General features: G+C 42.0%; 1 protein-coding gene across 1 annotated transcript; it reads left to right on the top strand.

The window, feature by feature from the left end:
* The first annotated feature begins 2,442 nt into the window (after window positions 1-2,442).
* LOC120046735 (calcium-activated potassium channel subunit alpha-1-like) lies at window positions 2,443-222,982 on the top strand. The gene is made up of 28 exons (XM_038992204.1): window positions 2,443-2,631; window positions 49,545-49,700; window positions 107,464-107,525; window positions 134,870-134,963; window positions 139,382-139,493; window positions 153,937-154,012; window positions 155,940-156,015; window positions 156,862-157,032; window positions 159,546-159,637; window positions 162,061-162,171; window positions 162,727-162,832; window positions 168,286-168,368; window positions 168,647-168,716; window positions 168,910-169,065; window positions 169,387-169,496; window positions 169,689-169,757; window positions 170,872-170,958; window positions 171,388-171,464; window positions 191,511-191,604; window positions 203,175-203,298; window positions 203,865-204,089; window positions 204,507-204,699; window positions 205,889-206,005; window positions 213,694-213,824; window positions 214,907-215,101; window positions 215,460-215,587; window positions 215,807-216,028; window positions 222,961-222,982. Exons 1-28 carry the CDS (start codon window positions 2,452-2,454, stop codon window positions 222,980-222,982), a joined length of 3,339 nt encoding a protein of 1,112 aa, XP_038848132.1. The 5' UTR covers window positions 2,443-2,451.
* The last annotated feature ends 65,376 nt before the right edge of the window (window positions 222,983-288,358 follow it).

The following is a 288,358-nucleotide window of genomic DNA, read 5'->3' on the forward strand; positions in this document are numbered from 1 at the left end:
CTTACACAACTCTCTGGTCTTGGTCATTGTGGAGAGGTTGGAGTCTGTTTGATTGAGTGTGTGGACAGGTGTCTTTTATACAGGTAACGAGTTCAAACAGGTGCAGTTAATACAGGTAATGAGTGGAGAACAGGAGGGCTTGTTAAAGAAAAACTAACAAGTCTGTGAGAGACGGAATTCTTACTGGTTGGTAGGTGATCAAATACTTATGTCATGCAATAAAATGCAAATTAATTACTTAAAAATCATACAATGTGATTTTCTGGATTTTTGTTTTAGATTCCGTCTCTCACAGTTGAAGTGTACCTATGATAAAAATTACAGACCTCTACATGCTTTGTAAGTAGGAAAACCTGCAAAATCGGCAGTGTATCAAATACTTCTTCTCCCCACTGTACATGGCATTTCAGCAACTTTGAAAAAAAAACGTTATATCAGAGTTGTGGCTGTTGTCATAGAGATAAAGGACTCATCATGGATATAACCCATTTTAGCATGGACATTGCCATTGAGGGCTTCCAGCATTTTGAAGTAGTCAACTGGGTGGGGATTTTTAGGCGCAATCAGCCAATGAAAAATTTAATTTAAAATGGACTATTTTAACATGTTGTCACAGATGCCAAATAGCACAGATACAAAGATGTTCTTCGTGCGTATCTGCCCTCTCATTGGCTAGAATGGTACTACCTGATCCCGCCTCCCCCTGCACCTCTTTCATTTTTGAGGCCATGTATTTCCATTGTTAGAGCGGCCACTCGACTATCTTGTCAATATAATATACAATTAAGAGGCGTCACTACAGTCCCTGGTTCGATTCCAGGCTGTATCACATCTGGCCGTGATTGGGAGTCCCATAGGGCGGCGCACAATTGGCCCAGCGTCGTCCGGGTTTGGCTGGGGTAGGCCGTCATTGTAAATAAGAATTTGCTGACTTGCCAAGTTAAACAAAGGTAAAAAAAGAAATAATCTTTGCTAGCTCAGGCTCACGATTAGGGGATCGATGCAATATGTGACCACCAGGGAGAGCAGAATCTCCACTTTATAAATGAGTACATTGTAAAAAGTAAAACAGTTGTTTTTAAACCTGACTGACGATAACGGTCAGAACAAGACGTTATATATTTAAAACGACAATTGGCGCTGCATAATTTCCGAGCTATGAATGAATTGATTTAATTGCTTAATTTCATCATCATAATTCATCTTTAAAATCAATAAATGTAATCATGCTTTAAATTATACATTTTGTATGGATATCATTATACATGTTACAAAGCTACGTATTTCCACTTAAATTCTAGGTAGCCTACTTGTTTTCTTGACATGAAGAACGTTAAAAGAGCAACAGATTGCTTTTGTGTGGCTTGTCAACAGGTCCTATTCAAGCCGATGTGTGGACAACATATTTCTGCTGTATTCTTTTCGGGAAAAAGTAATCCTCTCCGTCTCCCTCAGACGCAAAACGCTTTCAAGACATTGGGTTTAGTGCATATTTGTGTAAGGGTGTACGGATGAGAACGGTCGCCACCATGGACGTGGAATCACCAATAAGAGAATAATGTTTGAGGATCGCCGAAACGCATGAGTTGGCCGGATCTTGTTGATGGCTCCACCCCCGCTACCTGTAAATCGCCCTCCCAGTTCCTTATCATCTTCCAAATAGATCTGACAGTCATCCGCTATCATCTGGTCACCACTGAAGCAAGAAGAGGACTAGAAAACCTATGGAAAGCGTTATTGAACAGCTTTAATGAACGGAAATAAATAAGTCATCTGCGGTCATAAAGAGAGAAAGTACTATTCAACACCTAGCGAGAGCGCTAAATGGACCAGAAATAACGGACTCAGAAAGCGGCGGTTGGTTCTCAACAAGGTGGAGTTTTGTGAGTGAGGGCGAGGGTTACCATCGATTGCCTTTACGCGATTTGGTTACCTGATGGAGAAACCAGAACGACAGGTGACTCGAAGATAATTGCTTCCTTTCCTGGAAATATTGAACTATTACATCAAAAGAAACAAACAAAGAAGAACAGCAACGGGATTTTCAATATATAATTATGTGATCGAGTTTTGAAGAAATATCTGATTTCGCATACAATTCGCATATAACTTATTGTACGATCTGTGAATGACTTAATGAATGACTTAATGGAACGATCATATCCTGTCCTTTGAAGTGCAGTTTCTGCGTCACAGGTCGCTGAGAACACAACATTTACATTGAAGGACTGATGTAAACGAACAGGGTAGAGTACAGGAAGGAAGGGTGGTAGTTAGTTGAAGCAATATGACTGAATTGTGGGGTATGGGGCACTGGCTGGAGCTACCCAAATCGTCTGGATACTAGTTATAGAACATGGAAACCTATCCCTGGGCATCGGTAGCCTCAGAATAATGCCTAAAGGTAAACATAGTTACTACCCGGACTCTCCCTCTATCCGCATATCCAAGATGGATGTGATCATCCCGTTCTCCCCAGATGTGCCCTGTGATAGCAATGGGCAGCGCATGTGGTGGGCTTTCCTTGCCTCCTCCATGGTCACGTTCTTTGGGGGTCTCTTCATCATTCTGCTCTGGAGAACTCTCAAGTACCTGTGGACCGTCTGCTGCCACTGTAACACCAAAAAGAAGGTTGGTCATATTCACATGTCCACACACAGCACATTTCCAATGCCTTCATAACTTGTGACAGAAATTGACTAATGTCTATGTTGCTGTTTTAGTGTGGCACTTTGGCTTCATACCATTGTGATGCATATAGAATTGGGTATTTTCTTTACTATAGGCCTGTGACAGTCTGTGCAATAATGCTTCCCCACCAAAAATCACTGAGCCACATTGTTACCTTTCCCCCAAATGAAAAAATAACAGTTATAACATTACAATACAGTTATAACACCTGCATAACATTGTAACGGTGATACTTGTGTGAGTTATTACATTCCAAGTGTATTTTATTACGTGTGAATTAGAGTATATGCGTTTTAGATGTGCAGATCTTTTGTGTAATGATTTGGCATAATATTACTGAAGCTCTTGAGCTCTGCCTGTATTCTTGACACCTGTTGTTCCAAGTGAGAATTATTTGACCTGTCAGAAATCAAACATCTAATCATCATATCAAATCATTTCAATACCGAAAGTAGAATTTTTTTTCATTTATTCATTATCAAAATGTTTGTTGGGAATTTTAGTTTTGTTTTTAGGGAGTGTTTGTTTTGTTTTGAGGTAGGACACCATTTAAAAAAAACACTCTGTGGCATATTTGGCCTAATGTTGAATGAACAAACACAGATGTATCACTTACAACCGCGTGTCATCTCGTTTCTTCATTGTCTGAAATTACACGAGCAGGTTTAGAACCAAAGCAACTTGTTAAAGCCATTGACATCTGTAGGCCTGTCATGTAGGCCTGTCATGTAGGCCTGTCATGTAGACCTGTCATGTAGGCCTGTCATGTAGGCCTGTCATGTAGACCTGTCATGTAGGGCTGTCATGTAGGCCTGTCATGTAGGCCTGTCATGTAGGCCTGTCATGTAGGGCTGTCATGTAGGCCTGTCATGTAGGCCTGTCATGTAGGCCTGTCATGTAGACCTGTCATGTAGGCCTGTCATGTAGGCCTGTCATGTAGGCCTGTCATGTAGACCTGTCATGTAGGCCTGTCATGTAGGCCTGTCATGTAGGCCTGTCATGTAGACCTGTCATGTAGGCCTGTCATGTAGACCTGTCATGTAGACCTGTCATGTAGGCCTGTCATGTAGGCCTGTCATGTAGGCCTGTAATGTAGGCCTGTCATGTAGGCCTGTCATGTAGGCCTGTCTTAGCAGTTGATGGATGAAAAGCAGCTGTGGTACTTCATACTATATATACATGCAGTATGTATATTCAGTTTATTTAATAGAAGTGTAACTCGATCAGACTGTGACAAATACACTAATTAAGAAAAGGTGAGATTGCATCTGAAGAAATACATTTTAGATACCTCTGGATATAATTACAAACTTTTCCATGAAGCGATGTTGTCCAGGAAAATATGTAGGCTCACACACACACACACACACACACACACACACACACACACACACACACACACACACACACACACACACACACACACACACACACACACACACACACACACACACACACACACTGTTAGTTGACAGGATTCCAACAGTTAGTCAGGAATAGTTCCCCCCAGTCTCTACCCTGGACACACCCCCACCACTGACAGCTGCTGTTCTATTACACCAGTCCAGCATTGTTGTGTCTCAATGAGACATTCTTTAAAAGCATCATCATTTGCCAGAACCATACTGTGTGTGTCACTAGAGTGACCAAATCTCTATATCAATAGTTGATAAAGGTGGCAGCAACACTAACAAGTTGCTGTAAATTTACAGCAAAACTTTTACAGTTAACTACTGTAATTCTATATTACAGTACAGTACTGTAAGGAGCAATGCATTTTGTGGGTTGAATGGCATTCCACTACACTTCACAGTAAAGTACTGTATTACCTGTTTTGCTGTATATTTACAGCAGCATACTGTGAGTTGTGGTGCATTGTGGGAAAATATTGTGGGTGGCAAAATAATCTAGGCTACATTAACATATTTTGAGGCATGCCTTGTAAGATGCTATATTTGTTGCATTTGTGAGAATACTGTACCACAGAATACAGTATCATACCATATTTTTTAAATAAATTATATTTGGCCTGTAAATTGACAGTAATTTACTGGCTACTGTGCTGCCAGTAATTTACTGTAAATATTGCAGGATTTTATTTACAGTGAATGCAGGCTCACCACTAGCAGTGCAAACCTTCATCCTACTACTGCAGTCTTGACATTCCCATGGCTGTGTATGGACTGTGTTTGCAGTCTTTACATTCCCATGGCTGTGTATGGACTGTGTTTGCAGTCTTTACATTCCCATGGCTGTGTATGGACTGTGTTTGCAGTCTTTACATTCCCATGGCCGTGTATGGACTGTGTTTGCAGTCTTTACATTCCCATGGCCGTGTATGGACTGTGTTTGCAGTCTTTACATTCCCATGGCTGTGTATGGACTGTGTTTGCAGACAATTTTCTTTGTATAATGCTGCTGTAAGAAGGGCAGCAGGCACCCTAGCGGTTAAGAGTGTTGGGCCAGTAACTGAAAAGTTGCTGGTTTGAATCCCTGAGGCGAGTAGGTGAAAAATGTCCCCTTGTGTAACGCTCGTCTTCCTCCTCGTCTGAAGAGGAGCAAGGATCGGACCAAAACGCAGCGTGGGTTGAATACATAATAATTTTAATAATAATAACGAAGACGAAAAAACACTTGAACAAACTACAAAATAATAAACGACGTTAACAGACCTGAACTTGAGAACACATAAAACATGAACGCACGAACAGGTAGGAACAAACGAACGAACGAAACGAAACAGTACCGTGTGGTGAAACAAACACAGACACAGCAACAATCACCCACAAACAAACAGTGAGAACAGCCTACCTAAATATGGTTCTCAATCAGAGGAAATGTAAAACACCTGCCCCTGATTGAGAACCATATCAGGCTAGTTGAATGAACCCAACATACGGACGGCTCTGAAGGCTCAAGACAGACGGGCGGCTTTGACGGCTCAGGACAGACGGGCGGCTTTTTGAAGGCTCAGGACAGACGGGCGGCTTTGAAGGCTCAGGACAGACGGGCGGCTCTGAAGGCTCAGGACAGACGGGCGGCTCTGAAGGCTCAGGGCAGACGGGCGGCTTAGACGGCACTGGGCAGACGGGCAGTGCAGGCGACGCTGGGCAGACGGACAGCGCAGACGGCGCTGGGCAGACGGCAGACTCTGGCCGGCTGAGGCGCACAGTAGGCCTGGTGCGTGGTGCCAGAACTGGTGGTACCGGGCTAAGGACACGCACCTCAAGGCTAGTGCGGGGAGCAGCAACAGGGCGCACAGGGCTCTGGAGACGCACTGGAAGCCTGGTGCGTGGTGTAGGCACTGGTGGTACTGGGCTGGAGACACGCACCAAAGGGCGAGTGCGTGGTGTAGGCACTGGTGGTACTGAGCTGGGGCGGGGAGGTGGTGCCGGCTCTCGCAGCTCCTGTCTGGCGGGCGGCTCTGGCGGCTCCTGTCTGGCGGGCGGCTCTGGCGGCTCCTGTCTGGCGGGCGGCTCTGGCGGCTCCTGTCTGACGGACGGCTCTGGCGGCTCCTGACTGACGGACGGCTCTGGCGGCTCCTGACTGACGGACGGCTCTGAAGGCTCAAGACAGACGGGCGGCTTTGACGGCTCAGGACAGACGGGCGGCTTTTTGAAGGCTCAGGACAGACGGGCGGCTTTGAAGGCTCAGGACAGACGGGCGGCTCTGAAGGCTCAGGACAGACGGGCGGCTCTGAAGGCTCAGGGCAGACGGGCGGCTTAGACGGCACTGGGCAGACGGGCAGTGCAGGCGACGCTGGGCAGACGGACAGCGCAGACGGCGCTGGGCAGACGGCAGACTCTGGCCGGCTGAGGCGCACAGTAGGCCTGGTGCGTGGTGCCAGAACTGGTGGTACCGGGCTAAGGACACGCACCTCAAGGCTAGTGCGGGGAGCAGCAACAGGGCGCACAGGGCTCTGGAGACGCACTGGAAGCCTGGTGCGTGGTGTAGGCACTGGTGGTACTGGGCTGGAGACACGCACCAAAGGGCGAGTGCGTGGTGTAGGCACTGGTGGTACTGAGCTGGGGCGGGGAGGTGGTGCCGGATATACCGGACCGTGCAGGCGTACTGGCTCCCTTGAGCACCGAGCCTGCCCAACCTTACCTGGTTGAATGCTCCCCGTAGCCCGACCAGTGCGGGGAGGTGGAATAACCCGCACTGGGCTGTGTTGGCGAACCGGGGACACCATGCGTAAGGCTGGTGCCATGTATGCCGGCCCGAGGAGACGCACTGGAGACCAGACGCGTTGAGCCGGCTTCATGGCACCTGGCTCAATGCCCAATCTAGCCCGGCCGATACGAGGAGCTGGAATGTACCGCACCGGGCTAAGCACACGTACAGGAGACACCGTGCGCTTTACCGCATAACACGGTGTCTGCCCGTACTTTCGCTCTCCACGGTAAGCTCGGGGAGTTGGCGCAGGTCTCCTACCTGACTTCGCCACACTCCCTTCTAGCCCCACCCAATAAATTTTTGGGCTTGACTCTCAGGCTTCCAGCCTCGCTTCCGTGCTGCCTCCTCATACCACCGCCTCTCGGCTTTAGCTGCCTCCAGCTCTTCACGAGGGCGGCGATATTCTCCAGGTTGTGCCCAGGGTCCCTTACCGTCCAGAATTTCCTCCCATGTCCAGAAGTCCTGTGTATGCTGCCGCTGCTGTCGCTGCTCCCCGTTACCACGCTGCTTGGTCCTTGGTTGGTGGGTGATTCTGTAACGCTCGTCTTCCTCCTCGTCTGAAGAGGAGCAAGGATCGGACCAAAACGCAGCGTGGGTTGAATACATAATAATTTTAATAATAATAACGAAGACGAAAAAAACACTTGAACAAACTACAAAATAATAAACGACGTTAACAGACCTGAACTTGAGAACACATAAAACATGAATGCACGAACAGGTAGGAACAAACAAACGAACGAAACGAAACAGTACCGTGTGGTGAAACAAACACAGACACAGCAACAATCACCCACAAACAAACAGTGAGAACAGCCTACCTAAATATGGTTCTCAATCAGAGGAAACGTAAAACACCTGCCCCTGATTGAGAACCATATCAGGCTAGTTGAATGAACCCAACATAGAAACACATAACATAGAATGCCCACCCAGCTCACGTCCTGACCAACTAAACAAGATTAAACAAAGGAAAATAAGGTCAGGAACGTGACACCTTGAGCAAGGCACTTAACCCTAATTGCTCCTGCAAGTCGCTCTGGATAAGAGCTTCTCGTAAATGTAAGAACCGGTTCATCTCCATTTCTGATTCTATAGGCTTGCTCTGGATTATGTCATCTGGCCGATCATGAATAACATTACATTACTTAATACTGTTTGTTGATGAATACACCTGGTATCGCTTTATTGTACAACTAATGAGGTGAGCAGTTAGTAGTCAGGTTACTTTAGCAGATTATTAGATCACAAATTAAGTGCAATCAATAGGGATACCTCCCTGTAGTGCACTACTTTTGACCAAGGCCCATAGGGATCTGGTCAAAAGTAGTGCACTATATAGGGCATATGGTGCCATTTGGAACAGAGCCTTATTCTCATCCTCCAAACTTGGAGAAAAACTCTAATGCGTAAAACTCTACAGTACAGGTAACAATGCATCATAGATGTGGCTAGACATTGAGTTCCGTGTTTAATCATCCAGTGCAGTAATCACCTCCCAACCTAATGCAGATCAGTGAGAGAGATGGCAAAGAGAGGGGAGGACTTGGACCTTCAGTGATCTCCCTGTCTCTCTTTCTGTCTCTGTCTCTGTCTCTGTCTCTCTCTCTCTCTCTCTCTCTCTCGCTCTCTCTCTCTGTCTCTCTCTCTGTCTCTCTCTCTGTCTCTCTGTGTGTCTCTCTCTCTCTCTGTGTCTCTCTCTCTCTCTCTCTCTCTGTCTCTCTCCAATCATCGTATCAACCATGTCTAATATAGAGGATTCAATCACTCTAATGAGCATGGATCTATTTGACAACACAGATTTGAGTTAGTCAAGAAAATAATAATCTTGTTTTGATGAATTATAGTAGTTGAGATGACCACTGCTGTATGAGCCAACACTAAGATAACTAGACCAGTGAGAAGAGTAGTGTGTGAGGTGTGACCCAGTATGAAACAAGACCAGTATGAGATTACTGTAGTACTCTCACTCATGTTTGCATATACAGCTGGTGAGTAAAATACCCATCTAAAAGTCATTATCCTCACTAAGCTCTTTCCCATCGCCTGCCTGGACGGTTAATATGAAAATCATGATTATTACTACTACGAGGGAAATAATGCTTTGTAGACATTACTAAGGGAAAGGGGTTCTTTGACTATCAACCTGTTGCACTATAGTCTGGTTCCAAACTGTATGTGCTGCTTGCAGCCCACTCCAAAGCGTTTTAACTAGTTTACAGATATGAAACAAACAGACAATCATATCTCTCAAAAATATCAAATTACCAGTTTATGCTACAAAACCATCTTTATAAGAGGCTTTAAAGATATGTTCTATTTGACAAAAAAATTAATGACGTAGAATAAGGCGTTGTTGGCAGAATAGATGGATGCAGTTCAATGCCTGGTTAATATAGCATATTCACCAATACATTTCTTGGTAGTTCAACAAATATTGCTATCAGGTTGTAAATCACAGCTGACCTGGTATATTGTTTGCTGCAATCAGTCCTTCGGAGAGAGAGAAGGAATAGAGAGAGGGGGGGCGAGAGAGAGGGGGGTGGAGGGGAGAGAGAGAAAGAGAAAGGGGAGAGGGGGAGAGAAGGGAGAGAAAGAGGAGAGAGAGGGAGAGAAAGTGGGCGGAGAGAAAGAGTCGAGGCGAGAGAGAGGGGAGACAGGGGGGAGAGACAGAGAGCGAGAGGGTGGAGAGAGAGAGAGGGGGGGGGGGGGGTTAGAGAGAGGGAAGAAAAAGCTGCTGGGGGGATGTCATGTCATTGGTTACAGCTGGTGATTTAAGGTTTGATACCGGAGCTATGAGGCATGCGTCGAAATCGCTGAACAGTTTATCGCTTTATCAGAAGCATGTGATCAAGCTTTCGAACAGCATTGGTTTGGTATTGGTTTGGCAGAAGACAAAAATGCTATCCTTTGCAGGCGCTATGGGGTGTGGGACGTTGTCTATAATAATTTGGCTGCTCTAAATTATTTTGATCAGCAGGTGCCAAAAGTGTACACTGTGTGGCTCAAAGCCTGGAGTAATGAACTTATTTTTGACACAATTGGCTGGAAATGCTCAATGCATTTCACAAGCTCAATGCATTTCACTCAATCACAAGCTAGAGCTAGAGATGCAGGTGTCATCTGGTTAGCTAGCAAGAAATGGGAATCAGTTTGCTAGCTAGCAAGAAATGGGAATCCATTTTCTAGCTAGCTATGCTGAACTTGAAAGACTGTTATCCACAGTTAGCATATCTCTTAGTTGTCAATCAAATGTATTTGGCATCAATCAAATGGGAGGGCAGGCATGTTTGCATTCAGTTGTCAAAACGTAGGTTGGGAAAACAATACATTGGCAGGCAAGCTGCAGAAGGGCGAGCAGTCTACTATTCCTATTGTTTATCAATGCAATTTTGTCTGCCGACTACAAGCTCATTTTTTGGGGGGAGGGTTTATCTACTGTTCCCTCGTTAGATTTGAGCTCATCATGCTCTGGCTAACATTAGTTGTTGATCTTGTTGTTATTGTTGTTCTTGATGATGATGTTGTTGTTGTTGTTGATGATGTGCATAGGCAACTGAGGGAGCGACACCCTACCTGTTCATGGTTGTTTGATCAATAGAACTGTAAAGTTCCCAAATGTAAGGCACTCCCATGGTATTTACATATTTGCAAAAATCCACTCTTTTGTGGCTTTTGGCGAATGCTTTCTAACGATCTAAAGTCACGCTGGTGCTACTGCCTGTAAACACACAGTCCAGTTCAAAGGGAATGATGACAGGCCTATGTGGCAAATGGCTTATTTAGCTCTGATTGGCTATGGCACCCCAGTCTGTGTAGAGTCTATCCTGAGGTGTGTTCAGTTCACTTGAACGTTTTCTACGTTACGGAATGGTTTGTACTGAATGACACATTTCCCAAAAACATTCTTGTACATTCTTGAACAGACTTTGAGGTACTTTTGCTCCTGTTTGTTGGGTGTGACGAGGTGTACCTTGAAGCAATGAGTGACGTATTTAAAGGACAGTGGCCGTGCTGACAGCGCTCCCCAACCCACAACCCAACCTCTCCCCTCTTTTCAACTGGTCGTTCAGTACAGCACCGTTTCCGTTCAATTGAACGTTCCAGAACGTAAAAACGTACTGAACATAACCCTGGACAAGACTTGACACTTGATTAGGTTTTATTTACTGTAGTGTCTATTAATTGTCCAAACGCACGGCCGCTTTCCCACTCTATATTGCTATAGAATTTTCACAAATGCCTTACTTTCATTCCCAAACATTCTATCAAAGTATGAAAATGTGAAAATGTCTATATCTAAGTGCTCGCTTCTCATACATTAAAAAAAAGGCCTGATATTCTTTCAGCGGGTGTATATGAACTGATTTTATTTCACGTTGCTAAAACGCTGTCAGTTCCACTTTAAAGCACAATGAGAGACTGGAACACTAGGTAATGATGAGTAAGCCAGCGTTTTTTTTTTACCAGATCGAACCAATGGAACGAACATTAATCACTCTTCCTCTCCCGTGTGTCATCCATCTCTCCCTTCCTTCTGCCCTCTCCTCTTTTGCATGTCACTCACTCACTCACTCACTCACTCACTCACTCACTCACTCACTCACTCACTCACTCACTCACTCACTCACTCACTCACTCACTCACTCACTCACTCACTCACTCACTCACTCACTCACTCACTCACTCACTCCTGTCTTCCTCTATCCTCTCTCCCCCAAGAATCACACACCCACACACACAGAAGTAATGTCAATCAGTCGACAGGCAACTGGCACGTATGTATGTATACAATGTGAATCCGTTTTTTTTGGTTGCTAAGCAACAAGCAAAGTAATTCATTTTAAGTGAAAATCCTTCCCCTTATGCAATTGTCTAGGCTCAGGATGTAACAGAGAGCTGGTTAGTGTAGGAACAGGAACACCGTTTCCCACCCAATCTGTGCATGTGATTAGCATCACAAACAAAGCACCTAGAATAGAGCAGGTACTTTTAGCATTTCATAGATGGAGGCTGATAATCTGTTCAGTTTCTCCTTGTTGTTTTTAAGTTGGCCTCTCTCTGTTTATGAGGGAGATATCTCCCCCCACTCGCCCACTGCAGTGTCCTGAAAGGGGAAGCTCCAGGCTGCTCTTTGAGCTCTAGGCTGCATCCCAATTGGCACCCTATTCCCTTTATAGAGCAGTACTTTTGACCAGGGCCAATAGAGCGCTGGTCAGAAGTAGTGCACTATATCGGGAATATGGTGCTATTTGGGACACAACCCTAGATTGACTGTATTCTCTGCCCTCATTACCTCCCTTTTAACATGTCTGAGACAACTGGATAGGTCAAAACAATCTCTCACATTGATTTCACTAAGACCTATACAGTCCAATCAGATCTGTGAAGAGGAGTGAAGGAGGGTAGAGGGGAGGGAACATCTATCCTGGAATGGAACAAAACCAGATCTCTTCTCTCCTCTCTTCTCTTCTCTTCTCCTCTTTCGCTCTCGCTCTCTCCCCCTTCCCCTCACCCTCTTCCTCCCATGGATGTAGTTTCCTCATCTGATGACAATGCTGTGAGATTAATGAACTGCTGATGAATAATGCCCATTATCAGACTGACTGTCAGGTCAGGGAAAAGAAGAAAGTGGTGTTCATGGTGAACACTACAGTGTCTGCGTCCCAAATGGCACCCTATTTCATAAATAGTGCACTACTTTTGACCATGGTTCTGGTCTAAAGTAGCACACTATATAGGGAATAGGGTGCCATTTTGGATGCAAACTATACCTGGCAATGGGAACCTGCTGCTACTGGTAAGCAGGATTGGGTAGGCAACTTTCAAAATGTAATCTTTTACTTTTGGTAATGTTTTTTATTTTATTTATTTGTTTTTAATTTCACCTTTATTTAACCAGGTAGGCTAGTTGAGAACAACTTCTCATTTACAACTGCGACCTGGCCAAGATAAAGCAAAGCAGTGCGACACAAACAACAACACAGAGTTATACATGGAATAAACAAGCGTACAGTTAATAACTCAATAGACAAAAGAAAGTCAATATACAGTGTGTTCAAATGGCATGAGGAGGTAAGGCAATAAATAGGTCATAGTAGCGTAGTAATTACAATTTAGCAAATTAACACTGGAGTGATAGATGTGCAGATGATGATGTGCAAGTATAAATACTGGTGTGCAAAAGAGCAGAAAAGTAAATGAAAACAATATGGGGATGAGGTAGATTGGATGGGCTATTTACAGATGGGCTACGTACAGCTGCAGCGATCGGTTAGTTGCTCAGATAGCTGATGTTTAAAGTTAGTGAGGGAGATATAAGTCTCCAGCTTCAGCGATTTTTGCAATTCATTCCAGTCATTGGCAGTAGAGAACTGGAAGGAAAGGCGGCCAAAGAGGTGTTGGCTTTGGGGATGACCAGTGAGATATACCTGCTAGAGCGCGTGCTACGGGTGGGTGTTGTTATCGTGCCCAGTGAGCTAAGATAAGGCGGAGCTTTACCGAGCAAAGACTTTTTAGTGTAGTGTAACTGTATGTGGACACCCGCTGGTCGAGCATTTCATTCCAAAATCATGGGCATTAATATGGAGCTGAACCCCCTTTGCTGTCATAACAGCGACCACTCTTCTGGGAAGGCATTTCACTAGATGTTGGAACATTGATGTGGGGACTTGCTTCCATTCAGCCACAAGAGCATTAGTGAGGTCGGGCCCTGATGTTGGGCGATTAGTCCTGGCTCGCATTCGGCGTTCCAATTCATCCCAAAGGTGTTCGATGGGGTTGAGGTCAGGGCTCTTTGCAGGTCAGGCAAGTTCTTCTAAATAGATCGACAAACCATTTCATTATGGACCACACTTTGTGCACAGGGGCATTGTCATGCTGAAACAGAAAAAGGCCTTCCCCAAACTGTTGCCACAAAGTTGGAAGCACAGAATCATCTAGAATGTCATTGTATGTTAAGATTTCCCTTCACTGGAACTAAGAGGCCTGAACCATGAAAAAATGATTCCTCCCCCACCAAACTTTACAGTTGGCATTATGCATTCGGGCAGGTAGAGTTCTCCTGGCATCTGCCTAACCCAGATGTGTCTGTCGGACTGTCAGATTGTGAAGTGTGATTCATCACTCCAGAGAGCATGTTTCCACTGCTCCAATGGCGGTGAGCTTTATACCACTCCAGCCGACGCTTGGCATTGCACATGGTGATCTTAGGCTTGTGTACTGCTGCTCGGCCATTGAAACCCATTTCATGAAGCTCCCGATGAAATGTTATTGTGCTGACATTGACTCCAGAGACAGTTTGGAACTCGGTAGTGAGTATTGTTTTTATGTGCTACGTGCTACGTGCTTCAGTACTCTTAGGCCCTGTTCTGTGAGCTTGTGTGGCCTACCACTTTGTGGCTGAGCCTTTGTTGCACCTAGACGTTTCTACTTCGCAATACCAGCACTTACAGTTGACCGTGGCAGCTCTTAGCACGGTAGAAATTTGATAAACTGACTTGTTGGAAAGGTGGCATCCTATGACGGTGCCACTTTGAAAGTCACTGAGCTCTTCAGTAAAGTCATTCTACTGCCAATGTTTGTCTATGGAGATTGCATGGCTGTGTGCTCGATGTTATACAACTGTCAGCAACGGGTGTGGCTGAAATAGCCGAATGAAGGTTGGTCCGCATACTTTTGTATATATAGTGTAGCTGTCCAAAATCTTAATCAGTAATGTAACTTTTGGATTACCCAAACTCAGTAACGTAATCTGATTACTTTTCCCTTAAGAGGAGTTAGAACAAAAATGTATATTACCAATTGAACAACATCTATTCCAGGATAAATCAATGTTAAAGTTTACATAATTGGCCATAAATGAATGTTGCATTTTACTTTATGGGTTGGTTATGTGTGCTTCTTATATTCCAGAGGAAAAGGACCCATCGTCTTGACAGTTTATACTGTGAGTCCCAAATGGCACTTTATTCCCTTTGTAGTGCAGTAATAGGATGCCATTTTGGACGCAGCCTTAAACTGATGGTGGTCTGGGTTATGTGCAGACATGGCTCCATCCATGCCCCTTCCATGCCCTCACTAATCAATGTGCATCACTGCTGGGTGTCTCAGTCTGTCTAGTGCAGCGGTTCACAACCTTTTCCATTCCGGTGACCACCAAATCACCAGGTGTCAGTATGAGGGTTAACAGACAGTAGTCAGGCTTGCCTTTAAGTCAGGTGTCAGTGTGAGGGTTAACAGACAGTAGTCAGGAATGATCTTCAGTCAGGTTTCAGTGTGAGGGTTAACAGACAGTAGTCAGGCTTGCCTTTCAGTCAGGTGTCAGTGTGAGGGTTAACAGACAGTAGTCAGGCTTGCCTTTCAGTCAGGTGTCAGTGTGAGGGTTAACATACAGTAGTCAGGCTTGCCTTTCAGTCAGGTGTCAGTGTGAGGGTTAACATACAGTAGTCAGGCTTGCCTTTCAGTCAGGTGTCAGTGTGAGGGTTAACATACAGTAGTCAGGTTTGATCTTCAGTCAGGTGTCAGTGTTTTATTTTTTTAATTTCACCTTTATTTAACCAGGTAGGCCAGTTGAGAACAAGTTCTCATTTACAACTGCGACCTGGCCAAGATAAAGCAAAGCAGTGCGACAAAAACAATAACACAGCGTTACACATGGGGTAAACAAACGAACAGTCATAACACAATAGAAAAATCTATATACAGTGTGTGCAAATGTAGTAAGAGAAGTGAGGTAGGGCAATAATTAGGCCATAATGGCGAAATAATTACAATTTAGCATTAACACTGGAGTGATTGTTGTGCAGATGATGATGTGCAAGTAGAGATACTGGGATGCAAAAGAGAGAGAAAAAAATAACAATATGGGGATGAGGTAGTTGGGTGGGCTATTTACAGATGGGCTGTGTACAGGTGCAGTGATCGATAAGCTGCTCTGACAGCTGATGCTTAAAGTTAGAGAGGTAGATATAAGACTCCAGCTTCAGTGATTTTTGCAATTCGTTCCAGTCATTGGCAGCAGAGAACTGGAAGGAAAGGCGGCCAAAGCAAGTGTTGGCTTTGCGGATGACCAGTGAAATATACATGCTGAAGCGCGTGCTACGGGTGGGTGTTGCTATGGTGACCAGTGAGCTGAGATAAGGCGGGGCTTTACCTAGCAAAGACTTATCGATGACCTGGAGCCAGTGGGTTTGGCGACGAATATGTAGCGAGGGCCAGCCAACGAGAGCATACAGGTCAGGTGGTGGGTAGTATATGGGGCTTTGGTGACAAAACGATGGCACTGTGATAGACTGCATCCAATTTGCTGAGGAGAGTGTTGGAGGCTATTTTGTAAATGAGATTGCCGAAGTCAAAGATCGATAGGATAGTCAGTTTTACGAGGGGATGTTTGGCAGCATGAGTGAAGGAGTCTTTGTTGCAAAATAGGAAGCCGATTCTAGATTTAATTTTGGATTGGAGATGCTTAATGTGAGTCGAAGTTGAGTTTACAGTCTAACCAGACACCTTGTTATTTGTAGTTGTCCACATATTCAAAGTCAGAACCGTCCAGAGTAGTGATGCTAGACAGGCGGGCAGGTGCAGGCAGCGATCGGTTGAAGAGCATGCATTTAGTTTTACTTGCATTTAAGAGCAGTTGGAGGCCACGGAAGGAGTGTTGTATGGCATTGAAGCTCGTCTGGAGATTTGTTAACACAGTGTCCGAAGAAGGGCCAGAAGTATACAGAATGGTGTCGTCTGCGTAGAGGTGGATCAGAGAATCACCAGCAGCAAGAGCGACTTCATTGATGTATACAGAGAAAAGAGTCGGGCCGAGAATTGAACCCTGTGGCACCCCCACAGAGACTGCCAGAGGTCCGGACAACAGGCCCTCCGATTTGACACATTGAACTCTAACTGAGAAGTAGTTGGTGAACCAGGCGAGGCAGTCATTTGAGAAACCAAGGCTGTTGAGTCTGCCGATAAGAATGCAGTGATTGGCAGAGTCGAAAGCCTTGTCCAGGTCGATGAATACGGCTGGACAGTATTGTCTTGTCTAGTATTGTCTTTTATTGATTGCGGTTATGATATCATTTAGGACCTTGAGCGTGGATGAGGTGCACCCATGACCAGCTCAGAAACCAGATTGCATAGCGGAGAAGGTACGGTGGGATTCGAAATGGTCGGTGATCTGTTTGTTAACTTGGCTTTCGAAGACCTTGGAAAGGCAGGGTAGGATAGATATAGGTCTGTAACAGTTTGGGTCTAGAGTGTCTCCCCCTTTGAAGAGGGGGATGACCGCGGCAGCTTTCCAATCTTTGGGGATCTCAGACGATACCAAAGAAAGGTTGAACAGGCTAGTAATAGGGGTTGCAACAATTGCCGCAGATAATTTTAGAAAGAGAGGGTCCAGATTGTCTTGCCCAGCTGATTTGTAGGGGTCCAGATTTTGCAGCTCTTTCATAACATCAGCTATCTGGATTTGGGTGAAGGAGCAATGGGGGAGGCTTGAGCAAGTTTCTGTGGGGGGTGCAGAGCTGTTGACCGGGGTAGGGGTAGCCAGGTGGAAAGTATGGCCAGCCGTAGAAAAATGCTTATTGAAATTCTCGATTATCATAGATTTATCGGTGGTGACAGTGTTTCCTAGCCTCAGTGCAGTGGGCAGCTGGGGGGAGGTGCTCTTACTCTTCATGGACTTTAGAGTGTCCCAGAACTTTTTGGAGTTTCTGCTACAGGATGCACATTTCTGTTTGAAAAAGCTAGCCTTAGCTTTCCTAACTGACTGAGTATATTGGTTCCTAACTTCCCTGAAAAGTTGCATGTCGATGCTAATGCAGTACTTCACACAATGTTTTTGTGCTGTCAAGGGCAGTCAGGTCTGGAGTGAACCAAGGGCTATATCTGTGCTTAGTTCTACCTTTTTTCAATGGGGAATGCTTATTTAAGATGGTGAGGTTAAGCACTTTTAGAATAAACAGGCATCCTCTACTGACGGAATGAGGTCAATATCCTTCCAGGATACCTGGGCCAGGTTGATTAGAAAGGCCTGCTGGCTGAAGTGTTTTAGGGAGCGTTTGACAGTGATGAGGGGTGGTGTTTGATCGCGGACCCATTACGGACGCAGGCGATGAGGCAGTGATCACTGAGATCCTGGTTGAAGACAGCAGAGGTGTTTTTAGAGGGCAGGTTGGTCAGGATGATATCTATGAGGGTGCCCGTATTTACGGATTTAGGGTTGTACCTGGTAGGTTCCATGATAATTTGTGTGAGATTGAGGGCATCTAGCTTAGATTGTAGGACGGCCGGGGTGTTAAGCATATCCCAGTTTAGGTCACCTAACAGTACAAACTCTGAAGATAAATGGGGGGCAATTAATTCACATATGTTGTCCAGGGCACAGCTAAGGGCTGAGGGGGGTCTATAACAAGCGGCAACAGTGAGAGACTTATTTCTGGAAAGGTGGATTTTTAAAAGTAGAAGCTCAAACTGTTTGGGCACAGACCTGGATAGCATGGCAGAACTCTGCAGTTCTGTCACTCTGCTATCTCTGCAGTAGATTGCAACTCCACCCCCTTCGGCAGTTCTTTCTTGGCGGAAAATGCTGTAGTTGGGGATGGACATTTCTGAATTTTTGGTGGCCTACCTAAGCCAGGATTCAGACACAGCTAGGACATCAGGGTTGGCGGAGTGTGCTAAAGCAGTAAAAAAAACTTAGGGAGGAGGCTTCTGATGTTAATATGCATGAAACCAAGGCTTTTACGGTTACAGAAGTCAACAAATGAGAGCGCCTGGGGAATAGGAGTTCAACTGGGGGCTACAGGGCCTGGGTTAACCTCTACATCACCAGAGGAACAGAGGAGTAGGATGAGGGTACAGCCGACGGCTATAAGAACTGGTCGTCTAGTGCGTTGGGGACAGAGAATAAAAGGAGCAGATTTCTGGGCGTGGTAAAATAGATTCAAGGCATAATGTACAGACAAGGGTATGGTAGAATGTGAGTGCAGTGGAGGTAAACCTATGCGTTGGGTGACAATGAGAGAGGTTGTCTCTGGAGGCATCAGTTATCCTAGGTGAGGTCTTTGCATGTGTGTGGGGTGGGACGAAAGAGCTATCTAAGGCATTTTGAGCGGGACTAAGGGCTCTACAGTGAAATAAAACAATAAAGACTAGCCAAAACAGCAGTAGACAAGGCATATTGACATTCGAGAGAGGCATAAAGCAATCACAGGTGTTGATCAGGAGAGCTATGACAACAACGGGTGAATGGCGATGAATGGGCCAGTTAGGCATCAGCTGTATAGCCGAGTGATCATAGGGTCAAAAGAGCAGCAATAGGTGAGTCAGGGTGCTGTTCGGTAGTCACTACTACGCTAGGCGAGCAGGGGACAAAGCATTCAGAAAAGCTAGCGGGCCGGGGCTGGTAGATGGTTTTTCGGCAATATCGTAACAGAATAGCCTGTTGAGACCACATCGGGCGATCACGTCGGCACCGTGTCGACAATAAAGGGTCCAGGCCAATTGGCAAAGGAGGTATTGTAGCCCTAGAATTAGCTGGTATATGGGCCTAGCTCAAGGCTATCTCAAGGCTAGCTGGTGCTTGCTTCGGGACAGAGGCGTTAGCTAACAGTAGCCACAAGCTAGCTGTGATGATCCGGAGTAATGATCCGGTGTAATGATCCAGAGCGGCAGGAATCCGGTGATATGATAGAGAGAAGCAGTCCGATATGCTCTGGGTTGATATCGCGCTTTGCAGACTGGCAGGTGATTGTCTAAGCTAAGGCTGACTAATGCCGGGGAAGAAAAAGGCGAGGACCGCTAGCCGTGGCTAACAAAAACTAGCAGCTGGTTAGCTGGCTAGCTCCTGATGGAAGTTCCAGTTATAAGGAATAAAAATAGCAGATCCGTACCACATTGCGTGAGGCGAGTTGCAGGAAAGTATATTTAGTTCGTAGGTAGAAAGAGAGATTAAGATATATACAAAAAAGACCGGCTATTTACACGGGATAAGACATAGGATAAGACAAAGACAGATATACACGTCCTACTGCGCTGCCATCTTGGAAACCTATGTTACCTCCTAGAGGTCGACCGATTATGATTTTTCAACGCCGATACCGATTATTGGAGGACCAAAAAAAGCCGATACCGATTAAATCGACCGATTTTTATATATATATTTGTAATAATGACAATTACAACAATACTGAATGAAGACTTCTTTTTTAACTTAATATAATACATCAATGAAATCAATTTAGTCTCAAATAAATAATGAAACATGTTCAATTTGGTTTAAATAATGCAAAAACAAAGTGTTGGAATAGAAAGTAAAGGTGCAATATTTGCCATGTAAAAAAGCTAACGTTTAAGTTCCTTGCTCAGAACATGAAAACATATGAAAGCTGGTGGGTCCTTTTAACATGAGTCTTCAATATTCCCAGGTAAGAAATTTTAGGTTGTAGTTATTATAGGAATTATAGGGCTATTTCTCTCTATACCATTTGTATTTCATATACCTTTGACTATTGGATGTTCTTATAGGCACTTTAGTATTGCCAGCCTAATCTTGGGAGTTGATAGGCTTGAAGTCATAAACAGCGCAATGCTTGAAGCACAGCGAAGAGCTGCTGGCAAATGCAAGAAAGTGCTGTTTGAATGAATGCTTATGAGCCTGCTGCTGCCTACCACCGCTCAGTCAGACTGCTCTATCAAATCATAGACTTAATTATACTATAATAACACACAGAAATACGAGCCTTAGGTCATTAATATGGTCAAATCCGGAAACTATCATTTCGAAACAAAACTTTTATTCTTTCAGTGAAATACGGAACCGTTCCGTATTTTATCTAACGGGTGGCATCCCTAAGTCTAAACATTGCTGTTACATTGCACAACCTTCAATGTTATGTCATAATTATGTAAAATTCTGGCAAATTAATTACGGTCTTTGTTAGGAAGAAATGGTCTTCACACAGTTCGCAACGAGCCAGGCAGCCCAAACTGCTGCATATACCCTGACTCTGCTTGCACAGAATGGAAGAGAAGTGACACAATTTCCCTAGTTAAAAGAAATTCATGTTAGCAGGCAATATTAACTAAATATGCAGGTTTAAAAATATATACTTGTGTATTGATTTTAAGAAAGGCATTGATGTTTATGGTTAGGTACATTGGTGCAACGAAAGTGCAACGAAAGTGCTTTTTTTGCAAATGCGCTTGTTAAATCTTCACCCGTTTGGTGAGGTAGGCTGTGATTCAATGATAAATTAACATACACCGCATCGATTATATTATACGGGTCCGTAGTCATTTAAGAAGGTTACCTTAATGTTCTTTGGCACAGGGACTATGGTGGTCTGCTTGAAACATGTTGGTATTACAGACTAAGGACAGGGAGAGGTTGAAATATCAGTGAAGACACTTGCGAGTTGGTCAGCGCATGCTCGGAGTACACGTCCTGGTAATCCGTCTGGCCCTGCGGCCTTGTGATTGTTGACCTGTTGGGATATGTACGTGCAGTCACTGTGGGACGACATCATCAATGCACTTATTGATGAAGCCAGTGACTGATGTGGTCAGGCTTGATCTTCAGTCAGGTGTCAGTGTGAGGGTTAAGAGACCGTAGTCAGGATTAATCTTTTCCATTCCGGGGACCACCAAATTCACCATCAAAAGCTCTTGAAGATCACCATTTGCGGAGTCGGGCATCTTTTAAACATGAAGTATCTTGGCGGTCAAATTTTGAGTTAGTGTTATCAGTGAATGCAACAGATTAAAAAAATATTAAAGGTCCCAAACAGTAGTGATGGGGAAAATAAGTTTCCTGAAGCATTGAGCATTTCCAGCCAATTGTTGAAAATACTTTAGGTTCATTAAGCGAGGCTTCGATCAACACAGTGTTCACTAGTGGCACCTGCTGATCAAAATAATTTAGAACAACCAAATTATTATAGAGGACTTCGCATACGCCTTTTGTCTTGTACCGAAACCAATACCAAACCGATCAGGTGGTTGTTCGACAAAACAAAGATTCAGACATCATTGATCACGTGCTGTTTCGAAGCAGACTTCTTAGCGATTTCGACACATGCCTCAGAGCTCCGGTATCAAATGTAACATTACTACCTTACAGTCATTCCGATTCCCGTGTAAAAATGCGCCTTTTAGTGACAAAAACATCACCCACAATATTTTCTCCCAGTAGAAATTGATTTTTAAATTTTTTAAACATACTTTTTCTTTGTCAAACTACTGAAAAGATAGACTTAGTGGGAGGGGAGCTTACCTTTACTTTTTTTTTTACCTTGACATTTATTTGAAATCGCCTTGGACTCTTCCGTTTGGCATGCCTCTTGACATAATGACATGACAGCTGCATTGGAGTTTTGGGCAACCCTTCCCCTGACACACTGCAGTTAAATTTTGGTACCAATAGACTAGCTATCCAGCTATGTAAACCACGCACCTCTGCGAACACGCCTTCTGCAATGTTGGTTAAAAGACGGTACTTAAATGAGGTAAGAGAATAAGATGTTACCATTGGTGTTTTAAATTGAGAAACTTTTTGTGACGTCACAAAAAGCAGTTAACAATCCCGCCTCCTGAAGTGTTTGACACGGGGGAGGGGACCAGTAACTTTATGATCAAACTCTATCAATTTAGAAGCAACAGTCATTTTTTATACTTTTGTAGTCCTACTTTGATGTGGTTTCATCCAAATATCATCTCATAAAAACCTGATTTTGACTGTGCGGGACCTTTAAAACATTTCAACTTTTTATGGACCACCTGCAGTACCCCTGTGGACCTCAGGTTGAAAACCACTGGTCTAAAGATGTGGAGGGGGGAGTGAGGAGGAGGGTGGTTTGATGGAGGAAGAGGAGAGGGGAGGAGGGAGGATGGAGGAGAGGAGGGTGGGGAGAGTGGAGGACTGGAGAGGAGGGGGACAATTATGGGCGGAGTGTGTGGTGATGGATCTGTCTGGTCATAGAAGCATAAACACAGAGAGGAAGGTGAATAGACGGGAGGACGGGGGAGGAGAGAGGAGGAGGGCTGGATGGAGGAGGAGAGGGGGCGATCTGTGTCTGGTCTGCCAAAGGGATCAGACCATGTACACACACGTAGTCCCATTATCACACCATAGGCATGCCATAACATTAACACACTGATACTTTAGCTCAGGAAGTCAACTGACCACACTGTTAATCCTCTCAGTCATTCTCTGAGAGAATACTCAAACTCTGTTATGGATAATGTTTGAAGATGGTTGTACCATGGATAATTTATTATTTGATTTAGAATTTTTTGGACCCCTGTAGGTATATAAAATATAGAATTTGGGCTTTACTACGATAGTACATTGAATTACACATTCATAATCAGCAAAAAATAAAATAATGAATATGGTTTTGAAGTGTCTGTCCTATATCTAGGAGATAATAAGAAATCTCAGGAAATGTTTGTTTTCTGGACACATATTTATATTTAACCCCCTTTTTGCCACAGAACTTCCTCCATACTTCCATTTGTTTGTATGGGTTACCTTCAGATGAGTCCCGTGACACTTGTGGGGGTCGTAGAGCAAAACGGAGAACACTATTGTGTTCGTGACAGTCTCATTTTTCCAGAGAGTGGCTAAACCGTTCAGATGCTACAGACGTTTTCATGACGTTTTCATGAGAAGGCCGATTTTCGGATGTCTCATGGTTTGACAAACACCGTTGGAGCTCGGCCACCTTCCACCGCAGGTGCGGAAGGCCGACATAGAAGGATGCAGTGGATTGAGAGGCAGCCCATTCAAAAAACAGATATCTGTAGCTTAAACTGATGGATTTTGATGAGGATTTCTTTATTATGTTACATACACTACCGTTGAATAGTTTGGGGTCACTTAGAAATGTCCTTGTTTTTGAAAGAAAAACACATTTTTTGTCCATTAACATAACATCAAATTGATCAAAAGTACAGTGTAGATATTGTTAATGTTGTAAATGACTATTGTAGCTCGAAACAACAGATTTTTTAATGGAATATCTACATAGGCGTACAGAGGCCCATTATCAGCAACCATCACTCCTGTGTTCCAATGGCACGTTGTGGTAGCTAATCCAAGTTTATCATTTTAAAAGGCTAATTAATCATTACAAACCCCTGGCCAAGAAGGCTAGCATCCCAGAGTCGCCTCTTCACTGTTGACGTTGAGAATGGTGTCTTATGGGTACTATTTAATGAAGCTGCCAGTTGAGGACTTGTAAGGCATCTGTTTCTCAAACTAGACACTCTAATGTACTTGTCCTTTTGCTCAGTTGTGCACCAGGGCCTCCCACTCTTTCTATTCTGGTTAGAGCCAATTTGCGCTGTTCTGTGAAGGGAGTAGTACACAGCGTTGTACGAGATCTTCAGTTTCTTGGCAATTTCTCGCATGGAATAGACTTCATTTCTCAGAACAAGAATAGACTGATGAGTTTCAGAAAAAAGTTATTTGTTTCTGGACATTTTGAGCCTGTAATCAAACCCACAAATGCTGATGCTCCAGATACTCAACTAGTCTAAAGACGGCCAGTTTTATTGCTTCTTTAATCAGATCAACAGTTTTCAGCTGTGCTAACATAATTGCAAAACGCTAGGTTTTGGGCGTCTTTAAAATGTGCTCTGTAAATGCTTTTCCTGATCAGATTTTCACACAGAGAGAGAGAGAGAGAGATTGTGTATGACAGTTATATTCTTACATGGAAAAAGTTATTCTTGTTATCTGTGTGAATTATATGTTTTACTCACTGTTATATTACTCTTCTCTATCTTCTGAATTTGCACATTCAGAACATTCCCTTTCATCCCATTCTTGCTTAGAATATCCTGTATCTTATAAGAGTTATGCCTACACAGTCTCTGATTGAAAATTATTATGGGCAAAACAAAAATGGGATGAATGGAGATATTCTGGTAATGTCCAAGTTTAGCAGTTACAGAAGTGTAAAATTATATGAGTAAACACTAAGCAATCTGTGTGAGTTTTTTGTTAATTAACTGCCAAAATATTGGCATTTATTGGATTATAGCCCAAACAGTGGTAATAACAGGTACTTTAATACCACTTTTGAATTTTTTGAGATGCTTCCATATCTTTTAGTTTTCACCATAGAGAACGGATTCATTTATAATTGAGATCTTGTGACATATGTATTAATATGTTTTTGAATAATGCAAAGACTTCTGCAGAAATTGTATCAAGGGCCGCATGTTCTATTCCTGTTTAATGTCTTCTTCCTTTAAGAAATGATGTTGAAGGATCCAGAGATTATAGTGCTGATCAATCATGTCTAATGTCCGATGTGGTAGAGGCTAGATTTAGTTTGGATGAAAGTGTAACCTAAATTTAGAAGTGACTGCATAATGTATCAAATAGTCAGAAAGCAGATAATTTACAAAGCTAATGATATTGCAATGATTAATGATGTATAGTGTTACGAGAATATATAAAAATTGCAGTTTAATGTTCAATTGATGTTACTAATTAACAAAGTAATTTTTCTAGACAATTTGTTTATACCCTGGCTTTCATCTATGCAAAATGTACATAAAAACTGCAAACACTACAGAACGACTCACAAACAGGAGTGAAATAGTCTTACCTGAGAGCATACAATTGTCCATACACGACCAGCCCTTTCAACTTAGTATAGATAGAGGGCTTCATGGGTCCACCCAAACTGAAATACCCAAGATCCGGGTCCAAAGTTCAAACTTTTCCCCCGGGTCCGGGTCGGTCCTGTTTGATTGTCATCAGGTCTCGGTTCTATGTAACTACAGCTGATAGACCCGAGTGGACCCAACCACGGCTCTGCATAGCCTATACCATATTTATTTTACTCTATTAAATTTCCTTATAGAAGGGATATCCAACATAGTGGCTTGCGAAAGTATTCACCCCCTTGGCATTTTTCCTATTTTGTTGCCTTACAACCTGGAATTAAATAGATTTTGGGGGGGGTTGTATCATTTGATTTACACAACATGCCGACCACTTTGAAGATGCTTTTTCTTGTGAAACAAACAAGAAGTAAGACAAAAAAACAGAAAACTTGAGTGTGCATAACATTTCACCCCCCCCCCCCCAAATCAATACTTTGTAGAGTCTCCTTATACAGCAATTACAGCTGCAAGTCTCTTGGGATATGTTTCTATAAGCTTGGCACATCACTGGGATTTTTGCCAATTCTTCAAGGCAAAACTGCTCCAGCTCCTTCAAGTTGGATGGGTTCCACTGGTGTACAGCAATATTTAAGTCATACCACAGATTCTCAATTGGATTGAGGTCTGGGCTTTGACTTAGCCATTCCAAGATAATTAAATGTTTCCCCTTAAACGACGGGAGTGTTGCTTTAGCAGTATGCTTAGGGTTGTTGTCCTGCTGGAAGGTGAACCTCCGTCCCAGTCTCAAATCTCTAGTAGACTGAAACAGTGTCACGTTCCTGACCGGTTTTCTGTTATTTTGTATGTGTTTGACGGTCAGGGCGTGAGTTTGGGTGGGTAGTCTATGTTATGTGTTTCTATGTTGGTTTAGGGTGACCTGATATGGCTCTCAATTAGAGGCAGGTGGTTTTCATTTCCTCTGATTGAGAGCCATATTAAGGTAGGTGTTTTCACATTGTTTGTTGTGGGTGGTTGTCTCCTGTGTCAGCGGGACTGTTTCGGTTTTGTTTGTTCGTTCGTTTTATGTAGTCAGTTTTCCTGTTCTTGCGTTCTTCGTGTTTCATGTAAGTTCGTCGTCCAGGTCTGTCTACGTCGTTTGTTGTTTTGTAATTATTCAAGTGTTCGTCGTGTTTTCTGTTTTGTTTATTAAAAATCATGTCATATCACAACGCTGCATTTTGGTCTAATCCTTGCTACTCCTCTTCGGATGAGGAGAAGGAGGAAGCCCGTTACAGAACCACCCACCAAACCCGGATCAAGCAGCGGGACCACGAACAGTGGTCCACGAAAAAAGGATTGCAGGATTTCTGGAGTTGGGAGGAAATCATAGAGGGAAAAGGACCCTGGGCTAAGGTGGGAGTGAATCGCCGCTTTGAGGAGGAGAAGGAGGCAGCCACAGCCCAAAACCGCAGATATGAAGGTACGCGGCTAGCAAGGAAGCCCGAGAAGAAACCCCAAAAATTTCTTGGGGGGGGGGGCTAAGAGGTAGTGGGCCAAGGGCAGGTAGGAGACCTGCGCCCACTTCTCAGGCTAACCGTGGAGAGCGGGAGTACGGGCAGACACCGTGTTACGCAGTAGAGCGCACGGTGTCTCCTGTACGTGTGCATAGCCCGGTGCGGGTTATTCCACCTCCCCGCACTGGTAGGGCTAGATTGAGCGTTGAGCCGGATGTCATGAAGCCGGCCCTACATATCTGGCCACCAGTACGTCTCCTCGGGCCGGCTTACATGGCACCAGCCTTACGCATGGTGTCCCCGGTTCGCTTACATAGCCCGGTGTGGGTTATTCCACCTCCCCGCACTGGTCGGGCGACGGGGAGTATTCAACCAGGTAAGGTTGGGCAGGCTCAATGCTCAAGGGAGCCAGTACGCCTGCACGGTCCGGTATTTCCGGCGCCACCTTCCCGCCCCAGCCTAGTACCACAAGTGCCTACACCACGCACCAGGCTTACAGTGCGTTTCCAGAGCCCTGTTCCTCCTCCACGCACTCTCCCTATGGTGCGTGTCTCCAGCCCAGTGCCTCCAGTTCCGGCACCACGCACTAAGCCACCTGTGCGTCTCCAGAGCCCTGTACGCACTGTTCCTTCTCCCCGCACTCGCCCTGAGGTGCGTGCCCTCAGCCCGGTACCTCCAGTTCCGGTACCACGCACCAGGCCTATAGTGCGCTTCGAGAGGTCAGTGTGCCCTGTCCCTGCTCCCCGCACTAGCCTTGAAGTGCGTGTCTCCAGTCCGGTGCCTCCAGTTCCGGCACCACGCACCAGGCCTACAGTGCGCCTCATCCGGCCAGAACCATCCGTCTGCCCAGTGCCATCTGAGCCATCCGTCTCCCCAGCGCCATCTGAGCCATCCGTCTCCCCAGCGCCATCTGAGCCATCCGTCTCCCCAGCGCCATCTGAGCCATCCGTCTGCCCAGTGCCGTCTGAGCCATCCGTCTGTCCCGAGCCATTAGAGCCGCCCGTCTGTCCCGAGCCGTCAGAGCCGTTAGTCAGTCAGGAGCCGCTAGAGCCATTTGTCAGTCAGGATCTGCCAGAGCAGCCAACCAGACAGGATCTGCCAGAGCCGCCAACCAGACAGGATCTGCCAGAGCCGCCAACCAGACAGGATCTGCCAGAGCCGCCAACCAGACAGGATCTGCCAGAGCCGCCAACCAGACAGGATCTGCCAGATCCGCCAGCCAGCCATGAGCAGCCAGATCCGTCAGCCAGCCATGAGCAGCCAGATCCGTCAGCCAGCCATGAGCAGCCAGATCCGTCAGCCAGCCATGAGCAGCCAGATCCGTCAGCCAGCCATGAGCAGCCAGATCCGTCAGCCAGCCATGAGCAGCTAGATCCGTCAGCCAGCCATGAGCAGCCAGATCCGTCAGCCAGCCATGAGCTGTCCAGCCAGGATCCGCCAGAGCTGTCCAGCCAGGATCCGCCAGAGCCGTCCAGCCAGGATCCGCCAGAGCCAGCCATCCAGAACTGCCCCTCAGTCCAGAGCTGTCTCTCTGTCCGGAGCTGCCCTTCAGTCCGGAGTTGCCCCTCTATCCTGCGCTACCTCTCTATCCTGACCTACCTCTCTGTCTTGAGCTACCTTATCCCGGTGCTGCCCCTTATCTCGACGGTACCCTTTAAATTAAGTGGGTGGAATAGGAGGGTGGTCATTCAGAGGGGAATACGGAAGCTGGGTTTGACTATGGTGGGGTGGGGACCTCGCCCAGAGCCTGAGCCACCACCGTGGTCAGACGCCCACCCAGACCCTCCCCTTGACTTTTGGTGGTGCGTTCGGAGTACGCACCTTGAGGGGGGGGTTATGTCACGTTCCTGACCGGTTTTCTGTTATTTTGTATGTGTTTGACGGTCAGGGCGTGAGTTTGGGTGGGTAGTCTATGTTATGTGTTTCTATGTTGGTTTAGGGTGACCTGATATGGCTCTCAATTAGAGGCAGGTGGTTTTCATTTCCTCTGATTGAGAGCCATATTAAGGTAGGTGTTTTCACATTGTTTGTTGTGGGTGGTTGTCTCCTGTGTCTGTGTCTATGTACGTTGCGCCACACGGGACTGTTTCGGTTTGTTTGTTCGTTTGTTCGGTTTATGTAGTCTGTTCCTGTTTCATGCGTTCTTCGTGTCATGTAAGTTCTTATGTTCAGGTTCGTCTACGTCGTTTGTTATTTTTGTTAGTTATGCAAGTATAGTTCATTTTTGTCTTGTTCAATAAATATCATGTCATATCACGAAGCTGCATTTTGGTTCAATCCCTGCTCCTCCTCTTCGGATGAAGAGGAAGAGGAACGCCGTTACAAACAGGTTTCCCTCAAGAATTTCCCTGTATTTAGCGCCATCCATCATTCCTTCAATTCTGACCAGTTTCCCAGTCCCTGCCGATGAAAAACATCCCCACAGCATGATGCTGCCACCACCATGCTTCACTGTGGGGATGGTATTCTCAGGGTGATGAGAGGTGTTGGGTTTGTGCCAGAAATAGCGTTTTCCTTGATAGCCAAAAAGCTACATTTTGGTCTCATCTGACCAGAGTACCTTCTTCCATAAGTTTGGGGAGTCTCCCACGTGCCTTTTGGCGAACACCAAACATGTTTGCTTATTTTTTTCTTTAAGCAATGGCTTTTTTCTGGCCACTCTTCCGTAAAGCCCAGCTCTGTGGAGTGTACGGCTTAAAGTGATTCTATGGTGTCACGTTCTGACCTTAGTTCCTTTGTTTTGTCTTTTGTTTTAGTTGGTCAGGGCATGAGTTGGGTGGGTAATCTATGTTTTCTATTTCTGTGTTGGTTTTCTGTGTCTGGCCTGATATGGTTCTCAATCAGAGGCAGCTGTCAATCATTGTCCCTGATTGGGAACCACATTTAGGTAGCCTGTTTTCTGTTGGGTTTTGTGGGTGGTTGTTTTCAGTCTTTGTGTGTCTGCACCAGATAGAACTGTTTTCGGTTGTCACTTTTGTTGTTTTGTATTTTGAGTGGTCACCTTTATTAAAACAAGATGAACAATTACCACGCTGCGCATTGATGAACAATTACCACGCTGCGCAGAGGTGTACCTGTGGATGTATTACAAGGCCTACCTTCAAACTCAGTGCCTCTTTGCTTGACATCATGGGAAAATCTAAAGAAATCAGCCAAGACCTCAGAAAAAAATTGGAGACCTCCACAAGTCTGGTTCATCCTTAGGAGCAATTTCCAAATGCCTGAAAGTACCACGTTCATCTGTACAAACAATAGTACGCAAGTATCAACACCATGGGACCAAGCAGCCATCATACCGCTCAGGAAGGAGAAACGTTCTGTCTCCTAGAGATGAACGTAATTTGGTGCGAAAAGTGCAAATCAATCCCAGAACAACAGCAAAGGACCTTGTGAAGATGCTGGAGTAATCCACAGTAAAACGAGTCCTATATCGACATAACCTGAAAGGCCGTTCAGCAAGGAAGAAGCCACTGCTCCAAAACCCCCATAAAAAAGCCAGACTATGGTTTGCAACTGCACATGGGGACAAAGATCATACTTTTTGGAGAAATGTCCTCTGGTCTGATGAAACAAAAATAGAACTGTTTGGCCATAATGACCATCGTTATGTTTGGAGGAAAAAGGGGGAGGCTTGCAAGCCGAAGAACACCATCCCAACCGTGAAGCACGGGGGTGGCAGCATCATGTTTTGCGGGTGCTTTGCTGCAGGAGGGACTGGTGCACTTCACAAAATAGATGACATCATGAGGCATGAAAATTATGTGGATATATTGAAGCAACATCTCAAGACATCAGTCAGGAAGTTAAAGCTTGGTCACAAATGGGTCTACCAAATGGACAATGACCCATGCATACTTCCAAAGTTGTGGCATAATAGCTTAAGGACAACAAAGTCAAGGTATTGGAGTAGCCATCACAAAGCCCTGACCTCAATCCTATAGAACATTTGTTGGCAGAACTGAAAAAGCGTGTGCGAGCAAGGAGGCCTACAAACCTGACTCAGGTACACCAGCTCTGTTAGTAAGAATGGGCCAAAATTCACCCAACTTATTGTGGGAAGCTTGTGGAAGGCTACCCGAAACGTTTGACCCAAGTTAAACAATTTGAAGGCAATTTGAAGGCTCTGTGAAGTACGTTCAGGGTACAATTTAACCAGGTGCTGTTTGAATGTCATATGTGTCAATCAAAAGCAACAACATTTCCCTGACCTTGGCATAGAACTATGTGTAAAGAACCATGTGTATCTGATAGAAAGAGCTCAACTGAAGGTTCATACGTGTATTAGTACTTCTTTCTATGTAACACTATGACTAAAAACATGTTTTTTTAATTCTAATAAATCAATGGTTGTGAATGACTCCTCAGCTATATTGAAGACAGGTTGCACTAGACTAAATCAAAATGGCTTCAAGCTTTACAGAGTACCATGGCCAGAAGGGTAATTCAGAGTGTAGTGCCACCAGAGATGGGCAGTATTTCTGTTACATGTATTTAAAATACGTATTTCATTACTTCTGAACTACAGTCCAATGTATTTTGTAACAAGATACTTCAAGACCTGTAATTTGTATTTTCAAAATACAAAATACTTTTCTGTACCATGTTTTATAACGGTTCACAATTTAGTGTCTCTCTTTCACCCTGCATTAGTATCAGAAGTCTGATGGCACTATGGTGTGATAAGAGTGTCTGCTAAATAACCTAAATGTCAATGGTATTTGTATTTTATATTGATACATTGGTCTTTAGAGTATTGTGTAATTGTAACAAGATACATTACATATCTTTGCACATCTCTGAATGTAGCAGTGTGTAGCATTGTATATACTCTCAGAAAAAAGGGTACGTTTAGTGTGAAGTATTGTGCCCGGGGGTACAAAAATATCAAATTACACATAGTGTACAGGTGCACATATAATCTGTTCGGTACCTTTTAGGGTACATGTGTGGATAATCTAGTATATTGGTACATTTTTGAACCCAATATCTTGAATTTAAAGGTACAATCATCACACATTCTCAAAACACGCCCCACATTATCATATTTCCCAGCATGCTCCATTGCAGGTAGATTTTTAGAGTTGTTTGTATCAGTACAGTATGCGTGTTTTTGCATGTACCTTGATTGATTGATTGGATTGATCTTAAGCTACACAAAGATAAATAACAAATGTTTCTAAACTAATCTAATTTGTTTGTAGTTGGATTTATTGCACCCGTTACTAACATGGCTAATCCCATTTAGATGGTCTCATCTAGCAAATTTCTACATTTTGGCAGTCATTTTAAATGCAGTTTGCCATTGACTAAAAGTAAACATTTTGGGATATCCTAACTCTGATTGGATTTCTAGTGAGACCAACAGTGGAGGTGTCATAATATCCATTAAACCTAGTGGTCAAACAGGAAAATGGTTCCAATTGTTTTTCAACCATTCATTTTTCCCATAGGGAATTTTAAAAACACTTCAAATATGGGCTGTGTTTTGGTTAGGCTTACCCTGGGATTATTTTTTTTATAACCATGCAAATCTCTCTCGGACTAGGTACATTTGAACAATATATTTGGCTCTATTTACTCTGATTTGAAAACGCTAACTAGCATCAAAGTAGACATCATGCAAGACTACAAATCCCTGCAAGCTCCTGCACGTCATCTCTAGCTGACATCTTTGCTAACAGGTATTGTGTCAATTTAAAGACATTTTGCCAGTTTATTCATTACTAAATGTAGCTAACAATAGATAGTTTATCCAAAGTTTCTTACTTTTGCCTCGATTCAGCAGTCTTGTTCAAATCATCATGGCATTTCTTTATGAGAGCCACATTAGCAGCTAATTAGCATGGGGGGTAAATATTGGCCAATATATTGATAAAAGTCACATTGTCTTAGAGAGATTTGCACGGTTATCAAAACGTCATGCAAGGGTAAGCCCACATGAAACACAGCCATTATTTTAAGTGTTTCTAAAATCCCGTATGGGAAAAATGAATACTTGAAAAACGATATGGAATCATTTCCTTGTTTGATTGCTAGGTTAAGGTCATTTCAGATTGAGCCGACATATGCAGTGTTTACAGTGAATGCAGTCTCCGCTAACGGGGGAACATTGTCTTTACATTTCAATCAAGCTATTCAATCTGATAAGGCTCCACAGAGACCACACAAACAAACATCTTCCCCTCTCACTAGTGTCTCACTTTCACCCTAACACAGATCCACTTATCCTGATCCTCTTAGCCAGATACGACTAACTGGGATTCAATTGAAATGCCCTCTCCTCCCTTCCTCCTCTACTGTTCTCTCCTCCACTCCTCTCCGACTCAGTAACTAAGCCAAGCTGATAGGAGATACAAACAAAACGATAACCTACACTAGAGGTCGACCGATTATGATTTTTCAACGCCGATACCGATACAGATTATTGGAGGACCAAAAAAAGCCGATACCGATTAATCGGACGATTTTTATTTATTTATTTGTAATAATGACAATTACAACAATACTGAATTAACACTTATTTTAACTTAATATAATACATCAATAAAATCAATTTAGCCTCAAATAAATAATGGAACATGTTCAATTTGGTTTAAATAATGCAAAAACAAAGTGTTGGAGAAGAAAGTAAAAGTGCAATATGTGCCATGTAAAAAAGCTAATGTTTAAGTTCCTTGCTCAGAACATGAGAACATATGAAAGCTGGTGGTTCCTTTTAACATGAGTCTTCAATATTCCCAGGTAAGAAGTTTTAGGTTGTAGTTATTATAGGAATTATAGGACTATTTCTCTCTATACGATTTGTATTTCATATACCTTTGATTACTGGATGTTCTTATAGGCACTTTAGTATTGCCAGTGTAACAGTATAGCTTCCGTCCCTCTCCTCGCTCCTACCTGGGCTCGAACCAGGAACACATCGACAACAGCCACCCTCGAAGCAGCGTTACCCATGCAGAGCAAGGGGAACAACTACTCCAAGTCTCAGAGCGAGTGACGTTTGAAATGCTATTAGCGCGCACCCGGCTAACTAGCTAGCCATTTCACATCGGTTACACCAGCCTAATCTCGGGAGTTGATAGGCTTGAAGTCATAAATAGCGCAATGCTTGAAGCATTGTGAAGAGCTGCTGGCAAAATGCACGAAAGTGCTGTTTGAATGAATGCTTACGAGCCTGCTGGTGCCTACCATCACTCAGTCAGACTCCTCTATCAAATCGTAGACTTAATTATAACATAATAACACACAGAAATACGAGCCTTAGGTCAATAATATGGTAGAATCCAGAAACTATCATCTCGAAAACAAGACGTTTATTCTTTCAGTGGAACCGTTCCGTATTTTATCTAACGGGTGGCATCCCTAAGTCTAAATATTCTTGTTACATTGCACAACCTTCAATGTTATGTCATAATTACGTAAAATTCTGGCAAATGAGTTTCGCAACGAGCCAGGCGGCCCAAACTGTTGCATATACCCTGACTCTGCGTGCAATGAACGCAAGAGAAGTATCCCAATTTCACCTGGTTAATATTGCCTGCTAACCTGGATTTCTTTTAGCTAAATATGCAGGTTTAAAAATATATACTTCTGTGTACTGATTTTAAGAAAGGCATTGATGTTTATGGTTAGGTACAGTCGTGCAACGATTGCGATTTTTTTCCGCAAATGCGCTTTTGTTAAATCATCCCACGTTTGGCGAAGTTGGCTGTCTTTGTTAGGAAGAAATATTCTTCACACTATTCGCAACGAGCCAGGCGGCCCAAACTGCTGCATATACGCTGACTCTGTTGCAAGAGAAGGGACACAATTTTCCTAGTTAAAAGAAATTCATGTTAGCAGGCAATATTAACTAAATATGCAGGTTTAAAAATATATACTTGTGTATTGATTTTAAGAAAGGCATTGATGTTTATGGTTAAGGATACACATTGGAGCAACGACAGTACATTTTCACGAATGCACACCGCATCGATGTGTAGTTAACTAGTGATTATGATTGATTGATTGATTGTTTTTTATAAGATAAGTTTAATGCCAGCTAGCAACTTACCTTTGCTTCTTACTGCATTCGCGTAACAGGCAGGCTCCTCGTGGAGTGCAAAGTAAGGCAGGTGGTTAGAGCGTTGGACTAGTTAACCGTAAGGTTGCAAGATTGAATCCCCGAGCTGACAAGGTAAAAATCTGTCGTTCTGCCCTTGAACAAGGCAGTTAACCCACCGTTCCTAGGCCGTCATTGAAAATAAGAATGTGTTCTTAACTGACTTGCCTAGTTAAATAAAGGTGTAAAAATACATTTTTAAAAAATCGACCAAATCGGTGTCCAAAAATACAGATTTCCGATTGTTATGAAAACTTGAAATCGGCCAAAATTAATTGGCCATTCCGATTAATCGGTCGACCTCTAGCCTACACATCTCATATTTTATTGGTCATATTAAATGGTAGCACATTCCTTACATTCTTGTCAATAGAGACAGAAATATGTCTGAGAGTGACAACCTGTATTGAAACCTTTCCATCTTTATCCATCTTACATCTCCACAGCTGTATGGAAGAACTAGAGTGCTCAGAAAGTATGCCCCAGTGCTCTCAAATTCAACTTTGGACCTCGAAGCCAGTTCCACTGCTTTTTTAAATTGTTCCCCTCTTCTTCTTCGATGACGTTTAACGCCGGTTGGCATCCAATAAAATGTTGCATTACCACCACCTACTAGACTGGAGTATAACTCCCTTATACTTTGCTTGAAAAAAAGAGTAAAAATTCAAAAAATAAAATACAATAAATACCTTACCATCTAACATTACACTCACAAAAAGTATTAATAAATACCCTACTCCACTATTTAAATCTATTTAGTGCTACCGCAGACGAACAGCCTGAAAGGATGGGACACCACCACTTAACACACCCTGTAACTCTTCTGATGTCAAGTCTCGCACACCCAAATACCTCTCTGCAGCTTCCACCACAACCTCTATTTTTTGCGAGTTATGTTCCATCCCTGCAGTAGTTGATAACTATTACTATAAATGTCAAAAATCCAATCTTAACTGAAACATACAGTACCAGTCAAAAGTTTGAGACACCTACTCATTCCAGGGTTTTTCTTTATTTTTACTCTTTTCTACATTGTAGAATAATAGTGAAGACATCAAAACTATGAAATAACACATATGGGATCACTCTTGGCATTCTCTCAACCAGCTTCAGCTGGAATGCTTTTCCAACAGTCTTGAAGGAGTTTCCACATATGCTGAGTACTTTTTGGCTGCTTTTCCTTCACTCTGCAGTCCAACTCATCCCAAACCATCTCAATTGGGATGAGATTGGGTGATTGTGGAGGCCATGTCATCTGATGCAGCACTCCAGGGTCCTTATGATTTCCGTGATGCGAAAAAAACGTGGACGGAATCGCGGAATTTGGTAATAAAAATGGAATTAACTGTAAAACGAGGAATATTGCAGAATTTTCCATAATTTGGCTGAAATTGATAATTGTTTTTAATCAAAAGTGGGCCTAATTATTGTAGTAACCAAAATGATTTCATAATTGTAAAATTACAGACGAGTAGGCCTAGAGAAATACTTCTGTTTTCGAGGGGGGTCGGTCGTGCGTAAGACCCTTACGTCACCTCACAACTTGGCTGTCACTTTGAGAAACATGTCGAAGAGGCCATCTGAGACGGCCAAGTCGTAAAAAAAAAAAAAAAAAGTACTCTAACCCCTAAATTCAGAGCAGAGCAATACCCAAAGGACTATTATGAGTCGGGCGATAAGCTGTTTTGCAAATTCTGTCAACATACTATTGATTGGACCCGTAAAAATACGTGTGATGACCACTTAAAGTCTAAAGCCCATGTGAAGAACAAGGAAAAGCACCGTGTTAGCCAGAGCATACCTCTTCAAACGACCATTACCAGTGCAAGCTCATCAGCAGATTCAAGACGAGAATTTATTCAGGACTTTGTGGCTGTGTGCACCGAGTCTGACATCCCCTTAGAAAAGCAAAGAAAGCTACGGCTTGTTTCTAGTGAAGCATTGCAAACAGGGAAGAGCGTTGCCCGAAAATGACAGCAGCCTCCGTCAAACTCACCTGCCCCGTGTGTTCGACCAACATATGAGTGCCGTTATACAGAAGATCCGTGGGCAGGCTCCAGCCATGGAAAAGCAATAGAGTCTTGCATGAATCTTTTGGTATTTTTTTTCATTTATAATGAAACACTTATGTGAAGCACTCTATTTTACAAAAAACAATGAATGCAACGTTATTATTATTATTTTTTTTACATAAGTATAACTCTAGGTTTTGCTTATTGCTTGCTGCATTGTTGCCTAGATTCTTGCATTACTTTTTAAAATTTATAATGGAACACAGTAGAAACTCTGCATTGAAGCACTTGCCTTGATAAAAAAATAGTGCAATGTTGTTATATCATTACACATTTACTGTTATTCATTCACATTATTAGACACTCTTTATGATGATAACATTTGCATAAATCTTAAAACACAGAATTCAGAAAAATGTACAGAAAAAACGGAATTTGTGAAAAAATTAAACGGAATTTGGAAAAAATAAAAATCTAAAGGGGTGAATGAGAATATGTACATATAAATATATGGCAGCATAGGCAAGGTGCAATAGATGGTATAAAATACAGTATATACATATGATATGAGTAATGTAAGATATGTAAACATTATTAAAAGTTACATTATTTAAAGTGGCATTGTTTAACCTGTCTGGCTCTGGCGTTCCGCCAGCGGAACTCCTCCCACATTCCACTGAAAAGGCAGAGCGCGAAATTCAAAAGATATTTTTTAGAAATATTTAACTTTCACACATTAACAAGTCCAATACAGCAAATGAAAGATACACATCTTGTGAATCCAGTCAACAGGTCCGATTTTTAAAATGTTTTACAGCGAAAACACCACATATATTTATGTTAGCTCACCACCAAATACAAAAAAGGACAGACATTTTTCACAGCACAGGTAGCATGCACAAAGCCAACCTAACTAACCAAGAACCAACCAAACTAACCAACAAACTTCATCAGATGACAGTCTTATAACATGTTATTCAATAAATCTATGTTTTGTTCGAAAAATGTGCATATTTCAGGTATAAATCATAGTTTACATTGCAGCTAAAATCAGAAATTGCACCGAAAGCAGCCAGAATAATTACAGACACCAACGTCAAATACCTAAATACTCATCATAAAACATTTCTGAAAAATCGATGGTGTACAGCAAATTAAAGACAAACATCTTGTGAATCCAGCCAATATTTCCGATTTTTTAAAAGTGTTTTACAGCGAAAACACAATATAGCATTATATTAGCTTACTACAATAGCCTACCACACTACCGCATTCATTCATCAAGGCACGTTAGCGATAGCAATAGGCACGTTAGCGATAGCGAATAAACCAGCAAAAGATATATAATTTTTGACTAACCTTGATAAGCTTCATCAGATGACAGTCCTATAACATCAGGTTATACATACACTTATGTTTTGTGCATATTTAGAGCTGAAATCAGTGGTTATACATTGTGCTAACGTAGCATCTTTTTCCCACAACGTCCGGATATTTTTCTGACACTTTTTCTGACACACATATTCTGACCAAATAACTATTCATAAACATAACTAAAAAATACATGTTGTATAGGAAATGATAGATACACTAGTTCTTAATGTAATCGCCGTGTTAGAATTCTAAAAATAACTTCATTACGACATCCAGCTTAGGTATAGCGAGAGAGTACCCAAAAGCTGGGCGCAAACGACTAGTACAACATGTTCGACAGATATATGAAATAGCATCATAAAATGGGTCCTACTTTTGCTGATCTTTCATCAGAATGTTGTACAAGGGTTCCTTTGTCGGGAACAATCGTTGTTTGGATTTAGAACGGCCTTTTTCCCTCTCGATTTAGCAAGCACACTTGCCAAGTGGCGCAAATCTCTCCATCGTCAACAAACTCAGAGAACGGAACACGGCAAAACTCCCGAAAAAATTTCAGTAATCTGATTAAACTATATTGAAAAAACATACTTTACGATGATATTGTCACATGTATCAAATAAAATCAAAGCCGGAGATATTAGTCGTCCATAACGACAGCTTATCAGAAGGCAAATCCAGGTCCCTTCTCGCGCTCTCCAGAAAACAGGAAACTGGTGACACGTCATACAAAGAGCTATTATACGAGCCCAGATCAAGTTACACACTCAATTTCTTCTCTCACTGCTTGTCGACATCTAGTGGAAGACGTATGAAGTGCATCTAAACTAATAAATATCAAGGACTTTAATAGGCAGCCCCTAGAAGAGTGCATCGATTTCAGATTTTCCACTTCCTGTCAGGAAGTTTGCTGCAAAAGGAGTTCTGTTTTACTCACAGATATAATTCAAACGGTTTTAGAAACTAGAGAGTGTTTTCTATCCAATAGTAATAATAATATGCATATTGTACGAGCAAGAATTGAGTACGAGGCCGTTTAAATTGGGCACGATTTTCCCCCAAAGTGAAAACAGCGCCCTCTGTCCTCAACAGGTTTAAAGTGACTAGTGATCCATTTTATTAAAGTGGCCAGTGATTGGGTCTCAATGTAGGCAGCAGCCTCTCTGAGTTAATGATTGCTGTTTAGCAGTCTGATGGCCTTGAGATAGAAGCTGTTTTTCAGTCTCTCGGTCCCAGCTTTGATGTACCTGTACTGACCTCGCCTTCTGGATGGTAGCGGTGTGAACAGGCAGTGGCTCAGGTGGTTGTTGTCCTTTTTGACCTTCCTGTGACATCGGGTGCTGTAGGTGTCATGGAGGGCAGGTAGTTTGCCCCCTGTGATGCGTTGTGCCAACCACACCATCCTCTGGAGAGCCTTGTGGTTGAGGGTGGTGCAGTTGCCGTACCAGGCGGTGATACAGCCCGACAAGATGCACTCGATTGTGCATCTGTAAAAGATTGTGAGGGTTTTGGGTGACAAGCCAAATTTCTTCAGCCTCCTGAGGATGAAGGGCGCTGTTGCGCCTTCTTCACCACACTGTCTGTGTGGGTAGACCATTTCAGTTTGTCTGTGATGTGTACGCCAAGGAACTTAAAACTACCCACCTTCTCCACTGCTGTCCCTTCGATGTGGATAGGGGGGTGCTCCCACCTGCTGTTTTTTGAAGCCCACGATCATCTCCTTTGTTTTGTTGACGTTGAGTGAGAGTTTTTTTTTCCTGACACCAAACTCCGAGTTCCTTCACCTCCTCCCTGTAGGCTGTCTCGTCATTGTTGGTAATCAAGCCCACTACTGTTGTGTCGTCTGCAAACCTGATGATTGAGTTGGAGGGTTGCATGGCCCCTCAGTTGTGGGTGTACAGGGAGTACAGGAAGGGGCTGAGCACGCACCCTTGTACCCCATGTTGAGGGTCAGTGAAGTGGAGATGTTGTTTCCTATCTTCACCACCTGTGGGCGGCCCGTCAAATTCCAGGACCCAATTGCACAGGGCAGGGTTAAGACCGAGGGCCTCCAGCTTGATGATGAGCTTGGAGGGTACTATGATGTTGAATGCTGAGCTGTAGTCAATGAACAGCATTCTTACATAGGTATTCCTCTTGTCCAGATGGGATAGGGCATGTGCAGTGTGATGGCGATTGTGTCGTCTGTGGACCTGTTGGGGCGGTATGCAAACTGAAGTGGGTCTAGGGCGGCCGGTAAGGTGGAGGTGATATGATCTTTGACTAGTCTCTCAAAGCACTTCATGATGACAAAAGTGAGTGCTACGGGGCGGTTGTCATTTAGTTCAGTTATCTTTGCCTTCTTGGGTACAGGAACAATGGTGGCCATCTAAGCATGTGGGGACAGCAGACTGGGATAGGGAGAGATTGAATATGTCCGTAAACACACCAGCCAGCTGGTCTGCGCATGCTCTGAGGACGCGGCCAGGGATGCCGTTTGGGCCAGCAGCCTTGCGAGAGTTAACACGTTTATATGTTTTACTCACCTCGGCCACGGAGAAGGAGAGGGGGGGGGGGGGGGGGGGGGGGGGGGGCGCAGTCCTTGTTAGCGGGCCGTTATGGTGGCACTGTATTATCCTCAAAGCGGGCAAGAAGGTGTTTAGTTTGTCTGGAAGCGTGACATCGGTGTCTGTGACGTGGCTGGTTTTCTTTTTGTAGTCTGTGATTTCCTGTAGACTCTGCCACATATGTCTTGTGTCTGAGCTGTTGATTTGCGACTCCACTTAGTTCCTGTACCGGCATTTCGCTTGTTTGTTTGCCTTGTGGATGGAATAACTACACTGTTTATATTCAGCCATATTCGCAGACCTCTTTCCATAGTTAAATGCGGTGGTTTGCGCTTTCAGTTTTGCGTGAATGCCGCCATCCATCCATGATTTCTGGTTAGGGTAGGTTTTAATAGTCACAGTGGGTACAACATCTCCAATGCATTTCCATTTAAACTCACTCAACGAGTCAGCGTATAGATCGATTTTGTTCTCTGAGGCTGACCGGAACATATCCCAGTCCGCGTGATCAAAGCGATCTTAAAACGTGCATTCTGATTGGTTAGACCAGCATTGAATGGTTCTAGTCACTGGTACATCCTGTTTGAGTTTCTGGTAGGAGCAAGATGGCGTCGTGGTCGGATTTACCGAAGGGAGGGCGGGGGAGGGCTTTGTATGCATTGCGGAAGTTAGAGTAGCAGTGATCGAGTGTATTACCGCCACGAGTACTGCAATCAATTTGCTAATAGAATTTAGGTAGCCTTGTTCTCAAATTTGCTTTGTTAAAATCCCTAGCTACAATAAATGCTGCCTCAGGATATATGTTTTCCAGTTTACATAGAGTCCAGTGAAGTTCCTTCAGGGCCGTCGTGGTGTTTGCTTGAGGGGGAATGTACACAGCTGTGACAATAACTTAACTTCTTATGGCTGCATCCCGCTAACGGGATCGATATGACAACAGCCAGTGAAAGTGCAGGGCGCCAAATTCAAAACAACAGAAATCTCATAATTAAAATTCCGCAAACATACATGTGTTTTATATCATTTTAAATGTAATCTTGTTGTTAATCCCACCAAAGTGTCCGATTTCAAATATGCTTTTCAGCGAAAGCACTACAAACGATTATGTTAGGTCACCACCAAACCACAATAAGCACAGCCATTTTTCCAGCAAAATATAGCAGTCACAAAAAGCAGAAATAGAGATAAAATTAATCACTTACCTTTGATGATCTTCATCAGATGACACTCATAGGACTTCATGTTACACAATACATGCATGTTTTGTTTGATAAAGTTCATATTTATATAAAAAAATCTGAGTTTACATTGGCGTGATACATTCACTAGTTCCAAAAACATCAAGTGATTTTGCATAGCCACATCGTTTCAACAGAAATACTCATCATAAATGTAGATGATAATACAAGTTATACACATGGAATTATAGATATACCTCTCCTTAATGCAACCGCTGTGTCAGATTTCAAAAAACCTTTACGGAAAAAGCAAATCATGCAATAATCTGAGACGGCGCTCAGAATAATAGCCAAATTAGCCGCCATGTTGGAGTCAACAGAAACCAGAAAATACATGATAAATGTTTCCTTACCTTTGATGAACTTCATCAGAATGCAGTCCTAGGAATCCCAGGTCCACAATTAATGCTTGATTTGTTCGATAATGTCCGTTATTTATGTCCAATTAGCTACTTTGGTTAGCGCGTTTGGTAAACAATTCCAAAGTCACGAAGCGCGTCCACTTAAAACGTGACGAAATGTCCAAAAGTTCCATAACAGTCAGTAGAAACATGTCAAACGATGTACTGAATCAATCTTTAGAATGTTGTTAACATACATCTTGAATAACGTTCCAACCGGAGAATTAGATTGACTTCAGTTGAGCGATGGAACGGAGCTGCCTATCACGTGAACGCGCGTGGTCAAAGCATGGTCAGCTCGTGGCAGTGGTGACTAATTCCTGTCTCCTTCGGCCCCCCTTCACATAAGAGTCATCAGACAAAGTTCTATTGACTGTTGACATCTAGTGGAAGCCGTAGGAAGTGAAAACTCATCAATATCTCGCTGTAATTTCAATGTGAGCTTGGTTGAAAATCTGCCACCTCAGAAAAAATTCAAACAGGAAGTGGAACTTCTCAGGTTTTTGCCTGCCATATGAGTTTTGTTATACTCACAGACATAATTCAAACAGTTTTAGAAACTTCAGAGTGTTTTCTATCCAATACTAATAATACTATGCAAATATTAGCAACTATGACTGAGGATCAGGCCGTTTACTCTGGGCACCTCTGTGCACCTTTCATCCAAGCTACTCAATACTGCCCCTGCAGCCATAAGAAGTTAAGAGAATTCTCTTGGGAGGTAATATGGCTGGCATTTGATTGTAAGGAATTCTAGGTCAGGTGAGCAGAAGGACTTGTTATGATTTGTTATGATTACACTATGAGTCGTTAATCATGAAGCATACACCCCCGCCCTTCCTCTTCCCAAAGAAGTGTTTATCTCTGTCGGCGCGATGCATGGACAAGCCTGGTGGCTGAACCAATTCCAACAACATATCCTGAGAGAGACATCTTTCCGTGAAACAGAGAATGTTACAATCTCTGATGTCTCTCTGGAAGGCAACCCTTGCTTGTGTCATTGTCCTGTTGAAAAACAAATGATAGTCCCACTAAGCGCAATACAGATGGGATGGCGTATCGCTACAGAATACTGTGGTATCCATGCTGGTTAAATGTTTTCTAAATAAATCACTGACAGTCTCACCAGTAAAACACCTCCTCCATGCTTCACGGTGGGAACCACACATGCGGAGATCATCCGATCACCTACTCTGCATCTCACAAAGACGCAGCGGTTAGAACCAAACATCTCAAATTTGACTCATCAGACCAAAGGACAGATTTCCAACGGTCTAATGTCCATTGCTCGTGTTTCTTGGCCCAAGCAGGTCTCTTCTTCTTATTGATGTCCCTTAGTAGTAGTTTCTTTGCAGCAATTCGACCACAAAGGCCTGATTCACACAGTCTCCTCTGAACAGTTGATGTTGAGATGTGTCTGGTCCTTGAACTCTGTGACGCATTTATTTGGGCTGCAATTTTTGAGGTGCAGTTAACTCTAATGAACTTATCCTCTGCAGCAGAGGTAACTCAGGGTCTTCCTTTCCTGTGACGGTCCTCATGAGAGCCAGTTTCATCATAGCGCTTGATGGTTTTTGCGACTGCACTTGAAGAAACGTTCAAAGTTCTTGACATTTTCCGCATTGACTACCTTCATGTCCTATATAGTGCACTATACAGGCCCTGTTCAAAAGTAGTGCACTACATTAGACATAGGTTTAATCTGGGATGGAGCCCTTGCCTCATGCGAGCAGGAGCATGTCCCTGGCCAGACAATAGGACATGGGTAAGCAACCCTGGTCCTGGAGGTCCGCAGGTGCTTCGTGTTTTTGATTTAACCAACCTGGAAGACCAGGTGTGTTGAATTTAGGCAATCACTGAACTGATCAATTATCAAATCAAATTTTATTTGTCACATGAGCCGAATACAACCTTATCGTGAAATGCTTACAATGCAGTTAACCAACCAATTAACCAACAATGCAGTTCAAGAAATAAGAACATATTTACTAAATAAAGTAAAAAATAAAATAAAGGTAACACAATAAAATAATGAGGCTATATACAGGGGGTACCGGTACCGAGTCAATGTGCGGGGGAACAGGTAAGTCGAGGTAATTTGTACATGTAGGTAGGGGTAACGTCACTATGCATAGATAATAAACATTGAGTAGCAGCAGTGTAAAAACAAGAGGGGAGGTGTCAATGTAAATAGTCCGGGTAGCCATTTGATGAATTGTTCAGCAGTCTTATGGCTTAGGGGTAAAAGCTGTTAAGGAGCCTTTTGGACCTAGACTTGGTGTTCCGGTACCGCTTGCCATGTGGTAGCAGAGAGAACTGTCTATACCTTGGCTGACTGGAGTCTTTGACAATTTTTCGGGCCTTCCTCTGACAATTAGCTCAGTTGGTCTCATGTGGTATCTAGTTGTGACAAAGTATTGAAGTACCTGCAGCACTCCAGGAACAGGGTTGCCTACCCCTGCAATAGGAGATGTATCATGGTTCGTCTGCTCGTCTGCTAGAGGACGCCTGGCTTTGCTCTGTATAATAGCTCCTACTAACACGATTATGTATGCTTGCCAAAAGGCACACTGTTACCTATATAGCGCACTACTTTTGACCAGGGCTCATAGGGATCTGGTCAAAAGTAGTGCACTATGTAGGGAATAGGATGTCATTTTGGACGTGACCTAGATTTCACAGCATTAGACTGACTCTAAATAAGACTAAATATGCTGTTTTCCGTTCCGCAACTGTTACGGTACCTCCCTAAAGACGATCTGCTGCAACAAAAACACAAACAACCACAACAGCAACAAGCTGGGTTTGTTCATTATGGGGGTTTTCTACATATTATTATCAGTGCCAGTATTACCACTTCAGTTTGGTTTGAATCTCCTCATGAAAGAGCCACAGAATATTGCTATCCTCTTTGATAATATAACCTAATTTCAGAAATGTCCTTTATATCTGTTCACATATTTTAGAGTTATTATGCTTTATTGTCTGCTGTTCACAGACATACAAACAATTGAGCGCGATTTTGTTTCTTTGTTAGTAGCCTTTCCATTCATACATCCTGTGCTTTGCGTGAGTGCCATCGGAACAGTGCCGATCCCCCAGCTCTCTGAAGGTTTATGGTTGAAGCAGAGGCACAGCACATAATGCTTGCTACATAGTTACATGCCAGGAGAGCTCTGAAGTCGTGCTAGCCATTCAGTGTAGACACACAACAACCCCAGTGCATGTTGGGAGCACGGCATGCTGAAATCCTGGGTATTAACACTGCAACAAATGGACGACAGTCACAGCAGTCTGACTCTAATAAACGTAGCATTGTTTAACCAGCTGTTGGAAGATGACGCAGATAGGTATACGCTCGAGCGCACGCACACACAGTGCCATCATCTGTGAGAAAACAAGGTCACAATCACCACAGCGTCTTATTGTTGTATTCTATTCTTTCCCCATCAGTGAACATGTTCATATTGGCCTCTCGACCTTCTCAGAACCCAGTGAAATTGCATCAAGCGATTCTTCATAAGTCCTGAGCTCTTGTGAAAATAGGGATGCATCCCAAATGGCACCCTATTCCTTTTATAGTGTATTACTGCCCTATGGGCCCTGGTCAAAAGTAGGGCACTATATAGGAAATAGGGTGCCATTTGGGACGGAACCAACATCTGACGGCGTGACGTGAGGTCATTGGGCAGTGGGGTGCAGGCTACGGGGGTTATGGGTAGAAAAGCAAGGAGCGTCATGTGGTGGTGCTGCAGGACCGCGAGACGCTTCACCATGTAGTGAACACAAATTATTTTGTTCATCTAAATAGTACCAGATTCTTTGGCTTGTAACCATAGCGGAAACTTTTTTGGTGCTGAAGTATATAGATTCCTTTTTTGATGGTTCTATAAAGAACCATGGATGATTGAGGGGCAGCTCTTGGGGAACTGGGGGGGGGATCTTGGAGGGCTGGCGTTTGGGACCATGGGCCGGTGGCTGATGGATCTCTGGTTGGGCTCCCCGTTTTTGACCTTGTGGGGGATCTGTCAACGTGCCCTTGAGCAGGGCATTGACCCTGGTTGCTTCTGTGTGTCGCTCTGGATGTGAGTTTGTTAGATGACTAATGTGATGTAGTTGTTGAGCGGCTTCACTGCAAGTATATTGTATGTTTTAAATATTCAAGAAATAAAAAAAGGAACATGTTCTTAATGTTCTCAATTTGAAAGGTTGTTTGTAGAACTCTTTGAAGAACCATACAGTTCTTTTTTATGGTCAGCCATATTATATTGTTAAAATTCTATGGGTGTTATAAATGTGTTAATTGACAAGATAAATCAAGTAGAACCCTCACGAAGAACCCTCTGGTTACAGGGTTTTGTAATCTGTCCCTATGGGGGAACCATTTTGAGGGCCATATACAACCCTTTCATCAGGGATGGGCATAAATTATGAATTACAACTACAAAATACCCTAAAGAACAATGTGTCAAAATAAAATATAAGATACTTTTGCAAAGTATTGTATATCATTAAAATATATGTATTTTGTATTTTAAAATCCCAAACTACATTTGCAAGTAGCCCGTCAAACAGCAACAACATTCTCAGTAACTGTAACAGAAACGTCTTACTTGCTGTGACTGTGATATGTTGTTGTTTATCTACCTTAGTTGAATGCACTGTCACTCTGGATAATAGTGTCTGCTAAATGACAAAACGGTAAATGTGAAAATGAACAACTGCAAAGCACGCTGGCTATTGTCATTTGCCTTGTTTCGGGGCAGAGCTCATTAGAGTAATACTCAGCATGGTTTGCAATTGTTCATTTTTACATATACATTTATATTTAGTTAATTCAGCAGACACTCTTATCACTCCATAGTGCCATCAGACTTTTGATACCAATGTAGGGTGAAAGGGGGCCACAAGATTGTGAACAGCTAGAAATGGTGTAGAAAAGTATTTTGTATTTTGAAAATACACATTTAAGCTTTCAAAAGTATCTTGTTACAAATATAATTGGAGTGTAGTTCAATCCAGTCTAATACAACATACAAAATACTCAGAAGTAATTAAAATACGTATTTTAAATACACGTAACAGAAATTCTGCCTCTCATGAAGAACTCTCTGACAGGTTCTACAATGACAGGTTCTACAGTTATACTTACAGGATACTTCAGATGCGCTTATGGCACACACTGTTAAGTATTCGCACAGCAGACATCCTAGCCCATTTACTGAGGCAGAAACTCACTGAGGCAGCAGACAGCCCAGCCCACTCAATGAGGCAGAAACTCACTGAGGCAGCAGACAGTCCAGCCCACTCTCACTGAGGCAGCAGACAGTCCAGCCCACTCTCACTGAGGCAGCAGACAGTCCAGCCCACTCACTGAGGCAGCAGACAGTCCAGCCCACTCACTGAGGCAGCAGACAGCCCAGCCCACTCACTGAGGCAGCAGACAGTCCAGCCCACTCACTGAGGCAGCAGACAGTCCAGCCCACTCAATGAGGCAGCAGACAGCCCAGCCCACTCACTGAGGCAGCAGACAGCCCAGCCCACTCACTGAGGCAGAAACTCAATGAGGCAGCAGACAGTCCAGCCCACTCACTGAGGCAGCAGACAGTCCAGCCCACTCACTGAGGCAGCAGACAGTCCAGCACACTCACTGAGGCAGCAGACAGTCCAGCCCACTCACTGAGGCAGCAGACAGTCCAGCCCACTCACTGAGGCAGAAACTCACTGAGGCAGCAGACAGCCCAGCCCACTCAATGAAGCAGAAACTCACTGAGGCAGCAGACAGCCCAGCCCACTCACTGAGGCAGCAGCCAGCCCAGCCCACTCACTGAGGCAGAAACTCAGTGAGGCAGCAGCCAGCCCAGCCCACTCACTGAGGCAGAAACTCAGTGAGGCAGCAGCCAGCCCAGCCCACTCACTGAGGCAGAAACTCAGTGAGGCAGCAGACAGCCCAGCCCACTCACTGAGGCAGAAACTCAGTGAGGCAGCAGACAGTCCAGCCCACTCACTGAGGCAGCAGACAGTCCAGCCCACTCACTGAGGCAGCAGACAGTCCAGCCCACTCACTGAGGCAGAAACTCAGTGAGGCAGCAGCCAGCCCAGCCCACTCACTGAGGCAGAAACTCAGTGAGGCAGCAGACAGCCCAGCCCACTCACTGAGGCAGAAACACAATGAGGCAGCAGAGAGCCCAGCCCACTCAATGAGGCAGCAGACAGCCCAGCCCACTCACTGAGGCAGCAGACAGCCCAGCCCACTCACTGAGGCAGAAACTCACTGAGGCAGCAGACAGTCCAGCCCACTCACTGAGGCAGCAGACAGTCCAGCCCACTCACTGAGGCAGCAGACAGTCCAGCCCACTCACTGAGGCAGAAACTCACTGAGGCAGCAGACAGTCCAGCCCACTCACTGAGGCAGAAACTCAGTGAGTTGGCTGGGCTGCAGCAGCAGAGGTGCTCTTTGGCTGCTTGGCTACCATGGAGACACTCCTCACACATACACTCGTTCTCCCAGAGACACACATACACACGTTCTCCCAGACACACATACAGACACAGGCCCACACAGAGAGAGACACGCACTCACATGCATGCACACAGTCTCCCAGGCCCGTGTTAGGTTCAGTGTTTGTCTTACTCTCCTGTCTCCTGCTAACGTGTGTGTCGACGTATTGAAAGCAAAACAGGCTGCTATGGTCTCGACCATGTATTGTTCTTCAGGGCTTGAGACCGGTGGAGCGTGATAGTACATTCGATACATTTGCTCTGAAGATCTTATACCCTGATTAGTAATGCTGATTCCCTCTGTCTCTGTCTCTATTCCTTGCTCACCCCCGTCTCCATCTGTTTCTTTTAATACATCTCGCTCTCTCTCTCTTCCAGAATGCTCAGCGGGTCCACAACCCTACCTCCCATGGGGATGGGATCAAGCACACCAAGGAGACGGTGGCTGCACTCAGCGAGGTGGGCTGGATGACCTCCGTCAAAGACTGGGCTGGGGTCATGATATCAGCCCAGACACTGACGGGCAGAGTCCTGGTGAGTCCATGTTGCATAGTCATCTCTATGGTGTCCCTATTAGGACCGAGTCCTGGGGAGTCCATGTTGCATAGTCATCTCTATGGTGTCCCTATTAGGACCGAGTCCTGGGGAGTCCATGTTGCATAGTCATCTCTATGGTGTCCCTATTAGGACCGAGTCCTGGGGAGTCCATGTTGCATAGTCATCTCTATGGTGTCCCTATTAGGACCGAGTCCTGGGGAGTCCATGTTGCATAGTCATCTCTATGGTGTCCCTATTAGGACCGAGTCCTGGGGAGTCCATGTTGCATAGTCATCTCTATGGTGTCCCTATTAGGACCGAGTCCTGGGGAGTCCATGTTGCATAGTCATCTCTATGGTGTCCCTATTAGGACCGAGTCCTGGTGAGTCCATGTTGCATAGTCATCTCTATGGTGTCCCTATTAGGACCGAGTCCTGGTGAGTCCATGTTGCATAGTCATCTCTATGGTGTCCCTATTAGGACCGAGTCCTGGGGAGTCCATGTTGCATAGTCATCTCTATGGTGTCCCTATTAGGACCGAGTCCTGGGGAGTCCATGTTGCATAGTCATCTCTATGGTGTCCCTATTAGGACCGAGTCCTGGGGAGTCCATGTTGCATAGTCATCTCTATGGTGTCCCTATTAGGACCGAGTCCTGGGGAGTCCATGTTGCATAGTCATCTCTATGGTGTCCCTATTAGGACCGAGTCCTGGTGAGTCCATGTTGCATAGTCATCTCTATGGTGTCCCTATTAGGACCGAGTCCTGGTGAGTCCATGTTGCATAGTCATCTCTATGGTGTCCCTATTAGGACCGAGTCCTGGTACTACAGTATCCATATAAGGGCAGAATCCGGGAGGGTCCATGTTTTATAGTTACCTGTATGGTGTCCATATTAGGACAGAGTCCGGGTGAGTTAGTGTCTCATATTGTTGTTCTGGGTTGCTTTATGTTTTCACAAGGCGTGGTACACGTGAATGTCACCTGTCAGGAAAAGTCGATAAGGAATATAGAGGACTCGTTGAAAACCAGCATTCCATTTTTATGAATATTCTTATACAAATGGCTTGAATATGCCATTTGTTCTGCCTGTTCATTTCCTGCATGAGTCATTATGAGAAGTTAATTATTGAATACATTTGGCAAGCCACATCAGCTCACTCTCAGGGCTGCAAATGAAATACTTGCTGTCGATACAAATGAAAATGGAAGTTGCACATGCATGTCTGCTTGTTGTTGATTTACTTGACCAACATTTAGGCTAAATAATTAATATTATATTTTTATCAAGAGCCTTCATCAAGAACCACCAATTACAGTGTCTCCCTCAGTCTTATGCTTTTACAGACCATAACCTAACATGGTCTCACACACAAAGAGCTACACCGTCCATCAGTCACAACAACACCAGGGTGACGTCTGACAAAGTGGAGAAGTAGATCTGAGATAGGACAGTATTAAGGCCATACCCCCCCCCCCCCATCCCATCCCGTAATACCCTTATCCTGAGAGGGAGAGCGAGAGCAAGAGAGCACATTTGATCCGTTTACATTTTGGTGAGCCAGCGGACCTGGGTTCAAACAATATTTGAAATATTTCAAATACTTGGAGCATTTGCTCTGGTCTGCCTGGAGTGCCAGGTAGGAGGGGTTTGCAGTTTTTTAACTACTCTATTGGTCTGTTATACCAGACTAGCTCACTCAAGTACAGATAAAGTATTTTAAATTATTTTAAATAGTATTTGAAGAACCCAGATATCATCAGCCGAACCGGTGGAAGTGCTCACCAAAGTGTGTGTGTCACATGACCCCCCCCCCCCACTCCGCTCCATCCTACGTTATCCTCATTATATTGTATAGTGAGATTAAGAGAAGAGACTTAACCAGCATCAGATTAGAGAGACGCTCCTCATTTCCCTTTAACCCCGTCCCATGCCCCGGCACCCTATTCCCTTTATAGTGCCCTACGTTTGACCAGGGCCCATACGGAAACCCATAGTGCACTATATGGGGAATGGTGCCATTTGGGACCCATCCTGTGTATCCTGCCAGCCCAGGCGGCCTATAGTTAAGGACAGTCCTCTGTCCTCAGTCATCCTCTGCAAGGTGCAAAATCAGCTTGGCATCAGAGCGGTCGCTGTTTGCAGTACATCTTCTCCTTATAAGGGTTGATGCCATCGTTGATGATTTGGCTATCAGTGCTTCTCAAAGCTAGTTTAGGGACGGGTGATGATGGGGGAGGACTGTGGAGGAAGGGCTAATGAAATGGCGTGTGTACGTTGGAGTGGTGTGCCAAGGGCTGCTGTAGGCTGGATGCAGTGCTTAAAGGGCATTATCCCCTCTGCCACCCCCCTCCATCCTCTCCATCCCCACCCTGCTCCCCAGTCCCAATTGTAGTCCAACCTCCAGCTGGCCTGGCCCACTGTACTGTCTACATGGATGGAGGGAGGCTGTCAATCATGATTTTAGCAGCATGGACCAGGAAGGAACTCTCATTTTATTCACTGTCAGAATGGTGCAGTTTCACCTAGGCTTAGTGAAGCAGAACAAAGTCACCAGCTACCCTTACCGTTTGAAACAGTGGTGGCTGGTGGCACTGTAAATAGGAGGACGGGCTCATGGGAATGGCTAGATCAAAATGAACGGAATGGGGTCAACCACATATTATTCCATTCCAGACATTATTGTGAGACATCCTCCCCTCACCAGCCTCCTCTGGAATAAAGATGATGGTTATTGAATCATTTCTAACACTGTTAGCCTAGCTACACATTGTAAACGGTTTGAATGATTCTTTTCAGGCCATTACATTGTCCAAAAAGAGGGTTGCAGACAGTTTCTAGTATAGAATGTGTGTCTCCCAAATGGCACCATATTCCCTATCTAGTACACTACTTTTGACCAGAGCCCCATGGTCAATAGCGTGCCATTTGGGACACAGCCTAGGGTTCTATTTTCGGCTGCCGTTAAACTGGCGCTAGTGTCAAACGCACACTCTTTGGCAATTTTGACTTGTAAAAGCCAGCGCTCTACTATTTTCAGAACCTGGCACCAGGGTTGGTCATTTACCTGTCTTATATCAGCTCGCTTGCACTGAGGTGGGAGGGGTGGAAATGTTTGAGGTGTGTCCTTAAAAACGTGCGACAATGTGCCAATTTCAACCAGTGCTAATGGTGATATTTAAGACCCGCCAAAAGCTGTAACACAATTGGTTATGGCATCCATTTTGCCAGCAGAGGTGCACAGTAGCCTTTAACCAATGTTTTATAAAAATATCACAAGCAGCAAAACAATGAACAGGCATTCTTGTTTCTTCTTTATATTGGACAAGATTTTTGTCCATGCAGCTTCTGTGAAAAGTTTGTGAAAAGTTGTCAGTGACTGTAGGAAGTCTGTTCACAATAGACAGCTTATTTTTTTAAATGGCATCTTTCACTTAAATTTGTTGGACCTAACTGTCAAATTGTGGGAATTCCGATCACTGTCTTTGGTGCTAAATCCGCTTGTGACCTAGGCTATTTGCCTGTTTGTTTGTTTACCTTTCATGTGGCGAAGTCACTAACAGGCAATCCCACTGGGCACAGACATCAGTTCAACGTCTAGTTTTGATTTACATCTGGTTGAGTGGTCAACTAACATGAATTCAACATGAAATCAATAACAAAAAATGACCATGTCATTGGATTTAGGTTAAAAGTTGGGTGGAAAAGACGAAATGCCTTTATGTTGATTACTTTTTGCAAATCCAATTCGTTTTTTAGATTTATTTGTTGTTGAATTGACGTGAAACAACGTTGATTCAAACAGTTTCTGCCCAGTGAGATGTCAACAGCGATGGTAGTCTAATCTAATTAGAATGTTTGAGCCATGTCCACTTGTCCATGGCTCGAACATACAGTACATTTTTGAAATGCGAATCCAATGTGTGTAGACAAATATTTCCAAACGTGATTGGCTACATGTTTGTTATAACTAAGCCTATTGTAGTGTTATTGTATACTATTTAATATACTATATTCTAATGATAGGATTAACCTCCATGTCTCCTGCCGAAGAGCCCTTAGGCCTACGTGTGCACACATTGCCTTATGCTCGTGGAATGAGAGATGCGATTTATGATATCATGCTTCTGACCCGATCCTATTTAGAAATATTGATTGTTTTTCATTTAATTTGATTAAAAAAACAAACTTATTACCAAGAGTTACTGTCCATGGGCTTATGGTGAGACCGTACATGGCTTGAATGCAATGCAATTTCACCTGCTATTTCTGGAGAAATGCAAATATGATGTGTAATATTGTTCCATGATGTTTGTAAAACATTTGCAGCAGTATATGAATGGACATCCCCCCTTTCTCTTTATATTGGATCTTTATCCAGCTCATGTGAAAAGTTTGTATGTGTGTAAAACCCTCCATAGCCCGTTGCCTTGTCTATATTATATGACCACGGGGTGCAATTATGGTGCCTGGAACTGTATTTAGACACAGCCTATTTAAAACAAGTTGTTGTTTCGTTTTTATTTGGTTTGATCAGAATTGTAGGCCTTACCAATAGCCTAGTCAATGTAATCTTGCTTATTGACTATGTTTGGCATGTCCATATGCAGACTGCAATTTACAGTAGGCCTAGCCCCTATATCCGTGTGAATAGTATAGCCTATGTTTAACAATGTATTTCCATATTGAAACAATGCAATTAGAACAAGGTAGACAGCATACATATTGAAAACATTTAGCAAATATGTGGTAGGCTATTTAACGAACTAGGCCACAACGGACTAACATTCCAATTGGAGTTGATAACAACACAATAAATACACAACTTGAAGCAGCCACATAAATATATAAATAAATACACAGCTATGAAGCATGTTCTGATTGGCCAGTGAGGTGTCTAGCCTCGACACACCCACAACTTTTTTAATTCATCAAAACGTAGCACTTTTGCGCCACCGGCAGCTTCTGCGCCCATAATTCCGGTTGTGAAAATTACAAAAATATTTCTGACACCCCCTGAACCTATAACGCTACCACCAGCGCTAAGAATTACCATTGCGTTAGGTTTGTTAAAATAGAGCCCCTATGTCTCAGGTCATGCTGGTACTGTTTGTCCTGTTCTCTAATCTGTGTGGTGGCTGGAAATAAAAGAGGATAAAGGCTCCTCAATGAGGATTTAGCCAGATAGCTTCCTAGTTCTCTCCTCTATGATAAAGGCTGATTCTGAAATGGCACCCTATTCCCTATATAGTGCACTACTTTTGACCAGGGTCTATAGGGCTCTGGTCAAAAGTCGTGCGCTATGTAGGGAATAGGTTGCCAGTTGGGATGTAGCCAAAGACAGAGCAGGAGGGGAAGTCATCTGATCGACATATCACTATGTGAATAATGTCTCTCTCTGGTTGGTTTTGGCAGCTGTGATGATTTAGAGAAAATAAGTGTCATTGTGTGTGTGTCAACGCGTGTATGTCAATGTATGTTTGTGTGTGTGTGATCATATAAGGACGAGTGTGATCTCTACGAGGGTTCCAATGCAGCTTAACAATAATAGCACAGTGGAGCCAACCGCCACTGTTTAGCGACTAGACCCTGACTGTCACCATGGCAACAACAGCTTGCCTAAGCATGGCAGATGTGTGTATTCTGTGTCAGCCTGTTTAGGGGGCAAATTAAAGCCTATTTCTGGGCCATCTGAGGGTGTATTTCGGGTCTTGAGTTCATGAGAGAATAGAATCGGATATTAATGTAACATTTCTGTCTGCGCCTCAGACAGAAACTAAAATGTCTGTTAACGTTTTGACAGCAGGAGCATGACTGACTGACTGACTGACAAATAGGTGTCCCCTCAGAATGCCAGTCTTAATATATCTGTTATTTTGCAGCAGGGAAGCCTGGGGCCCTTCTTTACAGATAGTAAAAGATCAAACAAGGTTTATTTGATAACAATATCCTTCCTGAGCTTGTCTCTAACTCTAAAAAGCTTATCTGTTTATGATCAACAGTATGCCCTCCCTGTGCACCCAGATAAAACAGAAGATGCAATGCAGAGTTCTCTCTCTCTCTCTGAGAATTCTTCTCTCTCGCTCTCTGATAATTATTTTCTCTCAATTCAATTTCAATTTCAATTTAAGGGGCTTAATTGGCAGGAAACATATGTTTACATTGCCAAAGCAAGTGAAATAGAAAATAAACAAAAGTGAAATAAACAATAACAAATGGAAGGTAAACATTTCTCTCTCTCTGAGAATTATTCTCTCTCTCTCTCATTCATTCTGAATGGAGGCTAATGACTGTTTCATCCAAATGACACTATAGTGGACTGGAAATACGATGATATTGCTAAAATAGGCAAATAATTAGTAGGAAAAACTTTGCCCCTTATTATCTTGTCAAATTTACTTAAGAGAGATAGCAATGTTGCCATTAGCTAGCAAAGTTCGTAAAAAATAGCTAGCAATGCTAATGTTAGCTTCGGTACAATTCAGTGATGTCCGCTCAATCTTATCTAGCTAGCTAAAGTTATACTGCATCTAAAGTCAATCTGGCGACATAACAAAGATGACAAAAGGTTTTCCTACTAATTATTTGGCTCCTTTTGAAAAGTCATCGTGTTTCAAAGCCACAGTAATGCACTTCAGACTAAATCTTCTTCAGCGCCCACTGAGAATGCATTGAGTAGAACGTTCAGTTGGGCATCAATCCTAAAACAAATGTTCAAAACAATATTGTAACGAAACGTGCAAACCCATGAAAACCTTTTAAGATTCCCTTCTCCTTTTCCGATTCTCTGTAATCAACCATACTGTTGTGTATGAGTCAAAACCATTTATTAGAGGTGTCATTAAGCTGCTGTTCTCTGGGCTGAACAGGTGGCTTGTGTTTCTGTCTGTTTGCAGTCCTGACAGAAAACTCTGTAGGCCGCTTGTAGTAAGTGACATGTTTTTATTTCCAATTTAGTATTATTCACAATGTCGACGTCATTATTAGGCGTAGTTGAAAGACAGTTGAAATGTGTTTCTTTGGGTGGAGGATTTTACATTGCTGGCCGATTTGGTTTCTAAGTAAAGCACGTTTTGTCTAATGTGACAGTCCCCTGCTGAGTGACATTTAGAGAGAGGAAGAAAGAGAGAAAGGAGGAAAGAGGGAGAGAGGGAAGGAGAGCGGGAGATTGGGAGGAGAGAGAGAGAAAAAAGGCAGAGATAGGAGAGAGAATGAGGCTTGGCTGGCCACTGGGAAAGGTGTTCTATTATTGGAAGCGTAGAACTAGAACTACCACTGGCACTATGACCTCGACCTTAAGCCCAATCCCAGTCATGTCATGGATGTGAGGAACACATTTATACAGTCCATATGAGTGATGGTTAAGGTCATGGAAACCTACACTGTAAAAAAGCCAACTTAACCAATGGCTTAATCAACGTTTATTATGTGATTTGAGTGGACTTCAAAAGGACAAGAATTTGAGCTAATGTGTAAAAGTTTGTTTACTCAAACTCTGCTCGAAATGAGCTGAATTTGAACCAGCTTCCTGAGTAAAATTACAAACATATGTTTGCTCTAAACCACGCCCATCATTATTATATTTCCCAGCATGCTCTATTGCAGGTTATGCAAATATGGTAGAATAATTTCTCAAGTTGAAGTGAATGTTCACTCAATTAAAGTTCAAAGTTGAGTGAACATACAATTCAACTCGAGAATGTATGTTGGTTCAGCTTTATGCCCAAATGTTGAGCAAACTCACAATCTTATTGCAGCTGGTTGCCTTACAATTGTAGTAGAATCAATATACAGTATATTTTTTACAGTGTGTTATATTGTTTAACCCTTTCTTTATTAACCTTTGAGCATTGTTTTGTAACTTGTAGCAATAATTATAAAGTATGTGGAATGTAGCTTATAGTTGAGAATGAGACAAATGATGATCATATTCCTAGACCAGACTAATGGGGGGTCAGTGAGTTGAAGCTGTGTAGATGATATGAACAACAAATTTGTTTCTTGTTGTTTGATGTTTTATTGAAACATTTTTATTTAACCTTTATTTAACTAGGCAAGTCAGTTTTAAGAACAAATTCTTATTTACAATGACTCCCTACCCCGGCAAAACCCGGACAACGCTGGGCTAATTGTGCGCCGACCTATGGGACTCCCAATCACAGCCGGATGTGATACAGCCTGGATTCAAACCAGTAGTGTTGCCTCTTGCACTGAGATGCAGTGCCTTAGACCGCTGAGCAACTCGGGAGCCCACAGTGTAGCAGGCAGCTCCACACGCACGCACGCACGTGCACGCGCACACACACACACACACACACACACACAGGGACACACACACACACAGGGACACACACACACACACAGGGACACACACACACACAGACACACACACCAGAAGAGCGTTTTCATCAGAAGGACTAACGTTTCTCATCCTCAGAGAGCATGAATGACCTGCAGCTGAGAGAAAAGCACTACAAGGAGAATATTTCAGTCTGAGGAGCAATCCGCTAGAGAGAGACAGAGGGACAGAGAGAGAGAGAGCCATAGCAGAACAGTCTACCCCTGACCAATGCGTCGCAATCACAGCGGGACAAACAAATGAAGAACCCCAAGCCCAGGGGATCTCACCCCTTCTGAGCATCCCGCCTGTCAGCCACCCTGATAGCCCCCCTGACATCCCCCCCACACCCACCAAGGAAATACACAAGACACAGATTGTACTCCTTATGGACTCAAACGGGAAATATATACAAGAAAAAAAGACTTTTTCCCAAACATAGGGTGTCCAAACACCCAGCGCACCCTAGACCTTCTGTCTGAGGACCAACTAGGGTCACCCAGCCACATAATTATACACACATGCACAAAAAAACCTGAGAGCACAGCAGGAAAGGGTGGCCACAGCACTCAAGGGAGTGATTGAAAAAGCTTCTTCTACTTTCTCCAACGCACAAGTGGTTATCTCCACCCTGCTACCACGAAAATACTTCCACCCTGCTACCATACAGCAGGTAAACGCAAGTATTTCCCGTGACTGTGCCTCAAAACCAAATGTTTACCTGGCCCACAACTCCACCCTGGACTTGAACAGCCTTTACGACCAGGTCCACCTACACAAGGCAGCAGTGCCCATCTTCGCCCGGACCCTAAAGGACATCGCTCTCAAACGCAGCCCCAACACTTTACACAGGAGCAACAGATCAATAGACACCCCGCCCAGACCAGCGAGACACTCTCCCAGACCTGCGGGACCCCCTGGACCTACACGTAGAGGACACACGCCGAGAGGACCTACATCCAGACCACAACACCACCAGCCACATCCACCCCCCCAAGTCAACCATGCCCACACCCCATTTAGGCCCCCTCAGATCAGACTTATGCCCCTCCTGCCCACCCCATGCCCCCCACTCCCGCAAAGAGAGCCTCAACTAGGAAGTCACACATACGCCCAGGCCGTGAGCGGGCAAACAGGCCCAACCCACACTCTTACACTAGTCCAAGCAATGGAATGTACCAGATGCTCAGCAGGCTCTGCTCACACTTACTGGCCTGAGGCCAAACCACACAACCAACAGCATTGGACACTTTATGGAACACAAAGCCTTCACTATCTCATCCTGGAATATCCAAGGCCTATGGGTCCTCTGCCTTTGGCCTAAAGAGCAAGAACCTGGACTTCATCAAAGAAATCGGAAATACAGACATTGTCATCCTACAAGAAACATGGTATAGAGGAGACGGACCCACTGGTTACCCTCCATGTTACAGGGAGCTGGTAGTTCCATCCACCAAACTACCAGATGTGAAACAGAAAAGGGACTCAGGGGGTATGCTAATTTGGTATAGAGAAGACCTAACTCACTCTATTAAATTAATAATTTTACATTTGGCTAGAAATTCAAAAGGAAGTGATCTTAACAGAGAAAAATGTCCTCCTGTGTGCTACCTATATCCCCCCACTAGAATCACCATACTTTAATGAAGACTGAATTCCCCCTCCAGGATGGAGAAGCTATAATTTCCAGGCCCAGGGACATGTACTAGTCTGTGGCGACCTAAATGCCAGAACCGGACAAGAACCTGACACCCTCAGCACACAGGGGGACAAACACCTGCCTGGAGGTGACAGCATTCCCTCCCCCATATGCCCGCCTAGGCACAACTATGACAACATAACCAACAAAAAACGGATTGGAACTCCAGCAGCTCTGTCGCACGCTGGGTATGTACATAGTCAATGTTAGGCTTCGAGGGGACTCCTATGGTAGGTACACCTATAGCTCAGCTCTTGGCAGTAGTACTGTAGACTACTTTATCACTGACCTCAACCCAGAGTCTCTCAGAGCATTCACAGTCAGCCCACTGACACCCCTATCATATCACAGCAAAATCACAGTCTACTTGAACAGAGCAATACTCAATCATGAGGCATCAAAGCCAAAGGAACTGAGTAATATTAAGAAATGCTATAGATGGAAGGAATGTAGTGTGGAAACCTACCAAAAAACAATTAGACAACAACAAATTCAATTCCTTTTAGACAACTTTCTGGACAAAACATTCCACTGTAATAGTGAAGGTGTAAACTTGTCAGTAAAAACTCTTAACAGTATATTTGACCTCTCAGCTTCCCTATCAAATCGAAAAATTTCAAACAGAAAACCGAAGAAAATGAACAACAATGACAAATGGTTTGATGAAGAATGCAAAAGCCTAAGAAAGAAATTGAGAAACCTGTCCAACCAAAAACATAGAGACCCAGAAAACCCGAGTCTACGCTTTCACTATGGTTAATCACTAAAACAATACAGAAATACACTACGGAAAAAGAAGGAACAGCACGTCAGAAATCAGCTCAATGTAATTGAAGAATCCATAGACTCTAACCACTTCTGGGAAAATTGGAAAACACTAAACAAACAAAAACACAAATAATTATCTATCCAAAATGGAGATGTATGGATGAACCACTTCTCCAATCTTTTTGGCTTTATAACAAAGAACAAACAGCAAAACATATACATGATCAAATACAAATCTTAGAATCAACTATTAAAGACTACCGGAACACACTGGATTCTCCAATTACCTTGAATGAACTACAGAACAAAATAGAAACCCTCCAACCAAAAAGGCCTGTGGGGTTGATGGTATCCTAATTTAAATGATAAAATATACAGACCACAAATTCCATTTGGCTACACTAAAACTCTTTAACATCATCCTTAGCTCTGGCATCTTCCCCAATATTTGGAACCAAGGACTGATCACCCCCAATCCACAAAAGTGGAGACCAATAACTACCGTGGGATATGCGTCGACAGGAACCGTGGGAAAATCCTCTGCATTATCATTGACAGCAGACTCGTACATTTCCTCAGGGAAAACAATATACTGAGGTAATGTCAAATTGGCTTTTTACCAAATTATTGTACGACAGACCACGTATTCACCCTGTACACCCTTATTGACAAACAAACAAACCAAAACCAAGGCAAAGTCTTATCATGCTTTGTTGATTTAAAAAAAAAGCCTTCGACTCAATTTAGCATGAGGGTCTGCTATACAAATTGATGGAAAGTGGTGTTGGGGGAAAACATACAACATTATAAAATCCATGTACACCAACAAGTGTTAAAATTGGCAAAACACACACATTTCTTCCCACAGGGCCGTGGGGTGAGACAAGGATGCAGCTTAAGCCCCACCCTCTTCAACATATATATCAACGAATTGGCGTGGGCACTAGAACAGTCGGCAGCACCCGGCCTCACCCTACTAGAATCTGAAGTCAAATGTCTACTGTTCGCTGATGATCTGGTGCTTCTGTCACCAACCAAGGAGGGTCTACAGCAGCACCTAGATCTTCTGCACAGATTCTGCCAGACCTGGGCCCTGGCAGCAATTCTCAGTAAGACCAAAATAATGGTGTTCCAAAAAAGGCCCAGTCGCCAGGACCACAAATACAAATTCCATCTAGACACAGTTGCCCTAGAGCACACAAAAAACTATACATACCTTGGCCTAAACATCAGCGCCACAGGTAACTTCCACAAAGCTGTGAACGATCTGAGAGACAAGGCAAGAAGGGCCTTCTATGCCATCAAAAGGAACATAAAATTCGACATACCAATTAGGATCTAGCTAAAAATACTTAAATCAGTTATAGAACCCATTTCCCTTTATGGTTGTGAGGTCTGGGGTCCGCTCACCAACCAATAATTCACAAAATGGGACAAACACCAAATTGACACAAATTGACAAAAATGCACAATTCTGCAAAAATATCCTCTGTGTACAACGTAAAACACCTAATAATGCATGAGCAGAATTAGGCCCATACCCGCTAATTATCAAAATCCAGAAAAGAGATGTTAAATTCTACAACCACCTAAAAGGAAGCGATTCCCAAATCTTCCATAACAAAGCCATCACCTACAGAGAGATAATCCTGGAGATGAGTCCCCTAAACAAGCGGGTCCTTGGGCTCTGTTCACAAACAGACCCCACAGAGCCACAGGACAGCAACACAATTAGACCCAACCAAATCATGAGAAAACAAAAAGAGAATTACTTGACACATTGGAAATAATTAACTAAAAACTGAGCAAACTGGAATGCTATTTGGCTCTAAACAGAGAGTACACAGTGACAGAATATCTGACCACTGTGACTGACCCAAAATTAAGGAAAGCCTTCACTATGTACAGACTCAGTGAGCATAGCCTTGCTATTGAGAAAGGCCGCCGTAGGCAGACCTGGCTCTCAAGAGCCATGTGCACACTGCCCACAAAATGAGGGGGAAACTGAACTGCACTTCCTATCCTCCTGCCAAATGTATGACCATATTAGAGACACATATTTCCCTCAGATTATACAGATCCACAAAGAATTCGAACCCCCCCCGATTTTGATAAACTCCCATATCTACTGGGTGAAATACCAGTGTGCTATCACAGCAGCAAGATTTGTGACCTGCTGCCACAAGAAAAGGGCAACCAGTGAAGAACAAACACCATTGTAAATACAACCCATATTTATGTTTATTTATTTTCCCTTTGTACTTTAACCATTTGCACATTGTTACAACACTGTACATTTACATAATATAACATTTGTAATGTCTTTATTCTTTTGGAACTTCTGTGAGTATATTGTTAACTGTTAATTTGTTATTGTTTATTTAATTTTGTATGTTATCTTCTTAACTTGCTTTGGCAATGTTAACATAAGTTTCCCATGTCAAAAAAGCCCCTTGAATTGAATTGAATTGAATTGAGAGAGAGAGAGAGGGGGGGGGGGTGAGAGAGCGTGACACTCTATAGCACTATTTTTTTTAATTTTTTTATTATTATTATTATTATTATTTTTTTTTTTTTGTCTGCATCATTTCCAATCCCCCATATTTTTTTGGGTAAATATATATATCCATACACGCATGCATACATATATACATATATACATACACATACCTATATAGACATACATACTTTTTTAAAGAATATACCTTTATTATTATTCCCCGCAACCCTACCACCGCTCTCCCAATTGGAGTAAACTAATAAACACTTCTGCTTTTACCTTCAATTTATACATCTTATACCTATTTTACAGACACAGACTACTTTATAATAGTTCTCTCTTGTTTGTTCTTAGTCCTTCCTCTATTTCTGTTGTCCATCCAATTTTATTTCCACTTGTAACTGTGCTATTTCACAAAAGCTCCGCACCTATACACATTTCACAGATCCCGTATGCCCTACATTGTTTATCTTGTTATTAGTCCCACCCTTCAGTTCCACTCAACCCTTCCCATCTATCTTCCAACATCATCCATTTCGGATTTTTATTTGCCATATATTTTTCAACTGTGCTGTGATGCTTCACAAAAGATTTGAACCTTCCTATTCTCATAGCTTCTACAGATCTATAGCACTATTGCAAAGAGAAACATCCTTGGTGTCATTGGAAAGTAATGGGAGGGGAAACTCAGCGTTACCTGAAGAGAGATGGTAGATGATACAACTGAAATGGGTTGTTATCATCAAACCATCTATGTTCCATTCATCTCAGTACAAAGTCACCATAATAACACTCTCCTCTCCTCGATGAGTCAGGCAATACTGAGTTTACCATCCTCTCCTCTCCTCTCCTCCCCTCTTTTCTCCTGTCCTCCCCTCTCCTCTCCTGTTTCTCTCCTCTCCTCTCCTGCCCTCTCCTCTCCTGTTCCTCTCCTGCCCTCCCCTCTCCTGCCCTCTCCTCTCCTGTTCCTCTCCTGCCCTCCCCTCTCCTCTCTTCTCCTCTCCTGTTCCTCTCCTCTCCTCTCCTCTCCTCTCCTCTCCTCTCCTCTCCTCTCCTCTCCTCTCCTCTCCTCTCCTCTCCTCTCCTCTCCTCTCCTGCCCTCCACTCTCCTCTCCTGTTCCTCTCCTCCCCTCTCCTGCCCTCCCTTCTCCTCTTCTCTCCTGCCCTCCCCTCTTCTCTCCTGTCCTCCCCTCTCCTCTCCCTCTCCTGCCCTCCCCTCTTCTCTCCTGTCCTCCCCTCTCCTCTCCTGTTCCTCTCCTCTCCTCCACTCTCCTCTCCTGTTCCTGTTCCTCTCCTCTCCTGTTCCTCTCCTGCCCTCCCCTCTTCTCTCCTGTCCTCTCCTCTCCTCTCCTGTTCCTCTCCTCTCCTCCACTCTCCTCTCCTGTTCCTGTTCCTCTCCTCCACTCTCCTCTCCTGTTCCTCTCCTGCCCTTCCCTCTCCTGCCCTCCCTTCTCCTCTCCTCTCCTGCCCTCTCCTCTCCTCTCATCTCCTGCCCTCTCCTCTCCTCTCCTCTCATCTCCTCTCCTGCCCTCTCCTCTCCTCTCCTGCCCTCTCCTCTCCTCTCCTCTCCTCTCCTCTCCTCTCCTCTCCTCTCCTCTCCTCTCCTCTCCTCTCCTCTCCTCTCCTCTCCTCTCCTCTCCTCTCCTCTCCTCTCCTCTCCTCATCTCTTCTATCCTCTCCCCTAAATATCTGAAGCATGCCCATTTGACTCTTGCCTCTACAGGGTAGTAGTGCTGCTGGCATATGTAGTGGAGAGTGGAGCCCTCATTGGTGTCACACATAGTCGCCAGCTTCAGTGCCCTTTGGCAGTGGAGATAAGGCCATGTGCCACCTGTGGCCTGTGATGCCAGTGGGATTGGAAAGTGTGTGTGTGTATATGTGCGTTCTTCTGTTTGTCCGTCCCTGCGTGCGTGTGTTTATGTGTGTACACGTGCAGACGTGCATGTGACTTTCAGCTCTCTAACTGCTCCTGGCCTTCCTCCCACCACAGTGCAAATAAACCCTTAGTGCCCAGCTAGCACCACCACTGTGTGTGTGTGTGTGTGTGTCAACCCTCCCCAGCCTGCTATTTTAGGTTGGTGGCAGCTGCCTGGACTGGTCTGTTGTCTTAGGGAAAACAATTCCATATGGGACACAATCCCTGGGTTGCCATCACTGTCTCCTCCTAGTTTTCAAACTGTATAAATAAACACATATAATTATCTCAATTCAAAGTTGTATCCTATAATACTGTATATGTTTGTTTTTATGTAAAGAAACAGTCTAAAGCTCTTCTTCATAGTATATTTTGCCTACTGATGTGGTAGCTGTGAATAGTAGCTGTGGTTCTTAGTATTTCTCACCTATATATAATATGTTGGTTATTTCTTGATGTCAGTCCTATTTTGTGGCATAACTCTCAGATCGACCCTACAAAGACACAGTCGGGCAGTGACTTGTTTTTCTGACACATTTAGATTTATAAACGCTGCGTTTCTGAAAAGACTGCACACACACAAAATATTAAGATTGATCAATTTGGCGCACGCCATACAGTATTATAATTTTGCCGGAAAAACACAGAAAAATGATTAACCAAATAACGCTCTTATTTGCTGTATACTTAACAAAGTATTGTAATCAGGCCAAGACAGTATCTAAAGGAAAAAGCAATTGCGAACTTGATCAAATGTCTTTGGAGGTGTATCTGACCATTTTTCTGAGAGACAAAAACAATTGCAAATTGTTGTGGACCTGAAAACAGATCATTTGAATTCAATAAAGTTTTCATTTACTTTTCCCTGAACCTAAATATGCTGCACTGCCTGTGAATTCTGAAACATTGCCTACACACTTCAATGCAAAAGATATACTGTCTGTTCACCTATTAAATTCTACTGTATATTATAAACTGCGCTCCCTTTCGGATGCATAGAGCAAAACTAGAAATTAGAATAGCCTATTTAATAGGCCCAATTAAATGAGAGATGCGCATGGTAATTTGTTTTATGGCTACTTTGGGAATATGAACTCATCATGGAATTTATTCTGCAATGGTTATTATATATTATATTATGATATACAGTGGATTCGGAAAGTTTTCGGACCCTTTGACAATTTCCACATTTTGTTACGTCACAGCCTTATTCTAAAATGGATTAAATCGTTTTTTCCCCTCATCAATCTACACACAATACCCCATTACGACAAAATAAAAACAAGCTTTTAGATATTTTTGCAAATGTAAACAAAATAAAAAACAAAATATCACATATACTGTACATATGTATTCCGACCCTTTATGTAGTACTTTGTTGAAGCACCTTTGGCGGCGATTACAGCCTCGAGAGTTCTTGGGTATGATGCTACAAGCTTGGCACACCTGTATTTGGGGAGTTTCTCCCATTCTTCTCTGCAGATCCTCTCAAGCCCTGTCACAATGCGATGATGAAACTTTGACCCCACTCTGACAGACTGACACATTCTAACAGACAGCACCGCCAGCTAGCTTCTTCCCTCTCCAGTCTTCTATCTTGACTGCATCCCAAATGGCACCCTATTGCTTTACATTGCACTCCTTTTGACCAGGACCCATAGAGGTCTGGTCAAAAGTAGTACACCATATAGGGAATAGAATGCTAATATGATTCCATTTGGGATGCAGTCCAGTCATAGAGAACTCTCTTCTACAGTGGAACTAAAGTAATACAATTTCAGTTTGGTAGCAAACCTTATTCCAAGATACAACAATCCCCTATAAAGCACAAATATACTGTATACAACTGGATGTGCAAAGATATAAAGATATACTGTACACTAAGCACAAAGATGCAGTGCATTCGGAAAGTATTCAGAACCCTTGACTTTTTCCACATTTTGTTATGTTACAGCCTTATTGTAAAATTGATTAAATTGTTTTTCCCCATCATCAATCTACACACCATACCCCATAATGTCAAAGCAAAAACAGGTTTTTAGAAATGTTTGCAATTGTATTAAAAATAAACTGAAATATCACATTTACATAGTATTCAGACTCTTTACTCAGTACTTTGTTGAAGCACCTTTGTCAGCGATTACAGCCTCGAGTCTTCTTGGGTATGACGGTACAAGCTTGGCACACCTGTATTTGGAGAGTTTCTCCCATTCTTCTCTGCAGATCCTCTCAAGCTCTTTCAGGTTGGATGGGGAGCGTCACTGCATAGCTATTTTCAGGTCTCTCCAGAGATGTTCGATCGGGTTCAAGTCCGAGCTGTGGCTGGGCCAGTCAAGGACATTCAAAGACTTGTCCTGAAGCCACTCCTGCGTTGTCTTGGCTGTGTGCTTAGGGTCGTTGTCCTGTTGGAAGGTGAACCTTCACCCCAGTCTGAGGCCCTGGGCGCTCTGGAGCAGGTTTTCATCAAGGATCTCTCTGTACTTTGCCCCTTTCATCTTTCTCTCGATGCGGACTAGTCTCCCAGTCCCTGCCGCTGAAAAACATCAACACAGCATGATGCTGCCACCACCATGCTTAACTGTAGGGATGGTGCCAGTCAAGGGGTCTGAATACTTTCCGAATGCACTGTACTGTACAGTGAGCTCCAAAAGTATTGGGAAAATGACACATTTTTAGTTATGGCTCCATCACTTTGGATTAGAAAAGATACAATGACTATAAGGTTAAAATGCAGACCGTCCACTTTTATTTGAGGGTATTTGCATCCGTATCGGGTGAATTGTTTAGAAATTTCTGCACTTTTTGTAAGTAGTCCCTCCATTTTAGTGGACCAAAAGTAATGAAAGTAGTCAAAAGTTTATTAAAGTAGTGTATTAAAGTAGTCAAAAGTTTAGTATTTGGTCCCATATTCCTAGCATGCAATGATTAAATCAAACGTCTGACTCTACAAACTTTTTGGATGCATTTGCTGTTGGTTTTGGTTGTGTTTCAGTTTATGTTGTGCCCAATATAAATGATTGGTAAATAATGTATTGTGATATTTTGGAGTCACTTTTATTGTAAAAAAGAACATGTTTCTAAACACTTCTACACTAATGTGGATGCTACCATGATTACTAAAAATCATGTATAATGATGAGTGAGAAAGTTACAGATGCACAAATATAATCTCCCCTGTTATTGTAATGGTGAGAAGTTAGTGTGTCTTGGGGGTCTGATATTTGTAACATTTCTAACTCATTATTATTCACAATTCATTCCGGACTATCCGTAATGGTAACATCCACATGAATGTAGAAGTGTTTAGAAACATATTCTACTCTCATTTACAATAAAAGTGACACAATACATTATTTACCATTCATTTCTATTGGGCACAACATAATCCAAAACACAACCAAAACAAACAGCAAATGCATCCAACAAGCTTGTAGAGTCATAACCTTGATGTAATCATTGCATGCTATGGATTTGGGACTAAATACTAAACTTTTTGGGATTAAATAATACACTTTCTACTACTTTAATACACATATAAGTGAATTTGTCCTGTAAAATGGGGGGACTATTTACAAAAAGTGCCGTAATTTCTAAACGATTCACCCGATGTGGATGAAAATACCTTCAAATAAAAAGCTGACAGTCTGCGCTTTAACCTCCTAGTCAGTGTTTGAAATCGAAAGCGCTGGAGTACAGAACCAAAAAAACAAAACATTTGTCACTGTCCCAATACGTTTTTTATCCAACTGTATTATGTCATATGTATTATGTTTATAAATTAAATATTCTCTACTCGAGAAATTTGACATTAGAGTATTCAGACGTGGCCTACGAACGTCAATGGAAAAGGTGAACCGCCTGTTGTACCGTTAAACTTCGGATCAGATCCCATGGAGCCAAATAGTTGAACAGTTTATGTATTTACTACTGTGAAGTGGGTCCAATTAAATGACTGATGGGATTAATGGTAGCCTAGCCAAACTTGTTGTAGGCTTATAGGCTATTTTACCAGTATGAAACCATCACAGTCAGAAAATGAATTTATTCTTCAATAATCATGAAAATTAAATAAATAATAGGAAAGATATGCCTATTTCTTATCATTGTTGAATGCTAAAATAAAATGTAACAATTTAATGCTGTTCTCACTAATGGTAAATTATTGTTATTATATTTAACTAAATGTTCCTTTGTTATGAATTAGAGTGTCATCATATATTCCTGCACAAGGCTACTAGGATACTTTTGCCTTCTTGCAATGCAATAATTCAACCACTAGAAAGTGTGATTACACGTGGTCTAAAGTTTGCGGGAGTATAAGAACAAACTCACTTCAACTTCAGTTTTTATAAATGCCAAGGGCATTTTGGGTCATATTATGTGCGTACGCAAAAAGACACACACACACACACACACGCACACACACACACACACACACACACACACACACACACACACACACACACACACACACACACACACACACACACACACACACACACACACACACACACACACACACACACACACACACACACACACACACACAACGTGTAATAGTAGGTGTTAACAAGCAAGGTGGCTTCCTGATTCAGCAGCTGTCATCCTCCTTCTAACGCATCGCCACTTTACACCAAACTGATGAGCTTTTCCCAAAGCAAGTCTGAATTGAATTAACACTGCGACCACTTTAAGATTATGAATAACTTTAGAGGAGAGAGAGAGTCTGTGTGTGTGTGTTTGTACCAGTGTTAATATACACTATGTTGTGTCAATATTCCATCTATGGTACATAACTGTCTTAGCTCTGTCAAGGTTCTCTCAGCCTATTTGGTTAATTGCAATCAAGCTAAAAACTTAACTAAAAACTTCCTTTAGAATAAGTACTTCTATTGAGTATGATATATGAACTGATATAGGCTATTTAAGTTAAAGCTGTTTTATATCTTGAAGTCTTTAATTCTGAGATGCTTAATCTCTCAGACTGATAGTAGTGTGATGTATTAGAACATTATACTTCATCTCAACAGAAAAGGGTGCCATTTGGGACACAGTCCTAGTCAGCTCCCTCACTGTACACTGTGTGACACTGCGTGACCTTAGCCAAACAAAGTGTATTGTGTTTCAGGCTCTGAGTAGTTACAGTATTACACCACCACATGAAATACAACCTGAACAGTTCAAGATATCAGCCAAAGCTTTGATTGAGTGTCCAATTTCTAAGTGCTTCAAGGTTTCTGCATCACTTACTGTAAGTTAAGGGCAATCTGTCAAAATGACACACAAAATGTATTCAATGCCAAAGAATGAATAGGTTGGTTTTGTTGAATACATTTGGACAGAGTCCAGTCAAGTAATGCTTTAAGGTTCTGGTTGAGGTGTTGCATTCAGGCTGCATTTACCTGAAAAAGTATCAAATGTTATCCTTTTTGTTGGAAATGTATGTTAACCTTTTACTGTAGTGGGCTAAATCAGGGTCACACAGAGTGTTTCTTGGTAGTCTTAAACAAATCTCCTTTGAAACAAAGGTATACACCTCACACACATGATTATGGGCTTAAACATAAGACACCTGTACCATGTCAGATATAGAGTTGAAATGTATAACATTTTGAGTTTGCATCCCAATATTACACTTTATATACATCACAGAAGATATAACAAAACTGATTGACATAGAAACACCAGATTGTTGTTTATTTTTTGATATTTTTTATAATGTTTAATAAAAATATTTATAACATTTCACACTAAAGGGTGATTTAGTCTTTTGACTGCAGCAAAGGGTGTACCATTGATGCTATGGTAACATCGCAAAACCTTTAGAAAACATTAAACCAGTCATTGCCTTTGGCCATTAAGGCCCTCTGGGATAGCTAGTTACCCTTAGGCTAGCAGCTAGCTTTATACTCCAAAGCACAGCAGAGATGCTGGTAACCGTTTCCCCTGTTGCGTTGAATGCCTGGCACTCGACTGGAAAAATAGGCCGAAGGGTCAGTCTCATATGGCCTACTTGTCATTTTGACATCCTGTTGAATCCTGTTGAACTGCTGACTGCTCATAACATGCAGATGATTGTTGACACATCAACCAGGATTAACTGGCAGGGCAATTTGGGACGGTTGTTGTTTTCATAATCAGTGGCTGTATTGGAGGGGGAGTGGTTTCACCTCTCCTAGGCAATCAGCAATTAGTACAGGGAGGTGTGCTCTTCACCTCTGCTAGGCAATTATCAATTAGTGTTAGTACTTCAGTCTCCCCTGGTTTCTCAGTGGCAGCTGTAAGCAGTGGTGGTGTCAGTCTTGTCAGCACAACTAAGCCCGTCGCCGAAACAAAGCCAGTTCTGCAGAGTTCTTTGAGGAAGGCTCCACACCACTCTCTCACCTAGTTATTTTCTGATCTTATTTGCTCTTTTGTAGCTTTGACAACTGTGTGTGTAAATTCTTTTCTCTCTTGATATTTTGGGTGGTGCATTGGGTCAGTTTTGGCTGGGTTGGAAGTAGAGGTCGACCGATTATGATTTTTCAACTCCGATACCGATTATTGGAGGACCAAAAAAATTACTGTATTATAACAATGTAATAATGGGTTTGATTTTAACGGTGTAGAATGAGGGTATTTAGACAGCCGTTTCTACTGTAGTTAGACACACGGTCTGAATGCTGTGGCTGAAACATGCAGCTAATTCTGACCTTCATTTGTACATACTTATGTCAAGGTTGACATAAGTATGTACAAATGAAGGTCAGAATTAGCTGCATGTTTCAGCCACAGCATTCAGACCGTGTATATATATATATATATGTAATAATGCCAGTTACAACAATACTGAATGAACACTTATTGTAACTTAAGATAATACATCAATAAAATCAATTTAGTCTCAAATAAATAATGAAACATGTTCAATTTGGTTTAAATAATGCAAAAACAAAGTGTTGGAGAAGAAAGTAAAAGTGCAATATGTGCCATGTAAAAAAGCTAATGTTTAAGTTCCTTGCTCAGAAGATGAGAACATATGAAAGCTGGTGGTTCCTTTCAACATGAGTCTTCAATATTCCCAGGTAAGAAGTTTTAGGTTGTAGATATTATAGGACTATTTCTCTCTATACCATTTGTATTTCATATACCTTTGACTATTGGATGTTCTAATAGGCACTTTAGTATTGCCAGCCTAATCTCGGGAGTTGATAGGCTTGAAGTCATAAACAGCGCAATGCTTGAAGCACAGCGAAGAGCTGCTGGCAAATGCAGGAAAGTGCTGTTTGAATGAATGCTTACGAGCCTGCTGCTGCCTACCACCGCTCAGTCAGACTGCTCTATCAAATCATAGACTTAATTATATTATAATAACACACAGAAATACGAGCCTTAGGTCATTAATATGGTCAAATCCAGAAACTATCATTTCGAAAACAAAACGTTTATTCTTTCAGTGAAATACGGAACCGTTCCGTATTTTATCTAATGGGTGGCATCCCTAAGTCTAAATATTGCTGTTACATTGCACAACCTTCAATGTTATGTCATAATTATGTAAAATTCTGGCAAATTAATTACGGTCTTTGTTAGGAAGAAATGGTCTTCCCACAGTTCGCAACGAGCCAGGCAGCCCAAACTGCTGCATATATCCTGACTCTGCTTGCACTGTAACGGCTTTCCTCCTCCTCTTCATTGAACCAAAATGCAGCGTTTGAATTCGACATAATATTTATTTACAAAACGGAAAAACACGACAACACTTTAACAAACTACAAAACAATAAACGACGTAGACAGACCTGGACGACGAACTTACATTAAACACGAAGAACGCATGAACAGGAAAACTGACTACATAAAAGAACGAACGTACAAACAAACCGAGACAGTCCCGTGTGGCGCGACAAACACAGACACAGGAGACAACCACCCACAAACAAACAATGTGACACCACCTACCTTAATATGATTCTCAATCAGAGGAGATGAAAACCACCTGCCTCTAATTGAGAACCATATTAGGTACCCATTAACCAACATAGAAACAGAAAACATAGACTGCCCACCCAAACTCACGTCCTGACCAACTAACACATACAAAAACTAACAGAAAACAGGTCAGGAACGTGACATAACCCCCCCCTTAAGGTGCGAACTCCGGGCGCACCAGCACAAAGTCTAGGGGAGGGTCAAGGTGGGCATCTGACCACGGTGGTGGCTCAGGCTCTGGGCGAGGTCCCCACCCCACCATAGTAAATCCCAGCTTACTTCTCCCCCTCAGAATGACCACCCTCCTATTCCACCCACCTAATATAAGAGGCAACACAAAAATAAGGGACAGCTCCGGGACAAGGTAGCTCAGGACAGAGAGGTAGGTCAGGATAGAGAGGTAGCTCAAGATAGAGAGGTAGCTCAGGATAGAGAGGTAGCTCAGGATAGAGGGGCAACTCCGGACTGAAGGGCAGCTCCGGACAGAGAGACAGCTCTGGACTGAGGGGCAGTTCTGGATACATGGCAGCTCTGGACGCTCATGACTAGCTGACGGCTCTGGACGCTCATGGCTGGCTGACGGCTCTGGACGCTCATGGCTCGCTGACGGCTCTGGACGCTCATGGCTCGCTGACGGCTCTGGCTGCTCATGGCTGGCTGACGGCTCTGGCAGATCCTGTCTGGTTGGCGGCTCTGGCAGATCCTGTCTGGTTGGCGGCTCTGGCAGATCCTGTCTGGTTGGCGGCTCTGGCAGATCCTGTCTGGTTGGCGGCTCTGGCAGATCCTGTCTGACGAATGGCTCTAGCGGCTCCTGACTGACTATCGGCTCTGACGGCTCAGGACAGACGGGCGGCTCTAATGGCTCGGGACAGACGGATGGCTCAGACGGCACTGGGCAGACGGATGGCTCAGACGGCACTGGGCAGACGGATGGCTCAGATAGCGCTGGGGAGACGGATGGCTCAGATGGCGCTGGGGAGACGGATGGCTCTGGCCGGATAAGGCGCACTGTAGACCTGGTGCGTGGTGCCGGAACTGGAGGCACCGGGCTAAGGACACGCACCTTCATGCTAGTGCGGGGAGCAGGGACAGGGCACACTGGACTCTCAAAGCGTACTATTTGCCTGGTGCGTGGTACCGGCACTGGTGGCACCGGGCTGAGGGCACGCACATCAGGACGAGTACGGGGAGAAGGAACAGTGTGTACAGGGCTCTGGAGACGCACAGGTGGCTTAGTGCGTGGTGCCGGAACTGGAGGCACTGGGCTGGAGACACGCACCATAGGAAGAGTGCGTGGAGGAGGAACAGGGCTCTGAAAACACACTGGAAGCCTGGTGCGTGGTGTAGGCACTGGTGGTACTGAGCTGGTGCGGGAAGGTGGCGCCGGATATACCGGACCGTGCAGGCGTACTGGCTCCCTTGAGCATTGAGCCTGCCCAACCTTACCTGGTTGAATGCTCCCCGTCGCCCGACCAGTGCGGGGAGGTGGAATAACCCGCACCGGGCTATGTAGGCGAACCGGGGACACCATGCGTAAGGCTGGTGCCATGTAAACCGGCCCGAGGAGACGCACTGGTGGCCAGATATGTAGGGCCGGCTTCATGACATCCGGCTCAATACTCAATCTAGCCCTGCCAGTGCGGGGAGGTGGAATAACCCGCACCGGGCTATGCACACGTACAGGAGACACCGTGCGCTCTACTGCGTAACACGGTGTCTGCCCGTACTCCCGCTCTCCACGGTTAGCCTGGGAAGTGGGCGCAGGTCTCCTACCTGCCCTAGACCCACTACCTCTTAGCCCCCCCCCCCCCAAGAAATTTTTGGGGTTTCTTCTCGGGCTTCCTTGCTAGCCGCGTACCTTCATATCTGCGGTTTTGAGCTTCATTCTCAACTAACACATACAAAAACTAACAGAAAACAGGTCAGGAACGTGACATGCACATAACGCAAGAGAAGTGACACAATTTCCCCAGTTAAAAGAAATTCATGTTAGCATGTTAGCATTCATGTTAAATTCATGTTAAATTAATGTTAGCAGGGAATATGCAGGTTTAAAAATATATATTTGTGTATTGATTTTAAGAAAGGCATTGATGTTTATGGTTAGGTACACATTGGTGCAACGACAGTGCTTTTTTCACGAATGTGCTTGTTATATCACCCGTTTGGTGAAGTAGGCTGTGATTCAATGATAAATTAACAGACACCGCATCGATTATATGCAACACAGGACAAGCTAGATTAACTAGTAATATCATCAACCATGTGATTATGTTAAGATTGATTGTTTTATAAGATAAGTTTAATGCTAGCTAGCATCTTACCTTGGCTCCCTGCTGCACTCGCATAACAGGTAGTCAGCCTGCCACGCAGTGTCCTCGTGGAGTGCAATGTAATCAGCCATAATCGGTGTCCAAAAATTTCAATTACCGATTGTTATGAAAACTTGAAATTGGCCCTAATTAATAGGCCTTTCCGATTAATCGGTCGACCTCTAGTTGGAAGGGAACGGTGGCTTGGGAGGTTTTTCGGGGGGGGGGGGGGCTTAGATGGTTGAGGGGTAAATCTCAAGGGGAACTGTGGAGGGATCTTGGATGGTTGAGAGCTTGGGCCGGTGGCCTAGAGGTCCCTGTTTCGGGTCCCTGATTCGACTGGGTGGGGGATCTGTTCTTGTACCCTTGGGTGGGGCGCTTGACCTTGGTTGCTCTGAGTTGCTCTGGATGGGAGTGTCTGCTAGATGACTGAATGTAATCTAAATGTTGAGCGGCTTCACTGCAGGTAGATTGTATCTTTTAAAATTCAATAATACATTTTTTAAACATTTTTTTTTATACCTGTTCGCTCCTCTCCCTGTAGGCTTTACAGACCCCCCCCACCTCTTGGGAGCTACTCTTATAATTTAGTGTACCCTGCGTGCACAAGCCATGTGGAATTCTGGGTCTCTGACAGCATTTGGAACTGCCGATCTGCAGTTAAGAACGCAGAGTTCATCTCAGCCTATGCTGCCCTTCAGTCCCTTGACTTTTTGGCTCTGATGGAGACATGGATCACCCCAGAGAACACTTCCATCTGCTCTCTCTTCATGTGACTACTTCTCTCATAGTCCAAGAATATCTGGTCTGTGGCACGGTGGTGGCACAGGATATTCTCTCTCACCTGTCGTCTCCTCATTTGAATTCCATACTGTCACTTGTCCACTCAAGCTTAACATTGTCATCTATTGCCCACCAGGTGCCCTTGGAGAGTTCCTCAATGAGCTTGACACTTTAAGCTAATTTCCTGACAATGGCTCACCACTCTTCGTGCTTGGCGACTTCAACCTCCCGATGTCTGTCTTCGATTAACTTCTTTCCAACTCTTTCCCCTCCTTGTCTCTTTTGACCTCACCCTTTCCCAATCCCCTCCAACTAAGAAGGCAGGGAAAACGCTTGACCTCATCTTTACTAGAGGATGTTCTCCTACTAATCTCACTGCAACCCCACTCCAGGTCTCTGATCACTACTTTGTCTCCCTTTCCTCCAACCCTAGCCACTCATGCCCTACCCAGATGGTCATCTGCCATTGCAATCTTCATTCTCTCTGTCTCTCTCCCACTACTCTATCCTCTCTCCCTTCTGCTAAATCATTCTTCCCCCTGCCCTGATTTTGCCTCTTTTCGACCCTACACTCCTCCCTTTCCACATCCTATGACTCGCACTGTCCCCTTTCCTCCTAGCTGGCTCGGCCCTCCCTTCATGCTCTGGCTGAGGGACTTCATTGCGAGCATTCAAAACAGGGCTGCAGGTAGCTGAGTGAAAATGGAAGAAAACTAAACTTCTGGAGAACCTATCAGCCTTTCACTCCCTCTCTACCTTCTTTTCCTCTTTATCTGCTGCAAAAGCCACTTTCTAAGGCTCTAAATTTCAAGCTTCTGCCTCTAACCCTAGGAAACTATTTTCCTCCTCCTCCCTCTACGGATGACTTTGTCAACCAGAAGGTTGACGCCATCCACTCCAAATCATTCACTTAGCCTATTGAGTCCACTGGTCCCAGTCACACAGAACTACCCTACGCTTTGACCTCTTTCTCCCCTCTCTCCATATGAAAACCTGCGACTAGTGAGGTCTGGCCGCTTCCAACCTGCCCGCTTGACCCCATCCCGCCTTCCCTTCTCCAGACCATCTCCCTAGACTTTCTCCCATTCCTCACTTCCATCAACTGACCACTGGCTGCATCCCTTCTGACTTCAAAATGGCTTGAGTCGCTCCCCTCCTCAAGAAACCAACACTAGACTCATCTGACGTCAAACTATAAACCTGTGTTCCCTTTCTTTCCAAAACACTTGAGCGTGCTGTCTCTGATCAACTCTCTTGTTATCACTCTCAGAATGACCCTAAACAGTCAGGCTTCAAGACGGGTCACTCAACCGAGACTGCTCTTCTGTGTCACGGACGCTCTCTACACTGCCAAAGCAGACTCTCTCTCATCTGTTCTCATCCTCCTAGATCTATCCGCTACCTTCGACACCGTGAACCATCATATCCTCCTTTCCACCATCTCCTCCTTTCCACCATCTCAAGGCTGGGCGTCTTAGGCTCTGTACACTTTTGGATTGCATCCTACCTGGCAGGCCGCTCCTACGATCTGTGTCTGCACCACCTACTCTCACTACTGGTGTCCCCCAGGGCTCAGTTTTAGGCCCTCTCCACTTCGCTATACACCAAGACACTCGGCTCCGTCATATCTTCACATGGTCTCTCCTATCATTGCTATGCGGATGACACAACTAACACCCCCTTCTGACACCCAGATGGTGACACACATTTCTGCATGCCTGGCAGATATCCCCGCTTGGGTGGCGGCCCATCACCTCAATCTGGACAAGATGGCGCTGCTCTTCCTCCTGGGGAAGGACTGCCCGCTCAAAGACCTCCGTAACGGTTGACAGCTCCACAGTGTCACCATCTCAGAGTGCAAAGAACCTTGGTGTGACCCTTTACAACACCATGTCGTTCTCTGCAATCAAAGCAGTGACTCACTCCTGCAGGTTCATGCTCTGCAACATCCGGAGTGTACGACCCTACCTCTTACAGCAAGCGGCACAGGTCCTAATCATGACACTTGTCATCTCCTGTTTGAACTAGTGCAAATTGCTGTTGGCTGGGCTCTCTGCTTGTGCCATTTAACCTCTGCGACTTATCCAGAATGCTGCATCTCGCTTGGTTTTCAACCTTCCCATTTCACCCTGCTCCTCCGCACACTCCACTGGTTTCCAGTCGAGGCTCGCATCCACTACAAGACCATGGTACTTACCTACGGAGCAGCAAGAGGAACTGCCCCTCCCTACCTTCAGGCTAAGCTCAAACCCTACACTCAACCAGAGCACTCCGTTCTGCCACCTCTGGTCTCCTGGCCCTCCGACCCCTACATGAGGGCAGCTCTCGCTCAGCCCAGTCCAAGCTCTTCTCTGTCCTGGCACCCCAATGGTGGAACCAGGTTCCCCCTAGGACAGCAGAGCTGGGCAGGGCAGGGACTGGGCAGGGACGGGCAGGGACTCTATCTGACACAGTACAGGTGTCTTTTTATTTTATTTTTTTTAAAGCCCATAACCATGTGTGAGGTGTGTGCTTTTGTTTCAAAGTAGAATTGTTTAAAGACTACCAAGATCACAGTCTACTGCAGTAAAATGTTTTAAGATGAATGCGCTAACTGTAAGTGGCTCTGGAAACGTGTGCTAAATGTACATACAAATAGTATTATATACCTCTTTGTGGGTCTTACTTGTGTGTGTCTCTCAGGCCAAACTGCTTTCCTCTGGAGTGTTCGATTTCATTGTTCCCTTTAATCAGTGGCTCATGTAGCCAGGACTTAAGAGCTGTTCCTGTTTGCCTGGTCGACTCTCCTTGCGTCCCAAATGGCACCCTATTCCCTACAGAGTGCACTACTTCTGATCAGAGCCTTATGGTCCCTGGTCACCAGTAGTGCACTGTATGGGGAATAGGGTGCCTTTTTGAATGCATCAGGGTTTAATAGCTGTTCCTGGTAGTCTCTATGGACTCTGCATCTGCCACACAAACCCCCATCAGGGCTCTACAGAACAGGAAGGCCAGCAGGATGTTGGAGTCACATGAATAACTATTTAGACTGTCATTTCCCTGTGTTTGGTTAGTACTTTACCCACCAAGCTGGACTGTAATTTGGGAACCAGCTGTCGGGAAATGTAGATTCTACTTTGTCTCAAAAAAAAAAAAAATCAGCTTGTGCTGAATTTCAAGATGTTGTAAATGTGTTAGGGCTATTCAGTCTTGGTTATGGACTATCAAAAAAGGTGTGTTCAAGTTTTGGGATTTACAGTACAGCAACTTTGTCTTGTATTTTAGAGCTCGCATTATAAAGCTTCTGACATAACAGAACAGACACGAACTGGTCGGTCTCTTATCTGTTTATTCATTCCTACTTCTCTGTATTGTGTTGCTGCTGTAGCCGTGACAGTCATCATAGAGCTATTCAAATATTTGAAAGGTAGTTCTGTTTGTATAATCTCATAAAGGAAATGCTGTACATTAATTAATATTATATACTTACCAATATCTCCTGTAACTCCTGACTATTTTATTTTAGAGACTTTGTTCTGCAACTGATACTTTGTTCTGTGGAATGGCTTTAAATAAATATTAGTGTTTCCAAATTTTGGTTCAGAATTTGTGCCAACTTGTCCCTAGTGTCAATCTGTGAGATTACGATAACATTTTGGCTTTATATTCCTAAAGGCAACAAGCAAAAACACACACGATATAGGGCAGATGTTGTGCTTGTTAAAGCTGATCAGACAAAATATTTGACCATGGAGGGGGCTGGGTCATAAACACCACACAGAAGAAAAATTAGCAAATCAGCTGCGTCTCTTTTTTCCACCCTGGTTCCATGCAGCGACTTCTGTTGACTGAGTAACTCCCAATGACGTCACTGAGGGAGCCTGTTCTCTGTGTGTGTGCGCATGCATCCTCCTTAGTTTAGCATCCTTTCTGTAAACAGCAGCTCAAGGCATGGATGATTAGCAATTAGCCATGTCTCTACAGCCAGGCATCATGTCTCCTATAGCAGATAAATGCATTAACACGCTTTTAATCAAATGTATTTATCAAGCTTTACATTTTTTTTTTTTTTTTTTTACATCAGCCCATAAAGCCTTTTTTTATGCATGCTTTTGTCTTTGGTACGTCCAAAATAGCACCCGTTCCTTATAGTGCACTACTTTTGACCAGGGCCCGTAAGGCTCTAGTCAAATGTAGTGTACTCGATATGGGATGCTGTTTTGGGATGTAGTTATTGACTCCCATAATTACCAAATGTATGACCCTCACATGTTGCTGCTGGGTTTATTATACCATTAAAGTTGACTATCAAAAGTTATAAGAACATATTTGGAATCATAAATTGGAAACGCATCAAATATTTCAATGTGGACATTTGTCTGGTGTTATTTCCTTATGCAAGATAATAGGGTATTCTCTGTAGAATTAAAGGCCAACATTTTTTTTAAAAGCATTGAATATTGAAGCTATGATTCTGTAAACATTAAAATACAGTACGAAGAGGATGAGGCAACAGCGCCATGGAATAAAAACACAGACAGACAGAATAATTAATTGACAACATAAGAGAGAAATCCTCTTTCCTCAGCGAGAGATTTTACACCCATGTGTCCAGCACATCACGTCATAGACGATGTTTAGGATATACTTTTTCTGTTTGTCTTGTCTGTGTGTCCGTATTATTACGTTGTCATCCTGTAATACAGGGGGTAGACATTGAAGTATATGCATTACTGTAACAACATCCTATTGTCTCATATTGTGATTCATCCTAAATGATTACGTAACATGCCGCACCGAGGAATCAACAAATATCAAGCTGATATATGGCATTATATTATAAATTCAAGTATTTGAGTCAGTAAATGGTAAAGTGCTAAGGGAAGATTTGTCTTATTTAGCTTCTGTATTTATTTGCAGTCTATGGTTGTAATTGAACCTGCTTAGAGTATGTTAAGGAGCACTTCATTATAATCTGTTGTGAGAAACTACAGGTGTAGAATCTTAATTTGATCACCCTGTTGCAGGAAATGTCCTGCTGTGCAGGACATTTCTGGTATTTCTGGTGTATGGTATTCAAGGTTTAAAAATGCTTCTAAAGTTTTTGATTTCACTTAAATGTCAGACCTGATTTTCTCTAACTATGAATGTATCAACCCCTACAAAAATGTCCATTAATTATAATCCACACAATAATATCCTGTTACTGCAGGATTATTGTCCTGCTGTGAAAAACTGGTCAAATGAACATCCTGCTGTTGTATATGGACAAGAACAGCCATGCCTAAGGAAGGGGAAACTAGTTGGTATCTGGTTTTGCTTAGTATCTTTTTGTGCATACAGTGCCTTCGGAAAGTATTCCTTCCCCTTTTCCACATTTTGTTAGGTTACAGCTGTATTCTAAAAGTGATTAAATACATGTTTTCCCTCGTCACTCAACACACAATACCCCATAATGACAAAGAGAAAACAGTTATTTTGACATTTTTCCACATTTATTAAATATCCAAAGAGAAATGCCTTATTTACATAATTTACATAAGACTCTTTGCTATGAAACTCGAAATTGAGCTCAGGTGCATCCTGTTTTCATTTATCATCCTTGAGATGTTTCTACAACTTGATTGGTGTTCACCTGTGGTAAATTCAATTGATTGGACATGATTTGGAAAGGTTGAGGAAGGGTACCAAAACATTTCTGCAGCATTGCAGGTCCCCAAGAACACAGTGGCCTCCATCATTCTTAAACGGAAGAAGTTTAGAACCACCGAGACTCTTCCTAGAGCTGGCCGCCCGGCCAAACTGAGCAATCGGGGGAGAAGGGTCTTGGTCAGGGAGGTGACCAAGAACCCGATGGTCACTCTGACAGAGCTCTAGAGTTCCGCTTTGGAGATGGGAGAACCTTCCAGAAGGACAACCATCTTTACAGCACTCCCCCAATCAGACGGAAGCCACTCCTCAGTAAAAGGCACATGACAGCCCGCTTTGAGTTTGCCAAAAGGCACCTAAAGACTCTCAGACTAGGGCTGGGTGGTATACCGTATTTCATGATATACCGGTATTGATGCACGGACCGGTTTGGGTTTTTACTTTACCTTCTATATCGGTATTTGAATGTTTGGTTTGTTAAATGTGATACGCTATGTGTAATGTCCATTTTTATAGTTTACTTCGCTACTTCAGTCATCTCTCTCCGCTCTTTCTCTCCGTGCCACTTTCCACAGACCTAGCCACGCCCCCTGTCACTCAAGGAGCACATTTGATGTTCCTCAACCACGAGACACTTGCGTTCAGTCTGCATGGTCAATGCAGCAAATGCTACAATGTTGATGACAACAATGCTGTTTTCACTTTGCTTCTTAATATAAATCCACTAGCGTTCTATAATGACACTATTATTTTGTTTCTTACATCAGCAAACAGCTAGTTTGTCTTTTCATAGCAAGTTGCCCTAAATCTTGTGAGACGCTAGTGTTAGCCACTAATGCTAATAGCTAGCTAGCTAGCTAATAAATGTACTGAGTAAGAGCAAACATAGCTAGCTAATACAGCCTGATAATACCAGTGATAGTGTAGACCTAAATCAGCATATTGTTTGTGTAACAGTATATTTTAAATCAAAGAGGAATATGCAAAGCAAGAATATGTTAGCTACATGAAATAGCTAAGAGAAAACATGCAATGTAGCCAAAGCTTAGAGGGTCCCCTAGGAAACACTTATCAACACTTTAGTTCCTACCCTGTCACAATAACTCCTCCCTGGCATTTTAATTCGTTGTCATCTCAAACAACACTGTATTCAAAGTGCCCACTATTATATTCTAACTATATAATTAGAATAGTCATTCTATTTCCATGATTCCAATAGTTTTGCTCTAATTCGCAAGTCAAATCGCAATTGCAACATTTGGTTAAAAATAAGTCCTAGATTATTTGCCCAAATTATCTCAATTGAGCAGTGGTGTAAAGTACTTAAGTAAAAATACTTTCAGGTACTACTTAAGTCGTTTATTTTGGTATCTGTACTTTACTATTTTCATTTTTGACAACTTTTACTTTTACTTCACTACAATCCTAAAGAAAATACTGTACTTTTTACTCCATACATTTTCCCTGACACCTAAAAGTACTCGTTACATTTTGAATGCTTAGCAGGACAGGACATTGGTCCAAATCACACACTTGTCAAGAGAACATCCCTGGTCATCTACTGCCTCTGATCTGGAGGACTCACTAAACACAAATGCTTTGTTTGTAAATTATGTCTGAGTGTTGGAGTGTGCCCCTGGCTATCTGGAAATTAAAAAAACAAGAAAAGGGTGCCATCTGGTTTGCTTAATATAAGGAATTTGAAATTATTTATACTTTTACTTTTGATACTTAAGAATATTTAAAAACAAATACTTTTAGACTTTTACTCAAGTAGTATTTTACTGGGTGACTTTCACATTTACTTGAGTAATTTTCTATTTAAGTATCTTTACGTTATGACAACTGGGTACTTTTCCCACTATTGCAATTGAGTGCAGGAAATGCTGAAATTTATAAAAGTGCTGAAATTTGTTTTGGTTGAAGTTTAATTGAACAGTATAAAACAATCAGAATGGAGAAAGACTCATTGAAATCACTTAGAATGTATTTGTTGCCACCCGAGGATCACTCACTACACATAAAGCAAATGTAGAACTTTTATTATTCAAAAACTAAAAATACCGTCAAATACCGTCATACCGTCCAATTTAAAAAAAATACAGTGATATAATATTTTGGCCATATCACCCAGCCCTATCTCAAACCATGAGAAACAAGATTCTCTGGTCTGATGAAACCAAGATTAAACTCTTTGGCTTGAATGCCAAGCGTCACGTCTGGAGGAAACCTGGCAACATCCCTTCGATGACGCATGGTGGTGGCAGCATCATGCTGTAGGGATTTTTTTCAGTGGCAGGGACTGGGAGACTAGTCAGGATTGAGGCAAAGATGAACGGAGAAAAGTACACAGAGTTCCTTGATGAAAACCTGCTCCAGAGCGTTCAGGACCTCAGACTGGGGCAAAGGTTCACCTTCCAACAGGACAACGACCCTAAGCAGACAGCCAAGACAATGCAGGACTGGCTTCGGGACAAGTCTCTGAATGTCCTTGAGTGGCCCAGCCAAAGCCCGGACTTGAACCCGATCAAGCACCTCTGGAGACACCTGAAAATAGCTGTGCAGCGACGCTCCCCATCCAACCTGAAAGAGCTTGAGAGGATCTGCAGAGAAGAATGGGAGAAACTCCCCAAATACAGGTGTGCCAAGCTTGTAGCATCATACCTAAGAAGACTCGAGGCTGTAATCGCTGCCAAAGGTGCTTTAACAAAGTACTGAGTAAAGGGTCTGAATACTTATGCAAATGTGATATTTCAGTTTATTTTTTATTAGCAAAATTTCTAAAAACCTGTTTTTGCTTTGTCATTATGAGGAAAAATGTATGAATCTATTTTAGAATAAGGCTGTAACGTAACAAAATGTGGAAAAAGTCACATCACGGGGTCTGAATACTTTCCAAAGGCTCTGTATGTAACATTCAAAGCACAGAAATCATCCCAGAATGATCCATTTTGCATCATACGGGGATGACAAGCAAAACATTTTGTGACTATGTCAACAATGGACAAATGAAACAAATACCAAAATAGTTTTTGGGCGCAGTTTTCCTTTAAGGCCTCTAGAATAGTTGATAGAGAAACTTGAGGTTTTTGAAAATGGGTTCATTACGCGAGACACCTGCTGGTCAAAATAACCTAAAACAGCCAAATTATTATATGATGTCCCACACCCCGTAGCGGGTGCTCAGCGTAGCCTTTTTGTCTTCTACCAAACCAATCAAGTGGTTGACGTCCAACGCTTTGTTTTGTCAAACATTGATCATGTGCTCCTGATAAAGTGATATAGGCATCGGCACACCGCTTTGAAGTACACTGCATAGCGATTTCTACGTATTCCCCTGAGCTCCGGTGTCAAACGTAACATCACTATTCTAGAAGTGCAAGTGATATAAAATACCAAAACTTTTTGCATGTTAGCAATACTTTTTTCAAGATACAGGACTTTCAAATAGAATATTGTAACTTGTGAACACATTCCTTCACTCTGCGGTCCAACTCATCACAAACCATCTCAAATTGGGTTGAGGTCGGGTTATTGTGGAGGCCAGGTCATCTGCAGCACTTCATCACTCTCCTTCTTGGTCAAATATCCCTTACACTGCCTGGAGGTGTGTTGGGTCATTGTCCTGTTGAAAAACAAATGATATTCCCACTAAGATCAAACCAGATGGGATGGCGCATCGCTGCAGAATGCTGTGGTAGCCATGCTGGTTGTGTGCCTTGAATTCTAAATAAATCACAGACAGTGTCACCAGCAAAGCACCATCACACCTCCTCCTCCATGCTTCACGGTTGGAACTACACATGTGGAGATCATCCGTTCACCTACTCTGCGTCTCACAAAGACACGGCGGTTTGAACCAAACATCTCAAATTTGGACTCATCAGACCAAAGGACAGATTTCCAACGGTCTAATGTCCATTGCTCTTGTTTCTTGGCCCAAGCAAGTCTCTTGTTGTTGTGGGTGTCCTTTAGTGATGGTTTCTTTACAGCAATTCGACCATGAAGGCCTGATTCACGCAGTCTCCTCTGAACAGTTGATGTTGAGATGTGTCTGTTACTTGAATTCTGTGAAGCACTTATTTGGGCTGCAATTTCTGAGGATGGTAACTCGAAACAACTTATCCTCTGCAGCAGAGGTAACTTTGGGGCTTCCTTTCCTGTGGCGGTCCTCATGTGAGCCAGTTTCATCATAGCGCTTGATGGTTTTTGTGACTGCACTTGAAGAAACTTTCACAGTTCTTGAAATGTTCCGCATTGACTGACCTTCATGTCTTAAAGTAATGATGGACTGTCGTTTCTATTTGCTTATTTGAGCTGTTCTTGCCATAATATGGACTTTACCAAATAGGGCTATCTTCTGTATACCACCCCCCTAACTCGTCACAACACAAGCGATTGGGTCAAACACATTAAGAAGGAAAGAAATTCCACAAATTAACTTTTAAAAAGGCACACCTGTTAATTGAAATGCATTCCAGGTGACTCCCTCATGAAGCTGGTTGAGATAATGCCAAGAGTGTGCAAATATGCAAAGGGTGGCTACTTTGAAGACTCTCAAATATATTTTGATTTGTTTAACATGACCTCATGAAGACTACCTTCGGACTCCCGAGTTTCGCAGTGGTCTAAGACACTGCATCTCAGTGCAAGCGGTGTCACTGGTTCAACACAGGCTGCATCACATCCGGCTGTGATTGGGAGTCCCATAGAGCGGCTCACAATTGACCCAGCGTTGTCTGGGTTTTGCTGGAGTAGGCCATCATTGTAAATAAGAATTTGTTCTTAACTGACTTGCCTAGTTAAATAAAGGATAAATAAATAAAAAGCTGGTCAAGAGTGTGCAAAGTTGTCAAGGCAAAGGGTGGCTACTTTGAAGAAGTACATAGGGTGTCATATAGGATGCACTACAGGCCTGTGGAGCCGAGTGTTGTTGTGTTGTTCTACAGGTCCTATTAGTATGCAGGTTGTGTGTACTGCTGTCACTACCGGCACACAGGGCCTAGGCAGATAGTAATACCTTGCAGTCTAATGTACCTTTGTCGTCTATTCCAAAAGTCCATGGACTGTAGGTTTTGACTGTATAGTAATGTATATACAAATATGTAATGTGTATAAATATTGAAGGATAATTAAAATGTGCCATGTACAAACTTATCATGATGAACAGGAATTACTATTGGGGGCGTGCCTATTGGGGGCGTGCCTATTAGGAATGACATGTACTCATGGCCACCCATGATTACATGTCATTCTTTTTATCATGTTAAGTCTGTATACTGAATATTTCACTTTGCCTTCAATATTTTTGCACATTACATATTTTAATATAAAACATTATTTCAATATGGTAACTCTCCCAACTCTGGGATATCTCAAATATAAAATATATTTTGATTTGTTTAACCCTTTTGGTTACTACATGATTCCATATGTGTTATTTTGTAGTTTTGATGTCTTCACTATTATTCTACAATGTAGAAAATAGTACAAATAAAGAAATCCCTGGAATGAGTAGGTGTGTCCAAACCTTTGACTGGTACTGTATGTAATGCACTGTGCTGTTGGCTGTAGGTTACCGTAAAAACAACAGGAACTGTTTTACAGTATACTTTCCCAGAATCAGATGAACTCATGAAAACCATTCTATGTATCTGCGTGCAGTATGAAGGAAGTTAGAGCTAGTTTCGCGAGCCAATGCTAACTACTGTTAGCGCAATGATTTAAAGTCTACAGGTACAGTAGCGTCTTTGACTGAAGCAACATTTTATTATAAATGTTCCATTAAGGATTTATTTACGGTAGTAGTTGTACTTTATAATCAATGATACTTTGGTATTGGCATTGTTTATTTTAAGTTTATTCTAAGAACATTAACATTTTATAGAACTTTCTTTAAGGATTCATTTATGCAGTGTTACTTTCTTTCAGATTTACTTTAGTATTGGCATGGTTGTTAAATACTATTAAGCATCTAATTTACTAAATGGTTTGTGCTTGCCAAGTTACTGCCCTCCATTTTATTTATGTGATTATGAAGATTCTAGAATCTAGATGAAGATTCCAGAGTGACTTGAATATCAGTGAACCTGTTCTCTCCTATTTTCCTTTGTTATGTTATTACTGGGTCTGGGTGAAATAAGTTGTTTATGAAACACATGCGGTGTAGATTATATTAAGAGCATGTTTGAGGAAGCCAGGGTATGCGTCCCAAATGGTGCCTTATTCCTTTAATAGTGCTACGGGCCCTGCTCAAAAGTAGTGCACTACATAGGGTGTCATATAGGATGCACTACAGGCCTGTGGAGCCGAGTGTTGTTGTGTTGTTCTACAGGTCCTATTAGTATGCAGGTTGTGTGTACTGCTGTCACTACCGGCACACAGGGCCTAGGCAGATAGTAATACCTTGCAGTCTGGGGGTTTAATTCTCGGTCAGTGTCGGCATGCCACACACAGTAGCTGTTCCTCTCTGTAGATTTTATCCTCAATAATCTCTTTAGTCTGTGCATAAAATAAGAGTTTATTTGCAGAGTGAGGTAAAAGGAAAGAAAGCAGGTGTTAATGAAAGAAAAGAGAGGTGGAGGAAAGAGCAAGTTTAATGCTAATGTACCTTTGTCGTCTATTCCAAAAGTCCATGGACTGTAGGTTTTGACTGTATAGTAATGTATATACAAATATGTAATGTGTATAAATATTGAAGGATAATTAAAATGTGCCATGTACAAACTTATCATGATGAACAGGAATTACTATTGGGGGCGTGCCTATTGGGGGCGTGCCTATTAGGAATGACATGTACTCATGGCCACCCATGATTACATGTCATTCTTTTTATCATGTTAAGTCTGTATACTGAATATTTCACTTTGCCTTCAATATTTTTGCACATTACATATTTTAATATAAAACATTATTTCAATATGGTAACTCTCCCAACTCTGGGATATACATAGGCAGTTGAGGAACTCATACTCTTGTGTAAGCCTCATAAATGCTATGAAAGTGTCAGCTCTTAACATACAGTTACAAATACAACAGAACAGATGAACTGGAATGACATTTACACTCACAGATGGCCAAAAAGAACTAACTGAAAGACACGGCCCTACTAAGTCACACTTCCAGTCTTCTGATCTGACCCGGTAGGTCATAGCGCAGTAACCCAGCATCATTAACCCAACAACCCAACTAAGTGACCCAACTGGCTGGGTCAAAATAACTCAACGTGCGTTCTGTCCAATATTTACCCCAATATTATATATCTTTTTAACTCAGCATTTTCTTTTGTGTACCATTGTCATTTTCAATCAACAACAACAACAGAAACAACAGCAGAAGCAGCAGCAGTGTTGCTTGGTGACATGGTGTTACTGTTGTAAACCTGAAGAAAGATGCCTGTCATTTCTGCAATACCAATAACATTTCCTGTGTCAGGTTGGAGAGGGATCTTCAAGCCTCACGGTAATGGTGTTGTAAATGTCTCAGATGCTCGTCGGATGTCTGCCAGAGTCTCCCTCGTGACACTAAATCATATTAATCACTACATCATGTTTATGATTGTTGTCATAAAGATGCTAAGGGCTCTATTCAATCTGTATCGCTGAAGTTCAGTGTTACAGCATGATTGAAATTTAAAGGTAATATTGCCACACTAGCAGAGATTGCATTTACGGTAAACGCTGCGTGCATTGCATGTTGTATCAATCGGAAATGACCGTAAAATGTTTATTGCGCAACATGTAACGCTTCAGTTGTACAGAACCCTAACTTGCTGTTATCACTTGGTGGTTGGAAGCTGTGGGCATAGTGGTGTAGCTGTTGCCACGTCTCAAATGGCACCCTATTCCCTACTCAGTGCACTACTTTTGACCCGGGCCCATAGGGCTATAGTCAAAAGTTGTGCACTATAAAGGGAATATGGTACCGTTTGGGACTTAGTCAAAGTTTCCCTGATGGATACAATGGAACAGCTGCCTACTGCTGTAAAAGGAAGGCTTTGTGTCAATAGATTAGTTAGGAAGGACCTTTCATATGCTCCACTTTTCTTGTACAATAAAACTTACCAAATTACTGTTCCACTAGCTTTTGCACTATTGGTTATAGCCTGTAAGTAAGCATTTCACTGTAAGGTCTACACCTGTTGTATTCAGCGCACGTGACAAATAAACGTTGATGTGATTTGATTTGATTCTGCCATTGGACTGTGCTACTGTGTGAGAACACAACAAATTATTTGAAATGATCCACTCTTTACTTATGTCACTTATTCATTTAAAAAAAATATGTATTTTATTTTACTAGGCAAGTCAGTTAAGAACAAATTCTTATTTACAATGACGGCCTACCCCGGCCAAACCCACTGGGCCAATTGTGCACCACCCTATGGGACTCCCAATCACGGCCAGATGTGATACAGTTTGGATTCAAACCAGGGATTGTAGTGACACCTCTTGCACTGAGATGCAGTGCCTTAGAACGCTGTGCCACTCAGAAGCCCAAGTGTAATTAGTTTATTTTAGTGTCAGTGACATTGACTCACAATAACATTGTCCTGTTATTGTCCTGGTATGGACTGTGATTTCATGACAAAGGGAGTCATTTGAATAGGTACTGTGTTACTGTCTTAAAGGACAAGGGGATCTCTCCAAACTAGATGAAGCAACATTCAACAGTCAGAGGTCAGTGCTCAGTTATTTTCCATATTTTTTGTATTTGTTTGTATTTATTATGGATTCCCGTTAGCTGCTGCCATACTCCACCACTACCACATATCTACAGTACTAAATCCATGTGTATGTATTGTGTGTGTGTGTGTGTGTGTGTGTGTGTGTGTGTGTGTGTGTGTCTGTGCCAATGTTTGTGTTGCTTCACAGTCCCCGCTGTTCCATAAGGTGTTTTTTAAATCAAATTTTACTGCTTGCATCAGTTACTTGATGTGGAATAGTCATAGCTCTATTTAGTACTGTGTGCCTCCCATAGTCTGTTCTGTACTTGGGGACTGTGAAGAGACCTCTTGTGGCATTTCTTTTGGGGTATGCATGGGTGTCCGAGCTGTGTGACAGTAGTTTAGATAGACAGCTCGGTGCATTCAACATGTCAATACCTCTCACAAAGACAAGTAGTGATGAAGTCACTCTCCTCCACTTTAAGCCAGGAGAGATTGACATGCATATTATTAATATTAGCTCTCTGTGTACATCCAAGGGCCAACCGTGCTGCCCTGTTCTGAGCCAATTGCAATTTTCCTAAGTCCTTTTTTGTGGCACCTGACCACATGACTGAACAGTAGTCAAGGTGTGACAAAACTAGGGCATGTAGGACCTGCCTTGTTGATAGTGCTGTTAAGAAGGCAGAGCATAGCTTTATTATAGACAGACTTCTCCCCATCTTAGCTACTACTGCATCAATATGTTTTGACCATGACAGTTTGCAATCCAGTGTTACTCCAAGCAGTTTAGTCATCTCAACTTGCTCAATTTCCACATTATTTATTACAAGATTTAGTTGAGGTTTGGGGTTTAGTGAGTGTTTTGTTCCAAATACAATGCTTTTAGTTTTAGAAATATTTAGGATACTAGACACGTATTCCTTGCCACCCACTCTGAAACTAACTGCAGCTCTTTGTTGAGTGTTGCAGTCATATCAGTCGCTGTAGTAGCTAACGTGTATAGTGTTGAGTCATCTGCATACATAGAAACTCTGGCTTTTGTGGTGGTTAATTTCTTTACTATCAAATGAGGAGAGACAAACGTATCACACCAGTCAGAGTTATACTTCAACTAAATATTTAATATTAAGAGCTTTGCAATAGCAATGACTTTCAACTATTCACCATTTCTAATGAACCGTTGAGAGTGACAACACAAGGGCTACTGAGATCTTTTATAGCAAAGATCCACCCCCTGGTTGACATGACAAACCACAGATATTAGGAACAGTTCACAAAGTGAGACTTTATAAATGAGAAAGGAGTATCCCGTAGCCAGATAGCATTCGCTATAAATTATCGTTCAGTTTGGCCCCTAAGACGAGGTTCTAATCTTGTTCCTGGTACTTCATAGTACAAAAACACCAACTCATCCAATGGCATAACTCCATTGTCAACTCTAGATACTCTCATCTCAAGTAAAACCCCTTCTTGACCCCACTCCTGGACAAGCTCACTGAGAGGAGTGAGCCTCTAGGTCATACGCTATCCCAGGATAAGTGCAACATCAGAGAGGACATACAATGGTTCCAGACACTGCCATACACCTCCCCCCAATGCCAAAGGAGGGAGTGACTTGCGCACAGACATTGTGGAGACAAGTAATTGGTTCCCCATTAATCACGCCATCCCTTCACATGGTTTAAGAATAGGTAAAGACACATTCACATATGAAGACAATGTTCCATCCTGTCCTCTTCCCTTTCTGATATTCTGCATGGCACCAGGGATATGTGAAAGACAAGCCTGACCTTAGTGGCACGTTAGCGGCATGTCGTTAGTAAAAAATGTAAAAAGCAAGGGGCCTGAACAGCTACCCTGGGGAATTCCTGATTCTAACTGGATTATATTTTATAGGCTTTCATTAAAGAACACCCTCTGTGTTCTGTTAGACAAGTAACTCTTTATCCACATTATAGCAGGGGGTGTAAAGCCATAACACATTCATTTTTCCAGCAGCAGACTATGATCAATAATGTCAAAAGCTGCGCTGACGTCTAACAAGACAGCCCACGCAATCATTTTATCATCAATTTCTCTCAGCCAATCATCAGTCATTTGTGTAAGTGCTGTGCTTGTTGAGTGTCCTTCCCTATAAGCATGCTGGAATGTTGTTGGCAATTTGTTTACTGTGAAATAGCATTGTATCTGGTCAAAATACATTTTTCCAGAAGTTTACTAACAGGCTGGTTGGTCGGCTATTTGAGCCAGTAAAGGGGGCTTTACTATTCTTGGGTAGCGGAATGACTTTAGCTTCCCTCCAGGCCTGAGGGCACACACTTTCTAGTAGGCTTAAATTGAAGATGTGACAAATAGGAGTGGCAATATCGTCTGCTATTATCCTCAGTAATTTTCCATCTAGATTGTCAGACCCCGGTGGCTTGTCATTATTGATAGACAACAGTCATTTTTTTCCTGAGTGGGCAGCTTGATGATAGCCAGTCAATATTTAAATCAACCAGAAATATGCTTCTCTGTTGATATCACATACATTAATTATCAAGCATTTCACACATATTATGCAGATACTGACTGTTAGCACTTGGTGGTCTATAGCAGCTTCCCACAAGAATGGGCTTTAGGTGAGGCAGATGAACCTGTAGCCATATTACTTCAACACTATTTAACATTAGATCGTCTCTAAGCTTTACAGGAATGTGGTTCTGAATATAGACCGCAACACCGCCTCCGTTTGTATTTCTGTCTTTTCAGTAGATGTTATAACCATGTATTGCTACCACTGTATCATCAAAGATATTATCAAAGTGAGTTTCAGAGATAGTCAGAATATGACGCTCATCTCTTACAAGCAAGTTATTGACTTCATGGACCTTGTTTCTTAGGCTACATATGTTAATATGGGTTATTTTTAGCACATTTCTGGGTTGTTTTAATTGCTTTACTGGGAAGCTAATCAGAGGTAGACTTACTCATGTTATTTTCATTGGAGCTGATAGTGCAGGGTGAGCTGCATAAAGTGGTCTTCATGCTATTGCACACAACCTCAGTGCTAACAGTGTAACTCTGGTTTATAGGCTCATGATTACTGCTTACAATAGCTGCAGGATAAACAGATGTATTCGGTGCAATTAGGGGTACATAAGTAGATTACTTACATTGTCTTTGCCAATGCCCCTAAGATCATGTACATTTGATGCAGCATTATGACGACTCATTGTCACAATGGTAAGGATTAACTGAGCTGGTCTTGGATCATTTGCCAGTCATTGTTTCAACGCAGCGTTGAAATGCGTGGACAGAGTCCAGGAGCCAAGATGATTTGAATGGACTCCGTCATTCCTGTAGAGTATCTTCTGTTTCCAGACGGTGTCAAAGTTATCACACGGTGCTAGATGAGTCCAGTGGTCAAACTGGAATGTAACCTCCCAATCTGGAGGATGCCAGACATTCTCTATCCTAGAGTTCAGAGAATGTCAGTCAACTCTCTGTTCAGTTTCCATTCCTGTGCTCTGATGGATCTCTATAGGGTCACATCCTCTGTGAATCTCTCAAGCTACACAGTGTACTATGTGGTTAACACTGTTTACTATGTGGCTCTGCATTCATCAAACCAATATATCACTGACCTGTTGTTGGCTCTGAGGTGAACTGCTGACCTGGGTTCCCTCTATCCTCTGGTCCAAATATAAAACACAAAGATACTTTAGGGGGGACCCGAATAACACACAAGGTTGAGTCCCAAATGGCACCCTATTCCCTTCATAGTCTACTACCCCTATAGGCCATTGTCAAAAGTAGTGTATTAAACAGGGAATAAGCTGCCATTTGGGACTCAAGGATAGAGCTCAGGGATGTCCTGGCTGGGAAATACTCAGCTAGTATTACACTACCTATTCATATACAGTACACCTCCCTTTGTGATGAAACCAGTGTCACTAACTAATGGACCGAAGAATTGGGTTTAGTGTGTGTTCTTGTTCCTTTCTAATAACACTCATTGAGTTTATATTGTTAATTGTGTTCATGTTCATAGTTGTAGTTATTGCATTTCCCATAAAAGTGTGTAATTTCCTTGGAATGGTAACCCCATTTGGTGTTGTGGTTGAAGATCCTGCTAGTGTTGTGGTAAAAGTTTGTCAATCACCTCTCCTGGCATAAAGTGCCCAAGGAGAGATGCTGTTCTCATATTAGCTAAATTAGCTTGGAGATTTGAAAACCCATTGTTGCCATGTCAGTATACTACAAGGGAACAGGTGTTCCCTGAGATTAATTTTGAGACTCCCAATCCTCCTCTAAAAGATAATGTGGTTTATTTTGTATGGTTTCTCTGTGGACAATGTTGCAATGCAAATGTTTTGAACATACTGAGTGCAAACATAATGGGGTGGCTCTACACTCTTGAACCTTTTGGGGTTTTACAAATTGCCACACAGGGGGAACCTTTCCAGTTCAAAAAGGTTCTTTGAGGAATCCCTCTGAAAAGGGTCTTTGAGGAACCTCTGTGCAAAGTGAAATGCTTACTTACAGGCTCTAACCAATAGTGCAAAAAAGTATTAGGTGAACAATAGGTAAGTAAAGAAATAAAACAACAGTAAAAAGGCAGGCTATATACAGTAGTGAGGCTATAAAAGTAGCGAGGCTATAAAAGTAGCGAGGCTATAAAAGTAGCGAGGCTATAAAAGTAGCGAGGCTATAAAAGTAGCGAGGCTACATACAGACACCGGTTAGTCAGGCTGACTGAGGTAGTATGTACATGTAGATATGGTTGAAGTGACTATGCATATATGATGAACAGAGAGTAGCAGTAGCGTAAAAGAGGGGTTGGCGGGGGGTGGGTGGTGGGACACAATGCAGATAGCCCGGTTAGCCAATGTGCGGGAGCACTGGTTGGTTGGCCCAATTGAGGTAGTATGTACATGAATAAAAAGTTAAAGTGACTATGCATATATGATAAACAGAGAGTAGCAGCAGCGTAAAAAGATGGGTTGGGGGGGGCACACAATGCAAATAGTCCGGGTAACCATTTGATTACCTGTTCAGGAGTCGTATGGCTTGGGGGTAAAAACTGTTGAGAAGCCTTTTTGTCCTAGACTTGGCACTCCGGTACCGCTTGCCATGCGGTAGTAGATAGAACAGTCTATGACTGGGGTGGCTGGGTCTTTGACAATCTTTAGGGCCTTCCTCTGACACTGCCTGGTGTAGAGGTCCTGGATGGCAGGCAGCTTAGCATCAGTGATGTACTGGGCCATACGCGCTACCCTCTGTAGTGCCTTGCGGTCAGAGGCCGAGCAATTGCCGTAGCAGGCAGTGATGCAACCAGTCAGGATGCTCTCGATGTTGCAGCTGTAGAACCTTTTGAGGATCTCAGGAACCATGCCAAATCTTTTTAGTTTCCTGAGGGGGAACAGGCTTTGTCGTGCCCTCTTCACGACTGTCTTGGTATGTTTGGACCATTCTAGTTTGTTGTTGATGTGGACACCAAGGAATTTGAAGCTCTCAACCTGCTCCACTACAGCCCCGTCGATGAGAATGGGGACGTGCTCGGTCCTCCTTTTCCTGTAGTCCACAATCATCTCCTTAGTCTTGGTTACGTTGAGGGATAGGTTTTTATTCTGGCACCACCCGGCCAGGTCTCTGACCTCCTCCCTATCGGCTGTCTCGTCGTTGTCAGTGATCAGGCCTGCAGTGTTGTCTGCAAACTTGTGTCGTCTGCAAACTTAATGATGGTGTTGGAGTCGTGCCTGGCCATGCAGTCGTGGGTGAACAGGGAGTACAGGAGGGGACTGAGCACGCACCCCTGGGGCGCTCCAGTGTTGAGGATCAGCGTGGCAGATGTGATGCTACCTACCCTCACCACCGGTGGCGGCCCGTCAGGAAGTCCAGGATCCAGTTGCAGAGGGAGGTGTTTAGTCCCAGGATCTTTAGCTTAGTGATGAGCTTTGAGGGTACTCTGGTGTTGAACACTGAGCTGTAGTCAATGAATAGCATTTATTGAATGCTATAAGCATTGGTGCAGGTATCATTGGGGGCACGTAGCTCTTCATTAAGGCCATTCCACTGCCAATGTTTGTCTGTGGAGATTGCATGGCTGTGTGCTCTATTTTATACACCTGTCAGCAACGGGTATGGCTGAAATATCTGAATCCACTCATTTGAAGGGATGTCCACATACTTTTGTATATATAGTGTATCACAATATCAATGAAGCCAACCCATTATAATATCTCAGAAGTAGCATTAGCCTTGGAATGTAAAAAATTCAATAACCAAAAAGATTTACTCGATGGACAAAGTTTTTCATTTACCTGAAAACTAGTCTTCCCGCTGGCCTTGACTACATATGGAAATTGTCACATAAGTCTTCCAACTCTTTCTTTCTTTCCTTCCAGTAATTGTTATTTTCTCCACACTCCTCTCTTTGATCAACAAAATCTGATTGATTTTCTTGTAGTATTTCTGAATTCGGAATGTCAACTGTGTAGACAGCTGTGAAGGCTCCTGAACTGGCTCCTTATAAATGTGCTTGTAAATTGCCATTTGAGGAAAGTTTCAAGTCTGCATAGTAATACACCTAAACACTCTTGTCTATAGGTTCTGAAGAGAACATCACCATTTCTTCTCATTTAAAGCTTTGGAATGCTAACTTTTCATAATCTGTCATATACTGAATTATTTATTCTTCTTCATACATGTCCCATACATGGCCATTTTTAAAAATTATACTGACACTGTGTCTCAATCCAGTAAACACACAGGTTTTTCTGCATTAACCAGTTTTATTACATTTTAATCATAGGTGCTTCTTCAGAAACAGTAATCTGCCCTGTCATACTCTGTGTTCTTATTTAATTCGACAAGTGGAATAGTGACTGCCACCATACTTCTTCAGCTACCCATCACCAATGAGCACATATGATTTCTCAGTCAAGAGAAGTTCACTGTCTTTTCCCTGTTCACTGTCTTTTCCCTGTTCCCTGTCTTTTCCCTGTTATTTCCCTGTTCCCTGTTATTTCCCGGTTCCCTTGTCTTTTCCCGGTTCCCTGTCTTTTCCCAGGTCCCTGTCTTTTCCCGGTTCCCTATTCTTTCCTTGTCTTTTCCCTGTCTTTTCCTTGTCTTCTCCCTGTTCCCAGTCTTATCCTAGTCTTTTCCCTGTCCTTTCCTTTTCCCCGTTCCCTGTCTTTTTCCCTGTTCCCAATATTTCCGGTCCCGTGTGGCTCAGTTGGTAGAGCATGGCGCTTGCAACGCCAGGGTTGTGGGTTCGATTCCCACGGGGGACCAGTGCAAAAAAAGTATGAATGTATGTACTTGTAAGTCGCTCTGGATAAGAGCGTCTGCTAAATGACTTAAATGTAAATGTAAATTTCCGCTGTTCTTTCCATGTTTCCTGTTTTTCCCTGTTCCCTGTCTTTTCCCTGTCCCTGTCTTTGCCCTGTTATTTCCCTGTTCCCTGTCTTTTCCTTGTCTTTTCCCTGTTCCCTGTCTTTTCCCTGTTATTTCCCTTTTCCTTTGTCTGTTCCCGGTTCCTTGTCTTTTCCTGGTTCCTTGTCTTTTCTCTGTCTTTTCCCTGTTCCCTGTTTTTTCCTTGTCTTTTTCCCTGTCCCCTTTCTTTTCCCTGTCCCCTTTCTTTTCCCTGTCCCCTGTCTTTTCCCTGCCCCCTTTCTTTTCCCTGTCCCCTTTCTTTTCCCTGTTCCCTGTCTTTTCCCTGTTCCCTGTCTTTTCCCTGTTATTTCCCTGTTCCCTGTCTTTTCCTTGTTATTTCCCTTTTCCTTTGTCTTTTCCCGGTTCCTTGTCTTTTCTCTGTCTTTTCCCTGTTCCCTGTTTTTTCCTTGTCTTTTTCCCTTTCCCCTTTCTTTTCCCTGTCCCCTGTCTTTTCCCTGTTCCCTGTCTTTTCCCTGTTTCCTGTCTTTTCCCTGTTCCCTGTCTTTTCCTTATCTTTTCCCTGTTCTCTGTCTTTTCCATGTTTCCTGTCTTTTCCCTGTTTCCTGTCTTTTCCCTGTTCCCCGTCTTTTCCTTGTCTTTTTCCCTGTCCCCTTTCTTTTCCCTGTCCCCTGTCTTTTCCTTGTTCCCTGTCTTTTTCATGTCCCCTTTCTTTTCCCGGTTCCCTGTCTTTTCCCTGTCTTTTCCCTGTCCCCTTTCTTTTCCCTGTCCCCTGTCTTTTCCATGTCCCCTGTCTTTTCCCTGTTCGCTGTCTTTTCCGGTTCCCTGTCTTTTCCCTCTTCCCTTGTCTTTTCCCTGTTCCGTGTCTGTTCCCTGTCTTTTCCCTGTTCCCTGTCTTTTTCCTGTTGTTTCCCTGTTCCCTGTCTTTTCCCTGTCGTTTCCTTCTTCCCCTGTCTTTTCCCTCTTCCCTTGTCTTTTCCCGGTTCCCTTGTCTTTTCCCGGTTCCCTTGTCTTTTCCCGGTTCCCTTGTCTTTTCCCGGTTCCCGTCTCTTTTCCCGGTTCCCGTCTCTTTTCCCGGTTCCCGTGTCTTTTCCCGGTTCCCTTGTCTTTTCCCCGTTCCCTTGTCTTTTCCCCGTTCCCTTTATTTTCACGGTTCCCTTTATTTTCAATGTTCTTTCCATGGTCCCTGTGTTTTCCCTGTTCCTTGTCTTTTCCCTGTTCCCTGTCTTTTCCTTATCTTTTTCCCTGTTCCATTTATTTTCTCTGTTCCCTGTCTTTTCCCTTTTCTCTTTATTTTCACTGTTCTTTCCATGTTCCCTGTCTTTTCCCTGATTCCTGTCTTTTCCCTGTTAGCTGTCTTTTCCCGGTTCCCTGTCTTTGTTTGTTCCCTTTCTTTTCCCTGTTCTTTCCCTGTTCGCTGTTTTTCTCCCTGTTCCCTGTCTTTTTCCTTGTTCCCTTTCTTTTCCCTGTTCATTGTCTTTTTCCTGCTTGTTATTAATACAGAGTGGGCCTAGAGTCATATCTCACACAGACCCAGAGGCTAATGAGTGTGTTGTTTGTGTATGCGTGTTCACCAATTTCTGACTGGAGGAGTTATCAGGGCTCTATAGAGGAAAGCATTATCATAGGAAAGGATCATTTCAAAATGGGCAAGTCAAACCTACCGAGGGGTTTAATTCAGGATAATAGTGCTTTGGTGTTTATTTATGAACGTGAGTGTGTCTCAATGCTCTGCATGTGTTTTGAATCATGGTGTAGGGATACAGTACAACTTGGCTCTGTCCCAAATGACACCCTTTTCCCTATATAGTGCACTGCTTTTGACCAGGGGACCTGGAATAGGGTGCCATTTGGGATGCGGATTTGGGTGCCATTTGGTACGCACTCCTTGTCTTTCTGATGGTTTTCGTTCAGTGAAGAGTAGGACTTGTCTGTAAACCAGAGCAAGTAGAAAGCATTGTAGCCTATACATCCGCATTGAATATAAATGTTTCCTCATACAGAGTATTTTGTGGAAATCAGTCTGATTTGTAGTAGAAAATACCAGCATGCGTAGCAGAGTTGTTGACTTGAGACTTGACAGAAAATTAAATGATTTGACTTGGAGCCTCAATTCGGGACTCAACTTTGACTTGAGACTGATGACTTGAAATTATCTGGACAGGTTTTGTAATGTTTTGTCACTCATTTTGTGGCACAGAGTCTCTGTGTATTACTCTCCACGCAGCCAGAGACAGTAGCCGCAGCATAGCCCTTATAAAAAAAACAGAAAACTGTCAATCAACACAGGTCGGGTGAGCTGGCGAACAGATTGCTGATTCGCTTTACAGCTATAGGATTGGGTGCAGCGCAAATGTCAAATTGTAGGTAGAGAGGGTTGCCATAATTAAATATGCAGCTCTAAAAATAGTTTGATCAATAATATTAACTGTTTACTTTGCAAGTTGACCAGCAATGGGGCAACACTTACTAGCATAGGCCTGCTGGTCTTTTGGTATGTACGCCTAACAATTGCTTGAAACGGATAATTTATTTATGAAGCTTGCATTTGCAATTTGTTGTTAAAGTTAATTATTACTGTGGCGAAGACTCTCTTCGCTCTCTGAACTCCCGCCAGTGAAGAGAGCTTTTTTCTCTTGTTGAAATGTTTGCTGTTGCTTTCACTCCTTTGAAAGCATGGTAAATCATGTGGTAAATCTAAATCTATCACTCCGTCCGGGTACCGTTTATTGCAACACGTAGACATTTCTGTTTCATATTTGATAGGCCTACGACACATTTAGCCAACCATTTCTTAGCCTGCTCTGAGTGGGCGCGATATTTATAGTGCACATGAACGTTCGCAAGACCAATGAGGTAGAAGTTCTGTTTATTTAATTCAATTTGTGGTTTCCTTTGTTCATATTATCCGGGTTAGGTCGTGGTTCCGTGTGTCTGTGTCTTTGTCTCTGTCATTTTTGTTGTGCGTAACAGGAGTGTGCACTCGTCTCAGTGCCCATAGAATGCTTTGGAGTCATAACATTGAGAAAGAGAAAATGATTGTTCCATCATGTATGGTGTTGAAATATCATTACAAATAATTATGTCTGAATAAGATGAATGTGCCAATGTAACAATGGATGTGGGAATTGCCTTTTACATTGAACAACCAGTTTATTGGTTGTAGTTGCTAATTGGGTAATTGTATGGTCCTGGGGGCCAAGTGCTTATATTATTTAGACCTACCTGTTTGAGCTCCTGTTAGACAGATTCAATTTGGTTTCTCAGAGGGAGGCTGTACAGTCTTGCCCTCTATCTATGTCTGTTCAGATAGGACAAGTTAAGCCTGATACAGAGGCTATGTCTTTTGGGCTGTTGCCAGTGTATATTTTGTTTGATTTGGCTCTTTAACCATTGGCTCACTAAGACCTGTAAATAGGTTCATATTTTACAATTACATAGTTTAATCAAAATGTGTTGTAGACAAAATAATGAAAAGGGATGTCTGGTAGCCTCAATAAATAGACAAATATTTGAAGTTATTTTTTTTTTTACTTGACTTGAGACTTGAAATCTTGTGACTCGACTTGACTTGCTCTTAGAATGCACGACTTGGACTTGACTCGAGTCTTGACCCAATCTACTTGGGACTCAACTTGAGACTCGGACCTTGTGACTTGATACTTACTTGTGCCTCGAATAATAGTGACTGGAGTATACTGTAGTCTTCTACTGTAGCTGTACAAAACATGTTCCTGTTATCTAGCTGGGTTTCCTCATTTACATACACAAGACAGTTGTATATCAAGAATCAGGTGCATAAACTTTCTGTTTCTGAAAGCCCATTGTATCCTCATACAAATCTAGCCTGGTCCCCCATCAGTTTTGTGCTAGTTTGACAATGAACATAAGAGCACAGATGTGAAACCAGGATAATGAGTGTAAATCTGTTACAGTATATTACTTTTCTAGGCAGGTTTCTTAGTATGTAAAGGGGTACATGCTAAGCTGTGTCCCAAATGGCAACTATGTAGTGCACTTTATTTGACCAGGGCCCATAGGATTAAGGATGAGCTAGCCAACTGGGCCCTCTTGTGGAAACACCCATCTATCAACTTCTGGTGGCCCATCCACCACTATATTGAAGATGGCAGGTTTGACCATGCATGATTATGTAATGATTAATAATGACTAACATAAATGATACAGGCTGCCATAGACCCTCATTGACAAACTTTGTAGATATTGTTTCGTCTTGTTACAGAATGAGTGAGTTGGCACATCTACCTGACTGCCAATACTACATCTGTTTCTCATTTGGTTTTATTATGACTTGTGGGTTTCGGGGTGTTGTCTCTGGCTGCCATTTTTTCTAAATTGGATTGCTCAGAGACAGAGAGAGAGCGAGAGAGAGAGAGAGAGAGAGAGTGTGAGTGAGTGAGTGAGTGAGTCAGTGAGTGAGTGAGAAAGCGAGAGAGAGAGAGAGAGAGAAATCCCCAGCTCTGCTTTTAAAAAGGAAGCTAAGGACAGGAAATAAAAAATTCATGAAGGTGTTTTCTCATCATGGGAGACGTCAATGGACACACTGACAATACAATGTCACATCATCATGGAAATTAATGAGTTCTGAGCTACTAATCTATTATGGATGGCTAGGGCTGCTGCTGGTTCAGGCTGTCATTTACTAAATAGACAAAGGCAGGCAGGGTCACTGCTACTTCGTACAACATTGTGTAAAACGTGGCATGTCAGAGGTGTGTTCAAATACTAAAGTGGTACTTGATAGAGCTTGTATGTTGGAATGGAACCAATAGAAAAGCATTCAAAAGTGCAGACCCCGCCCACCTGGCAGTCTAAAATAAATACTATAACATTTTTGAGGATTTGAACCCGGGTCTGGATGCTGAGAGGAGTTAACTTCTGATGCTTTTATCTCATCTGTGCTTCTCAGGATTACAGTACTGTAGTGTACTGGCCCCGACCACATTAAATGCACTGCGGTTTTAATTTAATAAGGAATGTGGGTTGTTCATTTTGTAGCAATGACAATATGCTTGATAGTGGCCTGGTGGTCTAAGCCGCTGCCTTCAGAATACATGTACCTGCGCGGCGTGGGTTTGAATCCGATCCACTGCTATTTACCACTCTCCTCCTACCTTTCTTGTCCTATCTAATACACTGTGGGACTGCCCCACTCTTTTAAGAAGAAATAAGATTATTATTGTCCCTAATGGGCTTTTTAATAACGTTTAATGTTGTGTGGCGCATTTCATACTTTAGGGAAAATAGTTATATAAAAAAGCATTTATTTATATACCTAGAGCTTCAAAAAGCTATATTATCAGTCTCATCAAGTTGATTTCCTTCTTCCCTGTTTTCCTGCCAATGGACTACGCAATTAATAAGAGAGTTTGCCCTCAAATCTTGTCCAATTCTTGGCCTTATTTGACTGGTTTAAATATGCTAAGTGGTGCTGGGTATCACCGTTTCTTCTGCAATTGACTGCTTGCTCTCTCAGTTTACCCCAAGCCACTCTCCGGCTCTGTCCCAAAGGCACTCTATATAGGGCACTACTTTTGACCAAGGCCCATACGGCATGGTCCGTGCTGGTCGGATGCTGGTCAGACCAGCATGGTCTAGTTTGTTATGCTGGCAGATCATCCTTTGTTGTGTTTTTGCTGGTAATCCACCGTCGTTAGTGATGTTATGTTTGATACCACAGCTCTGAGGCATACTTCTAATCAGTGTGCCAATGCCAGCAAAATTTTATCAGAGGCACGTGATCAATGCCTTTCAAAACTTTGTTTCATCAAACAGCCACCTGATTGGTTTGGTATTGGTTTGGCAGAAGACAAAAATGCTATCCTGTGCAGGCGCTATGGGGTGTGGGACGTTGTCTATAATACTTTGACTGCTCTAAATTATTTTGATCAGCAGGTGCCAATAGTGTACACTGTGTTGATCAAAGCCTTGCATTATGAACCTATTTTTGACATAATTGGCTGGAAATGCTCAATGCTTTAGGACGCGTTGTTTCCCCATAACTAGCCTTTGCGGTGTTTTGGACACTAGTGATGTGACCAGCATCAGCTAAAGCAAAACCAGCATCAAAAAATATTATACTGACTAGCAAAGTGATGTTTCCAGCCAGAGTGGACATACCCAATCTGCATTCAGAATGACTAGCAGGATTAGAAAGGTGGTGAGGACCTAAACCATCTAAACTGGAACAACCATTTCAGTAAAGGGTGCAATAAGTAGCCTAACAAATTGGATTAGTTTAGAAAAATGTATGTTGTTTATCTTTGTGTAGCATAAGATAAATTAATTGATTTAATTTATCAATCAGTCTACATGCAAAAACACAGATATTGAAACCAAACAATTCAAAAAATCTAACTGCAACACAGCATGCTGGGAAATATGACAATGATGGGAGGGGTTTTGCAGACCAGCAAAATTCTGATTACTTTGGAGTCAACCTCACTTGGGATTTAAACTCACGACTTCTTGGTTGCCAGCCACCTGACTTTCCTGCTACACCACTGGATCTGTGGGTGTGATAAAGATTGTTAAAACATTAGAACCAATAGACATTCTGTCATTTGTTCCTATGGGGGAACCCTTTTGGATGCCATGTAGAACCCTTTGATTTGTCCCTGTAAGTAGGGAAACCCTTTTGTGTTTAATTTAGAACCCTCTCATGAAGAACACTCTGGTTCCAGTTAGAACCAATGACAGGTTCTACAGTTATACTTATAGGATACTTCAGATTTGCTTATGGCACACACTGTTAAAAATTACCTGTAATTTGACAGTAAGTTACCATATACTGAGTTACAGTATTTTTACAGTTGATAAAGGTGTTATTGTAGTAGAATGACGTTGTTGTTTACCTTACTTTCACTGCACTTTGAAATGTTGGATGGAGCAATGTGCTGGGGGGGGTTTCATTAGCATATCTGGGGGCATGGTCTAAAATATGCCGTGTTTGTGGAAGTGTACCCGTTTAAGTGGTTTTATTGTTATGTTCATGAAGGTGGAGCACCTCATTTGTATTCACTCTGTTCTACAATCTCTGTAAATAGTATCAATCAAGAGCTGCATTGGTAAGAGGTTACTGTAAATTCTCCAGTAACTTAATTGTAGTTGAGCATGGGGACATTCATGTTTAATTTTTGATACATAACATCACTGGTTGCAAGTACATTACTGTGCATTTTACAATAACATATTGACAGTTAAACTGCCAGTGAGTTACTGGATATTGAAGGGCCTGCACAGTCATTCTGAAAATTATTTTTTCTCTCACGGTTAACTACCGGGAAGTTTGAAAAGAAAAGGCTGAGCGGGCTGGGAGCTGATACTCATGAGCTTGCCTTGACTGACAGCTATTTGGAACACATATTTCAAGCAACTTGGATGCGGTGAGCAATGTTGCAGTAAAATAATTTCAAGCTAATTTGGTGATACACAAAGCAACTCAAACAACATTGAAGTTGCATCAATAATATATACATTTTCCGTTTGGCATGTCTCTTGTGATGTGGTTCACAGCAGCACTGACGGATGTGTTGACATGACAACTGCGTCAGAGTTTTGAACGACCTCCGCCAGCAGAGAAGAGGAATTTGGAGCGGTCTTCTAGTCAGACTTAGGAGGCGCGCACACCACACCCACCTCTTCCGAGTATATTATTCGCTAAGGTTCAGTCCCTGGATAAGTTGACGAGATCATGGCAAGGGTTTATTTCCAGAGAGACATCAGGAATCGTAACATACTCTGTTTCATGGAAACATGGCTCTCTCGGGATATACTGTCGGAGTCGGTTCAGCCATATGGATTCTCAGTTCATCGCATCGACAGGAATAAACATCTCTCTGGGAAGAAGAAGGGCGGGGGTGTATGTTTCATGATTAATGACTCATGGCGTAATTGTAATAACATTACAGGAACTCAAGTCCTTTTGTTCACCCGACCTAGAATACCTCACAATCAAATGCCGACCGTATTATCTCCCAAGAGAATGATCTTGGGTTATTGTCACAGCCGTGTATATCCCCCTCAAGCCGATACCACGACAGCCTTCAAGGAACTTCACTGGACTTCATGTAAACTGGAAACCATATATCCTGAGGCTGCATTTATTGTAGTTGGGGATTTTAACAAAGCAAATTTGAGGAAAATGCTACCTAAATTCTATCAGCATATCGACTGCAGTACTCTCGCTGGAAAAACACTCGACCATTGCTACTCCAACTTCCGGGATGCATACAAGGCCCTCCCCCGCCCTCCTTTCGGAAAATCTGACCACGGCTCCATTTTGCTCCTCCCTTCCTATAGGCAGAAACTCAAACAGGAAGTACCCATGCTAAGTACTATTCAATGCTGATCTGACCAATCGGAATCCACGCTTCAAGATTGTTTTGATCACGTGGACTGGGATATGTTCCGGATAGCTTCCGAGAAGAATATTGACGTGTACACTGAGAAGGCTACTGATTTCATCAAGAAGTGTATAGGAGATGTTTACCCACTTTGACTATTAAAACCTACCCTAACCAGAAACCGTGGATAGATGGTAGAATTCGCGCATAACTGAAAGCGCGAACCACCGCATTTAACCATGGCAAGGTGACTGAGAATATGGCAGAATACAAACAGAGTAGTCATTACAATGATTCTCTACACTACAGTATACTTGCTTGTTATGTCACATAAACTGAAATTAGGCGAACTATGGTGGAGCGATTTCTGCACAGTGCATCTATAATCTGTAGTCTCTCCCAATGTGAGCCTAGATCTGTTTTTTTTGTTTAGTCAACTCCCATGATCCTTGTAATCCTGAACACTAGGCATAACATCAACCATAAATGTTGCTTAACAGTACTAACATATCTGGGAGCAGGCTTTAGATAGACTACATGTTCAATTGTATTCAAAGGCCCTCCCCTATTAGACAGACAGAGAGAGAGAGGGTGTCACTCAATGCCCTTGTTTTGTTATTGTGTTAGCTATATGACTAGGCTCAAGGCTTCGCTGTATCTCTGTTTATCCCCCGCTATACTGTCGCCTCATCTCACTGTATTGACATGATGAGCCAAGTTCTTGTTTACAGTTCTGTGTGCTGTATTCCCTTTCAGCTAGGGTGTAGCATACTGCTCTATTTACAGTTCTCTCTGTGTTTGTGTGTATTCCCTTTGCGCTAGGCTAGTGTGTGTGTGTGTGTGTGTGTGTGTGTGTGTGTGTGTGTGTGTGTGTGTGTGTGTGTGTGTGTGTGTGTGTGTGTGTGTGTGTGTGTGTGTGTGTTCCTGGGTGTAGTTGTAGCCTAGCACTCTCTTTTATAACCCTGTCAGAATGAGATGATGTGATGTGTAGCTACTCACTATGTATATTCTAAAAGTGCCAGTTAGGAATGATTTATCCTTGGCCTTAAAGCTGAGTTCTGCGATAGGCAAAACAGCACCACTGGCCACCAGAGGCACACTTGTTATTGCTTTGAGGAAATGAGCATCCAGCATTGTGGTAAAAAAAAAATTGTAGTACATACTCTACTGTTCTATTGCGTGTTCAATGGTGTGCAATGATGTCAGAGGGATAAAACAGTATTCGGTGAAACGGACGTGGCAGTTTCACCGCTCTGTATTCCAGCTTTAATTAACATATTATCTGCCTCAGTAAATGTGATATCCCTAGAGTAGGCTAATTACTGGGACCTTTATGTTACCTCTCAGTGTGTTACTTAATAACATTGAATGCATTAAATAGTCTTTATTAATAGTGCAAAGCTTAGAGACCAACTTTTCCTCTCTCTCCTCTTCAGGTGGTGCTTGTCTTTGCCCTCAGCATCGGAGCCCTTGTAATATACTTCATAGATTCCTCTGAGTAAGTATTCTTTTTTGCAACACATTACAGCTGTAACCTACAGTGTATCGTGCTTTTTGTTATGATAATATACTGGAAGCTATTACACTGTGACAACAGAGCTCTACTAAACAATGAGATAATTTTTTTGTCAATGGGATCCAAATTTAATCTGGCAAATTATGTGGTACAGGTGGACTAATGTGGTTATAACCTGATTTATAGAGAAGCTGTAATAATATTTATTTAACCATTATTTTTCCAGGTAAGTTGACTGAGAACACATTCGCATTTACAGCAACGACCTGGGGAATAGTTACAGGGGGAGGAATGAGCCAATTGCAAACTGGGGATAATTAGGTGACCGTGATGATATGAGGGCCAGATTTGGAATTTAGCCAGGACACCAGGGTCAACACCCCTACTCTTACAATAAGTGCCATGGGATCTTTAGTGACCACAGAGAGTCAGGACACCCGTTTAACATCCCATCCAAAAGACGGCACCCTACACAGGGCAATGTCCCCAACCACTGCCCTGGAACAATGGGGTATTTTTTTAGACCAGAGGAAAGAGTGCCACCTACTGGCCCTCCAACACCACTTCCAGCAGCATCTGGTCTCCCTTCCAAGGACTGACCAGGACCAACCTTGCTTAGCTTCAGAAGCAAGCCAGCAGTGGGATGCAGCATGGTGCTGGCACTGAAATATGATATCTGAAACAAAATATATGCTCCTTACATATATTAAACATTTTTGATGGCCTGCAAAGTGGATAATACAACTGTAACTGTAGATGTGGCAGATTATGGCAGTTATGGTTGGTTTCCTTTACATTCAAAATCACGTATACACTAAAAAATGAGGGTTCCTCAAGGTTCTTTGGGAAGGGTGATGTTTCTATGTGGAACCAAACTGACCAAAATAACCATTTGAGCTCTTCAATGGTTACAGTTCACAAAAGGGTTATTTGCTCTTTTAGTGATAATAATGTAGAGGAGGTGGCTTATTAGAATATTTTAAAGCGGGGTTTGCGCACAGCTCTATTTGTGCGACCATGAATGAGTGCCATTCCAGTTTATCTAATTTGTTGTGCTATTCCCTTACATATTATAAATGACTATGGCCAATGATGGTGTCTTGTGTCAATTGAGAGCAATTACTAAATCAGTCAATGGTTATTAATTCTCTCCTCAAGGACCCCCAGCTGTTCCAGCGGTAGCTCACTTGATTCAACTTCTCAATTCAAATCACATGAACTTTTATGTCACAAACTTCGTAAACAACAGGTGAACACTAGCAGTTAAATGCTTACTTACAGGCCCTTCCCAACAATGCAGAGGGTAAAGAGAAATAGTAGAAAAATAATAACACAAGGAATAAATACTCAATGAGTAACAATAACTTGTCTATATACATGGGGTACCAGTTTCGAGTCGATGTGCAGGTGTACAAGGTAATTGAGGTAGATGTGTACTGTACATATAGGTAGGGATAAAGTGACTAGGCAACAGGATAGATAATTAACAGTAACAGCAGCGTATGTGATGAGTCAAAAGAGTTAGTGCAAAAAGGGTCAATGCAGATAGTTAAATATTTAACCATTTGCTACCCGGACTAATGCAACCGCTGTGTCAGATTTCAAAACAACTTTACGGAAAAAGCAAACCATGCAATAATCTGAGACGGAGCTCAGAACAATGGTCAAATTAGCCGCCATGTTGGAGTCAACAGAAACCAGAAATTACATGATAAATATTCCCTTACCTTTGATGATCTTCATCAGAATGCACTCCCAGGAATCCCAGGTCCACAATAAATGCTTGATTTTTTCGATAATGTCCGTTATTTATGTCCAATTAGCTACTTTGGTTAGCGCGTTTGGTAAACAATTCCAAAATCACGAAGCGCGTTCACTAAAACGTGACGAAATGTCCAAAACTTCCGTAACAGTCAGTAGAAACATGTCAAACGATGTATTGAATCAATCTTTAGAATGTTGTTAACATAAATCTTGAATAACGTTCCAACCGGAGAATTACATTGACTTCAGATGAGCGATGGAACGGAGCTCCCTCTTATGTGAACGCGCATGGGCAAAGAATGGTCACCTCATGGCAGTGGTGACTAATTCTCCTCTCATCCGGCCCCCCTTCACAGTAGAGTCATCAGACAAAGTTCTACAGACTGTTGACATCTAGTGGAAGCCGTAGGAAGTGAAAACTCAACCATATCTCGCTGGGATTTCAATGGGAGCTTGGTTGAAAATCCACCAGCCTCAGAATTTCCACTTCCTGTTTGGATTTTTTTGCCTGCCATATGAGTTCTGTTATACTCACAGACATAATTCAAACAGTTTTAGAAACTTCAGAGTGTTTTTCATCCAATACTAATAATAATATGCATATATTCGCAACTATGACTGAGGAGCAGGCTGTTTACTCTGGGCACCTCTGTGCACCTTTCATCCAAGCTACTCAATACTGCCCCTGCAGCCATAAGAAGTTAAATGAAGATATAGATTTATCACCTTTTCTGTAGGATCTTGATAGGTCTATTTGCTGTCATCTAGTGGACAGGTTTGCTCTATTGCCTTCAGCTATGTTTAGACTGTTGTTGTCCATGTTGCTGTGTTTTAGAGCATCTATTCTATGGAATACATGGCTCTCCTGTTATTGGCACTTTGCCCAGTCATATTCAAGGTTGGAACTACCTTTCTAGGGGTTCTGATGCTTCTAGCTTGTAGTTGCATTTTTGATAACATACTTACAGTATTTCACTTTTTAATGTGTATAGTATTGCTTACTAGATGTTGGCCAATGAATGCTGTAACCACTCCCTCTTCAAATCAAGGCTGATTGGAAAAAGCTGTTCAAAAGAGGATATCGTATTATCATTGCTTTGTACTCCCTGACGAAGGCCATGCAGCCGAAACGCGTCTGAGTTTTTCAACTTTGTTTCCATTGAACATGCCATACATATAAATGCATTTTAATTAGTTATATGAAGAGTGCCTTGGTCCTTTCTTTTTGTGAATTTAGTTTTTGCCTGAGAAATATGGATTGGTAAAGAGTTCCATTAAGCTATGGCTCTATATAAAACTGTAGATTTAAGCCAATTTGTCCTTGGCTTGGGTTGTCTTAGCTGCCCTGAATTTGCCTGTCTGGTTTGGTGGATATGCATGTTGCTAGTATGTACTAACTGGCCTGAATAATACTGTGTTTTTTTGAAAAATATAACATCCCTAAAGAAAATCAGAAGACTGGATAGTAATTTGTTTTCAACGTGAAGCCATGAGAGATTCGTATGCATTTGGATAATATTCATACGGATAGAGCAATGAAGAGCTAATCGGGTTCTATATAGCCCCCAAAAGGGTTGTAACCATAGCGGAACCCTTTTTTAGTGCTATATATCATGTTTTTTAATGGATCTTTATAGAACCTGAGGAAATGGTTCTTTATAGCACCATACAGGTTCCATTTAGAAACTTATGAGCATGGTACTTTATTGAATCTTCAGAAAATGTTTACGCTTTTTTGGCACTATATAGAACCATTTGTTTTTAGTGTGTAGATGTGAGAAGGTTTTTAGGAACCACGTTACTAACGGAGACTCTGGGAAATACCTTGGCTACTGAAGATACATCGTAAGAAGGTTCTAACAATGATCTTAGCGCTAGGAAGTCTGTGGGAAACGAGGCCCAGGTCCAGTGCGTGCATTTTGGCCTATTGCCCACAATCCCGAAACTAAAGTACATACTAAAAACCTATGGTTCAAAATAGTACCAAATAGTGGTTCTTTGGCTTGTAACCATAGCGGAACCCTTTTTGGTGCAACATAGTATCCTTTTTTAAAGGTTCAATAAAGAACCATGATCATACGGTTCTAAATGGAATGTGTATGGTGTTCCTGTCCTAACATTCTATAAAATAACCATTAAAAAAAGGTTCTACGTATATAGCACAAAAAAATGAATTGCCTTACAATCCTTATAGAAGGGGATATATAGAACCCTTTTTTATGGTTCTTTATAGAACCTTTATGGAGAAAGGTTCTTTATATAACCATTCTCAATCTTTGTAAATAATTTTGAAGAATCATACAAGGTTTTTATTCTGGTCAGCCATATTATATTGTTAAAATTCCATAGGTATTATTATTGTATTAAAGGTGGTTGGCCGGATGTCCGACAATGATGAGAAAGCCTATAGAGAGGAGGTCAGTGACCTGGCAGTGTGGTGCCAGGACAATAACATCTCCCTCAACGTCAGAAAGACAAAGGATCTGAGACGGAGGATCGAGCACGCCTCCATCCACATCGACGGGGCTGTAGCGGAGCAGGTCAAGAGCTTCAAGTTCCTCGGTGTCCACATCACTAAGGAATTATCATGGTTCACACACACCAACACAGTCGTGAAGGAGGCACGACAACGCCTCTTCCCCTCAGGAGGCTGAAATGATTCAGCATGGGCCCTCAGATCCTCAAAAAGTTCTACAGCTGCACCACTGAGAGCATCTTGACTGGCTATATCAACACTTGGTACGGCAACTGCCTGGCATCTGACTGCAAGGTGCTATAGACAGTAGTGCATATGGCCCAGTACATCACTGGGGCCAAGCTCCCTGCCATCCAGGACCTCTATACCAGGCAGTGTCAGAGGAAGGCCCTAAAAAAAATAAACAATGCAACTGCAACCACCCAAGTCATAGACTGTTCTCTGTGCTAACGCTCGGCAAGAGGTACCGATGCACCAAGTCTTGAACCAACAAGACACTGAACAGCTTCTCCCCAGGAGCCATAAGAGTGCTAAGTACTTCTTATGGCTGCAATCCCGGTAACGGGATGATATGACAACAGCCAGTGAAAGTGCAGGGCGCCAAATTCAAAACAACAGAAATCTCATAATTAAAATTCCATAGACATACATGTGTCTTATACCATTTTAAAAGGTAATCTTGTTGTTAACCTTTTCTCAATAGGGGGGCGCTATTTTCAATTTGTAAAAAATCGTGCCCAAATTAAACTGCCTCGTACTCTATTCTAGCTCGTACAATATGCATATTATTATTACTATTGGATAGAAAACCGTTTGAATTATATCTGTGAGTAAAACAGAACTCATTTTGCAGCAAACTTCCTGACAGGAAGTGAAAAATCTGAAATCGAGGCTCTGTTCCAGGGCCTTCCTATTAATTTGCCTGAAATCTATGGATATACATGCACTTCATACGCCTTCCACTAGATGTCAACAGGCAGGGAGAGGTGGAATGGGGTGTCTAGCTTGATCTGAGGCCGAACAAGAGCTTTTGGAATGACGTGTCTGGAAATTTCATTGTCTTCAAAGGCGCGAGAAGGAACCCCAGATTGCCTTCTGAAAAGCTTTCGGTATACACGTTAGATATCTCCGGCTCTGATTTTATTTGATAGATGTGATAAAAACATCATAAAGTAGTTTTTTTCAACCGAGTTGTATCAGTTTATTGAACGTTAATTGCGAGTTTTGGAATTTTCTTTTCTTTGCGTGAGGTGAAGTTGGGCACGTTTGCGTCACATGGCTAGCTATGGTTGCTAATTCAACAGGCGAAGAGGACATTCTAAAACCAAACAACGATTTATTCTGGACAAAGGACTCCTTGTACAAGATTCTGATGGAAGCTCAGCAAAAGTAGGAACCATTTATGATGTTATTTCGTATTTCTGTGGAAAATGTTTAGTTCTATTTTCCGCCCTCATTGCAGGCGCTGTCTCGCTATAACGTAAGCTGTATGTCGTACTAAAGTTATTTTTAAAAATCTAACACGGCGATTGCATTAAGAACTAGTGTATCTTTCATTTGCTGTACAACATGTATTTTTTAGTAAAGTTTATGATGAGTTCTTTGATTAGATTAGGTGACTGTCCAAAATATCTCCGGAGAATTTTGTGCAGTTTGGCTACGTATTCACATTGTAAAACCAGGATTTGTAGCTCTAAATATGCACATTTTCGAACAAAACATATATGTATTGTGTAACATGATGTTATAGGACTGTCATCTGATGAAGTTTGTCAAGGTTAGTGAATAATTTAATATCTTTTGCTGGTTTTTGCAATCGCTACATTTTGCTGCTGATAAATGCGTTTGTGTGGTTGGCTATTGTGGTAAGCTAATATAATGCTATATTGTGTTTTCGCTGTAAAACACTTAAAAAATCTGAAAAATTGGCTGGATTCACAAGATGTTTATCTTTCATTTGCTGTACACCATGTATTTTTCATAAATGTTTTATGATGAGTATTTAGGTATTTCACGTTGCTCTCTGTAATTATTCCGGCTGCTTTGGTGATATTTTTGATGGTAGCTGCAATGTAAAACTATGATTTATACCTCAAATATGCACATTTTCGAACAAAACATAGATTTATTGTATAACATGTTATAAGACTGTCATCTGATGAAGTTGTTTCTTGGTTAGTGACTAATTATATCTCTATTTGGTCGGTTTTGTGATAGCTACCTATGCGGTAAAAAAATGGTGAAAATATGCGGTTGGTTGAGTCTTTTGCTATTGTGGTTAGCTAATAGAAATACATATTGTGTTTTCGCTGTAAAACATTTTAAAAATCGGAAATGATGGCTGGATTCACAAGATGTGTATCTTTCATTTGGTGTCTTGGACTTGTGATTTCATGATATTTATATGCTAGTATTTACTTGTGGCGCTATGCTAGGCTATGCTAGTCAGCTTTTTTACTGATGAGGATGCTCCCGGATCCGGGATGGTGACCAAGTAGAAGTTAATCCCACCAAAGTGTCCGATTTCAAATATACTTTTCAGCGAAAGCACCACAAACGATTGTTAGGTCACCACCAAGCCACAGAATAAGCACAGCCATTTTTCCAGCCAAAGATAGCAGTCACAAAAAGCACAAATAGAGATAAAATTAATCACTTACCTTTGATGATCTTCATCAGATGACACTCATAGGACTTCATGTTACACAATACATGTATGTTTTGTTTGATAAAGTTCATATTTATATAAAAAATCTGAGTTTACATTGGCATGTTACGTTCACTAGTTCCAAAAACATCCAGTGATTTTGCATAGCCACATCGTTTCAACAGAAATACTCATCATAAATGTAGATGATAATACAAGTTATACACATGGAATTATAGATATACCTCTCCTTAAACCAGGGTACTTAGTGGCCTGTAGTTGGTAAATCCCAAAATGTTCCCTTTGGTTTAACAGTTTAAGACGGTCCCCTTTTCTAATTGAGGCCGGAACATGATCAATACCCATAGCTTGTAGGGAGGCAGGGTTACCATGTTGTAATGACTTATAGTGCCTTGCCATGGGGTAGTTTTCATTGCCTACCCGTATGGCGTACTTGTGTTCCGCTAAGCGGTCTTGAACACGTCTTTATCTGTCCGATGCAGTTAATTAACTGCTTAACTTGATACTCCATTTTAGAAGCTGTGTCAACAAAAAACTTTTTCTGTGCAATATTTCTGCACTGGTTGCATTTAAAAGAGCCCTTGGGTTTGTGGTCTAGCTAAGTTTTTTGATAGTCACCAGGAAGATAGCTGTTGTCGTGTCTTTGGCATCATTAAACTGAAGACTTATTTATCAAATAACTCTCTGTAATTATTATTACGCGATTAAACTGATTAATCATGTAACTGTAATTAACTAGGAAGTCAGGGCACCAAGGAAAATATTCAGATTACAAAGTTATAAATTTCCTAAAATAACTTTTCAGATATTTTCATATCTGATCAATTCGTCTTCTTAATTAATGAATTATTTACTTTACCTCACGTTAGTCTCATTCCAAACGTCGTAAATTGTTGGTTATCTGCACGAACCCAGTCTTCACTATGAGTCATCCATACATCAATTGTCTTAAATAATTTATTTATTACTAACTAAGTAATTCACAGAAATGCATAAACAAACAAACAAAGTAAATATGGTTACAAGAAATTATAGGAGAATGTGCCCTAGTTGGCTAAACCGGCATGGCGGCTTGTTAGACCAAAGGGAAGTGGGGTTCGACTGAGAAGTCACTACAGAGTTAATAATTATAACAATTGAAATGCTAATCCTTTGCACATGAACGCTCACTCATTCGGGAACAATTGCAATCAATCAATATATTTACGCTCAGTGTGTCGTCTTGATCGCTGTTGAAAAGTTAGTTTCTGTTGGAGAGTTTCCGTCCTCTCTCTCTCTCTCTCTCTCACTGTCGTAGGTAGTTCAGAGTGACATTCATTCGTGTTGTTGTAGAATGGATGTTTCGGCGGTTGTCGTTCTTCGCGTTCAATGATACCGAATTCCTAGCTGCAGACTAGTAATTAATATTAAAGACTTGTTCTTATTCTGTCGGTATCGATAGTCTAAGAGGTTAACCACGTGGTATGGTTAACTTCTCTAGGATAGGGGGCAGCATTTTCACGTTTGGATGAAAAGCATACCCAAATTCAACTGTCAGCTACTCATCCCCAGAAGATAATATATGCATATTGTTATTCGATTTGGATAGAAAACACTCTGAAGTTTCTAAAACTGTTTGAATCATGTCTGTGAGTATAATATAACTTATTTAGCAGGCGAAACCCAAAGGACAAACCATTCAGATTTTTTTTTTTTAGGTCACTATTTTCAATGGCTTTCATTGGGAGACCAGATTTCTAAGGGACCTGCTTGCAGTTCCTACCACTTCCACTGGATGTCAACAGTCTTGAGAAATTGGTTGAGGTTATTCCTTTGTGTAATAAAAAAGTACGGCCATCTTGAACGAGAGTCACATGAAGTGTCCTGTTAGATAGAAGCGCGTGACCAGAAAGCTAGCTATAGTTGGTTTTAATCCAATAATTATCAATTATTAACGTTAAAAAATGTCTAAAGTTGTATTACAAAAGTAGTTTGAAATTTTTTGGCAATGTTTACAGGTAACCTTTGAGATATTTTGTAGTCACGTTTGAGCAAGTTGGAACCGGTGTTTTTCTGGATCAAACGCGCCAAATAAATGGACATTTTGGATATATATCGACGGAATTAATCGAACAAAAGGACCATTTGTGATGTTTATGGGACATATTGGAGTGCCAACAACAGAAGCTCGTCAAAGGTAAGGCATGAATTATATTTTTATTTCTGCGTTTTGTGTCGCGCCTGCAGGGTTGAAATATGCTTCTCTGTCTTTGTTTACTATTGTGCTATCCTCAGATAATAGCATCGTTTGCTTTCGCCGAAAAGCCTATTTGAATTCTGACATGTTGGCTGGATTCACAACCAGTGTCGCTTTAATTTGGTATCTTTCATGTGTGATTTAATGAAAGTTTGATTTTTATAGTAATTTTCATAGTAATTCATTTGAATTTGGCGCTCTGCATTTTCTCTGGCTTTTTGCCAAGTGAGACAGTAGCATCCCGCCTAAACTCATATTTTTGGATATGAATATGAACTTCACCGAACAAAACATACATATATTGTGTAACATGAAGTCCTATGAGTGTCATCTGATGAAGATCATCAAAGGTTAGTGATTCATTTTATCTCTATTTCTGCTTTTTGTTACTCCTCTCTTTGGCTGGAAAAATGGCTGTTTTTTTCTGTGGCTATGTAGTGACCTAACATAATCATTTGGTGTGCTTTTGCCGTAAATCCTTTTTGAAATCAGATATGTTGCCTGGATTCACAACAAGTGTAGCTTTAATTTGGTGTGTGTGATTTCATGAAAGTTTGATTTTTATAGTAATATATTTGAATTTGGCGCTCTGCATTTTTACTGGCTTTTGACCAAGTGGGACGTTAGCGTCCCACATTTCCTAGAGAAGTTAAAAGATTCAGCAGTCTGGTCTCAAACCGTGGCCCTCTCGTTATCGAGGTAAGCTGGTCTGCTGAGAATTTCTCAAAGTTGGGTTTTATTCAGAATTGCAGAAAAGGGCTGTCCCAGGATGCCTGACCCTAACTGGGCTCATGGGCGGTCTTCTGATTTAGTTCAACTCAAAAGGGAATTGGAGTTTCCTTCATTAAACAGTCCAAAATCACATTACACACTTTTACAAACAGTATCATACTCACTCATTCATCTTATACAACAATTAGATGTAAACCTCATATCTGAGGCTATTATATAAACAGCGTTATGGTAATGTGGCCGCACCGTCTCCCATGAGCTTCCCCAAGTTGTAACAAACGGACCTGTTCCTAGCTGGATTCTTCACCGATCTTTTATACCTTCTCCAGAACGTAAATGTTGTTCGGACCTCAAGTTCTGTGAGGTGGAAGAAATTCCTTTGTTCTCTATGAAAGCTCACGCTGTCTCCTCATGCACACAGTATAGAGACAATCTCTTCCAGGAATTTACGACCTCTCTGACCACAGCAGCCTAGTTGTAGGGGGCAGGGAGAGGCAGGGAGAGGGGGGTGGGGCTTGCTGTACCCAAAGAGGGCAACGTCATGACACTGTGGACTAATTCGTCATTTAGGGTAGGACATGTCTTAAAGCTTATGACTGGTGGCTCAGGGAAGACTTGGTGTAGTAGTGTATCACTTTGGATGATTCCCCAATTTATTTTAATTATTATTTTAATGTTCTCTGCTTCAGTGCTGAATTTTGTAACAAAGTACACTCTCTCTGATGCATCACGAGGCGCTCCCCTTCGCAACAAGTTCTCTCTGTCAAGTTGTCTGGCCCTTATACCTGAATCTTTCAGGACCTGAGCGCTGTATCCCCGATTCAAGAAGCGATTCTCCAATTCAGCAGATTTGAATTGATCGCAAATCCACCTTCAAGAAAAAAATAAAAGAACATCTAATGCGATAGAGCATATGACTGGACAGGAAATAGAAAGCATCAACTGAATGTTAAATGTGTTTCCTGTCAGGTATTTTAATTGTCTGTATTGTTTACTTGTTGAATGTTTGAAGTCTTGAATTGTGGTTGTTTGTAATATCTTGTTAATTGGTGTTGGCCCCCAGGAAGATTAGCTAACGCCGTAACGCTAGCTAATGGCGATCCTAATAAAAAATGACAAAATTACATTTATGGAGAATGGTTACTGCCTTAAAGGCACAGTCAACTTAGTGTATGTAAACTTCTGACCCACTGGAATTGTGATACAGTGAATTATAAGGGAAATAATTTGTCCGGAAACAATTGTTGGAAAAATTACTTGTGTCATGCACAAAGGAGATGTCCTAACCGATTTGCCAAAACTATAGTTTGTTAACAAGAAATTTGTGGCGTGGTTGAAAAACGAGTTTAAATGACTCCAACCTAAGTGTATGTAAACTTCCGACTTCAACTGTAATTGAAATAGCCTATATAGGCCCATGTAGCCTACTGTATGTAGGCCTATCTTTTTAATGTAGTCATCTCGGTTTTCGTTTGCATCTAACGATGCATTTTGGCTGCTCTACGAGTGGTCTGAATCCCTCGTACACACAAAAAAATAAGGATTCCTCAAGGGTTCTTTGGGAAGTGTGATGGTTCTATGTGGAACCATTGTGATACAAAAATTACATATTTTCCTGATTTGTTTAATATTAATAGTTAGCAATTAATACTTAACAAATGGGACATTTGTTCTGTTTAATTCTGTGTTTCTGTAAAGAGATGGTTTCCACTCTAGCTTCCTGCAGTTAGTCTGCTAGAGATAGCTTGAGCTGACAATGACTTGGTGATAAAAACCTAAAAGCTGGCATTCCATAGACATGATGTGGTGTGTGTGACCCGAGATAGAGATAGCCTGGAAGAGTTTAGGACAATAACTCATTATCTCGTCTTCCTGGCATCTGGGAAACTTAGCCAGGTTGGAAGTAAAACATAATCTCGTGTTGATAACCAGGACATGAACCAAGGTGGCTTATGGGAAGGTTGGAACCAGGCTGATTAAGCATTTTAGGTCCTATATAACATTTGTTTTTTCATTATCAGTTAAGCACTCAGCAACACACTTCAGAGTGTGAGGTCAACGGTTTGATTATTGCAATAATTAACCAATATTAAATAAAGATGATTGTTTGAAGAAATGAAAAAGTCTCTCTCAGTACTGAATTTCCACGACACCATACTGACCCAATGAACCCTTTGAGCCCTTCAATGGTTCTTTGCAGTTCAAAAAAGGGTTCTTTCATCTTTTAGTGATATCTCAAATGTAGGAGTATTTGTATTTATCAAGGATCCCCATTAGCTGCTACCAAGCCGGCAGCTACTCTTCTTGGGGTCCAGCAACATTAAACAGCTTGGAAAATTCCAGAAAATGATGTCATGAGTTTAGAAACTTCTGATAGGCTAATTGGCATCATTTGAGTCAATTGGAGGTGTACCTGTGGATGTATTTCAAGGCCTACCTTCAAACTCAACGCCTCGATGTTTGACATCATGGGGAAATCAAAAGAAATCAGCCAAGACCTCAGATTTTTTTTTTGACCTCCATAAATCTGGTTCATCCTTGGGAGCAATTTCCAAACGCCTGAAGATACCACGTTCATCTGTACAAGCAATAGTACGCAAGTATAAACACCATGGGACCACGCAGCCGTCATACCGCTCAGGTAGGAAACACGTTCTGTTTCCGAGAGATGAACATACTTTGGTGCGAAAAGTGCAATCCCAGAACAACAGCAAAGGAGCTTGTGAAGATGCTGGAGGAAACAGGTACAAAAGTATCTATATCCACAGTAAAACGAGCCCTATGTCGACATAACCTGAAAGGCAGCTCAGCAAGGAAGAAGCCACTGCTCCAAAACCGCCATATAAAAGCCAGACTACGGTTTGCAACTGCACATGGTGACAAAGATTGTACTTTTTGGAGAAATGTCCTCTGGTCTGACAGAATAGAACTGTTTGGCCATAATGACCATCGTTATGTTTGGAGGAAAAAGGGGGAGGCTTGCAAGCCGAAGAACACCATCCCAATTGTGGAGCACGGGGGTGGCAGCATCATGTTGTGGGGGTGCTTTGCTGCAGGAGGGACTGGTGCACTTCACAAAATAGATGGCATCATGAGGTAGGAAAATTATGTGGATATATTGAAGCAACATCTCAAGACATCAGTCAGGAAGTTAAAGCTTGGTAGCAAATGGGTCTTCCAAATGGACAATGACCCCAAGCATACTTTCAAAGTTGTGGCATAATGGCTTAAGGACAACAAAGTCAAGGTATTGGAGTGGCCATCACAAAGCCCTGACCTCAATCCTATAGAATATTTGTGGGCAGAACTGAAAAAGCGTGTTCGAGCAAGGAGGCCTACAAACCTGACTCAGTTACACCAGCTCTGTCAGGAGCAATGGGCCAAAATTCACCCAACTTATTGTGGGAAGCTTGTGGAAGGCTACCCAAAGCATTTGACCCAAGTTAAACAATTTGAAGGCAATGCTACCAAATACAAATTGAGTGTATGTAAACTTCTGACCCACTGGGAATGTGATTAAATAAATAAAAGCTGAAATAAATCATTCTCTCTACTATTATTCTGACATTTCACATTCTTAAAATAAAGTGGTGATCCTAACTGACCTAAAACAGGGAATTTTTACTCGGATTAAATGTCAGGAATTGTGAAAAACTGAGTTTAAATGTATTTGGCTAAGGTGTATGTAAACGTCCGACTTCAACTGTATATTGAATCGATGTCATGTTCAATCAATAGAGTTATATTTTGTGACTAGGCTACTGTCTGTCATTTTTGCCTCAAGGTGGTTCATGATGTGTGACAACATGTGCACAAGGATGTGCCAAATCTGTGATTTAATGCATTATTATTGGGTAAGCATAATAAGTCGCCTCAATAGCCTATTTGCAGCCATTGGTAATATCTCTAGGAGCTGATCCGTTGTCAGTATTGTGGAATAATTTGAATGTTTAGGTAATATCTGAATGGAGAAAGCTGATCCGAGAGCAGCAACGCACTTAGTGAGCACTACGTGCTTGTTTGGGAAACTTAAAAAGTTGGTACGATCATCGTAATGTTAAGTGACTGGAAAACAAGGCCCAGAAGTATATATTGATTATTATTACCCTGAGACCTTTAGAAGCTTTCACACGCCTGTACATACTGTACTGTATGATTCAGTCATCACCATATGCTGTTAAAACCCTGAGCACGGATCCTGCCTCCTGCTCTGTTCTGTCTTTCCTGTTCCTGCTATGTCCTTTACCTCCTGTCCTGTCTGTCCTATCCCTGTCATGTTCTTTCTGTCCTTTACCTCCTGTCCTGTACTTTCTGTCGTTTACCTTCTGTCCTGTCTGTCCTATCCCTGTCATGTTCTTTCTGTCCTTTACCTCCTGTCCTTTACCTCCTGTCCTGTCTGTCCTATCCCTGTCATGTTCTTTCTGTCCTTTACCTCCTGTCCTTTACCTCCTGTCCTGTCTGTCCAATCCCTGTCATGTTCTTTCTGTCCTTTACCTCCTGTCCTGTACTTTCTGTCCTTTACCTCCTGTCCTGTCTGTCCAATCCATGTCATGTTCTTTCTGTCCTTTACCTCCTGTCCTTTACCTCCTGTCCTGTCTGTCCAATCCCTGTCATGTTCTTTCTGTCCTTTACCTCATGTCCTGTCCTTTCTGTCCTTTACCTCCTGTCCTGTCTGTCCTATCCCTGTCATGTTCTTTCTGTCCTTTACTTCCTGTCCTTTACCTCCTGTCCTGTCTGTCCTATCCCTGTCATGTTCTTTCTGTCCTTTACTTCCTGTCCTGTCCCTGTCATGTTTTTTCTGTCCTTTACCTCCTGTCCTGTCCTGTCTGTCCTCTCCTGTCTTTTCCTGTCCTTTCTTTCCTGGCCTGTCTTTCTGTCCTGTCCTTTCCTGTCATCTCTTCATTTGAGAGATAAATCCTTTCCAGGTAACTGCCGTTGCCCGCCCGGGCTTACAGTAAATTTCAACGACCACACGACGCCAACAATCCTTTATTCACAGATGAAATTGCTTAATAATCTCTGTAAGGCAAGGATCAGAGCCTCTCTCAGACGGAACAGAACAGAACAGACAGGAAATACCACATTTCCTGTTCTAGAACAATCAACATCGCTCATTAAGCACTAGGAAACACCAACGGAACGCCCTTTCAGATTTTTGACGTGTTTTGCATTAAAAGGGCTATATTGCTATTATTTAGCCTACTGATGTGCCATTAGGAAGTAAAGGAAGGGCGCCTAAAAGCTTTTTTTATTGCCCAGAGAACAGGGGGGAGGTGTGGCCAAACTTACGTTTACATTTTTTGTCAAACAGTAGACACACTTATCCAGAACGAACATTTTTCGTACTGGTCCACTATGGGAATTGAACCCACAACCCTGGTGTTGCAAGCATCATGATCTACCAACTACGGACTTTATAGAGAGAAGTCATTAGCCTTCTGGTCTCAGGAGATTGTGCCCAGCTAGGCACATACAGGCATTGGAATATTGTTTCATTACACAAAATATAACTTTTTACAACGCATTTATACTTTACAATCCCTTTGTGCATTCAGTCTGAGAGAGTTATTCTGTCAGCAGTAAACGTGTGGCTGTGACTGTCCTGTCAATGCTTGTCATCACTGTTTGATATCTTTTACTAAAGATAAAAAAAAACTGAAGTGTAGGTGTCTGTGTGCCTTTCTTCTGGCTGGCTATATGAAGTTGGATACAAAATAGCACAATCTGCCCAAAGTACCCCTTCACAATGCACCCCCTCATGTGCAAGTGATCATTAAGCCTACTGTATGTTCTTATGAGTTTTCCCAAGTAGCCCATGTGGATGAGCCAGTACAGAGTACTAGTACCCCAGGTTGAGAACCACTACACTAGAGTACTATGGTTAGCGCTGTCTGTTTTTTGTGAGTGATTGTCCAATTTCATTATCTAAACGAACGCAGGTAGAGTTACGTCCTATGCAATACCATGTGTACTCCCACCCTGTCATCCATGTTACGACCTGAAATACCTTTTCACCTGATGAAGAACATATGACCTTTGACCTGACCTTTAATCTTTTGACTTGCAAAATGAACCGTGTTGTGGTACTTCCCTTGTCAGTTTTTCTTAAGGTTATGATTATTATATTTCAATAACATTTTGTATATAAATTAATTTAAGAACTGTATTATCCCTCTGTCCATCGCCTGAAGCATTAGCTGACCCAACGTCATTAGCCTACCCAATGTCAACAACAAGGCTTTCAGCTTGCCTCAAGTCACACTTTGACTCACAGCGGCAGCAACTTGTTGTGTAGCGTGTCGTCTGTTAAGTGACAGCTGGTTGTAATAGATATGGGCCCTTCCTGTAATTAGCCTTGTAGACCTACTGAAGCATTATTTTTACACAATGTACATTGTACATTTTAGGACATCCTCAGCCTCAATCATCCTTGAGTGAGTAGTCAATCTCTAAAGGCTTAGGGTGTCCTTAAATGTACACCGTAGTCTTGTAGGCAGAGATGGGCAAAATATACATTTCTATGTACCTTATTACAAATACAAGATACTTGTTGTGGAAAATTACATAATTAATCTTGTCTTTGTGGGACTTTGTCATAAGCATAAAACTTGTCTTTGTGGGATTTATAGCTAATATATCTACGGTCCGTTTGGGTGCGACCGCAGCATGTGACATCCCGTGGGTTTACTATCTACAAAAGGTCAACTTGCAGAAATGAGCACATTATAGTGTTTGCTGTTGTGAATGCAGTTAGACGGTTGAGCCCTCAGGTTGTCAACCTTGTGCTATCTTAATTCTGCACAGACAACTAATTGCCTTTAACACACTATCTGCTGACTGCCACGTATACAAAAAGGATGTATTTTTCTATAAAAGCAGAGACCCAACTATGTTTGTTAACCTCTCTAGGGTACGTGAGACGGTAGCGTCCCACCTCTTCAACAGCCAGTGAAACTGCAGGGTGCCAAATTCAAAACAACAGAAATCCCATAATTAAAATTGCTCAAACATACATGTATTTTACACCATTTTAAAGATACACTTGTTGTAAATCCAGCCACAGTGTCCGATTTCAAAAAGGCTTTACGACGAAAGCAAACCAAACGATTATGTTAGGTGAGTGCCTATTCACAGAATAACACAGCCATTTTTCCAGCCAAAGAGAGGATTCGCAAAAAGCAGAAATATAGATAAAATGAATCACTAACCTTTGATGATCTTCATCAGATGACACTCATAGGACTTCATGTTACACAATACATGTATGTTTTGTTCGGTAAAGTTCATATTTATATCCCAAAATCTGAGTTTATATTGGCGCGTTACGTTCAGAAGTTCCAAAACATCCTTTGATTTTGCAGAGCCACATCAATTTACAGGAATACTCATAATAAACATTGCTAAAAGATACAACTGTTACGCATGGAATTTTAGATGCACTTCTCCTTAATGCAACCGCTGTGTCAGATTTCAAAAAAGCTTTATGGAAAAAGCAAACCATGCAATAATCTGAGTCGGCGCTCAGAGCCCAATCAAGACACAAATATATCTGCCATATTTTGCAGTCAACAGAATTCAGAAATAACATTTTAAACATTCACTTACCTTTGATGATCTTCATCAGAAAGAACTCCCAGGAATCCCAGTTCCACAAGAAATGTTTGTTTTGTTCGATAATGTCCATCATTTATGTCCAAATTCCTCCTTGTTGTTCTAGCGTTCAGTACACTTTCCAAACACACGACGTGCGGGCAAGTCCAGCGGAAAGTACTGACGAAAAGTTAAAAAAGTTATATTACAGTCCGTAAAAACATGACAAGCGAAGTATTGAATCAATCTTTAGGATGTTTGTAACATAATTCTTCAATAATCTTTCAACTGGAGAATTCCATTGTCTTCAGAAGTGCGATGGAACAGAGCTTGCTCTCACATGAACGCGCATGGTCAGAGCATGGTCAGCTCATGGCAGACCTTACTCATTCCCCTCTCCTTCAACCCCACTTCACAGTAGAAGCATCAGACAAGGATCTAAAGACTGTTGACATCTAGTGGAAGCCTTAGGAAGTGCAACATTACCAATATCCCACTGTATCTTCAATAGGAGCTGAGTTGAAAATCGACCAACCTCAGATTTCCCACTTCCTGGTTGGATTTTTTCTCAGGTTTTTGCCTGCCATATGAGTTCTGTTATACTCACAGACATCATTCAGTTTTAGAAACTTCAGAGTGTTTTCTATCCAAATCTACTAATAATATGCATATTCTAGCTTTTATGGCTTTGTAGCAGGCCGTTTACTCTGGGCATGCTTTTCATCCGGACGTGAAAATACTGCCCCTACCACAAAGAAGTTAAGCCTTAAACTCTGAATCATTGTTGGTGAATGGTTCAGACTTGAAAGCATAACAAACATAGTTGGGTCTCTGCTTTTATAGAAAAATCATATAAAATTGTTGTTTGAAAGAATCTGCAGTCTCTCTCTTCCTATAGATTTGCTACCACATACTCGAGACCATTGTATCAAACTAAAATACAAAATACTTTTGGAAAGTATTTTATTTACATAAGACACAGGTATATTGAGGTATTTTGTCATTTCAAAATACAAATACATTTGCAACGACACGCCTTCACTAGAAAAACATTCTCAGTAATGGTAACAAAAAACATGTTACTTCCTATGACTTTGATATATGGTTGTTTACCTACCTTGAATGCACTGACTGTAAGTCACTCTGGATAAGTGTCTGCTAAATGACCAAAATGTAAATATACATATGAACACTTGCAAACCAGGCTGGGTATTATTCCAATGAGATCCACCCCCAAAATAAGGCCAATCATTTCAGGGGCAAACTCATTAGAATAATACCCAGCATGCTTTGAAGTGTTCATTTGTACGTTTACTTTTACATTATGGTAATTTAGCAGACACTCTTATTCAGTGGCAGTCAGAGGACAATTGTTTTTTCATGAGCATGGCCCTATTTTGATTACAGCATGTTGGATGACTGTCATTCATATTCCATTCACCTAGTTCAATGTAACAGGGATAGGTTTAGGCTACAACATGATACTTAAAATTTCCCTCTACCCATCATGAGGTTGCTATAACCTAGCCTATGAATTCAAGTTTACAACGTAGGTGCACACAGGTCGATCATTAGTCCAACAGTTGCAAACAAGAGTTTCTATTTTGCAAATTCAGGTATGTTCATCCCCGTTTTGTTCCGTTTAAGGAACTTTTTCAACAGAATCAGCGGAATGAATACACCCCTGCTGTTGACTTTTTAAATGTAAAAAATGTAAATCACTGCGGAGGATGGTCCTTCACTTCCTCCTCTGAGGAGCCTTCATTGCTCTTATCACACCAGAGTGGTATAGTACGATGCGATATAGAGGAGTTCAACTCTGAATAACTGGTGACATGAAAGTGGCTCACCTTTTAGACAGGTACATTTCTATGGCAATGAATCCTTAAGGGATAGGCATCCTGCTAGCGGGACACCAGCAAACAACATCCGGTGAAATTGGAGGGCGCGCAATTCAAATAAATTATCGTAATATTAAACATTCATGAACATACAAGTGTCATATCATTTAAAAGCTTAAATTCTTGTTAATCTAACTGCGTTTTCCGATTTCAAAAAGGCTTTACAGCGAAAGCATACCATGCGATTGTCTGAGGACGGCACCCCACAACATATTTTTCAACCAGCACAGGGTTCATAAAAATCACAAATAGCGATGAAATAAATCATTTACTTTTGAACATCTTCCTCTGGTTGCAATCCCAAGGGTCCCAGCTACAACATGAATGGTCGTTTTGTTAGATAAAATCCTTTTTTATATCCCAAAATGTCTGTTTAGTTGGCGCCATCAATTTCAGTAATCCACTCATTCAACATGCAGACAAAGGAGTCCAAAAAGCTACCGCTAAACTTCATCCAAACAAGTCAGACAACGTTTCTATTGAATCGTCAGGTACTCTAAAATGTAAATACACTATAATATTTCATACGGAAAGTAGTATGTTCAATAGGAAAGGAAAATTCGTAAGCGTGCGCCCTCTCCCTCGCGCGCCGAAAGACTGATATTGTTCAGGTGGCCTCCTAACCAAAACTCCAAATACTTGTTCGTTTTTCAAAAAGAAGCCTGAAACCTTGAATAAAGACTGTTGATATCTAGTGGAAGCCATAGGAATTGTAATCTGGGAGATGGATTTACATAGAAACAATTGGTTTCCATAATAAGAGCCTGGGACCAAATTCATTTTTTTCCCGGTAGGATTTCCTTCGGATTTTCGCCGGATTTCTTTCAATTCTGTTATAGTCTTAGACATTATGTTAACAGTTTTAGAAACTTCAAAGTGTTTTCTATCCAATGCTACTAATTATATGCACATCCTGGCTTCTGGGCCTGTGTAACAGGCAGTTTACTTTGGGCACATCAGTCAGGCGGAAATTCATTAACTTTTTAGTGATCCCTTCGCGCGCCAATCCCATTAACGGGATTGATTTGACAACACCCAGTGAAATAGCAGCGAGCCAAATTCAAAAACAGAAGTACTCATAATAATAATTCATGAATCATACAAGTGTTATACATCGGTTTAAAGATGAACTTCTTGTTAATCCAGCCACAGTGTCAGATTTCAAAAAGGCTTTACGGCGAAAGCAAACCATGCTATTTTCTGAGGACAGCACCCCATCAAACAAACACATGAAAATCACATTTCAACCCGCCAGGCGCGACACAAAAGTTAGAAATAACTATATAATTCATGCCTTACCTTTGAAGATCTTCTTCCGTTGGCACTCCAATATGTCCATTAAACATCACAAATGGTCCTTTTGTTCGATAAATTCTGTTGTTATATCTCCAAAATGTCAATTTATTTGGCGCGTTTGATCCAGAAAAACACTGGTTCCAACTCGCGTAACATCAAATCAAAATCAAATCAAATTTATTTATATAGCCCTTCGTACATCAGCTGATATCTCAAAGTGCTGTACAGAAACCCAGCCTAAAACCCCTAACAGCAAGCAATGCAGGTGTAGAAGCACGGTAACATGACTACAAAGTATCTAATATAGTTACCTGTAAACTTGATCCAAACATTTCAAACAACTTTCCTAATCCAACTTTAGGTATTTTTAAACGTAAATAATCTATCAAATTTAAGACGGGATAAACTGTGTTCAATACCGGACGAAAACAAAGTGGAGCGAGCTTTCAGGTTGCGCGCCCCAACCACAACAGTTCACTAGACTCGACCCTCGTTCTGAACAGCCCTACTTCTTCATTTCTCAAAGGATAAACATCAACCAATTTCTAAAGACTGTTGACATCTAGTGGAAGCGATAGGAACTGCAAGCAAGTGCCTTAGAAATCTAGATCCACATAGAAAACACATTGAAAAGAGAGTGAGCTCAAAATGATGGTTTGTCCCCGGGGTTCCACCTGCCAAATAAGTTCTGTTATACTCACAGACATAATGTTAACAGTTTTAGAAACTTTAGAGTGTTTTCTATCCAAATCTACCAATTATATGCATATCCTAGCTTCTGGGCCTGCGTAGCAGGCAGTTTACTTTGGGCACACTTTTCATCCGGATGTGAAAATAGTGCCCCCTAGCCTTAAGAAGTTTTAAACTGGATCCTATCCCTAATTAAGATCTAAGTGAAATCTGATTCCTTCCCTCTCACAAAGATAAACCAGTCATTAATTTAATTCACAACAAATAGGAAGATAATCGATGAAAGTGGTTTATGGTAATTCACGCACTAACACACAGTTAGGAAGTCCAAGATGGAAGCTTGTCCATGTTGGAAGGATCCAGTGGTGCGTTGTGTTGAGGTGGTGCAGAGTTCTTCTGACCTGTCGTCTTTCTACGCCCGTGTCCAACTAAGGGGTCTGTTAACCCACCTGATAGGGCCTGTGATTGGCTGACTAGGTCAGCTGATTGAATTCCCTGGCAACCTTGTCCCTAACACTGGACAATGAGGTCAGGCTGAGGCGGGGGATGGTAGCCGACCTCAGCAGTAAAAGTCACACAGAGTTTGTCTATATGTCCTAGCCAGAGAGAGGGTTCAATGATAAAAAATAAAGGGTATTTGTACACCTGCTGTAACCAAGAGGTGATGAAGTTACACTTGAAATTCTGGGCTAAATTACAAGAAGCTTGAGCTTGCAAGTTAGCAAACCAAATGCATAGCTGTAGGCCTGAGCTCGAGGGAATTTATAGGGCACACAGATAGTTAAACTTATAGTTAAGATGTTAAGCTGGCAAACAGTAGTGAATTTCAAGTGTAACTTCATCACCTCTCTTGAGCTGCACAACAATGAATCGGCAACTCAGGAAAGCTTCCATTTGCTCCTTGTTCGTGCGCTCTTTGTAAACAACCCTACCATAATTAATAATAAAATAATATAATATAAATAATAATAAAATAATGCAACAGGTGAAATTAAAAACGCAATCTGCTTTATCTATTAACCTAAAAAAGTACATACCAGGGATGGGCAACTCCAGTCCTCGGGGGCCAGAGTGGTGTCACACTTTTCCCCATCCCTAGCAAACCCAGCTGATTAAATTAATTCCATTCTAAACTGAAGATCGTGATTAGTTGATTATTCGGGTCAGGTGTGTTAGCTGCGGTGTGACACCAATCAGGTCCTGAGTACTGTAGTTGCTCATCCCTGGTACTGTATATATACTGGTTCCAAGCCTACTTTTCATTTTCACAACCTTGTTAAAGGTCCCGAACAGTCAAAATGATGTTCTTCATGAAATGAGATGATATTTGGATGAAACCAGATCAAAGTAGGATGACCAAAGTATGAAAATGACTGTATACAGTGCATTCGGGCAGTATTCAGACCCCGTGATTTTTTCCACATTTTGTTACAGCCTTATTCTAAAATCTATTTAAATGTTTTTTTCCCTCATCAATCTACACACAATACTCCATAATGACAAAGCAAACACAGGTTTAGACATTTTTGCAAATGTATAAAAAATAAATAAATCACATTTACATAAGTATTCAGATCCCGTATTCAGTCATTTGTTGAAACACCTTTGGCAGCGATTACAGCCTCGATGCTTCTTGGGTATGACGCTACAATCTTGGCACATCTGTATTTGGGGAGTTTCTCCCATTCTTCTTTGCAGATCCTCTCAAGCTCTGTCAGGTTGGATGGGGAGCATCGCTGCACAGCTATTTTCAGGTCTCTCCAGAGATGTTCGATCGAGTTGAAGTCTGGGCTCTGGCTGGGCCACTCAAGGACATTCAGATACTAGTCCCGAAGCCACTCCTGTGTTGTCTTGGCTGTGCGCTTAGGGTCGTTGTCCTTTTGGCAGGTGAACCTTCACCCCAGTCTGAGGCCCTGAGCGCTCTTGAGCGGGTTTTCATCAAGGAACTCTGTACTTAGCTTTGTTAATCTTTCCCTCGATCCTGACCAGTCTCCCAGTCCCTGCCGCTGAACAACATCCCCACAGCATGATGCTGCCACCCCCATGCTTCAGCGTAGGGATGGTGCCAGGTTTACGCCAGATGTAACGCTTGGCATTCAGGCCAAAAAGTTTAATCTTGGTTTCATCAGACCAGAGAGTGTTTCTGTGGCTTCCGTCTGGCCACTCTACCTTAAAGGCCTGATTGGTTTAGTGCTGCAGCGATGGTTGTCCTTCTGGAAGATTCTCCCATCTCCACAGAGGAACTCTGGAGCTCTGTCAGAGTGACCATCGGGTTCTTGGTCACCTCCCTGACCAAAGCCCTTCTCCCCTGATTGCTCAGTTTGACCAGCTCTAGGAAGAGTCTTGGTGGTTCCAAACTTCTTCCATTTAAGAATGGTGGAGGTCGCTGTGGTCTTGGGGATCTTCAAAGCTGCAGAAATGTTTTGGTACCCTTCCCCAGATCTGACCCTCGACACAATCCTGTATCGGAGCTCTACGGACATTTCCTTCGACCTCGTGGCTTGGGTTTTGCTCTGACACGCACTGTCAACTGTGGGACCTTATATAGACAGGTGTGTGTCTTTCCAAATCATGTCCAATTCAATTTACCACAGGTGGACTCCAATCAAGTTGTAGATACATCTCAAGGATGATCAATGGAAACAGGATGCACCTGAGGTCAATTCAAGTCTCATAGCAAATGGTCTGAATACTTATGTAAATAAGGTATTTCTGTTTTTTATTTTTTATTAAAAAAACGTTTGGCACCTGTAATTAATAACATTTCACCCATGAGGCCACTAGGTCATTTGACTGTAGGAAAGGGCTACAGTATTGTCTAAATGTAACTGTATTCTGCATAATTCAGTCTTATCGACTGCGAGCATAAATGAAATTAATCAAATGAAATCATAAACTCCCCGCTAACTCAGCCTGTCTTTTCAGACTTCCTGTTAGTTTGACATGAGAGAAAAAGTTACTTTTCACACATTTTGAGCATTTTTATCTGGAAAAAATATTTTTGGTGATGTTTTAGTAAGTCAAATGGCTATTTTAAACGGGAATCAGAATGACTGTTCAGGACCTTTAAATATTTGTATTAATCAAATGGTTTTTTGTGTGTTAAAATACCTATCACATTATACATTTACTAATGACAGAATGCATTTCAAACTTTGCGCACTGTAAAACTTTTGTATGACTTAATAGAATTAAGAGGGGAAAAAGGTGCTTGTGCATTGATAAACACACCAAAGATGATATTAACGATACGTAATAAAATAAAGACGACACTTCTAAAAGCCTATTTCACATCATAGCCTGATGAATTGGCAAGATTACTTTTATTTAATTTGGTTTTCGGTACAAATAAAAATGTTGCACTGACTCGCCAATGTATTAATGTTTCAGCATTCAACTAGCCTCGTGCGACATGAACAGGCAGTTGCAAGCCCAGGTCGTGCAGGCTCGAGGTACACCATCAATATCCACCTTCGTAGTCTAACAAGCCCAGGTCGTGCAGGCTCGAGGTACACCATCAATATCCACCTTCGTAGTCTAACAAGCCCAGGTCGTGCAGGCTCGAGGTACACCATCAATATCCACCTTCGTAGTCTAACAAGCCCAGGTCGTGCAGGCTCGAGGTACACCATCAATATCCACCTTCGTAACATGGTAGTCTAACAAGCCCAGGTCGTGCAGGCTCGAGGTACACCATCAATATCCACCTTCGTAACATGGTAGTCTAACAAGCCCAGGTCGTGCAGGCTCGAGGGCAGGTACACCATCAATATCCACCTTCGTAACATGGTAGTCTAACAAGCCCAGGTCGTGCAGGCTCGAGGGCAGGTACACCATCAATATCCACCTTCGTAACATGGTAGTCTAACAAGTCCAGGTCGTGCAGGCTCGAGGGCAGGTACACCATCAATATCCACCTTCGTAACATGGTAGTCTAACAAGCCCAGGTCGTGCAGGCTCGAGGGCAGGTACACCATCAATATCCACCTTCGTAACATGGTAGTCTAACAAGCCCAGGTCGTGCAGGCTCGAGGGCAGGTACACCATCAATATCCACCTTCGTAACATGGTAGTCTAACAAGCCCAGGTCGTGCAGGCTCGAGGGCAGGTACACCATCAATATCCACCTTCGTAACATGGTAGTCTAACAAGCCCAGGTCGTGCAGGCTCGAGGGCAGGTACACCATCAATATCCACCTTCGTAACATGGTAGTCTAACAAGCCCAGGTCGTGCAGGCTCGAGGGCAGGTACACCATCAATATCCACCTTCGTAACATGGTAGTCTAACAAGCCCAGGTCGTGCAGGCTCGAGGGCAGGTACACCATCAATATCCACCTTCGTAACATGGTAGTCTAACAAGCCCAGGTCGTGCAGGCTCGAGGGCAGGTACACCATCAATATCCACCTTCGTAACATGGTAGTCTAACAAGCCCAGGTCGTGCAGGCTCGAGGGCAGGTACACCATCAATATCCACCTTCGTAACATGGTAGTCTAACAAGCCCAGGTCGTGCAGGCTCGAGGGCAGGTACACCATCAATATCCACCTTCGTAACATGGTAGTCTAACATGCTGACCAGACCGCACGCGTGCGTGCGTCTGCCATCACGTGTATGTTTATTTTGTCCCCGCACACCAAACGCGATGAGGACACGCAGATTGAATTATCAAAACAAACTCTGAACCAATTATATTAATTTGTGGACAGGTTCAAAAGCATTAAACATTTATGGCAATTTATCTAGCTAGCTTGCTGTTGCTAGCTAATTTGTCCTGGAATCTAAACATTGGGTTGTTATTTTACCTGAAATGCACAATGTCCTCTACTCCGAGAATTAATCCACTGATAAAATGGTTAACCGAATTAGTTTCTAGTCATCTCTCCTCCTTCCTTCAGGCTTCTTCCTCTTCTTTGGACTTTATATGGCAGTTGGCAACCAACTTTAAGGGGCATTACCACAACCGACTGGAGTGTGGACCTCAGTTCATCTTTCAATCACTGACGTGGGTATATGCTCCTAAAAACCAATGAGGAGATGGCACGTGGGTATATGCTCCTAAAAACCAATAAGGAGATGTTGAGAGGCAGGACTTGCAGAGCGTTGAGCATCACAAATAGAACCAAGTTCTAAATAGAACCAAGTTCTACGCTCGCAAGCAGTGTGGGTGCAAAGAATGAGTAACATGTATGTGTAAATGTATTTTGCGACGCACGTGCACGCCAAGCGTCTGGTCTGGTCAGCATGTAAGATGGAATCTGACGCCAACTAGAAGATCTAGCTTGAATTGTAGTATACCCCTCAGGAAACAACTCAGAAAAGTCAATGTGAGGACTGATGAAGAAATACCATTAACTAGAGAAAGAGAAGGACGGGAACTGTCTAGCTGCCAGGCTGGATAGTGGACACTTGATCCAGAATGAGTGGAGCTTTATGTCAGAACCAAGTGCAGCGGTGTCCTCTCTGTGTGTTTGTCTTTTTACATAATCATCTCAAACTGTGTTTTGGTCCAATTGTTTGTTCTTCCCTAATCTCGGTTTGGATTTAATTACATTGAATTGATATCCTAAGATTACCATTTGTGTACAACAGCGTTGTTTTTTTCAATGAAAATGAAAATGAATCTGAGCCAATAACTCCACAGTTTGGCCAAAATGCTATGACTTTCAGTGACTCTGGATAAGAGCGTCTGCTAAATGACTAACATGTAAATGTGAGTTTCAGAAGAATAATGTACACACAGTTCTTTAAGGGTTAATCAGGGGTATATCAACATGTTACAATTACATGCTTGTGTGACTATTTATGCATGTTATTTGCGCTACAGACATCCATTGGAAAATACAAACTTTTGCACCTTCAAGTTCTTTCATTCCTCTTCATTTTTTCGCCTTTTTTTACATCAGGGAAGAAGAATGCATCTTCAATAAGTGAGAAATTTCTAACATTTTAGTTTTCTGTGTGTTTTTGACAGCCCCATTGAGTCCTGTCAGAACTTCTACAAAGACTTCACGCTACAGATTGACATGGCTTTCAACGTCTTCTTCCTCTTGTACTTCGGTCTACGGGTAAGTAAAGAAAGTACAAGGCTACATAAGACTTGTACACAACAAGTTGTTACGCTAGTAAAGTTTCAATCATGTCATGAAACAAAGACCGATAACATAGTCATTCAAGTCGAAACATCGCACTCATTAAAACTGTGGAAGCATTCAACAGTTTGCGGGTATCTGTCATTCTTTCATAACTTTAATGCCTTTGTACCCTGAACAAACAACAGTCATGTATCAACATTAATGGTTGGCAGAGTTGTGATCAATTCCAGTTAATTTTGAAATTTCAATTCTTCAATTTTTTTAAAAGATTTTTTTTAATTTAACCTTTATTTAACCAGGTAGGCTAGTTGAGAACAAGTTCTCATTTACAACTGCGACCTGGCCAAGATAAAGCATAGCAGTGTGAACAGACAACAACACAGAGTTATACATGGAGTAAACAATAAACAAGTCAATAACACAGTAGGGGGAAAAAATGAGTCTATATACATTGTGTGCAAAAGGCATGAGGAGGTAGGCAATAAATAGGCCATAGGAGCGAATAATTACAATTTAGCAGATTAACACTGGAGTGATAAATCATCAGATGATGATGCGCAAGTAGAGATACTGGTGTACAAAAGAGCAGAAAAGTAAATAAATAAAAACAGTAAGGGGATGAGGTAGGTAAATTGGGTGGGCTGTTTACAGATGGACTATGTACAGCTGCAGCGATCGGTTAGCTGCTCAGATAGCAGATGTTTAAAGTTGGTGAGGGAAATAAAAGTCTCAAACTTCAGCGATTTTTGCAATTTGTTCCAGTCACAGACAGCAGAGAACTGGAAGGAAAGGCGGCCAAATGAGGTGTTGGCTTTTGGAATGATCAGTGAGATATACCTGCTGGAGCGCGGGAAGTGGAATATTTACGGTGAATTCGACTCCAGTTTCAATAATCTCCAAATTATGGAATTGGAATTAAACTGTTTGAATGGGCATTTTAAAACATATTTTTTATTTGGACTTGAATTGGAATTCAATATTTGTACATTTCCCAGTTAATGGAATTAATGCACTTAGTATAAAACATTTACTCCAGGATTTGTTTTAAATCATTTAAAACATGTATATGTATTTCTGTATTTCCAGTATAGCTAGGCTGTCTGAGCAGTGACAGGATCAGCCTGAAAGCCTGAGGGAATGGAATTTGAATTTGTGTAATTGTTGGGGATAATATTGGATTGGGGATGGAATTCTTAGAATGTACCTAACATTGGAAATAAGATTAACCTTTAACGAGTCACCAACCCGGATCCGGGATCACCCCCCACTCCCCCCCCACTGAGTAGCATAGCTAGCATAGCGTCACAATTAAATAGTAGCATCTAAATATCATTAAATCACAAGTCCAAGACACCAGATGAAAGATACAGATCTTGTGAATAACCCCATCATTTCTGTTTTTTAAAATGTTTTACAGGGAAGACACAATATGTAAATCTATTAGCTAAACACGTTAGCAAAATACACCACTTTTCTAACTCCATCAGTTTCTTACTACTTCAGGTGCTATCACCAATTCGGCTAAACTAAGATATTGATAGCCACTAACCAAGAAAAAACCTCTTCAGATGACAGTCTGATAACATATTCATGGTATAGGATAGTTTTTGTTAGAAAAAAGTGCATATTTCAGGTAGAAATCACAGTTCTACATTGCAGCTGCAATCTGAAATAGCGTTGGAAGCAGCCGGAATAATTACTGAGACCGACGTCAATTACCAAAAGAATCATCCTAAAACACTTCAGAAAAATAGACAGCCTACAGCAATCGAAAGACACAGATCTTGTGAATCCAGAGAATATTTCAGATTTTCTAAGTGTTTTACAGCGAAAACACAATATAGCATTATATGAGCGTACCACAATAGCCAGAATCACAACCGCATTTACCAGCTGTAAATGTTAGCGATCGTAACAACCCAACAAAAGATATATAATTTGACTAACCTTGATATACTTCATCAGATGACAGACCTGTAACATCATATTACACAATGCATATAGCTTTTGTTCGAAAATGTGCATATTTAGCAGCACAAATCGTGGTTATACTATGTAATCACTACAAACATTGCATGTATTCTGGCCGGCGCCATTTTGGATTAGCGCCTATTCTTATAAAAATACTATTCATAAACTTGACTAAAAAATATAAGTTGGACAACAATCGAAAGATAAATTAGTTCTTAATGCAATCGCTATGTTAGATTTTTAAAATTAACGTTACTAGACATATAGTGTGCGTTGCAGCCAGACCAGTGCCTGCAAAAGTGGCGCGCAAACACTATGACATTTTTCCACATAAATACATAATAACATCATAAATAGTTCCTACTTTTGGACGAGCTTCCATCAGTATCTTGGGCAATGTGTCTTTTCTTCAAAAGAATAGTTGCTTTGTTGTAAAACGTCCTCTTCACCTTTGGAACTAGCTGCTACCATTAGCTATGTCGCGCACACGTCCAAATCCTCAAACTAGATACAAAGGAAATTCAGAAAAATAGCACTATACTCGCATAAACTGATATAAATCGGTTTCAAATAACATCGTTATGATGTTTCTAACACCTATATTTAATTAAATTACAGACGGATACATCTCTGGTCGATAACTGAGCGTTCCAAAATTTCATCCTGACTTCTTGCCAGGCGCCATGACGAACGAGACAAAGAAAGGTACTCTCGTTCCATCCGGCTTTATAACCTCGGACAGCTACGCAGACAGACCATTCCACTTCTCATTGGTTACTGACATCCAGGGGAAGGCGGGTGCAGTTCAATTCCAGCCATAGGATATACACAGGCTTTAAAACTGAACCCAGATCAGAGGATAATTCTCAGACCTTCGCAAGTCATGTCAGGATTTTTGCTGTAGAGGGAGTTCTGGGTCACCCACAGACATAATTAAAACGGTTTTAGAAACTAGACAGTGTTTTCTATCCAATATTAGTAAGGATATGCATATTGTACGATCAAGAATTGAGCAATAGGCCGTTTAATTTGGAGACCAAAATATGCTAATGCGGAACAGCACCCCCTATAGTTGCAAAAAAATTGAATTATGTCTGAATTCAAATTTACAGGGAGAGGGAATTTAGTTAGAATTGAATTTGTGGAATTAACCCCAACCCTGCTGGTGGGTTATTGAAGGAGTTCCCACATATGCTGAGCACTTGTTGGCTGCTTTTCCTTCACTCTGCGGTCCAACTCATCCCAAACAATCTCAATTTGTTTGAGGCCCAGTGATTGTGGAGGCCAGGTCATCTGATGCAGCACTCCATCACCCTCCTTCTTGGTCAAATAGCCCTTACACAGCCTGGAGGTGTGTTTGGGTCATTGTCCTGTTGAATAACAAATGATAGTCCCACTAAGCGCAAACCAGATTGGATGGCGTATCGCTGCAGAATGCTGTGGTGGCCATGCTGGTTAAGTGTCCCTTGAATTCTAAATAAATAACTGACAGTGTCACCAGCAAAGCACCCCCACAACATCACACCTCCTCCTCCATGCTTCATCCGATCATCCGTTCACCTATTCTGCGTCTCACAAAGACACAGCGGTTGGAACCAAAAATCTTAAATTTGGACTCATCAGACCAAAGGACAGATTTCCACCGGTCTAATGTCCATTGCTCGTGTTTCTTGGACCAAGCAAATCTCTTCTTCTTATTAGTGTCCTTTAGTTGTGGTTTCTTTGCAGCAATTCAACCATGAAGGCCTGATTCACACAAGTCTTCTCTGAACAGTTAATGTTGAGATGTGCCTGTTACTTGAACTCTGTGAAGCATTTATTTGGGCTGCAATTTCTGAGGCTGGTAACTCTAATGAACCCATCCTCTGCAGCAGAGGTAACTCTGGGTCTTCCTTTCCTGTAGCGGTTCTCATGAAAGACAGTTTTGCTTGACGGTTCTTGACATTTTCCGGATTGACTGACCTTCATGTCTTAAAGTAATGATGGACTGTCATTTCTCTTTGCTTGTTTGAGCTCTTCTTGCCATAATATGGACTTGGTCTTTTACCAAATAGGGCTTTCTTCTGTATACCACCCCTATCTTGTCACAACACAACTGATTGTGTCAAACACATTAAGAAGAAAATACATTCCACAAATGAACTTTTAACAAGGCACACCTGTTAATTGAAATTCATTCCAGGTAACTACCTCGTGAAGCTGGTTGAGAGAATGCCAAGAGTGTGAAATAGGCAAAGGGTGGCTACTTTGAAGAATCTCAAAAAGATTTTGATTTATTTAACACTTTTGGTTACTACATGATTCCATCAGTGTTACTTCAGAATTTTGATGTCTTCACTATTATTCTACAATATAGTAAAAATAAAGGAAAACCCTGGAATGACTGGTACTGTAGTTAATTGGTTTATTTTCCCTTTCAGTTTATTGCAGCCAATGACAAGCTGTGGTTCTGGCTGGAGGTGAACTCAGTGGTGGACTTCTTCACTGTTCCCCCGGTGTTCGTGTCGGTTTATCTCAACAGGAGCTGGCTTGGTAAGTACAGAATACCTGTATATATTTACACCTCTAAAGGTCTATTATATGGCCCAGTACTAATGTAGTAGTCTTGGTCCTGGTTGGATTGCTCAGACCTCCAAAACAGCCTACAGGTTGGCCAAATATGGGAGTGGTGTTTTATATTTCAACCTCGATGGTGATCAGGTCAGCACCGCCCCGCAGTGGATTATATTTGTATTACAGTGGTTTAAGATGGATTGTTGAATTAAATCATTGTTTTCTAGTTGATCCTGATGGATTCCTTTTTGGTCTGGTTTTACTTTGGTTAGCTTATGTTGGACCCTACCCTCTTTTCAACATCCGCAGATGTTGGGAGTAGCTGCTGGGGCTGACTGTAATAATGGTATTGGTTGTTCATTGACAGCAATCATTTGTTTACTTACCAGTGATGGTTTCTGGTTCCTGTCAATGTACATTTCACAATGTTGTGATATTGCACTGCTGTCAGTCTTGTATTAGGTTGACATGATGGAATACAACAAGTCATTTCAATACCTTTCATGTCATTGAACAAGCTTTTATGTTTTGCTTGCCACAGTACCAGGAATGATGATTGAAGTGATTGAAATTGGTCTATGATAGAAAGTACATGATGAATGGGATATTAAAGTTAATAGGCTTTTGTTGAGTGGCGCCTGCCTGATTCACTGCTTTAATATAGAAATCAATCTACTAAATGAATGTGTGCCTGAGTCCGCGTCCCAAACGACAACCTATTCCCCATGGGCCGTGGTTAAAAGTAGTGCACTATATAGGGAATAGGGTTCCATTTGGGATGCAGAAGACTGGCTAATCTCCAGGAGAGAGCGAGAGGTCTATAGGGGATTACAGATAAAGGTGATTTTCTGCTTCATCACATGCAGGTGTTGGTTAGGGCTTTATCTTTATCAGCTGTCAATCAGTTGTCAATTAGCTGTCAATAAGAGCTCAGGACCACGCCCCCCTCTCAGTCCTGATCAGCATCTGACTGTAGCTTTAGCTCTGTCTGTGTCCCAAATGGCAGCCTATTCACTATATAGTGCTCTACTTTTGACCAGGGCCCACAGGCAGATAAAGGTTTATGTCCCAAATGGCACCCTATTAATTTTATAGTGCTCTACTTTTGACCAGAGGGGTATCCTACGAAGGATGCAATTTCTGTTAATCACATGTCTGTGGAACTTGTTCAGTTTATGTCTCAGTTGTTGAATCTTGTTAAGTTCATACAAATATTTACATATGTTAAGTTTGCTGAAAATAAACGCAGTTGACAGTGAGAGGACATTCTTTTTTTGGCAAGTTTATATTCATGATTAATGGAGTTAGCCCTGACTTCGCCTACCCAGGAGCAAGTTAGTTCTGAGTGATTCGTTGCCATAGAAATGTACCTGACTAAAAGGTGAGCCACATTCGTATGACTCGTTATCCCGAGTTGATCTCAGAGTTTAACAAAGTTACCTCGCTAATAAGTCCTCAAACCTGATTCGTAGGATACCCCTCAGGGGCCATAGGCAGATAAAGCTCTGTATCCAAAATGATACCCTATTCCCTAGTTAGTGCGCTTCCTTTGACCAGGCCCATAGGGTAAGATAACCCTACAAGCTGTCCATTGTCCAAAGAAACGACTGCCATCTGCTGGGCCTTAATGTGCATCCAACTAAGACATGCTTTAGCACTCAGTTGCTTTTAAAAATAGATGGAGATTAATGGTGATGACCTGGCAATGCTATGACAATGCTATATCTGAATTAACAGCGGGGTTTGCAGTTTTGGAACTATTCTATTGGTTCATTAAGCCAGGCAAACTCAATCAAGCCCAAGTAAAGTATTAGATATTATTTTGAATAGTATTTGAACCCAGGTCATGCTGTAACTTCTGTGGTTAGAGCTTAGCACTACTGCCCTCACTGAATGAATACACTCTCATATCCCTAGTCAGGCTCAATCTCTCATTGACCAAAGAGCCTTTTCCCAAATCTTCTGTCTGAACATTCTGACATAGATACACACAGACACACACATCCACAAATACGCACTCAAACACTAAAGACCCAGAAAGTACTCAGGACTGTTATGTTAGTTGGAAGTAAACATGCACAGATGCCAAGTTACTACTGTAGCTAACTGCTTATAGGCTACCTTAAGTGCTACTACTGTAGCGAACTGCTTATAGGCTACCCTAAGTGTTACCACTGTAGTCAACTGCTTATAGGCTTCCCTCCAAGTTACTACTGTAGTTAACTGCTTATAGGCTACCCTCCAAGTTACTACTGTAGCTAACTCTGGCAACGTACCAAGTAATTATGTTGAGTGATGTTGCCTAGCTACCCTGCAAGTGGAGTTTCCATGTTGACTAAGTCTTAGTTGGAAGGTCAACTGTTTTGGTTTTTGATATCTTTGGATGGAAAATAAAACCAGTTTGTCATTCAAATTCAAACCTCCATTGCTGCTTTAGTAAGTAATTTGTGAGAGCTTTTCGGGGACGAGTGCCAGGGAGCAGCAGAACATTGCCCAAAAAGATAAGATAGCAGCTAATTCCTGCTCCAAATGCTCCAGCTTTTTACTCACGAGCTGTACAAATAAACACAGAAAGAGGCTTTTAGTGTTAAGCTGTCCACTGATACTAGCCTTAAATGATCGCACTTATGGATATTGAAAGAAAATAAGAGATGTTTTTTGAAAATGTTATTCTGTAATCTCGCTGGAAAGGTTTTATCTTTTGTGTTGATTTTGGACATTGGGATTTCACTGAACATCTGAATGTTTTGAAATGACTTTCATTGCACACATTTTCAATAGCAAGTGTACCTCAATTGATATACTGAATGAATAGATTAACTATTATGTAAGCTTTCCATCAATAGAATGTAATGCTTTTCCATCTGTTGTACAGTAGCATTGCTGCCCTTTCCTGCTTTGAGCTGCTATGTGGAATGTAAAAAATTCAGCTTGAATGTACAGTAGGTAGCAGTCAGTTTTTGTTACAGCAGTTGTGATTTAATTCAGGATCATTGTTCTTTCACTAAATCCAGAGAAATTCATTAATGATTCCTAAAGCTTCTCAGATACTGTGCCTTGTAAAACTATTCATCCCCCTTGGGGGTTTTCCTATTTTGTTGCATTATAACCTGTAATTTAAATGGATTTTATGTACTGGACATACACAAAATAGTCAAAATTGGTGAAGTGAAATGAAAAAATAACTTGTATCAAAAAATGGAAAATTGTTGCGTGCATAGTATGTATTCAGCCCCTTTGCTATGAATCCCCTAAATAAGATCTGGTGCAACCAATTACCTTCAGAAGTCACATAATTAGTTAAACAAAGTCCACCTGTGTGCAATCTAAGTGTCAGATGATCTCAGTATATATACACCTGTTCTGAAAAACAACAGAGTCTGCAACACCACTAAGCAAGCGGCACCATGAAGACCAAGGAGCTCTCCAAACAGGTCCGGGATAAAGTTGTGGAGAAGTACAGATCAGGGTTGGGATATAAAAAAATATATGAAACTTTGAACATCCTATGGAGCACCATTTAAATCCGTTATTATTATTATTTTTTAAATATGACACAACAACAACCTGCCAAGAGAGGGCCGCCCACCAAAACTCATGGACCAGGCAAGGAGGGCATTAATCAGAGGCAACAAAGAGACCAAAGATAACCCTGAAGGAGCTGCAAAGCTCCACAGGGGAGATTGGAGTATCTGTCCATAGGACCACTTTAAGCCGTACACCTCACAGAGCTGGGCTTTACAGAAGAGTGGCCAGAAAAAAGCCATTGCTTAAAGAAAGAAATAAGCAAACATGTTTGGTGTTCGCCAAAAGGCATGTGGGAGACTCCCCAAACATATGGAAGAAGGTACTCTGGTCAGATGAGACTAAAATGTAGCTTTTTGGCCATCAAGGAAAACGCTATGTCTGGCACAAACCCAACACCTCTCATCACCCCGAGAATACCATCCCCACAGTGAAGCGTGGTGGTGGCAGCATCATGCTGTGGGTAGTTTTTCATTGGCAGGGACTATGAAACTGGTCAGAATTGTAGGAATGATGGATGATGCTAAATACAGGGAAATTCTTGAGGGAAACCTGTTTCAGTTTTCCAGAGATTTGAGACTGGGACGGAGGTTCATCTTCCAGCAGGACAATGACCCTAAGCATACTGCTAAAGCAACACTCGAGTGGTTTAAGGGGAAACATTTAAATGTCTTGGAATGGCCTAGTCAAAGCCCAGACCTCAATCCAATTGAGAATCTGTGGTATGACTTAAATATTGCTGTACACCAGTGGAACCCATCCAACTTGAAGGAGCTGGAGCAGTTTTGCCTTGAAGAATGGGCAAAAATCCCAGTGGCTAGATGTGCCAAGCTTATAGAGACATACCCCAAGAGAGTTGCAGTTGTAATTTCTGCAGATGATGGCTCTACAAAGTATTGACTTTGAGGGGGTGAATAATTATGCACGCTCAAGTTTTCAGTTTTTTTTGTCTTGTTTTTTGTTTGTTTCACAAGAAAAAATATTTTGTATCTTCAAAGTGGTAGGCATTTTGTGTAAATGAAATGATACAAACACCCCAAAATCCATTTTAATTCCAGGTTGTAAGGCAAAAAAATAGGAAAAATGCCACTGTATGCCCAGAGCTTGACTCGGCACTGCCACATCACATGGTGATACACTTTCTTTCTGGTGACAGTTTTGAGGAGTTAAAATACCTTCTACCCTAAAATGACTGTCTATGACAGAATGTGGCCATCCTATAGACTATCTGCAGTCTGATGAAATGTATTGTACATCGTCTGGTAGTAATAGGACATACTTGCCTCACCGTCTGTCTGGCCTCTGTCTTTCTCTGTTTTGGCGAATCCTAAAGGAGCTTATAGTGTAATATTCTGATGGATCAGAAGAGGGGCTTGCTTTAAGCTTGCCGTACACCACTGATGATCACAACGAGGATGCTACAGTATGAGTGTCTGTGGTAAATCTGATCCCAACACACCTAAATGTCTTCCTGCTGGACACAGACATGTTGAGCCCACCTGCTCGTCTTTTCTCTGCTGTCCGAGATGGACACTGAAAGCCTTTGATTGATTTGCCTTGTGATAAAGAAAGGGAAACGAAGCAGTGGATAGATAGAGTAAGCTGTTGTAAGGAATTGGAAACCGCGGTTCCAGAGGATGTTGTGAAGCCTTGAACTGAGCAATGTTTGGACACTGACTGACGAGAAGCAACAACTGGGCAACTTACTTTTGATTTCGAGAAGCTTTTGCCGACTTGCCCGTCATTTAGCCAAAGGTATTTCATGATATATCATGATTCCGACTAAGATGTTAGTGTACCGAGGGCCCGAAGGGGGCACACGCTCTGAGAAGTTTCAGAACACGTGGAGACGTAAGAAGTCTTGCGGGGAGCTCTTTCAGAATGGCTACAGGGTCAAGATCGGCCAGCGACGGCAGGCCGTGGAGAAAGAGGACCGGGACAACCTGTGTCACACTTTGACTTCCTGTTTTCATTTAATCTCTTACTGGGGTAAGAACTTAAGACGTTGCTAGCCGATGTAGGAAATAATAGATAGGATCTAATATAAACCCAGAGACTGGCTGTCTGTGCCTGGTCCAAATTCCATTGGCGGCTATCGTGTCAGCTGGAGAGAGAGAGAGCTCAGGTCCAGGGTTTGTGTTGTGTGTTGTGTTGCCATCTGGACGAAGCTTCTGTAACATCAATATAAACATTAGTGGGGAGAAAGTGAGACGCTGAATGGTTTATATATTGTATTTTTAGATTATAGATATTTGATTTACCGTAACATTTTTGTTACCAAAGGCATGATTTACTGCACGTCTATGGAGATGAATTTCACTTGATTGTTTATTCTTGGGGCTGCAGTTTAGCTAAAGATTATTTAGGATTATTTACTCATTTCAAGAGAGGATATGCTTTGGAGTCTACAAGTACTTTAGAGTAGAAATTACTGTAAGAAATTATATTACAGTCTACCTGGGATACTTATATTCAGTACATATACCCAGGACTAAATCAGAGTGAGACATTGAAACCCTGGTTAATACCTCTAGTGCTGGTACATGTAGGAGATTTTAGTGGCCTTGAATCATGCATTACGATAATGTTTTTTAGTTACTTTCCAGGATTGACACAGTCAAGCTTTTGAGGGCATTTGTTTCTACATAGCGTTGGTGCTATTCTCACAAGCATGTGGGGAATTTTAAAAACTCTTAGTACAAAACTCCAAACTGGTAACACTTGTAACACAGCAAGTCTTATATTCAAAACCTTTTATTGTGTATTAATCTTTCACCAAACAACCATTGATCCAAAATATATGTTTACTGTTAAATACCATAAGAACATTGATTTAATCACCAAAAGAAAACATGATATCTTCTCAATTTAGTTGTTTTAACAACCAGTTAATCCAATAGCAAAACATTTAAAAATGTCCCTTTAAATGTAGTATGCTACAGTACTGTAAATTACAAGACATTACACTGTTTTCACATTAGGCTATACACGTGTTCAATATGGAATTGGTCCGATGAAGTGGATGATAAGCTACAGGACTGTTTCGCTAGCTCAGACTGGAATATGTTCCGGGATTCATCCGATGATTCATCCATTAATAAGTGCATCGATGAAGTATTCCCCACAGTGAACATATATACATATCCCAACCAGAAACAATGGATTACAGGCAACATCCTCAGTGAGCTAAAGGCTAGAGATTCTGCTTTTAAGGAGGACACTAATCCGTACGCTTATAAGAAATCCCGCTATGCCCTCCAATGAACCATCAAACAGGCAAAGCGTCAGGACCAAGATCGAATCCTAATACACCGGGCTTGCAAACTATCACGGATTACAAAGGAAAACTCAGCCGCGGGTCCCGAGCTTACCAAACAAGCTAAATACTTTCTATGCTCCTTGGAGGTTAGCAACACTGAACCATGCATGAGAGCGCCAGCTGTTCCGGACAACTGTGTGATCACGCTCTCCGACCTTTAACCTTTAAACAGGTTAAAGGTCATGAACAGTCAATCATGTTTTTCACAACGTGATTATTTGAAGGAAACCAGATCAAAGTATGATGACCCAAGTATGAATAATGACTGTTGCTTCTACATTGATAAAGTTTGATGATAAAGTTAATGGTACCCTCCCTCATGTCAAACACTTGGATTCATTACTAAGGGGACAAGGCGACATCACCTTAACTCTCATTTTAATACACCAATGATAACATGATATTCTAATATTCTGATCTGCTTCTGTTCTGTGGGTGGCACTGTGTGCTCTTTTCGAAGGATGGATCCCGGTCTCTCCGGGGCTAGGGGATCCGGGGGGTCGGGGGTGGTCTGCCGGGCATTGGGATGACAACCCAACTTGGGATGAAGAGGGCTTTTAGCGGGTGGAATAGTGGGGACCAATTGGAGGTTTACTTAGTAGCAATGCAAATATCATGGTACAGCTACGTATATAGACACTCAATCATCGTGTTACTTTTTAATGGTACGTTTACAAACATATATTTTGATAAATAGAATTGAAACTTGTGTCTCATTATGGTAAGTGGTGAAATAAGTACAGCCAGTTATAATTGTAATGACTTAGCAGATAATATGAAAAGACGATCAGTATTTACCTGGCTAAAAGAGAAGGAATATAATATCTATTGTTTACAGGAAACTCTTTCAACAATTTTAGATGAAGTTTTGTGGAAAAATGACTGGGGGGGTGAAATTTATTTCTCCCATGGGCAAAGGGGTGACAATATTGATTAACAGTCATTTTGATCCAAATGTGCAAATTGTCCAAACAGATCATCAAGGTAGATGGATTATTTTAAATATGTTATTTGACAATAAACAGATATGGCTTATTAATCTGTATGGTCCCAATAATAATGATCCAAGCTTCTTTGAAAATATATATAAGAATTGATCAACCCTACAAGCAACACTAGACTCTATTATTATGGTGTGGGATTTTAATACAGTTTTAAATACCTCTATGGACCGTAAAGGAAATCACACTACAAACTATCACCCTCAGGCACTTAAGGAAATCATGAATGTCATGGATATATTGGAATTAGTGGATATATAGAGGCTTAAATACCCTGACCTAGTGAGATATACATGGCGGAGGCTTAATCAAGCTAGTCGTCTTAATTACTTTCTTATGTCATTCTCTCTGGCACCAAAAGTTTAAAAACTGTTGATAGGGGACAGAATGCGGTCGGATCTCCACATAATTGGCATATATATTACTTACAGAATTTCCACATGGGCGAGGATATTGGAAATTTAATCAAAGCCTACTGGATGATAACTTGTTTATAACTAACTTGTTTATAACTTTTTCCGACATAACATAGGTACAGCAGATCCCCTTATTGTATGGGACACTTTTAAATGTGCCTTTAGAGGCCATGCAATTCAGTACTCATCTATAAAACAAAAGCAATTTAGATCAAAAGAGTCCATATTAACAAAGGAAATTGAAGAACTAACAGTACAGTAGATAGCAATAAAAACTGCACCATAGAGGCAGAGGATAAGTTAGAGGAAAAACAAAAAGAAATGGAGGAACCTATTCAAGAAAGATCCAGTGTAATATTTTATAAAAATAAAGCGAACTGGATGGAATATGGGGAAAAATGCACCAAATTCTTTTTCAATCTTTAACATAGAAATGCTACCAAAAAATATATATTGAAACTTGTTACAAATGATGGAGTCACGAATTATTCACCAAATGATATTTTGAAAGAGGAAGTAAAGTACTTTAAGAAAATGTTTTCGCGTCAGTCTCCTCCATCTCCGCAAACCGAAGCTAATTGTAAGGATTTTTTTCCTATTAATAAGGTAAAATTAACATCTGTACAGAAAGACTCATGTGAAGGTCAAATTATAGAGGAGGAACTTCTTAATGCCTAAGTGCCTAAGCCTAAGTGTTATTGTTTATTAGTTTACTCCAATTGGGGGAGGGGTGGTAGGATTTGCGGGGAATAATAAAGGTATATTCTAAAAAAAAGTATGTAAATGTATGAATGTTTATGTATGCATACAGTTGAAGTCGGAAGTTTACTTACACTTAGGTTGGAGTCATTAGAACTCGTTTTTCAACCACTCCACAAATGTCTTTTTAACAAACTATAGTTTTGGCAAGTCGGTTAGGACATCTACTTTGTGCATGACACAAGTAATTTTTCCAACAATTGTTTACAGACAGATTATTTCATTTATAATTCACTGTATCACAATCCCAGTAGGTCAGAAGTTTACATTCACCAAGTTGACTGTGCCTTAAAACAGCTTGAAAAATTCCAGAAAATTATGTAATGGCTTTAGAAGCTTCTGATAGGCTAATTGACATCATTTGAGTCAATTGGAGGTGTACCTGTGGATGTATTTCAAGGCCTACCTTCAAACTCTGTGCCTCTTTGCTTGGCATCATGGGAAAATCAAAAGAAATCAGCTAAGACCCCAGAAAAAAAATTGTAGACCTTCACAAGTCTGGTTCATCCTTGGGAGCAATTTCCAAACGCCTAAAGGTACCACGTTCATCTGTACAAACAATAGTACACACGTATAAACACCATGGGACCACGCAGCCATCATACCGCTCAGGAAGGAAACACGTTCTGTCTCCTAGAGATGAACGTACGTTGGTGCCAAAAGTGCAAATCAATCCCAGAACAACAGCAAAGGACCTTGTGAAGATGCTGGCGGAAACAGGTACAAAAGTATCTATATCCACAGTAAAACTAGTCCTATATCGACATAACCTGAAAGGCCGCTCAGCAAGGAAGAAGCCACTGCTCCAAAACCACCATTAAAAAAGCCAGACTACGGTTTGCAACTGCACATGGGTACAAAGATCGTACTTTTTGTAATAGAACTGTTTGGCCATAATGACCATCGTTATGTTTGGAGGAAAAAGGGGGAGGCTTGCAAGCCGAAGAACACCATCCCAAACATGAAGCACGGGGGTGGCAGCATCATGTTGTGGGGGTGCTTTGCTGCAGGAGGGACTGGTGCACTTCACAAAATAAATGGCATCATGAGGCAGGAAAATGATGTAGATATATTGAAGCAACATCTCAAGACATCAATCAGGAGGTTAAAGCTTGGTTGCAAATGGGTCTTCCAAATGGACAATGACCCCAAGCATACTTCCAAAGTTGTAGCATAATGGCTTAAGGACAACAAAGTCAAGGTATTGGAGTGGCCATCACAAAGCCCTGACCTCAATACTATAAAACATTTGTGGGAAGAACTGAAAAAGCATATGCGAGCAAGGAGGCCTACAAACCTGCCTGTTACACCAGCTCTGCCAGGAGGAATGGGCCAAAATTCACCCAACTTATTGTTGGAAGCGTGTGGAAAGCTACCTGAAACGTTTGACCCAAATAAAAAAATGTAAAGGCAATGCTACCAAATACTATTTGAGTGTATGTTAACTTCTGACCCACTGGGAATGTGAGGAAATAAATAAAAGCTGAAATAAATCATTCTCTCTACTATTATTCTGACATTTCACATTATTAAAATAAAGTGGTGATCCTAACTGACCTAAGACAGGGAATGTTTACTAGGATTAATTGTCAGGAATTGTGAAAAACTGAGTTTAAATGTATTTGGCAAAGGTGTCCGACTTCAACTGTATATTGATGAAAGCAACAATCTTTCCGCATTATTAAAGCTGATCCACCCCTTAATATATATATTTTTTTTAAACCATGATATTCTCTTACTTAATTAGTACTAGTATCGCCTTGTAACCAACATCAGAGAATGCGTGTTTGAAGAGGGGCATGGTTTATATAGCTGTGTTTGGTGTTAGCTAGTTACTCGCTAGCTAGGTCTTCAGTCAGCATGGAACAAAATGGGAGGAAGGGTTGTTCAAAACTCTGATGCAGTTGTCATGTCAACACAGCCGTCAGTGCTGCTGTAGACCGCGTCATGAGACATGCCAAATGGGAGATGTATAAAAAATGTAGATCATTAGCTAGGTTTCCATACAGTTGGCAACAGATTTTCATTACGAGTATTCTCAAATCTGCATAAAAACAATATGCGTAACCTATCTAAATGACTATCGCCCCGTAGCACACACATCTGTAGCCATGAAAGGCTTTGAATGGCTGGTCATGGCTCACATCAACATCATCATCCCAGACACCCTGGACCAACTCATATTCGCATATCGCCTCAACAGATCCACAGATGACGCAATCTCTATTGCACTCCACACTGCCCTCTCCCACCTGGATAAGAAGAACACCTATGTGAGAATGCTGTTCATGAAACGTTTGTGGTCATGTCGCAGCAGTGTGTAGGAGCGAGATTCCAAGATATGGGAAGTGTGCAGGAGGGCATGGGACAGAGGATTGTGTAGTCTTGGTGGATAAAGTTGTGTGTCAACTGTAGGAATGGCCACGATGCTGGGGATTGGAATTGTCCGGTACAAAAGAGGTAGGTTGAGGGGACCAGAGTCAGAGTAGTGCCGGTGTCGTATGTTGAGACAGTGAAGAAAGTAGAGGAGGATGGATTAAGTTGACACACAACTTTATTAATCTGCATTGCTTGCTGTTTAGTGTTTTAGGCTGAGTTTCTGTATAGCACTTTGCGACATTGGCTGATGTAAAAAGGGCTGTATAAATACATTTTGTAGTAGTAGATCTGTGCCAGCACAGAGGGTTTGGCCAACGAGTGATATATGCTTCAGTAAGGTTGGCTTCTTAGGGTTCATAGCAATGGTTATCAACTGTACAGCAGAAATGGAATGCAAATCACAGAAAATAGATGTGGTGGTGGCAGCTGCAGAGACGTATTTGCGTATACAAGATTTGACTTCATAAGAGTTACAGGGTGTGTTAAGGTGTGGGGTCCCATCCTCCCAGGCCATTGGCATGGTGCAGGAGCAGATAGGGTCAAAGTAGTGGGTTTATAATGTAGGGTTAGTTGTAAGGGTGTTTTCCTTTTCCCATTTTGTATCACAGTGTATAATGGATTTATACTATAGTGTAGTTGGGGGTGATAATGCAACATATTGGATTCAGCAGTTAAACCCTACCGAAGAAGAAGAAGAATGCTGTTAATTGACTACAGCTCAGCGTTCAGCACAGGAACCTGAGATTAAATACCTCCCTCTGCAACTGGATCCTGGACTTTCTGACGAGCTGCCAGCTAGGGAGGGTAGGCAGCAACACTTCCGCCACACTGACCTTTAACACGGGGGCCCCTCAGGGTTGCGTGCGTAGTACCCGCCTGTACACCATGTTCACCCACAATTGCGTGGACACGCATGACTCTAACACAATCAATCAATTTGCCGATGACATGACGGTGGTAGGCCTAATCACAGATGATGATGAGACAGCGTACAGGGAGGAGGTCAGAGACAACAACCTCTTCCTCAACGTCAGCAAGACAAAGGAGCTGATCGTGGACTACAGGAAACAGAGGGCCGAGCACACCCACATCAACTGGGCTATAGTGGAGCAAGTCGAGAACTTCAAGTTCCTCGGTGTCCACATCACCTAAGGAATTATCATGGTCCACACACACCAACACAGTCCGGAAGGGGGCACGACAACATCTCTTCCCCCTCATGAGGATGAAAAGATTCAGCATGGGCCCCCAAATCCTCAAAAAACAGCTGCACCATTGAGAGCATCTTGACTGGCTGCTTTACCGCTTGGTATGGCAACTGCTTGGCATACAAGTTGCTGGGGCCATGCTCCCTGCCATCCAGGACCTCTATACCAGGCGGTGTCAGAGGAAGGCTCTAAAATTTGTCAAAGACTCCAACCACCCAAGTCATAGACTGTTCTCTCTGCTACCTCATGGCAAGCGGTACCTATGCACCAACTCTGAAAAGGACCGCAGCTTCTACCCCCAAGCCATAAGACATCTAAATAGTTAGTCCAGGTAGCTATTGGTTAACCGTTTAACTATCTGCATTGAGCCTTTTTTGCACTAACTCTTTTGACTCATTACATACGCTGCTGCTACTGCTTATTATCTACCCTGTTGCCTAGTCACTTTATCCATAATTATATGTATAAGGGATAAGGGATACTTACTGTATAAGGGATGTCTTTGTTACATGCAGTACATTTCTGATCCTGTCAACATCAGATTTAAAATCATAATAGTACATTGCCGTATATATCCTACTTTATACTTTACAAACATACATTTTAGTTCTGTAGGTGTCCACATATGTATATAGCAGACAAAACAGTTTAAAATATATGTTTACCAAACGGGTAAGGGATTATCAATATAGAGAAAATGGATTAAGTATGAGTAAAATGTATTTTAATAAATGAGAAGGCAGTCATATCAAAAGTAATGTGAGCATTGCATTGTGAAAGCAAGTTTTCTATTTGAGCATGTATTGATTGCAATGTGGATTTACCAAATAAGAGGTTACCACATACTTGTAAAAAAGCGATTGAAAAAATTGTATTATGAGTAACATAATCTGATTTTATAATTTAGGAAATGATGGACAATAATCATTGAAAATGGAGGAAAATACAATATATTGTAATTTTTTAAGCAAATGTAATTATATATTCTAGGTGACACAACATTGACAATACACTAGTCTACATCTACTGTACATGTGTTGTAGTACACTTAGTTAACCCAGGGGATTGTGGTATTGACATACTGAAACAAACTTTTGTGCTATAAAAATAAACAATTAATTCTTTCACATCGAACTGTTGGATGATTAGATTGTACTGGTGAGCACGACTAGCCACAGGCTGTTTGGTTTCGTGTGGCACAGGCCACACACACACATGCGACAGCATTTGGCAATTCACCAGTGCACCTTTGTCCTTAAACTCTTGGAAGGGTACTCAGATTTAGCAGATTTAAAAAACAAATGGCAACAAATTTGGGATTATTTGACGTAATGCGACTGTTGACCCATCTAACTGGGCCTGTCCACATGTCTTTGGTCCGACTAATCCAGGTTTTCATCTCTTGCTGTTTTCGCTCTTTTAGTCCTTACGCCGGTGCTTTGTGACTTAGTGGTCTCCTGATATTAGCATTGTATTTATTTTCTCCAGAAGATTATTTGATGCAGAGTTTGTTGTTCTTAGTAAGTTTTTTGTTGTTGCAGTTGCTGCTACTTGCTTCGTCGCTGCTGTTTTGTTTTTTGAAAGGTCAACATTTTGGTTGTGCTTTTCCGCTGCTATTTTTGTTTATTTGAGAGGCCTTTTATTTTCTATTAGGTATGAATCCATTGAAGCTTTTAAAAATGCATGAAGGCTTCAAAGGTATGCAATTATGTTGGTTTCCTATGTTTTTCCGGATTTACAGTGGGCGGATTTATGTAAATAACATGCAAATAATTCACTCTGAATAACTTATACTTTGACTTTTCTCTCACACAGGCTTGAGGTTTTTAAGGGCGTTAAGGTTGATACAGTTCTCAGAAATCTTACAGTTTTTGAACATATTAAAAACAAGGTAAGTGCATTATTATTTTCTCCAACTTCAGTGTATTCAATTTCAGTCAAATTTGGTGTGTATTAATTTTAGTTAGTAGTATTCAAAGCATTTGCATGTACTATGTTTTGACAATGTTTGTAATTCTGGCTCTATGATGAATATTGATACATTTACAATTATACAATACGCTCACAGGCTCTTCTAATACAGTGGCATTTTAATGTACTGTAGCTACTGCAAAATGTTAAATATAGAACCTCCTCTCAAAATGTTTTAATAATTCTTGGAAACTAGTCAGCTGATCATGGCCTACTTTCAGTCTTGGTGGATTACTTGGGAACAGTTTGGTTTATTGCTGTCATATTTGGGGAATGAAAGAAGTTACCATATTATACTGTACTTCTGTGATAACAAGTAAATCATTTTTGTCACTTTTAAAAACTGAAATGCTAACATGTTAGGTATTGTTCTTTAGGATGTATAACATATCCTATATTCAATTTAATTTCAATATTTTTCATTGGAATTCCAAATTGTGCACATGTTCTGCTCTTTGAAACCTATTGGACAGCATGCAGCATGATGAATTCTACAATTTACCCCACTGCTTAGAATTAAAGCTTGTGCTGCACAGATGTCAGAAAGAGATTATAGCTCAACATTTTTTTTGAATAATCCCCAGACTCGTTTACTGTAATGGAGGTAAGGCCAGAACAGAACAGAACACACAGTATATGAACGGCCAGAACAATGCAAGTCACTGTAACATTACCATAGAAATATACAGTTAACTGACAAAATAAAGGAAACACTTGAGTAAATGAGGATTCTGTCAACTCTGTTATGGTGTGGGGTATATTCTCCTGGCATGGTTCCCCTTACAGCAGCATTTCCAATACTCGGTCCTCAAGTTTTTTTCCCCAAACACTACACAACTGATTGAAATTATCAAAACTTGATTAGTTGATTATTTCAATTAGCTGTCGTAGTGGTGGGGCAAAAACCAAAGCGTGTACCCCTGGGGTCCCGAGTTTGGGAAACCCTGCCTTAGAGGGCAAGGTAAACGTCAATAAATACACCGCCATTGTGAGTGATCACCTTCAACCTATGGTGAATCATTTCTATCCTGATGAGAGTGGTCTCTTCCAGGATGACAGTGACCCCATCCACAGGGCAAGGGGGGTCACTGAATGGTTTGATGAGCCTGAAAACGATGTAAACCATATGCCATGGCCGTCTCAGTCACCAGATCTCAACCCAATTGAACACTTATGGGAGATTCAGGAGTAGTGCCTGAGACAGCGTTTTCCATCACCATCAACAAAACACCAAATGATGGAATTTCTCTCTACTGTATGGTGTTGCATCCCAACAACAGAGATCCAGACATTTGTAGAATCTATGCCAAGGTGCATTGAAGCTGTTCTGGTTAGTGGTGGCACAATACCTTATTAACACACTTTGTGTTGGTGTTTCCTTTATTTTGGCAGTTACCTGTATATAACTTAGGAACATTTGTATTCACAGTTGATTCTGTATTGAAAAGGTAACGGCCATGAAAGCTAGTTCGTCATTAGTTTAACATTTTGGATTTTGAAATAATATTCCCCAAAACTTTTTTACCAAGTTTTTGGTTTGCTGCTGTTACATAATATTGTAGGCTGAGCAGCTCAGACTGTAACCAGCTATCATCCGTTATCCCAAAGGATGTTCTTCAGACAAAATCACCATTAGGCACTTATACAGCAATAACTACTTTGTGATATGTAATGTTTTGGCACTGTTTTGACATAATAGTTCAAGTTAGTGTTACCAATGATTCATTGTGTTATCAAAAGGGCATCCTTTACTGGTGTTCTTCTTTTGAACTCACACAAGGCAGGTGTTTTGGTGTTGCACACTAGCATTGTTAATTGATATTGTCTGGCTCTCTTGTTTTCAATAGCAATTCCATAAAACTGGTGAACTTATGTTCAATCTTCATAAGTACATGGCTAACAGCGGCAGGCTTCATACATCTGGTAAGTTACAGAGAGCCATAAAGGCAAAACAGAAGGACTAAGTACTGTATTATGGTAAATACTCCGTCTCTGACACATATAACAGATAGGTGGACATAATGTTAAGTAAAGCATTGTACAACCTAGCCCCTTCAAAGTTTTCCTCACTTGATGGATGATATAACTGTGGAATATTTTCGGGTCTGTTTTTAAATGAGCAGGACCACTAAATGGTAGTATGGTAATTGCTTCTGAAAATGTAAATGTTTATTACGGTTCTGAGAACAGTAAATAATTGATACGGTGTGACTAAGTGAATAAGTCTGTAAGTAAACAATAAAGTAAATAATGAAGTGGCTGTGTCCAAAATCTGTCTTGACTACTACTTACTAAAACTGCATACTGTGTACTAATTGTACTACATACAATTTGGAACGTATTGTTAAGTAAAAACGAATGCAGTACAGCAAACACATATCCTACTGAGAATGCGGCATCTAATGCGCAAATTGCGTTGATTCCCGCCATTCGTCATTCGTTCATTTTGGTACAGCACGTACCCTCAGCTGATTGTCAGCTGTTCTCAGACACATGTGGACGATTCTATTCCTCAAAAGTATGCAACAAATTTACAAAATGAAAAACTGAAATGAGTATGACATCCTGGCATTTAAACCATACTCAATTTTCTACATTTCACATACTATAAAACTTTTTTCACTTACCCAAAATGCCTACTATTTAGAATACAAGTATGGGTATTCGGGGACGGCCATTGAGTAAGTATGTAAGCAAGTCAGTAAGTTGTAATACAATGCTCTGCATGTTCCTCTCTGTCAATTTCCATTATTGTGACCTCTGTTCTAGGTGGAAAACTCAGGGGATCCTTGGGAAAACTTCCAAAATTCCCAAGCACTTTCCTACTGGGAATGTGTCTACTTACTCATGGTTACTATGTCCACTGTGGGCTATGGAGACGTGTATGCAAAAACCACCCTGGGACGACTTTTCATGGTCTTCTTCATCCTTGGTGGTTTGGTAAAAATCCCTCTCTTATTTCATTTACTCCTAACCTGCTTCCGTCCTTCATCCATACGATCACACCTGCAATTATCATGATTCATGTCCCTGCTGCTGCTACCAACAGCTGGAAAGTCTTTGCACTTCAATGCCTGTTAAAATCCAAGCTCCATTGTTGTCTTGTAGTTGTTTTTTGTGGCAGTTTGTTACCTATGGCAGTTTATTGTCAAATGTATTATTATCTGTAAGTATTATACGCCTATAATATTTATTATATAATAATTGTACTGAAGGTATATACATGTATATTTATAATTATTATATAGTTTTATTGCATTTCTATATTTTTCAAACTGAGTAAGATTTGTTTTCTAATGGTTCGCAACGTTAACTAAAGTAATGTGCGGTTTCAGGTGACCCAATCCTTGAGCTTCCCCTTCCCCAAATTCCAACAAACACAGTGAAAGGAGTGATCTATAGACCAGCTTGATGATTAACATGGCACAACAGTGTATGCCAGTAACACCCATTGATACACAACAGTCAGTTAGCATGATATGCAACCAAAACCATTGAACTTTTAATATGTTAATTTGACTTGATCATTTGTATTTGGGATAACAATGGAAGAAGGCTTAGTTTGTACATTAGTACAGTACTACTACAGTATTTCGGAGGTTCAAGGGTTGCTGAAAGGCCTCTATTATCCTTCATCTCTGGCAATGTACGTGAGTATTATCAGAGTGACATTAACAATATGATGCGTCACTCTCCTACCCAAGTTTATATACATTCATGTAAGTTATATTATATAGTTTATATAAATGTATACAATATATAAGTTGTATATAAGTTGTATATACTGTCAAGTCAAATGTAAGTATGCACAAGGCTTCAAATCTATAGGATTGACATAATTCAAGTAATTTTTCAGCAATTTAATGAATTGATGCAATTTGCAGCTATGTTACATTGGGTTGTACTATTCAAATCAACCTGGCATAAGTGTTTGTTGGACAAAACATGGCGCATAAGGTTTTTTTCTTCCTTTTTCTTCCTTTAAACTTTTTCTTTTCAATCACAGCTTGGCATACAGATATAGTCAACTGTAATTTTTTCCTGCTTTTTTCCTAAATAAATATCCGTAAAAGCTGGTTAAGTTAAATATTTCCTGTCATTTTTTTCTTCTTCATTGCTTATCATACCTTTTTTTTCTCAAATCTGAATATGATAACCTTTACATAATTTCAGATTGTGTTATAACTTTTACTGTAGTGTAGTAATCTAACTTTGTCTGAGTGTACAAAACACTAAGAACACCTTCCTAATATTGAGTTGCAACCCCTTTTGCCCTTAGAACAGCCTCAATTTGTCGGGGAATGGACTCTACAAGGTGTCCAAAGTGTTCCACAGGGATGCTCAGCCTGGTCTCATAGACTAGATGTAACATAGTAAATGTAAATCCGAGACATATGGTTACGTAAGACAGATGGTTACTTAAGGCAAAAATGAAAGTAGTTTGTGAGTTCGAATCTCATCATGGAAAACCTTAGCATTTTAGCTAATTAGCAACTTTTCAACTACATACTACTTTTTATCTACTTTGCATGTTAGGAAACCCTTCCCTTTAACCTAACCTTAACCGTTTTAGCTAACTACCTAACCTTAACCCAAAACCATAACCCCTAGCCTAGCTAACGTTATCCAGCTACCTAACATTAGCCACCTAGCTAGAATTTGTAACATATCATACGTTTTGAAAATTCATAACATATAATACAAATTGTAATTCATAACATATCATACGAATTGGGTGACGGACATCCACAAATTAAAACATACCATACGAAACGTAACATATCATACTATATGGAATGTTTCAGATTTACATACAGAATAATACGAAAGGCTCTGACACCAGGTTGGGATGCTGGCCCATGTTGACTCCAATGCTTCCCACAGTTGTGTCAAGTTGGCTGGATGTCCTTTCGGTGGTGGAACTTTCTTGATACACACGGGAAAATGTTATGTGTAAAAAAAACAGCAGCGTTGCAGTTCTTGACACAAACCAGTGGGCCTGGCACATACTACCATACCCCGTTCAAAGGCACTTACATTTTTTGTTTTGCCCATTCACCCTCAGAATGGCACACATACACAATACATGTTTTAATTGTCTCAAGGCTTAAAAATCCTTCTTTAACCTGTCTCCTCCCCTTCATCTACACTGATTGAAGTGGATTTAACACATGACATCAATAAGAGATCATAGCTTTCACCTGGATTGACCTGGTCAGTCTATGTCATGGAAAAAGCAGGTGTTCCTAATGTTTTGTGCACTCAGTGTGTAACCTACTGTATCCAGAACAATATATTTTTTTAACATTTTCTATTCAAATATTTTTTCTCTCTTAATTTTTCATTTTTTTTGTTGATTTTACGGATATCTTTTAAGCAAAAATAGACGCCCTGCTCTCTCTTTTGCGTATCTTTTTTTTAGTATTTTCTTCTGTCTCCTATCTTCTCCTTAGGCCATGTTTGCGAGCTACGTCCCTGAAATCATAGAGTTAATAGGAAACCGCAAGAAATATGGTGGTTCCTATAGTGCGGTTAATGGGAGAAAGTAAGTATTACTGGGAGGCTCTACTGCCTCTGCCGCAGTAGAACCATCCTCTGCATGCCCTTTTCTTTTTTCTGTTCCATGCATGTAGGCCATGTTTGCTCGCTACGTGCCAGAAATTGCTGCTCTCATCCTTAATCGGAAGAAATACGGAGGGAGTTATAACTCAACACGAGGCAGAAAGTAAGTCAAACAAATATACAAAACAAAAATTATTCTAAAAAGTGTGGTTTTGGTGTGACTACTCAAGTCCCCCTCTCCTAAAGAGGGGCACCAGTAATTATCCAGAAATGATTGATATTAATACTTTTATACATTTTGGGGAATAAAGTCATACTGGTGACTGGAGAGCTTGGCCATGAAAGCTTACGCTATTGCTTTGTACCGGTATTTGTGTGCTAGCTGTCATTGCTTCTTATAATGAATACATGTTTTTTTGTGATGTGTCAAATGCATTATTTGCTATATGCTTGAGTGTTTTACTTGCTTATTTACTAGAACACTTACATGTTTGTGTCTGTGTTTCGTGTTTGCCAATCATATGCATCTTGCCACCCACCACAAAGTAGTTGTATTTGTTTTTATTATTATCTTTCTTACAGTAAAGTCATGACTGATTGCAGATATAGCTGTAGTGCCTTTATAGTATTTCAAAATAAATGTTGAACATTATGTCTTATATCGTGGTGACAGAGATGATGTCATAGAAAATACTGCACAATAGCAAAAGAGTGTCCTAAGAAACTACAAGAAGGGATTACCTACAGTTAAATAATCAGCTATTTTAAATATAATTCTCTTCCAGATAATTTGAAATGCGGTTACCTTTTACATCTGCTTTGTCCACACATGATCTTGCATGTACCTCGCATGCTTTTAGTTAGTTATTCTTTTGCCTTTTATATTTTGCCTTTAATTTCCTGTTTTGTCTCTTCTGGATTATGTATTTTTTGTCTAGTACCACCAGTTCATTTTATTTTCCAAGCCCTGCTACATTCCTGCCCTTAATCTTCAGTCAGACCTACACCCTAAGGCCCAAACACATAATCAGTGCATGGATCACACTGAAATTCAAGTTAAAAACATGTCTCTTAAGGTACAATAGGATTCTGCCCTAAATCCTGCTTCCACCCTCTGAACAAACTTTCATTTCTTTTGGCTCGCATTTAGAATTTTGTTTTGTTTACTTTGTTATGTAGAATTGTTGTACTTGGATTTAGTCCAGTCTCTATAACTTTGTTTTGGCCATTTATTCCCTCTTTCCTTCTGCATGCTGATGTATCTGTATTTCTGTTTCAAGTGATTCATATCCTTATGTCTCAGTTATACTGTCAATACATTTTAATACCTTTTCATCTACAAATATAAATATAGCATCTCTGTAATATTCAAGTAATAAAAGCCCCAATAATATAAAGTAAATATGATACAATAACAACAAATGTTATTGTTATTACAACAAATGTAATAATAATTATTTCACACGTACAAATTGGAAATTAATTTTTTGCATATCCCACTTCCACAGAGTGGGTTTTCCCTGGAGCAATTATGGTTAAGTGCCTTGCTCAAGGGCACTTTGACAGATTTTTCACCTAGTCGGCTCAGGGAATTGAACCAATGACCTTTCAGTTACTGGCCCAACACTCCTAACCGCTAGGCTACCTGCCGCCCCTAACTCTAATAAGATACAATATTAAAGAGGTATTTCAAAACAATGTACAGTATGTGAGGTGTCAGTATGTATATATTACTTGTAACATCTACAAAATCAAATCAATTGGTTTGGAAAATGCCCTTCTTAAACCGATCCTGAGTTCATCTCACGATGAAGCGTTATCTCACAATCCTGCATGTACTATCCTGTAGCAGGGATACAGTCTGTCGGAAAACTTCCCTCACGTGGAGGCAAGATGTCTCTAGCTAAAGTTAAGCTCTTTCCTGGATTGTACAATGTAGTAATCACATCATAATCGCCAACAAAGGAAACCTTTTTAATCTGTTACTGGGAATCCAGAACATGCTCGGCTCTGTGATCTCTCCTGTCCTTCAGGCACCACATAGGACTAAAGATGCTAAAGAGCTCTTAGGACTGACACCTGTTCACATAAAAATGGACTCCTGTTCATCACAGAACATGTACAAACCAGGGAGAATTATGTATTTTTGGGGCTAGTAAACAGTGGCAGTGTTCATTTTCTACACAGAAACCACATTTTTGAGGTCCTTTTTTTATTGACTATACTGTGGTGTGGACAATACTTTTTTTGTCAGATCCAACGTATATTTTCATTTTATTTTCAGAATCAAGAAGGAATGTGACACTGACATCTATCAGCAGTTTATCAGCGTCTTTATTTTGGCTGCAGCTTTTAGCAAACCATAGCTTAAATCTTATGACTATTCCTGGATCTTATTTCCTATAGGCACATCGTGGTCTGTGGTCATATAACACTTGAAAGTGTGTCCAACTTCCTTAAAGACTTCCTACACAAGGACAGGGATGATGTCAATGTAGAAATTGTTTTTCTCCATAAGTAAGTGTACCATGTTTTTTCCTTACACTTTACAGGCCAGTTTCCAGGACCCAGATTAAGCCTAGTCCTGGACAAAAACCATACTCAATGGGAAATTGAAAGTGTGTTTAATTCCACGACTATGTTTAATCTGGGTCTGGGAAAATGGCCCCAAAACTCATAACAATACTGAGTGTTTCAGAGAAGGAAAGGTGATAGCAGCTCCCAAAAATGACTCCAACAACCTTTTGGGAACTGCCACCACCGTTCCTTTTTTTGGAATACTCAGACTCTACAATGACTATATCCTAAAAAGCACCCAGATCCATGGAAACCGTTGGTAGCGCTGGGCCTGCCCGGTACACCAGCATACTACTTATAGCAATACATTAGAATAAATTACATTTCAAATACTACACAATAAATTGCACTTTGATTTGCTGAGGAGAGGAGACCTCACTCAGCCCCCTAACATTAACACATAGATCGCTCTCCTGTCTGTCCCAGTACTAAACCGAATCTTGAGGTGAAGTGGAGGCCTTGGTTAACATTAACAAACTCTACTTTGTGTCCCAGTATTTCCCCTAATCTTGAGCTGGAAGCCTTGTTTAAACGCCACTTCACCCAGGTGGAGTTCTACCAGGGATCTGTTCTCAACCCACATGACCTGGCCAGAGTCAAGGTAACCGGCCTGTTTTAATGAGTATTAACCTGACTTATTTCTTTCAGCTACTAATGGAGAAAAGGGCCTTGACAGTCCAACTCTTCAATAAGTATACCAGGTCCTTGTTGTATAAGAACATTTGGTCACACTTTACAATATGGTTACCTTTTATAAAGCGGTTACAAGGGTTTTTATATATATATATATATATATATATATATATATATATTCTACCGTTCAAAAGTTTGGGGTCACGTAGAAATGCCTTGTTTTTGAAAGAAAAGCAAATTTTTCGTCCATTAAAATAACATCAAATTGATCAGAAATACAGTGTAGACATTGTTAATGTTGTAAATGACTATTGTAGCTGGAAACAGCTGATTTTAATGGAATATCTACATAGGGGTAAAGAGGCCCATTATCAGCAACCATCACTCCTGTGTTCCAATGGCACGTTGTGTTAGCTAATCCAAGTTTATCATTTTAAAAGGCTAGTTGATCATTAGAAAACCATTTTTCAGTTATGTTAGCACAGCTAAAAACTGTTGTCCTGATTAAAGAAGCAATAAAACTGTTCTTCTTTAGACTAGTTGAGTATCTGGAGCATCAGCATTTGTGGGTTCGATTACAGGCTCAAAATGGCCAGAAACAATGAACTTCCTTCTGAAACTCATCAGTCTATTCTCATTCTGAGAAATGAAGGCTATTCCATGCGAGGAATTGCAAAGAAACTGAAGATCTCGTACAATGCTGTGTACTACTCCCTTCACAGAACAGCGCAAACGGGCTCTAACCAGAATAGAAAGAGGAGTGGGAGGCCCTGGTGCACAACTGAGCAAGAGGACAAATACATTAGAGTGTCTAGTTTGAGAAACAGATTCCTCACAAGTCCTCAAATGGCAGCTTCATTAAATAGTACCCGCAAAACACCAGTCTCAACGTCAACAGTGAAGAGGCGACTCCGGGATGCTGGCCTTCTAGGCAGTGTTGCAAAGAAAAAGCCATATCTCAGACTGGCCAATAAAAAGAAAAAAGAAGAAGAAAAGAAACACAGACACTGGACGGAGGAACTCTGCCTAGAAGGTTTGTCAAAAGTTTGGACACACCTACTCGTTCAAGGGTTTTTCTTTATTTTTACTATTTTCAACATTGTAGAATAATAGTGAAGACATCAAAACGATGAAATAACACATATAGAATCATGTAGTAACCAAAAAAGTGTTAAACAAATCAAAATATATTTAATATTTGATAGCCACCCTTTTCTTTGATGACAGCTTTGCACACTCTTGGCATTCTCTCAACCAGCTTCACCTGGAATGCTTTTCCAACAGTCTTGAAGAGTTCCCAAATACAGTTGAAGTCGGAAGTTTACATACACTTAGGTTGGAGTCATTAAAACTCGTTTTTCAACCACTCCACACATTTCTTGTTAACAAACTATAGTTTTGGCAAGTCAGTTAGGACATCTACTTTTTTCCAACAATTGTTTACAGGCAGATTATTTCACTTATAATTCACTGTATTACAATTCTAGTGGGTCAGAAGTTTACATACACTAAGTTAACTGTGCCTTTAAACAGCTTGGAAAATTCCTGAAAATTATGTCATGGCATCATTTGAGTCAATTGGTGGTGTACCTGTGGATGTATTTCAATGCCTACCATCAAACTCAGTGCCTCTTTGCTTGACATCATGGGAAAATCAAAAGAAATCAGCCAAGATTTCAGAAAAAAATGTGTAGACCTCCACAAGTCTTGGGAGCAATTTCTAAATGCCTGATGGTACCACGTTCATCTGTACAAACAATAGTACGCAAGTATAAACACCATGGGACCATGCAGCCGTCATACCGCTCAGGAAGGAGTCTGTCTCCTAGAGATGAACGTGCTTTGGTGCGAAAAGTGCAAATCAATCCCAGAACAACAGCAAAGGACCTTGTGAAGATCCTGGAGGAAACAGGTACAAAAGTATCTATATCCACAGTAAAACAAGTCCTATATGGACATAACCTGAAAGGCTGCGTTCAGCAAGGAAGAAGCCACTGCTCCAAAACCACCATTTAAAAAGCCAGACTACGGTTTGCAATTGCACATGGGGACAAAGATTGTACTTTTTGGAGAAATGTCTCCTGGTCTGATGAAACAAAAATAGATCTGTTTGACCATAATGACAATCGTTATGTTTGGAGGAAAAAGGGGGAAGCTTGCAAGCCGAAGAACACCATCCCAACCGTGAAGCACGGGGGTGGCAGCATCATGTTGTGGGGGTGCTTTGCTGCAGGACGTACTGGTGCACTTCACAAAACAGACAGGCATCATGAGGTAGGAAAATGATGTGGATATATTGACGCAACATCTCAAGACATCAGTCAGGAAGTTAAAGCTTGGTTGCAAATGGGTCTTCCAAATGGACAATGACCCCAAGCATACTTCCAAAGTTGTGGCAAAATGGCTTAAGGACAACAAAGTCACGGTATTGGAGTGGCCATCACAAAGCCCTGACCTCAATCCTATAGAAAATGTGTGGGCAGAACTGAAAAAGCGTATGCGAGCAAGGAGGCCTACAAACCTGACTCAGTTACAACAGCTCTGTCAGGAGGAATGGGCCAAAATTCACCCAACTTATTGTGGGAAGCTTGTGGAAGGCTACCTGAAACGTTTGACCCAAGTTTTAAAAAAATGTAAAGGCAATGCTACCAAATACTAATTGAGTGTATGCAAACTTCTGACCCACTGGGAATGTGATGAAAGAAATAAAAGCTGAAATAAATCATTTTCTCTACTATTATTCTGACATTTCACAATCTTAAAATAAAGTGGTGATCCTAACTGACCTAAGACAGGGAATTTTTTCTTGGATTAAATGTGAAAAACGGAGTTTAAATTTATTTGGTTAAGGTGTATGTAAACTTCGGACTTCAACTCTATGCTGCCCACTTGTTGGCTGCTTTTTCTTCACTCTGCGATCCAACTCATCCCAAATCATCTCAAATGGTCTTCTAGGCAGAGTTCCTCTGTTCAGTGTCTGTGTTCTTTTGCCCATCTTAATCTTTTATTTGTATTGGCCAGTCTGAGATATGGCTTTTTCTTTGCAACTCTGCCTAGAAGGCCAGCATCCCGGAGTCACCTATTCACTGTTCAAATCAAAGTATATTTGTCACGTGCGCCGAATAAAACAGGTGTAGTAGACCTTACAGTGAAATGCTTACTTACAGGCTCTAACCAACAGTGCAAAAAAAAGGTATTAGGTGAACAATAGGTAAGTAAAGAAATAAAAACAACAGTAAAAAGACAGTGAAAAATAACAGTAGCGAGGCTATATACAGTAGCAAGGCTAAAAAAGTAGCGAGGCTACATACAGACCCCGGTTAGTCAGGCTGTTTGAGGTAGTATGTACATGTAGATATGGTTAAAGTGACTATGCATATATGATGAACAGAGAGTAGCATTAGCGTAAAAGAGGGGTTGGTGGGTGGCGGGACACAATGCAGATAGCCCGGTTAGCCAATGTGCGGGGGAGCACTGGTTGGTCAGGCCAATTGAGGTAGTATGTACATAAATATATAGTTAAAGTGACTATGCATATATGATAAACAGAGAGTAGCAGCAGCGTAAAAGATGGGTTGGGGTGGGGCACACAATGCAAATAGTCCGGGTAGCCATTTGATTACCTGTTCAGGAGTCTTATGGCTTGGGGGTAAAAACTTTTGAGAAGTCTTTTTGTCCTAGACTTGGCACTCCGGTACCGCTTGCCATGCGGTAGTAGAGAGAAGAGTCTATGACTGGGGTGGCTGGGGCCTTTGACAATTTTTAGGGCCTTCCTCTGACACAGCCTGGTGTAGAGGTCCTGGATGACAGGCAGCTTAGCCCCAGTGATGTACTTGGCCGTACGCACTACCCTCTGTAGTGCCTTGCGGTCGGAGGCCGAGCAATTGCCGTAGCAGGCAGTGATGCAACCAGTCAGGATGCTCTCGATGTTGCAGCTGTAGAACCTTTTGAGGATCTCAGGAACCATGCCAAATCTTTTTAATTTCCTGATGGGGAATAGGCTTTGTCGTACCCTCTTCACGCCCGTCTTGGTGTGTTTGGACCATTCTAGTTTGTTGGTGATGTGGACACCAAGGAACTTGAAGATCTCAACCTGCTCCATTACAGCCCCGTCGATGAGAATGGGGGCGTGCTCGGTCCTCCTTTTCCTGTAGTCCACAATCATCTCCTCAGTCTTGCTTACTTAGGTTGTTATTTTGTCACCACCTGGACAGGTCTCTGACCTCCTCCCTATCGGCTGTTGACGTTGAGACTGGTGTTTTGCGGGTACTATTTAATGAAGCTGCCATTTGAGGACTTGTGAGGCATCTGTTTCTCAAACTAGACACTCCAATGTACTTGTCCTCTTGCTCAGTTGTGCACCGGGGCCTCCCACTCCTCTTTCTATTCTGGTTAGAGCCAGTTTGCACTGTTCTGTGAAGGGAGTAGTACACAGCATTGTACGAGATCTTCAGTTTCTTGGCAATTTCTCGCATGGAATAGCCTTCATTTCTCAGAACAAGAATAGACTGACGAGTTTCAGAAGAAAGTTCTTTATTTCGGGCCATTTTGAGCCTGTAATCGAATCCACAAATGCTGATGCTCCAGATACTCAACTAGTCTAAAGAAGAACAGTTTTATTGCTTCTTTAATCAGGACAACAGTTTTCAGCTGTGCTAACATTGGCTGTGCCTGAAATCTGTGCTGCATTCTAAAACTGCATAATATGTACAAATCTTACTACATTAGAAGGTCTGTTTTTAGTCAAATCTAATGCAGTAAGCAACAAATATCAACATAGTAGGCTCATCCATACTGAGAATGCATAATGTAATGCACAATTGCGTTGATTACCGCCATTCGCTCATTTTGGGTACAGCGTGAAACCATATCTGATTATCAGCTGTTGTCAAACACACGTGGATCTCGAAAGACTAATCTCTTCCTCAATAGTGTGCAGTGAATTTTACTAGATGAAAAGCCAACATGAGTATGACATCCTGGCATTTAAAGCATACAACATTTTGGGAATTTCACATAGTATAACATTTTATATTTTCGTAAACCCAAAATGCCAACTATTTAGTATGGGTATTCGGACACGGCTATTGATAGCTATAAAGGGTAAATAAGAGAGCAAAAGACTTTGTCTGAAGTTAGAAATTAATGCACTGTGACGTACAATGCTGTTCATAGCTCTGAGTGAATGGAGTTATGATTTCTGGTGTCTCTACAGATGGAGCACCTGGGTGGTTGGCATCGGTCTAATGTCCTGAGTCTATCTGCCTCCCAAATGCCACCCTATTCCCCTACGTACAGTAGTGAACGCCTTTTGACCAGTGTCAAATGTAGTGCACTATGTAGGGAATAGGGTGCCTTTTGGGACACAGCCTCTGTCTGTATAGAGTCAGGTCTTATGTTTCTGTCATCTCCCACCCTCAGATAGAGTCAGCAGACGCCTGTTTGATCCTAGCTAATAAATACTGTGCAGACCCTGATGCTGAGGATGCCTCCAACATCATGAGGTACAGAGCCAACTTAACCAAGCTGTGTTGTATGACTGTATATTGGAAATATGGAAATGTATTCTGATATACAAAAGTTATTCAATTTTCTATCACCTTGATAAATTACGCAAGTACAGTATGCTTGAGCGCACGTGAAAATGTATTCTGGAGAAATGCATTGATAATACATACCAATGTCTAACCTCAAGTTCCCTAAGCAAGAAACCTGTGTTACTACTACTGTGTCCTAGATTTGTTAGATGGGTCTTATGTTGTTTCTTGTAACAATATTCCAGGGTGATATCCATCAAGAACTACCACCCAAAGATCAGAATCATTACCCAGATGTTGCAGTACCACAACAAGGTGTGTACAGTACAAACCCTTCAGAGTGCTACTTATTACACTGTGTCATTGAACTCCAGCGGAGGCAAGCGAACAGGAGTTCTCTACTGATGCTCTTCCTGCACCTCCCTTGTATAGAAGGGTTGCAAAATTCAGGAAATGTACGAGAATTTTATAACCCCAATCTCGCTCCATCTTTCCCGTGTGTCCCCAGGCCCACCTTTTGAACATTCCCAGTTGGAACTGGAAGGAGGGTGACGATGCCATTTGCCTTGCTGAGCTGAAGCTGGGCTTCATAGCACAGAGCTGTCTGGCTCAGGGCCTGTCCACCATGCTGGCCAACCTCTTCTCCATGAGGTCCTTCATCAAGGTACTCGTTAGGGAGAGCCAAAGAGACTGTAATCGTTAGGTCGTCCGTTTAAATCCGTCTTGAAGGACCAGGAAGAGCCAGAGATATTGAACTAACTATTCTACTTTTCCACAGCCTTTAGTACAGTAATGTTCACACTTTGTCTGACTGTATTTGCAATTTCAAAATACTTGTCTTATATTTAAGTTTACACCATAGATTTAAATACTCTTAAAGTGTTATTTGCTTTATGGTCACTTTGTTAACTTTTGTGCGAGTGAAATATGTTTATGATAACATACTGTACCTTTGCAAGCCATGTTTTATCTGTTATTGTTTCAGATTGAAGAGGACACGTGGCAGAAGTATTACCTGGAAGGAGTAGCCAATGAAATGTACACTGAGTACCTGTCTAGTGCCTTTGTGGGCTTATCCTTCCCGACCATTTGTGAGTAAGTATGACCCTCGTTTCTGAAGTACCCTACTATATCAAGTATATTCTCTCTCCCCCTCTATCTTTTTCTTTTTTCTCTATCTCTATCCCTCTCTCTCCTTTTCTTTCTCTACATCTGTCTGTCTTTCTCTCTCCTACTCATCCTTTTGATTGTGTATAAATATTTCTGATTTTGAATGCTCCTCTCTAGGCTCTGCTATGTGAAGCTGAAGCTGCTACTGATTGCTATCGAGTACAAGTCTGATATAAGGGAAAGCAGGTAAAGTTCACTCCTACTTGTGTGTTGTACATTGCCAATTGTACAATGTGATGTTTGTCAGAAATTGTATTGTAAAAATCATGTTGAACCAAGTCGTATGCAGCACAATGCAGGTTGTCCATTTGCCAGATCTTTACATGCAAACCTCAATATCCAGACTGCCATGACAATACAGCTGTCCAGACTGTGATCTATTGTAATGGATTTCAACTTCAACTTAATACACAGTACTCATCACTAATTAGCATTTTTGACACACTTTATGGTTTACAGATAGTTGACAAAGTTTGACAAAGAAAGTGGTATGCCCCCGACATCCATATTCTTTATTTTTACCTTCAATACTTTCAAACACACCCACAGTCATCCATGTCACATTTGTTATTAAGATTTGTATTCATATTTATAGTTTGATGTTTCCACCATCCAATTTCAGATTACTGTTTGATGTGTATGCAGGTGTGAAATTATGCAATTAACTCTTCTTTTATTACAGCATGGCTGGTGTGTTTGGCCTAATTACTGTCACAGTCTCAATGGAAAAGAAACATCAATGACTACTTTCCATCTAAAATCATTAAAGACTGAAAACATTGCCATCTACCATCTTAACCTAATTACTGAGGATTGATGTGGCGTGTATGTTCCTCTTAAAGAGCCAGTGCTTGTTTACTGCACCATCAGGTTTATACAAATAGCCTGATCGCCCCAAATCTGTTTGTGCTGTTTGTACACAAACAGTTCTGGGGTGATCTGGCTAGTTAGTATACAAGCATCTTCCCAGCTGACAAAGCTGGTTGAAATGGTGTCATTACAACCCGTTTTGGCCACTGGTTTAGCTCTGAGGATGCTCATATTGTCCCTTCCATTCTCTATAGGTGGAGGTTCTCTAATCATTACTTGTCACTGTTTAATTATCATTGGGTGATGGCAGCCATTTTATAATACCAGTTTTTAGCTTGATTCCCAGGAACTACAGTACCTCACCAAACCGTGTTTGTCCGAAAGGCGTACCATGTGTACCATTCCTTGTGATTAGTGCATTAGGATGTTAAATGTAACAGAAAGATTCTCCTCATTGATGACCATGTATATTTGTTTGTATTGACAACAGCACCCTCATCAACCCTGGGAACCATGTGAAGATGCAGGAAGGAACCCTGGGGTTCTTTATCGCCAGCGATGCCAAAGAAGTAAAGAGGTATGTAAATGTTTTGAGTTTCAAGTTTTAATGTCACATGCACAAGTACAGTGAAATGCCTTTCTTGCAAGCTCCAAACCCAGCAATGCAGTAATCAATAACAATGATGCACAAAAAATAACAAGGTAGAACAAAAACACGCAAGATATAGAAATAAGAAATAAGAAGAACACAATGAAGTAAGTAAGTATACTATATACAGGGTCAGTTCCAGTACCATATTTCCAATGTGCAGGGATAGTGGAGTGATAGAGGGAAATATGTACAGGGGTAAGGTGACTAGGCATCAGGATAAAATGTACTGCAAATGTAGGAAAATGTACCTAATTGCCTCTGTTAGAAGAGACAGAAAGCCCCCAAATACAGTTTGACATCAAACTAGTCTTACTAATGATTTAATACTGAAATATGTTTGTGCTGTTTTCTTAGGGCACTTTTTTACTGCAAAGCTTGTCACGATGACATCACAGATCCCAAAAGGATAAAGAAATGTGGATGCAAACGATGTAAGTATTTATTTACTGTTCTTTAATTAATAACAATATTTATTGAGCTTTGTCTTTAATGCACATGCATATTTTAATATGCGTATGTCGATACTGTATAAAACTGTGCCTTACGCCTCGATCACACCTACTTTGTTATTGTGCAAAATGGTGCGCAGCATCACCTGGATATGTGTGCAACAAAAGTTCAACATTCAATCTCTGATACCGTTTCTGTTAAGCCGTCTACGCATACAGTTTGACGCATACGTTCGATAAATCCAACGTATGCACCACACAGAACGCACTGCAACTGCCTCTGCGATGCAATGCTGCAAGGCAAGCGCATCGTTGCGTTGGAAATGAATGTACTTCTCGTGTACCAAAATGCAATGACGCTGTCGGTGTGATCGAGGTGTTAGTATGTTTTTTAAATAAAATATATTTGAACAATGTGTATACTGTACATGTATTATACTGTACTGTATGTTCTACTATACACATTTCTATAATTATTAGATATTATTAATGTAGAATAACTACCAAAGTTGTTGAATAAACACCTCTTCAGATGCCCGTTGACGGGTATTTGTTTAGAGGTTTGAGCAGAGCCCAACATTAGCATAAACAGCGCCACTACATTGTCTGTGTCACATGTGACACCCTGTTCCCTTTATAGTGCACTACTTTTGACCAGGGCCCATAGAACTATGGTCAAAAGTAATGCCTTATATTGGGAATAGGATGCCATTTGGAACATAGCCATTGTCTTTACACAATCTACATAGCCATTTGTCTAAACCAGTTATGTCCTTTATTAATAATCCACAGGATAAAACCCTGTAACCTCTGCCTCAGGAAAGACTATATGATTACTTTAAACAACCATCGAGTGCAGAAATAACTGTGTACAGAAAATAAATCACCATCTATGTTCTTAGGTTGACTCCCAAATTACACCTTATTCCCTATATAGTGCACTACGTTTGACCAGATCTCACAGGGCCCTGGTCATAAGTAGTGGACACAATAAGGAATAGGTGGCCATTTGGGTCGCATATTTATTCATATTTAATGTAGCACTCAATAAAGAGAATGAGGATATAGAAACATATAGCCTGGTCCCAGATCTGTCATGTTTGGCATTGCAATGACTATAGAAGTTGGCAAAACAGTGCGAACAGATCTGGGACCAGTCATGACAACAACAAAAACAGTGTGATCTGTCTTAAATCTGTTTTTATTTTCTCCTTTCAAGATTTCAAACAGGCTTCTTCTATATTGTGCCTAGTCTAAAGAGGCTTGTCTCATATAACTTTGATGACCATATATACTGACGCTAATGTTTGATGTATTCTCTTTCTGCTGCCTTGGAACATGAAACAATGTTTTAACTGTTCACGTATAGTGCTTTATTGTGAGTAATATAGGTGCCCTACCCCTACCCTCCGTAGTACAGCCTGCTACCCTTGAGTTCGATCTTTTTGTTATTGTTGAGTGTACTGCACATGTTGCATGTGGCGATGGTGGACACTTCTGCCTGCATCCTTCACGTTCACTCACATCTCATTTGCACGCTATACGCTCAGGTCAAGGAGAACACAAAAAACGTGATGATTGGTCGATTTGTCGATATATACATTAGGGTAAATACCCGTCAACCTTAAGTATTTGATGAAGCCAAATATACAATGTTGCCTTAAACGAGTCCAATTACATAACAATTATTTTTCCTGTGGTACACGAGAGAAAAAAAGGGTGCTAGTTAGTACCAATTATATATATTTTTTTGTCCCTGTAAGGAACCCTTTTTTGGCCTTTTTACATCAGTTCTTCGAATAACTCTTGGTATAACCATGTGTATAGTTCTTAATTACATTGACAGAACCAGAGGGTTCTTCATTACACTGTTCAACATTTTCTGGCTACTGGTTGCAGTGAAAATTCGGTAAATATTCAAAAAGTTTTATTACTGTATTTTTAGAGCTTGATTAAGGTATTATTGCTGTAAGGGACAGTTTGCTGCTTCATTCTGATTACTTTGGAGTGAACCAAAGATGGCGCCGAAGAACATGGCTGACGTTTTACATTCTCCCAACCAATTGTGCTGTTTTGTTAGTTTTTTTGCGATTTGTGTAACTTATTTTTTTTAACTTATTGTGGACATAATGTTGCTGCTACCATCTCTTATGACCGAAAATAACTTCTGGGCATGAGAACAGCGATTACTCACCGCGGACTGGAAGAAACTTTTTCCTTTAACGAGTCCGACGAGAAGGATATCTTGCTTTCACTGGAACAGGCCCAGATTCTCGCCTCCTTCTGAGAGTCCGTAGCTGAGTGAATAAACTCCCACTGTTATCCGTTCTTCTTGCTAACGTGCAATCATTGGAAAATAAAATTGATGACCTACGATTAAGATTATCCTACCAACGGGACATCAAAAACTGTAACATCTTATGTTTTACGAGATGTGGCTGAACGACGATACGGATAATATAGAGCTAGCGGGATTTTCCATGCACCGGCAGAACAGAGACGCTACCTCTGGTAAGACGAGGGGTGGGGGTGTGTGTCTATTTGTCAATAACAGCTGGTGCGCGATGTCTAATATTAAAGAAGTCTTAAAGAAGTACCTTATGATAAGTTGTAGACCACACTATCTACCAAGAGAGTTCTCTAATATATTATTCGTAGCCATCTATTTACCACCACAGAACAAAGCTGGCACTAAGACCGCTCTCAACCAACTCTATAAGGCCATAAGCAAAGAAGAAAATGCTCACCCAGAAGCAGCGCTACTAGTGGCCGGGGACTTTAATGCAGGCAAACTTAAATCAGTTTGGCCAAATTTTTACCAGCATGTCACATGTGCAACCAGAGGGGGAAAAAAATCATAGACCACCTTTACTCCACACACAGAGATACATACAAAGCTCTCCCCCGCCCTCCATTTGGCAAATCTTACCATAATTCCATCCTCCTGATTCCTGCTTACAAGCAACATCTAAAGCGGTAAGTACCAGTGACTCGCTCAATACGGAAGTGGTCAGATGACGCGGATGCTACACTACAGGACTGTTTTGCTAGCACAGACTGGAATATGTTCCGGGATTCATCCAATGGCATTGAGGAGTACACCACCTCAGTCATCGGCTTCATCAATAAGTGCATTGACGACGTTGTTCCCACAGTGACTTTACGTACATATCCGAACCAGAAGCCATGGATTACAGGCAACATCCGCATTGAGCTAAAGGCTGGAGCTGCCGCTTTCAAGGAGTGGGAGACTAATCCAGACGCTTATAAGGAATCCCGCTATGCCCTCAGACGAACCACCAAACAAGCAAAGCGTCAATACAGGATTAAGATTGAATGCTACTACACCGGCTCTGACGCTCGTCGAATGTGGCAGGGCTTGAAAACTATTACGGATCACAAAGGGAAACCCATATGCGAGCTGCCCAGTGACGCGAGCCTACCAGACGAGCTAAATGCCTTTTATGCTCGGTTTGAGGCAAGCAACACTGAAGCTTGCATGAAAGCACCAGCTGTTCTGGACGATTGTGTGATAACGCTCTCGGTAGCCGATGTGAACAAAACCTTTAAACAGGTCAACATTCACAAAGCCCCTGGGCCAGACGGATTACCAGGACTTGTACTCAATGCATGCGCAGACCAACTATCAAGTGTCTTCACTGACATTTTCAACCTCTCCCTGAACGAGTCTGTAATACCTACATGTTTCAAGCAGAACACTATAGTCCCTGTGCCCAAGGAAACGAAGGTAACCTGCCTAAATGATTACGGCCCCATGCCATTCACATCGGTTGCCATGAAGTGCTTTGAAAGGCTGGTCATGGCTCACATCAACAGAATCTTCCTGGAAACCCTAGACCCACTCCAATTCGCTGACGTAATCTCAATCGCACTCCACAGTGCCCTTTCTCACCTGGACAAAACAAACACCTATGTGAGAATGCTTTCCATTGCGGCAGGTAGCCTAGTGGTTAGAGCGTTGGACTAGTAACCGAAAGGTTGCAAGATCGAATCCCCGAGCTGACAAGGTAAAAATCTGTCGTTCTGCCCCTGAACAAGGCAGTTAACCCATTGTTATTAGGCCTAAATCTCAGCTTTGTTAAATATACAATCGAAGAAAAACTATTATATTTATCATAGTGATTCAGGTGTGACATTAAAACAGAATAATATGCCCCACCAACATTAGACAGCTATACAGAAAACCCTCAAATTGCTGAAATACTGTAAGTAAATTAAATCAATGATGAGTGCAGAGATGTATTATAGGTAATGAATATGTATGGCAATGCTACAGACTTTGTGGTGCAGCAGAAAGTTCAGTGTACTTAAAATCCAGAGTTTGTCTGTTCAACGATCAGTTAGGGTCATACTTTAGCTGAACAGCAATAACACATGAAATTGCATGTGATAACTAATGTGAAGTGTTCCAAAAACAAAAAATTTCACGTGAAATGTCACAAAAACATGTTTTCACATATTCACATGTGGAATGTCACAAGTGAATTGTTCCCAAAAACATATTTTCACATGTTAAATGTCACGTGACGTGTTCCAAAAACACCGTTTTTCACGTTTTCACATGTAAAATGTAATTTAAAGAGTTCCGAAAACACAAAAATGATCATTTTTGAATTGACCTCAACATTCGTTAGCACACTTTGGACGCAACCATAATCGTGCGATTATCTGACCAACGAACACCAATGAAAAAGTAGCAGTGCTTAGGGACACTTGACATTAAGGCCTAGATTCAATCAGATCAAGCATATTGGTGATCCAGGCTGTATCACAACCGGCCGTGATTGGGAGTCCCATAGGGCGGCGCACAATTGGCATCCAGGTTTGGTAGGCCGTCATTGCAAGTAAGAATTTGCCTAGTTAAATAAAGGTAAAATAAATATGGAGGTGTTGGAGTTGTAACTCATTAGACCTGTCAAATCGGTGAGCGGCTGCTCATGTGGTCATTGTCACAAAGCCACACCCATCCTAATCACGTTAGAATTTCATAATGAGAAAGTGTAGGCTATATAGAAATAATGAAACTAAAATAAAAAATAAAAATTCTATCAGCCTAATTGAGCTGTAGATTACATAGCACAGTCCGGTGTTCCAAACTGCTCTGTGCAGCCAATTGCAATGTCCTCTTTGGGTATAAGGCAGGGAACTGCTTGGGGATTTGACAGCTCTAATGCAGTTCCACCTCCAACACTGCCAAAACAACCACTATGCAGGTGTCCATTAGTGCAGATCTTATAGAATCTAGCCCTGTGTGCATAAATGCTCTTGGCACTTGAACTTGCAACCTTTTTGTCGGGAGTGCATTAATGTCTCTGGAGGCACACCAGATGGTTATTTGTTAACATGAACATATCTCCACACACTATCAAATATGAAAGTATGTATGGTTACAGTACAATGTTGTTCCCTGGTGTACAAAAAGGGTACATGTGCAGAGAATCTAGTACAATGGTACATTTTTCTAACCAATATATTCAATATGGTACTGCATTAGTAACCATGTGGGAGGTGGGAATTTACCAATTGTGAAGTCAGAAATACCAGTTGGATGCATTCAGGTGCTTTAAAGTCATTGGGAAACAGCAATTGGCTAATGGCCAACATTTGACCACTCCCCCAAATATGCTATTGAGCCCCAACCAGTACTTTTCCACCACACAGTGATGGGTAAAAAATTACAGAATACAATTACAAACTTCCATAAAGATCAACGTATCAAAATATTCTACAAAATACTTTTATTTTGAAATGTATTTTATTGAAATACATGTAGTTTGTATTTTAAAATCCAAAAATACATTTACAAGTAGATGGGGTGTACAGCAACAGCATTCTCAGTACCGGTTACAGAAAATTTTACTTGATATGATATGTTGTTGTTTATCTACCTTAGTTAAATGACTGACTGTAAGTCACTCTGGATAAGAGTGTCTGCTAAATGACAAAATGTAAATGTATGTGAAAATGAACCAAAATGAACTGCAAAGCACACTGGGTATTATTATTATTATTATTGGCCTTATTTTGGGGTAATGTCTAGATGGGATACAGTTTAACCTAATTATCCTAACCTGCTACGTTAATTAAATTAACCTGATGCGTAAACTTTCCAAAACCTGCTCCGAAAAGTCAATTTTGACAAAAGCTGTATCCCTTCTCGACCGAACGTTCTTTTGTAGCAGGGCTCATTAGAATAATACTCAGCATGCTTTGCAATTGTACATGTTTACATACACATTTATATTTAGTACATGTAGCAGAAGGTCTTATCCCACCATAGTGCCATCAGAATTCTGATACCAATGCAGGGTGAAAGGTGGCCACAAAATGGTGAACCACTATAAAAAAATAAATGGTATAGAAAAGTATTTTATATTTTCAAAATACAAATTACAGCACTCAAAAGTATGTTGTTACAAAATACATTGGAGTATAGTTCAGCCCAGTGTAATACAAAATACTCAGAAGTAATTGAAATACATACTTCAAATACATGTAACAGAAATACTGCACATCTCTGCCCCACCTATATTTTAAAGTGTAATAATGATTGTACCTTATATTCAAAATATAAACTGTACCATGTGAGTTTATATGTGTACCTTTGACCTTTTTGTACGCCAAGGAACAACACTGTACCTTAACCATACCCTTATTTTTTGAGTGTGTTAGTATATGTTGGTCGTCATCGTAAATAAGAATTTGTTCTTAACTGACTTGCCTAGTTAGATAAAAAATGTAATAAAAATATGTTCCAAGTAATTAGTATGACCCTGCTGGCACTGCAGAAACATCGATGCACTCCCTACCAAGAGGTTGCAAGTTAAAATCCCCAAATGTATACTGTAGTGTCCTTAAGGCCTGCATAGTTTTATGTTGATGTTACGCTGGTGTTGATAATTGAACAATTATTTACTTGATTCTGGGCAGCTTTTCCCAAATGTGTTCACAGTACAAAATTATACAAGATTTTACAGTAATTGAAATCAGAATATAGCAAATACTGTCATTTTATAGAAATAACACTTAAGTTGTTGTGCATGTTTACTTTATTTGTACTGCAACTTTAGGCAACATGCAGAAATGTATTATTGGCAATAAATATATAGCCAATCTCTGCAGTATACAGTCCTTTAACATAACACCTTAATTTAGCTGTAAAATAGAGTAACTAGTTTTAGATTTACTGTATTTTAGACAAAAACCTATAGGAAACCATAACACAACATTCTGAGAACGTCCTAAAAACATCCTTGGGGTCATCCCTGAAACAAACTGGGAACTAGACAAAAGCTGCAGGGAACCATGACTGTTTAAATTGAATGAATGTCAATAATGCCTTTTAAAGTATTCTAAATGGCATTTGACATATAGGCTTTCACATGTGCTCAAATGTTGTCACATGTAATTAATGGTATCACATGTTGAAATGTTGCATCCCCATGATGTAAAAACAAATTCACATGATCATGTTTTCACATGCTCAAATGTTGTCACGTGTAGTTCTAATGTTTGCACATGTTTAAATGTTGCATCCTCATGTTGTCACATTTATTTCACATGAAATCGTGTTCTCACATGTGCTCACGTTGTCACTTGTAGTTTCATGTTCTCACATGTTGAAATTTTGCATCCCCATGTTGTCACATTTATTTCACATTAATTTCATATGAGATCATGTTCTCACATGTTGTCATGTGTAGTTTTATGTTATCACATGTTGTCACATGCTATCACGTTATCACATTAACTTCACATTAAATCACAAGTGATCACAAAGGATCACGTGTTCACATGTTAAATTCATGTGTTTTTTCCATAAGGGTTAAGGTTACTGTGCATTTTCCAGTAACTTAATGGCAGTTGGTCACCAGGTACTGTAGTTCATGTTTATTTTTCAATATTTTACTGTCAGCCTGCTTCAAGTAGTTATTGTAAAATTCACAGGAACTTACTGTGGCTGACCTCTGTCACTCTCACTGACCTGATAGTGTGGCAGGAAGGTCTGTTTGCGGCCAGGTGAGGTCCCAAGTGTGTTCACCACAAAGAATGCTTAGCAGATGTCAACTAATATTACGCTATCTTGTAATCAGAAAAGTCCAGGTAAAGTACAGTAAGTTACTGACAGCTGGTTGACAGTTACAGTACCAGTCAAAAGTTTGGACACACCTACTCATTCAAGGGTTTTTCTTTATTTGTGCTATTTTCTAAATTGCAGAATAATAGTGAAGACATAAACATTATGAAATAGCACATATGGAATCATGTAGTAACCAAAAAAGTGTTAAACAAATCAAAATATATTTAATATATTAGATTCTTCAAAGTAGCCACCCATACCTTGATAACAGCTTTGCACACTCTTGGCATTTTTTGACATTTTTATTATTATTATTTTTTATTTCACCTTTATTTAACCAGGTAGGCCAGTTGAGAACAAGTTCTCATTTACAACTGCAACCTGGCCAAGATAAAGCAGAGCAGTGCGACACAAACAACAACACAGAGTTACACATGGAATAAACAAACATACAGTCAATAATACAATAGAGAAAGTCTATATACAGTGTGTACAAATGAGGTAGGATAAGGGGGGTGAGGCAATAAATAGGCCATAGTGGCAAAATTATTACAGTATGGCAAATTAAACATTGGGGTGATAGATGTGCAGAAGATGAGTGTGCAAGTAGCGGTACTGGGGTGCAAAGGAGCAAAATAAATAACAATATGGTGATGAGGTAGTTGGATGGGCTATTTACAGATTGGCTATGTACAGGTGCAGTGATCTGTGAGCTGCTCTGACAGCTGGTGCTTAAAGCTAGTGAGGGAGATATGAGTCTCCAGCTTCAGTGATTTTTGCAGTTCGTTCCAGTCATTGGCAGAAAAGAACTGGAAGGAAAGGCGGCCAAAGGAGGAATTGGCTTTGGGGGTGACCAGTGAAATATACCTGCTGGAGCACGTGCTGTTTGTGGGTGCTGCTATGGTGACCAGTTAGCTGAGATAAGGCGGGGCTTTACCTAGCAACGACTTATAGATGACCTGGAGCCAGTGGGTTTGCGACGGATATGAAGCGAGGGCCAGCCAACGAGAGCATACAGGTCGCCGTGGTGGGTAGTATATGTGGCTTTGGTGACAAAACGGATGGCACTGTGATAGACTACATCCAATTTTCTGAGTAGAGTGTTGGAGGCTATTTTGTAAATGACATCGCCAAAGTCAAGGATCGGTAGGATAGTCAGTTTTACTAGGGTATGTTTGGCAGCATGAGTGAAGGATGCTTTGTTGCGAATTAGGAAGCCGATTCTAGATTTCATTTTGGATTGGAGATGCTTAATGTGAGTCTGGAAGGAGAGTTTACAGTCTAACCAGACACCTAGGTATTTTTAGTTGTCCACATGTTCTAAGTCAGAACCGTCCAGGGTAGTGATGCTGGACGGGTGGGTATGTGTGGGCAGCAATCGGTTGAAGAGCAGGCATTTAGTTTTGCTTGCATTTAAGAGCAGTTGGAGGCCACAGAAGGAGAGTTGTATGGCATTGAAGCTCGTCTGGAGGTTAGTTAACACAGTGTCCAAAGAAGGGACAGAAGTATACGGAATGGTGTCGTCTGCATAGAGGTGGATCAGAGAATCACCAGCAGCAAGAGCGACATCATTGATGTATACAGAGAAAAGAGTCGTTCCGAGGATTGAACCCTGTGTCACCCCCATAGAGACTGCAAGAGGTCCAGACAACAGGCCCTCTGATTTGACACACTGAACTCTGTCAGAGAAGTAGTTGGTGAACCAGGCGAGGCAGTCAACCAGGCAGTCATTCTCTCAACCAGCTTCATGAGGAATGCTTTTTCAACAGTCTTGAAGGAGTTCCCACATATACTGAGCACATGTTGGCTGCTTTTCCTTCACTCTGCGGTCCAACTCATCCCAAACCATCTCAATTGGCTTGAGGTCGGGTGATTGTGGAGGCCAGGTCATCTGATGCAGCACTCCATCACTCTCCTTCTTGATCTAATAGCCCTTACACAGCCTGGAGGTATGTTTTGGGTCATTGTCCTGTTGAAAAACAAATGATAGTCTCACTCCGCGCGAACCAGATTGGATGACGTATTTCTGCAGAATGCTGTGGTAGCCATGCTGGTTAAGTGTGCCTAGAATTCTAAATAAATCACAGACAGTGTCACCACAAAAGCCTCCCCACACAATCACACCTCCTCGTCCATGCTTCACGGTGGGAACCACACATCCGTTCACCTACTCTGCGTCTCACAAAGACACGGCGGTTGGAATCAGAGATCTCAAATTTGGACTCATCAGACCAAAGGACAGATTTCCACCGGTCTAATGTCCATTGCTATTGTTCCTTTGTCCCAGCAAGTCTCTTCTTCTTATTGGTGTCCTTTAGTAGTGTTTTCTTTGCAGCAATTCGACCATTATTAAGGACTGATTCATGCAGTCTCCTCTGAACTGTTGAACTGAGATTTACTTGAACTCTGTGAAGCATTTATTTAGGCTGCAATCTGAAGTGCAGTTAACTCTAATGAACTTATCCTCTGCAGCAGAGGTAACTCTTGGTCTTCCTTTCCTGTGGCGGTCCTCATGAGAGCTAGTTTCATCATAGGGCTTGATGTTTTTTGTTACTGCACTTGAAGAAACTTTCACATTTCTTGAAATGTTCCCGGATTGACTGACCTTCACGTCTTAAAGTAATGATGGATTGGACTTGGTATTTTACCGATTAGGGCTATCTTCTGTATACCACCCCTACCTTGTCACAACACAACTGATTGGCTCAAACGTATTAAGAAGGAAAGAAATTCCACAAATGAACTTTTAACAAGGCACACCTGTTAAATGAAATACATTCCAGGTAACTACCTCATGAAGCTGGTTGAGAGAATGCCAAGAGTGTGCAAAGGTGTCATCAAGGCAAATGGTGGCTACTTTGAAGAATCTCAAATATATCATATATTTTGATTTGTTTAACACTTTTTGTTTTGGTTACTCAATGATTCCATATGTTATTTCATAGTTTTGATGTCTTCACTATTATTCTACAATGTAGAAAAAAGTAAAAAATAAAGAAAAACCCCGGAATGAGTAAAAATTAGAGGAACCTTTTAACAGTGTAGTACTTCATGGCATAAAGGCATTCATGTTGGGGGGGAAGGAAAAGGATGGTCCTTCACAACCATCACAGCAGTAAAGAACCCTTCCTGAAATGCAAAAACTATTGTTACACTTATCACCATCACACCTGACAAAGAACCTCTCAATTACCTTTTTTTAGAGTGGTATTTACATGATACTGTATTTGACTTCTGTAGAAAAAGAAGCAGTTCTACTGCAACTAACCACCAGATGTCCTCCAAACTCTATAAACTAGTAATTGTTACATTACAGCACCATTTGAAATCTGAAGGTGCCATTTTTTTCTACCCAAAAGTCACTACACCTTCACTTTTTACGAATCCAACAAAGTGAACCCAATTCTTTCCCATGCAGGCCAAACCAGTACCCAGTCCCATCCTCTTACGTGTGTACTGTACTGTATGTGGCTAACATCTCATCCAGTGGCTACATCATGTGAACTTTTCTGAGGATCTATGTCAAGATGACAAAGATATACTGTAGCGTTATAGCCTTTGGCATAACATTGAGATTCCACAGTCCTGCTTTGCTTGGGTTGTCAAATGCTTACAGTTCATGTTCATCACAAAACCAGCAAACTGTTTTATTTAAATCTTTAGGCTGCATACTATATCATGTGATATACCTTTGGTGTAACTGTGATACTATAACTGTGATACACTACACACTGAATACAGTAACCCATCCACTCACCTTTTATATTTTAGTATTGAGTACAGTGTATTTCACCTCAGGACATCTATCATCCATGACCTTGAGTGTCATCATTGACCCTTTGATATTTACATCCACTAGTCTCAGAAGATAGCGACTGACTGAAGATCCTCATTTTATGTGCATAAGAACACAAGTTAGCATCAATGAATGTTTTCAAACTAAAGCCCACAATAGGATTTAGCTACATTGGTCAGTTTTAGATGATAGAATAGTAGTACCAGTCAGTGACGTGGTAGTTAGAGTCTGACTCCCCAGCTACTCCCTTCCCAAGTATCCCCCAGCCCCATCCTCCTCCCTATGTACAGAATAACCTTGCGTTGCCATTAACCTGCTGCCTTTCCTCTCCTCCTCTCATCCTGCCATCCAACCAACCAACCACCCTACCGTCCCATGACTGTAGCCAAGATGTCCGTCTACAAGAGAATGATGCTGGCATGTTGTTTTGATTGCGGCCATTCAGAGTGTGACTGCTCTTGCATGTCAGCCAATGTGCATCATGATAGTAACACAAAGGACACCCTTCAGCAGCGTGGCTTCCCTCTCTCTCCTGTCTCTCTTAATGATTGCTCAACCACTTTATGTGCCTGTAAGTTGTCACCGTGACACAGCATGTGTTATCCATGTTCGTGATGTTCACTGTATGTATGTTCATGTGGTACAAAGTCTGGCTCGTGTGTTTTCTGTATGGTTTAAAAGGAATCGATAGTTTGAATATGGCAGTTTTGTTAGCTACTGGCGTGATTGTTGATGTTGTTGGATATTCGTGTTATGATTTTAGGTATTGTGTAGTGTCTTTGTCCTGCTACTAGTGAAGATGGTAGTTGTCTTCTAGAGCATGCTATGTTAGTCTAGCGTGTGTTGTGCTGGTGTTTCTTCATAGTTTGTATTTTGGTTTTACTTTAGCGTCAGATAATTTACGGCTTTGTTGTTGTTTTCAAAATGTATAATTTATATGGATTCTTTCAAGATGGGTATGAAATGATGTATCATTATTTTATTGAATTATGAAATGTTTTTAGTTGGTTGCAGTACATCTCTTACATTTGAATAAGCTTATGAATGAGTTTATTGACAAAATTCTATATTTCTGCTAATATTTTGATATTTTGGATGGACAAAACCAATTCTCCTTGCCTTTATTATTTGGACATTGTTGAAGAGTTTCATAATGCTGTGGCCTATGTGGTACATTTACTAGTGACCTGGATCACTCATCACTTAGATGCTTTAAGAGCCGGGGCTGTAAGACACACAACCCAGCTTGCCAAGAAACAAGCCCCTACAGACAGGGACACTGACATGGAACCAAGGGAGCTTTGTTCCTGAAAACTCAGGCATTTTATATCTCTCTGAGGTGTCGGCGCATGACATCATCACCCGACACTAGTGCATGTTGTTGTTTGTGTCGGGGGAAAATAAGTCCTGAGAAGAGCAGAATATGCAATGTGTTGTTACATGTTACTTTGATATATTAAGTCAGTCCAAATTTGTTTAAGCAAAAGCAGATCTGCAGCACATAGTTACATCTCTGGGGCTATCCTCTCCCCTCCAGCTGCATCATGTCTTCCATGGCTGTTGTGGATGTGACCAGCTGACTAGCCGTAGTCTGGCTGCATGGATAAGATAGCAGAGAATGCTCCAGAGTCACTGTCTGCACGGTGTGCGGTACGCTGAGGGCAGGGACTTACGCAGGCTGACATGGAAATTATGTTTGCATTTTCTTTTTTTTGGGAGTGCTACCGGTTGTCATGAAACTCAGGGTGACAGTTCCTAACCGCTAGGCAACCCAGAGCACCCTCGCTCCCCCTCTCTCTCTCCCTTCCTCTCCCTCTCTTCTCTCCCCATCTCTCGCTCGCTCTCTCCTCCCCCAGGGCCCCCTCTCTCCTCCTCTCTCTCTCCCTCCCTCTCTTCTCTCCCCATCTCTCGCTCGCTCTCTCCTCCCCCAGGGCCCCCTCTCTCCTCCTCTCTCTCACCCTTCCTCTCCCTCTCTTCTCTCCCTCTCTCCCCATTTCTCACTCCCTCTTGCCCCCCCCTCGCTGGGGGACAGATGCTAGTCTCTTAGACCTGTGCCGGCCGATCGCAGGCGACAGATGCCAGGACCAGCATGCTCCCTGGTTGAACATGTCCTGTCACAGTCCTCCTGCCTTTAGCCCAAAGCCTGACCTTTATATTGTACTATACAGGGATGGGGATTCAATGCGTAAGGTACTTATGAACATGTACTTTCTCTGGGTCCAAAAGCCGAATCACTGACTCACAGAAAGTAACTTCCATGCATCCAGATGTTCCCAGGCAATCCTGTGGAACCGGGGATATCCCATTTATTTTTCAAGGGGAGTAGGGAAAACCTTTCCTTTGTAAATGTAGACCATTCTGCTATAGGCCTCTGTCATCGATGTATGCTGTACTGTATATGCAGTAACTACAACTACGTTGCGCTGTAAGAATAAGGTTTATCATTTTAAGTTAACCATTCATAATTTCAGCTTGCTGACGGCATCACCGCAAATCATTGAAACATTCTTATTTTTCTTAATATTTTTTTCTTTTTTCCATTGCTTTGTCTATATGGTCTTCAAGGCACACCACAGTTCAGTAGTGTCTTAAAGAGATTCCACCCAACAGCGGCTTTCTAACCAACATTGTAGCCTTCAGTCATAACCTGTATTATTATCCTATATAATTTGCTCTCATTGCAACAACCCTGTAACCTCTCATTGTATCTGCATTTTTCTCAGCAAAAAATAACTATAACGGATATATCAAATCAAGTAAGTTTTGATTTCAATTAATGTTTTTATTTGTTTCTTAAGTCATTAACCCCCCTCCCAGGCCCCTGTCCATTCCCTGCCTCCATCCTTCTGACTGTGTCTACCTCATATTTTCCTGTTTGCTCGTCAGTAGGGTTGGGGTCAATTCCATTTCAATTCATTTCTTTAATTCAGGAAGTACACTTCAATTCCAATTCCAGTTTTCCTTAATGGTTATTTTTCTAATGGGAGAAAAATTGGAATTGGAATTCCAGTTTACTTCCTGGATTGACTGCATTAAATATAAATAAAAATGTGTTAATAACTACTTGCCTAGTCAAATAAAGGTTAAAAGAAAAATACTAAAATACATTTACCTCAACCCTGCTTGTCAGTCACTCCTGTGTTTCACTGCTCAATAATACCACATCCTCAACCACTGATGTTGATAAAGCGACTATGTATTATGTCCCTCTGGACTGGGTTGTGTATCTTTGGGAGGGGGGCTAGTGTCTGTCTGATGTTGCCCTGTGATAAAAACATTGCTGTACAGTAAGCCTAACATGGTACATGAGGCAAATTAACTTTGTATAACTCTCATGATGACATTTTATTGTATCACTTTATTTATTGATTTAAAAATATTTATTTGTGGAAAATACAGACCGATACCTCTTTTTCAGTTTTATATTCCAATACTATATGTTTCATTAAGTATTAGTTGTAATTTGAGCAGTAGATGGTGCTACGGCTCTAAGGTATCTCTGGAGTTCACTGGACTGTAGAGTATAGCACTCTAGTTCTCAGATAACACTTATGTCTGGAGAATTTCAAGAGAACTTGGAAATAGCTATTGGATCAATTGTTTTCATTTGGGGGGGGGGGGGTTGACAATGAGAACACATAATCTTCTACATTATTTAGGAGGGGTATAGTGCAGTGAGAAAATATTACTATAGACCATCTACAGAGTTGAGGGCCCTAGACAATGATTTATACATACACTAGATGACTGATTGGGGGCGCTATGTTGAAACCACTGTGCCTCCATCTTGGCAGTCCCCCACCATTGTTAAACATTTTTAGGAAGCTATAGAAATGTTATTTTGGAAGCTATAGAAGTTATAAACGACTATATTCATTTTTGCCAAGTTAATTCTATTACAGCTTAAGGCATACTTTCAATTATGTTATGTGAGCTAAACAAAAGAAATCCAAAATATAAAAACCTTTTCCTTAAAGTATAATTTTGAGGTGACTAATATTACTGTCCCCACTACAACAACACAAATATTTAAATACAGGTAAATCCTTGAAACATTTAATTATAATACTGTAGAATTACATTAATGTCCTATGGAGGACTGATCCTACTGGGTAGTGCCAATACCGGCTGGTGTCTTCAAAGGCTCTCAATGGCCAATACATAGAATCAGCAATCCAGGGCAAATATTTTACAGTGCATTCGGAAAGTATTCTGACCCCTTCACTTTTTCCACATTTTGTTACGTTACATCCTTATCCTGAAATGTATTAAACATCCTCATCAATCTAAACGCAATACCCCATAATTACAAAGCAAAAACAGGTTTTTAGAAATGTTTGCAAATGTATTACAAATAAAAAACAGATACCATACTTACAAGAGTATTCAGACTTTCAGAATGCATTGAACATCATTGGTCCTAGATAGCCAGCACATCTGCCACAATGTGTTGTCCCTGCTGTAAAGCTGTGTGGGTTTGACGTGGGACAGATGAATGCAGGAGGTTTGGAGCTGGGACGGTAATGTATTAGACAGCTGACCAGTTAGATAATCATCTCTACACCCTGGCTTCACTGGCTTCTGTTCCCAGCTAGCTTTGGGCCAGGTGGAAATATCTTCCTCCTGATGGTATTGTTAGATTTGAGTCATATTTACAAATGTTGTCTATTTTAAACACTAGGAAATTAGATAAGTAAATAAACAAATCAACGGCTTTGATTAGGGATTAAAATGGTTGATTTATTAGATTTATTGTGATAAACTACGTTTAGTTTATCCTCATTCAGCATTATGCTATTTTTCCTTTTTAGACACTGGTTGTAAATGTCCGTTGTCATACCGTTGTTCTTATAGTACAACAATCCAAGTAACACCTGAAAGCCCTGCTGTTGATTAATTCATGTTTATTATGAATATCAAAGTAAATGTCATATCTAACATTTCATTTTAAGAGTCTACTGGTTAAGTGGTGTTTAATAACAATGAGCTCCTTAATTATTTAACTGTTAGTATTCTTGTGCCATATCCCGTACTTAAAATAATAATGAATGACACGACTGTGGGAAAAAAAAAATCCACTGATATCCAACCCATTATAAAGTCATTTTAATTCAACCCCATAGTAACTAATTTGAGGACAGACTACATTTCATAAACTGCGATTATTATTATTTGCTAATTTTCATTATTTTCTATTTGGCAGTTAAAGACAACACCCTTATCAAAAGGTCAACCTATCAGAACAAGTCTATTAAATTGAACCACAACTCCACGGCCAACGCGACCCACCATAACGTAGCAACGCCCCACAGTGGAATAGTACTGCCTGGCTCTGGGTCCAGCTCTGGGTCAGTTCCTCTAGTCAACAACCGTAAAGGAAGCCTGCAGCCTTCCAGGGGGCCCTCAGGGCTGAGGCGTAGCCTCCTGGGTTCCAGAGAGCTGGTCGGGGTGGCGAGGGGACCAGGTGGACCAGGGGGGCTGGCAGCAGAGGAGGCCAGCAGGCTCCAGAGGGCACGCAGCCTGCCAGTGAAATACAGATACCAGCCCAGTCACTCCAGTAATGCCACCCTGCTCAACATGAGACACTGTACATGTAAGAAGCCCTCTCACATAGAACCACAGCATGGTGTGGCTAGCTAGGCTACAGTAACTAGGCCCCTGCTCACCACTACTAGATAACAACACACAGGTGCATGTGTTTGAGACCGTGGCTGGGGTTGAGTGAAGAGATTGCAAGCCCCCTCGTGTTGCCCTTCCTTGCGGCACGGTGTGGCTAGGCAAGCTAGGCCCGGCTCAACAATACTAGCTAGCATCATAACGCATGTGTTTGTGAGTGAGGCTGTTGCTAGGCTCGAGTTGAGAGGTTACAAGCCCCCTTTTCGTTTCGCCTCTGTGTGGCACGTTGTGGCTAGGCTAGCTAGGCCCTGATCAACAGCTAACGTCACAACACATGTTTGTGACTGAAGCTAAGGCTGCTGTACTGCTGGGGTGGAGTGGAGTGGTTGCATGTGTAGCATTCCTTACTAATGACCCAGTGTGTGCAGCTGTCAGCTGGGAGCTATTAAATATTGAACAAACTGACTGAGGAAGATGTGAACAAACGACCAGTCATCTCCAGCAGTGTGTATGTGTGTCTGTGTGTGGGTGAGCAGCATCCCACTCTGCTGAAAGCCCCTTACTTACAGTGCTTCGTCCCTGTTTCCATTATGCTGTCGTAGGTAGACATGCCAGCAGCGTTGCGATTGAACGTGTAGCCCAACTTCAAAGGACCAGGATATTTGAGATGTTATTCATTTGAATGTAGGAGTTACATTCTAGATTCCTTTGTAAAGGAAGGTCAGGTTGAAACACGTTGTGTCATGTTGACAGTCTGACACATCATTTAAAACCACTTAGCTGCTTCTCCTGGTTTTGTCTGAGTGCGTCCCAAACGGCACCCTATTCCCTAGTGCACTACTATGGTCCCTGGTCAAAAGTAGTGCACTATATAGGGAATAGAGTGCTATTTGGGACGTTGTCCTGGTTTTGTATATCTAACTCGTTATAACTCAACATGGCTGCTAACATGGCTAGTTGTGTGTTAAAGATAAGTGAATAGAAACGCTAACATGCAATGAGAGGATTTTAGTAACAGTCTTAGTTAGAAGCTGTCAACTTGCTGTTTCTCTTCAATTTTATTTTCACTCAACTGGCACAGAGGAGCTGTTTTTTCTTCTTCCTTTTTTTGTGTGTAAATGTGACATCAGCTAAATTTATTTCTACTCGAGGGTGAAACTTGTCATTTATTTTTCCGCAAAGAGAAGAGCCTGGGTCAGTGCATGTAGTTTCACGTAGTGTTAAAAGACAATGTCCAAGGGGAAGCTGAGCGGTGGATAAATCATACTGGCACTCAGACCAACCTAATTACACGAGCCAAGGGCATCGCAGTCAATGTCGTCAGGCCCCGAGACGAGAGGAAACTAAAGACCAGCCACCTCAGATGCATTCAGACATTAGAACAAAGGGGCCATATTTCCGATGTCATCTCCGTGATATTTATGCTTTATTATCTTAATTAGATGAATGAATATTGTGAGTGATTTTCATAGCCGGCAGTAGAAGCATCTTAAGTGTTTCTAATATAATGAGTAGTCGCTAATAGGACATGGCCATATGGAATTTTAAATAATATTTGCCTATACTGGGTTAATGCATGTGTTACAGTCAGTCACACACTCTTAGTGATACTAGGGGCTCGATTCAATCCGTATTGCTTAAGTTCAGCACTATAACGAGATTGATTTCCGATTAAGCCGACATATGCAGTGTTTACCGTGAATGCAGTCTCCGCTAACTCGGGAACATTGCCTTTAAATTTCTATTACGCTATGGATTGAATCGAGCCCTAGCTAATTCTATGGGTTGATTCCATGCTGCATTTTTAAACTACAATGATTCAGCAATTGTTTGCTTTATGAGGATAATTTCAATTTGTATATTTCTAAAGAACGAGAACAAGATATACAGTATTAAAGTAGAAACGTTTGACAAGGAAAAGAGAAGGTATCATTTGTAAATGCCCTTCTAGTGTGGGCTTGGTTTTTATGGTGATTTTTGTACAGTACTGTATTGTGCCATTTTTGTCATAGAATATTCTATGCACAGTATGAAAGCTACAGTAAGAGCTAAAATGAGCACTTATCAAAGTTTTACAGTAAGTCTGTTTTACAGAAATGTAATTTTACACTAAGTCAGTTTTACAGTAAGTCAGTGATACATTATATCAGCAGCATGATGGGGATGGCACTACAGCATGTTGGATCATTATGTTCACACACACGGACAATGTGCACCTGCATTTTGGTTGAGTTGCATTTTGGGGATTTTGGACTGTTTGTCAAACATGTCAGGTTGTACTTGCATACCATGTGCCCTCCTGTCTTGTCCTTACCCCACCTCACCCTTTCCTCACCCCTTTCTCACCTCCTGGTCTCCCATTCCTTATTCTAACCTCTCTTTGGGATCTTCTCTGACTTTTGAACTGATTGTGTTGTCTTGGTGTTGTTACTTACATACAGTAAATGTATGACTTACTGTAAGTGTTCTCACTCAGCCATTCCTTTGTTCCTCACACTCTTGCCTGTGCTTGCAGTCGAAGAGGAGCAGCATTCGACACTGTCGCCTAAAAAGAAACAACGTAATGGAAACACAAGGAACTCACCCAACGGTTCACCAAAAATGATGAGGTAGGACAACTTCAAGAGAGCACTATATATCAGTAATATTATTTTCTATTTCTTTAACCTAACAACTGTGTGACGATAAGTGTTGCATGGAATGAGACATAGAAAAAGAAGGGACAGAACTCTCTAACGCAGAAGCATTTTTACTCTGTCAGTTCATCAGCGGTTAATGACACATAGAGCTTCAATAGTTATTTAATGAGAGGAACAGACGGACCGACCATGATAATCTGTTTGAGAAATACTCTAGTTTTAAGGCCTCAACTGTCACCCTCCTTGTCCCATCCACATATACTGGAGCCTTTAAACAGCAGTGACACTAATGACATAACCAACCAATCAGAAAGGCTCCTGTGGTTCTATCGCCTGGGGCTACTCCTCTATTGTAGCGATCCCTTTGAGTTCTATTTTTGGTTCATAAGGCCACGAGTGATGTGCACCATCACCATCCAAACTGAAAATCAAATGCTACCTTGCTTTTATCTTGTCCCATGGAATTAAATGAGTGTTTATTGATTTTGACGGGTGATAGGGACTGTTATTCAACACATGAGGCCATTAGAGGGAATAGAAGAATCCTTATCATTAAAGGGGAAAGGTAATAGATGAACCAGGTCAGAGAGAAGTCGCGCAGCAGTGTATGGAACAACTCCAAACCTCTCTGTATAAAACATGATGGAATTCTACTGTATATTACTACTCTATATACTTGTGTAAAAGTAAGTTGAATTGAAGGTACTTCCGAGCAAGTTATAATAATACTACACTTTACAGTTACCCACAAACATTTGTTCACCCTCTTACATGAGGAAATCACCTTTGTGCAGAAAACTAAGGAGTGTCCCTGTTTGTCACATAATTTACACATGTTTTCGTTGATCTGTTTGACTGGACATTTTTCTTAGCAGGCATTTGCCCTCTTTTGATTTGCTTCAAAGTGGTGTCAGAGCTTTACAGTACCACTTTAGGAGGTTTCCCTGGCTCCTGGGAAGGTAGTTGAAGACCTGGGGATCTGTAATGTTACTCAGACTAAGGCCTTTTCATGTTATATCCCTTAGCTAAACGGACGCTAACGCACCAGACTCACACCAAAGTGTGTAATGTACAGTGTTTATTTTGTATACAGCAGTACTGTGTGTCTAAGCCAATTTCCCCCTCGGGGACATTGAAGTTTATCCTATTGTATTCTCCTCCTCTGTTAGTCATGTTAATACTGCTGGATATACAGGTGGATCTGATCCTTCATATATGAACTACTTTTAAGAGCTACACGGTGCATCGCCTGACTGCCTGGCTGTATGCGCTGTGGAGAAGGGGGGATTGTTTGGGTTAGCCTCAGGGATACTTTATTTCTACAAGCGGAGAAAAAAACCCATCTGGTTATGTATACTATATCAAATGTGTTTTCTACAGGACCTGGGGGCCCCACAGCCTCTGTAAATAAGTAATGATCAACAGATTGGCTGTGGGTTTTTGAAAAGCATGCCTTTGTCAGTTTGTATGATGGGGGGAGCATTTTCAAAGCCATCGCCTGCTTTCATTGCCTGCTGGAGTGGAGCGGGACAGAGTGAGTGTTCACCCACAGCTAGGAGCTGCTGTAGCTACATTACTCTTACTAAAGGGAATGCTGGAAGAGGAAATTTGACACAAATAAAATGCCCAGCTTCTAGCAGAGTTTCTTCTCAGTTGAGCTGTGAACTCCTATGCTCTAGAATTCATTGATTTTATACGCTACTGATGTATTATCTTTCATGTTGAAAGTGAATCTAAATTAATCCATCACTGTGATAGGCTTACAAGCTAGGCAGGAGAAATATTACTAATTAGAATGTAAAAAAAAACACCCCAAAATTTTCTTGGTTCACGGATGGATCTGAAACCTATGGCATTCATAAAGATTTCAACTCTGCTAAATCTACACAGTGTAAATAATTAAACCCATAGCCTACAGTATGTGTTGATTAAAGCAATCAGCTGTGGAGATACTAGGAGATATAGGATGCGTCTCAGATGGAACCCTATTTCCTAAGTACAAAGTGCCCTTCATTTTGGTCAAAAGTAACACACTATGTAGGGAATAGGGTGCCATTTGGGACGTAGACATGGTGATATAGTCATCTCCTGATGATGGCATAGAGAGAACGTGACATGTCACTGAAGTAACAAGCCACACCTCACCTCCTCTTCCACTATCCTCCTTGACGATTTCCTCCTCGCTGAAATTAACACCATTTCCATACCTCTTGATGGGCCATGAGACACATCTAATTGTGGAAAGTCACAAAGCATTTGCTTATACCCGTCTGCACCGTGACACACATGTCATGTTGGGTACATCGCGGCTGAGGTGAGTGGCGGTGTAGGCTAGTGACAGGCAGCCAGGCCGTCATGGTTGACAGTGTTTGCTTCCCAAATGGCACCTTATTCCCTACATAGTGCACTACTAATGATCAGAGCCTCATGGGCCCTGGTCAAAAGTAACGCACTATATATAGGGAATAGAGTGCCATTTGGAACGCACACAGTGTGTCTGTGAGACTGTGAGAGATAGCTCTCTTGGCAGACAGTCTCTGCCTCAATCACCAGTCATGGTGGGGAGTGGAGATTGAAGTGACAGGCCTCCACTGAGTGAGTGGTGAAACATGCAGCTCGTAATGAAATATTTAGTTGGGTGTAAAAGCACTAAATGCTTTCACTCTTATTAGCACCTGTTCTGGTCTTCCTTTCAACTTTCTACAGATTATTAAGAACACAACATGTCAGGTCGTCATTGTAAATAAGAATTTGTTCTTAATTGACCTGCCTGGTAAAATAAAAAAATGTATAAGGTAAATTGATAATGTTAGATCAGCCCAGGCGAAATGTACATATGAAGGAGCTAATGGTTTATACTTTGAACTAGAGGTATATCCACATGCAGGCAACTACTGAGAATAAATGATAAAATAAATTGAGATAGCCAATTGCTAATAGAAGTGGTTGTTTCTGATGATCAACCATTGTGAGAACTTGGCATATTTCATAAATGTTATTCTCTTAAAATGATCTGTTCAACATACACTACATGACCAAAATTATGTGGACACTTGCTCGTCGAACATCTCATTCCAAAATGCTTGGCATTAGTATGGAGTTGGTCCACACTTTGCTGTTATAACAGCCTCCACTCTTCTAGGAATGCTTTCCGCTACATGTTGAAACATTGCTGCGGGGACTTGCTTCTACTCAGCCACAAGAGCATTAGTGGGGTTGGACACTGATGTTGGACACCAAAGGTGTTCGATGGGGTTGAGGTCAGGGATCTGTGCAAGCCAGTCAAGTTCTTCCTCACTGATCTCAACAAACCATTTCTGTATGGACCACGCTTTGTGTACGGGGGCAGCTCTAGCATGGCAGAAATGTAAAAACGGACTTGTTGGAAGGTGGCGTCCTATGACAGTGCCACGGTGAAAGTCACTGAGCTCTTCAGTAAGGCCATTCTACTGCCAATGTTTGTCTATGGAGATTGCATGGCTGTGTGCTCGATTTTATACACCTGTCAGCATAGGGTGTGGCTGAAATAGCCGAATCCACTAATTTGAAGGGGTGTCCACATACTTTTGTATATACAGTACCTGGAAAAAGTTTGGACACACTTACTCATTCAAGGGTTTTTCTTTATTTTTACTATTTTCTACATTGTAGAATAATGTAAAACCGCTGCGCCACTCTGATTCTTCAAAGTAGCCACCCTTTGCCTTGATGATAGCTTTGCACACTCTTGGCATTCTCTCAACTACCTTCACCTGGAATGCTTTTCAGTCTTGAAGGAGTTCCCACATATGCTGAGCTCTTGTTGGCTGTTTTTCCTTCATCCTGCGGTCCAACTCATCCCAAACCATCTCAATTGGGCTGAGGTTGGTTGATTGTGGAGGCCAGGCTATCTGATGCAGCACTCCATCACTATCCTTCTTGGTCAAATAGCCAATAGGTCATTGTCCTGTTGAAAAACAAATGATAATCCCACTAAGCGCAAACCAGATGGGATGGCGTATCGCTGCAGAATCCTGTGGTAGCCATGCTGGTTAAGTGTGCCTTGAATTATAAATAAATCACAGCAAAGCACCCCCAAACCTCTTCATCCATGCTTCACGGTGGGAACCAGACATGTGGAGATAATCCGTTCACCTACTCTGCGTCTCACAAAGACACGGCGGTTGGAACCAAAAATCTCAAATTTTGACAGATTTCCACCTGTCTAATGTCCATTGCTCGTGTTTCTTGGCCCAAGCAAGTCTCTTCTCCTTTTTTTGTGTGTTTTTTTTTTCAATTTAAATTTTACCCCCTTTTCGTGGTATCCAATTGCTAGTAATTACTATCTTGTCTCATCGCTACAACTCCCGTACGGCTCGGGAGAGACGAAGGTCGAAAGCCATGCGTCCTCCGAAACACAACCCAACCGAGCCGCACTGCTTCTTAACACAGCGCGCCTCCAACCCGGAAGCCAGCCACCCCAATGTGTCGGAGGAAACACCGTGCACCGTGCACCTCCCTTGGTTAGCGCGCACTGCGCCCGGCTGGTGCGCGATGAGACAAGGATATCCCTACCGGCCAAACCCTCCATAACCCGGACGACGCTAGGCCAATTGTGCGTCGCCCCACGGACCTCCCGGTCGCGACAGAGCCTGGGCGCGAACCCAGAGTCTCTGGTGGCGCAGCTAGCGCTGCGATGCAGTGCCCTAGACCACTGCGCCACCCGGGAGGCCCCAAGTCTCTTCTTCTTATTGGTGTCCTTTATGAGTTGTTTCTTCTTTGCAGTTCGACCATGAAGGCCTGATTCACGCAGTCTCCTCTGAACAGTTGTTGTTGAGATGTGTCTGTTACTTGAGCTCTGTGAAGCATTCATTTGGGCTGCAATTTCTGAGGCTGGTAACTCTTTATATATTAATTTGTACCCCTTTTTCTCCCCAATTTCGTGGTATCCAATTGGTAGTTACAGTCTTTTCCCATCACTGAAAATCCCATACGGACTCAGGTGAGGTGAAGGTCGAGAGCTGTGCGTCCTCCGAAACACAACCCAGCCAAGACACACTGCTTCTTGACACAATGCCCGATTAACCCGGAAGCCAGCCACGCCAATGTGTCAGAGGAAACACCATACACCTGGTGACCATGTCAGCGTGCACTGCACCCGGCCCGCCACAGGAGTCGCTAGTGCGCGAATGGACAAAATTGGGTCTCCCGGTCGTGGCCGGCTTCAACAGAGCCTGGACTGGAACCAGGATCTCTAGTGGCCTTAGACCACTGCGCCACTCGGGAGGCCCTAGGCTGGTAATTCTAATGAACTTATCCTCTGCAGCAGAGGTAACTCTGGGTCTTCCTTTCCTGTGGCAGTCCTCATGAGATCCAGTTTCATCATAGCCCTTGATGGTTTTTGTGACTGCACTTCTTTAAATTTTCCGGATTGACTGACCTTCATGTCTTAAAGTAATGATAGACTGTCATTTGTCTTTGCTTCTTTGAGCTGTTCTTGCCATAATATGGACTTGGTCACAACACAACTGATTGGCTCAAATGCATTAAGAAGGAAAGAAATTCCACAAATGTACTTTTAACAAGGCACACCTGTTAAGTGAAATGCATTCTAGGTGACTACCTCATGGAGCTGGTTGAGAGAATGTCAAGAGTGTGCAAAGCTGTCATCAAGGCAAAGGCTGGCTACTTTGAAGAACACTTTTTTGGTTACTACATGATTCCATAAGTGTTATTTCATAGTTTATGTCTTCACTATTATTCTACAATGTAGAACATAGTTTAAATAAAGAAAAACCCTTGAATGAGTGGGTGTGTCCAAACTTTTGACTGGTACTGTATAGTGTATCTTCACATATTTAAGTGTGAGTCGTGCACTACACTAAAACAACCAAGATTTTTCTTCCACTAACCCTGTTTAAACACAACCTTTGTGTCTTTCACGTACAAATCTGGGTCTTTTTGAATTGTCGTTTTGAATTGAGTTCTCCTGACAGATTTGAGTTTGAGAAGTAGAAAGCATTTTAAAGGGGCAATCTGCAGTTGCTTCATCCATTTTTGGACTTATAAATTAATGATATACACTGATTCTTGAAGATTATAATAAAATAAATGCCTCATGAGCTTAGTTGTCACACTCCATCAGAACCCTAAATATAAGCTTGTTTTACGCCAATGTTTGTAAACAATGTACATTTAAATAAACACTATATATCCTCAAAACATTGTTAAAAGTATAATTTTGATATCATGGATGGTCTTTCCTTGCATCCATAGCTCTGTCCATGAATTTTAGAGTGGTTACATTTCTCTAGCCCCATCCCTCAGCTTTTTACCAAAACAGAGACGGGAGTTTGCTTTGTTATTGTTTCAACTGCTGATTGCTTCTTTAAATTAGACGTTTGCCAGCGTTATCCAACTACATTCCTGAGAGAGAGGACATTATGACTATAGCCTTGGGTTAAACCCCCACAGGCAGACATTTTGGGTCTCCTGTCTGATGGAGCCTGAAGGATTGTACTTTCAGTTGACACCATCATGCATACTTAAAACCTTCCTTAGGGTGGCATTCTTCTAATGTCCATATAGATCAAAGATACAGTGCTTTTAACTGATAAAATATATAAAGTATTTAAAAGGATGAAGACAGAGTATGTGTATATTTCAGAGGGTATTATCTTCAGGCAAATGTATTTGACTAATCCATGTTGTAACAAAAGCTAGGGACATGGAACTAAAAGTAGTTTTATTTTCAAAGATTAACATGGCAACAGGCATGCTTATTTTTCTAGGCCTGTAGCACTTGATGATAAGGCGTTATATCCTAAAACACAATTATTAATCCCATATAAAATGTGCTTTAACCCTCATACTACCGATTGGCCTTCTCCCCAACCTGTCTCCACAACCTGAATATTGCAACTGTTTTCAAAAGGACTGTAAAGATCATATCTGTTTTAGCGTCAATGCATGCACAGTACAACCGCAGGTACGCTTGTTTGGAGAACGTTTAGTGGTCAGTGTAGGATACCATCAAGCTCAGATGCTCATAACCGCGCTCACTAGAAATTGGTTTGTTCGGTCCTGACACACACACCGCTCAGATGCTAAAACATTAATGACCTTCAGTTTGGAAAGCAAATATGATTGGGCAAATTGCTGAAATATTTAAAGTGTGGTCTGTTAAAGCTTTTACCGTGAGGAGTGCAGCGCCAGAAGCTGTATGCTGTAAGGAAGCCGTAATTGGTTGTCCATGCTCATGCCAGTCAGAGGGTTTGTCCCAAATTGCACCCTATTCCCTATGTATTGCACGACTTTTGACCAAGGCCCATTTGACCAGAGGCTCTTGGGCCTTGGTCAAAGGTAGTAGTGCACTATATAGGGAGTAGGGTGCAATTTGTGAGGCATCCAGAAGCAGTGTATTGCTGCCATCTCCTTCCTTCTTCCTCCTCACCATTGATGTCACTCACTCTGATGACCCTGCAGTTTGTTGGCGTCTCCACTGATCACTTCTGACAGGAATAAGCAGGAAAAAAGAGTCTGGAAAAAAATAAGAATAAAAAAGCTTTGACTTCGACTTTGAGTAAAAGTGATTTGTTTGCAGATCCCCTAAAAGGTTTTTAATATCATATTGATGAGTGTGTTTTGAGGATGGAAACTGGAATTTTATGGGCAGTCCTGCTGATGGCTTATGTGAAAACCCGAAAGAGGTAAAGTGCTATATTGAGTGCAGGACACTTAACAATAGTGAAAGAGGGTGCGAACCAAAGGCACCCTTTCCCTATATAGTGCACTGCTTTTGACCAAGGCCCATAGTGCTCTTGTCAAAAGTAGTGCACTACAGTATATAGGGACTAGGGTGCCATTTGTGACACATACAGTGCCCTCACAAAGTATTCATAGCCCTTGACTTATTCCACATTTTGTTGTGTTAAAGCCTGAATTCAAAATGGATGATACATTTTTTCCCTCACCCATCTACATACAATAGCCTATAATGACAAAGTTAAAACATGTTTTTAGAATGTTTACACATTTATTGAAAATTAAATGAAGAAATATCTAATTTACATAAGTATTCACACCCCTGAGTCAATACATGTTAGAATCACCTTTGACAGCGATTACAGCTGTGAGTCTTTCTGGGTAAGGCTCTGAGAGATTTGCACACCTGGGTTGTACAATATTTGCACATTATTCTTAAAAAAATTCATCAAGCTCTGTCAAGTTGGTTCTTCATCATTGCTAGACAGCCATTTTCCAGTCTTGTCATAGACTTTCAAGCTGATTTAAGTCAAAACTATAAATAGGCCACTCAAGAACATTCAATGTCATCCTGGTAATCAACTCCAGTGTATATTGGCCTTGCGTTTTAAATTATAGTCCTGCTGAAAGGCGAATTTGTCTCCCAGTGTCTGTTGGAAAGCAGACTGAACCAGGTTTTCCTCTAGGATTTTGCCTGTGCTTAGCTCTATTCCATTTATTTTTATTAAACAAAAAACTCCCTAGTCCTTGCCGATGACAAGCATACCCATAACATGATGCAGCCACCACCATGCTTGAAAATATGTGGAATGGTACTCAGTGATGTGTTGTATTTGCCCCAAACATAACGCTTTGTATTCAGGACAGAAAGTGAATTTCTTTGACACATATTTTACTTTGGTGCCTTATTGCAAACAGGATGCGTGTTTTTGATCCATCCCCCATTTTGTTCTATCACAGCCATTCAACTGTTTTAAAACCTCTTTGGGCTAGCGTCCCACCTGGCCAACATCCGGTGAAATTGCAGAGCGCGAAATTCAAAATACAAAATTCGTAATATTAAACATTCATGAAAATACAAGTGTCTTACATCGTTTAAAAGCTTAACTTCTTGTTAATCCAGCCGCTTTGTCAGATTTCAAAAAGGCTTTACGGCTAAAGCATACCATGCGATTACCTGAGGACAGCGCCCCGCATACAAAAGCATTACAAACATTTTCCAAACAAGCAGAGGCGTCACCAAAAGTCAGAAATAGCGATAAAATAAATCACTTTCCTATGAAGATCTTCCTCTGTTTGCAATCCCAAGGGTTCCAGCTACATGACAAATTGTCCTTTTGTTCGATAAAGTCCTTCTTTATATCCCCAAAAAGTAAGTTTAGTTGGCGCGCTTGACTTAGTAATCCACCGGTTTCCATTGTTCAAAATGCATACACATGAATCCCAAAAGTTACCAATGAACTTCGTCCAAACAAGTCAAACAACATTTCTAATCAATACTCAGGTACCCTAATATGTAAATAAATGATCAAATTTAAGACGGAGAATAGTATGTTCATTACCGGAGATAAATAACGAAGTGCACGCTCTCATCCACGCGCTCCACAATACTACAGCCAAAATGGGAGCCACCTAGAAAAACTACAAATTCTAGCTCATTTTTCAAAAAACAAGCCTGAAACTCTTTCTAAAGACTGTTGACATCTACTGGAAGCCCTAGGAACTACAATCTGGGAGGTATTCCTTTGATATTCCCATAGACAGGCATTTTAAATGATGTCACCTCAAAACAAAAGCATTTCGGATGGATTCTCCTCGGGTTTTCGCCTGCTATATCAGTTCTGTTATACTCACAGACATTATATTTTAACACTTTAGAGTGTTTTCTATCCAATACTACCAATTATATGCATATCCTAGCTTCTGGGCCTGAGTAACAGGCAGTTTACTTTGGGCACCTCATTCATTCAAACTTCCAAATACTGCCCCCTAGCCGTAAGAAGTTTTAAAGTCACCATTGGTCTCATGGTGAAATCTCTGCGTGGTTTCCTTCCTCTCTGACAACTGAGTTAGGAAAGACGCCTGTATCTTTGTAGTGACTGGGTGTATTGATACACCATTCAAAGTGTAATTAATAACTACACCATGCTCAAAAGAATATTCAATGTCTGTGTTTTTTGTTTTTACCCATCTACCAATAGGTGCATTGGAAAACCTCCCTGCTCTTTGTAGTTGAATCTGTGTTTGAAATGCACTGCTTGACAGATAATTGTATGTGTTGAGTACAGAGATGAGGTAGTCATTCAAAAATCATGTTAAACACTATTATTCCACACAGAGTGAGTCCATGCAATTTATTATGTGACTTGTTAAGCAAATGTTTACTCCAGAACTTATTTAGGCTTGCCATAACAAATGGGTTGAATACTTATTGACTCAAGACATTTCAGCTTTCCATTTTTTATTAAAAACATAATTCCCCTTTGACATTATGGTGTATTGTGTGTAGAACAGTGACACAAAATGTCAATTTAATATATTTTAAATTCAGGTTGTAACACAACAAAATGTGGGAAAAGTCAAGGCGTGTGAATACTTTCTGAAGGCACTGTACATACTGTAAGCAGCTGTCACGAATTCCGCCGTAGATGGTGCCTCTTCCCGTTCGGGCGGCGCTCGGCGGGTCGTCGTCTCCGGCCTACTAGCTTCCACCGATCCCCTTTTCTGTATCATTTAGTGTTGTCTGATTTGTTGCACCTGTTTTGTGTTTAGGTTTGATTGTGGGCTATTTAAACCCAGTTGGCCCGCCGACTTTTGTGCGGGCTTGTTTTTCTGTTTGTGGTGTTTCATTTCATTCTTGTGGTGTCTGTTCCGATTCAATTTAGTCCTGTTTGTTTTGGACTGGGACTTTACGCGCCCTTGTGTGTGTGGCGTGACCGTCTCTCTGATAATTTTGGAATATTAAATCCACGTCCTTTCTGAACTACCCTGCTCTCTGCGCCTGACTCCTTCACTCACCACTTTTGGAACTGTGACAGCAGCAGTCAGGTTCCCTGATCTGAAATATGCTTTTCTGACATGTAGACAAAACATCCTTTAGTATCCTGATGTTCTTTATCTCTAGCTTGTAAGCATGATATACTATACCTCTGTAATGTGGTGCGTGCTGCTGGCAGGGAAGTCAGGCGCAGGAGAATAAACTTGGTAAAAACGGAGCTGTTTAATAAACATCAAAACCTCCGAAAACCAAAGTATACAACATAACAAATAGAGGGTGCAAAACCCGTCGCACACCAGAATTAACAATACACACCTACATACAACAAACAATCTCATGAGGGGAAACAGAGGGTTAAATACACAACATGTAATTGATGGGATTGGAACCAGGTGTGTAGGAAGACAAGACAAAACCAATGGAAAATGAAAAATGGATCAATGATGGCTAGAAGATCGGTGACGTCGACCGCCGAACACCGTCCAAACAAGGAGAGGGACCGACTTCGGCGGAAGTCGTGACAACCTCCATCTGCTGAGCTGAAATATAAACCAGATAAATATGTCTCGCCAACTTTCAGGTTATACGACCGCATGTAAATATTGCTCAACAATTTATTGCCTTTCATCTTGATGTTCAAATATTGACCAGCGGCTGCCGACCACGCGCCAGTTCATTACGTTTTAAAACGACACAACGACGACAAGCTTTCAATCCTCCCTCCAGGTCTATCTCTTATCCTTCCATTTCTCTCCTCCCTCATCTCTCTCCTCCCTCCCTCCTTCTTTTGTTTGATTAGGCATGACCCTCTCCTCATGCCGGGGAACGAACAGATTGAGAACATGGACATGAACGTGAAGAAGTACGACTCCACAGGGATGTTCCACTGGTGCCAGTCCAAAGACATCGAGAAGGTCATCTTGGTGGGTACCTCACTCCCTCACGCTTCTCCATACTCCCTCCCGCTGAGGGGGTCATTCATCAGTGGCTGTGTCCCAAATGTCACTCTATTTCCTATATAGTGCACTACTTTTTACCTGAAATCTATGGGTTTTCTGTGGGTCCTGGTCAAAAGTAGTCAACTATAAAGGGAATAGGGTGTTATTTGGAACGTATCCGGTGACACGGTCCTCTCCCGCGACAGACGTGTCGTGTCACAAAAGGGCAGTTAAACACATTGTAATGAGGTGGTTGGCATGCCATTTGCTCCATGGGGGAGTCCTGTGTATAGGACATTTCTTATACCAATATGCTGTATTAGAAATGGCAAATTACAATCTAATAGATACTATATTACAGTCAGTAGGTGAATAATAATTTCAAGGGACACTTTGTTCAGAATAACTGAACTGAATAAGGATAGCATTGGTTAGTAATTTGCAGCCTGCAGGTATAATGCTTTATTACTTGTTATAAGTAAGAGCCTTTCTAATGTCCTTTTATAAGGCTTGAATTATATTATGTCACTGGATTTGTTTCCCTGTTTCAGACCAGAAGTGAAGCTGCCATGACTGTCCTAAGCGGCCACGTGGTCGTCTGTATATTTGGAGACGCGAAGTCGGCTTTGGTGGGCCTAAGGAACCTTGTGATGCCTCTGAGAGCTAGCAACTTCCACTACCACGAGCTGAAACCCATCGTGTTTGTGGGTTCTCTGGAGTACCTGAAGAGGGAATGGGAGACCCTTCACAACTTCCCCAAAGTCTCCATTTTACCTGTGAGTAGAGCTAAATCACATTTTGAAAATTGATGTCAGTTTGTTTTCCTCCAGAAGAAAGACACAAAAGGAATATGAGTTAATTGAAACAGAGTTAAATAACTGAAACTGAGACTCAGCGATATGACGTGACCATTCACACTTTGTACAATGACTATCTTTGTTTAATGTTATATAGCTGTATATACCTTTACATTTTGGCTTTGTTCAACTACAGTGTTGTACAAGTTATTACACTGTAACAGATTACTGTGCTGCCAGTAATTTACTGTAAAAATTACAGGAAATGTTTTACAGTGTATAGAATAACTTTTTCACCTTTGTATCCCTCTCCTGTCACAGGGCACACCATCACATCTCTACTATTATCATTTATTATAGAATAATGTTTGTTCATCTTATATTCATATTTCACAGGGCACACCATTAAGCCGGGCCGATCTGAGGGCTGTCAATATCAACCTCTGTGACATGTGTGTCATCCTGTCGGCCAATCAGAACAATATTGACGACGCGTCACTGCAGGACAAGGAATGCATCCTGGCGTCACTCAACATCAAGTCCATGCAGTTTGACGACAGCATCGGGGTCTTGCAGGCTAACTCCCAAGGTAAGCAAGGGGAAGGAGTTGGCCTATCATAGTTCAGTGCTCTGCCCAGAGGGGACAGGCCCTGGCAGGAAGAATATCCCTGACCGGGTGTGTTTGACAGGAAAGCCTGGTGATTCATGTTCTTCAATGACTAGTTAGCTACTGGTTGGTTTCTTCATAATGTAATTGGTGATAATCTGGCATTATTCTGGCATAAAGCCTTACTTGAGGAAGCAAAGTCAATTAAATGTGTATTTGTTTGTAGATTAAAATGCAAATGAATAATAAGAATTATTATTATTATTCATATGTAATCAATCTGGCAATTTCTATATATTTTTTATAGCAGATCATTTATCAATATTATATCAAACAATTCTCGTGTGAGGAGTGGCAGTGGAGTGAAATGGTCTTCAGTAATGGCCTGCCACTCCCTGGCATTGAATGTAATGTAAATGAGACCTCTTGACCTGAAAATACATTTCTGTGCACTTTGGTTGTGTCTCTAATACTTGTATGACCTAGCGGTTTTCCGTAGTCAGCAGCAAGACACAGATGTCAAAACAAGGACCATGTATAATGCATACAGCATCACTGAATTAATGTGTTTACTTGTCAGTTTGAGGAAAGCAAGAGATGTCAAGTCAATCTCACGTCACTTGTTTTATTATTTCGTGGCTTTAATGGAAACAAAATGGGCCACATGTAACATTTGTTATGTTTTAGGGATGGATGGAGGGACCTCTCAAGAATATTACACTCAACATTGTGTAATATTGTCTTACTACAAATTATTTGAATGTGACAAAGAATGGCTAAAATATATATCAACTTATTATAAATAAATCATTATTTGTTCCTTTCTACTGATATACCTTCCTCAGATAATAGATAAGTAAAGGGAAAGGGGGATACCTAGTCAGTTGCGCAGCTAAATGCATTCAACCAAAATGTTTTTTACGCATTTAGCCCAACCCCGCTGAATCAGAGAGGTGCGGAGGGCTGCCTTAATCTACACCCACGTCATCGGCGCCGTGGAACAATGGGGTTAAATGCCTTGCTCAGGGGCAGAACAACAGTGCTACATAGCAGGAATGTGTTTTGTAGTAACCCACAATGTACGCATTTATAAAGCCTTCATAACAGCTACATACAGCCTTTTAATATATGTCATAGGCAGTCATTAACGTCTATATATCTTTCCATGCAGGTTTCACTCCTCCAGGCATGGACAGGTCCTCTCCTGAAAACAGTCCACTTCATGGGGGGTTGGTCCGACAGGCTTCCATCACAACAGGAGCCAACATCCCCATCATCACTGAACTAGGTATGTCAGCAGGTATGAATGAAATGTCACTTTGACAAACTCTTTCAGGAGGGTGAAATGTGTGAAAAGGAAAAGTTTCATGTAATTATATTAATACTTTTTTGTAATGATTGACGAAAAAGCACCAAAATGAATTGCCTCATTGAGAATATGAAACATTTTCTAATCTAATCTATAGTAAGAATGTTTCAGGTTTTGACGATGACAACCAACCAAAACCAAACAGAACATAATTCCTCAGTCATTCTGAAGATGATTTTCATGTTTTTAACCATTCATGACTAATACATTCATCTAATCTTAATAACCTCTTGAACATGCTTCATCACGTAACTATTTCTCCCTAACACTTGTCTGTAGCAACATTATCAAAAACAGCAGGCAAAGTCCTGCCTGTGGTTTCATTCAGTCAGGATAAAAGCAGTGGGATCAACATACAAATAATAACAGAGCTGGGTAAGAAGCTACTGCCTCAGTGTTGCTCTACAGCCGCCTCCTCCTCTTCCTCCATCAAGCTTCCTTTTGATTTCTTGTCCTGCCTGGCCCAAGAGGCTGTGGTTGCTTCCCAAATGGCACCCTATTACTTATGTAGTGCATTACTTTTGACCAGGGCCCTGTGCCTTGGTCAAAAGTAGTGCACTATGTAGGGAACAGGGTGACATTTGGGACGTAGCACTAATCTGGTTCATTCCCATGGTATCACTTTGAGCACATTGTACTATGTTACTCTGGGTTCTTTTGTTGCAATTCACTGTTTTGGCCTATTTTTTTCTTCCTTTCTTCATGCGCCTGTTCTTTTCTTTCTCTTTTCTGAGAATCACAAGGACCTTTCATCCCAATACAAGTCCTTGTGGCTGTTTCCAAAGTAGCATCTTAGTTCTTCATAGATCATATCCTCTGGCCAATGACCTCCTTCCTTTCATCTGACTCGTCAAATCTGACTGACGTTTATTTTCGCACCCAGCTGGAAGTGTCTGATAGAAGTAACACTTCTGAAACAAAACTCAACATCAATACTTTCTTTTTTAAAAGCTTTGTGCTTTTTGTGGTCAAAGGCATGTAAAAAAAAATTGACATAGTTTTGGGCAGTGAAAAGTATGTAAGAAGACTTTTTAACGGAATACCCTGAACAAAAATATAAACGCCACACGGTAAGTGTTGATCGCATGTTTCATGACCTGAAATAAAAGATCCCAGAAATGTTCCATAGGCACAAAAAGCTTATTTCTCTCAAATGTTGTGCATAAATTTGTTTACATCCCTGTCAGTGAGCATTTTTTCTTTGCCAAGATAATCCATCCACATGACAGGTGTGGCATATCAACATTTACATTTAAGTCATTTAGCAGACGCTCTTATCCAGAGCGACTTACAAATTGGAAAGTTCATACATATTCATCCTGGTCCCCCCGTGGGAATTGAACCCTGGTCCCCCCGTGGGAATTGAACCCACAACCCTGGCGTTGCAAGCGCCATGCTCTACCAACTGAGCCACATGGGACCATATCAAGAACCTGATTAAACAGCATGATCATTATTCAGGTGCACCTTGTACTGGGGACAATAAAAGGCCTCTCAAAAATGTGTAGTTTTGACACAACACAGTGCCACATATGTCTCAAGTTTTGAGGGAGCATGCAATTGGCATGCTGACTGCAGGAATGTCCAAGAGAGCTGTTGCAAGAGAATTGAATGTTCATTTCTCTACCATAAGCTGCCTCCAACGTCGTTTTAGAGAATTGGCAGTACGTCCATCCGGCCTCACAACTGCAGACCACGTTTATGGCATCTTGTGGGGAAGCAGTTTGCTGATGTCAACATTGTGAACAGAGTGCCCCATGGTAGCGGTGGGGTTATGGTATGAGCAGGCATATGCTACAGACAACGAACCCAATTGTATTTCATGGATGGCAATTTGAATGCACAAGAAAACAGTGAAGAAATCCTGAGGCCCATTGTGAGGCCCATTTTTTTTTACGGTATCTGTGACCAACAGATGCATATCTGTATTCCCAGTCATATGAAATCCATATATTAGGTCCAAATGAATTAATTTAAATTGACTGATAACCTCATATGAACTGTAACTCAGTAAAATCAATGAAATTGTTGTATGCTGCTTTTATACTTTTGTTCAGTGTAGATATAGTTGGAACTATAGCTATATTTACAAGACAAAACGATATCTTATTGGTGTCGTTAATACTATATATTTAATCTCTTGAGGATTGTTTGTGTTGAATTTCAAAGCTTGAGGCTTTAAATATGCATGAATTCATGAGTGCATGAATGGCCTGGATATGGGTTGTAAGAGCTGACCACAAATCCAACCAGAGACAATACTCACAGATTCAATATACACTGAGTTTACAAAATATTAGGAACACCTGCTTTTTCCATGACCAGGTGAATCCAGGTGAAAGCTATGATTGCTTAATGATGTAATTTGTTAAATCCACAGTGTAGATGAAGGGGTGGAGACAGGATAAACCTTTTCTGCAGTCAAATGACCAAAGCGCCCTCTAGTGGCATCATGGGTGGAATGTTATTACTATTTTTCATAATTAATAAACATTTATTGATTTTTACACCAAAAATCCAGTGTTTCTATGTCAAACGGTTTTGTTATATTTCAGTCTTCTGTAATGTACATTGGGGGAGTGCTGCAGAGATGGTTGTCCTTCTGGAAGGTTCTCCCATCCCCACAGAGGAACTCTAGAGCTCGGTCAGAGTGACCATCAGGTTCTTGGTCACCTCCATGACGAAGGCCCTTCTCCCCCGACTGCTCAGTTTGGCCGGACGGCCAGCTCTAGGAAGAGTCTTGGTGGTTCCAAACTTCTTCCATTTAAGAATGATGGAGGCAACTGTGTTCTTGTGGACCTTCAATGCTAAAGACATTTTTTGGTACCCTTCCCCAGATCTGTGCCTCGACACAATCCTGTCTCGGAGCTCTACGGACAATTCCTTCAACCTCATGGCTTGGTTTTTGCTCTGACATGTACTGTCAACAGTGGGACCTTATATAGACAGGTGTGTTCCTTTCCAAATCATGTCCAGTCAATTGAATTTACCACAGGTGGACTCTAATCAAGTTGTAGAAAAATCTCAAGGATGATCAATGGAAACAGGATGCACCTGAGCTCAATTTCGAGTCTCATAGCAAAGGGTCTGCATACTTATGTAAATAATGTATTTCTGTTTTTTATTTGTAATACATTTGCAAACATTTTTTAAAGCCTGTTTTCACTTTGTCATTATGGGGTATTGTGTGTAGATTCAAGAGGATTTTTTATTTTATTTAATCCATTTTGTTTAAGACTACCAATAAATTATTTGACCCTGATTTAGCCCACTGCAATAAAAAGTTAAAGAAGGATTTTTAAGCCTTGGGACAATTGAGACATGGATTGTGTTTGTGTGACATTCAGAGGTTGAATCGGCAAGAAAAAAAGATTTAAGTACCTTTGAACGGTGAATGGTAGAAGGTGCCAGGCGCACCGGTTTGAGTGTGTCAAGATCTGCAACGGTACTGGGTCTTTCACGCTCAACAGTTTCCTGTGTGTATCAAGAATGGTCCACCACCCAAAGGATATCCAGCCAACTAGACACAACTGTGGCAAGCATTGGAGTCACATGGGCCAGCATGCCTGTGGAACGCTTTCGACACCTTGTAGAGACACCTTGTAGATGGCCCAAAGAATTGAGGCTGTTCTGAGGGCAAAAGGGGGTGCAACTCAATATTAGAAGGTGTACCTAATGTTTTCTACACTCGGTGAATGTTTGGTTTCATCAACGATGCCTATAAAGATTAAGATCTTCTCCAAGTACAACAATGATTTGAATGTATACTTTTGAAATACTAAACCCCCTTTGATTCTCATAACAATCCATATCCCCTGCCATTGACTGTTTAAAGCAATCCCTCTGTGCTATCAGGCATTGTGTACGTTCTATCACTGAATATGTGATGCTTCATAGTCACTGTTGGATGTGAACCATGTCTTAGATTAAGTTGCACATTTAGTCTGTATGTAAAAGTATATAGTATGCATGATAATTCTTTACTCCATATGGTTGAGCTTTTGATCAAATTGAGTTGTACTGTATTGTATATTCAGCAGCCTACACCTTGACCAAACCGGCCCCATACGCGCGTCCACCATTGTGGTCATGTTGATTTTTGTCTCTCCCCACCAGACACGTTTATGACGCGTTTATGAAGTTAAAATATCAAAACCAACTGTGAACCAACTCTATTCATTTGGAGACTGGTCGAAACACACATGAAACATTCATGGACATTTAGCTAGCTTGTTGTTGCTAGCTACTTTGTCGTGGGAGATAAACATTGGGTTGTTATTTTACCTGAAATCCATAATGGTCCTATTTTTTGCTGGATCTCTGTAGAATTGTTACCCATTTTGAGTTAACACACAATTTTCTACTTTGACAATTATTTCACAGGTAAAGGGGAGACCTAGTTCGTTTTTTGTTTGTTTTCTTTGATTAAATCAAATCAAATTGTATTTGTCACATGCGCCGATGTAACGGCGTTCCTCCTCCTCTTCATCCGAAGAGGAGGAGCAGGGATTAAACCAAAATGCAGCGTCTTGATATGACATGATTTATTTAAGTAAAGACGAAAACACGAACTTCACTTGAAACTAAACAAAACAACAAACGGAGTAGACGAACCTGAACATAAGAACTTACATAACACGAAGAACTCACGAACAGGAAAATGACTACACAAAACGACGAACGAACGAAACAGTCCCGTATGGTGCAAACAAACACAGACACAGGAGACAACCACCCACAACAAACAGTGTGAAAACACCTACCTTAATATGACTCTCAATCAGAGGAAATGAAAACCACCTGCCTCTAATTGAGAGCCATATCAGGTCACCCTTTAAACCAACATAGAAACAGAAAACATAGACTGCCCACCCAAACTCACGTCCTGACCAACTAACACATACAAAACTAACAGAAAACAGGTCAGGAACGTGACATAACCCCCCCCTCAAGGTGCGAACTCCGGGCGCACCAGCACAAAGTCTAGGGGAGGGTCTGGGTGGGCATCTGACCACGATGGTGGCTCAGGCTCTGGGCGAGGTCCCCACCCCACCATAGTCAATCCCAGCTTACTTCTCCCCATCAGAATGACCACCCTCCTATTCCACCCACCTAATATAAGAGGCAACACCAAAATAAGGGACAGCTCCGGGACAAGGTAGCTCAGGACAGAGAGGTAGGTCAGGATAGAGAGGTAGGTCAGGATAGAGAGGTAGCTCAGGATAGAGAGGTAGCTCAGGATAGAGGGGCAACTCCGGACTGAAGGGCAGCTCCGGACAGAGAGACAGCTCTGGACTGAGTGGCAGTTCTGGATACATGGCAGCTCTGGACGCTCATGACTAGCTGACGGCTCTGGACGCTCATGGCTGGCTGACGGCTCTGGACGCTCATGGCTGGCTGACGGCTCTGGACGCTCATGGCTGGCTGACGGCTCTGGACGCTCATGGCTGGCTGACGGCTCTGGACGCTCATGGCTGGCTGACGGCTCTGGACGCTCATGGCTCGCTGACGGCTCTGGCAGATCCTGTCTGGTTGGCGGCTCTGGCAGATCCTGTCTGGTTGGCGGCTCTGGCAGATCCTGTCTGGTTGGCGGCTCTGGCAGATCCTGTCTGGTTGGCGGCTCTGGCAGATCCTGTCTGGTTGGCGGCTCTGGCAGATCCTGACTGATGAATGGCTCTAGCGGCTCCTGACTGACTAACGGCTCTGACGGCTCGGGACAGACGGGCGGCTCTAATGGCTCGGGACAGACGGATGGCTCAGACGGCGCTGGGGAGACGGATGGCTCAGACGGCGCTGGGGAGACGGATTTGTTATATTTCAGTCTTCTGTAATGTACATTGGGGGAGTGCTGCAGAGATGGTTGTCCTTCTGGAAGGTTCTCCCATCCCCACAGAGGAACTCTAGAGCTCGGTCAGAGTGACCATCAGGTTCTTGGTCACCTCCATGACGAAGGCCCTTCTCCCCCGACTGCTCAGTTTGGCCGGACGGCCAGCTCTAGGAAGAGTCTTGGTGGTTCCAAACTTCTTCCATTTAAGAATGATGGAGGCAACTGTGTTCTTGAGCCTGCCCAACCTTACCTGGTTGAATGCTCCCCGTCGCCCGACCAGTGCGGGGAGGTGGAATAACCCGCACCGGGCTATGTAGGCGAACCGGGGACACCATGCGTAAGGCTGGTGCCATGTATGCCGGCCCAAGGAGACGTACTGGTGGCCAGATATGTAGAGCCGGCTTCATGGCACTTGGCTCAATGCTCAATCTAGCCCTACCAGTGTGGGGAGGTGGAATAACCCGCACCGGGCTATGCACACGTACAGGAGACACCGTGCGCTCTACTGCGTAACACGGTGTCTGCCCGTACTCCCGCTCTCCACGGTTAGCCTGGGAAGTGGGCGCAGGTCTCCTACCTGCCCTCGGCCCACTACCTCTTAGCCCCCCCCCAAGAAATTTTTGGGGTTTCTTCTCGGGCTTCCTTGCTAGCCGTGTACCTTCATATCTCCGGTCTTGAGCTTGATTCTCCGGCTTCCAGCCACGTCTCCTAGCTGCCTCCTCATACCACCGCTGTTGGGCTCTCGCTGCCTCCATCTCCTCACGAGCGCGGCGATATTCCCCAATGTGCGCCCAGTGTCCTTTTCCCTCTAATACTTCCTCCCAAGTCCATGAGTCCTGATCTCTTGGCCGCTGCTCGAACTTGCGCTGCTTGGTTCTGGAGAGGTGGGTAATTCTGTCACGATCGTCTTGACTTTGAAGCGAGGACCAAAACGCAGCGTGTGAGAAATACATTCTCTTTTTATTAGAGAAGAGCAATGAATGAAACAAAACAACAAACTGACGACCGTGAAGCTATATAAACAAAATGGTGCTGACACTGACCACTACACACTGACATAGACAACCACCCACAACAAACAGTGTGAAAACACCTACCTTAATATGACTCTCAATCAGAGGAAATGAAAACCACCTGCCTCTAATTGAGAGCCATATCAGGTCACCCTTTAAACCAACATAGAAACAGAAAACATAGACTGCCCACCCAAACTCACGTCCTGACCAACTAACACATACAAAACTAACAGAAAACAGGTCAGGAACGTGACAGCCGAGTACAACAGGTGTAGACCTTACAGTAAAATGCTTACTTACAAGCCCTTAACCAACAATGCAGTTTTAAGAAAAATAAGTGTTAAGTAAAAAATAGATAAGTACAAAATACTTAAAGAGCAGCAGTAAAATAACAGTAGCGAGGTTATATACAGAGGGTACCGGTACAGAGTCAATGTGCGGGGGCACAGGTTAGTCGAGGATTAATCTCTCCACATTCATCTTTCAATCACCCACGTGGGTTAGTATGCTTGGGAAAACCAATGAGTAGATGGGAAAGGCGGGACTTACAGCGCATCAGCGCATCCAAACTGCCCGTTGACGCACGAGCAGTTTGAATGAAATGAGTGAATAACATGTATGTGTTGCAATGCTCACGCACGCAACCTGGCCGGTCTAGTCGGCATGTTACTGGCAAAGTCAACAGCATGTGTTTCATGCTATACCATGATACTGTAGTAGCATACACATCAATAAGTTCCTATTTGTATGTCTTTCTCCACCAGTGAATGACTCCAATGTTCAGTTCCTGGACCAGGATGATGATGATGACCCTGACACAGAATTGTACCTCACTCAGCCCTTCGCCTGTGGGACGGCCTTCGCAGTCAGTGTGCTGGATTCCCTGATGAGTGCGGTAAGACACAAAACCCAGACCTGAAGGCTTGTGTTGGCTCCCCTGAGCGATTGGCTAGGCTTTCGCTCAGTGGGCTCGCCAGAGACCCGGGTTCGGACCCCAGTTGATAACGCAAAGTGCTTGTGGTTTAGACATTTCATAACCTAAAGGCGTAATGAAAATATTGGTTAGGAAGGTGTAACTATAGATGTTTTTAACGAAAAAGGTATCTATACAGACATCATCATATCAAGCAAGGTCTTAGTGGAATCCCATTGGTACAATTGCATTTTATGTCCCAGTGTTTAAAAAGCTCCAGGAAGACAGACACGAAAGCCTGGCACTTTACCTGGTATGATGGCTTCATCTGTCTACCTTTCACATTGACTGAGAAGCTGCCTTCAAGTGCGATTCACTGTAGACAAAGGTCATGCTACTTAATAGATTGGCCTCGTCCATCATTCTGCTCTGGAGCCCTGACAGCGGCCCAGCCAGGGGACATGTCCCTGTGTAGAACAAACAAGGACAGACAGACAGAGAGACAGCTGTAGCCTCTATAGTCTACAGCGTTAGAAAGCGGCAGACATCACAGTACAGGCTCACTAATGGTGAACAAAGCAGTGATCAAGATGTGCATGATATTAGGAAGAAGGGACAGAGAAATCAAAAGGCCTGAACATGTTCTCTAGTCTACATTGGTGTAACTGACTAAAAGGAGGTTGTTACATATTTATTATCCCACCACTGCTACTCTACTGTCGTCTCTTCTCTATCCAGCTAAACCTTTCGTTCCCGATCTTACCACTCCTAAGAGTACTTCAACAGCATGAATGTGTAGGAACAAGTCACTGTAGCTCTGTCTGATGGACGTGAATGGAGAGGAGTGAGAGAGAGAGTAACCTGCAGTAATTGGAATATCCTGTTTGTTCTGTCTGGGTACAGGGTGACGTGAAGAGACAGGCCAGGGTTAGATAGCACTTTCTCTTCAGGCTGCATGGCACTTTGAGTGGATTCAGCTGTGACTTTGGCTGGGTTTGCTTTGCTTAAGGATACTCCCTCTCTCTCTCTCTCTTGCTCTCTCTCCTTCTCCTTCATCCTTTCAGACATACTTCAATGATAATATCCTCACCCTGATCCGGACGCTGGTAACAGGGGGGGCCACTCCGGAGCTGGAGGGTCTGTTGGCGGAGGAGAACGCATTACGAGGAGGCTACAGCACGCCGCAGACCCTCGCTAACCGGGACAGGTGTCGTGTGGCACAGCTAGCCTTGTACGACGGGCCTTTCGCTGACTTGGGAGTAAGTGACTGGTTGTGTTTTGTCACCTCGGCTTGCAGTAGAGAGAAGTCCTTCAGGGCTGTTTGCTCATCGAGGCCAGTAGGGGAGAACAAGGCATGTGGAGATGGCTGGGTGATATGATATATCCAGGCCTGTGACCCCTATCATAGCAAATGCTGAACCATACAAACAGTGGACATGTTTATAATGAAATTCATTTTGAGGGAGATATACTATATTCATATGTAAATACACCTTTCATTCACATTAAGAAATATATGTATTTTTATCAGATTTTTTATTGAGATCTGTATCATTTGACAAACGTGTGTGAAATATCAAAACTCCGTATGAAATGTTCTGCTTCTCTGCCTTACAGGATGGTGGTTGCTACGGTGACTTATTTTGTAAAGCTTTAAAAACTTACAACATGCTGTGCTTCGGAATTTATCGATTAAGAGACGCACATTTAAACACACAAAGTCATACAAGTCAATGCACTAAACGGTGAGTATGTTGTAGCTTAAATTACTGTTGGCAGAATGTCCACTACCCAGAAGGCAAAACTGGTTGCAACGACATCATTACAACTAGATGTCAACCGTTGTAATATGGTTGTAATTACGTCATTTCAACCAGCTTTGGCATCTGGTTGATAATTTCTGGGGATAAATCAATAGTAGATCATCTGTATTGATGACTCATCACTGGCTCTTTCCTCTTTAGGTATGTGATAACCAATCCGCCATATGGTTTTGAGTTGGTGCCATCAGACCTGATCTTCTGCCTGATGCAGTTTGACCACAATGCGGGTCAGTCCAGGGCCAGCCTCTCCCACAGCTCCCACTCCTCCCATTCTTCCAGCAAAAAGAGCTCCTCCGTCCATTCTCTCACTGCCACCAACCGTACCAACCGCGCCAAGAGCAGGGACTCACGGGACAAACAGAAGTATGTACCCCTCTAAAGATGGTTGCATCCCAAATGGTACCCTATTCTCTATATAGTACACTACTTTTGACCAGAGCCCTATTGGCCATTTCATTTATGGTACAAAAGGTTAATAAAATAAAGAGTGTTACTGCTTGACAGTTAGTGTCTCTTTTAAATCATTACCAATTTGGGGGCAAAAAAAGAAAAAAGATTGTTGCTTTTAGGGTTCAGGGAATAGGGTGCCATTTGGGACGTAACCATGTTTGTCTGATTCTCTGTGTTTGTGTTTGTTGAGTAATGCAATGTGAACTGTCTTAACTGTTGTCAAGTGTCCTATCCGGTTTCTTCTCACTGATCGACATCAATGGGTCTATAACATAGAAATCAAAATGGCTACCGAAGTGCCTTAAGTCGATGATGACAGCCAGTGCTTGACTTGGGCCAGAGCTGTCCGGAGCGCTGTACCGGCACTTCTAATATTTGGGGAATTGCGTACCGGCTCCTCTATAAAACAAAATAGCATGTTGCCGGCCCAGATTCCCACACCAAGGCAAAAAAGTTTGATCAAAGTGGAATGCAGGCAGGATCTGCATTGAATAATAGCAAGGGAGAGTGGGCATTAATTTTTCTGATTCCTCTTTGTTCAAGTCTATTTGCCGCTAGTCAGTGAATCTGCGTGTGACAGTAGACTTGTGCAGATTGAAAATGTGCCAGGCTGAACGGCATGATGCGCAGTTCCAAGTTGTCAAATTAAGGTTTGTAAGGTCATGGAAATTAGTTTCATAATTGTTGTTAATGTAAATCATGAAAGCACACTTTTAAATATGAGCAATCAATTAAAAAATGACATATCAGCCATTATCTGAATGACCCTTCAGTGCATGTCTGTGGTGCTGCATGAGTGCCAGTGTGAGTGGGCTATTGCCCGAGGAGAGAGAGCGCAACATTTCAGGAGCAGGTATAAAATAATGACAGACAACAGACTAACTAGATGGCCAATTCAAAACATAACTTGTAGCAGTTATGTCGCTATTTAATTATAGCTAACTAAGCATTAATGTAGTTGTCGCCTTTCCACCGGCACTATAGATAGCCTAAATACATCTGCACCGTAGGAAAGCTGGGATTCCCCTCTACGGAAAAGTATGAAAATGTATGCATTCCCTACTGTTAGTCGCTCTGGATAAGAGCATCTGCTAAATTACTTATATGTAAATGTATTAAACAGTTATCTCCCCTGAAACAGTCATATCTGAGCCTTATACAATACCAGTCAAACTACTCATTCAAGGGTTTTTCTATATTTTACTATTTTATAATAATATAATAATAGTGAAGACATCAAAACTATGAAATAACACATATGGAATCATGTAGTAACCCAAAAAGTGTTTAACAATCAAACTATATTTTGGATTTTAGATTCTTCAAAGTAGCCATCCTTTGCCTTGATGACAGCTTTGCACACTCTTGGCATTCTCTCAACCAGCTTCAACTGGAATGCTTTTCCATCACTCTGCGGTCCAACTCATCCCAAACCATCTCAATTGGGTTGAGGTCGGGTGATTGTGGAGGCCAGGTCATCTGATGCAGCACTCCATCACTCTCCTTCTTTGTCAATTACAATACACAAAGCCTGGAGGTGTGTTGGGTCATTGTTCTGTTGAAAAACAAATGATAGTCCCACTAAGCGCAATCCAGATGGGATGGAATGTTGGGGTAGCCATGCTGGTTAAGTGTGCCTTGAATTCTAAGTAAATCACTTCAATTTATGAAGCTGGTAACTCTAATGAACTTATCCTCTGCAGCAGAGGTAACTCTGTGTCTTTCTTTGCTGTGGCGGTCCTCATGAGAGCCAGTTTCATCATAGCGCTTGGTGGTTTTTGCGACTGCACTTGAAGAAACTTTCAAAGTTCTTGAAAAGTTCTGGATTGATTGACATTCATGTCTTAAAGTAATGGTGGACTGTCGTTTCTCTTTGCTTGTTTGAGCTGTTCTTGCCATAATATGGACTTGGTCTTTTACCAAATAGGGATATCTTCTGTATACCATCCCTACCTTGTCACAACACAACTTATTGGCTCAAACACATTAAGAAGGAAAGAAATTCCACAAATGTACTTTTAGCAATGCACACCTGTTAATTTAAATGCATTCCAGGCGACTACTTCATGAAGCTGGTTGAGAGAATGCCAAGAGTGTACAAAGCTGTCATCAAGGTAAAGGGTGGCTACTTTGATGAATCTCAAATATATTTTGATTTGTTTAACACTTTTTTGGTTACTACATGATTCCGTATGTGTTATTTCGTAGCTGTGATGTCTTCACTATTATTCTACAATGTAGAAAATAGTCAAAATAAAGAAAAACCCTGCAATGAGTATGTGTGTCCAAACTTTTTGACTGGTACTGTATATAAAGATGTCTAGTTAGATACCTTATCCATTTGATCCCTGATTCATTGAACGAGGGAATAATTTTTTTAAGACAGAAGTATTTGGTTTTAATATTTCATATCAAGGATGGCAACAGTAAGCAGCCTTCCAGTGTCAATAATGCTTACTTTTTCATGTAGACTATAATAATAGTCATGCAAATTTGGTTAAAAGTCATGGAGATGTCATTGAAAATGTGTATGAACCCGTAACAGTGAATAATCAGAGGTCTCTATAGCATAATGTAATTTTTGAATTTCGCCGAACATGGTTTAATGGACCGACTTGGAAAAAGACAGCTCCTGCTCCTTTTTTCATCCCGATTCAAGCGCTGATAACAGCAGAAGGTAACACTTGATATTAAGATCCCTTAATAAACCATTTATAAACAGTTTACTTACATTTATTAATCATTGTTCCTATATTTGTAAATGTCAATAAGCAATCTGTAAATAGGCATTTAAGCATTTTAATTATTTATTACTGAGTTAAGATAATTAATAAGGTGTTTGATCATAGTATGTCACAATTTCAAAATAATTTATAATGTACTACCAGTGTACTAATAAACCAGTTATAAAGCAGTTATTGTCAACTCATCAGATTATTTATAAGGCATGTGTTAATGGTTGATTAATGGTTTGACTCACTATTTATAAACATATTTATAAATGTATTTATCTATGTCAGGTATTCCCAAACTGGGCAATGCCGTCGGGGGTACGCCAAATAATAATGTGATTTTAAATTTATTTTAAATTAATAATATATATATTTTTTTTTCACATTTTCAAACAGTCCATTTATATTTTCCAAAGGGACTATACATTTGGGTGAGGTTTGAGTAGCCCCGTTTCACTGCCAAAAATAAAATTAAACCATCTCGTGTTCAGCGAAATAACAGCACAATGTCAAGTACAGGTAGCCTAGTTAAATAATTAACATCCAATCACATTAACCGTTACTTTTTCGCGGGAATTCCACTAACGATCCGTATGTAGCCAAACGTAGCTGCTGCTCAATCCATTTGCTCGAAAATTGATAAATGGTTAAAAAAAGTAAGGCCTGTGTCCATAGAGACACATACCAGCTCTACTGGTAGTACTGCTAATACTAATACTATATGATGAGAACTGATTTGGGGTTCACTTATATTAGGAGTAGTGCCTTTCTTCAGCCACAGTGTGTTATATGTGCAAAAGTACTATCTCACAACTCAATGAAACTCTTGTGCAGACATTTAGAAACAAAACATGGCAATTTGAAAAATAAGCCACGGGAGTAGTAAGACGTGTATAAAAGCAACAGATACCATTAATAAGAAGGGTCTAGAAGCGTCTTATATGGTGAGCTACCGAGTGGCTAGGACAGGCAAGCCCCATGCTATTGTGGAGGACTTCATTCTTGCTGGCTGGGACAAAGCTGGGTGAAAAGGCCCAAAAAACTATACAGGTCAAAACGATCATATGCCACTATGTTTTCACTGCAGGATGGAAGGTGTCACTGGACTCCTAATTATCCCATTATCCAATCCGCGAAATCGAGAAGATTGAAATAATACTCGTTTTTTTATTAAACTGCCTTTTCCATCAGCATGCTAGGCTAACTAATGCTAAAGCAGCCCATTGGATTCCAGAACACTCCCGACAGCAACTCACCCCAATTCTAGGCGTCACATGCTGTTTATAAATGGTTTATTAAGCCAAGGCTCCTTAATATAAAGTGTTACCCAGCTGAATATAATGCAATACTACACTTGTAATCTCTAAACAAGGAACTACTCACACATACTGCATACTGAGAGATCATTTGTGTGTGATCTCCTTGAGAATACTGAAGTTTAAGTGTGGGTTTACAGGATATCTTTAACAGTTACTGAGGTTGCTGAGTGAGTGCTACAATGGTTAGTACTGTAGGTGAGACTACAAATATACTTACAAGCTTGTTTTTATTTATCTTGCATATTTTTTGGTCTTACATAGCATACTTATTTTAGTGTTTTAATATAGGCGAATGCCTATTTTAGATATATTAAGTTTGGATGTTGCATGCTTTTCATATCTTTTTTTAATTACAGTGAAATCAAAAAGAGGACCATTTAAACAGTAGCATGGAGAACTCTCTGAACGCTGTGGAAACAAGCATGGACATTCTATAGTTGCTTTGCATTTGTATACCAATGTAGCGTACATGCTGTAACATCAATTTATCAAATTATAAGCAAATGAATTGGAACCATGTTACCGTAATACACTTTGATGTGTTCAAACTTTTTTAGGGATGGATATTAAGCTAGGCTGAGGCTCAAACTTTTTATACTGGGCTAGTAGAAATATGACAAACTAGCCAGCCAGGCCAGTGAAATGTTCAAATATCGCATGGCACAGATTTTGGACATGAATTTGTGATCTACTAGCCTGGCTGGTCAGTGCCCAAAATCCTTAAAGGAATACTTTGGGATTTTGGCAATGAGGCCCTTTTATCTACTGCTCCAGCATCAGATTAACTCGTAGATACCCATGCTAGTAGATACCTATAGATTTCCAGGCATTGCGCTAACGCTAGTTAGCATTGGCTCTCGAAACTACCTCTAACTTCCTTCATAATGGACACAGAGACATAAACATGGTATACACGAGTTCATCTGACTCAGAGGAAGTAGATACAAAATCCTGAAGAACCCCTTTAAGTTTCATCCTAGCACATTTAGAATGGTTATTAGACATATGGTTATACAATGTATGATGTCTATTTGTCTTACATGCGTAGTTCACACTTGTTTTTCTAAAGTGCAACAAGGATGAATAAAATGGGCCAAGGTATGGATGCGATGAATGCATATGCATGAAGTAGATAATGCATCAAAGTCATGCACTTGTTGACTTTTTTTTTTGCTTTCTAAATGAAAGCAAAGAAGCTTCTGGTGTTTCCAAAATAAATGCTGCAACGCCCGACAGCATCCCAGACCTGCATGACTATAAGCTCGTCATCAGTCCCTCTTAAATACTACATTATGGAGTAGTTCATATGATCACACCAAATGGTTTGATGCCACTTTGACTTGTTTTCAGACAAAGTAAATAGCAAACACATTTTCCAGATGGGGACAATAAAGTAAACAAGTAAAGTCAGTCAAGTAAAGTCAGTCAAAGTAGAGTAAATCCTTTCAGCCATTATGGATCTTTATACACTAACCACCAGATACTTCAGCCATTATGGATCTTTCTACACTAACCACCAGATACTTCAGCCATTATGGATCTTTCTACACTAACCACCAGATACTTCAGCCATTATGGATCTTTCTACACTAACCACCAGATACTTCAGCCATTATGGATCTTTCTACACTAACCACCAGATACTTCAGCCATTATGGATCTTTCTACACTAACCACCAGATACTTCAGCCATTATGGATCTTTCTACACTAACCACCAGATACTTCAGCCATTATGGATCTTTCTACACTAACCACCAGATACTTCAGCCATTATGGATCTTTCTACACTAACCACCAGATACTTCAGCCATTATGGATCTTTCTACACTAACCACCAGATACTTCAGCCATTATGGATCTTTCTACACTAACCACCAGATACTTCAGCCATTATGGATCTTTCTACACTAACCACCAGATACTTCAGCCATTATGGATCTTTCTACACTAACCACCAGATACTTCAGCCATTATGGATCTTTCTACACTAACCACCAGATACTTCAGCCATTATGGATCTTTCTACACTAACCACCAGATACTTCTGTGAAAGTACACTTGTTAGGACAATGTCATTGAATAAGTAATTTCATAATTTAATATATACAGTACGGCTTTCAAATCAACCGTCAGTTGGTCTTGTAGTTCTAATTTGATCCACACAAGGCAGGTTGCATCAAGCCAAAGCCTGAAGCCCCTCATAAAGCAATATTACTTTTGAATGATTTTAAATCTTGAATATAAACATTATCGATTTTGGGTGGATCCCAAATGGGACCCTATTCCCTTTAAAGTGCACTACTTTTGACCAGGGCCCATAAAGCGCTGGGTCAAAAGTAGTGCACTATTAAGGATTAGGGTGCCATTAGGGACGCAACCTATGAGTCCATTTCAGCCATCCCAGCTGACCCAGAGCTGAATGCATTGATTGTTGTAGACTATTGTACGGTGGCGGTACATTATGATATTTGCATTGCATGACCACTGACACACACAACAGCATGGTAAACTATTCTATAAAGATAGCTTGCTATCTGACATTAGGTCCCATTCAGCTTAAACAGTACTGATTTGGAATGCTTATGATATAGCCTTTTAATCACTTAGACATTTTGGTAAACAGTGATTGCATTCCAAGTGGCACCTTATTCCCTAGTGCACTACTTTTGACCAATCCCCTATGGGCTCTGGTCAAAAGAAGGTGCACTGTAATAGGGAATAGGGTGACATTTAAGACGGAACCAGTAACATCCACAAACCATTAACTGTTTGATTTCTCTGTTGCTTCTCAGAAAAGACATGGTTTACAGATGAGCCTGAGAACGCGGCCTACCACAGGAACATTCACATCAAGCCAATGAGTACTAGTCACAGTAGTCACACAGCCAACCACCAGGTCAACCAGAACCCTTACAAATCCACCAACAACCATATTCCATCCATCAGAGAGGTGGAGGACGAATGCTGAACTACAGAACCCCATGTTGACACCTACAGTAGAACCCACCTGTAGAACACCTGGGGAAAACACTTGGAACTAGAAACCAAGAACATCTAGAACCCACCTAGAGAACACATGGAAGTACACCTAGAACCCGTGGAACTGGAACCTGAAGAACACCTTAAAGCGAGAATCTTTAGTTGCTTTAATGATATATACCCATTGAATCTTGAAGAATATAACTTAGACTTGCCTCATGAGCTTAGTTCAACTGTCGTACCCCATCAGAACCCAAAATATATGTTTGTTTTACTCCAATGTTTGTAAACAATGTAAATGTAAACAAATACTGTATAGCCTCAAAACATGGTAAAAACTGTAATGTTGATATTTTGGCTGGTCAGTCCTTCCATCCATAGCTCTCTCTCTGAATTTGAGAGTGGTTACATTTCTCCAGGCCCATCCCTCAGCTTTTTTACCCCCCCCCCCCAAAAAGGGTTGACCGCTTTATTATTTCAAGTAAAGATTCTAGCTTTAAAGGGATACTTTGGGATTGTATATATTTCCCCCAGAGTCAGATGAACTCGTGGATAACATTTTTATGTCTCTGTGTCCAGTATGAAGGAAGTTTGAGGTAGTTTCACGAGCCAATGCTAACTAGCGTTACACATAGACTCCCAGTCATTGCGCTATCTGCGCTATCTGCTAGCGTGCTAGCATGCTAGCAGTTAGCAACTTCCTTCAAACTGCATGCAGAGACATAAAAATGGTATCCACTCTGAGGAAGTAGATATAGGGCCTCATTGCCAAAATCCCGAAGCATTCTTTTAACATAGAACTCCAGAGAACAAAGGAATAGTTGGGCCGAATGGGGTGTTTGCATGGGAAAACATCATTCAGTATTCTCCCTCAGATTCCTTCTTCATCAGTCACCAGTTACTGATCACATCAGTACAAACTAACCTCTTGGAAAAGGACAACCTTTTTCCAGTTCATATGTACAGTACATACAGTAACATAATAGATATATTTATATATAAATGAAGCAACGTAATATACATAAATACAATCATATATCAATCAAATGTACAATCAGTCAGTCACTAACGTTAACACTCAGCCATGTAGTTTGCACAGCCAGTTCCTCCTTAGTGACCAGACTCCATCATTTACCCATTTTGGAGAATGAGGGTCGCTTCAGTCAGAATAGATAGCAACGCAACACAAGATTACATATGATGAAACATTATATTAGATTGTTATGAATCGGGACAAATTATTTGCCATTGAAAGCATTTTCATTTTTTTACTTTCATTTGTAGAATGGTGTTTCAAGACTGACATGTATCCAGTATTGGAAAGTCGTACGCTTTGGGTCCATGTGTTTTTGACATGCCTGGTAAGATACAATACATAACAAAGTTTGTAAAAGGGTATATGGTATTTTTTGTTAAATGCAGTCCCACCAGAATTATATTGTTATCGATTTTGATTTCCACTTTGTGGATCGTCATTTAATAAGAGTAAATTCACAAGACTATATTTGTGATTGATTGTCAACATTCATGTCAAAATAGTACATTTTATTGTATTGGCCCAAGCCTTATTTCGATTGGCCAGTTTGTTTTTGCTTCTTCTAATCTACAGGATGCTTCCTGCCTTTTTAGCTTTGATATCAATGTCCAACAAATATACTGGAATATGAGATGTGGGTGGAATGACACTGGAAATACAAAATAAACCATATTCCCAATACATTTGACCTGTCATTATAGCGACATAATGCTATAACCCAAGTATGATGAAGCTGTTTTGGAGGATGTTCAGTAAGCTAACCGAGCAGCTAATAAGATGAACGGACCTTAATTACCTTAACTAATAGGCCTACCTATTGGATTAGGTTATACTGTATAACCCTACCTGTATAACCCTACCTATACCTTAATTACCTTAATAGACTTACCTGGAAGCACAGGGAGGGTTATACTGTAAATTATGTTAATTATCACCAGGAATTAGGTGAAAGAATGAGAAAGCCACATATCGTATGAAGTGGGTATATATATCTGTAGCTCTGGTACCATCGCGCAACTACAACAACCCCTGACCCCTGAACCCACTCACCAATCTTACAGCCTCTGCAACTCTCTGTTAGTAGAGGAATGCGCATTAACCCCCTGGACCAGAGCTATACCTGTAGACGGATCCTCCTTTGGCTGTAAGCACTGCTTAGCATGGAGGCACTAGAGTAGCTTGGATGTTCTCCATGACCAGTCCCAGTGCTATACTCAGACTGTAGAAGAAGGTCAAGGATTTTCTGTAGATATACCCCAAAACAGCTGAATCATAAAGGAAGCATTTGGCTAACTACAGTACAAAACTTTTTAATGCCAGTTTCTCATGTTTTGGTGTAACACAACTGACACTCAAACTGTTCACCAATTTGTCATGTCCATAAACCATAACCATATGTGTTAATCTATTTTCTGTCTGCATACAATACAAAGCAGTACATGACTCTAAAGAGACAGAAAAGTCAGTAATCTGAAGAAAGAAATGGTGTGGCATTTTGCTGACATGGGGGAACACCCAAGATTTCCGTGCCTCTGTGCCAGCAATGTGCCGGGCAGTGTTTAGGTCAAAGGACAACTCTGGCTAAAGACCCACTGTAGAGAAAGTGGTTTATTAAGATAGGGATTATATAGAAACAGGGCATGTATATTGCTATTGCTAAAGAAGGGCGTGTCATATCTAGTCATAGAGACATTTCAAACCGTATAAATTACATTTCAAATCATGTAAATTCTTGGAAATATGTGATATTGAATTGCAAAAGGTTATTGGGAATGTACAGATTCCCTGAAGATAATTAGCATTGTAACGAATAATGAGAGTTAAAAAGTCTTAAACTAACATTGAAATTAGGCATTTACTTAGTAACTGCGAAATAAAATGTTCTATGTTTACTTCTTGGTCCTTTCAAGAAGTCAATACAAAGCTTTAGTGAATTATTCCTATTGCGTTTATAGATGTTGGGTGAAGAGGAGATTGGCATTGCAGTTTAGCTTGTTTTGTTTGTATATTTTAACACTTTGATTTGTGGACACGATGACAAGTGCTACATTTATATTTCTGACTATGTCATACAGATGTAGAATCTTAATTTGAGACAGTTTGCTACAGCAACGAAATAATCCTGCAGCAAAAGGAAATGTGAATTATGTGTATAAGAATTCATGGACATTATGAAAATGTTGCTTTAGGGAAAATCAAGTCTGAAATTTCAAAGTGGAAACTACAAACTTCAGAAGCCTTTTTGAACCTCAAATACACTACTATCAAATTAAGGTCCTACATCTCTACATACAATATCCAATGCTAAATACAGTATATTGTCTTTTTAAGGATTGTAAATAAGTTGTACATGATTTAATTTTGTATTTTCACAAATTAAAAAAACTGATGTATTGTGTTCTATGTCATATTGTTATTTGTGATCTTGTATTTGTTTTTAGGTGGGGGGATCCCTAATAATTGAATTACTAATTATATTGTACATATGAAATATCAACTCCATTTTAAGAGGAATACAGTCCAGCATACTGTAGCTTCTAGGCTATATATTCTAGTATACACAAGGCATTTTGGGGCAAATTCAGATATAGGTAATGTATGTTTTTCCTACTTACACTTTCCAATGCACTTCTCAGTAGTTGGTATTCCAAATCAAATCAAATGTGCGTCGAATACACCTTACAGTGAAATGCTTAATTACAAGCCCTTAACCAACAATGCAGTTTTAAGCAAAAATACCCCCCAAAAATTATCAATAAAAGTGACAAATATTAAATAGCAGAAGTAAAATAACAATAGCAAGGCTATGCACAGGGGGTACCGGTACAGAGTCAATGTGCGGGGGCACCGGTTAGTCGAGGTAATTTAGGTAATATGTACATGTCAGTACAGTAGAGTTATTAAAATGACTATGCATAGATAATAAACAGAGTAGCAGCAGTGTAAAAGGGGGGGACAATGCAAATAGTCTGGGTAGCCATTTGATTAGATGTTCAGGAGTCTTATTGCTTGGCGGTAGAACTGTTTAGACCTAGACTTGGCGCTCCGGTACCGCTTGCCGTGCGGTAGCAGAGAGAACAGTCTATAACTAGGGTGGCTGGAGTTTTTGACAATTTTTAGGGCCTTCCTCTAACACCGCCTGGTGTAGAGGTCCTGGATGGCAGGAAGCTTGGCCCCAGTGAAGTACAGGGCCGTACGGACTACCCTCTGTAGTGCCTTGCGGTCGGAAGCCGAGCAGTTGCCATACCAGGCAGTGATGTAACCAGTCAGGATGCTCTCGATGGTGCAACTGTAGAACCTTCAGAAGATCTGAGGACCCATGCCAAATATTTTCAGTCTCCTGAGACTGAAGGTTTTGTCATGCCCTCTTCACGACTGTCTTGGTGTGCTTGGACCATGTTAGTTTGTTGGTGATGTGGACACCATGAACTTGAAGCGCTCAACCTGCTCCACTACAGCCTTGTCGTTGATAATGGGGGCGTGCTTGGTCCTCCTTTTCCTGTAGTCCACAAGCATCTCCTTTGTCTTGATCACGTTGAGGGACAGGTTGTTGTCCTGGCACCAAACGGCCAGGTCACTGACCTCCTCCCTATAGGCTGTCTCGTCATTGTCGGTGATCAGGCCTACCACAGTTGTGGTCGGCAAACTTAATGATGGTGTTGGAGCCATGCCTCGCCATGCAGTCATGAGTGAACAGGGAGTACAGGAGGGGACTGAGCACACACCCCTGAGGGAACCCCGTGTTGAGGATGTGTTGTTACTTACCCTTACCACCTGGGGGCGGCCTGTCAGGAAGTCTAGAATCCAGTTGCAGAGGGAGGTGTTTAGTCCCAGGGTCCTTAGCTTAGTGATGAGCTTTGAGGGCACTTGTGTTGAACGCTGAGCTGTAGTCAATGAATCACATTCTCACATAAGTGTTACTTTTGTCTTGGTGTTTCCAGGTATTCAGATTTACCTTATGCAGGTCTTAAAATGCTCTTTAAATACGGTGTACCTTTAATTCGAATTTTGTTGACAGACTCACTAGAATATTAAGAGAAGAGGTTCAGAATATTAGGGATCAATGAAAGAAACTATCTAAATATACGAATATTCGTCTCCGTTTCAGTATCAATTGGTAGATTTAAAAAATACTCTGATCTTGTAAATGATTTTAGGGTTAGGAAAGTATTTATGAATCATAAAAAACTGGTTTGTTGAGCCTTTATGAACAAAATATATTGATGAAGCAAAAGACAGTGGTTTGATTAATCCTGAAAGTTTCCATATTTAAGTTAAATCCATGAAATATTGGAAGGTGAGACAAGTGTACAGTACAATAGGGGTTAAACAGTCCTATAAATCTACCATAATAATCCTCACTAAGCATTGAACTGTAATGACAGCAGTGCAGTCGTCTTGAACCGTGCGCCAGGCTGCAGGTTCAAACTGCTATGTGTGATCTGAGTTCTATAATTATTGCGCAACGTAATATGATCCACTATTGCTAGCGACCCTCAGGAAAAACTACACGGACGTGACAAAGGAACGAAAGGTTAACAGAATGGAATGGAATGATGCAAAATGTAGGCTACAAATGGAAGGACACTAAAGTGACAGTTATAAATGTATGTTGGTATTACTGTCTCCCAATAGTGGCTAATATTTAACATGATATAGCATATAGTTAAAACATTGTAGAGCGCATAAATCAACACGGTAGGTTGGGCGCTACAATATATCAATCAAATGTACTTATAAAGCCCATTTTACATCAGCCAATGTCACAAAGTGCTGTACAGAAACCAAACAGCAATCAATGCAGATGTAGAAGCACGGTGGCTAGGAAAAACTCCCTAGAAAGGCCGGAACCTTGGAAGAAACCTACAGATGAACCAGGCTCTGAGGGGTGGCCAGTCCTCTTCTGGCTGTGCTGGGTGGAGATTATAACAGAACATGGCCAAGATGTTCAAACGTTCATAGATGACCAGCAGGGTCAGATAATAATAATCACAGTCGTTGTAGAGGTTGCAATAGGTCAGCACCTCAGGAGTAAATGTCAGTTGGCTTTTCATAGCCGATCATTCAGAGTTAGAGACAGCAGGTGCGGTAGAGAGAGAGCATGTCCGGGACAAGGTAGCATGTCCAGTGAACAGGTCAGGGTTCCATAGCCACAGGTAGAACAGTTGAAACCGGAGCAGCAGCATAACCAGGTGGACTGGGGACAGCAAAGAGTCATCAGGCCAGGTAGTCCTGATGCATGGTCCTAGGGCTCAGGTCCTCCGAGAGAAGAAAGAGAGAGAGAAAGAGAAACAGAACAAGAGAGGGAGAATAAAAGGGAGCATACTTAAATTCACACAGGACACCGGATAAGACAGGAGAAATACTCCAGATATAACAGACTGACCCTAGCCCCCCGACACAAACTATTGCAGCATAAATACTGGATGCTGAGACAGGTTGGGTCGGGAGACACTGTTGCCCTGTCCGACGATACCCCCGGACAGGGTCAAACGGGCAGGATATAACCCCACCCACTTTGCCAAAGCACAGCCTCCACAACACTAGAGGGATATCTTTAACCACCAACCTACTACCCTGAGACAAGGCTGAGTATAGCCCATGAAGATCTCCCCCACGGCACAAACCCAAGGGGGGCGCCAACCCGGACAGGAAGATCACATCAGAAGCCAATGGATTGGATCTCCAAATTTCATCCCTGCAAATTATGAAGACAAACAATAACAATTCTGAATAACGGCACAGCTAGTTATTGCCTACTTCGCTGTGAAAAAGGGTTTGCAATACATTCCATTTTGATATGATTTTCAGTTTGCTTCCATATGACTGGTTTCACATGTCTCCAGTGATCATAAGAAAAAATCATCTAAAACAATTTCTATTTGTAATTACAATCCCCTTCTCCAAACAGATTACTCATTTACCTAGCGCTTATCAATTGTATACATTACAGTGCAAGGAGAACGCTGTTATTAAGTGTAGATGTTTTTCCACTTTGAACCGACAGGTGCTGGACCTTATTCATGGTTTCCTCACGCATAAAGGTGGTGGAATGAGGGAATTAAGTCCAGGTCAGAATACGGCGTATCTGTAGCCACACCTTTATTTCTTTCATCTCCACCCCAAAGGAAAAGCTGACTGTCACATGGGTTTCCTCATGCTTAAGTTCAAGGTCAGAATACGCGCAGAGAGAAAGCATAAAAAGGGAATACATTTCCATTTACAAGCGTGTAACTCTGTGTCTGAATTCCCCCCTTTGCGATTGCCAGACAAATCATCTGACAGGGGAGGCTTGGCTGTCTCAGTGCAGCCTGTGGATAATAGTTGATAAGACAGTCTCCACGTTCTCACCTTGGGATGAAGTGGGCCCATCATGTTGCTTATTAACGTTTTTACACACCCTGGCTCGGCGGGGGACTGTCAGCATGCCAATAATATTTACTGTCTGACACCTCAGAGGCTCGAGGGAACCAGAGGGGCTGTTGATTGCACTGATCCACCATGGCTGTCGCGGCTACTGAAGCACACTCAGTGTGCGTCCCCAAATGGTACCCTAATCCCTATGCACTACTGAAATACGGGATTGTTGGTTACTGAGATCACTGCCAGAGCAGCATCAGAGCACACACACACACACCAGAGCAGAGCTAGCCATGCAGCCTCTAGTGATAATAGTTTCCATGACAATGCAGTAGGCGAGCTAGCTAGCTAGGCGGTGGCTCTTAGTGCATCAATGCCATCCTGGATAAACAGTGATCCTTTACCAAAACAAGGAGGTCATTACGCCAGGCTTGTCAAATCAATGTTGAGTGTCCTGCCTGATTAAGCCATCCTCCTCTCAGCCCTGACACAGTGTCAATAATGGCTGGCTGGCTGAGGGGGAGGGAGGGGAGGCCTATGGCTGTGCCTGCGTCCCAAATTGCACCTTATTCCCCACATAGTGCACTGCATTTGACGAGCCCTATGTGTTTCCCTATGGGCCCTGGTCAACAGTAGTGCACAGTGTAGGGAATAGGGTGCTATTTTGGACACAGACAGACACTCTGGTGATAGGCCTGAAAAGCCTATCAGTCAGACAGCTGAGCAGGACTAATGATTCCCTGTGCTGTCTATTAGAAGGACATGACAATTTAATCCTGTGGGGACCGGCAGCCCACAGAAGGAGAAAAAAAGGGGAAGGAAAAAGTGACCTTGGCTGCTTTATTTGAAGCTGAAGTAAATTGTCAACAGCAGATAAATCTTTACCTTGGGCTATTATTAACAGAAACACAGAAGAAGAACAACAACAAAGGAAGGAGGAGCAGGTTTCTATGAGGTTGTTATCGTTCACTGGTATTTCTTGTTCCTTTTTGTTTGGATTACAAACGCACATAAGCCCACAGATATGACCTTTATAAAACCACCCGTGTCTTTTCAGACCATGTTATTTCTTCTGAATGTCTGAAACTATTGTTATTCAATAGATCAAAGGTCTGCGTATCTTTATATTGACAATTAATTATATGCATTAGTGGAGAACTACACCACCTAAAATATTAGGAAGAAAATCCTAATATTGAAATAGTGTGGGGACTTGTTTTTTACTGTACAAAGTCGACACTGTTTTTCGTTCATTAGACTAATAAGCTGAATGTTTAAGAAAATATTTTTATGAACAAAGACTCCAAATTAAGACCCAAGTCTTAATTCTACTGTACCCTGCTATAATGCTTGGATATTCCACTACACCCTACGATAATGCTTGGATATTGCAAGTAGATCTGAGTGTTTTACAGATGTTGAGTGCCAGCCTGGTACAGTAGAGTACAGCCTCAGGGCAATGTATATTGCCCCAGACATCTATCTTAAGGCTATGAGAACATTGTCTACATCGTTGAAAAAAAGCCATGTGTTTACACAGATGTTCCAAGGCTTTTTGAACAGAGATCTTCTGTGCCAAGCTCTACCACCATTTATGCCATGGGCCACATTCATTTTGCATTAGGTTCCTGTCTGATACAGAAAGGAATGAGAACAGAAGGATCCTCTCTTGTCAGACCTGGCTGCACGCAAGCAGAGGGGTTGAACAATACGGGACCTGTACAGTAGTGGACCTTGCAACCATTTTAAAACAATTCAATAAACCCAACTTGAGTATAATTAGTAAAGTAAAATGATGTTTTCATTTTTATTACTTCCACTATCACTTCCTTTTCTCCTATTTTTGACTCTTATATTATATAAAAAAGAAAGCATTTATGAAAAAATAAATCTAAATAATAAAGGTGAAGCATACATGGAAGGAAAAAAAGAACGGTGTAGCAAAGACAGACAAGGAGATTCAGTTCTTCCCTTTTTCAACTGGTACAATTTGAGCGGTACAAACGGTAGCAGATAAACATTTGATCCCTGTGGTATGCCAAGTCCCCCCTGCTGGTTTACAAGGGTACAGTTTGCCTCTGAGGCACCGTTGGTTGGCCCTGAACCCTTTGTGTTTTCTGGAAAGGTCAAAATGTTCCACTCCTTTGTTTCAGTGCTTGCATGCATAAATCAAAGCTCTGCTACCTCAATGCTTGAACCAGTGTCCTGGGGGTGTGTAAACCTCTTCAAATATAACATATAAACCCTATAGGGCGTACAGTAGGCATTTACAGTACAGTGAGATATAATGCAACATATTACACATTCAATAAAATTGAACATATCCAATACTACAGAGAAGACTACACTGCTTCACAGACAAAATATAAACCTCATAGGGTTACATTTTGGTTTAACAGTACATTACTGTAAAGGAAGTACTTTATAGTAATGTACTGTTAAACCACAGTTTTGGGGGGAAATTACGGTTATATACTGTACTTTCTTTTACAGTAATTTACAGGTAACTTGCTGCCAGTAAGTTACCGTAAAACAACAGGATTTTTTTTTTTACAGTGTACCTTGAGAAGACAATGTGGGAAGTATATTTGTTTTACATATATAGGCTATTGTACATCTCCTGAAGTAATGATTTATCATGTTGCATTTGGACCTCTTGATAATGAATATTACTGTTTTAACTATACTGTACAGTCAATATTCAAGTTATTTCGTATAATCTGGTCAAATTCACGGTAAAATTCAATGTGCCAAAGACACTATTCAGTACAAGTACATTAGTTATATTCTGAATGAGTATATGCTAGATTGATTATACCAGTGCCCTCCATTTACCCTCCTTCCCAGTTGTTATTACTCCCAACCCTCTAAAAGACAACACTCCATTTTATTACTTACTACTGCGCTAAAAATAAATTAGCCATAACTGCAAACAGATGGCGGTATGTATCTAATAACATTTACCCCTCACCCTATGTAGTAGTAAACATGATTTATAATTTGTAAGATATGATATGATTCATGATTCATGCATGTGTCAGTAGCACATTGGTGGGTTAATAGAAATGCCATCATGTTGGCTGATTTACTTAGTAAAATGCTCATTCCAAGGTTCAGGTTCAGGAGATTGGAGTCAGTCGGAGTTACACGATCCATGCATTATGTAGAAGAGAACTGACACGACCTTCAGACATCACAGTCTACTCTATATATTACCACCCAGCTTGACCCTCCGTCTCAAGGCCTTCCGGAAGGATTTAGAGATGCATCTGATATATTTAACTGCTATTCCCATTAAATTATCGACTCACATTATTTATGAACTTGACAAACCATTCTGTTATGAGCGGACAATGAGAGGAGATGAGGCACTTTAATTTGGATGAAAACAGTCGTTTGATACCCGTATTAACAATATATGTTTTGACATTTTCCAATTTCAACAGAAATGTATTAGAAAATATGACAAAGAAATAATGATACCACCAACACACACACACACACACACACACACACACACACACACACACACACACACACACACACACACACACACACACACACACACACACACACACACACACACACACACACACATACACACACACACTCTCTCTTGTATAACTAACCTTGTGGGGGGACACAATTCAGTCCCATTCAAAATCCTATTTTCCCTAACCCCTAACCTTATCCCGAAGATCTAACCGTAACCCTAAACCTAACCCTAGAACTAAACCTAATTCTAACTTTAACCCTAAACCCCCTAGAAATAGCATTTGACCTTGTGGCGACTAACAAAATGTCCCCAGCTGGTCAAATGTTTGTTCATTTACTATTCTTGTGGGAACACGTCCACACACACACACACACACACGTCCGTACACACATGTCCACACACACACACACACACGTCCGTACACACACATCCACACACACGTCCACACACACACGTCCACACACACACACACGTCCACACACACACAGTATATTAGGCATTCTCAAATTAAATGTATGTTTGTGTTGACTGTACAAATACACGTAAGAACATGAGAACAGGGGGCTGGAACATAATTACAAATAATCTGTAGACTGCACGTTGACCGCAAGAAGCAGATATGATATTTGACTAAAACATAATAATTTCGAACATTGTTTACATTTGTATACGATCACGTGTCTGTATTATGCGTGGGACAACATCAAAATCATTTGGAGCTGATTTCCTGGTGTTTTTAGTCTTTCATTTATTTGTTTAAATTCTCAGATAACTTTGGGGGCCAAATCAAACCACTGTCAGTTGGTGAACCCTGCCATATGGCTTTATTAGTCCCATATGTAGAAGGGGAAAAAATCGACCCCGTCTGCTAGAAGGGAAAGGATAGCAAATACAGTGCTTTTTTGAGAGCGCAGGGTCCATTCTGAAATAATTGGCTTTAGAATTATTTATGACATTAATTGCCACATTATCGACTGGCTGTCAGGTCCTTTGGCATGCAGTCCATCCTTCTTCCCGCAGAGCGCTAGCCGGGCGCTAGCTCAGCCTAAAGTAGACTGACAAGCTAATTATACCATCTTCTCTCACAGTGATAAATGTTGCTAATCTGAAACCAGGCTTGAAATCAGACTCGTACCAAATGGTAACCTATTCCCTATGTAGTGCACTACTGTATGTCTGACTCTTATTGATGGAGTAGGTCTACGACCTGGGGGATGATGACTGGGTCAGTTCTTCCATAAAGATGTAATTTTCATATTCTTTGTGAGATACAAGGCACATAGTGTATCCCTGAGATAATGTGGGTGGACATAATATATATATATTTTTAGATTATTTTACCAATTTTTTCTCCCCTATTTCGCGGTATCCAATTGGTAGTTACAGTCTTGTCTCATCATTGCAACTCCCGTACGGACTTGGGAGAGGCGAAGACCGAGAGCCGTGCGTCCCCCGAAAACACGACCCAACCAAGCCGCACTGCTTCTTGACACAATGCCCACTTAACCCGGAAGCCAGCCACACCAATGTGTCGGAGGAAACACCATACACCTGGCAACCGTGTCAGCGTGCACTGCGTTCGGCCCGCCACAGGAGTTGCTAGAGCGCGATGGGACAAGGACATCCCTGCCGGCCAAACCCTCACATAACCCGGACGACGCTGGGCCAATTGTGCGCCGCTCCATTGGTCTCTCGGTCGCAGCTGGCTGCAATAGAGCATGGACTCGAACCAGCATCTCTAGTGGCACAGCTAGAATATTACAACTTTTCTCCAAAGAACATATCCCCTCAGCAAAATGTATGCTAATAGTCTATCCAATATTAGTACATTTGTTAAATGTTTAAACCCCAAATTAGGAAGGCATCCAATATAAATATATATATATATATATAAAAATCCTTAAACCATCTAGACGGCTTGGGTAGCAACCCTAGATTTGTGTCTGGACTATATCTTGTGCAAGGATGAAATAGTATGAATAAATTCATCAAAATAAAGTTTTTGATGAAAATATGTCAATCATTATTTGAATATGTTGGCAACCCGTTGTATAAAAGTGATAATGCCCTGGAAGCCGGTGTTTGGAGGATATATTTGCACGGTTTGCCGGCCCTCGACTTCGACTTCCTCCAAACACTGGCTTCTCGGGTATTATCACTGAAATAAATCCTTTAACCATGTAATCTCTCAACAACAAAAAATGTCTCTTGGTAAAAACATGACCGTTTTAATGATGCTGTTTACGTACAGGAATACCTCTGCATCTTGTTGAGATGCGTGGCTGTGACAACGATAGTATGTGACACATACCAAATTTGGCATGTCCCAGAGTTATCTTCAGTGGCTGGGATGCTGTCATCTCTACCTACAATACATCACTACCACTGGGTCAATGCTACTGTGACACATGTCACAAACTTTTAAATGTCTGCTCTTTTCAGTAGAGTGCCTATTCAGCCAGACCAGGGCGTAGATTACATTTTATGTTTATATACTGTTATGCGTGTGTGTGTGTGTGTGTGTGTGGGGGAAAGAGGGGAGAGAGGGTGAGGTGCACATTTTGGTATCTTCCTCCTATGACTGTCTGTGCCAGTTGTCTGTAAACATAAGCCATGTTCCTCGATCAGACAAACACTAATAAAACTGCACTCCATAACACCTCTGAACCCAAAGACCAAGTACTCCAGCTCAGCTGTTCATGTTCACAGTTCACTTATTCAAAATGTGTCTTTGATCAAATTAACTAAAAAATATACAAAATAAAGATTAAATAAACACATTCAATTCCAACATTCAATTCCAAAAACCAAAATTCATACAAATTCAGATTTCACTGAGTTTTTTGTAACAAGAGCTCCACTGCCTATCTAATTATTTCACATGCCCAGTGCAACCTATCTCTCTTGCACATGCTCAGATAGTGCAGCCCCAGATTTGACTTTTGACCCCCTTTGATCAGCAGTTTTGGCAGGGCAATCCATCATGGTGCTCTTACTGTCACAAGAGGTGCCTGGCCTGTCTGGCTGCAGCTGTGTGTCACTGATGATGAGAGTAAGGGAGGAGAGGAGGGGGAGGAGGAGAGGGCAGGAGAGGAGTAGGGGTGGAGGAGGGTAGGGGGGAGAGGAGGGGAGGGAAGGAGAAGAGCGGGGAGGAGAAGAGAGGGGAGGAAAAGAGAGGGGAAGACAGAGAGGGATAGAAGAGGGATGGGGACAAGAGGCGCTGCTTAAAGGCAATCATGTCAGCATCTACTTGACTGCTCAGCTCAGAGTGACTGTGAGATTGAAGCAACACTAGGAGAAGCTGACAGGGCCAGAGGAGTCAGGAGAGACAGGCAGAAGACACTAGAGGGCTGTGTCTGATTACTGAACACAGCATCTGTGTCCCAAATGGCACCTCATCCCCTATACAGTGCACTACTTTTATAGTACACTATATGGGGAATAGGGTGCAATTTGGAACACACATAGCCACAGTTAAGGGAATTATGGATTGTTTAATACTACTATGGAGAAGATTGTGTAGGTAATAGTAGGTAATAGTAGGTAATCTCTGGGAATATGTAGAGCCCTCTATAAGAAGATCATCAGCCACCCAAGCCACAGCCTGTTCACCCCGCTATCATCTAGAAGGCGTAGACAGTACAGGTGCATCAAAGCTGGGACCCGAGAGACTGAGAAACAGTTTCTATCTCAAGGCCATCAGACTGTGAAATAGTCACCACGAGCCGGCCTCCACCCAGTACCCTGCCCTGAACTTTAGTCACTGTTACTAGCCGGCTACCACCCGGTACTCTACCCTGCACCTTACTGCCCTATGTACACAGTGTTTATATTCTGTTTTACCCACAATATATGTACAGTATATTCTATATTCTAGTCATGGCTCATCCTATATTACTGCACTGTTGGAGCTAGAAACAAACATTTTGCTGCACCTGCAATAACATCTGCAAATATGTATACGCGACCAATGAAATTCAATTTTATATATATTATCTGTCTGTGGGTATACAGTTGAAGTCGGAAGTTTACATACACTTAGGTTGGAGTCATTAAAACTCGTTTTTCAACCACTCCACAAATTTCTTGTTAACAAACTATAGTTTTGGCAAGTCGGTTAGGACATCTACATTGTGCATGACACAAGTAATTTTTCCAACAATTGTTTACAGACAGATTATTTCACTTATAATTCACTGTATAACAATTCCAGTGGGTCAGAAGTTTACATACTCTGAGTTGACTGTGACTTTAAACAGCTTGGAAAATTCCAGAAAATGATGTCATGGCTTTAGAAGCTTCTGATAGGCAATTTACATAATTTGAGTCAATTGGAGGTGTACCTGTGGATGTATTTCAAGGCCTACCTTCAAACTCGGTGCCTCTTTGCTTGACATCATGGGAAAATAAAAATAAATCAGCCAAGACCTCAGAAAAAGCAATTTCCAAATGCCTGAAGGTACCACGTTCATCTCTACAAACAATAGTACGCAAGTATAAACACCATGGGACCACGCAGCCGCCATACCGCTCAGGAAGGAGACGCGTTCTGTCTCCTAGAGATGAATGTACTTTGGTGCGAAAAGGGCAAGTCAATCCCAGAACAACTGCAAAGGAGCTTGTGAATATGCTGGAGGAAACATGTACAAAGTATCTATATCCACAGTAAAACAAGTTCTATATCGACATAACCTGAAAGGCAGCTCAGCAAGGAAGAAGCCACTGCTCCAAACCGGCCATAAAAAAGCCAGACTACGGTTTGCAACTGCACATGGGGACAAAGATCTTACTTTTTGGAGAAATGTCCTCTGGTCTGATGATACAAAAATAGAACTGTTTGGCCATAATGACCATCGTTATGTTTGGAGGAAAAAGGGGGAGGCTTGCAAGCCGAAGAACACCATCCCAACCGTGAAGCACGGGGTTGGCAGCATCATGTTGTGGGGGTGCTTTGCTGCAGGAGGGACTGGTGCACTTCACAAAATAGATGGCATCATCATGTTGTGGGGGTGCTTTGCTGCAGGAGGGACTGGTGCACTTCACAAAATAGATGGCATCATGAGGCAGGAAAATTATGTGGATATATTGAAGCAACATCCCAAGACATCTGTCAGGAAGTTAAAGCTTGGTCGCAAATGGGTCTTCCAAATGGACAATGACCCCAAGCATACTTCCAAAGTTGTGGCAAAATGGCTTAAGGACAACAAAGTCAAGGTATTGGAGTGGCCATCACAAAGACCTGACATCAATCCCATAGAAAATTTGTCTGCAGAACTGAAAAAGCGTGTGCGAGCAAGGAGGCCTACAAACCTGACTCAGTTACACCAGCTCTGTCAGGAGGAATGGGCCAAAATTCACCCAACCTATTGTGGGAAGCTTGTGGAAGGCTACCCGAAACATTTGACCCAGGTTAAACAATTTAAAGGCAATGCTACCAAATACTAATTGAGTGTATGTAAACTTCTGACAAACTGAGAATGTGATGAAATAAATAAATGCTGAAATAAATAATTCTCTCCACTATTATTCTGACATTTCACATTCTTAAAGTAAAGTGGTGATCCTAACTGACCTAAGAGTGAATTCTTACTATGATTAAATGTCAGGAATTGTAAAAAAAAAACTGAGTTTAAATGTATTTGGCTAAGGTGTATGTAAACTTTCGACTTCAACTGTATGTAAAGAAAATGATTGTAACACAAGATGCCAAACTTGTTTCTTTTGTCAATCGTAGCCACTGTAGGTAATAGGGCATCTAAATACCTGTGCATTGATTGCTTACAGGTCATTTAGGATTAACTGAACCTCAGATTAATACCATTTCATACTGTATTGACATGCAGAGGTGTTCAACATTCCACACCTTAGCCACTGAAAAAAGTCAATACATTTTAGTGCACCAAATCCTGATTCTAAAGTTAGGAGACTGTATTTGAGACATTTATCTATAATTTTAAAAGAAGATCTGACCTTGTGATCTGTACTGAAGCACTATTCTGATGTGACAAACCCAGTGGACCCAAAATCCATTTGCCATGCCCCTGGAATATTTGGTGGATGTGTGTACAAACCTGCTATCCCTTGAAGAGGTCTGGCCTCATGTATTCATTCGGAATATTTTGGATTACATTCTGTAGAGAAATCCTTAACACCGTGGGTAGATTTCATTTCTGTACTGTAATGTCAAAAATGTATCTCTGTTCTGTGATTTTGAAGGGATATGAGAGAGAGAGAGAGAACAAGAGAACGAGAGAGCGAGACAGGATAGAAAGGCAGAGTGAGGGAATAGCAGTACAGCGGATGAAATAAAAGTGGTGGGGAGATTGCCACTTGTCAGATCCTTCAGCCTGCCGCTATGGATTTCAGTAAGGCTAATGAGGCAAACAGTGAGTGCTATTACTATTGTCAATGATCTTCTGACAGCTAAACAGATAGGCACATTCCGTTCCCCGTCACTTTCAAATGGACACCAAGTGCATTAATGGCAAAGAAAAGGGAGGCAGACATCAGACAAAGAGGCTGAGTGATGTCTTGCTGACTGCACTACTGCATCCCAGAGTGTGCTATACAATGACATGATGTGAAAGGACATTGTCAGGACAGGCAGGGCCCTGCTCGGAGAGGAGAGTACCGAGACAGGCCCAGGATTGTACGTAGTGACAGAAAACAGATATGAGGATAGAGATACTGGTCGTGCCATAAACACTAAGAAATTAGGGTTCCTTAAGGGTTCTTTGGGAAGGGTGATGGGTGTATGTGGAACCATACTGACCCAAAGAACCTTTTGATCCCTTCAATGGTTCTTTGCAGTAAAAAAAGGGTTATTTTCTCTTTAATTAATAATTCAAATGTAGGGGCGGCGGCTCATTAAATATATTGGGGTGTGGTTTTGTGCAACCTTTAGTGAGAGCGTCATTCCAGTTGATCTAATGTGTTGTGTTCTGCCATTACATATTATTTATGACTATGGTCAGTGATGGTGTCTTGTGAAATACTCACATGTGGCTTTGTGTCAGTTGAGAACTGTTGTCTAAGTCAGTAGTTCTCAATTACCTCCTCAGGGACCCCCAGCCATTCCAGAACTCCCACACCTGATTCAACTATTTAATGAAGACAATAATACAACCATGCAATTTTAACAATATTATATTTAACAATATTATATGGATATTGAACCAGAATAAATAAACTAAAATTGCTTTGCGCTTGAGAAAGGTTCTTTATAGAAGCATTCTCCATGAAGGTTCTATAAAGAACCCTCAAAAAGTGTTGCAACCATAGCGGAACCCTTTTTGGTGGTAGATATAACTTTTTTTGAATGTATCTTTATAGAACCTTACGAATGTTTTTTATAGCACCATACAGGTTCCATTTAGAACCTTCCCCCAAAAATCCATATAGCACTGAATAGCACATATAGTACTATATAGTGCCTTTACATGGCAGTATATAGAACTATTTGCATTAGTGGGTAGCATATTCAAACAAACACATTACCATTGAGTCTAAGCAAACCTGACATTCCCTCCTATTGCTGCTTCTAAGTGTATCAACCACCACCAACATCACCCTTCTGTCTCCAGAATTCAGTCCTCTCAGATGTCTTTTCAGACTGTCAGCCTGTTTCAAGTTTGTTGTGCAGGATACACATGGTATACACAGCCCACCGAAATGCTTACTTGCAGGTTCCTTCTGGACAATGCAACAACAATAAGAAATAATAAAATATAAGAATACGAACATAAAGTCAATGGCTCAGTAGAATAGAATAAACATTTTAGCATAAGTATAATACAGGGAGGAACAATTTAATGTCCAATATTTACATGTGTTTTGGGGAAGGTGGGATTGGGGGTTTAAATTGTGTGTTTAAATTGTGCAGTATTTAGCAATCATAATAAGCAGCAGTTGTGATGCGTGTGTAGCATGAATGTATACAGTATGTGTGTGTTTGTGTTTATGTCTATGTGGGTGTGTGTATGTCTGTGTGGGTGTGTGTGTGTATGTATGTCTGTGTGGGTGTGTGGATGTCTGTGTGGGTCTGTGTATGTCTGTGTGGGTGCGTGCGTGAGTGAGTGCATGTGTGCTAAGATGCGGCAAGTCAGAGCAGGTGGTCAGTTCAAATGTTCAGCAGTCTGAGGGCCCTATGAGCCCTGGTCAAAAGCAGTCAACTATAGGAATAATGTGCCATTTGGTACACAGCCCCAGTCTCTCTTGTATTTTGAGTTTACACCAGCAGGCCTGTTCTGTCAGGATGGAGAGGAGAGGGGCTGTACAGGGGCCTGCCTCCGGACACCTTCAGTTAATCTACATTTGGTCTTTGCGGTGGGAAGTGTCATTTTCCCCAATATCTGCAGCTACAGTACTTGAGGTGATCCAAACAGTGAAGTGTGAAGAGCTGTCGCCTCTCATAAGGCTCTACCACCAGGAGAATATGACTGGGCCATGATACGCTTCCTGGAAGGGAGGAGGACAGGAAGCAGGGGACACTATGAGAGAGAGAGAGAGAGAGAGAGAGAGAGAGAGAGAGAGAGAGAGAGAGAGAGAGAGAGGTGTACTCCAGATGCTGCAGCTCGCCTTGAGACAAAGTGTTGAGGCGATGGATGGAGGGATAAAGCTCATCATCATTTTAGGCAGATTTATTCAGATTCAAACAGATTACCAGGCAAGACACTGAGGGTGGTGGAGGGGGTGTTATGTGTTTATGGCTGGTCATGTAGATGGTGGGATGGTTTCCCATCAAAACGATAGGTGTGTATGAGAGCTGGAGCAGCTAGACTGTACAGTAGTTGGGGTTTGTTTAAATAGCTAATTCACAAAGATGTTCTGGCAAGCAGCCTGTTTGTTTGGCGTAGTTACAGTATGCTTGTTTTAGCTCAACTGGCTGCTAGTGTTTGGTTGTCGTAGCAGCGGGAGTGATGTTGGCATACCCGGGGACTATGGGCACCAGTGTAGTCTACACTGCAGGGTATAACAGCTCAACTGACTCTTACGGTCTTGAACAGCCAGCTGGGAAGGAAAAGGGACCAGGTACAAATAGGGGATGATAGCAGAAACACAAAGACCTGGCCAGAGGGAAGGTCTGGAGAGGGACTGAGGCATGTTCACAATATAACTGACAGTAAGACAGTTGCTCTGCTTTGCACTTTTCTTTTGTGTGATAAAGTGCAGCTTGCCATAAATACACTGAGGGGCTCTCTGCACAGCTGATGACCTAAGTTACAGCTTGATAGATAGAGCGCAGGAAAGGAAAGGTGGTGGCGGTGGGAGGAAAAGTAAGGGAATGAAAGATGAAGGAAATGTATACCTTGCCTTCACATCTCATCTATCAGAGGGGAAATTGAGGAGGCTTGTCTAAAATCCATGGGAACAAGCAGATGGGGGGAGGATGAGGGGAAGCAGAGGAGGGGAGGGTGAGGGGTGTTTCAAGATTGTTTCATTTGGGCCACAGAGAATACTGTATGAGAGAGCACTGAGAACTCTTGTCTTGACATCCAGAAGAGGGTCTGTATACAATTAAAGAGACATTACAATAACAGGATGAAAGTGATTTGTAGCCTAATATCTCCAACAGTATATCTCCAACACACTGTATATAATCTGGCAGTAGAAGACCATTCTCCGATACAGTTTATATCTAATTTTGAAAACGAATGGTCTGTCTACACCTAGAACAATAACTATAACGATAAAAATATAAAAATCCTTCTATTTCAAGTGAATGACAGTGTTCCTATTACGGCAATTACGACAATAACTATAAAAACAGTGTACTACCGTAGGCAGAGATTGTTATAAGGAGGCATGAGCTGGTATGAATGCTTATGAACAGTGATAATTCAATAGATAGCACCATCATACAATAAATGCATTACTATACACAGGTGGTTCTAAGAAAATGTTCCCCATGTATTTCATGTCATGAGCAACAAGGATATCGCAGACAACAGAAGTAAAGCTGTCGTCCAATCTAACAAGCATCGCATTTCTGTCAGAGAGGGGAAATAATTGCGAGCTGAAGTGAATGATTGCATTATGCATTCAATCAGCTTTTAGCTTTTCAAGAGCCATCAATATGTCAAGGGATGACATAACCAAAGGATGTAGCAGCGCTTAGCATCAAGGTTATCTATTCCCTGCCACCGAGGCTTTCTGTCCACTCCTTATGGGCCTGTCCCTTTCACATTGCATGTGTATAACGTTTTTATCAACCCCGCAATCAATGAAGGCCATAATGGTCCGGAAAAATCTATTAACAACGCAATTAAACTTTTCTTATCATCGCTAACAGCTTAAATTATACCTTCAGTGTAGATAGATAGCCTGTGTTCTCATGTTAATTTACAACCCTAACAGGGGGTGAATTATGAGGTTATTTACATGCTTTCAGGCATACTGTAAGCCGTTATCTGTACACGGTCATTCGGCCTGATCTGCACGGTACGTTTCATCACCAACACCAATTAGATACAGTTCATATTTACTGCTATATTTGTAGTCGTATAATCCAGTGGTTCCCAACCTTGTTTGGTTACTGTACCACCAATTTAAAGACATGCTCCGGTACTTTGGCGACTAAGAAAGTATTTTTTAAACCTCCCGCTTTGGGCTGAATGTGTCAATGTGTAGTTCATACATGCATAATCTATTAGCAGAATTACTGTCTTAACTCAGTTAGCCACGGCTTATAAGTGCTACTTTCAGAACTGCTGGCTAAAAAGTATACAAAAATGTATAATCTCCATGGGTGCAACCCAAACAGTAGCCTACAGATATGATAAGCAAACATCTAAACTTTTAATACCGTTTGCTGTATATTCATTAATTCATTAATTCTGAAGATTCATGCAGCTAAAACATAATAGATCTCAATTGAAATCCATGTACTTGTAGCGGGGTGCGTAATTGGCGGCAGAGAAGTCAGGCGCAGGAGAGCAGAACTGGGTAATAACCGGAGATTTATTAAGCAAAACCAACGGCATCCAGAACAACAAGATAAATGGGCACAAAAATAACCCGTTGTGCGCTCACGGGGAACGTGCACAAGCACTACAATAAACAATCCCACACAAAGACATGGGGGGAACATAGGGTTAAATACACAACAAGTAAATGAGGGAATTGAAACCAGGTGTGTGGAAAAACAAGACAAAACAAATGGAAAATGAAAAGTGGATCGACGATGGCTAGAAGACCGGCGACGCCGAGCGCCTCCCGAACAAGGAGAGGACCCGACTTCGGCGGAAGTCGTGACAGTACTGATTATACCTTTGGTACTAGGACCCCTGGTGGTACTTGGCCTATGCACTAGTTACTGGTAAAAGGCACAAGAGGGTGTACTTCAGAGCAAAATTGAGTAAAAATACTTTAAAGTACTACTTAAGTAATTTTTTGAGGTATCTATACTTTACTATTTATATTTTTGACAACTTTTACTTTTACTTTACAACACTGCTAAATATAATTATGTACTTTTTACTCCATACATTTTCCCTGACACCCAAAAGTACTCGTTACATTTTGAATGCATAGCAGAACAGGAAAATGGTCCATTCACACACTTATCAAGAGAACATCCCTGGTCATCCATACTGCCTCTGACCTGGTGGACTCACTTAACACACATGCTTCGTTTGTAAATTATGTCTGAGTGTTGGAGTGTGCCCCTGGCTATCTGTAAATAAAAAGAAAAAAAGAAAATCGTGCTGTCCGGTTTAATATAAGGAATTTGAAATGATTTATACTTTTACTTTTGATACTTAAGTATATTTCAGCAATTACATTTACTTTTGAAACTTAAGTATATTTAAAAACAAATACTTTGACTTTTACTAAAGTAGTATTTCTCTGAGTTACTTTCACTTTTACTTCAGTAATTTTCTATTAAGGTATTTTAAATTTTTACTCAACTATTACAATTGGGTACTTTTTCCACCACTGGCTTTCTTATCTTAAACATATTACTCAGTTTGCATAGTCATTTAGTTTCAAGTTCTTGAAACACAATAAATCCAATTACACTGAGTAACGTGTGTAATTGATGAACAGTGAAACATGATATAGGGTACTACATACGTTTTCATTGTGTAGCTACATCAAATTCAGGTCACCGTTGAGAAATAAAGTCTTGAGTTTCACCGCAATTTTTGTTGTTGACAATACTGTACTGTGGTTTATGCTACTTTTTCCAAGCTTTCAGAGTTTAACGAAATTGAATCTTTCCAGGGTTGAAGCTAAGTTTCTATGGGCCCTGATCAAAAGTAGTGCACTACATAGGGAATAGGCTGCTATTTGGGATGAATCCTAAGTATTGCTTCGATACAGCGTTTCCCTGTCATTGGTGTGCAGCAGTCTCTTTCTTTTTCTCTCTGGTTCTTTCTCTTTTTCTCTTTCTGGTCTTTCACTCTCTTTCTGGTGGTTGTGCAGTATAAATGGCAAATTAATTACAGATGAACATTGACTCAAATTAATCTCCCTGCAGTCCTAGGGTAATATGGCAGCCATTTAAAACTTTTATCAATAGCCCTGAAGTTGGAAACATGCAGGCACTGCAGTTGTTTGGTCACAATAAACATAGGAGGGGGAACAGGAGTTTTGTCCCAAATGGCACACCCTATGGGCCCTGGTCAACAGTAGTGCACTATGTAGGGAATAGGATGCCATTTGGGACACAAACGAGGAGTTTCCAGACCCACTATATCATAATGACATGCGCAAAATGTTTCAGCTGTGCATTCAACTTTTCTCTGAGACCTATGGATGGTTTGCAAATGTAAGGTGGTTATAACCACGGCTACATGTCACTAGGCAGATTTCCTTTGACCCAGGTTTATTCAACACTTCAAACACTTAATTTTTTATTGGACACTAGGTTTTTTGCGAAAACATTTTATTAAGTTTTTTGTGACGTCATTATGTCCAGCTGTTTAAATCGACACAAGACAGTTCAATAGAAACACACAGTAGCAGGCAATTGTGGCATCTATATTTTCTATGCAAACTTTCTAAATGCCAACAACAACAAAAAAACAAGTTAAGTACTTTACACCACTGAAGAAAGTTTACCACCACAGTGTTTCAAAAGGCATCACCATTTTATGACAGTACCTAAAGACCATTCAGAAATCCAAAGGCTTGGAGAATATCTTGCCATGTGTTCACCTTGATGCAGAACATATTTATTTTCCAATTTCATCGGTTACCCCTTGAGACACACTGGGGTTTCCCTGGCAATGATCTGAGTGTTGTAGATACTGTACACTAGACCTGTGTACTGTAGATACTGTATAGAACTCACTACTGTAGATACTGTATAGACCTGAGTACTGTAGATGCTTTACACTAGACCTGAGTAGTGTAGATACAGTATAGACCTGAGTACTGTAGATACTGTACACTAGACCTGAGTACTGTAGGTACTGTATAGACCTGAGTACTGTACACTAGACCTGAGTACAATCGATAGTGTATCGACCTGAGTACTGTACACTAGACCTGAGTACTGTAGATACTGTACAGACCGGAATACTGTAGATACTGTACAGACCTGAGTACTGTAGATACTGTACAGACCGGAGTACTGTAGATACCGTACAGACCTGCATACTGTATATACTGTACACTAGACCTGCGTACTGTAGATACTGTATAAACCTGAGTACTGTAGATACTGTACACTAGACCGGAATACTGTAGATACTGTATAGACCTGATTACTGTAGATACTGTATAGACCAGCATACTGTAGATACTGTATAGACCTGAGTACTGTAGATACTGTACACTAGACCTGAGTACTGTAGATACTCTATAGACTTGATTACTGTAGATACTGTACACTCGACCTGGGTACTGTAGATACTGTACACTAGCAGCCGAAAAAGGTAAAGATATTACACTGCTCATAACATTGTTCTAAAAGTGAGCGTATCTTACGTATCTATCTATGATAATAACAAATCTGTTAAACAATACTTTTTTGTTTTTTTGTTTAAGCTCTATAGTAGAAAACAAAATTGGAGGCTGGGAAATAGCTTCAATTATTCGTATTACACTTAGTTTGTAAAAAAAAAAAAAAAAGAAACTTGACTTAAACTTCTTACATTCATAACTATGTAATGCTCCTCTAGACAAAATGTCAACATATATTTTTTAGCATAGTGCTACAGAACCGATTAGACATCCTCCTTTTAGACTATACTCACTTTGTCTAGGGCAGAAGTTCCCTAAACTTTTTATAGTCCCGTACCCCTTCAAACATTCAACCTCCAGCTGCGTACCCCCTCTAGCACCAGGGTCAGCGCACTCTCAAATGTTGTTTTTTGCCATTATTGTAAGCCTGCCACACACACACTATATGATACATTTATTAAACATAAGAATGAGTCTGAGTTGTCATCACAACCCGACATGTGGGAAGTGACAAAGACCTCTTATAGGACCAGGGCACAAATAATAATATAATAATAATCAATCATTTTGCTCTTTATTTAGCCATCTTACATATAAAACCTTATTTGTTCATCAAAAATTGTGAATAACTCACCACAGGTTAATGAGAAGGGTGTGCTTGAAAAGATGCACATAACTTTGCAATGTTGAGTTGTATTGGAGAGAGTCTCAGTCTTAAATCCTTTTCCACACACAGTCTGTACCTGTATTTAGTTTTCATGCTAGTGAGGGCTGAGAATCCACTCTCACATAGGTATGTGGTTGCAAAGGGCATCAGTGTCTTAACAGCGTGATTTGACAAGGCAGGATACTCTGAGCGAAGCCCTATCCAGAAATCTGGCAGTGGCTTCTGATTAAATTCAATTTCCACAGAACCGCTTGTTGCAATTTTGACGAGGCTCTCTTATTCAGATATCTATAAGTGGACTGGAGACAGGGCATGAAAGGGATAACGAATCCAGTTGTTTGTGTCGTCCGTTTCTGGAAAATACCTGCATAATTGCGCACCCAGCTCACTCAGGTGCTTCGCTATATCACATTTGCATTTGTATTTATTATGGATCCCCATTAGCTGCTTCCAAAGCAGCAGCTACTCTTCCTGGGGTCCAGCAAAATTAAGGCAGTTTATACCATTTTAAAACATTACAATACATTCACAGATTTCACAACACACTGTGTACCCTAAGACCCCTACTCCACCACGTATGTACAGTACTAAATCCATGTGTATGTACTGTATAGTGCGTATGTTATCGTATGTGTGTGTGTATGCACGTGTCTGTGCCAATGTTTGTGTTGCTTCACAGTCAAATTTTACTGTTTGCGTCAGTTACTTTATGTGGAATAGAGTTCCATGTAGTCATGGCTCTTTGTAGCACTGTGTGCCTCCCATAGTCTGTTCTGGCATGTCTTGTGGCATGTCTTGTGGGGTATGCATGGGTGTCCGAGCTGTGTGCCAGCAGTTTAGACAGACAGCTCGGTGCATTCAACATGTCAATACATCTCATAAATAAAAGTAGTGATGAAGTCAATCTCTCCTCCACTTACAGCCAGAAGAGAGATTGACATGCATATTATTAATATTAGCTCTCTGTGTACATCCAAGGGCCAGCCGTGCTGCCCTGTTCTGAGTCAATTGAAATTTTCCTAAGTCCTTTTGTCCTTTTTTGTGGCACCTGACCACATGACTGAACAGTAGTCAAGGTGTGACAAAACTAGGGCCTGTAGGACTTGCCTTGTTGATAGTGTTGTTAAGGCAGAGCATCGCTTTATTATAGACAGACTTCTCCCCATCTTAGCTACTACTGCATCAATATGTTTTGACCATGACAGTTTACAATCTAGTGTTACTCCAAGCAGTTTAGTCATCTCAACTTGCTCAATTTCCACATTATTTATTACAAGATGTAGTTGAGGTTTAGGGTTTAGTGAGTGTTTTGTTCCAAATACAATGCTTTAAGTTTTAGAAATATTTAGGGCTAACTTATTCCTTGTCACCCACTCTGAAACTAACTGCAGCTCTTTGTTGAGTGTTGCAGTAATTTCAGTCGCTGTAGTAGCTGACGTGTATAGTGTTGAGTCATCCACATACATAGAAACTCTGGCTTTACTCAAAGTCAGTGGCATGTCATTAATAAAAATTGAAAAAAGCAATTGTCTGTAAGCTTGAGTTAATTTGCACACAAAAATCATACAACGATGGAAAGACCTGTGGGTTGTCCTTGTAAATGCAGACAGAGAAAAGTTCCAACTTAATCATAGCCTCAATTTTGAGCACATTGAATATAGTTGCGGAGAGTCCCTGTAATCCTAGATTCAGATCATTCAGGCTCGAAAAAACATCACCCAGATAGGCCAGTCGTGTGAGAAACTCGTCATCATGCAAGCAGTCAGACAAGTGAAAATTATAGTCAGTAAAGAAAACCTTACTGTTGAAAAAAAATAGTCAATACTTTGCCCCTTGATAACCAGCACACTTCTGTATGTTGTAAAAGCGTTACATGGTCGCTGCCCATATCATTGCACGCATGTTACCACTCCACTATGTCTCCCTGTCATGGCTTTGAGCCATCAGTACAGATACCAACACATCTTGACCACCAAAATCCATTTGATGTCACAAAGCTTTCCAGTACTTTAAAAATATCCTCTCCTGTTGTCCTGGTTTCCAGTGGTTTTCAGAAGAGGATGTCTTCCTTAATTGACCCCCCATAAACATAATGGACATATACCAGGAGCAGTGCCAGGCCTGGCACGTCTGTTGACTCATCCAGCTGTAACGTATATAATTCACTGGCTTGTATGCGAAGCAGTAATTGTTTCAAAACATCTCCTGCCATGTCACTGATGCGTCGTGAAACAGTGTTGTTTGATGAAGGCATTGTCTGTACAGTTTTTTGGGCCTTTTCCCCCACCATTGTCTAAGTCATATTCGCGGCAGCAGGAAGAATTAAGTCCTCCACAACAGTATGGGGCTTGTCTGTCCTATCCACTTGGTAGCTCACCATATAAGACGCTTATGGCCCCTTCTTAGTAATGGTATCTGTTGCTTTTATACATGTCTTATTACTCGAAAGTCGTCTTAATTCTCGCTCAGAAAACTCCTGTGACTTATTTTTCAAATTGGCATGTTTCATTTCTACATGCCTGCGCAAGAGTGAAGGTTTCCCGCGAGAGAGTAACAGTTAATGTGATTGGATGTTAATTATTTGACTCGGCTACCTGTATTTGACATTGTGTTGTTATTTCGCTGAACACTAATTTAATGTTATTTTTGTCAGTGAAACGAGGCTACTCAATAGAGAAGAAAACATCATGTATAGCCCCATTGGAAAATCTAAATGGACTGTTTGAAAATGTGAATCACATTTTTATTTGGTGTACCCCTGACGGCATTGCCGGGGTTTGGGAATAGCCGGTCTAGGAGAACTACTGTAGGCTTACCTACCAAATTGTTCGGTAACCTGACTGACTAGGTGTGTGCATTAAAGAGAAAGTATGAGTGTGCGCACTATGTTGTGTGTGTGTGTGCCTGGGGACAGCGGGTTTGCTTACCGGAGATCCAGCGGGACAGTGCTGGCGTGACTCTGAGGTCGAGACAGCCCAAGCTGGTCGTTCAGTTGGTGACACACAATAACTAATAATACCAAGCAAATCCAAAAGGGCATGACACAAAATAAAGAGCCCAGTGGGTCGGTAGATCAGGCTCGTTTAGCCGATTCACTCGGTAATCTCTCCCACCTGTGCATACCACAGACTTCTTATACATACCAGAGCTTCCTTACCTGGCCCCGGCAGCCACTGCCCACTAGGGGTGGGATGTGTATCATGGTAATGTACTGAATGTGGCCCTACCACACTTACCTACATACTAAATAAAACATAACAATACTGCAAGACAACACAGCAAATACATTTAAGTTTTGGCCTAAATTAAAACCTACAGGCTTCGGTGAAACCCTCTGTATTTTCAATTATTGTGGTGGCAGCATCATGTTATGGGTATGTTGGTAACCGGCAGGGACTGGGGAGTTTGTCAGGATCAAAATAAATATGAATGGAGCAAAGCCCAGGTAAAAAAGTTAGAGGAAACCCCATCTCAGTCTTTTGAAAACCCTGGGATACATTTGTTTTTCTTCAGAGGGACAAGTAGAAGCTATTCTTTGGAGTAGGAGTAGTGCAAAGTTAGTAGAATCTTACTCTAAATGTGTCACAGCTGTAATATCTGTCAAAGGTGCTTCCACCAAGTATTATCTCTGGGCTGTGAAGACATGCAATCAAGACATATTTTTTGTTATAATTATTATTAATTTGGAGGGGGAAAAAAATCTTTAACTTCGCAAATGTGGAGTAGGTTGTATAGATCGGAGAAAAAAATAAGAATTGATTCCCTTTTTGGATTTCCTTTTAAAGCAGCAAAGTGTGAAGACTTTGCAAGGGGTGTGTAAACTTTCACTAGCGAATGTAGTTAGCTATTCTATTGAAACAATCTAACCAGTCTTTACCAGTGATTGGAGTATGTTTTGTTTCTGACATCTGCCTTTTAGTCCTACTAACAAACAGTTGAATTGAAGCCTTCCCTGTTCCCGACCGTGAGATGATACGTGCAACTCACAAGGTAGCCACTACTACACTATTGTTCCGCGCCGGTGGTTTCTGCCTGCAGGACGAGCAGGCAGAAGGGTGGGAGGGGGAAATTTCTTAGATAAAAAACGGAGAAATTAGCTAGTTTGATGTGGCTTGGTTGATGCAACTGACGACTTGGAGTTTGGTGTTAGCCAGACTAAGTTTGATGGGCAATTCGTTGAAATAACAAGAGAGAAAATAGACTAAAGTGAAATAAAAATACAATAATTGAAAATCACCACCAATCTGAAAGGGCACTTTTTCTCATAGAAGGGCAGAAGAGCAGGTGACCAGGCACCCTTAGACCTCTATATGTGCATGTTCCTGGTATGCACCCGCATGTATGATGTGTGTGTGTGTCCTGAGGCCTTGGGTCAACAGTCAATTCAATTATCACGCTAAATTGAAAGATTTTTTCAAAATCCCCTTTACGGAATAATACTTGTCAGACACTCTATCCCCTAGGATGTTCTGCAAAGAGGTTCAATCCGATGGGATTACAGGCCTTCATCCCTAGTGCTAGTGCTGTGCCCAGTCTTAAATAACTATTCCCTTATCTCCCGACAGCAGAGCTACTGTAACAATATGTTATGTACAGACTTTTCCCAGACAGAGTGGTCTATCTATTAAATTAATAGAATTTTCCTTAAATTAGTCTCCTGACTATGATCTCTCATGGTCGCAAATTTATGTCCTCCAGAATTAAATTCCCTTCCACCTCGGAGTCGGATGGAGTGTTAAGCCTTGGCTTTATCAGTTGGTGACTATTCTACTGGACGCCCAATAATGAAATCTGACACTGGGGCTGGGAGTAGACAGAGATGGGACTCTGGTGGTGGCTAATGCCGCCATTTTGTAACCACAGGAACAATCTTCTAGTTACCTTGTCTCATAAGAGAAATCTAAGTCAGCATCCCAAATGGCACCCTAGAAGGAGTGCACTACATAGGGTTTATGATGCCATTTGGGATGGGCCTTAAAGGTTTCTTCTCTTCTCTGGTATGCCAGTCTGCAGGAGACAATGACAGGATAATACAGTCCATCACATCACATGTCTGTATTACTGTAGCGTTATGACAGGTTAAACAAAGGCCAACTAACGGAATGTCATCTCTGATATGAATTACTTTTTATTTTATCTATGTTTTTGCTTTCAGTTGTTGGGTATCGACATGTTCAATCATGCTAGTGTTTTGCTTTTTGGGGAGTAGTTTGCTAGGATCAGTGGTGTAAAGTACTTAAGTAAAAAATACTTTAAAGTTCTACTTTAGTTTCTTTGGGTATCTGTACTTTACAATTTATATTTTTGCCAACTTTTGCTTTTACTTCACTACATTCCTAAAGAACATAATGTACTTTTTACTCCATACATTTTCCCTGACACCCGTTACATTTTGACAGGAAAATGGTCCAATTCACACACTTATCAAGAGAACATCCCTGGTCATCCCTACTGCCTCTGATCTGGCGGACTCACTAAACACAAATGCTTCGTTTGTAAATTATGTCTGAGTGTTGGAGTGTGCCCCTGGCTATCCGTCAATTTAAAAAAACAAGAAAATTATGCCGTCTGCTTTGCTTAATATAAGGAATTTGAAATGGTTTATACTTTTACTTTTGATACTTAAGTACATTTTAGAAATTCCATTTAATTTTGAAACTTAAGTCTATTTATAACCAAATACCTTTTGAGTTTTACTCAAGTATGACAATTGAGTACTTTTTCCACCACTGGCTAGGATCGACCTCACACACAAAAAAAACTAAAACAGTTTCATGGACCATTGCACATCATCCTACTGTCGTCAGTAAGATCCTTTAAAAGAGTTTCATGCAACATCGCTCATCTTTCTACTGTACTGGTAAGACCCTTGATAGAGACGACTGGACACATGGATGGAAGGAGCTCATGTAAATAAGAAAGTGGTCTGAACTAGATGGAACAGGAGCTTGACAGGAGAGGGAGTATGTCCAAAATGGCACCCTGTTCAAAAGTAGTTCACTATTATAGGGAATAGGGGGCCATTTCAAAGATGGTGATCTGAAGCTGCAACTGAATCGTGACAGGAGAGGGTTTCCACTAACACTGACGCACCATAATGAGAGAGCCAGAGGTGAGGCCCTCTCTACACCACGTCACCATGCATTACCCTGACTGACTGATGCGTATCCAGTCAAATGAAGCTAGCCCTCTACTTCGCTGGCTGAGTGATATGACACTTCTCCCATTGTGACACTGTGTTCACAGCTAACGCTTATTGGTGTTGATGGGCCCCACTCCAACACACTCCAGCCCAGGCCAGGACACAGTTATTTTGATCCCTTGTTCATTTATTTCTGTCCCCCCTCTCCCCTGTTTTCTGTCACTGTGTCACATCACATCATAGTTTGGGAGAGAAGGGAAGCAGCAGGACCCACAGCTAGTGGGTTGCCAAGCATCAGGAACATCAAGTTCTAGTTGTATTTATTAGTCGTGCGGGATACGCATGGTATACAACGAAATGCTTACTTGCAGGATCCTTCTCGTTAATGCAACAACAATAAGACATAATATAATGTAAGAATATGAACATAAAGTAAATGGCTCAGTAGAATATAATAAACATTTTAGCACAAGTATAATACAGGAAGGCACAATTTATAGTCCAATATGTACACATGTTTTGGGGGGAGGAGGGGGGGGGGGGGGGGGGGGCAATGTATAAACTGAGCAGTATAATAAGAATCTGGTAGCAGCAGTTGTGATGTGTGTGTAGCATGAATGTATATATGTGTGTGTGTGTGTGTGTGTGTGTGTGTGTGTGTGTGTGTGTGTGTGTGTGTGTGTGTGTGTGTGTGTGTGTGTGTGTGTGTGTGTGTGTATGTGTGTGTGTGTGGTTGTGTACATAAGTGGGTGCATGTCTGCTAAGGTGTGGAGAATCAGAGAAGGTGGTCAGTCCAATTCAAGTGTTCAGGAGTCTGATGGCTTGTAGATAGAAACTGTCTCTGAGCATGTTGGTGTCAGACCTGATGCTCCGATACCGTCTGCCCGACAGTAAGGGAGAGAACAGTCCTCAGGGACTGTTTTGAGTAGATGTCCTGGATGGGTGGGAGCACAGTCCCAGTGATGTACTGGGCCATCTTCATCACCCACTGGAGTGCCTTGTGGTCGTGGACTGAGCAATTAGAAAGTAGAGATGCTGTTTCACCCTCTTGACAAGAGTGGTGGTGTTGTTGGTCCATGACAAGTTATTGGTGACGTGGACGCCGAGGAATTTAAAACTCGCGACTCTCTCTACTACAGTACCGTTGATGTGGATCAGGACATGTTCCCTCTTCTGCTCCCTGAAGTCAACAATCAACTGCTTTTTTTTGCTGATGTTGAGGGAAAGTTTTTTAAATATATTTTTATATTTTTTATTGAATATTCAAAACATACAATATACTTGCAGTGAAGCCGCTCAACAACTACATCATACCAGTCATCCAACTGATTACAGATTACATCCAGTACATCACAGTAGACTGCAATATAACAAAATCGTTTGACATAAAAACACCAGATAACAAATATATATATCTTTTTTTTAATGAAAAATATTAATAACGTTCCACCCATGAGGCCGCTAGAGGGCGCTTTGGTCATTCGACTGCAGGAAAGGGTTTTAACAAAGGAGCTCCAATGACAGCCTTCCTGGCTGGGCCTCTCTCTCTCACTCTCGTCACCCCCTCGCCACCATCAGATGTGTATACAACCTTGACAGGTAGAATAGAAAGCGCAATCATCTTAATCTTCCCCGTCACACCACGCCGCCTCCCAGACGCCATTACTTTATTGACATGTAATCTTCAGAAGGAGATAAATATTGCGCATGTACGGTCACTTGGTTATGAAGACATATTATCATATTATCTGCATGAGGGTTGTAGGGCTCAGGCCTGACAAAGATAATTATAATTGGACATGATACAGAGCTCAGAGCATATTATGTGCTTGGCTGCATGACAAAGTCCCAGCTGAGATACGGAGAGAGGATGGAATATGATCAAGAAGTGGATGGAAGATACAGAGCTCAGCTATATAATATCACAGATAAGATGTACTTTATTGTCCTTCAACTTGACATTTGATGTTTATGCTCACAACCCCCCCCCCCCCAGACAGACACATGAATGCAATAAGGTTAATTTCTTGATGTATAGTGTTTAAGTTTCAAGCCACAAAAACATTTTTTGTAACTCGTCCATAAACCATGTGTAGGGTAGAAAATGAATGAGTCAGTATGAATTTTTGTTTGGTCCAAATATCAATTTCTGATGTGTGGTGACTTGAAACAGCTCTACTGCCCAACTGTCACATTTAGTTAGCGACTAAGAGCCAGCCCTGTGGCACTTTATCGCTGCTCTCAAGGTTGTCTAAAAAACAGCACATTCATTTCCACTATTTTTATCATCTCTTCTAACATAGGCCACTGCTGAGCATTGCATCCCCAACCAACTCCTCCAGAAAGTATCGTCACACTGCTCTTTTGTCTTCTCTGATGAAGTGTAACTGTACAACTAACGCTGCTATTCCATATTCTGCAATACAGAATTAGAAAAATGTCATTCCAAAATATTTTTACGTACTAAAATAATGAGATACAGTGAATCCCTGAGCCAGCAAACACTGAAGATTGACCGTTCTAGTGATAAGGAGTTATTGGGAAAGGCTATGTTTTCCTTCTGTAACCTCTGGACAGAGAGCGATAGAGAGAGAGAAAGAGAGAAAGCGAGAGAGAGTGAGAGAGAGAGACAGAGAGCCTTTACAGAAAAACAACACGATTTCACACGTGGAAAATCACATGATTTCACATGTGTAGTTTCATGTTATCACATTGCTTTACAATTTGACATTAACTTTACATAATATCACTTGATCACATTAAAACATGTGTTTTTGGAACATGTCACGTGAAATACATGTGGTTTTTCCGTAAGGGAGGGATGGGGAGGAGAGAGAGAGAGAGAGCGAGAGAAGCCCCATTTATACCTGGTTCTAACTTGTGTCCCTTGTCCTGATCTTTTCCACATTCTGATTTTGCCAGCATTTTAAGACAGGTGTAGACAATCATCCCGATCATCCCGCCCACCGCCGGAGGTAGTCAAACTCGGATTGTGTCCGGTTATCTTACAAGTGTTTCTTACATTTAGGTAATCATTATTCCGCCCTCTAAAATCATTGACAGGTGGCACCATTTTCTGATTTCATCAATATGTGTCTTACAGTAAATATATAAATATTATTTGGAACGAAAAGCTGTTCAATAATTTGCATAAAGGAAGGGACCAGGAAACCTGGTCACAATGCAGACACAGTGGACTGATAACAGACACATTTTAATACCTTTAATACCATGTGTAGACACATTTCTGGAAATGTGGGCACAATCAGAATGTAGACAAGATCAGGACAAAGGACCCATGTTAGCACCAGTTATGAGAGAGAGAGAGAGAGAGAGAGAGAGAGAGAGAGAGAGAGAGAGAGAGAGAGAGAGAGAGAGAGAGAGAGAGAGAGAGAGAGAGAGAGAGAGAGAGAGAGAGAGAGAGAGAGAGAGAGAGAGAGAGAGAGAGAGAGAGAGAGAGAGAGAGAGAGAGAGAGAGAGAGAGAGAGAGAGAGAGAGAGAGAGAGAGAGAGAGAGAGAGAGAACACTGGAGATCTGTTCCCATCCAATTCTTCCTTTTATGCCCTTACAGCACAGTCTTCCCCAGAGTCCCAGCCATGGCATTATAATCTCATTCACTGTGTAACAATGATAACTGCTGGAGCACAGCTCATCGTCTGCCTACCAAATGGCACCCTATTCCGTATATAGTGCACTACTTTAAACACGAGCCCTATGAGCCATGGTCAAAAGTAGTGCATTAAATTGGGAATAGGGTGCCATTTGGGACAAATAGCCTAACTCCGGTTTGTAGTGGAGGAGTCTCAGAGGTCTGTGGTAAGAATTAGTTTAATAGTGTCAAATCAAATCAAATGTATTTGTCACATACACATATTTAGCAGATGTTATTGCGGGTGTAGCAAAATGCTTGTGTTCCTAGCTCCAACAGTGCAGTAGTATCTAACAATTTACAACAACACACAAATCTAAAATTAAAAGAATGGAATAAAGAAATATATAAATATTAGGACGAGCAATGTCGGAGTGGCATTGACTAAAATACAGTAGAATAGAATACAGTATATACTTATGAGATGAGTAAAGCAGTATGTAAATGTTATTAAAGTGACTAGTGTTCCATTATTAAAGTGGCCAGTGATTCCATGTCTATGTACAGTATATGGGGCAGCAGCCTCTAAGGTGCAGGGCTGAGTTGCCGGGTGGTAGCCGGCTAGTGATGGCTATTTAACAGTTTGATGGCATTGAAATATAAGCTGTTTTTCAGTCTCTTGGTCCTAGCTTTGATGCACCTGTACTGACCTCGTCTTCTGGATAATAGCGGGGTGAACAGGCCGTGGCTCGGGTGGTTGTTGTCCTTGATGATCTTTTTGGCATTTCTCTGACACCGGGTGCTGTAGGTGTCCTGAAGGAAAGTCAGTGTGCCCCGGTGATGCATTGCGCAGACCGTACCACCCTCTGGAGAGCCCTGCGGTTGCGGACTGTGCAGTTGCCGTATCAGGCGGTGATACAGCCCGAAAGGATGCTCTCAAATCTGCATCTGTTAAAGCTTTCAAGGGTCTTAGGGGCCAAGCTAAATTTCTTCAGCCTCTGTTTGTGCCTTTTTCACCACACTGTCTGTGTGAGTGGACCATTTCAGATCGTCAGTGATGTGTACGCAGAGAAACTTGAAGCTTTCCACCTTCTCTACTGCGGTCCCGTCGTTGTGGAGAGGGGCGTGCTCCCTCTGCTGTTTCCTGAAGTCCACGATTAGTTTGTTGACATTGAGGCAGAGTTGTTTTCCTGTCACCAATACGCCAGGGCCATGACCTCCACTCTGTAGTCTGTCTCGTCATTGTTGGTAATCAGGCCTACTACTGTTGTGTCGTCTGCAAACTTGATGATTGATTTGGAGGCGTGCGTAGCCACGCAGTCATGGGTGAACAGGAAGTACAGGAGGGGGCTGAGCACGCACCCTTGTGGGGCCCCTGTGTTGAGGATCAGCAAAGTGGAGATGTTGTTTCCTACCTTCACCACCTGGGGGCAGCCTGTCAGGAAGTCCAGGACCCAGTTGCACAGGGTGGGGTTCAGACCCCTTGCCAAAAGCTTAATGATGAGCTTGGAGGGTACTATGGTGTTGAAGGCTGAGCTATAGTTAATGAACAGCATTCTAACGTAGGTATTCCTCTTGTCCAGATGGGATAGGGCAGTGTGTAGTGCGATGGCGATTGCATCATCTGTGGATTTATTGAGGCGGTAAGCAAATTGAAGTGGGGCTAGGGTGTCAGGTAAGGTAGAGGGGATACGATCCTTAACTTGCCTCTCAAAGCACTTTATGAATACAGAAGTGAGTGCTACGGGGGATAGTCATTTATTTCAGTTACCTTTGCTTTCTTGGGTACAGGAACAATGGTGGACATCTTGAAGCAAGTAGGGACAGCAGACTGGGATAGGGAGAGATTGAATATGTCCGTAAACACTCCAGCCAGCTGGTCTGATCATGCTCTGAGGATGCGGCTAGGTATGCCGTCTGGGGCGGCAGCCCTGCGAGGGTTAACCTCACTAGGGTATGTGGGACGATAGCGTCCCACCTCTTCAACAGCCAGTGAAACTGCAGGGCGCCAAATTCAAAACAACAGAAATCCCATAATTAAAGTTCCTCAAACATACAAGTATTTTACACCATTTTAAAGATACTCTTGTTGTAAATCCAGCCACAGTATCCGATTTCAAAAAGGCTTTACGACGAAAGCACACCAAATGATTATGTTAGGTCAGAGCCAAGTCACAGAAAAACACAGCCATTTTTCCAGCCAAAGAGAGGAGTCACAAAAAGCAGAAATAGAGATAAAATTAATCAGTAACCTTTGATGATCTTCATCAGATTACACTCATAGGACTTCATGTTACACAATACATGTATGTTTTGTTCGGTAAAGTTCATATTTAAATCCAAAAATCTCAGTTTAAATTGGCGCGTTATGTTCAGTAGTTCCAAAACATCCGGTGATTTTGCAGAGAGTCACATAAATTTACAGAAATACTCATAATAAACATTGCTAAAAGATACAACTGTTATGCATGGAATTTTAGATCCACTTCTCCTTAATGCAACCGCTGTGTCAGATTTCAAAAATACTTTACAGAAAAAGCACACCATGCAATAATCTGAGTACAGCGCTCAGAGACCAAAACAACCCAAACAGTTATCCGCCATGTTGTGTAGTCAACAGAAGTCAGAAATAGCATTATAAATATTCACTTACCTTTGATGATCTTCATCAGAATGCACTCCCAGGAATCCCAGTTCCACAATAAATGTTTGTTTTGTTCGATAATGTCCATCATTTATGTCCAAATACCTCCTTTTTGTTCGCGCGTTTAGCCCAGTAATCAAAATTCATAAGGCACGATCACTAGGTGCAGAAGAAAAGTCAAAAAGTTCCGTTACAGTCCGTAGAAACATGTCAAACGATGTATAGAATCAATCTTTAGGATGTTTTTAACATAAATCTTCAATAATTCTCCAACCTGAGAATTCCTTTGTCTGTAGAATTGCAATGGAACGCAAGCTAACTATCACGTGAACGCGCATGGCCAGCTCGTGGCTCTCTGGCAGACCTCTGACTCAATCCCCTCTCATTCGCCCCCACTTCACAGTAGAAGCCTCAAACAAGGTTCTAAAGACTGTTGACATCTAGTGGAAGCCTTAGGAAGTGCAACATGACCCCATTTCCACTGTATCTTGGATAAGCAAAGAGTTGAAAACCTACAAACCTCAGATTTCTCACTTCCTGGTTGGATTTTCTCTCAGGTTTTTGCCTGCCATATGAGTTCTGTTATACTCACAGACATCATTCAAACAGTTTTAGAAACTTCAGAGTGTTTTCTTTCCAAATCTACTAATAATATGCATATCCTAGGATCTGGGCCTGAATAGCAGGCCGTTTACTCTGGGCATGCTTTTCATCCGGATGTGAAAATACAGCAAGTTAACTTGTCTGTGAGCAAGACGTCGGTGTCCTGATTTTCCCTTTGTAATCCGTGATTGTCTGTAGACCCTGCCACATACTTCTCGTGTCTGAGCCGTTGAATTGCGACTCCACTTTGTCTCTGTACTGACGTTTTGCCTGTTTGATTGCCTTACGCAGGGAATAACTACACTCTTTGTATTCAACCGTATTTCCAGTCACCATGCCATGTTTAAATGTGGTGGTTCGCGCGAATGCTGCCATCTATCCACGGTTTCTGGATTGGGCAGGTTTTAATAGACACCGTAGGAACAACATCCCCTATACACTTCCTGATGAACTCAGGTACCGTGTCCGGGTAAATGTCAATGTTATTCTCTGAGGCTACCCGGAACATATCCCAGTCCGCGTGATCAAAACAATCTTAAAGCATGGATTCCAATTAGTCAGACCAGCGTTGAATAGACCTTAGCACGGGTGCTTTCTGTTTGAGTTTCTGCCTATAGGAAGGCAGGAGCAAAATTGAGTCGTGATCTGATTTGCCAAAGGGAGGGCCGGGGAGGGCCTTGTAGGCATCTCGAAAACGCTAGTAGGAGTGATCTAATGTTTTTCCTAAGCGAGTACTACAGTCAATGTGTTGGTCGAACTTTCGGGAACGTTTTCCTCAAATTTGCTTTGTTAAAATCCCCAGCTACAATAAATGCGGCCTCAGGATATGTGGTTTCCAGTTTGCATAAAGTCCAGTGTAGTTCCTTGAGGGCCATCTTGGTATCGGCTTGAGGGGGAATTTACACGGCTGTGACTATAACCAAAGAAAATTAACTGGAGAGGTAATAAAGTCGGCATTTGATTGTGAGGTATTCTAGGTCGGATGAACAAAAGGACTTGAGTTTCTGTATGTTTTCACAATCACACATGAGTAGTTATTCATGAAACATTACACCCCTGCCTTTTTTCTTTCCGGAGAGTTCTTTATTCCTGTCTGCGCTGTGAACTGAGAACCCAGCTGGCTGTATGGAAGGGGACAGTATATCCAGAGAGAGCCACGATTCCATGTCAAGCAGGGAGATGGGTTTTCCCACTCCTTTACTTTGATTCAGTCAATCAAATGAACATTTATTTTAAATCCACATAAAAATCTGTCAGTTTAAGCTAGAGATATCTGTTTTTTTGCATGGACTGAATTTTAATTCACCGCATCTGCCTATGTCAGCTTTCACATCTGCTGTGTTAAGTGGCAGAGTTACAGCGCTGTTTATCAGACCAGGAGACATCCTGAAAATCGGTCTTACACCCCAAAACTTCTCTAGCGTCAGAATGGTTTGGCCTACAATATGACCACTCTGTGGAACGATGAGGCTCTCATGAACACAATGGTTTTCTCCGTTTCTCAAGCCCCACGGAACTTGTCTGAAGTCATTTATGAATGTGTTATTCAATGCGTTTCTATGGGCTATAGTACTAAAGGCCAATTTCAAGGCTTAGACTTTCAGGGGTTAAGTAGAAGACTATTCATGTGAAATACAGACAGGTATTCCCAAGAATATCACTGTTTTCACTACTGAGGAGGCAAGAAGAAACAAAAACTGTAAAGTAGAATTTTGTATGTAATGGCAGTATAGAAGTGTTTATTGTTTTTTTTTGTGTGGGTTGCCTATAGGGTTTAGGTTAACCTCTTGACTCTAGGGGTCAGATTTTAATTTAATTTTTAAATAACGTTCCCAAGGTAAACGGACTATTTCTCAGGTCCAGATCGTAGAATATGCATATAATTTACAGATTATATATAACAAAACTGATTCTGCAGGCGAAAACCTGAGGAAATCTAACCCGGAAGTGATTTTTAAAATTTTTAAATCTGTGTTTCCTTGCCCGTCTTTCTTCCATTTAAAGGGGTATCAACCAGATTCCTTTCCCAATGGCTTCCTCAGGCTGTGACCAGGCTTTAGACATAGTTTCAGGCTTTTATTTTGAAAAATGAGCGAGATTTTTCAAAACGAGTCAGGTGTCCTTTGATTAGTTCCTGCGCGCGAGAGGGGTAGCTCTCCATTTTCTTTCTCTCTCTTATTTTAATAGGTTACGGTCCGGTTGAAATATTATCGATTATGTTTGTTAAAAACAACCTGAGGATTGATTATAAAAAACATTTGACATGTTTCTACGAACATTCCGGATAATTTTTGGAATTTTCGTCGAACGGAATGAGGCTTTGGTTTTCTGAACATAACGCACCCAAATGGCGTTTTTTTGTTATAAAAGTAATATTTATCAAACAAAAAGAACATTTATTGTGTAACTGGGAGTCTCGTGAGTGCAAACATCCGAAGATTATCAAAGGTAAGCGATTAATTTTATTGCTTTTCTGACTTTCGTGACCATGCTAATTTGGGGCTAGCTGTTCTAGCATTGATTCACTCACAAAAGCTTGGATTGCTTTCGCTGCAAAGCATATTTTCAAAATCTGACACGATAGGTGGATTAACAACAAGCTAAGCTGTGTTTTGGTATATTTCACTTGTGATTGCATGATTATAAATATTTTTTGTAATATTTTGCGCCCTGCAATTCAGCGGTTGTTTAGGAAAATGATCCCGCTAAAGGGATCCGTAGCTCAGAGAAGTTAACTTAGAGTTTCATTTGCATAATGTGTGATGTCTCCACTTCATGTATATGGCAGCGTTATTATCTGAAATGAGCATGTTGAAATGAGTCTGCTGAAATGAGTGTCCTGAAATGACAGCATGGTTCCCGAACGATTGGCCTGCGGTCTGAATTTGGCTCAAGGGTGGTTTTATTTGGCACCCCAATTAGTATTATTTTATTTAGATGTTTCTTTTGGGCCATAAAAGACTGTAAAAACACCATGAAAGTATTCCCATGCATAAAAGAGAGACACTTTATTGTATACAAATCTAAGCAAGGTTTGAAATTATGATGTTTTAGTCAAATATTATATCTGTTTGGGCTTCTTGCTGTCAATTTGCAGTCTACAAATGTTTTGAAATTATGTTCCGGCCCCATGACCATCCGCTCAAGAAAAAAAGTCAGCCCACGGCTGAATCTAGTTGATGATCCCTGACATATAGGATGGTCTGATGAAAAGAGTGTGCTGAAATGACAGCCTATAGACAGGTTAGTTGTATCAAAACTGACGCGTGCACAACTATGGGGCAAAACAGACGGGGTTGGCTTGATTCAGGGATGGGCAACTGGTCGCCCGCAGATCCCCTTTTGTAGGCCCGCGGACCAATAAACCCCCCCCCCCCCCCAAAAACAATATATACCTACACACCTTCTCATTCAAAGGTTTTTCTTTATTTTTACTACTTTATTTTAATGGAATCATGTAGTAACCAAAAAAGTGTTAAACAAATAAATATATATCTAAATATATTTTATATTTGAGATTCTTCAAAGTAGCCCCCCTTTGCGTTGATGACAGCTTTGCAAACTCTTGGCATTCTCTCAACCAGCTTAATGAGTAGTCACCTGGAATGCATTTCAATTAACAGGTGTGCCTTGTTAAATGTCAATTTGTGGAATTTCTTTCCTTCTTAATTAGAGCTAGGCGTCCCGCTAGCGGGACAACTTCCGGTGAAACTGGAGGGCGCGCAATTCAAATAAATAATTATTAAAATGATGGATATTAAACATTTATGTACATACAAGTGTCTTATATCGGTTGAAAGCTTAAATTCTTGTTAATCTAACTGCATTGTCTGATTTACAGTAGCCATTACAGCGAAAGCATGCCATGCAATTGTTTGAGGACGGCACCCCACATCAAAATATTTTTCCACCGTCACAGGTTTCATAAATTCACAAATAGCGATTAAATATTCACTTACTTTTTGAAAATCTTCCTCTGATTTGTCATCCAAAGGGTCCCAGCTATAACATGTAGTGTCATTTTGTTTGATAAAATTCTTCTTTATATCCCAAAAAGTCTGTTTAGTTGGCGCCATTGATTTGAGTAATCCACTCGTTCAACTTGCAGAGAAAGGAATCTAAAAATCTACCGCTAAACTTTGTTAAAACAAGTCAAAATACATTTCTATTGACTCCTCAGATACCCTAAAATGTAATCAAACTATAATATTTGATACGGATAGAAGTATGTTCAATAGGAAATCGATATTAGCAGGTGCGTCTTGTCTTCATCATGCGCGCATACACGAATTTCCAATAGTGTGTCCCAGTACTAAAGTTCCTTATTCTTACTCGTTTTGGAAGAAACAAGCCTGAAACCTTGAACATAGAGTGCTGACACCCTGTGGAAGCCATAGGAATTGCATACTGGGAGCTAGATTTAATTATTTCCCTATACTTTCCATTGTAAGAACATGGGCTCTCAAAAAACAAAATTCTGGTTTTTCTTTGGATTTTCTCCTACCATATCTATTGTGTTATAGCCTCCTACATTATTTTGACATTTCTACAAACTTCAAATTGTTTTCTTTCTAATGGTACTAATTATATGCTTCAGGGCCTGAACAACAGGCAGTTTACTTTGCGGGACGGTTGAGCTTACGTAGGCTAATGCGATTAGCATGAGGTTTTAAGTAACAAGAACATTTCCCAGGAAATAGACATACCTGATATTGGCAGAATGCTTAAATTCTTGTTAATCTAACTGCACTGTCCAATTTACAGTAGCTATTACAGTGAAAGAATACCATGCTATTGTTTGAGGGGAGTGCAAGGTTTTGAACATGAAAAGTTATTAATAAACAAATTAGGCACATTTGGGCAGTCTGATTACAACATTTTGAACAGAAATGCAATGGTTAATTGGATCAGACTAAAACTTTGCACATACACTTCTGCCATCTAGCGGCCAATATCTAAATTGCACCCGGGCTGGAATAATACATTATGGCCTTTCTCTTGCATTTCAAAGATGATGGTACAAAAAAATACAAAAAAAGTTAGTTTTTTCCTTTGTATTATCTTTTACCAGATCTAATGTGTTATATTTTCCTACATTCATTTCACATTTCCACAAACTTCAAAGCGTTTCCTTTCAAATGGTACCAAGAAAATGAATATCCTTGCTTCAGGGCCTGAGCTACAGGCAGTTAGATTTGGGTATGTCATTTTAAGCGATAATTGAAAAAAAGGGGCCGATCCTTAACATGTGGGTGTTTCTCCAACACAAGGACAATCATGAAAAATGTCCTGTCACCTCAGATCTCAAAGGCCAGATGACAACTCTGTGGGGGTCTTTTATTATGATAAATAAAAACACTGCATGGTCTTTGCTGTTGTTCCAAGAAGAGCAGACTTGTTGTTTGTAGGCGTAGTGTTTCTGAGTTCATCATATGGTTGCATTGTGCACTGCTGGAGCTCGGATCTTAAGTAATGTATTTCACTTTACACTGCAACTACATGGGCATGTGACTAAATAAAAATCGAATATAATCTAAAACAATCCATATATTTCAGAAAAACACTACCTGTCCAGTGGTTTACAACACCTACTCATTCAAGGGTTTTTCTTTATTTTTACTATTTTCCACATTGTAGAATAATAGTAAAGACATCAAAACTATGAAATAACACACATGGAATCATGTAGTAACCAAAAAATATATTTCATATTTGAGATTCTTCAAATAGCCACCTTTTGCCTTGATGACAGCTTTGCACACTCTTGGCATTATCTTAACCAGTTCCACGAGGTAGTCACCTGGAATGCATTTAAATTAACAGGTGTGCCTTCTTAAAAGTTAATTTGTGGAATTTCTGTCCTTCTTAATGTGTTTGAGCCAATCAGTTGTGTTGTAGGGGGGTATACACTAGATAGTCCTATTTGGTAAAAGGCCAAGTCCATATTATGGCAAGAACAGCTCAAGTAAGCAAAGATAAATGACAGTCTACCATTACTTTAAGACATGAAGTCAGTCAATATGGAACATTTCAAGAACTTCTTTAGGTTTTTTCAAGTGCAGTCGCAAAAACCATCAAGCGCTATGATGCAACTGACTCTCATGAGGACCGCCACAGGAATGGAAGACCAAGAGTTACCTCTGCTACAGAGGATAAGTTCATTGGAGTTACCAGCCTCAGAAATTGCAGCCTAAATGAATTCTTCACAGAGTTCAAGTAACAGACACATCTCAACATCAACTGTTCAGAGGAGACTGTGTGAATCAGGCCTTCATGGTCTAATTGCTGCAAAGAAACCACTACTAAAGGACACCAATAAGGAGAAGAGACTTGCTTGAGTCAAGAAACACGAGCAATGGACATTAGACTGGTGGAAATGTGTCCTTTGTTCTGCAGTCCAAATTGCCGATTTTGGGTTCCAACCTCCGTGTCTTCGTGAGAGGCGGTGTGGGTGAACAGATGATCTCCACATGTGTATATCCCACCGTAAAGCATGGACGAGGAGGTGAGATGGTGTGGGGGTGCTTTGCTGGTGACACTGTGATTTATTTAGAATTCAAGGCACACAACCAGTATGGTTAACACAACATTATGCAGCGATACGCCACCCCATCTGGTTTGGGCTTAGTGGGAATAGTATTTGTTTTTCAACAGGACAATGACCCAACACACCTCCAGGCTATGTAAGGGCCATTTGACGAAGAAGGAGAGTGATGGAGTGCTGTATCAGATGACCTGGCCTCCACAATCCCCCCGACCTCAACCCAATTGAGATGGTTTGGGATGAGTTGGACTGCAGAGTGAAGGAAAAGCAGCCAACAAATGCTTAGCATATGTGGGAACTCCTTCAAGACTGTTGGAAAAGCATTCCATGCTGGTTTGCGAGAATGCCAAGGGTGTGCAAAGCTGTCATCAAGGCAAAGGTTGGCTATTTGAAGAATCTTAAATATAAAATATATTTAGATTTGTTTAACACTTTTTTTGGTTACTACATGGTTCCATATGTGTTATTTCATAGTTTTGAAGTCTCCACTATTATTCTACAACGTAGAAAATAGTAAAAACAAAGAAAAACCCTTGAATGAGTAGGTGTTCTAAAACAATTGACCGGTAGTGTATATTGTGAAAGTGTTGAGAAGATGGCTACAAAAACCAAACCTGGTGTACAGTGAGTAACAGTATCGTCATAAATATAGTGTAGGATAAGCTTGCATTCGCTCTGGCCTTAAACAAACTGAATAACAAGGCGGACATAGAACTAATGTTGATTCAAGAGGGTTCCGTGCTTTTAAAATGTTTTAAATGCACTGAAAGCATAACTCATGTGCCTGAGTGATTTGTGGCCTCCCTTTGAGTTGTGCATCTGAGATGTTTTGTATTTCAAGTATGTTTCAGGTTGTGCCAAGATGTTGCACAAGTCATTATTTCTCTCTGACTTTTGAAGCTCCAGCATTTATCTTGTAGATTTATGATAGGACAGGCGTCCAGATGTTTTGGGGATCTTTCTCTGTGGGGTTGAATTCAGGATCCTGACAGTCTTTTGTCAGCAGCATAGTTAGACGAAGATCATTGATGTTGTTTATGAGTTCGATTTGATCTAACGCAAATAAAACTCTCAAGTTTTCTCAAGATTGTATAAAGTACAGATATGTTGGTAACACTAAGGTGACCTTGGTAAACTGTACTTCTTCTTATAACATAAAGTGTTTATAAGGTAACCTTTTTGTGAAGGGTTACTGATATTTCTCCTTTTATCCCTTTTTAGGTGAACTTAAACCAAAACTATTCAGCATAGTTACCTTCCCATCTGTCATACCAAGGTTTCTCTGTTGTCCTAATCCAACTAGACAACTCATCTTGCTGTCAGCACTTGAAAGGTTGATCTTTTTTGATGTGACATGTTGCTGAGAGATGATTCAGTTGACTGAGTCATGAAGATCAGCTTTGAACATTTTAGTAATTTAGCAGACGCTGTTATACAAAGCGACTGCATACATTTTCATACTGGTCCCCCGTGACATTGCAACCCACAACCCTGACATTGCAAGAGCCATGCTCTATCAACTGAGCTACAGGGAACATCAGAACTTCCTATAGACGGGTTAGCCAACAACGTCATGAAAACTATGGGCGCTCTTCAATGGGGCAAAAGGCCATGTGTTGTGATTCTGGATGGCCAGATAGCTAGCAACAACGACAAGAAGGTGCCATGTGGGGAATCGTAGATGGCTTGCTTCAGCTAGTTTTATCTTGTTCTTGTTCTTTTGACTGATGTCATGTCTATGCTAATATGGGAAAAAATCATGAGGCCGCAGTGGCTAGTGGGTCTGTGTACAGTTTTAACAAATTAATTTCTTCAAAAATGCAGGAGAAGCGAGAGAGAGAGAGATTTTGTCATTTGTTTTCACTTTCAGTTTCACTTACTTAGCTAGAAAATGCAGCTGGATGGTTTAGTTACTCAAACACCCGGCTCAAACAGAGGGATGCTATGTTAGCTAGCTTGCTATGACTATCCAACACAACACTGGATTTCATCCAAGTCAAGGTAAGCTTTTGGTTTTATTAATTTATTGCCACCGGGCCTGCCGCTGTAACTGCTTACTGACTATATACTGTAAAGTTACTGCATGATTGTAGCAGGTTTACGAACGCATTATTTCTATTAGCTATGTTGACTAGGACGTTACTTTAGCTAATATGGGGACAACGATGTAGGCTGTTTGTAGCAGTTATGACATGGTTTGGCTTGGAAAGGTTTTTTCGCCTGGTCATATACACCTAATGTGCTGTTCATTGAAGTCCACAAACGAATGGAAAAGGTGAGAGGAGGAGAGTGCATAGAGGCGAGAAGGAATACAACATGGCTGCTATGAAAGTTAACTGTGTTTTTGCGTGATCAGGGGTGTATTCATTCCACAGATTCTGTTGAAAAACATTTCTTAAACAGAAGCAAACAAAACAGGGATAAAAATACCTGAATTTGTCCAATAGATACTCTTGTTTGCAACTGTTGGACTAATGATTATACCCTCGATAAGATAGAAGCAGGCAAGAGTGTGCAAGGCAGTATTTAATGTGCCACTGTCTGTCCGTGTGTCACTGTCCGTCATCTCAAAATGTTCTCTCGACGTGTGCAACTACGTTGTAAACTTTCATTCATAGGTTAGGTTGTAGCAAACTCATGATGGGTATAGCAAAAATTTGAGTATCATGTAGCAGTGGAAGCAATGGAGCAATGGAATATGAATGACAGTCATCCAACATGCTGTAATAGAAATAAGTCCATGCTCATGTAAGAAAAATCGTCCTCCCTCATCATGAACGGCAGTGACTGCCACTGGATTCTACACATTTTGCCATGGGGTGGAGAAAAGATTTAGCCATTTTATAACAAATTTGATGCAATTCTACTCATTTCCCAACAGGGCGGAGAGAAAAAATAGCAGTTTTACAGCTAATTTCTTGCAATTCTACACATTTTGCCATAGGATGGAGGTACATGTTTGCCATTTTTAATATGATAACTGATCATTTGACCATGCTTACTACGAGTTTAGATAGCTGGCTGCTAGACTAACTGCTAGACTAATAAAATTCTGACATGGGCTAATTGAGTCACCTGCTGATGCACAACCGAATTTCGAAATTGGACCTTGTGTATTCTATTATTCTAATGCTCAACAGTAAGCTGAGACACTGACTGAGTTCCCCCAAAAAGTATATACACTGCTTAAAAAAATAAAGGGAACACTTAAACAACACAATGTAACTCCAAGTCAATCACACTTCTGTGAAATCAAACTGTCCACTTAGGAAGCAACACTGATTGACAATAAATTTCACATGCTGTTGTGCAAATGGAATAGACAAAAGGTGGAAATTATAGGCAATTAGCAAGACACCCCCAATAAAGGAGTGGTTCTGCAGGTGGTGACCACAGACCACTTCTCAGTTCCTATGCTTCCTGGCTGATGTTTTGGTCACTTTTGAATGCTGGCGGTGCTTTCACTCTAGTGGTAGCATGAGACGGAGTCTACAACCCACACAAGTGGCTCAGGTAGTGCAGCTCATCCAGGATGGCACATCAATGTGAGCTGTGGCAAGAAGGTTTGCTGTGTCTGTCAGCGTAGTGTCCAGAGCATGGAGGCGCTACCAGGAGACAGGCCAGTACATCAGGAGACGTGGATGAGGCCGTAGGAGGGCAACAACCCAGCAGCAGGACCGCTACCTCCGCCTTTGTGCAAGGAGGAGCACTGCCAGATCCCTGCAAAATGACCTCCAGCAGGCCACAAATGTGCATGTGTCAGCATATGGTCTCACAAGGGGTCTGAGGATCTCATCTCGGTACCTAATGGCAGTCAGGCTACCTCTGGCGAGCACATGGAGGGCTGTGCGGCCCCACAAAGAAATGCCACCCCACACCATGACTGACCCACCGCCAAACCGGTCATGCTGGAGGATGTTGCAGGCAGCAGAACGTTCTCCACGGCGTCTCCAGACTCTGTCACGTCTGTCACATGTGCTCATTTGCTCAGTGTGAACCTGCTTTCATCTGTGAAGAGCACAGGGCGCCAGTGGCGAATTTGCCAATCTTGGTGTTCTCTGGCAAATGCCAAACGTCCTGCACGGTGTTGGGCTGTAAGCACAACCCCCACCTGTGGACGTCGGGCCCTCATACCACCCTCATGGAGTCTGTTTCTGACTGTTTGAGCAGACACATGAACATTTGTGGCCTGCTGGAGGTCCTTTTGCAGGGCTCTGGCAGTGCTCCTCCTTGCACAAAGGCGGAGGTAGCGGTCCTGCTGCTGGGTTGTTTCTCTCCTACGGCCTCCTCCACGTCTCCTGATGTACTGGCCTGTCTCCTGGTAGCGCCTCCATGCTCTGGACACTACGCTGACAGACACAGCAAACCTTCTTGCCACAGCTCGCATTGATGTGCCATCCTGGATGAGCTGCACTACCTGAGCCACTTGTGTGGGTTGTAGACTCCGTCTCATGCTACCACTAGAGTGAAAGCACCGCCAGCATTCAAAAGTGACCAAAACATCAGCCAGGAAGCATAGGAACTGAGAAGTGGTCTGTGGTCACCACTTGCAGAACCACTCCTTTATTGGGGGTGTCTTGCTAATTGCCTATAATTTCCACCTTCTGTCTATTCCATTTGCACAACAGCATGTGAAATTTATTGTCAATCAGTGTTGCTTCCTAAGTGGACAGTTTGATTTCACAGAAGTGTGATTGACTTGGAGTTACATTGTGTTGTTTAAGTGTTCCCTTTATTTTTTTGAGCAGTGTATATACAGTATATGTATATATATATACAGTACTAGTCAAAAGTTTGGACACAGCTACTCATTCAAGGGTTTTTCTTTATTTTGACTATTTTCTACATTGTAGAATAATAGTGAAGACACCAAAACTATGAAATAACACATATGGAATCATGTAGTAACCAGATGACGGCTTTGACCAAATGACGGCTTTGCACACTCTTGGCATTCTCTCAACCAGCTTTTCTAACAGTCTTGAAGGAGTTCCTACATATGCTGAGCACTTGTTGGCTGCTTTTCCTTCACTCTGCGGTCCAACTCATCCCAAACCATCTCAATTGGGTTGAGGTCGGCTGATTGTGGAGGCCAGGTCATCTGATGCAGCCCTCCATCACTCTCCTTCTTGGTCAAATAGCCCTTACACAGCCTGGAGGTGTGTTGGGTCATTGTCCTGTTGAAAAACAAATGATATTCCCACTAAGCGCAAACCAGATGGGATGGTGTAACGCTGCAGAATGCTGTGGTAACCATGCTGTTTAAGTGTGCCTTGAATTCTAAATAGATCACTGACAATGTCACCAGCAAAGCACCCCCCACACCATCACACTTCCTCCTCCATGCTTCATGGTGGGAACCACACATGCGGAGCTCATCGGTTTACCTACTCTGCGTCTCACAAATACACGGCGGTTGGAACCAAAAATCTCACATTTGGACTCATCCGACCAAAGGACAGATTTCCACCAGTCTAATGTCCATTGCTCGTGTTTCTTGGCCCAAGCTAGTCTCTTCATCTTATTGGTGTCCTTCAGTAGATTATTTGCAGCAATTTGACCATGAAGGCCAGATTCACGCAGTCTTCTCTGAACAGTTGATGTTGAGATGTGTCTGTTACTTGAACTCTGTGAAGCATTCATTTGGGCTGCAATTTCTGAGGCTTGTAACTCTAATGAACTTATCCTCTGCAGCAGAGGTAACTCTGGGTCTTCCTTTCCTGTGGCGGTCCTCATGAGAGCCAGTTTCATCATAGCGCTTGATGGCTTTTGCGACTGCACTTAAAGAAACGTTCAAAGTTCCTGACATTTTTGGATTGACTGACCTTCATGTCTTAAAGTAATGATAGACTGTCATTTGTCTTTGCTTATTTGAGCTGTTCTTGTCATAATATGGACTTGGTCTTTTACCAAATAGGGCTATCTTCTGTATACCAACCCTACCTTGTCACAACACAACTGATTGGCTCAAATGCATTAAGTGGCCTTCATGTCCAGCTGCTTGCTTATTTGAGAGAGAGAGAGAGAGAGAGCGAGAGAGAGCAAAGAGAGAGCGAGAGAAAAGAGAGATAGAAAGAGAGAGCAAAGAGAGAGAGAGAAAAAGAGAGAGCGAGAGCAAAGAAAGAGAGAGAGAGTAGAGAGAGAGCAAAGAGAGAGAGAGCGAGAGCAAAGAGAGAGAGAGCGAGAGCAAAGAGAGAGATAGAGCAAAGAGAGAGAGAGAGCCAAGAGAGAGAGAGCAAAGAGAGAGAGAGAGAGCAAATAGAGAGAGAGTAAAGAGAGAGAGAGAGAGAGAGTAACGAGAGAGAGAGAGAGCGAGAGCAAAGAGAGAGAGAGAGAGAGCAAAGAGAGAGAGAGAGCGAGAGCAAAGAGAGCGAGAGAGCGAGAGCAAAGAGAGAGAGAGAGCGAGAGCAAAGAGAGAGAGAGAGAGAGTGAGAGCAAAGAGAGAGAGAGAGCGAAAGCAAAGAGAGAGAGAGCGAGAGCAAAGAGAGAGCGAGAGCAAAGAGAGAGAGAGAGCGAGAGCAAAGAGAGAGGGAGATAGATCAAAGAGAGAGAGAGAGAGAGAGCAAAGAAGGAAAAGTAGAAATTCTCTGGTGTGGGCTAATGAAAATTGGCTATTGAGAGGAGCCTTCCTCCAGTGGCTGTATGCTCCTAAGTGCCATTTACTAAACAAATATCGTACCACATGCAGCTATAATATGTTCAATAGAAGTGCAGTAAATCTTCATCATATATTAAAATGGAATCATCATATTCAATTCCCTGCTAGAGCAGGTCCTAGAGCTACACTGAAGGTTTATTTTTTACTTTACCCTTGTTTTACCAGGTAAGTTGACTGAGGACACATTCTCATTTACAGCAACAACCTGGGTGAGGTGATGTATTGAAAATTAACAAAGATATCCTCTGTTATAGTCTGAAATACTACAGGGTTTGTAATGTTAAAGGCAAGGATCAATGCCAGGAATAAAAACTATGATACTATGAAGAATGTAAATAACTGAATGCTGTACATACTGTAAATACCTTACATACTTTACATACTGTGCATACTGTAACACTTTAATATGGTACATACTTTACAAAAGGTACATATTTTAGATACAGTCGCGGCCAAAAGTTTTGAGAATGACACAAATATTAATTTTCAAAAAGTCTGCTGCCTCAGTTTGTATGATGGCAATTTGCCAGTGGTGGGCCGTCAGGGCCTGCAAGGCCTTCTCTGCTGGCCTAAACATCATCAGAATATAATTTTTTTTTTAAATATATTTTCCCACAAATATGTATTAAATTATTCCCCAGAGTAAGAGTTATACTCTTCATTTCATAGCTTTCCTCTTGGTTGCACTGCTTCCAGCCCCAGGTTGAGATTTTGAGGGCTGGTCTTTATGTTAGATCTTTTATCCAATCATATTCAGCCATCATGTGTTGCTAGGGGTCTAAAATCTGCCCTCAGGCCTTCAGAATCAACAGTGCGGGCGCTTGTAGCTTATAGTGAATGGAAATGAAAATTTAGTGTCAACCAATCAGCTTTAGAGTTGGCTATTGTACGCCTTCTGGCTGGCTCCAGTGTTACACAGGAGCCAGCTAGCAGGCGTAGTGCGTGCACCGTCTTTTGATTGGATTACCAATATTGAGAGGCAGGTCCTATGGAGGTCTAGGAAACTGAATTTGATAAACAAATTAATTCGTGGAGGAGAAGATGTCGTTTTGGTCGAGGATATAATTATAACGCCATTCTCAAGACGAACTTTTCAAGAAAAGTTAGACATTGTAAGGAGAGGTCGCCTGACGCCACAAAGCCTGTCACAGGCGGGAAAGTGCTTCGTTCGCTCGCCACTTTCAAAGTTTCAACTACGAGCGCTGTCAATGGCTCACAGGCTCCTTGGCTCCGAGAAGCACTGCAAACTGTACTGCTGGGAATGCCTATTATTTGCAAGTGATCGATTTGGTGTTTGGAGCCACACTGGCTTTGCAAACTTGAGTTGTCTAACCAAGGCAGCAACGAGACACCAAAGTACGGCTGGGCACTAACAAGCAATAGTGCTTTTGAAAACTTTTGGGGACACCGGAGTGGATCTACAGCTCAAAGAACAAACGCGCAGGGCAACGGAGCTGCACAATGAAAAGGTGAAGGGAAATATTGAAAAGACTCATTGATTGTGTCATGTTTTTGGGTAAACACTGTTTACCCAAAAATGTCAATTTGTCAATTTCAAGGTGACGCAACGCCTGGTTATACTGCGTTTCTGTCTAAATGTATAGTTTCTAGAGCCATGGCATCATAATGAGGTGGATTAATTCGGGTGGGACTGTGTAGTACCTCACTGAAGGCCCAGGCCCCAGGCCCACGGCACGCCACCGCAATTTGCATATACTCCAGAATGTTATGAAGAGTGATCAGATGAATTGCAATTAATTGCAAAGTCCTTCTTTGCCATGCAAATGAACTGAATCACAAAAAAACATTTCCACTGCATTTCAGCCATGCCACAAAAGGACCAGCTGACATCACTCATTAACACAGGTGTGAGTGTTGACGAGGACAAGGCTGGAGATCACTCTGTCATGCTGATTGAGTTCGAATAACAGACTGGAAGCTTCAAAAGGAGGGTGGTGCTTTGAATCATTGTTCTTCCTCTGTCAACCAGGGTTACCTGCAAGGAAACACGTGCCGTCATCTTTGCTTTGCACAAAAAGGGCTTCACAGACAAGGATATTGCTGCCAGTAAGATTGCACCTAAATCAACCGGATCATCAAGAACTTCAAGGAGAGCGGTTCAATTGCTGTGAAGAAGGCTCAGGGCTCCCAAGAAAGTCCAGCAAGCGCCAGGACCGTCTCCTAAAGTTGATTCAGCTGCGGGATTGGGGCACCACCAGTACAGAGCTTGCTCAGGAATGGCAGCAGGCAGGTGTGAGTGCCTCTGCACGCACAGTGAGGCAAAGACTTTGGAGGATGGTCTGGTGTCAAGAAGAGCAGCAAAGAAGCCACTTCTCTCCAGGAAAAACATCAGGGACAGATATTCTGCAAAAGGTACAGGGATTGGACTGCTGAGGACTGGGGTAAAGTAATTTTCTCTGATGAATCCCCTTTCCGATTGTTTGGGGCATCCGGGAAAAAAGCTTGTCCAGAGAAGACAAGGTGAGCGCTACCATCAGTCCTGTGTCATGCCAACAGTAAAGCATCCTGAGACCATTCATGCCTGGGGTTGCTTCTCAGCCAAGGGAGTGGGCTCACTCACAATTTTGCCTAAGAACACAGCCATGAATAAAGAATGGTACCAACACATCCTCCGAGAGCAACTTCTCCCAACCATCCAGGAACAGTTTGGCGACGAACAATGCCTTTTCCAGCATGATGGAGCACCTTGCCATAAGGCAAAAGTGATAACTAAGTGGCTCAGGGAACAAAACATCAATATTTTCTGTCCATGGCCAGGAAACTCCCCAGACCTTAATCCCATTGAGAACTTGTGGTCAATCCCCAAGAGGCGGGCGGACAAACAAAAACCCACAAATTCTGACAAACTCCAAACATTGATTATGCAAGAATGGGCTGCCATCAGTCAGGATGTGGCCCAGAAGTTAATTGACAGCCTTCCAGGGCGGATTGCAGAGGTCTTTAAAAAGATGGGTCAACACTGCAAATATTGAATCTGCATCAACTTCATGTAATTGTCAATAAAAGCCTTTGACACTTATGAAATGTTTGTAATTATACTTCAGTATTCCATAGTAACATTTGACAAAAATATCTAAAGACACAGAAGCAGCAAACTTTGTGAAAATGTATATTTGTGTCATTCTCAAAACGTTTAGCCACGACTGTACTGTAATACTTCACACACGGTACATCCTTCACATACTGCACATACCGTACATACTTTACATACTTTACAAACTGTATGTAAAGTATGCACGGTATGTAAAGTATGTAAATCAGTATGGAAAGTATGTACAGTATGGCAAGAAGGTAAAGTATGTAAAGTAAGTACAGTATGTACAGTATGGAAAGTATGGAAAGTGTTTACAGTATGTACATATACAAAGTATCACAGTATGTAAAATATGTAAAGTATACAACGTACTTAATGTATGTATACTTTGTATGTATGTATACTTTACATATTTTACATACAGTGATACTTTGTATATGTACATACTGTAAACACTTTCCATACTTTCCATACTGTACTTACTTTACATACGTTACCTTCTTGCCATACTGTACATACTTTCCATACTGATTTACATACTTTACATACCGTGCATACTTGACATACTGTACACACTTTACATACTGACCATACTGTACAGTATTTACATTATTTACATACTGTACATACTTTACACAGTGTGTATAATGTAAATACTGTACGTACTGTACATGCTGTACATACTTTACATTATTACATTATTTAAGTCATACCTAAGAGAAGTATCCAGTTCTACAAGTAATGATCTGTTGGAATGATAATGACAGCATTGTATCATCAGATTGTCAGGCAACAGTTTAATGCGTCTCCTAAAGTTTTGCTGCTATGTGAAGTCAAACCAACAGGTGGCATGTCACTACTACCCAATCATCTCAACTGGTACTTATGCAGTCTGGTAGCCAGCACAGCTGACTAAGAAGCTAGCTGTTTGTTATGTACATGGAAATGTGTTAGACATATTCAACATTTACCGGTTGTTGATTTTGTTGTGGAGTACACTTCATTACCAGTTATTTAGCAGACAGATAGATATCAGGCAGTGAGATCGATTTGGATTTCTTTACAAGGTTACAATAGGCAGGAATAAGATATCTAGTAAGACTTTATTACTACTTTGATGAATAAGCCATTATAAATGTTTATACATTTTTATAAATGTGTATAAATGCTTCATAAATTATTACAAATGCTTATGAATAATGCTTACAATGCTTAGAAATGTTACTATATAAAATGTATGGATAGGTCATAGTGTCACGATCGTCATAATAAGCGGACCAAGGCGCAGCGGGATATGAAGACATCTTCTTTTATTAAAGATGACGAAACACGAAACGAACACTTTTACAAAACAAAACAACAAACGACCGTGAAGCTACAAACGTAAGTGCATACACAAGCTACAAACGTTCAACATAGACAATTACCCACAAACACCTAAAGCCTATGGCTGCCTTAAATATGGCTCCCAATCAGAGACAACAATAAACAGCTGTCTCTGATTGAGAACCAAATCAGGCAACCATAGACTTTCCTAAACACCTACACTGAACACAACCCCATACATACTAAAAAAAACTTAAAACAATACACACACCCTAAACTAGACAAAACACACAAACATCCCCCATGTCACACTCTGACCTAACTAAACTAATAAAGAAAATCAATATAACAGAGGCCAGGGTGTGACAGTACCCCCCCCCCCCCCCCCCCCCCCCAAAGGTGCGGACTCCGGCCGCAAAACCTGACACAGAAGGGGAGGGTCCGGGTGGGCCTTCCTATGGTGGCGGCTCGGGTGCGGGACGTGGACCCCCCTCCACCATAGTCACTAACCGCTTTGGTGGCGCCTTTGGAACGGCGAGTCCCGGACTGAATACCATCCCAGAGGGCGCCACTGGACGGAGGGGCAGCTCCGGACTGAGGGGCAGCTCCGGACTGAGGGGCAGCTCCGGACTGAGGGGCAGCTCCGGACTGAGGGGCAGCTCCGGACTGAGGGGCAGCTCCGGACTGGCAGATGGCTCTGGCGGATCCTGGCTGACTGACGGCTCTGGCGGATCCTGGCTGGCTGACGGCTCTGGCGGATCCTGGCTGGCTGACGGCTCTGGCGGATCCTGGCTGGCTGACGGCTCTGGCGGGTCATGGCTGGCTGACGGCTCTGGCGGGTCATGGCTGGCTGACGGCTCTAGCGGGTCATGGCTGGCTGGCGGCTCTGGCGGGTCATGGCTGGCTGACGGCTCTGGCTGGTCATGGCTGGCTGACGGCTCTGGCTGGTCATGGCTGGCTGACGGCTCTGGCTGGTCATGGCTGGCTGACGGCTCTGGCTGGTCATGGCTGGCTGACGGCTCTGGCTGGTCATGGCTGGCTGACGGCTCTGGCTGGTCATGGCTGGCTGACGGCTCTGGCTGGTCATGGCTGGCTGACGTCTCTGGCTGGTCATGGCTGGCTGACGGCTCTGGCTGGTCATGGCTGGCTGGCGGCTCTGGCTGGTCATGGCTGGCTGGCGGCTCTGGCTGGTCATGGCTGGCTGGCGGCTCTGGCTGGTCATGGCTGGCTGGCGGCTCTGGCTGGTCATGGCTGGCTGGCGGCTCTGGCTGGTCATGGCTGGCTGGCGGCTCTGGCTGGTCATGGCTGGCTGACGGCTCTGGCTGGTCATGGCTGGCTGACGGCTCTGGCTGGTCATGGCTGGCTGGCGGCTCTGGCTGGTCATGGCTGACTGGCGGCTCTGGCGGATCCTGGCTGACTGGCGGCTCTGGCGGATCCTGGCTGACTGGCGGCTCTGGCGGATCCTGGCTGACTGGCGGCTCTGGCGGCTCCTGACTGACGAACAGCTCTGGCGGCTCCTGACTGACGAACGGCTCTGACGGCTCGGGACAGACGGGCGGCTCAGATGGCGCTGGGCAGACGGATGGCTCAGATGGCGCTGGGCAGACGGATGGCTCAGATGGCGCTGGGCAGACGGATGGCTCAGATGGCGCTGGGCAGACGGATGGCTCAGATGGCGCTGGGCAGACGGATGGCTCAGATGGCGCTGGGCAGACGGGCGGCTCAGATGGCGCTGGGCAGACGGATGGCTCAGATGGCGCTGGGCAGACGGATGGCTCAGATGGCGCTGGGCAGACGGATGGCTCAGATGGCGCTGGGCAGTTGGATGGCTCAGATGGCGCTGGGCAGACGGATGGCTCAGATGGCGCTGGGCAGACGGATGGCTCAGATGGCGCTGGGCAGACGGATGGCTCAGATGGCGTTGGACAGACGGATGGCTCAGATGGCGCTGGGCAGACGGATGGCTCAGATGGCGTTGGGCAGGCAGGCAGCTCAGACGGCGCTGGGCAGACGGATGGCTCAGATGGCGTTGGGCAGGCAGGCAGCTCAGACGGCGCTGGGCAGATGAGCAGTGCAGGCGGCGTTGGGCAGACGGCCGACTCTGACCTGCTGAGGCGCACAGTAGGCCTGGTGCGTGGTGCCGGAACTGGTGGTACCGGACTGGAGACACGCACCTCAAGGCTAGTGCGGGGAGCAGGAACAGGGCACACTGAGTTCGAGGCGCACTATAGGACTGGTGCGTGGTACCGGGACTGGTGGTACCGGGCTGAGGGCACGCACCTCAGGGCGAGTGCGGGGAGAAGGATCAGTGCGTACAGGGCTCTGGAGACGCACATGAGGCTTGGTGCGTGGTGCCGGAACTGGTGGTACCGGACTGGAGACACGCACCTCAAGGCTAGTGCGGGGAGAAGGAACAGGGCATACTGGACCCTGGAGACGCACATTAGGCCTAGTGCGTGGTGCCGGCACTGGTGGTACCGGGCTGGGGACACGCATCTCAGGGCTAGTGCGGGGAGCAGCAACAGGACACACCGGGTTGTGAAGGTGTACTGGAGACCTGGTGTGTATAGCCGGCATCAAATCTTCCGGAACTTTAACACAAGTTTCAGGCTGAGTACGAGGAACTGACACAGGTGGCATCGGACAGCTAACACGCTCCTCAGGGAAAATGCCATGCATACTCTGCCAAATCAACAGCTCTCTCTCTTCACTCTCCTCCAATTTCGCCAACAACTCCTCGAATGTCTCATAATCTCCCCTTCGTTCACTCTCCTCCAATCTGTCCAATAACTCCTCGACAATCTCAGACTCACCCCTCAACTTCGCCGACTGCTCCAAGTGCCCCCCCCCCCCCCAATAATTTTTTTGGGCTGTCTTTCGGGCTTCCTACCGTGTCGCCGTGCTGCCTCCATCTCTGCCTTGGGGCGGTGATATTCCCCTGGCTGTGCCCAGGGTCCTCTCCCGTCTAGGATTTCCTCCCATGTCCAGAAATCCTGCGATCGCTGCTGTTGCTTTTTATTCCGCCGCTTGGTCCTTTGTTGGTGGGTAATTCTGTCACGATCGTCATAATAAGCGGACCAAGGCGCAGCGGGATATGAAGACATCTTCTTTTATTAAAGATGACGAAACACGAAACGAACACTTTTACAAAACAAAACAACAAACGACCGTGAAGCTACAAACGTAAGTGCATACACAAGCTACAAACGTTCAACATAGACAATTACCCACAAACACCTAAAGCCTATGGCTGCCTTAAATATGGCTCCCAATCAGAGACAACAATAAACAGCTGTCTCTGATTGAGAACCAAATCAGGCAACCATAGACTTTCCTAAACACCTACACTGAACACAACCCCATACATACTAAAAAAAACTTAAAACAATACACACACCCTAAACTAGACAAAACACACAAACATCCCCCATGTCACACTCTGACCTAACTAAACTAATAAAGAAAATCAATATAACAGAGGCCAGGGTGTGACAGTACCCCCCCCCCCCGGCCGCAAAACCTGACACAGAAGGGGAGGGTCCGGGTGGGCCTTCCTATGGTGGCGGCTCGGGTGCGGGACGTGGACCCCCCTCCACCATAGTCACTAACCGCTTTGGTGGCGCCTTTGGAACGGCGAGTCCCGGACTGAATACCATCCCAGAGGGCGCCACTGGACGGAGGGGCAGCTCCGGACTGAGGGGCAGCTCCGGACTGAGGGGCAGCTCCGGACTGAGGGGCAGCTCCGGACTGAGGGGCAGCTCCGGACTGAGGGGCAGCTCCGGACTGGCAGATGGCTCTGGCGGATCCTGGCTGACTGACGGCTCTGGCGGATCCTGGCTGGCTGACGGCTCTGGCGGATCCTGGCTGGCTGACGGCTCTGGCGGGTCATGGCTGGCTGACGGCTCTGGCGGGTCATGGCTGGCTGACGGCCCTGGCGGGTCATGGCTGGCTGGCGGCTCTGGCGGGTCATGGCTGGCTGACGGCTCTGGCTGGTCATGGCTGGCTGACGGCTCTGGCTGGTCATGGCTGGCTGACGGCTCTGGCTGGTCATGGCTGGCTGACGGCTCTGGCTGGTCATGGCTGGCTGACGGCTCTGGCTGGTCATGGCTGGCTGACGGCTCTGGCTGGTCATGGCTGGCTGACGGCTCTGGCTGGTCATGGCTGGCTGGCGGCTCTGGCTGGTCATGGCTGGCTGGCGGCTCTGGCTGGTCATGGCTGGCTGGCGGCTCTGGCTGGTCATGGCTGGCTGGCGGCTCTGGCTGGTCATGGCTGGCTGGCGGCTCTGGCTGGTCATGGATGGCTGGCGGCTCTGGCTGGTCATGGCTGGCTGACGGCTCTGGCTGGTCATGGCTGGCTGACGGCTCTGGCTGGTCATGGCTGGCTGGCGGCTCTGGCTGGTCATGGCTGACTGGCGGCTCTGGCGGATCCTGGCTGACTGGCGGCTCTGGCGGATCCTGGCTGACTGGCGGCTCTGGCGGATCCTGGCTGACTGGCGGCTCTGGCGGATCCTGGCTGACTGGCGGCTCTGGCGGCTCCTGACTGACGAACGGCTCTGGCGGCTCCTGACTGACGAACGGCTCTGACGGCTCGGGACAGACGGGCGGCTCAGATGGCGCTGGGCAGACGGATGGCTCAGATGGCGCTGGGCAGACGGATGGCTCAGATGGCGCTGGGCAGACGGGCGGCTCAGATGGCGCTGGGCAGACGGATGGCTCAGATGGCGCTGGGCAGACGGATGGCTCAGATGGCGCTGGGCAGACGGATGGCTCAGATGGCGCTGGGCAGACGGATGGCTCAGATGGCGCTGGGCAGACAGATGGCTCAGATGGCGCTGGGCAGACGGATGGCTCAGATGGCGTTGGACAGACGGATGGCTCAGATGGCGTTGGGCAGACGGATGGCTCAGATGGCGTTGGGCAGGCAGGCAGCTCAGACGGCGCTGGGCAGACGGATGGCTCAGATGGCGTTGGGCAGGCAGGCAGCTCAGACGGCGCTGGGCAGATGAGCAGTGCAGGCGGCGTTGGGCAGACGGCCGACTCTGACCTGCTGAGGCGCACAGTAGGCCTGGTGCGTGGTGCCGGAACTGGTGGTACCGGACTGGAGACACGCACCTCAAGGCTAGTGCGGGGAGCAGGAACAGGGCACACTGAGTTCGAGGCGCACTATAGGACTGGTGCGTGGTACCGGGACTGGTGGTACCGGGCTGAGGGCACGCACCTCAGGGCGAGTGCGGGGAGAAGGATCAGTGCGTACAGGGCTCTGGAGACGCACATGAGGCTTGGTGCGTGGTGCCGGAACTGGTGGTACCGGACTGGAGACATGCACCTCAAGGCTAGTGCGGGGAGAAGGAACAGGGCATACTGGACCCTGGAGACGCACATTAGGCCTAGTGCGTGGTGCCGGCACTGGTGGTACCGGGCTGGGGACACGCATCTCAGGGCTAGTGCGGGGAGCAGCAACAGGACACACCGGGTTGTGAAGGTGTACTGGAGACCTGGTGTGTATAGCCGGCATCAAATCTTCCGGAACTTTAACACAAGTTTCAGGCTGAGTACGAGGAACTGACACAGGTGGCATCGGACAGCTAACACGCTCCTCAGGGAAAATGCCATGCATACTCTGCCAAATCAACAGCTCTCTCTCTTCACTCTCCTCCAATTTCGCCAACAACTCCTCGAATGTCTCATAATCTCCCCTTCGTTCACTCTCCTCCAATCTGTCCAATAACTCCTCGACAATCTCAGACTCACCCCTCAACTTCGCCGACTGCTCCAAGTGCCCCCCCCCCAATAATTTTTTTGGGCTGTCTCTCGGGCTTCCTACCGTGTCGCCGTGCTGCCTCCATCTCTGCCTTGGGGCGGTGATATTCCCCTGGCTGTGCCCAGGGTCCTCTCCCGTCTAGGATTTCCTCCCATGTCCAGAAATCCTGCGATCGCTGCTGTTGCTTTTTATTCCGCCGCTTGGTCCTTTGTTGGTGGGTAATTCTGTCACGATCGTCATAATAAGCGGACCAAGGCGCAGCGGGATATGAAGACATCTTCTTTTATTAAAGATGACGAAACACGAAACGAACACTTTTACAAAACAAAACAACAAACGACCGTGAAGCTACAAACGTAAGTGCATACACAAGCTACAAACGTTCAACATAGACAATTACCCACAAACACCTAAAGCCTATGGCTGCCTTAAATATGGCTCCCAATCAGAGACAACAATAAACAGCTGTCTCTGATTGAGAACCAAATCAGCCAACCATAGACTTTCCTAAACACCTACACTGAACACAACCCCATACATACTAAAAACCCCTTAAAACAATACACACACCCTAAACTAGACAAAACACACAAACATCCCCCATGTCACACCCTGACCTAACTAAACTAATAAAGAAAATCAATATAACAGAGGCCAGGGTGTGACACATAGTATCAACAAACTATATGTTGATAAGCAACTGCTTGCTAAGGTTACGGTTAGGGTTGGGTTTAGAATAAGGGTTAGGGTAAGAGTTAAGGTCAGGGTTAGGACTAGGGAAAGGGTTAAGTTTAGAGTAAGGATAAGCGTTAGTAGATAGTTAGCTGAAATGTTACTGATAGTCTGAAGAGCATCTACAGATGGACTATCCTAATAAATTGTTACCAGTGCTTTTTCTTTGTGTTCTTTCTTTGTTTTTGCATCTGTGGATATTTGGGATATACAGTATAACCTCTCAAGAAAGTCAACAATTTCTGGTTACATATTTCAATATCCTCTTTGCGTTTTGCTTTAATTTCCTAAGTACCCCTGTTTAAAAGGGGATGTGCCACCTGCCTGGCCTAATTTCCTCTCAGCCCCACCGATTACAGACCTTTTCCCACCGACGCTCTTCATGCTCCCACAAAGACCCTCATAATCCTGCTGCTTGTCCACAATAATGAACATGACCTAGTTGGCCCATTATTAACACTACCACCCACGGGTCAGAGGATGCAAAATCACCACTGGACACTGGCCCCCTCTGTCCCCCCCTCCTTGGCTGCTGGTTTTAAATACTATTCGATATAATATTATTACTATAATACTATCCACTTCATGTTTGAAGAGTTTCATTCCAAAATGCTACATATCCATTTTCAGAAATGTTGGTAAATTTGCTTTTATTGTTAAAAAAAATTATGAAAGAGATTTGTGTTTTTCATATCTAATTATGGCATGGGGTTGTTCAATGACAGACATGTATTTGCTGAAATAAAATAAAAAAAAATAAAAAATGTATTTGTTGAAAATCTATCACTTGATGGTTTCATTTCAGAGAGACAAATAATCATTTTTTTTGCTAAATGCTACACTATATATACAAAAGTATGTGGACACCCCTTCAAATTTGTGGATTCAGCTACTTCAGCCAAACCCGTTGTTGACAGGTTAATAAAACCGAGCACACAGCCATGCAATCTCCATAGACAAAACATTGGCAGTAGAACGGCCTTACTGAAGAGCTCAGTGACTTTCAACGTGGCACCGTCATAGGATGCCAACAAGTCAGTTCATCAAATTTCTGCCCTACTAGAGCTGTCCCGGTCAACTGTAAGTGCTGTTATTGTGAAGTGGAAACATCTAGGAGCAACAACGGCTCAGCCGCAAAGTGGTAGGCCACACAAGCTCACAGAACGGGACCGCCTAGTGCTGAAGTGTAGAGGGTAGAAATCGTCTGTCCTCGATTGCAACACTCACTACCGAGTTCCAAAATGCCTCTGGAAGCAACGCCAGCACAATAACTTTCCTCGGGAGCTTCATGAAATGGGTTTCCATGGCCGAGCAGCCGCACACAAACCTAAAATCACCCATGCGCAATGCCAAGCTTTGGCTGGAGTGGGGTAAAGCATACGCCATTGGACTCACTAGAAACACATTCTCTGGAGTGATGAATCACGCTTCACCATCTTCACCATCATAATCTTGGTTTGGCGGATGCCAGAAGAACGCTACCTGCCCCAATGCATAGTGCAACTGTAAAGTTTGGTGTAGGAGGAATAATGGCTGTTTTTCATGGTTCGAGCTAGGCCACTTAGTTCCAGTGAAGGCGAGCCAGGTCTAATCGCCCAACATCAGTGCCCGACCTCACTAATGCTCTTGTGGCTGAATGGAAGCAAGTCCCTGAAGCAATGTTCCAACATCTAGTGGAAAGCCTTCCCAGAAGAGTGGAGACTGTTATAGCAGCAAAGGTGGGACCAACTCCATATTAACGCCCAGGATTTTGGAATGAGATGTTCAACGAGCAGGTGTCCACATACTTTTGGTCATGTAGTGTATATATCTGCCTCATTCTCAGATAAATAAGTACTACTGCTAGGTTTTACACAGTCAAATATAACAGAAAATGAAATACAGTAATATGAGATCTGTATGTAAAACATTTACAATTGACATTTCAGTTATTTAGCAGATACTCTTATCCAGAGCAACATACAATAAGTGCACACATCAGTGTAACACATTTCTGTGAATTTACAGCAAAACTTTTACAGTTCGCTACTGTAACTCTATATTACAGTGCAGTACTGTAAAGGGCAATATATTATGGGGACTCAATGGCATTGTGCTACACTGCTGTAAAATTACCTGTTTTGCTGTATATTTACAGCAGCATACCGTGAATTATGGTGCATTATGGGAAAAATTTGTGATTTTCTGAGTGCTGTCCTGGGGCTTTGTTGGATTGGTAGGGGTTAGTGAACTGAGCCTCAAAACCAGCTGGCTATGGGGACTATTTTCTATGGCCAACTCTTGACATTTGAGAGCTTTGTAATGATAGGAGTGGGGGTCACTTGTTTTTAAACGATTACTGTATCTCTCTCACTCTTTCTTTTTTCTGTATTTCTTTCTTTCTTCTCTCTCTCTCTTTCTCTCACGTTCTTTCTCTCACGTTCTCTCTCTCTCTCTCTCTCTCTCTCTCTCTCTCTCTCTCTCTCTCTCTCTCTCTCTCTCTCTCTCTCTCTCTCTCTCTCTCTCTCTCTCTCTCATTCAAATTTTCTTAATCCTTAATTGAGTTTACTGCATCTTGGGCAGGAAGTCATAATAAACCCATGCGTATACAGAATGTTACTTCAGACACATCAGATGATACAATGTCCCGTAAAGCTGAATTGTGCACCTTATAAGGTAAACAACTCTCTTGCAATTGTAATATTTTTG

The sequence above is a fragment of the Salvelinus namaycush genome, chromosome 4, assembly GCF_016432855.1.
Source record: "Salvelinus namaycush isolate Seneca chromosome 4, SaNama_1.0, whole genome shotgun sequence".
In the NCBI taxonomy this organism is placed as follows: Eukaryota; Metazoa; Chordata; class Actinopteri; order Salmoniformes; family Salmonidae; genus Salvelinus; species Salvelinus namaycush.

Coding starts and splice junctions, on each gene's coding strand:
- LOC120046735 (XM_038992204.1), top strand. CDS start 2,452: ATGGATGTGATCATCCCGTTCTCCCCAGATGTGCCCTGTGATAGCAAT. Junction 139,494..153,936: donor TCTCAACAGGAGCTGGCTTG/GTAAGTACAGAA, acceptor TCTCTCACACAG/GCTTGAGGTTTTTAAGGGCG. Junction 168,717..168,909: donor TGTTGCAGTACCACAACAAG/GTGTGTACAGTA, acceptor GTGTGTCCCCAG/GCCCACCTTTTGAACATTCC.